The 288,358-nt window shown below is 41.0% G+C and overlaps 7 protein-coding genes across 12 annotated transcripts; 5 read left to right on the top strand and 2 right to left on the bottom strand.

The window, feature by feature from the left end:
• Positions 1–95,133: 95,133 nt before the first annotated feature.
• NNT (nicotinamide nucleotide transhydrogenase) lies at positions 95,134–145,542 on the bottom strand. 2 transcript variants are annotated; one of them, XM_086628711.1, is made up of 22 exons: positions 145,368–145,542; positions 142,661–142,687; positions 138,476–138,705; positions 137,124–137,341; positions 135,559–135,646; positions 134,810–134,898; positions 132,196–132,383; positions 131,287–131,420; positions 129,345–129,536; positions 128,067–128,220; positions 127,031–127,192; positions 123,351–123,461; positions 121,186–121,331; positions 120,102–120,297; positions 119,257–119,490; positions 117,236–117,396; positions 116,313–116,492; positions 111,942–112,101; positions 109,742–109,823; positions 98,473–98,591; positions 97,358–97,473; positions 95,134–95,541 (listed from the first exon to the last, which is right to left on the bottom strand). In XM_086628711.1, exons 1-22 carry the CDS (start codon positions 145,513–145,515, stop codon positions 95,392–95,394), a joined length of 3,285 nt encoding a protein of 1,094 aa, XP_086484837.1. In that variant the 5' UTR covers positions 145,516–145,542; the 3' UTR covers positions 95,134–95,391. The 2 variants fall into 2 exon arrangements, with proteins under 2 accessions (XP_086484837.1, XP_086484836.1); XM_086628710.1 differs by lacking the exon at positions 142,661–142,687 and having other exon boundaries at positions 145,365–145,542.
• A 1,494-nt stretch (positions 145,543–147,036) lies between these two features.
• On the top strand, positions 147,037–183,967 carry PAIP1 (poly(A) binding protein interacting protein 1). 3 transcript variants are annotated; one of them, XM_086629561.1, is made up of 12 exons: positions 147,037–147,112; positions 148,192–148,308; positions 151,819–152,000; positions 161,112–161,300; positions 164,693–164,805; positions 167,491–167,602; positions 168,857–168,982; positions 178,139–178,245; positions 179,505–179,622; positions 179,752–179,806; positions 180,408–180,501; positions 182,606–183,967. In XM_086629561.1, exons 2-12 carry the CDS (start codon positions 148,278–148,280, stop codon positions 182,697–182,699), a joined length of 1,221 nt encoding a protein of 406 aa, XP_086485687.1. In that variant the 5' UTR covers positions 147,037–147,112; positions 148,192–148,277; the 3' UTR covers positions 182,700–183,967. The 3 variants fall into 3 exon arrangements, with proteins under 3 accessions (XP_086485687.1, XP_086485684.1, XP_086485686.1); XM_086629558.1 differs by lacking the exons at positions 147,037–147,112; positions 148,192–148,308 and adding an exon at positions 150,378–150,597; XM_086629560.1 differs by lacking the exons at positions 147,037–147,112; positions 148,192–148,308 and adding an exon at positions 150,378–150,597 and having other exon boundaries at positions 179,487–179,622.
• A 3,847-nt stretch (positions 183,968–187,814) lies between these two features.
• Positions 187,815–203,151, top strand: CZH5orf34 (chromosome Z C5orf34 homolog). 2 transcript variants are annotated; one of them, XM_086628994.1, is made up of 12 exons: positions 187,815–188,009; positions 188,406–188,495; positions 193,345–193,988; positions 194,568–194,663; positions 197,262–197,385; positions 198,275–198,366; positions 198,593–198,662; positions 198,965–199,135; positions 200,149–200,237; positions 200,919–201,011; positions 201,804–201,844; positions 202,626–203,151. In XM_086628994.1, the coding sequence occupies exons 1-12, from the start codon at positions 187,815–187,817 to the stop codon at positions 202,820–202,822; spliced, it is 1,902 nt and encodes a 633-aa protein (XP_086485120.1). In that variant the 3' UTR covers positions 202,823–203,151. The 2 variants fall into 2 exon arrangements, with proteins under 2 accessions (XP_086485120.1, XP_086485121.1); XM_086628995.1 differs by having other exon boundaries at positions 198,965–199,145; positions 200,159–200,237.
• Positions 203,152–203,667: 516 nt separating this feature from the next.
• TMEM267 (transmembrane protein 267) lies at positions 203,668–220,772 on the top strand. The gene is made up of 4 exons (XM_086629203.1): positions 203,668–203,689; positions 206,544–206,701; positions 208,941–209,328; positions 217,313–220,772. Exons 3-4 carry the CDS (start codon positions 209,005–209,007, stop codon positions 217,646–217,648), a joined length of 660 nt encoding a protein of 219 aa, XP_086485329.1. The 5' UTR covers positions 203,668–203,689; positions 206,544–206,701; positions 208,941–209,004; the 3' UTR covers positions 217,649–220,772.
• A 22,951-nt stretch (positions 220,773–243,723) lies between these two features.
• CCL28 (C-C motif chemokine ligand 28) lies at positions 243,724–246,288 on the top strand. The gene is made up of 3 exons (XM_086629265.1): positions 243,724–243,937; positions 245,210–245,336; positions 246,132–246,288. Exons 1-3 carry the CDS (start codon positions 243,724–243,726, stop codon positions 246,286–246,288), a joined length of 498 nt encoding a protein of 165 aa, XP_086485391.1.
• Positions 246,289–257,141: 10,853 nt separating this feature from the next.
• On the top strand, positions 257,142–265,446 carry HMGCS1 (3-hydroxy-3-methylglutaryl-CoA synthase 1). Its single transcript, XM_086629001.1, has 10 exons — positions 257,142–257,164; positions 258,650–259,107; positions 259,495–259,620; positions 260,141–260,305; positions 261,029–261,197; positions 261,320–261,490; positions 262,345–262,451; positions 262,795–262,920; positions 263,186–263,349; positions 263,732–265,446. The coding sequence occupies exons 1-10, from the start codon at positions 257,148–257,150 to the stop codon at positions 263,822–263,824; spliced, it is 1,596 nt and encodes a 531-aa protein (XP_086485127.1). The 5' UTR covers positions 257,142–257,147; the 3' UTR covers positions 263,825–265,446.
• A 1,698-nt stretch (positions 265,447–267,144) lies between these two features.
• Positions 267,145–276,374, bottom strand: NIM1K (NIM1 serine/threonine protein kinase). Of its 2 annotated transcripts, XM_086629519.1 has the most exons (4): positions 276,165–276,374; positions 275,363–275,601; positions 269,983–270,251; positions 267,145–267,955 (listed from the first exon to the last, which is right to left on the bottom strand). In XM_086629519.1, the coding sequence occupies exons 1-4, from the start codon at positions 276,233–276,235 to the stop codon at positions 267,206–267,208; spliced, it is 1,329 nt and encodes a 442-aa protein (XP_086485645.1). In that variant the 5' UTR covers positions 276,236–276,374; the 3' UTR covers positions 267,145–267,205. The 2 variants fall into 2 exon arrangements, with proteins under 2 accessions (XP_086485645.1, XP_009983803.2); XM_009985501.2 differs by lacking the exon at positions 276,165–276,374 and having other exon boundaries at positions 275,363–275,980.
• Positions 276,375–288,358: the final 11,984 nt, after the last annotated feature.

The following is a 288,358-nucleotide window of genomic DNA, read 5'->3' as shown; positions in this document are numbered from 1 at the left end:
GAGTTCTACTATAACCCTATCTCATTAGAGTAGGAACAGAGCTTCCTGCTGGTACAGGTTTAACCCAAAACTCTGAATATTTAGCTCTCTAGACTAGAGCCTTCATGCAGATTTAAGAAGCTGTTTCTTCTTTTTTGAAGGCTCTGCAGCAACACTGCCAAATTGTCAGTGGCCAGATGAGGTTGAAGCAAGGAATCAAGAGGTGGCTTGAGAAAGCCACCTCTCTAGTACCTGAGTTATAACAGGGCGTAATTCACTCGTTGTTAACTCAGACCATTTTTCCATTGTAGACACTTGGATAAAAAAGAACAAGAGCGGCCAGATCAGAGGCAATCACACATGAATGCTTTTCAGAAGCAGAACTTTCTAACAAAGTGATGGTCACACCATTACATACTTTCCTCACTTACTAGATATTTTCCCTATTTAGTCTTCAATTTCATGTTAGAAACTTACACCTTATAAAAGAGACTGCATCTGTGCTTCATTAGATTGTAAATTCAGGGGAAGGGAGAGAGGAAGAGAAAAAACCTGAAGTGTTTCTCCTGACTTCTCCGGATTCTCCCAGTGGGACTGGCAAATGCAGAAGCCAAAAGACAGAAATGAAAGATTAACAAAGAACACCTCGAAGAAGGAACAAATGAACACATGAAGTATAAGTTCTACTACAAAACACCGCTACAGTCTGTGCTGGTTTTGGCTGGGATAGAGATCATTTTCTTCATAGCAGCTAGTATGGGGCTGTGTTTTGGATTTGTGCTGGGAACAGTGTTGATAATGCAGAGATGTTTTTGTTACTGCTGAGCGGTGCTTGCACAGTCAGGGCCTTTTCTGTTTCTCACCCCACCCCACCAATGAGTAGGCTGGGTTGCATAAGATGTTGGGAGGGGACACAGCTGGGACAGCTGACCCCAGCTGACCAAAGGAGTATTTCATACCATATGATGTCATGCTCAGCATAGAAAGCAGGGAGAAGAAGAAGGAAGGGAGAGATGTTCAGAGTGATGGTATTTGTCTTCCCAAGAACTGTTATGTGTGATGGAGCCCTGCTTGCCTGGAGATGGCTGAACACCTGCCTGCCCATGGGAAGTAGTGAAGGAATTCCTTGTTTTGCTTCACTTGCACATGGGGCTTTTGCTTTACCTATTAAACTTTATCTCAACACATGTTTTTTCTCACTTTTACCCTTCTGATTCTCTCCCTCATCCCACCAGGGGTGGGGTGAGCGAGCGGCTGCGTGGGGCTCAGTTGCCGGCTGGGGTTAAACCACCACAGAGTTTAATATTACTTCTAAATTTTTGCTTTATAAAGCATGCGTTTCATTTAAAAAACAAAAACTGTTTTATTAAATGTATAAACAAGGTTTAAAAACACATAAAAAGAATAAAGACAAAAGATGAGGACTGTTAATTGATAATCTAATTGTTCCTGTTTCATCAGGACCATACTGTACCCTAAGTATTCTCTTCTTCTTAGTTCAGTCCTCCATCACAAGACTCTCTTTCAGAGATATACTGTTTACCCCTTCAATTTCTTTTTTTCTCTTCTATCACTATCTTCCTACTCATCTGACTTTAGATTTTGACAACTGCTTCATTCCACACGTCTTTGCTTTTCCTCCACCAGGATTCATATTTACCAAATGTCCATTTTTCCCTCCTAGTTATTTCTTGGCCCTCTTTTCTCAGTGGCCACAGTGCCAGCTAGCACTGCTTCTGTGTCCTCTTGTTTATTATGAACTTACTTTTTTCCATGTTCCCCTTGTGCTTCTCATTTTTTAAATTTAATATGGGGTTTATGAAATCACTAACACCACATGTCTTAGCACTTTCTTCATATTTTCTGCTGAGAACAAGAGTAATAGTTTGTTTTTACAAAATGTAACCATGATTAGTACGTTTAAAATTGACCAGTTGCCTCCTTTTAATAATCTTTTCCAAATGCCCATGGCACTTACTGTCCAGTTCTAAAATAAGGAGCATAATGCTTTAAAAAGAAGAAAAAAGCTGACATCAGCTATAAAATAACGAATTGGATTTTATTTACAATTTATAGATAAATTTACAATTTATAGATAAATTTACAGGACTTCTTCCAGTTATTTGAGAAATTTTCTGTAATAAGCAAGTCCTGTCTGTCCTCTTCATATATTAGCATAAATGCTTCTTATGAGGCTTTCCACTATAGTGGAGCAATAGACAAAAAGCAGTGTATTCTGGCTATACTTTTGGCAGCATCTCTGCCACACAAATTTCCTTTTAGTCCTTCTCTCACAGGAAGAACAAATTTTATTTTTTGTATAGTTATCTATACTGGAAATGGCAGGTGTCTGATTTGTCCTATTCAACACACAGAAAGATTTCCAGTGTACATGGTCCATCATGTCACTGCCCAACAACACGCTGCAATGAAATCTTACTTTGTACAAATAAAACTAGAAGAAAGTATTTACGCAAAAGTCAATCTGGTTACAATATACAAACAAAAATAGATCAAAACAGCAAACAGGAGTGAAAGATGTAACCAGGTTATATGTACATGAATCTCATCCTCAAATTCAAAATGTCATTTTGACTTCTGCAGTTTAGCCATGAAGCCCACCAGACACTATTTTTAATAAAAAGCCTTAGCTCTGCCCATGAATTAACAACCTTCTTTTGTTATAGGACATAATTCAGCCAGAGGTTTATCATACATCCTGGATATTTCCTCACCCAAAAGCAACACTCTGGGAATACCAGCCACAGAGAAAGAGTAATTCAAAAGGTGTTCACCAGCTACAGTCTTTTAAGATGCTTTGTGTCACTCCATGGAACTTCAGCTCTGGTAAGTCAAATGTCTGAAGCTGATTTCTCCTCCCCAACCCAAAGAAAAATGAAGAGAAGCAGAAGAAAAACAGGTACGAACACCCAAAGTTGGAGTAGTGTTAACCTACTGCCAGACACCAGCCTGGGCTTCTCTGTTGCAAGATTTCTCTAGATTATCAAAAAAGCATGTGCAGATGTCGATGCCCAAAGATATAAGAACCTAAAAAAGAATAAGCGAGTACCTTAACATGAAGATAGACATGTGTTGTAAAGTCATCTTCTAAAAATACTATTTGGCTCTTTAATCACTTAATGGTAGTGTACCTATGTGCTGTTGCACACAAGTAAAGATGAAGGCCACTCTGAGCTCTAGTAAGGGAATTGGCTAGTGAAAAGCTGGTTCAGCTATCCCAACAGTAAACTGTTATCACTGTAATTACCTACAGCCAAGGCATCCCTCTCCAGAAGCAGGAGAAAATCCAGTGAAGTCCATTGGGTCACTGAGATGTTAAGGGCAGCTCTTCAGGTGGTTATTAAACTCTACTGCCTGATGCAGCCTTGACAAAGCCTAAACTTGGGCCCAAGCTTCAGCTAAGAGCAGTGTAAAATGCAGAAGGAAAGAGCTTTCTTAGCATACTCTGTTTCTTCTGCTCTTCAGAAACACAAAGTATTGGTCACTATTGGAGATGAAGCTTGGCTAATTCGACTTTTGCTCTGGTCCACTGTAACAGTTTTTTTGTTATAAAGTGTAAGCAAGAAGTAAAATCTGGTCTATTGAGTCCACATCTTTCAGTCTTCTGACTTTAAACAGAAGTACAGAGCAATGATATTGTTTTCATTAACTCCAGCAATAAGCGGGCCTTCTGGGTCCAATCTAAAGCTGCTATGAAAAGAATTAATTATTTTACCAAGCTCTCAGTTTTGAGGAATGAAGATTACATAATTCCTGCCTGACCTCCTTAATTAATTTAATACAGGAATGTTACTTGCTCACAGTCTGTCTCTTATTGCCCAGTAATGTTACACAAACTAAAAAGTAATAGGCAAAAATAAAAGCTTATGTTTATTATCTAATTATCAAGAAAAACTGAGCAGTGAAGTTTGGACTTTTCCCTTGTTAAGACATAATGGCACCCAAAAGTTAATGTAGATATTTATTTAGGCTAGTGGATTGTTTGGTGCTTCCCTTCGCTGGTGCCTGAAGATAAAGGACAGGACGGCACTGTGCCTCCTATCTGCAGACTCTGCCAGCTAGAAGACATTCCATCAGGTGGACAGCAGGATTCCCAGGGAGCTCCTCCTGCTGCTCCAGGGAAAACCTCCTGTTAGCATGACACCACGGCACTGGCGTGACTTGGTCAGCAGGGGCACAGCCACTCTTCCACACTGGTAGACAGCTGCCTCAGCAGGCAAATGCATAGGCATGCCAGCACGCTTGTGCCCAAACCACCACACAGCTTGGCATCTCTGCCTGCACTGAGGTGTGCATCTGATGCCTACTAAGTTGCTGGATCCTTCCCACCCTTAGCAGGATTGAGATGAGGCCCCTTAGTCCAGTAGAGACTGGACCAAGGCTGCGACACAAGCTATTGGCTTTCGCTAAGAGGAGGTGGGTTTAAGCTCAGGTATAAAGCTGAGCACTGTGAATTAGGTCTGATCCTGCACTTAGGAAACACCTCTTCCCTGCTGTGTGGGCGTTTGCACAGGGCTCGCAGCCCTGATCTGCTCAAGAGCTGCTTGGGGGGACGCTCCTAGCACAGCCAACCCACCCACTACGCAGAAAACGCAGCACGGCCCGAGCAAAGATTCTTTCCCCCAAACAAGGTTATCGGGAAAACACGAACATTTCTGGGCAGTTTATTTTCTTCATTTGCAGATTGCTCAATAAAAAAACATTTCTGATCCTACACAATATGTGTTCCAAAAAAACTGAGGGAGGAAAAGAAGTATGGAAATAATGGCATAAAAACTTTTATGCTACTAAGCCTCCAAAACAAATTTAAAACACATGTATTTTTTTAAAGTAATTTTTTTCTACGATTTGGACCATATTCAAGTCATCGCTTAATTTTTGCCAAACCAGAAAAAATATGCCAAATACAGAGCTTTGATGAATGCGCAGGTGATGTCATTTCAAAAAGTCCGAGGACATTTGAGGGGGGAAAACAATTTATGATTTCACCTCTGAATGAGAACAGTCTGCTGTTTATTCAGACTTGATGCTTGAAAACAATACTAATCTGGCCTACAGAAAATGAGATAATTTTATTTATTTCAACAAAAGAACTGTTTATACCTAAACAAAGCTGTAACATTTTTTTCCTTTCATATTGACTGTGAAATATGAAAATATCCTGGTAGTAACCCCCCAAAATGATCCTTCTTGAGCCATTGCAACATTCTGCTCTTTGCTGGCTTTATAGATAACTCTTCCTTACATGACCTTCATATTTACTTTAATGTTCCCATGTACACACAGAGACCAGAACATCAAAATGGAGGTAGGATCAGAAGATCTTAAAGAAGTTTGTCCATAGGAAAATGAAAAGGATGTGAACAGGACAAGAATTTGCCTGTCTTTCTGTTGCCTCAGTGACCATCAGTTCCTACATTCTGCCTTTCTGGTCAGCACACAGTGGAGCAGGTGAAAACTAAACCTATCTTTCTCTGTGTTCCTAAATGGTCACACTAACTTTTATGAACCGCCACTCGATGAATGTGAACTCTACCACTGTTTTCTCTACAGAGTAGGCAAAACACACTGAGGGTATAAGGAAGAATCTCCCAGACACACTATGCCCAATCTCTAGGCATGCCACCTTCCAGGTGAACAGCAGGAGGGTAGTTTGCTCTGCCATTTTCTTCTAAAGTGTTCCATTCATCAGCCACCATCTAGTTTTGAATCTCTGAAAAGGAAATGTAAAGTTATGAGGTAGTTGCTGTTTCTAAATTGGAGAGGCATGGGTTTGACAAATGGGCCACTCAGTGGATAAGGAATTGGCTGGATGGTCGCACTCAGAGAGTTGCAGTCAACAACTCAATGTCCAAGTGGAGACCAGTGACAAGTGGTGTTTCTCAGGGGTCAGTATCGAGGCCGATGCTGTTTAACATCTTTATTGGTGACAGGAACAGTGGATTGAGTACAACCTCAGCAAGTTTGCTGATGACACCAAGCTGCATGGTGTGGTCGACACGCTGGAGGGAAGGGATGCCATCCAGAGGAATCTTGACAGGCTGGAGAGGTGGGCCTGTGAGAACCTCATGAAGTTCAGTAAGGCCAAGTGTAAGGTCCTGCACATGGGTTGGGGCAATACCAAGCATAAATCTGGGCTAGGCGGAGAATGTTTGGAGAGCAGCCCTGAGAAGGAGGACTTGGGGATCTTAGTTGATGAAAAGCTCAACATAAGCCAGCAATGTGCGTTTGCAGTCCAGAAAGCCAACCACATCCTGGGCTGCATCCAAAGAAGTGTGGCCAGCAGGTCAAGGGAAGTGATTCTGCCCCTCTACTCTGCTCTCGTGAGACCTCACCTGGAATACTGCATTCAGCTCTGGAGTCTCCAACACAAGAAGGACATGGAGCTTCTGGAGTGAGTTCAGAGGAGGGCCACAAAGATGATCCAAGGGCTGGAACATCTCTGCTATGGAGACAGGCTGAGAGAGTTGGGATTGTTCAGCCTGGAGAAGAGAAGGCTCTGGGGATGCCTTCTAGCAGCCTTCTAGTACTCAAAGGAGGCCTGCAAGAAAGCTGGAGAGGTGCTTTTGACAAAGGCATGTAGTGACAAGACAAGGGACAATGGCTTTAAACTGAAAGAGGGTAGATTTTGAGTAGATCTAAGGAAGCAATTCTTCACTCTGAGGGTGGTGAGGCACTGGAACAGGTTGCCCATAGAACTAGTAGGTGCCCATCCCTGGAGATGTTCAAGGCCAGGTTGGGTGAGGCTTTGAGCAACCTAATGTAGTGGAAGGTGTCCCTGCCTATTGCAGGGGGTTGGAATTACGTATTTTTAAGGTCTCTTCCAACCCTAACCATTCTATGATTCTATGATATAACGGGAATAGCATAACTGGAAATTAGCTCCTGATCATTTCTTTGAACTTGAGCAGTATTACCTGCCCACACGTCCAACCAAGCATAATAGCCAGAGTCATCTATCTTCCCTCTCACTGAACTCATATAAACCTTGATTTAATGTTCTCTATATTTTCATACATAGTATCTAAACAGACTGTCTCTGTTTCACCACAGGAAGCTGGAGCTTGTCCTTCTTCCACCATTCCTAGTGTGCCTGCGCTCCTGTCCCCACAGCAGCTCCACCTTCGCTGGCTGTTTGCCGAATTTCACACACACACACTTCCAAGGCAACCGTAAACGCAGCCTGCCTGCTGCTTCTAAGTCTTTTCTTGGGGGAGTATGATATCTTGGGGAGCATGCAATACCCTTTGCACTTATTTTATCTTCTTAGCTCCTTCTGTTTATACAAAATTAGGTTCAAGTATATCCCCCATGGGTTTCTCTGTACAAGGAATGCACATTACTTCTTTCTGTTCATATTGTTGCATTCGGCTCTTTGCCAGTTATCTGAGAACCATAAAACTAGGAAGACATCTCAGGTCAGCAAATCTTGGCCTCTGAGACTACTGTCAATGTATTTATATCTTTATATTCTTTAATGTGATTATGCAAGAGGATAAGGAAAAAAAAATAAGAACACCCATACTCCAGACCAAGCTGAGACAATATTGGTAACCTTGAAGTGCTGGAATTTAAGTTTTGAGTGGGCTCAAGAACATACCAGACACTTGAGAAAGCAGATACCAAGAGTACACTTTAAGAATACTCTCCCACTAGCTTTTCTGGGATAAGTTCTTTAAACAGCAAAAAGGAATCCTAGATAACAAGACTGAAAGAGAGGTCATTTAGTCTATTGCTATAGGAGCATCAGCTATACCTAAACTGTACTTAAACCAAGAAAGATGTGGAGGATTCTGTAAGCTCATGGCAAACATTAAATCTGATACATTTCTGTCTGAGGCTTCCACCCAAGAGCTCACCTGTTGATGGGCTCAAAGTGTGTATATCTGAGTTTCAAGAGCCTAGAGCTTGTTTGGTCTAACGCTGATTGAATATAGAGGCTGATTGAATACAGCGATCTCCTGGACCCGTTAGTTCACCTAGCAGTTCGCCTAGGTGTTCCCTGACAAAAGGTCTAAAGACGGTTAATTTTTCCTCTTCATTTAGAGGGGAGGGAGGAGAATGAAGAGGCTGGTGATGGAGAGATGGAAGGACATTTAGTTTTGTACTATGAGGGAGACGATGACCAGCTGGATAACTCTGTGTTCATGATTGTGCATCAAGCAGTTTAGAAGAAATTTAATTTCCATAGTGCCCAGCACCAGAGCAGCTGGGATTCTGTTTACAAAATTAACCACCCTAAAAGGTGACATCAGGCAGCTGTTTCTGCCTGAAGAAACACTCGCTACCATCTTGTCATTTTGTCAGACAAAATGACTAACTAAACAAATCAAGAAAATAACCAGCCTTAAACTAAACAAACAGTCTAGCTTTGCACCCCAGACACTACCTCCAGCAGACTGTCAGAAGAAAAACATCTACAAGCAGAGGCACTTGGCTGAGAAAATCGTGCAGTCAGGCTTGAACGTTCAGCCCTGCAAAATCTACTCTGACTGCTCAGTGGGGTGGAGCAGCAGAGAGGGACCTTCAGAAAACTAGGTTGGAGAGGCTAGTTAAGAGTGTAAAAATAGACCAAGTACTGATCTAAGCATTAACTAAAAAGACTAGTGTTACAGCAGCTCAACTCACTTGTGAACGAGAAAGACTTTGCATCACATATGCCCTCCAAGAGACAGAAGCTGCTAATAGAACAGAGCTCAGTAGATAAAAGGCAGAGATGGCCACTGTGAAGTTGCCATTAAAAAGCCATAGTTCATTCTGCAGGGAGGCAGAATTACAGAAAATAAAAGGCTGCTGTGCAGTCCAGGACGACTGTTTTCTCCTGTAGGATACAAAAAATATTTAAAGACTTCAGTCATTTTTCCATAATTGACTGCTGTCAATTATTCAATTTTTAAACATATGTGAATTGCTGAAGCCATGTCTTTTGCTCATTAAGTAGTGGCTATGCTCAGGGTCTAGAAGTTAAACTGTGCAGAATTCTGCCTGCTTGGTTGTGTAATTTATATGATTTTACCAACATCATTCCTTCAATTGCACAATCCTCAAACAAAAGAAGAGTTTTCAAAATGGGTTTGCATCTACTTCCTATATGACTGCATGGGTAAATTCACCACGCAATGATGGATTCCTTCTCCAAGGATATTTCTGCGAATAAAGTTTTACTTATAAAAGGCTTTCAATAAAGAGAGAAAAGGGTATGAGTCAGAGTGAAGTTTGCACCTTTGAGTCAAATAAATAGTCAAATAAATATTTGACACATCCCTGTTTCCATGCTGTCCCAGTGCCAACAAGTCCTTTCTGCAGTTCTCCAAGTGCTTCTCCTGTTTATTTCACATCTAGTTTCTGCCTCTTTCAGATCGAATAAAGCCTGCTCAGTCTTATCCTCTTGGCTAGTCCCACTTCCAAGAGCTTGTTTATATCCTAGATGATGTGTTATCGTGATGGAAGTTTCTCATGTTCTCCTTCAGAAGAATCTCTGTAGACATTTCTGGCTAGATTTTCAACATAATAAGTAACTTCTGCATGAAAACCAGTCTTGTTAAAACTGTCACAATGCAACTTTATTGAAAAGTGATAGAAATCAAATGTAAGTATATGGATAAAGAAAACTCTTTTCTAGATAACTTGATTAAAAATTACTGAATAAAGGGTCTCTCGAAACAGGAGGACAAACTGTCCCTTAAAAGGTCAGCGTATTTGAATTTAAATGGTGGAGAAGCTTGGGGCAACATCTGAGCTCTGCTGTCCTAGCGTAGCTACAAAAAGCTGCTGTAAAATATGATTAAATGTATAGATGAGCTGACAAAGACACAAAACTCTGGCACGTACAGTGGCAGCTGTTGTGGAGGAAAGATAAAGGGAACTCCTACCTCTGTGCAACTGCTATGTTGCAACACTCATCAGCCTCTGAACCCAATCAGTCTGTATCCAAGAAAAAATACTTTCCTGATTCGCTACTTTTGTTGTGTTTGTCTTTCCTACCTCATTTAAAATTCTTACTTTTAGAAACAAACTTGTAAATATTTACAAAATGAATCATAATAAACAGCAAAGGAGATGAGAGAAATGTTTTGGTACTAAAACAATGTGTTTCACGTAGTCTGATTACATAATTCAATTTTATATTAGAGGGGAGATATGTAAATACAAATGGTGAAATATGACCCAGTTTTACAAGGCTGTATTTCAAACAATACAGATTAAATTCAAATGAAGTTCTGGTTGCTATGTTTACTGTGGTCAAACTAAATTTCATAAATACATTAGCACCTGGAAATATTTGGTGATTTTCAAAAAACAATGTTAAAATATTCATAAATCAAAATGTTTGAGTGTGGACAAAAAGTATACATTCAACGTTTGGGTGCTTTTGCTACTGAAATTTATTTTATTTGATCATTCATAACACCTACTTCTTTTCACATAAACACATGTAAATCTTGTGAGAAAGAGAAAAGAGAAAACTGCTCCTTTTTGTTTTTTAATGATTTATCAATACTGCAGTTATAACGAAAATCATAAGAAACAAGGCTGCACCACATTTGTACATAATTAGGCTGTGGTTTATTTCTGTATAAAACGCATTGGTTGTTGGTGTTATTGTTATAGACCCATGTGAAATGATACTTCATCATCATTCACAAGGTCATGTGCTGATCCGATGCCATTAGCAGCTGGTTAACAAGATTTTCGTCATCACGTAAGCAAAACTCAAAATGAAATAAAAATTAAATTGTAACTAAATGCTAATGTTAAGGAAGGCAGTCCCAACTGAAAGTGTGAATGAACTGGACACAGGAGTAGTGACAACTCAAGAACAGAGTCAAATTTTCTTTCCTGCCCTGAGGCAATTTGTTGAAAAGCAATGCGGTTTATAAACAAAAATTACTCACATTGTGTGCCATCATAAAAAGACTATCTATCGAACGCCAGAATAAAGGCATGCAGACCACTTTGCTCATTAAAAAAGCATTGACATTGAAAGTATATAACTTCTAGAGAGAGTTGAAAGATAAGTAGAAAACAGGAAGTGTTTCTCCTGTGCAAAACATTTAGTAAAGCTAAAGAGATTAAATATTTTATGTAAAAGAGTTGCAATGTTCTTTGTGCTAAATCACATCAGATGTTATCACAGATATATCATGTTCAGGAGGACAATAAAAGGACGGAGGAGCCTAATGAAATTGTAATTTGTAGAACATCCAGCTTAGTGTAACAGGAAATCGAAATGGTTCCCCGCCCATGGAAATAATAAAAAAAAAGGAGGACGGGCACAGGTCACCTGCCTGTGCAGAGGACATCCAGCAGCCGCCCAACAAAGATAAGAACAAAGACGAGCTGCACAGGAAACTAGGGATGAAACCTCTTGAGTCTGGTACAACAGCCATTCCAGACTGCAGATCCTAATCTTTTCCAGAAATCCAGACTACTTATTTCTTTGTTGGTACTTCTCAGAGAAAAATGATCTCTGTCTCACCTTATTCATCCTAAAAATGATTTATTTCCTACAGTTACACAGCTATTGTTTGAGCTATTTCAAAACAAGTAAAATCATGAAGGTCAATTGAATAGATTTAGATTGATGTGAAAGATTTCAAGTCTGTGATACCTGCTGAGAAACAAACAATACTACCCTGACGTCGTTGTTGTTGCTGTTGTCATTGCTGTTGGTGTTATTGTTATAGACCCATATGAAATGATACTTCATCATCATTCACAAGGTCATGCACTGACCCAATGCCATTAGCAGCTGGTTAACAAGATTTTCGTCATCACGTAAGCAAAACTCGAAATAAAAATTAAATTGTATCTAAATGCTAATGCTAAGGAAGGCAGTCCCAACAGAAAGTGTGAATGAACTGGACATAGGAGTAGTGACGACTCAAGAACAGAGTCAAATTTTCTTTCCTGCCCTGAGGCTTTCTTGGCTGAATGGGAGCACTACATTTGGGTTCTGCCAGTACCTTCTGACAGGTTTTTACTAAAAATTACTCACTTGTCTGATGCCAGTTTGAGTTCATGCACCTAAACAAGTGTTAAAATCGCACCTCTCAGGTGTTTTTTAACACAAATCCAAGATACTTGGTTCAGATCACAGTTTTTTAAGAAGTCAGTGAGGGTGAAGGTGCTCCTCTTTAGAGAAGTGTGTGGTTCAGCCCCTAAAGGAGTGACAAACTTTCTGGAAGAATCTAGCTGTCTCTGCAGACTGAGAGGGAAATTGTGGTAACAAGGCTCCAGGCTTAGTTATGTTCCCATGATATGAAAGCCTACATCTTTTTCCTCAACTGCAACATGGGAGTAGTCACATATTTATTGTATTTCATCAAACTCTTGTGAGGCAATTAGTTTAGGTCACTTTTCAGAACACTCAGTATTTATTAAGTCTGCTCCCACCAGCAGGTATTAATTACTATTTTATTTTGTAAATAATTTGTAGAATTCTCTTTCAGCTGCACTTAAGGTTTTCCAAAGAAAGGAACCTGTTAGTAGCTTCAGAAATGTTTCACTAAGCCTCCAGTTATTTGTGTCTGTCAACTTCTCCAAGTTGGAAATGGGAAAGTTGTGTTAAACATCCCTATTAACTTTCAAACATGTGACTCAAAACAATCCCTGTCTTTGATTAGTTAGAAGTACATCTGCAAAGTTGAGTTTACAATACATCACATAATCTCAAATGCAGATCTTATTCTGTCATCTGGACCATACGTGTTAGTGTCAACAACAGCAATAAACAATACAAGACACAGCTCACATAAACATTTCAGAAATCATAAGCTTAATCATCGTTCAGAAGTTGGACCAAGCTATGACTAACCTCTTCAGCACTATAAGCCCTTGGCTTACTGGCTTTGAAATGTATCCAGAAGAAAGAGTATCCAAAACCTGAACTTAGAGATGAAAGGGAATTCATGTGGCATAACAATGATGTGAACAGCAAGAAACAACTTTAAAAGTCGGTCAGCTATGAACTGAAGTTGTGTGTTGAGTTGCAAGCCTTGCTGAATGGCAATCTCCACTAGTACTGCAAACACTACTGCTATTATAGGATAAGATCATTTCTTAATCCATTTTATTAGCTACTTCTTTTCCAGCTCATTGAAGTCTGGTGGACCATCTATGCTGCTGTCCCTCTAATCTGTGACTTTCCAAAAGTATTCTGGCAAGAGCATCAGTGGGTAAAATTGATTAAAAGTTGAAAATGGGGGGAAAACCTGAAGCAATGATCAACGGAAAACATTTGTGGAAAGCAGAGCCTAGAAAACACTTGTAAAACTGGTTTGTACACAGAAATGTGAGGTTTTCACACAGAAGTGCCAGAGAATATGAGTTAGAGTAGACCACTTCCAGCTCCCAAGGCCAGGTAGATTCTCAGTACATTCCTACTGGTACCACCTCCCTCTATTCCGTGATTTCCAAGTGTGAAAACGTGTTTGCATTGAAAAGGGAAGAATCACAGTATGTCCTCTGGTCTGACAGCAGTCTAGACATGTCCTCTGTTTATTCTTTAGTTATTCTTTAATATTCTATTACTATTAGGGTTTTAGTAAAAGACAGGAAGTAAGAGCATGTTCCAGTGTTTCAGATAATAAGCCAAACTAATGAAAGTTGTTCTTCTTATTTCCATATGTGGATATTAGGTCAGAGATTACTAAATTCTAATATTTCTGGTCCATCCTGTAAGAGAACGAAAAGGTTCTTACACATTTTAGACAAAGCCCATGCGAAGCAAGTATTTCTGTAGCCTCATTCCTCAGTCAGAAGTGGGACAGTCAGCAAAGATCTGTATCGTCTTAGCATTATATATAACACTGCATGTACTTGAAAAAATCATCTACCAGAAATAGCTGTCAGTATTTGGAAAGGCAGGGAGGAAATGATTCTTATGAAAGAGAGAGAGAAAAACTATCTTTTTAGACTACTGGATATTACTAAGCATCCTCATTTCCTCCTTTGGGAGTGAAATAAAGGTCATTGACTCAGGGAAGCTAGGAATTATTGCCGGTAGAGAAAATTCTGCCTGGTTTTCCTTAAGAAAGTAGCAAGTACGAATTATCTAAAATAACTTCCAGAAGAATGTCTGTTTGTAATCTATGGTCTGAGTCCTAAAATTCAGTCCTACAAGACTTTGTTAGTGTAAGGAGGGAAAGATAGCCCTCAATTATTTTGTTATCTGATGTTTGAACCAGTGAGGGTCAAAATGCCCTCCAAAATCCCTCAACAGGCTGATATTTCACACCAGTATCCAGGCATTTGTAGATGAGCACAGTTTCCTCAGGTAATTTGTTAATGCACATCTCTCGCTGCTTTGAGAGCCACTGAACAGAAAAGCCAAAAAACAAGAGCTAAATTAGCTGCCATATGTTGACTTAGATTTCAGTAGTCATGTTTTGGTAGCCTAACAGAAAGCCATTGTGCATGAGTGCTGTATTTAAAACATCTCTTCCACAGTCTGTTCTGCCTGGTACTCTTGTATCCCGATCTCAGCCTTTAGATGGACTCAGGGTTATCAAAAATTTGTTATTTTAAGGAGCTAAGTAGTAATCTATATAAACTGGCAGAAGCAACAGAGTGCTTTTAGTGGCTAGAGTCAGAAAAGAACATTGCAGGGCCTCATTCAGCCCAAGATAACAACACAGCATAACTGAAGCTGAACTCCTAGGTACTTCTAGTTATAAAGCTACTGCTTAAAACAGGAAAGACACTGAGAATACTGGAAGTTTATTAAAATAATTGATACTGAATGGCCAGTTACCAAACTGATGATTGTGTGTGTGCTGCAAAGGGAAAAAAGGGACTATATTCTGTTCTTCCACCTTCTCATGCAGAGACCAGAGCAACTCCTGTTTTGTGGATTTCTGAAACATCTGCTACTTAACACTGTTAGTATGGAAGTTTCCAAGAGCAAAAGAGTTCTTGAGATGTTTGAATACCTTCTCAGACAAGAAGCCCAAAGAAGCTGGAACAAATGCAGTAGAATAACTTTGACCACAGCTGCTGCAAAGCACACCCATGGCAGTGAAAGATACTGAGAAAAAAAAAAACAAAAACAAAAACAAAAACGAAAACAAAACAATCGTTGCATTTGACTTTGTTGCCTGCCTTTCCTATGAAATGTGAGACAGAGTACTTAAAAATACACGTATCACTTTTTTTCCCTGATTAAAAAGGAGAGTTTTCAATTGATCTTGAAATAGTTGCATCAAATTAATTCAACCGAGACATTTTTTTGGATATGTACATCCAGGATTAAGTGTCCTTTTCTTTCCTCACCAAAAATTGCAAGCCTCCAGAATCTGGATTACTGGGAGCATCAGATGATTATGATAAAGGTAAGAAATGAAAATAATTTCTATAAAACTGCTGTCTATTTTGAGGTTAAAGCCAAAAATCACCAACCTGTGAAGTCAACTGTAAAAAACAATCATCACTAATCAACACAAAATCATTGTCCACATGTTTTCTGAGGCAAGATAGTTCATCAGAACTGTTTTATCATGAGACTGTAATAAAAAGTGATAGCTGGCATGTTTCTGTGACAGACAAGGGAGATTACAGAGACTGATTGCTCTAAACAATGCATGTTAGTGGAACGGTTTGCTAATTCTTCCAAGGCAGGCCGATATATGAGCTTTTGATTCACTTTAAAATTTGGGGGGATTTTTTTCTGGCCTTTTTATGGAGAAGATGTGGCAGAATATGCTCAGTATTTCAGGTATACACCAAAGAAGAAGTAAATAAAATGTTTTACACTGGTTTAACATCATGGATTTGAATGGAATTACTCTTTATATATACAGTAGACTTCAGTGGAATTACTATTTATTTATATGTACCACTTGTTTGGAACAAAGACACAAACTTCTGCACGTGATCCAAATATATTTGTCTCAAAAACATCACACAGTTTCTCTGATTACAAACATCTATTTTAATTTCTATTGCCATAATGCTTAGGAGCCCCAGCCATGGAATGAGGCCCCATTTTGCTGGGAATTCTATGGTCCTTTAACAAGAACGCAATCCCTGTCCCTGCAATGTGAGACAGGAAAAGAAAAGGAAAGAAGGAAGTTAAAGACACATGAATGGCAAGATGCACAATAGTCTCAACGTATCAACAGCCCAACAACCAAGAGGGCTGTGTTCCGCTTTTGGTTTGGCTGGTTTCCCTTTTCCTGGTATCATAACAAAGCAGAATTTTTAGGTAAATGTATACACTATCTAACTAGAGAAAGATGTAAATTAAGGCAGCAGCTCGTTGGCTTTATTCAGTCATCCACATTTGTGTAGTATTGCTTCAAAAATGTCATGTCAAAAAAGTACCAATGATAAATAATACCATTTCCAGGAAAGCAATATATATGGTTGATGATGGAGTGTGCTGTGAACACAGTGATTTAGGATGATAACAAAGAAAGACTGAACTAAATTTCCATGTCATTAGCACATGAAGACTTAAATAAGCAGAAGGTTGTGGTTTTATTGAAGACATCTGAAATTATAAGACTAACATGAGAAAATAAAAATATAACATAGGAATAATACTGTCTCAAATTTTTAAAGGGATTTTCAGAAAAGTTTAAGACCTTAGAAATATCTAGAAATAAATGGTTCATTTAAAATAATTTCTGTTTGATTTACATAGGTTATAAAGTATTTTAGTTTTCCTATGAATATTCTTGAGTTCCATGTGGATGATGTGACTCATGCTGATAGCATGGAAAGTTTCAATACTAATTTCAAAGTGCCTATTTTCTAATCACCAGGGTTCAGCACTGAACGGGATCAAAGCTGCAATACAGAATTATTGATTCACTGACTTATTTAATTTTAAGCAGTTCTGACATCTCCACATATAACTACAGACTTGTCTTAACAATCTGTTCTCACTTGCAACTACCCATCACCAGACTGTCTGTGTTCTGCAGGATCTATGTAACTTCTTTGGCCAAATATTTTCTTGAACAAAGTTTACAATTTTGACAAGCCCTTGAAAATATTTATGCATGAAAGCTACTGCTCATTCTCACCAAATCATTTATTATTGTCATTGTCAGGTCCCCAAATAAATAATTGAATCCTTACCAACCGTTACAGGCAAAACCAATTTTATTTCAAATCAAAGCAATGACTAAGGCCACACAGGTCTGGTATGAAGGTCTATCACACGTGCTTCTTGTTGCCTATTCTGTCATCAAAGATCTATCCCTTATAACCCAGTAGCTGATGCGGGGAAGGGGATTTCAAACCACGTGAGAAGTATCTGCAACAGCTCATAAGGCTAGATCATTTCCAAACACTCTGATTATGTCAAAAAATTTCATTTGCAATTAGTGTTATGTCATCTACTGTAGTTTGACTCCTTTGTTACGTATTTTTCTTCCCCAGTCCTGAAAAGAGAGGAAAAGCAGATGGCTGCAAACATAATCTGTCACCACAACTACTTGTTCCATGAACAACATTTACAACTTGCTCATGACTGGTTGTGGGTAAAATACTAAAAATATCTTGTTGAGCCTAACCTACCTTTGACTGAAAATATTCACAAAAGAGATTTAGTGAATTAATTAGATTAATTTTCAGAGAAGTTAATAGGTGCTAAATACTGAAATATTAAAAAACACACTAAATTTGTGTCAAAATTACTCAAAGAAAAACAAGTGTTTTTTTCTCAATCCCCAGTATTCAACAGCTAGGATAGTTGGGTGATCTGTTTAAATGCACAGAGAATTTAAATCGTGAGCTGATCTTTAAAAATCAGACTAGAACCAAGGGTCTGCTCATAAACAGAACTCCCATTATTTTCCGATCATTTTCATCTTCTGCTTTACAGCAAAGTGCAGTAGAAAACTCAGCGTGACTGTCAGGCTAGTAAGTATGGGCTTTAGCAGAGCAAGGGCAGGAGAAGGAAGCCTGCCAACAGAGCAACTGGCATAAAGATGTTCTTGCTAATGAAGCCTGCCCTTTGTTCTGAACCTTTCCTTTAATTTTACATGATGTAGAGGGTGAAATGCAATTGCTAAAGTAGAGGTAGCTAGCCATATTTCAACAAAACATTTTGTCCTTCAGAAAACTGAGCCTCAGAAACCAGGCTATCACAGTCATCTGGGGAAAAATAAGAAATAGGGAAAAAAATGTAGGGAAAAAATAAGAAATGTTGAAAAATCTCATTTTGATATTTTCTAAAAAACATATGTTTTCTCTGTTCAAAATACAGAACAGTTTCTCTGTTCTGATAACTGTAAGCAGAAAAGGTATAGAATCATAAGCAGGTTGGAAAGAATATCAGGATGTCCCCAGTGCAGCAATCTGCTCAAAGCAGTAACACTAAGGATTCTTAGTCTTGAAAAGCTCCAAGGATGCAAGACTGCACAGCCTCTCTGGGCAACCTGCTCTGCTCTGGACCATCCTCAGGTAGAAAATGTTTTCCCTTTTTATCCAGTCTGAACTTCTCTTGTTTCAACTTATGCCTGTTGTCTCCTGTCTACTGCTATACCCTGCTGCAGAGATTCTGGCCTCATCTTCTCAATAACCTCCTATAAGTAGGGGAAGGCTGCTCTGAGCCTTCCCTAAGCTGAAGCAACCCCATCTCTCAGGCTTCCCTCACAAAGTAGGTGCTCTAGCTTCTGAGAATCCTGGTGGTTCTCTGCTGGGCTCACTTCAGTTTGGCAATGTCTACCTCAGAGTGGGGAGACCAAATCAGAGGACACAGTGTATAGGTGTAGCCCAAGACATGCCAAATTGAGAGAAATAATCACTTCCCTCCATCTCCTGGCTGTTCCCTTGCTTATACAGCACTGGATGGTAATGGCCTTCACTATTTCACTACTGCCAGCGTCACAGATGCCACGCTCCTGTGCAGCTCGCTGTCTCTCCCAAAGCCCTAGGAACTTATTCACAGAGCTGCTGCCCAGATAACCAGTATCAGTAGGGGCTCTGCCTTCCCAGGTATGACTGGCAATGCATGACTTTGCATTTGTTTGTTATACACTTACATTTTTTCCTAAGTATGAGAAAAAAAGCTTGGATTATACTGTCCTTAAAGACCTGGAAGATTTCTTTATCTCCTTTGCCCTTCAGAGTTTTATCATGGGATCCCACCTATCAGTCTTCTGAATGAGATGAAGTATGCTACTGGCTATCCTCACTCCCTTCAGGTTCTTGACCTCCACTGGTTCATGGTTGCTACAGTCAAGGCTGGCACTGTTTATCATACTACTAACCACGTCTTCTCTGTTGTTGAAAAAGAGATCCAACCATGCCTCATCCTTGATTGGTCAATCCATTATCTTTATCAAGAAGTTACCTTTTATGCCCTCCAGAAGTCTTCTCAACTGGTTGCATCTTGCCATGTTGCCCTTTCAGTGATCATAGAATCATAGAATGGTTTGAGTTGGAAGGATCATCTAGTTCCAACCCCTCTGCCACAGGCAGGGACACCTTACATTAGATCAGGTTGCTCAAAGCCTCTTCCAACCTGGCCTTGAACACTTCCAGGGATGGGGCATCTACAACTTCTCTGGGCAACCTGTTCCAGTGTTACACCATCCTCATCGTAAAAAATTTCTTCTTTATATCTAATCTAAATCTATCCTCTTTCAGATTAAAGCCATTGCCCCTTGTCTTGTCACTACATGCCTTTGTCAAAAGTACCTCTCCAGCTATCCTGTAGGCCCCCTTTCAGTACTAGAAGGCTGCTGAAAGGTGTCCCCAGAGTCTTCTCTTCTCCAGGCTGAAGAGCCCCAACTCTCTCAGCCTATCTTCAGAGGAGAGGTGCTCCAGCCTCAGATAACTTTTGTGGCCTTCTTCTTGACCCGCTCCAACAGCTCCGTGTCCTTCTTGTGATGGGGGTCCCAGAGCTGAACAGAGTACTGCATGTAGGGTCTCACGAGAGCAGAGTAGAGGGGGAGAATCACCTCCCTTGACCTGCTGGCCACGCTTCTTTGAATGCAGTCCAGGACACACTTGGCTTTTGAGCTGCAAGTGCACATTGCTAGCTCATGTTGAGCTTCTCATCCACCAGCACTTCCAAGTCCTTCTCCTCAGGGCTTCTCTCAATCCCTTCTCTGCCCAGCCTGGATGTGCGCTTGGGATTGCCCTGACCCACGTGCAGGACCTTACACTTGGACTTGTTGAACTTCATGAGGTTCTCACAGGCCCACCTCTCCAGCCTGTCAAGGTCCCTCTGGATGGCATCAATTCTCTCCAGCATGTCAACCACACCAGCAGATGTAAGGGAAGTTAAAGTTCTCCCCAGTAAACAAAGCTTGTGATATAAAGACTTCCTCTAGTTGTTTAGAGATTTTGCTGACTTCCTCACCCCGGTTGGACAGAAAGACAAAATGCAACAAAACGTTCTGAAATTATAGAAATGTTTTGATTGAAAACAGTAAATTTTTCTGACTGGCTTTGTAAGTTTTTTAGATTTTACCCTTTCATCTTAATTCAGATCAACAAGTTTATCTTAAAATCTTGAGTTACGTCCTAGGACAAAAAAAAAAAAAAACAACTAAGTAAACAAAAACCCAACCCAACAGCCACTCTTCTTTGTTTTCTCAACACATCTTGAAAAGCAGACTCAAGTCATGGGAAGAGACAGAGAAGAAAGTCTGTGATAATTGAGTTATGTCCTGAAAGTGGCCTCATTTTTTTCACATATGGAAAGTTTTCCTCGGAGTTAATTACCTTTTCTGCATCACACTGCTCTTTACTACATAAATATCAGGTTTACACTCTTTGTAACCTCAACTGTTTTTTCCTTTCAAAAGGCCAATGAAACATTAGGAAATGTCTCCTACACAGTTCCTTGCCCAGATTTCTGTTTGTCAGTCAGTATGTAGGGGAGAATAAATAGCCTAAAAGGACTGAGAGAGGACTAGCAAGAGAAATCTGTCCACGAGAAAGGAAACAACCAAACCAGCCAGGTCTGTTCTCCTGATTGGACTCTGTTCTGCAGCTGGCAAAACATTAGAAAATAAACCTTGTTTCCTGATATTTTAATTTCCCATTGGAGTTTACTGTGGTAAACTTTGCTTTTGTTCAAGATCTATTTGCTTTTCATAGCCAGAACAAAAAATTTTAAGGAAACAACCATCGCACATGCTGATTGGGAAGGTTTCCCTTTCTTCGTGTTCATAAGACACGGAAAGTCCTGTCATCACTGTTGGGAAGAAACTGCGTCCCTGCATAGAAAGACACATTTGCTGGATACATTACCACCAGCCCTCATACTGAACTTTGGAGAACCAAATCAAGCGTCACATACTGATAGGAACATTGATATGAATTGAAACGAAGTCTGTATGAATAATACGAGACAGATGTTTGTTCACTATTACCCAGCTAATCTTAGCCTTCACAACAGCATGTGGCAAACACCTGCTAAGGCTTGGCTGTGTCTTGGATGTGCTCCTAGTCGTTGAAGGAAATTTCTTGTAGCATCCTGTGGTAAATTAAAAAGCATAAAAAACTTCAAATGACAAGATATTTGTCTAAAATTACATAGAGATCTTGTCTTTTCCAGTCACAAGCTCCCTGGGTTTTTTTTTAACGTCCACTGAAAACTCAAGCAATGTTCAACACTTTCCAATAGTAAATTTCCTTCATACACAGAAGCACTGAAGGACCCTTTTTCTTCAAGACAACCATGATGCAAAAGTGTCAAGGAATGAGGTCTTACTCATTCACAGGGTAAGACCTCAAACGCACTACAGCCCAGCAGCAGGACAGTAAAGAAGGATAGGACATTGATTCCAGCAGAATTGATAACAACCTCCCTCCCTCTCTTTCACTCCCTCCACTTCAACAGTAGCACTTCAGTCTTTTCTTCTCATTGTCCTTTCAGACATTTCTGTAAACACAGACAAAAGTCATTGTTCTGAACTTATGCATCACAGACTCATTTTGCCCACTGAGGACATCCAAGCAGCCGTTACTTCATCAAAATATGGGTGGGGTTAAAGGATTTTTGGATTAACTGCAAATAAATGACAAGTTAGTAACGCACAGGGCCCAAAATGGAAACATTTCTGTCCCCAGATTGTACATTTCATACAATAGATTAACTGCAATTACCGTTGCCTTGGAAGTACAGAAAAATAATAGAGCAAGATAGAGTGGGGTGAGAGAAAACACCAGACTCTTCCACACTGAGACATGTTAGGAGTTACTTCTTCTACAAGGTCTGTGATGTCTCTGAAGGACTTTCCAAGGGCTGACTAACAATGTCTCCTAAATGTTCATCCATTTCACTGGCAAATCCTTAAGTTTTTGTATTCAAGCCTTTCTAATGGCACTATACTTCATGTACTCCATTCTAGTCCTACAAAAAAAAAGACATAAACAAGCACATGGGAGGAAATTACATGCATAAAGAGAAGGCAGACGTATTTGTTTTGCAAATAGTAATGTAAACACTGGAGAGCTTCATCTTCCTATGAAACATGATTTCTACACAAGTTAAACTGGCTGTTCTTCAGTGAAGTTTTTTCTAATATAGATGCACAGGAGAGGAAAGTCAGGCTATCACTCACTGCTTATCCTGCTGATCTCCAAATATCTCTTTATATACTTGATTTATTAAAGTATAAGCTCAAGCACAAAGTAAACTAATAATATAGCCAAAGAAGGAACACACTTTCACATGTAGAGCAAGCCATGCAAGAAAAAGACTTGATATAACTATACAGCTATTCATTCAGGATAAAACAAACACCAGAAAATACTCTTCACATTTGAGTATTTTTCTAATTCTATGCTGAGATTTTCACTTTTCTGTATATGTTGACCTAACTAAACAGTTTGCCCATTCTTTAGTATATATTCACCAAAGGCTCTTAAGGAAGAGAAATGGCATTATCCTCCTTTTACAGATGGGAACCTAGGCAGAGACACTAGCAAAAACATGGGCCATAACATTTCTATGACCTTGGATGTGATCTCAAGTTCACGCAGTAAACCATTATTCCCTGCTCCTGAGACAGAGAGGCCTCTTCTACGCAGCCTATTGGACACAGCCCCTGATTATTGGGAAACCGAAAACATAGTTGACCCAACTGCGTTCAGTGCAATAAAGAAAATACTGTCTTGAGAGGAATAAAATTTAGTTTGTATCTGTTACAGATATTCTGCCACTAAAGACTTATTTTCCACACTAGAGAAATTTTGAAAAACAATAAGAACGTAAACAGGAAAACATGAGTTAGTATCATTATGCTTGAAAGACAATCTTACTATAAAGAAGGATTATTTTTCACAAAGACAAGGACTATTTGTCTAAAAACATCTCAGTATAACAGTAAGGTGCAAATAGTAAAAAAAAAAAGTCAAAAGAACAAATAGCTAGCCATCAGTATATAGTAGATCTTAGAGATTCATGAGCTAAACATTTCTGTCTGGAGTAATATGCATAATGAGGAGGATTGGTGGGATGTTATTTAACACTGCAGTTCAAAAATAAAAACTTAGAAATAGATAGAAATACTTAGAAATCTAAGTATCTTAAAATTTATAGGCCTGGAGGATTTGGGTCTGAGTGTCCTAGGAGTGCTCAGACATTTGGAGCCAGAAAGAGTGGTAAAATGCTGTCAATATTAGAAAGGATGTGCAGGAACTAGGCTAATTAGAATGACTCCTAGGTTGTAGCGAGGTGGGTGTCGGTCTCTTTTCCCAAGTAGCAAGCGATAGGACAAGAGGAAACAGCTTCAACTTGTGCCAGGGGAGGTTTAGATTGGATATTAGGAGAAGTTTCTTCACTGAAAGGATTTTCAAGCATTAGAACAGGCTGCCCAGTGAAGTGGTTGAGTCACCATTCCTGGAGATATTTAAAAGATGTGTAGATGTGGTGCTTAGGGATATGGTTTAGTGGTGGACTTGGTAGTGTTAGGTTTGCAGTTTTACTCAATGATCTTAAAGGTCTTTTCTAACCTAAATGATTCTATGATTCTAAATTAGATGAAAGTTAATGTTTTACACAAATCTTGAAAGAGAAAGATATTACACAGTCAATACTGTTGCAGGAAAATGGACTTTGAAAAACAAACCCAGTGTCATTCTTGCAGGAGACCAAAAAATCTAAAAATGGTAAGATCAAATATTAAAAATTTTGGCTATTATTCTCTGAACATAAAGCTTTTATGGCTTAATGCAGTATGACGTTCTGGTCAAAAAGTGACACCAAACATTTTAAATAAATGTGCTAACTGGAATAATAAATACTACTATTTTGAACAAAATCAATACCTCACCTGAGACAAACATCTGATATAAATAATAAATTGCACTAAAATTAATGGAAATAAGATTTGTCATAACCCATGTCAGTGAATGGAGAAACATGAGTTCATAGTGGGCTGCCCACAGACCAAGAAAACAGACAGGACCACTAGTCACCTACAGTAGACCGGGGTCTAATACCAAAGGAATACATCAGGATGCTGACCTATAAGTAGTCCTTTTGGTCTCACATCTGTATATACTTTAAAATAAAAAATAGCAGAAAAACTGAGAAGGAGCCTTGCAATGAACTGTGACTTAGAATTGCACTTTACTGTCTACATTACAGAGCAGTATCTTTTTTTAGAACCTTGCTATAGTTTCATAAAACAACAGCTTTACCTTTTGCATTGTCAGATTAAAACTTGTATTACTTTTGGCCCCAAGTTTGTCTGGTGTCAGAGGGATGTCTAAATCGTCTCTCCTTATGCAACATCTCCAAAGCGAATAGTGTATGCTCTTAGTTCCAATGCAATTGCCCCCCACGATGCCTGAGGAACCTAGAGACAGGGGTGTGCTCCCCATACTCCCACAAGACTTTCTGGTAGATTGACCATGTACAAGTGATGGATTATGGGGACGAGCTCCTCTGGCAAACATAGGGAAAGGCTTCTGTTTTGAGGAGCAGAAAGAGGAGGAAGTGTTCACAGCACGAAAGACACCTCTCATACAGTCTAAACAAATCTATAACAAGAGTGAGCCAGCGTATAGTTTGGTAGAGAATGAAATGAATTCTGGCGGTGACATTTTCAGAAGGATGAGTGAAAGGTTATAGACCTGAGTGACAGAATATTTATCAGGAGAGGAGAGGAGCAGTAAGTTACCTTGCATCAAGAGACTTACTAAAAAAGAGCAGAGACTTGACTATGTTGCCTAAGTGTCATCATGAGGAGAGAATATTGGGTATTAAAGCCATAATGCTGATGGGAAGGTATTAGATAGGACAGAAGGAAAACACTGGGAAGGGATTTCTGTCTCCTGACCTTCATGCTGAAGTTTAGATTAGAAATAGTGCTAACACAGCTAGAGTCACTAGTCATATTAAAGACAGTAGTTGATTGTCCAAGTCCAGACACCTCTAAAGCTACAAAGAATATTTTGCTTGCACCAAAATTATTAGCTGCAAGAACAGAGAGAAATTCAATGGCTACCAGCATTCTGAAGGCTGAGAGAACTTCATAATCCCTGTGTCCCTCTCCTCCAGCAGAGCGAATAAGATCCTCTATTGGTGAGCAAGGTGAGACAGCCACCCAGGTGAGACAGACATCAAGGCTTCTATTGCCCACTGTGGTCAACAATCTGAAGGTGAAAACCTCAGTCCTTCCCCCACCTCACCCGGCTGGTGCCTCCTGAGATTTCTTCCACTGCAAGCCCACCTGAGGCCACCGTCCCACCATCCCCCACCATGCGCTCCAGAGGAGACTGAAGTATAAATGTGAAGAAATAGTTCTGTAAACCATTTTGGAGGAAATTCTTCGTGTTTCCTGTAAAAGGCAGCTTACACTTCAGGCAGAGGCAGTATGTTCCAACAGACCTCTCTCAAGTGAAAGAATTCAATTTGTTTGTGGTTTGTTTGTTGTTTGTTTGGGGTTTTTTTTAAAAAAAAGAGATTGTAAAGGGGTTAAGTCCCTGTATAATGTGTCCTTTAGGGCAGTTATTCCGAACTTTTCCCTCAGCTTTTTTTTAACGTGGGAGTTACACTCCAAAATCCAACTCTGTAGAAATGTCACATTCCTCCAAAATCTGTCTGCTCCTTGTGTGTCTTTGAGAAGTAGCTCCTGCTTGTTCTGACAAAAGGAATGTTTCACTTCTGTTAGCACTGCAAAGCCAATTACAGCGTGGAACAGGGAACTGGACTCGGGCCATCCTTGTGCATCAGCAACAGTACTGTCACCTAATTTGCAAACACAGAACAATTATGACTGGCAAGGATATAGGAGGCAGCCTGGCTTTCGGATTCCAGTTTGAACAAGAAGGATCGGCAGTAGGAAAAAAATATCTTTTGATTCTGAGCAAATGTGATCTGAAAGCGGTTTAGAAAGAAGCCACACCTATACCTATTTTTATAGTAATAATATATATCAAGCTAATAATCAGCAGTAAAAAGACAGAAGCCCAAGAAATATTCTCGTAACACTAAATTTCCTTTTATCCAAAAATTCATTTCTTTAAAAAAAATTCCATCTTTGAATAATCAATCAGTTCTATAACTTTGACTAACTGAGCCCCTCATCGCAGTTGACAATATACCCTTAACACAGCTGTATTCATAAATAGAAAGATTATTAGAGGGCAGAAAAAATACCCAAAGAGACAAATATGTTGGGAAATGGTAGTTACCACAAGGGGATGGAAGAAACAGGAGAGTGGAAGGCAAAATGTTCATTTTGGGGGGCGTTATAATGTTCGCTGAAAAGCAATGCATAAATGAATATTTATGAAAATGCTATTACAGTTTACACCCCGAAATTACATTTATGCTTCTTTTTCACTTTTATTCAGTGTTTACATTTAACATTTTTAGATGGAGGACATACATAAGGACTCAGAATCTATGCCTGCACAGACTTCATTGCTATTTTTTTCTTATTCTGCTGTTATTATCTTTGTGGACTGCTATGTTTGCAAGGGGAAAATCTTTTTACTATCAACAGAGATAACTAACAGAGGGAAATAGAGTAAACCAGGCTGTATGACATGCATTTTGCTCTGCTGATTCCTACAGATGACCGATACAGTATTTTCTTATCTTAAGGGAAATATTTCCTTTGAGGATAGACATAACTCATAGCCAGATATGATCACAAAAGGAAGGACAACAGGATGGGCAGCAGGACCATCACATCAAAGACACTATTACAAATTCTTGAGTTCTACAGTGGCTCAGTTCAAACATATTGTGGAAGTAGTGTTATGAAGGAGGCCAGACTAGCCTTCGTACAAGTTTTCACCTGGTCCTCAAATGTGGCCTCCCCACTGAAAAACATAACTGAAAAACATAACTGCCTAGTTTGAGCCAACAACTTAACGACATCCTTGCTGACTGGACAGAGATCAGGACGTAACCCATATTGATAACAAAGTGCCACTGAAGTGAGTTCGTGTTAAAAGCGTATACGAGACATATGTGTTCAAGTGCTCAAGGCCAGGTTGGATGAGGCTTTGAGCAATCTGATCTAGTGGAATGTATCCCTGCACACAGCAGGGGTGTTGCAACTAGATGATCTTTAAGGTCCCTTCCAACACAAACCATTCTGATTCTTTACTTTTCAGTTCTGTAGCCTATGACTAATTTTGACTCCTGCCCATTTCCAAAGAAAAGGTGGCTGCATTTGCTAGTAAATACAGAAACACAATTCTGAGTTTGTCTATTGTTTTCCCTTCATATTTGCTTTAGGGATTCTTTGGCTGCAAGGCAGAAATAAGATTCTAGTCAATCCCGGACAACCCTACAGCCCAGGACAAAATTTTTGTTTTAAATATAAATTATAGTAGTTGCATTTCAGCTTTATTTTATAGTCAAGGAAGGAATAAATGTACGAAAAAAGGACTGAAGGAACAAAGGAAATTTAACTCTGCATAAGACACAGTATTTTACTGTAATTGTTTTTATAAACAAAACCTATTCAGCACTGAGAAACTCTCTGTTGGCTTGTAAGTATTTTTCATGTGGCCTTTGTTTCAATTCCATGTCTTACGCGTTGTTTCTAGGATCCTCCCTAGAATCTGCAAGCTGGTCAGAAGGAGTCAGAACCTACAAAATCTTTTAAGGATGGAAAGAAGGCTCTTTGTTTCAGAAGACCCGCAAAGCTTCTGGCCCATATTTGCAGGTCCTGAATCCCTCATGTCTGGTGGCTATGGGAACAGGAAAAAAGAAAAAAAAAATTGTAAGGGTATACACATATGGGGATTTTTATTTATTAGAAAAAGGACAGTTTTCTGAACATTTGTTGTTTTTTCAGCTACTTTTTCAATATTTCTTCTTTACTCATTTTTTTCTAAATCCACTGTTTTCCCTCAGACCTTATTTGTGGACTTTCTGGCTCTCTCAGTGCTTCCCAGGTGTTAGATCCCCGTTACTTTTTTCCAGGTGGTACTTCGGGTCTTTCTAATTAGCTTTATACTTTGGTATGACCCATACCTGCCTCTTGGGCTGGCAGGTGATCTTCACACTGGACTTGCCAAACCCTGAAGCATTTAGCTCACCTCCATTTGATATCCATCCCAGCCTGCCCACCTTCAAAACACCACCACAGCTAAAGTTTCTGGGCCACATCGCGGCCCCGTAGGGCTCTCCAGCTCTGCATGCCCAGAGCAGGCAAGACCTGGGGTCAGTGGGACTGATGCCGCCCACTCACTCGCCCTTGCCGCAACACGGTTCCTGCCCACTTGTGCTGCATGGAAATATACTCGTCTCCCACCTCTGCTGCCCTTACATGCACAAGTCACATGTTCCCAGACTTCTCACATACAATTCTCTGGTTTTTACCCCCCAAACACTTCCTGATGGTCATAAATCTCCTGAAGACTCAGTATCTCTCACTCTTTAGAAGCCTCATCTGTGTGCAGCTTAATTATGTGAGGGTCTTTTCTGAAGTTGTTGGGGCTCACAGTGCTTTTAGGGAACTTTGTACATTTGTTTTTATTAAAAAAGCACACAGATTACAGTAAATTGAATAAATTATGGCTAGGATGTCTACACTCCCAAGGGTCACATCTCAGGCAATTGGCTGGTCAAAGCAACTTCTTTTGTTCTGAAATACTTACAAGCCTTTAATTCAGGACACTGGGGGATTCAGCAATTCCTGGAAGCAGCCAGTACAGTCACATACCTTCCTATTGATTATTATTGTCACATGCAATAATGTCCCAGGTGCTGGAGCAGGGAAGGGAGAGGTCTGACAGGGACCCCTCCATGCCCTACAACCTGAAACGGTACCTGTGCACCCAGAACTGGAAGGAGACTCCATCTTACCAAATTCAGTCCAAATTGAAGAAAACAAACAACCTCTTCAGCAGCCTGCGACATTGGGCATCTTCCTCATTTTTACTTCCTTCTGTAGGAATTTTCCTGCTTGCCAAAATGTTCCTCCTTCCATCCTAGAGACTTTCACACCCCTGAAAACAAGAGGATGAAAGCACACAGTGCTGACAAGCACGTTCTGGGTTTAGATTCTGGGAGTTTTAGCCTGCAGCATTCTTGCTAATTTTATTCTCTTGGCTTCCCACTGATTGCATTTGGCTCTAGGTCTCTAAAACTTTTTTCCCCAGTGCTTATTTTCACGAGGCAATAAAAAGAAGAAAATTTGAGTCATGGAGATCTCTCATATCAGCTGTGAAAAGTAGGTTAAACTGGCTTTTGTGCATCCAAAGATTGTAATCTAGCCCTTGCAGTTCTGCCTTTGTTTCAGGTCTTGGCTTAAAATTCTATTCATCCACAGAAAGAGCAGGGAACTCCTGATTACACTAGGATGAAATGTTGGTTTCATCTTCGTTCTTTTTCTTAACGCATTTTTTTAAGATAATGGGCAACGATTTCTAGTCTCACAGATGACAGAGATGGTATTTCCCCTCATCCTGCTTCTTCCTTCAGTTATTCCTGAACTGGAAAGAGTATACTCTGCCTACTAGCATAATCTTACCATAACTGGGGGCAGGGGGAAGAAGAAGTTCTCATTGTGTGCAGTAGAGAAACAACAGGGATTATCTGAGCCTTTTGATAATCAAAAAGTTGATGCATTTTAAGATACATATAACAATAAGGTGACGTTCTGGAGATTCTCATTTGTGGCACCATGCAAGTGCATTTTAAACACTTGTGTGCTCTGAAAATACCATGAATGTCTCATTTTTGGTGGAAACAAGCCTCGAATAGTTCTTTCAATCAAGAATCACACTAAAAGTGAACCTCTGAAGAGAACTTACTCTTCCTGTAGGTGGATGACTTTCTGAGAATGTGTGTGAGGTTTCAGATAGAAACTTTCTGCTCCGGAAAGGGAAGATTTACGAGGATGCAAATATTGCTCTATTTGCATACTACATACAGGGGCAGTTACTGATCCCTTAGAGTATCTAAAATTTTGTTAATTAAAAAAAATCACATAACTAGTGGTTTATACGTTTATTGATCAAGTGTGAGGAAGCCAACCATATCCTTGGCTGCATCCAAAGAAGCGTGGCCAGCAGGTCGAGGGAAGTGATTCTACCCCTCTACTCTGCTCTCATGAGACCCCACCTGGAATGCTGCATTCAGCTCTGGAGTCCCCAACACAAGAAGGACATGGAGCTGCTAGAGAGAGTCCGGAGAAGGGCCACAAAGATGATCCGAGGGCTGGAGCACCTCTGCTATGAAGACAGGCTGAGAGAGTTGGGGCTGTTCAGCCTGGAGAAGAGAAGGTTCCGGGGTGATCTTATTGCAGCTTTCCAGTACTTAAAGGGGGCCTACAGGAAAGCTGGAGAGGGACTTTTTACAAGGATATATAGTGATAAAACAAGAGACAATGGCTTTAATCTGAAAGAGAGTAGATTTAGATCAGATCTAAGCAAGAAATTTTTCACTCTGAGGGTGGTGAGGCACTGGAACTGTTTGCCCAGAGAAGTTGTAGATGCCCCATCCCTGGAAGTGTTCAAGGCCAGGCTGGATGAGGCTTTGAGCCACCTGGTGTAGTGGAGGGTGTCCCTGCCCATGGCAGGGGGGTTAGAACTAGATGATCTTTAAGGTCCCTTCCAACCCAAGCCGTTCTATGATTCTATGATTTTCATAGACTTCCTGACACGTCTCTAAAGAATAAAGGATATGCAGAATGGTCATGCATTGAGAAATATAAAATGCAGAAAAGACAAGGCTGTATAGAATTTCTCCTCCAGGTCAACAAATTTTAACATTGTCCATATATTTACTAGCAAGTTTTAAAAATTAAAGAATGTTAATTGTCTTTGTTTCAAATCAAATGAGCTGCTTCGTTTATTGTAACATCTTTTTTCACCCTGCTGAGTCTCAAAACATTCTGGCAAATTCTGCGCTGATTTATAACCACTCAGTTCTCAGAATGGCATGGTTAGATCCAGAATTTGTTGAATTATTTGAAGAAGCTGCCTGAAAGCCAGCATTTCTCTGAAAATATGACAAATCTAGTCAAAAGCTTCGAGAGTCTGAATAGCAGCATCAGGCTGTAAACCTCTGAAATGCAGAACGCAGCTAGTTAAGCTGGGGTAGACGGGGTATGGGAAACAGAAGTCTGCCTTCAGGCTTAAAAACAAAAAAGCTCCACCACCAACGAAAACATGATTGGGCATTAATCCAGACAGAGTGACTGCACACACATATCTGAGCCTCCCTCCTGTGCAGAAAGGGTCAGTTTTATCCCACTGTCCAAAAGGAACAGCAGGGTGCCATTTTGTGGAGTCAAACGAGAGCTATCAGTCCCTTCAGTAATCATAGGATCTGCAAAGAATAACCTATAGGTTCCTCTGTTCTAACCACTTTTCAGTGCAGGAGCATAAACCCTTTTGTATTTCTACCAGTATTTTATCCGGTCTGGCTTTTCATGTTCCATGAGACAGAGCCTCTGCTTCTCCCTGGGGGAAATATTACATGGCTAATAGCTCTCATGGCCAGGAGGCTTCCTCCTCTAAAATCTCTCCTACTGTTCTTAGCTAACTCTCTTATTGCTAAGCCATTGTAAGTAATTCCTCTGTATTACTGATGCATCCCTCTCTACATATGTTCATGCATAAGGTCACCACAGTTTCTCCTCCTTCAAGACTTTAATTATATTTCAAATACTTAATTATTCAAGAAGAATGTCTATGGTCTATTTCCACAGCAGCCCTCCTTAATGCTGAATTACCTCTCCTATCAGTACCATGTTGTCAGCACCATTTGGTGCAGCGCACTGCCCAGATGATATTTCAGGTGCAATCCTAGCACCTTACTGGCAGAGGGGCCATTACTAACCTCCTTTTTGACATGAGCCTGTACACAGCACGATTCCACCAGTGTGTTTTGGTGCATAGGTTTATGGTGAGTAATAACACAGTATGTCAATGCTGAAAAGGAGTTTGCTGTCATTTGTTAGATGCTGTTGTACACCTCAACAGAGCAGAAGTAGGTAATGGGCTTTTCCATGACTGTAAACGATTATTTGAGACTCGGCACAGTGGCGTCTTCATATGCATTTTGCCATTTAGGCAGCCAAAGACATAACAAAACTTCAGTGGAAAAATCTAATTTACATTGCACAACTAGCTAACTCTGGACCAACACCCACTCTAGCTCCTTCCCTCTGACTGGAGAACTGTTTCAGGTTATCTTTCCACAGTATCAAGGGGTTTACATTTTTTCCTAACTAAAGAATATTTTTTCAACCTCTCCACCTTCTGCTGCAGTCATTCTATAGTCTTACTATGTATTCAGTTCCTTCCAGGCACTTAAATATTACTCATAAATGTTGAAACCAAGCTCATTAGTTCCTCTCTTCAGTCACCAAATAAAGTACTAATTTAGACACGCAATAATCCTCGATCCTAGTAAAGATCATTAAAGACACCTTCTACTAACACAGTATTTTCCCAGAAGCCATAATCTTTGCTTTTGCCTCTCCACAGGAAGGATATTGTCAGAGATACAAGCTTTCCTACCCAGTCCTTTTCTAACACAAGAACCACGGTATCCAGGAGAGGATGACATATCTAAAATTATGTTTCATTTTGTATAATCTTAAGACTTCATGATGCAAATCATAGAAAGGTCATTTAGTCCAACCTCCCTGCAAGGAACAGGGTTATCTCCAACTAGATCAGGTTGCTCAGGGCCTCGTCCAACCAGGCCTTGAACATCTCCAGGGATGGAGCATCCACCACCTCTCTGGGCAACCTGTTCCAGTGTTCTACAACTCTCGTGGTAAAAAATATTTTCCTAATATCCAATCTGAATCTACCTCCCTCTATTTTAAAACCATTACCCCTTGTCCTATCACAACAGGCCCTCCTGAACAGCCTCTCCCCATCTTTCTTGTAGGCTCTCTTGAGGTACTGGAAGACCGCTATAAGGTCACCCCGGAGCCTCCTCTTCTCCAGGCTGAACAGCCCCAACTCTTTCAGCCTGTCTTCATAGGAAAGGTGCTCCAGCCCTCATATCATCTTCATGGCCCTCCTCTGGACCCTCTCCAACTGGTCCATATCCTTCTTATGTTGGGGGCTTCAGAACTGGACGTAATACTCCAGGTGATGTCTCACAAGGGCAGAGTAGAGGGGGAGAATCACCTCCCTCGACCTGCTGGCCACGCTCCTCTTGATGCAGCCCAGGATGCGGTTGGCCTTCTGGGCCGCAAGAGCACATTGCCGGCTCATATTGAGCTTCTCATCCACCAGTACTCCCAAGTCCTTCTCCTCAGGGCAGCTCTCGATCCATTCACCACCCAGTCTGTATTTGTGCCTGGAATTGCCACGACCCAGATGTAGGACCTTGCATTTGGCCTGGTTAAACTTCATGAGGTTGGTACGGGCCCACCTCTCCAGCCTGTTGAGGTCCCTCTGGATGGCATCCCTCCCTTCCAGTGTGTCGACGGCACCACACAGCTTGGTGTCATCGGTGAACTTGCTGAGGGTACACTCCATGCCACTGTCCACGTCACCGACAAAGATGTTGAAGAGGGACGGGCCCAACACGGACCCCTGAGGGACGCCACTCGTGACCGGTCTCCACTTGGACATCGAGCCGTTGACCACTACTCTCTGAGTGCGGCCATTGAGCCAATTCTTTATCCACCGAGTGGTCCATCCATCAAACCCATGCCTCTCTAATTTAGAGAGAAGAATGTCGTGCGGGACAGTGTCAAAAGCTTTGCACAAGTCCAGGTAGATGATATCCATTGGTCGACCCTTGTCCATCGATGCTGTCACCCCATCATAAAAGGCCACCAAGTTGGTCAGGCACGATCTGCCTTTGGTGAAGCCATGTTGGCTGTCACCCAACACCTCCTTGCACTCAATGTGCCTTAGCATGGTTCCCAGGAGAATCTGCTCCATGACCTTGCCAGGCACAGAGGTGAGGCTGATCAGCCTGTAGTTGCCCGGGTCCTCCTTGTCCCCCTTTTTAAATATGGGCGTTATGTTCCCTCTCTTCCAGTCATCGGGGACCTCGCCAGACCGCCACGACTTCTCAAATATAATGGCCAGTGGCTTGGCAACTTCATCCGCCAGTTCCTTCAGGACCCGCGGATGGATCTCATCAGGTCCCATGGACTTGTGCACCTTCAAGTTCCTCAGATGTTCCCGAACCTGCTCTTCAAGTACAGTGGGCAGTGGTTCATCCTCACAGTCCCTGCTAGTTCTTTCCACAGCTTGGGTGGTAAGACAAGAGGCTTTATCAGTGAAGACTGAGGCAAAAAAGTCATTGAGTAACTCAGCCTTCTCTACGTCCCGGGTAACCAGAGCACCAGTATCCTTCCGGAGCGGGCCTACATTCTCCTTGGACTTCCTTTTGTCCCCTACATGCCTATAGAAGCTTTTCTTATTGTTTTTTATATCCCTTGCCAAATTCAATTCCTTCAGGGCTTTAGCCTTCCTCACCTCATCCCTGGTCACTCGTACAGCTTCTCTGTATTCCTCCCAGGCTATCTGTCTCCGTTTCCACCCTCTATAGGCTATCCTCTTCATTTTCAGTTGGTCCAGGAGCTCCTTGCTTATCCACGTGGGCTTCCTGGTCTTTTTGCCCAACTTGTTCTTCATCGGGATGCACCTCTGCTGAGCTTGGAGGAGGTGCTCCTTGAATGTGGACCAACTTTCCTGGGCCCCTCGTCTCTCCAGGGCCACCTCCCACGGCCCTTTGCCCATCAGGTCCTTGAAGAGGCCGAAGTCCGCCTTCTTGAAGTCTAGGGCACAGAGCTTGCTGAACAGTTTCCTTGCTGCCCCGTGGATCTTGAACTCCACCATGTCGTGGTTGCTGCAGCCAACGCTGTCCTTAAGTTTCACATCGCCCACCAGTCCCTCCTGTTGGTGAGAACAAGGTCAAGCATGGCACCCCTCCTTGTCGGCTCCTCTATGACCTGCAGGAGGAAGTTGTCATCCACGCATTCCAGGAACATCCTGGACTGCCTGTGCCCTGCCGTATTGTCTCTCCAACAGATGTCAGGGTGGTTGATATCTCTGACAGTCTTTCGCTAGCTATGAAAAGATCCCTAGGACTCCTAGCTAGAAAAAGATCCCTGCAGTTTTAAGTAGTGATTTCAGAAAGAAGTAGAAACAGACCTTGAGAGCTCAATTCACAGTAAGTAGGAGGCTAGAACTACCGTAAGGGAAGACCTCTACGGAGAGAGCTGTGCAAAGACTCAACTAGAAAAAGAATGCACTAGTTATACTCTAATCAATAGCCAAATGCAAAGAAAGAATTTAGTACAAAAATAGAGAAGTTGTGTTTGTATTACACCTGTCATTCTATAAAGCGGTTCAAACATGAGTTTTCATGACCTGGTCTGAGTTTTCCCTGTAAGCAGGTGAATTAGACAATGAGACATTCTGCCTATTGCCACTTTGGATCACTTTGGATGACTTGCTGAGTGCTCATATATATGCCTTTCATTAACATCTCAAGGCCAAAGGCTATAGCAGAAGAGCATCCTGTAAAGAAATTACAGACTGGTTTATACACAACTGGTGATCATTTCTCATTATTTGTCTGCAAAACGAGTCATGTGTGAGTGGTTAGAAGTTTATGTCACCCAGGCAAGGAAAACAAGGAAGGGTACAAGGGTAAATTGTTTTTAAGGGAAGGAGGCAATGGAATTGCAAAGGAAGAGGAGAAAAGTAAGAGCAGAAGGGACAGAAACACATAACAAGGCAGAGGAGACAATTAACTGAAATAAAAGATGACTGAAGTTCAGAAACTATAAAACTAATCTCTTAGACTAGGGATAGTTTTTAATATTTCCTGCTAAAAGCTGGCAGTTAGATCTTAACATATCTATAATATATCTATATATATCATATCTATAATGACCTTCTGTATGACTAAGGATATATCATTTCTTCTAGTGTGTCTTTGCTTAGGTCTTTATTTTCCAGCTTTACAGGGCAGCACTGAGAACAGACACATATTAAGGTTGTAAAGAGCTCAGGTGCTATAATAGTCCTCTGGGCAGATATTTAGGTAGGATGTAAAAAACCTAAGTTCTAGGCATTTACTGCCGACAGGCAGGATACTCTAGTACTCTTAAGCTATAATCCTCTATTGCTTTGCTGTGATGTAGAGAAACACACTGCTGTTGCAAACTCAATTCCAGGCCTACCCAGTTACAACCAGCTCTGACAAACCATCTGGTATCATATCAGCACTCTCTTTATATTGTTAGAGTAAAATTACCCTAATCAAGACTGCTTCTTTCTACTCTGCAGAGATATTCAACTTGGTTTAGGTCTGAAAGCAAATTTCGTTTGTTCTCATAGCGCTGTGCTAAGGCCTCTCCAGCATCACAGTCCTTTCCTGAAACAAGGGGTACCAAAAGGTAGCAGGGGAATCAGGTGGCAAGCAAACTAAGGTCGAAAGTTGTGAAATCTCCTTTGCTGATACTGGACAATAAAATATATAGAAATCTATTTAAATCACATGACCTAGCTGTAACTGCCATATTATGTCTTTATATACTTCATCTGAGCAACTTCTGATTCTGGACTGGCAAATGAACTTTCACCTTGCAGCTTATGTTAAGCCTTGACTACTAGTATTGCAGGCCTACAAGCACTCATCTCACTAGAACAGTGGCCAAAAACTTTCTGATTCAAGGTACAAGGCTGCCTGTAAGTTTGCATGAAGTCCCATATACAAATCCAGCTGACTGTGACAGAGGTTTGATTGGCTCTTTCGACTTTGTTTGAATAAAGACAGTGGCATCATTTTACCTAGAACGAGCATCTCAGATACGATGTTTATGAATGCCTGTTTCTTCAGAATCTGTTTGTTTTCATTGCTCAAGAAAGCGCAGTGGGTTTAGGCTCAGTTTTCTCATGGTTTCATGTCCTAGGATTTACTTCTCTCTGGATTTACGATTATGACCAGGAACTGGAGAAGACCTGTTTCCTTGCTAGGCCACTAGCCAGATAGGCAGGTAGCCTAGCAGGTCAAATACTTTGTGCCTGAATCTCCTCACCTATACAGCTAGGAAAAAGGTTTTAACCTCGCTCTGTAAAACATTTTTTAGCTATTAGAAGTACTGTTATTGGCATAATAATTGGAGAAATTGTAAATGTGGAAAATATTGTCTGTTAGTTGAAGGAAGGAAATCATGTGAAAAGGATTGTTTTAGTTGCCTCATAGTGAAACACATTTTGGAAATTTCTCATCCACATAATGAAGCAATGTGGGGAATTTGATACTGAGGCAAGTAAGAATGATGCTGCATAACCAAATTGCAATGTGGCATCCTGATCCACAGCAGTTCTGTTAGTGTTTCCACAGTCTAGAATTAAGAAAACAGGGTTTGGTATTACCTCATGCTTGAATTTTAGCTATACATAAGAAATAATGCGCCTTATAATGTTCCCAGCCAATTCCTCAAGTAGAGAAATTTTAACATGCACCATCCATGACTGTTGCAAAGCTAAAAATGGCTTGGGCTTTAAATTTTTTTGTAAATCAAGGTTATATATGAATGCCTTATAAACCTCTTCAAATTGGAATATGTTGATGTCCAGGATGCAAACTATGTGAGGGCAAACGTAACATGAAGGAACAAGAACAAAATTTTCTTACCATTTTGGGAAACTCTTAGCTGCGAATGCCAAAAGCAAATTGTGAACTACAGCATGTAAATGCCACACTACTGGAGTAGTTGATTCAAACTTCTGCCTTGTTTCTTTACTTCTGCATGGTACGTGCTTTGTCAGAGGGAGAAGATGCCACAGAAGATTTGTACTTGGAAGACAAAGCAACACACCAAAGAGCCTCTCCATGTTTTTAACTATGCACATCCAGGTGCTATTGCAAATGCAGGCAGATATGAGTAACTACCTACACTGCAAGATGATATTCAAAACACAGAAGATACTAACTTGGAGTAAGAGCAATTGCATCATGCACGTGTGCACACAAACACCCACCCACATGAGAGCACTAACATCTTGCACCCATTACTTGTCCTTTGATATAGACATAATCTAGTTAAAATGGAAATGTATTAGGAAAGTCAAACAATTAATTGATCCAAGAAAGGTTGTTTCATGTTTTGTGTAAATCGAAGCTAAAAATTCATTTGAGGGACACTGCCGTATTGTAGACTAAACAGAGTTTGGCATGAGCACAGGGCTTGGTGTGAGTGTTAAAGTTGTTCTGCACTACACATGGTCAGTAATCCTCAGCAGAAATGTTAACTCAATTTGTCAGTATTATCTTTATGTCAACAGTAATGCTTAAATATTTACAATAGACATAGTACTCTGAGGGTTCGTAACGCAAGATAAATTGGAAAAATGCTAACAAAATGGATGGTACTAATACAAGCCCTTGGCACTTTGTACTCTTCAATTTTATATACAAGAAGGTTTGCCTGAAAGTTGGATTTTATTAGGCTCTATGGTTTATTTGCTACCCCCCAAGCTTTTGCTAAAATGAAGCAGAAATTTGTATAATCATTGTAAAAGCAGAAATGTATTAGCTTAATGATGCATGAGGACTGGGTCCACAACAAAGAGGCATAGATTTTTACAGATATGTTCTGGACCAGTTTCAGTCATGATATAAATGAATATGAATACTGTAGACCTCAAACTGAGTTGCACCTGTTTATATACTGGCGGAATTCGGCCCTGTGTCATCAAATTATAAATATGCAGTATATCTTCTTTTAGATAACATGTTCCATATATAATATCACTTCAAATGCATGGAAAGATAAATAAAACAACTGTAAATTTTGCAAATAGCTAAGAAGAGAGAGAAATTAAAAAAAAAAATAACTAGAGAAAATATTTTCAGAGCAGCTCTGAAAATAGAGGAAGAATATAATTAAATGAGACAGCCTTCCCTGGCTCTTTCCCTTTGTTACTCTCCCTTTTCAGATTCACTGGCAAATATTCATCTAATAAACCCTTCTAATTAATGCTGTCTGTCATAGCCAAGCATTTGCTTCAACCATGTGTGATTTTTGCATCTTAACTTTGATTCTTTTCCCTGTTTGCCTTTCTGATTCTTAACTGTCCCTCAGCATTCGTTCACCTCTACACCTATAACTTCCCACTGTCTCAACCGGAAAAGTCCTCTCACTATTTCCTCCAGTCATAGTTCACCAGATAGCAGCACGTGAGGTATGTAACTGCCTATTTTGACATGTTGGTTTTAACAAAAAAAAAATTGTAACTATGTCTTCCCCTGGATCAGACAATTTCACGTTCCATTTAGCAGTATTTACAACAGTTTTAAGCCACTTTCATAGATTTGTTGTGTCCTACATGTTGTTATTCCTCAATACCATTTTACTCCACTGCTTTCTACAACTAGTTCAATATCTGTTGTCTTGCTACAACTCATACTGGAACCTGCTGAATTTGTTTCTCCCTGCTCTTTCTTTTAGTCTGAAAATGTTTTGAGATATGATTTTTTAGATATTCTGAGACTTATAGGAGGACTAGACGACATAGGGCAACAAAATACTGTGACACAAAAAGAATTTCATCTATTTCACTGCTTTTTTCCATCATGATGACATATCACTTCATTGGGTACAAATCCTGTATGTTTTGCTCATGTAGTTCTTGTTCATTCCCCTGTTTCCTCAACTTTCATACCCTGCCAGTCTTCACTTGACTTTGATATAGCGTAAATATGAATAAATAGTCCAAATTAATAATAATTAAAAGGGTAACTGAGAAATTAAAAAAAAAAGGTCCTTTGAATATCATTTTGCTCTTTCAGAGTTGACTGACCTAGAAGGTTCTATCAAGTGAATAGCAATTCAATATCAAACCCCCCAAAACATTTCCGTCCCTGCTCCAAGACAGTATAATTCAAGTATCATTTTTGGTCTATAGTATCAGACAAGAGTCTCTATATCATCAGTTTGCAAGACCTCAACCTATTTCCACACATATTTCGTTTTTTTCCTTCCTCTTGGTCCCTCCTGCCCCCCCAAAAAATCTGCAATACTTAACTTCAAACTATTCAGTTTCAAGCTAATATACATTTACATCCTCAAAGATTCACTCACTTTTAAATAGAACTGATCATAATGAGAAAAGGGTAAATATGATCCAGCCCTTTCCTGCTTACACACACACACATTTCCTATCTATAGAACACTCACTGTTCTTTAATTAGGGAAGCCAGCTGGGATTTGAAAATTTCTTTGAAGGAAGCAGAGAAGCAATGTTTAGAAAATGTATGAAATCCCATCTTGTCTTTGAGCTGTCACTCAGGCTTTGAGTCTTGTGCCCCGTATTCTATTTGCCATTCTTATTCTGGGCCTGTGATATCCAATTTCTGTTTCTGTAATTTCCATCTTTTGTTCACAAGTCTATTCTTTCCACGATAACACTATTCAGATAAGGTATGTCTTTGAGTTGTCAGCTACTACTTTTTTTCCCCTCCTTGTAAAGATACCTTTAGTGCTTTGGGATTCTGTGATATAAATGTACAAAGCAAGAGCCCTCTGCTGAAATATTGCAGCCCACTTTTCAGTACTGTGTCAGATAGCATTAGCAGGGAGTTTTTATAGTTTACCTTGCAAATGATGGAAACCACTCTTTGTTAAACAAAAGAATGAAGGGAGCCCAGCAAAAGACATATTTATAGTATATTGCTTGTGCGTTATGGTGTCCTGGCACTGGAGGAAAAATGTGAGAGGATTATTCTTAGATAAGGCACCTTGCAAATATAACATATGCATGTTGTGACACTTTGACCATATAATCATCATTCAGTTCAAAATGGTATGCTTTCAGGGTTTAGAAGTAAAAAGATCAGAGTAATGACCTTGAACTGCACAGCAAAAGACACAGCATATCTTTATTATGTCTCCTCTCAGCACAGGGATTGTATTATTTTCTTAGCTATGCATTTGTATTTTTAGGTACACATTGCCCAGCAAAATGGATCAGTACTGCTGTGATGTAAGTAATAAATCTATAAGAAACCCCATTGTATTTCAAATTATTTTAATAACAATAAGATGATGTTGTTTTGTACTCTGGATCTTGGATATAAATATGTGGTGCATATTTATATACCAAAGCCCCAAGACTTACATTCCTGGTTCTTTGCCAGTCACTTGCTTTGTGACTTTTGACACACCATTTATATCTACAGATATGTCATCTTATCTACCTGTAACATGGGAATGTTACCATTTGCATCAAAAAGACTTTATTCAGAGGTGTAATTTCATTTAACAGTACTTGAGATTCTTGGATGAAAAAAGTTTTATCCACATCCAAGGTCTGCCCTCCAACCACTTATCAATTAAAAAGAAAAAAAATCAGTGATATTCCGCAGGCATATATTGTTGCACAAAGTTTACAATTCAACAAAGCAAGTGCTATAACTAACACTAACTGTGTCATTTCAAGTTTTTTTCAAAACTATTTAATATTTTCATAGTGCTTATAATAAAAGAATAATGATTGAAAATTTGGTACCAGCCATAACCATAGCTGAGTAGTTGTTTTAACATTTATGCAATGGCTTAGGACATGAAATAATCAAAGTATTTTTCATCTGTAACCAAAATGATAATAATTTTGAAATATATTTGTTAAAATTTAATATCAAGATCACATTGTTTATTAGCCAGACATTTTCCTACTAGTTTATCATATTTTAATTTCCAAAAAAAAAAGTAAAGAAACTAACAGTTCCTATAAAAAGCTGTATCTATATATTCTAACTGAGCTTCAGGAGTCTGTTTACCTTAAAACAAATTTCTTTTTAGTTTTTAGAGTAATGAAACCCTAGGCACAACTAATTGGAAGAGCAAGCAAGAGCATTTAGGTCACTTACTGTAAACAGTTGAATATCTAAACAGCACTAATGACGGATATTTTGTGGATATTCCAGCATCTAAATATCTAAATCCTAAACATCTAAATCTATAGTTCTAAAGCCCATAAAAATAATAGTTTGGGATGCACTGCGTACATCATGCGAAGGCACTCTTCAACAAAGTACTTACTGAGCTTAGGAGGTGGTATTAAACTCAGTCACATTGAACCAGGGGTAATCATTGCTTGCACTTGCTAATGTGGAAGTCTGGTGCAGTCAGAGCTGAAAATATGATTCTAATGCCTTTTTTTTTTATGGAAAATAAGCACCAATAAACACTCTTCTGAGCAATGAAATATGATTTCTTTGGCCTTACCGACCCTTTTCTCTTGGTCCTCTCGAGCACTTCTGGTCTCAACAGTCAGCACTAACAAGACACCAAGCAGAGGAAGCGTATCTGCTAGTCGTGGCTCCTACTCCCTGGCAGACTCCAGCAGCAGTTGTTGGCTGTAGTTTCGGCTTTATCTAAGGATATGGCACATATTTAGGCTGTTATGTGATCCGTCTTTGCTGCTTTCCCTTCCTAAAAGCTTTCTCCATTCCCTGAACTTCTACGCTTTTTTCACATTTGTGAATTAGGTGTCATATGACTTGCTCATGAAATAGCTACATAGGCTGTTTTACCGCCCCAGGGTGCGAGCCAGGGCCCTCCCCACATTTGTGTGCCCTCTGCCTCCAAGCAGGCAAGACAGGAAAACTAATTACCATACGGGCACATCTTATGCTGGGACCATGATTTCTGTGGAGAAAGGTCAGATGTGCAAACGCAGCCTCTTGCATTCCTTTTCAAATTGTATTGCTGCTTGCCACTCAAGCAGGAAGCTTGTCACATCTAAGAATTGATCGTAAAGGACTCTGAGAAACCTCTTTTCAAATGCTGCTCTTCGGCCTGTGGCCCCAGAGACTGTCAGAGCCACAGAAGCTGTGTCTGTGGCCTGGGAACCCACACACAGTGCGTTTCACACCATGGAGGATTCAGGAGCACGTTTGTATTGTCATGTTCACAGGAAAGGGGCATTTGCAAGTGCAAGTCCAAGCCCCAAAGGCAAAGGAAAGCCTCACCAGTGCACATTGAAGAGGATACCTTTGATCCCTGAAGTCGTACTAACATACTGCTGCGGATAAAACTTGTCTTCCTGTGCATTTGGGAAAAGGCTATGATTAACATCAGACACAGCTGGACAAGCAGAAAACAGCAGCTAGCTTCTTTGAAGCCTAACTTCGGACTTGAAACTATACTAGTCGGATAAAACAGTAGACTTAACAAAACACACAGAAATCGGAAAAAAAAAACAAACCACAATTTCAACAGAGACTGAAGCAGGCTCAAAACCATCATGCCTGCACATCATTTTGTGTAGGTCCCAACATGCACAAATGTCTTCATTTTCTGAAGGGGTTTGGCCTTCGCATTTGCCTGGTAAGACTTTTCCATAGACTTTCTGAATTCATTCAGAGACAAATCCTACTTCCTAGACTTGCTTCTACTATCAAATACTATGACAGGGGTGAATTTAGCCTCCAGTTCAACCTATGGGCTGTTCGAGCCATCAGTATAAATAGATGTGTTATGATTAATCTTAAGGACTGCCATAAAGGTAAAGGGGCATTCAGGGAATGTGGGTCTGGTCCAAACTTGCTTGATCTTTTTAGTTAACTTCAGTGCACCCTGAAAGAGACCTAAAATTGGCATTGGCTTCGCCGTAAACTCAATATGGGACTTTTTCTAAAATTTTATATGTTCAGAGAAAATTTTGTTTTGTTCTAACAGAGTAATCAATGAATCAACTCCATTACACCCTTTAGACTTATGTAGAAATGTTCTGTAAATATTTATACATAAAAGAACAAAAGGAACTTAAAAATACACATTTCAGATTGGGGTGAGGTGCTTCGACATCTCACAGCAAGTTATAGAAGTATCTTAGAAAGCAGGAGACAGATGCAGTAGTGGAATATGTGCAATTCATTATCTTGTCTTTACCAAAGACAGTGCTCTTTCTGGTTGGAAGTGCATCACATCTCATACTGAGTGATTAATTTGCTACAAATGAGTAACTCCATGAGTTTTAAGCTCATTTTTGACTTATTATAGAATCAGACAATGATTGTTGAAAAAGGGGTTGAAAAAGACCTTAAAGGTCATCTAATTCCAACCTCCTGCCATGGACAAGGACATCTTCCACTAGATCAGGTTGCTCAAAGTCTCATCCAACCTGGCCTTGAACGCTTCCAGGGATGGGGCACCCACAACATGTTCCAGTGCCTTACCAACCACGGAGTGAAGAATTGCTTCTTTAAATCTAGTCTGAATCCCCCCTCTTTCAGTTTAAAGCCATCATCCTAGTCCTATCACTACACACCCTTGCAAAAAGTCCCTCTCCAGCTTTCATGTAGGCCCTCTTTAGATACTGGAAGACTGCTAGAAGGTGTCCCCAGAGCTTTCTCTTCTCCAGCCTCAACAACCCCACCTCTGTCAGCCTGTCTTCAGAGGAGAGGTGCTCCAGCCCTCAGATCATCTTCATGGCCCTCCTCTGGACCTACTCCAACAGGTCCATGTCCTTCTGTTGGAGGCTGCAGCGCTGAATGTGGTAATCCAGGTGCGACCTCATGAGAGTCGAGTAGAAGGGCAGAATCATCTCCCTTGACCTGCTGGCCATGCTTCTTTTGATTCAGCCCAGGATAAGGTTGGCTTTCTGGGCTGCAAACACACATTGCCAGCTCATGTTGAGCTTCTCATCAACCAGCACCCCCAAGTCATTCTCCTCAGGGCTGCTCTCAATCCCTTCTCTGCCCAGCCTGGATGTGTGCTTGGGATTGCCCTGACCCACGTGCAGGACCTTGCACATGGCCCTGTTGAACATCATGAAGTTCATGCAGGCCAACCTCTCCAGCCTGTCAAGGTTCCTCTGGATGGCATCCCTTCCCTCTAGTGTGTGCACACCACCACACAGCTTGGTGTCGTCAGCAAACTTGCTGAGGGTGCATTCGATCCCGCTGTCCATGTCACTAGCAAAAATATTAAATGACACTAGCCCCAATATCAACCCCTGAGGAACACCACTCGTCACTGGTCTCCACTTGGATATTGAGCCATTTATCAGAAATTTTGAGTGCAACTATCCAACCAATTCCTTATCCACCGAGTGGTCCTTCCATCAAATGCATATCTCTCCAATTCAGAGACAAGGATGTCATGCAGGACAGTATCAAATGCTTTACCTTTTTCCAGGTAGATGATGTCAGTTGCTCTTCCTATCTCCACCAATGCTATAACCCCGTTGTAAAAGGCCAACAAATTTGTCAGACAGGATTTGCCCTTAGTGAAGCTATGTTGGCTGTCACCAATCATCTCCTATTTTTTCCTTAGCATAGTTTCCAGGAGTATCTGCTCCATGATCTTACTGGACACAGAGGCAAGACTGACTGGCCTGTAGTTCCCTGGGTCTTCCTTTCTTCTCTTTTTAAATATGAAGGCTCTGTTTTCCCTTTTCCAGCTGGTGGAAACTTCACTGGTCTGCCATGACTTCTCAAATATGATGGATAGTCGTTTAGCAACTTCATCTGCCAGTTCCCTCAGGACCCACGGATGCACCTCATCAGGTCCCATGGGCTTGTCCACCCTCAGGTTCCTTAGATGGCCTCGAACCTCATCTTCTCCTACAATAGGCAGTTCTTCATTCTCCCAGTCCCTGCCTTTGCCTTCTGTGACTTGGGCTGTGCAGCTGGAGCTCTTGCCAGTGAAGACTGAAGCAAAAAATTCATTTAATACCTCAGTCTACTTCATATCCCAGGTAACCCAGTCTCCCATTTCCTTCTGGAGAGGGTCTAAGTTTTCTCTATTTCTTCTTTTATCACCAACGTACCTACAGAAGCTTTTCTTGTTGCCTTTGATGTCCCTGGCCAGATTTAGTTCTATCAGAGCTTTAGCTTTCCTAATCTGATCCCTGGCTGCTTGGACAATATCTTTGTATTCTTCCCAGGCTACCTGTCCTTGCTTCCACCCTCTGCAGGCCTTACTTTTGTGTTCAAGTTGGTCCAGGAGCTCTTTGTTCATCCATGCAGGCCTCCTGGTGTTCCTACCGGACTTCCTCTTGGTTGGGATGCACCACTCCTGAGCTTGGAGAAGGTGATCCTTCAATATTAACCTATTAACCAGCTTTATCCATGGTACTCTATCAAGCAGATTCCTGAAGAGGCCAAAGTCTTCTCTCCTGAATTCCAAGGTAGTGAGTTTGCTGTGCGCACTCCTTGCTGCCCCAAGGATCTTGAACTCCTTCATTTCTTGGTCACTGCAGCCAAGGCTGCCCTTGAGCTTCACATTCCCCACCTACCCCTCCTTGTTGGTGAGAACAAGGTTCAGCAAAGCACCTCTCCTCATTGGTTGTTCTATCATTTTAAGAAGGATGTTGTCCAATGCATTACAGGAACCTCCTGGATTGCTTATGTGCTGATGTGTTGTCCCTCCAACAGATATTGGAGTGGTTGAAGTCCCCCATGAGGACCAGGGCTTGTGAATATGAGGCTGCTCCTATCTGTCTGTAGAGGGACTCATCCACTTGGTCTTCCTAGTCAGGTGGCCTGTAGCAGGTTATCACACATAGGTGAATAGATCATTTTCACTGAAATTACTTGATATTCACTGAATTGAGATGCTTGCTTAATTCATCAAGTATTTTTCCATATCTGAGATTTGAGCTATGCTATTGAGCTGTGATCAGTTGGATGAGTGACCAAGCATGTGAATGTGCTTGAAAGCAGAGATCCTGCCCACTCAGGACACATGTTGCTCTAATCTATTGTCCACTTGGAAGGGAACTCACGAATTTCTACCCTGCATTTTCTGCATACATATCTCAATGTTTTTTTCAGTAAAATCCGACAATTCAAATGCATACAAGTTCAGATAAACTGCCTAGAAAAATCTGTACATTATTACCTGATTTTTAATGACAATCAGCTCAAAGCCCATTTTAAATGTTAAGATACACGATTTATAAAAGCATTTCAGGTAGTTCAGTACAGGAAGAGAAGGAATGTGCCAGGATAGGCTGAGAGCACTCTAAATTACACAGCAGACTATGGATATATTCATTTATCAAACAGAAAGAAGCTGCCAAGGCACAGTAGTCCAGTATCTCTTGGACATCCTAAATATCCTCTGGAAAGGTGATACATTTGCCTTATTTTGCATTGAATCCAGAAGATAAGGAAAGAAAACTGGAATTTCACTCCCAGAATCTGATATGACTTGTGTAAGAAATGAAGTAGGTCTTTTTAATTATTTATAATATCACTCAGACATAGAAAAAGTGTAGACCTTTTTCTTTTCTTATCTAGCTGATGATAAAAGCAATAATCAGGTAAGTGCTGAAGACATGGTGTTATGGCAATGCACTTGATCCAGTGTATGCACTTCAGTGAATGCAAAAAAATCTGCTTTTGTAAGAAAAGACAGAAAACCATGGAAAGTGTCTGGAAACACTGGCACTCTTGATGGGACAAATGTTTTTATGCAAGTCAGAAGTATTTTGGTAAAGGAGCCTGGAGTTCTGCAACAACCATCACTCCCCAAAGAGATGTAAGTAGAGCCCAAAACAGTCTAAATTCAGTATTCAGTGAGAAAAGACAATAATTGTAATGCAAGGGCTCTCAGTAGGGAGAAGATATATGTATTTTTCAGATGGCAGTCTGACAATGTTCTCTCCTTTCTTGCCTTAGATGTCCCATGAGGCCTGATGATCAGGATTATATATAGAATTGACTGAGCCGTCTCAAGTATTTTTTTCACAGTAATGATCAGCTGGGGTTTTTTGAGCTGTTAACCGTAAGCCAAGTCTTTCAAGATGACTTCAAGTTAAATTTGCTTTCTGGAGGATTTCACACCACATCACAGTTACATTTGGTGCAGTTTCCAGCAGCAAAATAAGTGACGTGCGAATATCTGTGCCATAGTGTTGAGGCATATACCACGTGTTTTCTTTGGACACATGAATTTCACATAGCCTTCAGTTTCCAAGACACTCCTAGCAACCTATTTGTTGAAAAGCATAATGCCATATTATCTTTTACTTTTACATCTGCATCTTTACAGTCATGTTTTCCCTGGTCTCTTCCAGAAGAACTCATTTAAAACAGAAATAGGACAAAGGTAAGAAGGAGTGAGTAGGTGTCAAGAATTTCTACTAGGAAGAATTTGAGGATGTTGAATCATGATCAGTGACCTTTCTTTGCTTTCAGAGGTACCATCCCACAGTAGATTACTTCAAGCACTAGAATGAAAGATCTGCCATGTTGCTTTGTTCCTCTGCATCCTGTGGAAGCACAGTCTAAATAGAGCTGGTCTCACTAAGGAGCAGTACATACAAATGCAAAGTACTTTGAAATAAACTATAAAATATCTTGTATTTGTAAGAAGAAAATAATAATAAAAAAAAACCACTATGAGGCTATGCTCTCTTTTATTCTTATTCCATAAAAAGACTGTATGTAGATGGTTTTTGAAAAAAGGGTACATGGGTAATAACCTCCATGTGGTTAGACAGGAAAGCCCAGAAGAATTAATCACATCTGATGAAACCCGAAATAATTCCACTTGCAATGCTGTACATCTGGGAGAGACACACAAGTAAGTGTTGCAAAGAGGCAGATAAAACCACAACATTCCACATTCACCCAAAGTTTTAAGAGCATCAGTCTGCCAAAATTAAGTCTTGTTGGCTTGAGGGACTCCTTGGAGACCACTCGGTTACTGACTGTATTGCCATTTCAACAGAAATTTCCTCTTTCCAGGAGCTATCCTTGAGAGTTTATCTGACAGAATAGGCAATTTTCAGCAATAATCTTGAATCAAAATCTTTCTATCCTTCTTTATTGTCTGTCTTGTTCTACTCTCTCTGTATTTTTTCATTTACTTGTCCACATTCAGTTTATCACTCCTACATACTTAAGTTTCTTCACGCAATGTCTATGCTACAATGAAAACGGAAGGGCTGTGACATACTTGATAGTAAAGTGAGAGTGGATATTTTATCCTTGTGGCTTTCATAAGCCATTGCCTTCAGTGGTGAGCAACATGAATTATTTACCAACAGAACAATGGGAAAAGTGTTCTCTGGATGAAGTAAAAATGCAGCAATTTCTGTTGCTAGAATCATGACTGGGATCATTCTCAGCTTAGAAGCATAGGGTGGAAAGATAGTGAGAACACTCTTCTAGGTAAAATCTTGGCTTTGCTGGAGTAAAGACAAAAACTATTTTTTATCTCAATAAAGCTATGATCTAGCCTTTTCAGAGTCAAAAGAGGTTAAGACTTTGAATAGTCAGCACTCAAAATACAATATAAGATTGGGTAATAAATTCTGTTCTAGTTTCACTTGTAACGCAACCTCAGTTCTGTATGCTTTACTTGCAAAGAAATCAATGTTTTCTATTTTCTAAATATAAAAACCAATTAAGTATAAAGAATTTCTGAAAACCAGAAATTCAGTGGCAAAGTTTATTGTATGAAGACTGACTGTATAATATTTCCTATGCAGGGAAAAACAAAGCAAATGCCTCCCACCACCACCCTTCTTGTGCTGGAGGATGCGTGTATGGGGCAAAATATAAACAGTGTAGACACTACACTTAGCTGACAGGCTGTGCCAATACTGTCGTGAGGTCTAACTGCTCTTTGAGCCTGTGTGTTACTTTTAATATTCTTGATAATGAGTTTTGCATTTAGTCTGGGATTTTGCATTTAGTCTAGTATCAGGTTCTTTTCATGGGAACCTCAGGTTGTTAGCTAGCCTTTGGCTAGTATCAGATTCTTTTCATGGTTCTGTTTCATTGAAAATGGAAAAATCTAGCAATGGATTTCAAGGAATTGTAAAAATAAAAATAAAAATTACTGTTAATAAAGCAGAAGCTGTTTATTGACTTCAAACAAAAAAAAAGTTGCACACAAAAAGAGACCTATAGCAAGTGAAAACGGAGTATTTGGGAGGAACATAAAGGAACCTAAATACACATGTACAAGCCACTACAGCACACAGGCAGAATGAGGTACAACTACAGCTCACATGTGAGCTGAAAAGAAACTATCACATTGGTTCTACAAATTCATTAGGAGTCAGAGGATAACCAGGACAAACGTTGGCTTGCTACCTAATGAGAAAGACAGAAGATACTGAATATACCATAGGTCATAGCATGTAATGCTTATTTTGTTTCAGATTCTTCTAAAATGCTCAGTCATGCTTACACTATTAAAATTAATACTAGAGAGTCATTAGATAAATTAGATTATTTCAAATAATCTGGATTTTAAATCTAGTCCTAGGAAACTTGAAGACCTATCTGGAGCACTCATCACAGTTCCCAATAGTCTTTTAAAGTCTGCAGGGATTAATGAGGTTCCAGAAATTGGAAAAAATATGTCTATCCTTAAAATATAGGGGAAAAGGGAATCAGAGAATATTAGACTAGTCAGCTTTACTTCCCTTTCCAGGAAAAAAAAAAAAAAGGAAAAAGAAAAAAGAAAAAAAAAAATAGCAAACATCATGAAGGTAATGGTCTCCAGGCACCTGGAAGAAATACAGAGATTGGCAACAGACAAGACAGACCAATCAAGTTCCCGTCTAATTAACTTCTGTGATGGGTAGGAGATTGTTCAGATGGGGAAAAAGAAGAAAGAAGTGCAGTCTCAACTTCAGTAAGGCTGTTGACATTGCTTCCAATGGTGTTCTGGCACAGTGTGAAGTCATCTGTCACCTTCATTTACAGTCATATAGTTCGCTGGACCCATACAGGCTGGTTTTCAAAATTATATAATTTGGCCTGATCTAATAAATCCTACCAGATTTGACTTGGTCACAGGTATCCATTTGATCAGATCTAGTCTGAAAAGAAGTTACTAAAATGTTGGAGCATAACTAGTAAGAAAAATGTGCAGAGGCACCCGATATCAAAAAGCTAACAATTAATAAGAAAGTCTGGATTGAGCCTTATGAAGGAGTCTGTCCTGGGGCTCATATTATAATTATTGACCCTAGAGGATGAAAGAAACTGTTTTTCAAACTTATACTTAAGATCAAGATTGAGGGATGTGATAGAATCCAATATGATATTGCTGATTTGGAGAAATGGTATAAAAAACAATACAACAGATCAGGGAGTGACGATGGCCTCAGGCAGAGATTATCCACTTTAAAAATACAGAACAGCAAGCAACAGGTAGCAGATCACAAGCTGCACATCAGTCAAAAATGTCACACTAAGAAAAGACCAATTTCTGTTTGAGGCATTTAAAGACCAGTTTAGCCTGCAGAAGGCACAAACTAGTCTTTCCATTGTGTTAAGGACTCAGCTGGAGTACTGGCTCAATCACTTGCAAAGGTGCATGGGTCAGATGAAGGAAAAATCCAGAGGTCTGCAATTGTAGAAAAACATGACGTGGAAGAAGTGATTGAAAGACCATGGGAATGTTTAGCTTTGATAAGAGAAAACTTGTGGAAAACAGAATAATAATCATCTGGCATGTAGGCTGTTGCTAGGAAAGTTATTAGTAGAAGGAATGCCAAAAGGGATATTTGAGAATGCATTAGGATAAACCTTCTAGTACTAACCACTGTTAATCAGTTGCCTGGGGAAGTTGTGGTATTAGCATCACAAGAGCATTTAAGAACAGTTTAGACAAATATCTTTCATGAATAACATTAACTGGGAATGGACTGAGTGACTTATTTCCCTTTCCCCACTCTGAGTGTGCCATTATTGCTAACACATATCCACTCCTTAGCATTTCAGCAACAGGTCTCTGACTGGGACAGAACTAAAAATGGCTATAGCTCTGTGTCACAAGAGAGCTCGAACTAAAAAAGACCTGGACAAGAGACCCAGACCCAGGGCACCAAGAAGCCAAAATCCTAGGGTGTTATCAGCAATCCCAAACAGACATGGCACATGGTAGTCACTGTTGGGGATGCCTTGACAAACACTAACAGTGATGATACAAACTGAGGAGCTGTCATAAAACTAACTAGACATCTATCATAGAAACTATCAAGTGGCTTAGTAAAATGCCACTCCTTTGGAGAAAAAGATTGAAAAGTTTACATAGCTGAATTTTCCAACTAGCTTTTCTGCAAAGACACTGGGAATTTGTTTGCATGGGAAGCTCATCAATGAAAGGTTCCCCCAGCTGCAGCAAATACAAGAAGCTGGACAAGCCTCTTGTGGTTTTGGAATAGTCTGGACAGTAATATATATATATATAAATTATTATAATGGCCTACTAACCTATGATTATCAGAGGGAGATGATTTGTAAGAAAGGAAGAAAGTGGTTAAGGATAGGATAAACAGATGTCAAATAAATATTTTATTGTTCCTTTTCTGCTTGTTTTATTTTGAATACTCTGGTTTACTGCACCTTCTGAATCTGTCAGAAGCTATATCAAAATAAATGTCCCTCCATAGAAAGGTGAAAACACTGAGAGGCTGCAAGAAGTACCTAGGCTCTTTTTATGTAGGCTCTACGTTAAAAAGGCCCTTACACATTCTAGGATTACAATAAAGTGGAGAAAAACACTAAGAATATAAGACTGGATACATAAACTACTGGTCTCAAAAAGCAGCCGAGATCTGATGCTGGGGATATTAAGTGACTCAGGCAGGGAAAAAAAATGTAGTCTTCTTTTTTTAAAGGTTACTTTAAGAAAAATGGCAAGACTACTCCTTTTTTCCCCAGAAAGAATGAGAAAAGCAAGAAAAGTGCTGTTGTGGGAAGCGAGCAATCAACCGTAGCAACTATGGCAGTTCGAAGGAGGTGACAGCACATAAGAAAAGTTAAGAAATGAGGTCTGAAGGATCCCCAAGAGTGAAGTTGCTGATGACATTTAAATTCTTGCATCAAATCAAACAGCAATTTGAAACAGGGCTTCACAAAATCCTGCATATCACAGAGTTACATACTTAGACGTTCCTGAAACTCAGATTTTCTATTTGTAAACAGAACTCTTCATGACTTTACACATTTTAGCAGTGGAGTGAAAATCATTAAAGTGCTTTACATTTGTATTCTGCATCAGCAGGAACGGAAAATTTACAGCCACTACATGTCTTCCTGTTTTTTGTCTTCTGCCTTTGTTTCCAGGTTGGAAAGAAGTCAAGGGCCTAGCTTTGCAGGGCTAGAAATCAAAAAGAACAGGAGCAAATCCTGCAAGCCCTAGAACACCAGCTACAGTTACATCACAAACTAAATGCACCACTTGGATTATCTGTTGTTTAAAATACACGTCTTTAGTACGCTATCTATGTGAATAAAAGCATAAACATTTCAGCTATCAACTCATCAGAACCGCTTGAGCAAGCATAAAATATCTTCTTGGCACCAGGTAGTCACTCCATCCTCTTAACGCGATTTCTCTCTCGCAAACTTACTCTTCAGCCACATGCTAATGGGTTCATCTTGAGATAGCAAAGCAATGCAAGTTTTTAATATTAGACTTCCTTGCATTGGTGAGAGCTACAGATTTTTTGCTGACAAGACAGTTTTAGAGCTACACAAATGGTACATCTTTGTTTAGAGAAAAAAATGAGGTGAGTAAGAATTCTGAACCACAAATGATGCCATGTGAAAGACTAAACTGAGCGCAAGAAGTGTTAAAGACTACTTCACTAATGCAAATGAAGTAAGGTGAAGAATAAAATGAAAGCCCAGCTCCCCTCCAAATGCTTTTTTCTGAATTACCTTCATTCCTTTCCATTTGGCCTATGTTTCGATTTTTCATTTTATGATTTTATTTTGTATTTTCCCTGTTTATTACTGAGCAGGAGTACCTGAAGCAGATCACCTAAGCTCTTTTGATTCGGCCTATTTTGTCATTTCCCCCTAAGCCCTTGGGTGCTGTTATTTAACTGTTTCAGAGGACCAGCTAGGGCCTCTAAAGCCACAGGATAAGCCCTGCCTGATGGGTCGCAGGGACCACCAGGCACAGACTGAAGTACTCGCATGACAACTACCGCTAATGATTGAGTGCAGCATGAGCGAGAGCACAAGCCTCTTTCTCCTAGGAGAAGTCTGTGATGACAGGCTCACCCTAAGGAAACAAGATGTCTTCTCTTTTCATTCTCAAGACAAATCAGCATGGTTTTCCTCAGCTCTGGCTATCCACCAGAAAGTCCTCATCCATTACTCTTTCAGGCAAGTATGTACGATTTTCGGTCCACTCTCTCTTAACACTAATGTCACTCCCTCAACTGCACTCATATATACATACACCCTTTCCCTTAAACTGAGAACAGAAAAATTAAGAGGCAAGTAGGGAGAGCAGATTGCTCACTAAATCTTTGTTGTTGAAGACAGCAAAAGAGCCTAGCGAGCGCCTTGGCCGAGAGCCCCACGCTGGCTTGAGCCGGCTGCTCCTGCGACGACAGCATCCACGCGGTTTTATTCTCAGCTCAGTCAGCACCTCCCCAGAGAAGGACTTCAATCATGCCATGCCCTCCTTTCACACTGTGAGAGACCACTGGCTTCCCCTCTATTCCTGTGGGTGACATACCAGAGAAGATCGGGGACAAATACAAGAGAAATCCACGCCTGTCCTAGCCTACTGTGGTCAGATAATCCGTTTTGGATTTGTATCAAATTCCGCTTAATGCCACCCGTTTCTGTGGTCTCTTTTTTCCCCTGCTACTGAGGTCCTCTCAACTGTCCCACCAACGAGTCGGCCTTTTTCTGATGTCCCCAAGTGCCTGCATGAACACGGTATCAGATAAGCACTGGGATGAGTGACTGGGTTAACTGATAAAGTTGCTAATTAAAGCCCTGTTTTCAGCACTCCTGAAAGATTAACTGGGCCAAAATGTAGAGCACAGGGGAAGTTTTACTTTTAACAATGTACACTGTTTGGTAAATAAAAGGCTCTAACAATTTCCAAGAAAGTTGTGCCAAGAACCTTGCAAAAACATTTTCCTCCTCAGAGAATTATACGAACGGTGCAATTCACTTTAAAGCTTTGTAGGTTCAACTTTGTGAGTCTCTAGTAAACACTGAGGCTAATTCACTAAAAATGCTGCAGCACCGAAAGTGCAATCATTTTATAATCTTAACCATTCATTTCCAATTACATATTCCCAACATTTGAAACTGGCCAAAAATCGAAATTACTGGAAAATTGGAAGAGGGTTTACAGAAATAGTTTCTGTCTTCTCCAACATAAGGTTAGACATCCAGTTACTGGCAGGACTGTAAAATGGGATAATGAAGTCATATTAAGATGGCAGTGACTAAGCTAATACCTATACGGAACCACTATGTGCACCCATTGTAAACTGCATGGTTCTCAGGCTGAACTAAGCCAGGATAGAATTCCTGTGCAATCCATAGAAAGGCTGCTGGTTTTCCTTCTGGCGCTGGCACAATTACCAAACAGTTCATCATTACTCGTTGTATAAAATACTACGGAAAGTCTAACTAGCATAAGCAGAAATGCTGTTGAGGTTTAAAAATGTTCTTAGATGCCCCAAATGTGCACACACCTGTTTTGTTACTTGGTTGTGATATTCCCAGATGGAAAATGAAGTCCTATTTTGAAACAGTGTGATGAGCTGAACTGAACTCTGTCTGATGATGACCACAGACATTTCTAAGCCTGTTTTTGATTTAAATGCTGCAACAGTGATTATTTACTGTGAGGGTAACAGAACAGATGGTGAACACTTAGCTGACTGATATTTACGGGTTGCACATGCAGTACATCAGGACTTCTATTAGCGTCAAGGTAATGATTCTAAATTGCAGCTTGTTTGCTTCCTTCTTTTAGGAGAGAACTTCTGTTAGTAAATGGAATGGAAAATGAAAGATGATTACCAGAGAAGGATTACACTTACACCTTGACTACTGCGTGTTTGGTATGTTCAGGTTTTGTAAGGTAAACCAGGGCAGGCAGGTCATAATGAGAGCACTCGTTTATAACATATGCTGAGTTTAATTAAACATGGGTGATGCAAAAAATCTAAAGCAGTTGTTCAAACTAAAAAAATCTAAAGTTGTTCAATTTCATTCCTTGCTGCTTCCTCTAAAACTTTTGTGTATGTCTAGACACAGCCTGCCTTTGGCTAAAAATCATTAAAAATTGTCGTTTCCCCATTGCTTATACAAAAGTTTGGAGCAGCAGCAGCTCTAAGAATTTGGACCTAAAAGCAATACGCAGCAAGAAAGGATGTTAGAGAACTCTTCATAAAAATAGGAACCTAAAACTTAGAAAGGCTACAGCAAAAATTACCTAAACCATAACTAGAACTTTAACCTTACCCCACCGCTATAGCCTGATTGTGCTCCTAAGTCTACACTGAAGACTAAGAAGCAGCCTCAGGCCTCATTTAATTCCAGAACAGGTTGCAAAAGTCCTTGATAGAAGGTTAATGAGGAAACATTTCTTCCAGTTCCATTGATATAGGTCTCATCTTGCAAGCCCATTATTCGCTCATACAGCCCAGCTGAAGCCAGCAGGAGAGTTTCCTTTGGTAAAAACAATTTATGTAACAGTTTGAAATGAAAACTGTGAAGAGCTAGATAGGTACTTTGCAGATTGTGACTCTGTGAAAGTTTGGGGGTTAGTCTCTAAATCTAACTCAGAATAAAGTTGCAAAGTTTTGCCAGTCTTCCTCTGCATAAATCCTTATCTCCTCACAAAGCTCTGTGTTCAGTTCCCCATCTACCTGTAAAAACTATTTTAATTTACTTCTTTTTCAAAATTAATTTCTTTATGATCTTTTTATTTTTCAATTGTTTTCCTTTGCCCACATATTTTTCCTAATTTGCCCATATATTTTCTATTTTCAATCCTTACAGATTGTTTCCTTCTTAAGAATGCTGTCATCATCTAAAGCACGCTAAAATTGTTTGAAAAGAAGTTGCTTAGGGAAGTGGAAGATGCATGGAGAATTTTGTTAATTATTTTATACATAGAATATACAACATAGAGATCACCTTACGCTAGGAAAAAAAAAAAGGAAAGTAATAAAATCAATAAAGCAAAATAAATTATGGAAATCTACAGATGTGGCAAGATCAGGTATTAAGGCTATTTAGATTCTCAAATTCTGAAAGAAAAAGGAAACTATACAATATGTACCTCTGCATACTGCAGAGAATAGCACACCCAGCAAATGATCAAGACTGAAACACATACAGGAAAGAGGAACACCCATCTCCTAGGAGGAATGTTTACAACCATAGAACTAGAAAGAAGGGGGAAATACTGACTCTCATCCACCTACAGATAAATTGGTAACGACAACGGGACTTGCAAATGGCAGAAATAAGCATATAGGGTTCAGAGGCAATTTCTTTTGAGAGAGATTCCAAAACGGAAGAATTCAGCAAAACCTATAGTTTCCCTTTCACATCTTTACTTGACGCCTTGTTGATTCTGTAACGTTGCAGAGCATTTTCAGGACCAGCAACAGAGATGTAGAGGAGGGTTTGTTCTAGTAAACCTTTGCACTGTCAGAAGCGTAGGTGCACAGGTGTCTGGGTCTGAGTACCAGCTTGTACCTAGCTTGTGGTATGACTGTGTTTTAGGTAAAAAGTGTACATAAGATTTTCCTCTTCCTTTACACCTTGCCTTTAATTTAGGTGGAATTTCTACGGATAAGAGTAGGAACAGTAGGAAACAGTGTATACGCTGGTATTGGTAGAAGCCCTGAGGAAGAAATGCCCTGCTGGAATCGAAACAGAATGCTTGCCAAGCAGAGTGCTTTGAAGAGGAAAGCAAATCCTGGCAACATATGAAAAAGATGATGAGACAAAGCATTGCAACTTTGAAGTCTCACACGCAGGCTTGTAGATTACTCTGGAAGAGCAACTGCACTCCCCTCAACAGCAATTCTTGTCTACGCAGGAGTTGGACTGTCACCTTTTGTAACACTATGTCATATTCCACCTCTTTCCTCCCAGCAGTTATGTAGCTGCATCCAGCTCTACATGTAGCTTGGACCAAGATATAGGCACGTCTCCTACCAATGCTGTCCACTATGCAATATATTATAAATACACCAACCGTTGTGAACACTGAGAGCTGCCACTATATTTATGGCAATTTTTTACAACTGTGCACATTAAACATGTAAGTAAAGTAATTTGCTATTTAAATAGATTAGCTTTTTTCTTTCCCTTGTTTCTTCTCTCCTCTGAATGTCCAGTCAATTTCTAACATAATTTTTTTTTGTCAGTGAGGAGTTTGCTTTTTTTTTTAAAAAAAGAAAACCTTTACTTCTCTGCTTTTCTTCGCAACACTGCTCCTGCCAAAAGAGCTGTGAATAAAAGCCAGCTTTCACTGCCTTCTCAAGCATCTTCCATGCTTTCTGTCTCCATCAGATCTGTTTCACAGATGCCTTCCTGGGTAAGACATCAGTACCATCTCCTCTCCTGTACACAGCACTGCCGTGGTTTGATACGATTACTTACGCAATGCTCCCATCTCTTATCTGGTTAATTAGAAGTATGCAATTTGTCTCAGACTGAAACAATAATCTCACAAGAGATTCTATAAAACCAAATGCTGAGCCAGCTGGCCATATTTTCTAATAAAGTAATCCAGTTCTGCTCTCTAGTCAGAAATCGTGTCCAATACTGTATATCACAGAATTATATATTTTACAGTGTACCACACAAGCAGCCTGTGATCCTTCTGTTTCCAACTCTCTACTATCTACATACCCCACACAACAAAGACTGTACATATGGCAAAAAGAGCTGAGCTTCCCAGGACAGCTCTGATGCCTTCAGTGGGGTTATTCCAGGCATAAGTTATACACTATAAAAACAGCAAAATGCACTCCTGGATCAGATATCCCCCCCAAATGCACTGACAGAGAGATGCCTTGTCATGACAGACTGGCTTTGGATCAGTGCCTGCAGGGAACACATTAGCCACTTTCCTTCCAACAGTAAGTAAACAGCCATACTTCATGTATGGCCTCCAAAGGAAGGTCCTTTGCAGTCTTGTTTGTGCTGACAGCTGCTATTCACATACCTTTGAGAATGGCAATGAGTCTGACACTGTCTCGCTCTCCATATAAGTCAATAGGGCTGCAAGAGTTATAAATCAGGAAATAATATTTCTTGCAAATAAGCCCAGAGTATTTAAAATAATCCTAAATAAGACAGCGTGATTATTTCTCAAAATAGCAGTAAAGAGAATGGATTGCCTGGAAAGCTGGATTTCACTTCATCCAGATGTGTGCAATGGAATCATTTTTGTTTTCTTACAGCTATTAAAAAGTTATCCATCTTAGCTTTCACCATGGAAAATTACCAAACTCAGGGGCTAGTCATGAATGGCACTAGAATCAATTTAATAGAGACAAAAATATGTCTGAGACAAAACTGATTTCAAGACAGGAATGATTTATAATGCTCTTTCCCCAGCATCAGCTGTTCTTTCCATTGCAGTCACTTTAATCTCAAATATCCCTAATGTGGCATGCAGCTAAAAGGAGCCTCCATGGCTTTTTTGAAAAGATGGGGAGAAAAAAATTCTCAAGTATTAGGATACAAAAATATGGATAGCTCTCCAAATATGAAATAAGTGCTTATTTATTTTTTTTCTACCAGACGTGACCAACATTACTAGAGACTTTTCACCAATTGAGCAGAAAAAAAAAGCAGTGCTTTCTGTGTACTGAAACAGCACTGTGCTCAGACAATTCCTATGTCACTTCTAGCAGACAGCACACCCCATAAAGCTAAAAAATAAAAGATGGCAAAACACTATTTGGATTTTTTTTCCTCACTGGAATCACACATTTTACCAAACGCTCCTCTGTGAAAGCACAGCAGTAGGTAACGAGTAAGCTAACACTATGGAGGAAAGATGTTCACCTGTCATCCTCTTCATCACCTTCGTCTGCACTGATCCTTTCTAGATTTGCAGCCTTGCTCCATTCATCTTAACTTAGAAAAGTTTAATCCTCTATTTGCAATTCTGCAGTAGAGTTCTAAAATACTACTGCAAAATAGTGTGTTTGGATCATCACAGCAAATTACACCCATGGGGGTGTTTATAAGTGAAAACTGAAAGAATATTTATAGCGTTTTTTTCCCTCTTTCTTCTCTGATGCAAGCATTATGCTGCTTGAAAACAATACCAGACAGCATTGGATGAAGTCCTCTATTGAGTAGAGACCAAAACACGGGAGAGGTAACAAAAAAATTCAGTCCCTTGATAAATTAAATCCTTGGCTTCTCTATTCTAGCAGTCGGCAAGGATCTCAGCTAAAGCCAAACATAGTAGCAGTGTTTCTCTGTGATTCAAATTCATCTTCATGATGATCTGGATGAAGACAATCTAAGAGATTTTCAGATAGCTACAAAATGAACATTTTGAAAGAAAAGAAGTCAAACTGAGATGAAAAAGGTCAACGGACGAATTACAAAACAGTCTCTGCAAGAAAAATCATGGTCTCCTGACAACACGAGAGCTCATCAGCCTCTCCAGTGACTTGGAAAGCACCTGAATGGTGTAAAGTGGGTTAGCAGTTGACTGGCACCATTTGTAAATACATCAGGAAGGTGCCAATGTGTAAGTAATAATTTTATTGTCTGAAAAGGGTAAAAGAGGTGGCTTGTAGGGGCAAAACTTTATCCCGTACTAGTGTGTGATACTTGCATTAAAATTACCAGGTTCCTCTTCTTTCAATATAGACAAGAAGTGAACTTCTGCACTGGGATCTGTCTACATTACCCCAGGAATAACTCCTCCTTTTGAAACTGCCATTTTGACATACTTTTTACTCAGATCCTTAGTTTGCAATGTCTCCACTGACCAACTGAGCCTCCAGCTGACTCTTCTGAATATTGACAACAATCATGCTGTCATATGGAGACCTCAGAGGGGATTAAGAAGGAGAGAGGAGTCAGGATCCATTGGTGTCTGATAATATTTCTTTACTGGAAAATGAGGTTTTCTACCAGTAAGTTCATTGCTTTGACAGATTGTGTAAAGAAGCCAGTGGAGGGCAGGGAGTATGCAAACTAGGCTGCTCCCAGTTGAAGTATGTGAACAAAAAAAATGACAGAAACCGTGATAAAAGTTGATCGTGTGAGTAAGAAGGCCAAACCACTACCACATGTCTGATGAAAAGGCAGGAAAGATGTTGTCCAAACCAGGACTCCCAGGAGAGATGAGATCACACTAAGCGGGGGAGGAGGGTACGTACAGGATGTTGTTTTGTAACTGTCTAGTGTTTTCCAGAGTAAAAGTGATTGTGGCTTGGCTAAGCCCAAGTTCCTCGCCTGCCTGCTACTTTATCCCTAAAGACTAGAAACAAGAGCTCCACCACCAGGTAGGCTCTCTGGAAATGCATCCAAGCACCATGGTGCTGGGAACCAGAGGCTTCACCAACTCCAACATCTCCCAAGTCTCTGGAAGACACAACCTCTCTATACAGAAGGAGCTGACTGGCCAAGAGTTGTAGCACTCCTTCAGAGTCCTGAGGCACAGAACCAGACTGCCCAGTACCCAAAATCCTGGAGTTCAACCAAGCTGATTTGGTCATCGAAGGTTCACTCTCACGTGGAGGAAAGGGCTTCACCATAGCATTCTGCTTCCAAGCTAGGTCTCTGTTCAAAGGAAGTCAACTCCTCTTTCTCACTGACCTACAGGCTAACAATTATGTCACTCTAAGAGTCAGGAGCACTTTTACATACCATTTCAGGTGATCCATGGTTTGCTAGATTCTTTAGTTGTGCTGAATTCCTTTTGCAGGGGCACAGCTTTAGAAGAGACTTTAGCAATTTCTAACTTTTCTGGCGGTAAATTAATCCAGGCTGCTCTTTGAGGCCCTTCTCCTTCCTTTACCAACTTCTCATCTCTCATGTGCTAGCCGCTCTCCTGAAATTCTCTTACCTTCATCTCAGAGTATTCATTTCATTTGCCAGTATTGCTTTTCTTATCTTTTACACTTTTGACTTCAGTACGTAATCATTCTATTTCTCCTCTGCATTTAATGTTTGATTCCATGTCTGTATCTCCTCCTTGCTCTGCATTATTTTTCCGGGTTCTCGGTTTCACAGGGCCTTCTAGTTTGTCAGTTATTGCAGAGTCAGCTCCCTTGAAGGACCCAGCCTCCTTTTCCATTACTATCAATGACAAGTTCTGGTGTTCTGTTCAGAGTACAAGGGACAGCATGCACTGATGGTTATGCCAATCCTCTCAATACTAGTTATTCCTTTATTCTATGCCTCTGTTTATTCCTTCAAATTGTTTCTCTTATTTTTCATCTCACGGATGGCTTAATTATAAGTTCTAATTAAGTTCTAAAAACAAAGGACTCATATTGTCTCTTATTAACAGTTCTACTTGACAGTATTAGACATGTTTCTCACTTCAGTTAGAAAACCATATAACAAAAGTGAGACAATGATCAATTGAAACAAATTGCACATCACCTACTTTGTAAGCAAACTCAAGACCTTGCCTTGTATGGAAGAAATAACCCTCTGAAACCTCTCTATTCCCTTATTTTCTAAGTTGCTACTACACATTGTAAAGACCACTGTAGGCCTTGTAATTAGGCCTTTGTAATTAGTCTGCAAACTTAGGGACAGCTACAGGACAGGATTTAGGATTTTTGTCTTTCTGTTTCCTAGCTCAGCCTCCTATAAAACAAGTATATACTACTAAAGGATATTTTCCCTTTATTCCCTTTTATTTTCGCAAGCTGTTTCTTGCTCTCTTTCTCTCAGGGATCCATCCATCTCTGTTACTTTTCACCTCGAAAGGTTCTCCTCTGCCTGTGCCTGGACTTCAGGGCTTTTTTATTTGCTATTAATGAAATTTTTGTACTTACACATGGGAGGAAGGTGTTGCATTATTTTAGTTATTGAACTGAGCTGCACCAATAAAGAATCTACCTGAACAAAGTGGTTTGGAGCAGAAAATGTCTTACTCTTTTTTATAATTTACTATGTTAATTTATTACTATTATGCAAATTAGGCCAAATTACTAAACACTTTCACTTATAACAGCTCAATGATTGATTGCTTGGGATAATGAGAGCTCTAAGAAAGCTGTTCTGTTTTCTCATACCCCAGCCACAAAACAGCTTTTAACATTCATCACACACTGCCTACCAATGATTAAAAGGATCTTCAAAGTCCATTAAGATGATCCATTCCTTAGGTTGCCAGGAAGGTCTCTGAGGCCCTGCACATGACATACACCAGTCCCACTGCAATCCCAGTATCTATTGACCTAGGGACCAGAAGGAGCCTAAGGACGAGAGCAAAACTGTGCGGTGTCTTGTGTCCAGCTTTCGTCGTTCCACACTGACTGGAAATTAAATGTCACTTGGCTGAGGCGTCAAGTTCATTGAGAGGGCAGGAGCACCAAGCAATGCAAGCTGCTTGTTATCCAGCTCACTTCCTAAGAGCACAAAGAAATGGACCCAATGTTTTGCTTGCAAGATAGACCAAAGGCAGATCATCCAGACATATAGAGTGCACGTAAGGACAGTCTTCCTTGAAGAATGGAGTACCTTATACATCACTAGTAACACACCATGCATGTAATCACCTAAACAGGTGGATGAAACAGCACAAAGGGATCACACAAATATTAACTAATACCATATGCATTTTTTTCTGGCTGCGTCTGGACTTTTTGCAATGAGAATCCAAAGCATACAGTTGTTCAACAGAAAATACATGTAAAAATTATCGCAATTTATTAACTGCTTTGAACTAGTCAGCTGAAAGCAATTTTATAGTGCTGTAATAATCCTTTAGATGTATAACTGAATATATTTGCCAGCCAGTACTTTTGGGGACAGTTACAGCAGAGCATTTGATGAGCATTTATGGGCACAACAGCATGTAAAAAAGAACAGGCTACAAACCTCAGAGTCATGCAGTGTTACATGAAGGTGAAGGTTTTCCAAAGAAGAATGCAGCTCCCTTAGGCAGTCAACAGATACATCCAAACTGGAGGAAGGGCTGAGGAGGAGCAGTGTGTTTTCAGTAACAGGAGTCAGCTTTCAAACCCATTATCAGCTATGAGCTGTGTTTTCAGATTTGCAGTTCCCACCGAGGTCACAGGGGAGAGCAGAGCTGCTGTTCAGAGTCTTTTTGGTCCCTTTTACATTCTAGGAGTAGGAGGGAGAGACAGAGAAGAGGAGCACAGAGGGAGAGAAGGGCAGTTGGAGCATAAAGTGGATTCCTATGCATTGTCTTACTTTTCAATATCAACCTGCACAAATAAACTTCATTGTTCATTCTTCTAATGCATCTTGATATCTCATCAAGATAGAACCCAACTTTTTCCAGTATGGGGGAGAGAGTGCATAGGGTCCAGGTGGGCAAAGGGCAGTGAGTGTTCAAACATAATACGCTGGAAGGTCACTCACCATAGGCCACCAAAGAGGAGAGTGGCACTGCTGGGGATAAACCACAGCATCCCAGCTCAGTGCCCTTTTCCACACCACAACATATCCCTGAATTAATGTAGTTAAGCTTTTGACATAAGATAGGACATTTGAAATTGAGAAAATACAGCAACAAGAGCTATATCATTTTCTTGGTACCCAGGGTTTAATGAACTTCTCTTTTTTTAATCATTAATGGAAAGATTAACAGTTTTATATCTATAAAACTGGCAAGAACATCTTGCCTATGAATGCAAGACTAACATTTTTACTTTATCTTTTGCAAGAAAGACATATACCAAGAATTAAACTCAGAGATCTTAAAGAGAGATGGTTTTCCAGTGGGGCATGAAATGAAATATCATTACGAAATGACTTGATTTTGAAGCAGAATAAACAAAGATTCCAAACATTTTTTTGTGATGGACTTGGTAATGTTCTGTACCAGCTGTTGTTAATGGCAACAGAGACACAGTTTTCTACCCTGCTGGATGCACAGAAAATCAGTGGCCTTCATTCAAAGACAGCCAGTCAAAAGCACTGCTTCACATTCACACAGGTTGTAGGCTACCTTGATTTTTTGACCCAGCTGCCCAGATCTTCAGTGTCGCTGCGGCAGCTACCAGTAAGAGATAAGCATCATAGCAACCCTCGTTTTCACCATCAGTTTGCACTTGCTGAAGACTCGTTTCATCATACTCTGGAAGTTTTCCCTAGTAAGACGTGAAGCCAGTTGTTGTTCTGCTTATGAGTTCCATCATGACACAAAGCAGGAGAAGGAGTCATAATTGACAGCAAATGATTTCCACAGATGTGACCAGCAAAGTGAGCAAAGACAGAAGCCTGCAGTTCTCAGTGACACTGTATCTTCACTAATCTACAGTTAGTTCCCATGGACACTGACAGGTTCTCGTCTAAAAGAGTGGTATTCTTTCATACTACATGGCCTTTTTAAGTTACATGAGCTGCTGTACATTGCTAATGCTTTCCTTGATAACAAAAGAGTTTGCAAACAAAACCTCTTTTTGGTCTTTACAACATACTGCATATTTTTCTCTTTCATCTCTGGATATCTCTAAAGATATTGAATGAGCAGGGCAAAGAAAATCAGCAAAGCATAATACGGCCATCAGTGTATCAGCTGTATATTGTGTGCATTTATGAACCTGTCACTCAGAGATTAGATCAAACATGCTTCTCTCATCAAAGGCTTCAAATTCAAGCCTGAAAACTCAACTGACTTTCCCAAGATGAGATTCTTCTACTCTCAAAACAACCATGTCATTTCTGTCTGTGCTGGAGAACCCTCTCATATAATGCCACATCAAGTACCATTGGTTGCATTATTGAATCTGACTGCTCCAGCATCAAATTCTCCGTTAAGTTCCAGTGTGGCTGACTTGCTGCCTTGCAATTTGCTGACACAAGACATTAAGGCATCATTTCTGTATCCATTAGGACTGTTCTGAGTTCATTTACAGTTCCAGTGAACTGTAATCTAGCGCAGCCTAACAGCTTAGAGCATTAACTGGAGTGCTGTACTCACAGGTCAGGCAATGGGTTACTATAAGACTTTTGGAAGTTGCTTAACATTTCAGACAATCTTTCTCCAAAACTTAACATCCCTATATTTATTTTACTTACTTCACAAGAGTTTTGTAAAGCTCAATTAATATTTCTAAGTCTTCTGGCTTAGATAATAGACCCTGTTGAAATGAAAAGTACTATCACACCTATTAAAGCTGCTTCACAAATCACCATTTACAGCTGCTTCACAAATCACCATTTACAGCTGTATCTAACCAGTAGTGCTGGAATCGTGCTTAGGCACTTCTGTTATCTTGTCAATAGAAGCTAGACCACTTGCACAGCAAATAAAACTACCAACATGATGAACCTTCCTGCTCACAGACCATAAAGATCGAGTCCATATTTTAAAACGTGGCAATTTTTCTTTCTTTCAACAACTCCACTGCAAATTGCTAGGAACCTCTCTGTAAGACTCACAATAGTAAAATTACCAGAACATGTGGACAGGCACAATACAGTGAGTCCATCCAGTGTGATGGATGCAGTCAGTAACCATCTTGATTCTCTACCGAAACAGTGCAACATTCTAAACCAACTCATCATCTGCACTTTGAGAATTTATTGGAAAATCAACTTTTAAATAAAGCGCAGCCATGTATTCAGCTACTTCTGAAAGTACTGTTTGTGGCTTGACAATTAGACTTATTCCATCACAATATAAGAAACCTTTTAATCACCATTTGTGATTAAGGAAGAAGGTAAGTAAATGCTGTGTGCAGTTGTAGGCATTTAAAGGCCTGAAGTAATCCAAACAAAACGGGATTGTTGTTCTCATTCGCTCTCTCAACATTTTCAGCTCACAGGATTTTATTAGGAATACTCCAGTACATTATCTGTTTTTTAAAATCCCAGTTCATGAAGAATCTGTTTGCTGCTTTCAAGCAGGAGCATTCGTTTCTTACCTTAAGCACTCAACTGGCATGGAAACCCTAAAGCACTCAAAGAATCCATCCTTCCTGTAGAATTTAAGCAGACAGGATCTCCCTCTACAGGCTTCCAAAGACACTTCCTTCTCTCACTTGATGAGAAAGGGATCCTAGAGTAGTTCCCTGACATGGTTAAAATGAAGCAACAGCTTAGGCAGCCTGGGTACCAAATGAAGTTTCTGCTACTGAATTTTGAAGGTGCACGTCCCTCCTATCTAGAAGTTCAAAGTACAAAGGCAAAGCATGATACATTTTGTGACACTCTGAGTCATGATTTTGAAGCTACTCTTGTAATTTCAGAAGTCTGTTTGTTAAATATACAGAAAGACTGCATAAGCTTTTGGATAAATATTCCAGCTCTCAAGTATGGCCCATCACGTCTCTTCCTCTCTAAATGAAGCCCAAGGAGCTTCCTTTGCTTGGCAGCTTGCAAGTCTGCAAGAGGAGAGTAGGGAGGGCCATATGAGTGCATCCATGCACCCTCCAGGCTGGAAAGGAATTCCGTGTGTCTGGAGGAGCTGCAGGGACTGTGCTGTGTGAAGAAACAAACTGTGGGTTAAACACAGAGAGATTTTCTTTTGTAACCTCAGTGTCAATGACAGGGATTGCAACGCTGCCGTGTGGCTAAGCAAAGGTTCTGCTTACTATGAGCGTGCTTAAACACAAATACATGCATGTGATGCTTTGCAAAACTCTGAGCAGGGATTTCATTTCCTTTTAGAAAAGTTAGAGGACTCACAGGTGCACCTCAAACACTTCTGAGACCATCTCTGCCACTCAGTGCCTTTTCAGTGTCAACAGCAGCTTTGTGTGTACTGCCTATCTTGGCCATAAAGTCCCATAGTATAAGGGTCCAGAATCTCCCCATTTTACGATGATAAAAATGAACTTTAGCAAGATGATCTGGTATTATTAGAGAGTGAAACTCTGTGGAAGCACACAGCTTTGAAATAGGCTGGAATAATTTTCTGCTGAAGTGCCATGGTGGTGGCCACAGTGAAAATAGAAGGCTGTGGCTAGGAGGAAGGTACAGTTTGTTTCAGCTTCCATATGAAATATTTTGTATCCAATTCTTTTCTTTTTAGAGTTATGAAGGCTTCTCACCAATAGTCTTGAACATCACAGAGAATGGAAGTGTTTAGAAAAAAAATTCAGTGTGCTAGGAGCCTTGAAAGGAATTTGGAACATATTGTTTACTGGATGTTAGCAGCTACTTGAAATTGAACTTTTTCTGTGAGTATACATTACCATCCTCCAATCCCACAGGAATTATACACAAATATCCAGCTCTACTGATGGAAAACATGACAGGGTGCATTTGGCAAGGATTTTTCATTCAGAACTGACTTCCCTGCCAGGAGGTTTCGAGGCTCATGCAGCATTGTTCGTATGGCACCCACTCTTCTGCAAACCGTCAGTGCAGCTGAAAAAGCTTCCTGACTATGTCACTTCTTTCCCTTCTCTTACCATTTAGTAAAAGTTTCCTCTGGTGGGAAAAAGGTAGGATTGTTTGTCTCAGCCACATTGAATATTCTCACACTGCCTCCTGTCCCAATTTAAATGGATTTATTGGCAAAACTAGTAACAGATTTAATGTGAGAAAGAATGGTCCAAAACAGTGATTTTTGGTTTTTGTTTTTCTATTTCTGAATCTTCAACATTTCTGTAGTAAGCATAAGCTGAGCAAAGCCTTGCTTTCATTAGCTGTCTTTCAAAGACTCCTCATAGAAAAACACTCTCCTAAATCATTAAATCTCAGCACTTAGCTTGTGCAACTATTGTATCTATGAAGCCAGGAAGCTAGTTTTGTGCAAGATTACTGACCATGATTTTTCCCCTAATACCTTTGCAGGTAGTTATACATTAAATCCATCACACAATAAAGGAAATGACATTTCCTCAAAACAAGACATTTGTCCATATGGCCACTCTGTCAGAGTACCTCACGGTCTGTAGGGTGTATATGAACGCTATCTGTATATGTGGCATGTTCACTATTAACAGTGGAGAACTACAGAGCAGAGGAATACCTTTTCAGGTATATTCAGGAACCTGATTTCTAAAGCACATCAGAAATTTTCCATTCACAGTGGAGGGAAACAAGCTGGACAACGTGTGACGGAGAGCAAGATGCTCACATAGGCATTGTGAATACCCTACAGTCCCCTAAGGGACTGTGGCCCATGGGTGACCCAAGCTGCAGCAGGGACACTCCTGTGGGGCTGCAGCCTGCAGGGAACCCACACCAGGACAGGGACACCTCTGAGTGACTATAACCTGCAGGCAGCTCACATCAGAGGAAAGGCACTATGAAACAGAAGAGGAAGAAAACCCAAAGAAGCAGCAGAGAAAATGAATGAGAAGCAAATAGCAGCAGAGGAAAAACACTAAGAGGCAAAGTGCAGAAAAACAAAATAAATAAGCAAAGATAGCCTCAGAAAAAAAAAAAAAGCAGTTATGCACATAACCCCAGACATCCTGTGTCACCCGTCACCTGAGATGGGAGTAACTGGGACAGACTGAGTTTAACCCCCAGCAAACACAGGGTAAGTTAAGCCTGGGAAAGAGGGAGAGAAAAGTGTTTGGCTCAAGTGATTTTTTGATTGCTGATTTTGACTGCTCTTTTTTCTCTACACCCACCTCAGTGATCAGAAGTTGATGTTAACTGGACGCAAATTAAGTAAAAACATCCTGAGTAGAGCTGTTTTGCCCATGACGGATGTCAGGATGCTCTTAACAATAAGGTTCCACAGGGCAGCTCAGCCCAGCAAAGCTCCCATTCCTCTCTGCGGGAGCACATATCTGTCTCCACTAAAAACTGACCAAGACCCAGAGTGCCTGGCTCCCATCAGGTGCCCCAGCCAACTGTTTGCTTTAACTACTGCAACATAAAGTGTCATAAAGAGCTTATTAATCTAACAAGCCTAAAGCTACAGGATTGTTTCAAAATATTCATTATTAAATTTGGAGGGAAGGGGGAACAAGGAGTTATATTTGGTAGTAAAGAACTGCAGACCAATATTAAAATAAATAAATAAATGAATGAGTATGAATATTATTAAACACAGAGTTAGGTGGTTGTCACATTACAGGTGAGGTTTTAATGTTCAATTTTTCTTTCACTATGGTCTGTAGTAAAACATGCTTTTACTTCAATAGGACATGAATGGAGCCATTAAGTGGAGTCGAATTGTTAAGCCATATGGCCTCTCTCCTTGCAGTTTTCTTCATGTTGCAGGTATTTGTTTCTGTTTTGTGTTTGTATTTACATTTTCTTGGCCCTTTTAGTGCCCTAAGGAGCCATTTATAAATGGTCATAACGCAGTAACCCACAAAATTACAGTCCTATAAATTATTCCCTCAGGCATTAAAAGAGCCTGGGAAAACACAAACACAGACAGACTCAAAATTTTTATTTAAGAAAATTTAGGTCGTACTGGTGATGGGGGAAAAAAACTTCATTTCAAAAACTGGAAAACTACTTGTCTTACTGACAGATGTCATTTGGTGGGTAACACACAACAAATGTAAGTACTAATCAGGCCTTCCATAGTATCTTACTAGGTCCAAACTAATGTTTTTATTAACGCGGAAAATGAGTTTTATGTCAAAGCAATGAATATTGCTAAATGACAATGTACTTACTTATCACATCATTTACGAAGTGAAACACTTAAAAGCCAGGAAACGAATAAAGGACATCTGAAATCTTACACTTGCCACATAATAAAAAGAAAATACACTGACGGCCTCTGTTCCCTAGAATATCACATTCATTCATACATTTTTTCTCAAAGCTTCTCTCTGAGATAAGAACATATTTTTAATCAGCAGGAAACTATGGCACAAAACAACAGATTTGGAAAGATACCCAACTTTTTGGTAGACCCAGTGGAGACATGCGATTGCTCTTAGCTTCTGTGCCAAAGAAAGGCCCTGAAGTCCTATAAAGCTGTTTCTGCAGCCCATAGGAGTGCAAGAAGGTGATGAACACACTTGTGTTCTCTGAGTTCCTCTTGCAGGTTCCTGAAGCAGGGCATACACAGCTCAGAGACACACAATCACACCATTAGACAGCAGCTCAGGATAGTCATGGGTCCCATAATGTGGGGATCCATTTCATAAAAGCCTCACACTCAGCTTCCACAATGTCTATCATATGATGCTGTGGTAAGGACAAGGGTGGTATGGACCAAAGAATTCTTCTGCACCACTGAATGCCCCAAAAACCTGGCAGATGAACTTGGGCATGTGGCCAGACACTCCCTCAGACATACTGAGAAACAAAAGGTAGCATGAAAAACTGAGCGCGAGGCCAGGACAACTATGACAAAAATTGGCTTGCTGATTGCCAGTAGGTTCGACCACAACCTCTCCTCAGAAGTTTCCCAACACATCCTACTCTACTCAGTCTGTCAGATTTGGCAAGATCCCAAAAGCAGATAGTATGGCCATACGGCATATCTCTGTTTTAAGGTCCAGTCAAGCAATACTAGTTTCTTCACAAGAAGATTTGGACTAGAGATGTAACCACAGAACAGTTCAAACTAATGTTTGCAAGAAGACAAATGTCTCCATGTTAATCTCAGAAACAATAACAACAAGAAAATGCCTTTGTCAGTTGTTTCCAAATTTTTTTTTTGACCTCTTAGTCCTGGAGATTATGAATTTCAGATGGATGTACTGGATGCCAAATGTATTAACTCAAATAATTGGTGCCCTGGGGACCCACCTCTCTGGGAGACTGAATTCATCAGTAGAATGTGCTGCAGGACTTGATATTGGCACACATCGATATGAAATCAAGCCCAGGGGAAAGAATCTTAGAATTCACCTTAAATATTTTATGGACTAAATTCACGGTCAGACATTGTTATTCTGGCTACAGTACTTCTGTCATAGGATTTGAGGAATGTTTTGCTCCTTCTTTCTCCTGAAAGGGATGAAAAGTGGATGAGAAACTGTGTTTTTCAATAGAACAAGCTACTAAAGAGACAGTACGTCTGCTGAAGACATAAATGGAGCTCTCTGTCCACCTGCAGAGTAATATGCTGGGGTGTGTTAAGTCTCCTCAATCCACAAAAAAAATAGCTCCAACACAAATCAGTGGTGAAATAAGGCCCAGAAAAGGAAGGAGAAGATACATCACAGTTTCTCAGACCTTTGGGTAGAGCAGGGAGAAGACAGGCTGCTAAGGGGCAAATCTCTGCTGAAGTACTGTGTGCATTTTTTTCTGGGGCATAATAAAAGTTCCCAGTCAGTGTTTTTTCCAGAAGGTGTTGATAAATCGTTCTTGCCCATAGAAGATTTCCCTGACAGGGGAGAGTCGTCAGGTCGGCTTTGCTAGATGCTCTGGTGATATTCACAACAGAGCCAGGACTGTTTGCTGGCCCAGAGGCCAACCAGCAACACACAGAGCACACCTCGTGTGTTCCCTTCCCCGTCCACCCATGAAACCAGGGTAGCAGCATCCAAACCAGCTCCTGGGAATGGTCTCTGGATGATCTCACAGCCGGGTCTCTGCGAATGTACCAGCTGGCTTGGGCCATGGCCAGGAACTACGTCAGCAGTTTTACTGATACAGTTAAATATCTTACTAATATAGCTATAGTCTCTTAAAGCAAACTCGGACCAAATGAAGGTGAATCAGATTTACTTAAGACCTTGATGCTTACATAAGGATGCAGTTCTGTCCTTCTTAGAGAGAGATTAAAAAAATCACCCTAATCATCCTGTAAAACTTTTTCCTGAGTTAGAAGCAAAATTCCTTCCAGGTCATTTTGCTTCTAATAGCAAATAATTTTAAAACTCACGTTTTTACATTCACAGAAATGAAAGGTTATAGGCTTCATAAATTTTATGACATTAAAACTTATAAACCTGTTTTCATACTGAGTGCAGATTGTGCCCAAGTGCCAAGTATACATTCTACTGAATATTTTTATAAAATCAGTTGCTTCAGCAGATATGAATTATCAATGTTTGACAGCTGTGAGTTAATATTTATTTGTAAGGGTATGTTCAGTAAAATTCACAGAAATAAGATGTGATTTATTAGAGACTTCAGACTGACAGCTTTAAACAACTGTTTTCATTGCAGAGGTTAAGTAAAGAAACTAATCAACAATTGTCTGAAATTTGAAAACCACACATTATTAATTTTAAATTTTATTCAGCAAAGTTAAATTACATACGAAGTAATATATTTAAATTAAAACCTTGACTTCAGAACTTCTCAGAACAGACCTCTATTAACTACTTTTTTTGAATGAAGTTATCAGAATATTTAAACTAGTATTTGTTATTATTTGTCAAGTGTTAACAACCCATTTTGCATTATGCAAAATAAAACTTGAAGACAATCCACTCCTCAGGGAGACTTCAGTCAAAATGTTGGATATTTTCATGCTACATGGATTCTTACAGGGAACTAGATCATGTGAGCAGATGCAGCAAATATCAGTGCTTTACTGGAAAAATATGAACACAATACCTGCAGAGAATGGACTTCATTTAGGGGTTACCGCATAGAGGTAACTGTATGAATTTACATCTTTCTAACTTGAGTTTTCTATTTTCTGGCGGGGTTTTCATTGGCAGCACAAACACATGTCTCAGTTCTACATCCATCCTAAACCTGAATGCTCATCAGCCTAGGACAGCTAAGGCAATCTATAGGTAAGAGCACAAAGAGGAGTATTGTATTTACTTACCTGTGCTTCCAGCAGCTCATTTGGCTATTTGCATGATGATGTCTTTCACTCCTGGCCTTCCAACCTCTGATGCTTTACCTGGAGAATAAATTAAATAGTATTAAAAAGAGATTCAATTAAATACTCTTAACATTAGTGTCAACTCTCCACTAGCCTGCTGGAGAAATACGCCAGTTGGCTACTGGAAAGAGATGAGTATCCAGACTGCACGTGCTAGCTGTCTCAACCAGTGCCATAGCTTTAGAGAAAACTGTTCCTGAAGACTCTCCCTAGAAAATGCTTTCTTTTAGTTAGAATGTTATTACACCTCGAAGTATATGACCCAATTTATGTAAACAGTTGGTTCCTATGCCTAGGTATAATTTTAAGATGGTTCTGTCTTTCATTCACGGCAATAGCTCTAGTGAGGAAGACAGCAATTTTGTACAGAAATCTAATACCAAATGTTGCCTCAGTTTAGAAAATATACAATTTAGTAGTTATTGTGAACTGCTCAGACCATAAACACTATGGGCAATACAAGAAAAATCCTTATCTTTTCAAGACTCACCGTTACTTGCATTCTTACATATTGCATATGTTTACATATTTACATTTTTTGTTTTTTCCTTTCACTATCCTTTACCATCCTCTTCCCGTTCTTTGTTCCCATATCTCCTCTGTTCTCCTCAGCTGAGTAAATGCTGAATTTTTTTCTTGTGCTGTGCTTCTTCTGTAACAGTATAAACAATTCCCCAGTTTTATTTTAACTGCATGAGGTTAACCACATTTGAAACAACCAACATTCAAAACATGAATGAGTTCTCAATTTAATGGCTGTAAGCTAAAGACTTTTGTTTCAACCTCTTGACGTTGTATCACATTCAACCCCAAGACAGGTTGCAAGACCTGTTGCTCTTGCCAATTGTTGCATTTCAGTACAAGATAAACCCATTTTATTGCATTCTTTTGAACTGCCCTTGAAGGGAGAACTTTCACAAAGACCATTCTGTCTCTCGGTGCAGTCTGGTAGTACTTCCTCTGCAGAAGTTACATCCAAACCTTCTATGTCCATACTTCAAATTTCAACCATCACCATCCATGATGGTAAAAAAATACATCAGGTTCTTAGCAGACTGCAAAATATTCCATAAGAGACGATACAACTCCACAGCCCTCTAACTCCAGCCAGTTCTGGTTTATATCTACCTGACATTCTTTATTTGCATGCTCTCTCTTTTATACATTGTTTAAATATACAGTAAGGTTGCTGCTTTTGTAGCAGTATAAATATACAACTGAGGTAATCTCAGTCTCAGTGCGTTATTCAATTGCATACACTAGACTAGCACAGGATTTCAGTTCAGCAGCTGAGGAGTCAAGCAGCGTTTTACAAAGAGCTTTTTATCCTCCTTTTATGATGATTTATAAATGAAAGAAGAAAAGTAACATCTTTCTTAAGGCTTCATTTTAAGTAGCATTTTGAGACTTTGATTGAACACACAGTTCATTCAAAATGGTAAAATTTTACTCAAAGGGTATTGTTATTTCTAATGCTCCAGTTAGGTTTTAAGGGGGTTTTGGCTTTCTTCCACTATCAGGAAGTATTGTTTCCAAAAATCATCGTTTATTAGAGCAGTAAGTCTTTAAAAAGTACAAAGACAGGCAAAGAGGTGAACACCATATTCTTTTTAAGACTTCTAAGGAATAAAAGGTAATTCAGCCTCTATCATTGTGCCTGGATCTGCATTCCTTCCTTACAAACAGCTTTATTGATCTCTGTGTCATTCCTCCCGAAATAACTACTTAGGTGCCTCGGAAGCCCTCTTGTTATGTAACACATCATAACATGGAAAAACGTGCAAGGGAATCACTGCACCATTATGCAACGCACAGCACAGCCTGTGAACCAGGGCTCCCTCGCAATGGCCAGCGCTTCACAACCATTTGCTTTAGTGTCTCCTGTAGTATCTCTCTGCTGGTAACTAAATATTTCAGAGGAGTTCATATTGACTCCAGGGACAGCTGTTGAGGAGAAAATTCCTTATTTCGAGCCAAATATGGAGTTCATGGTTTAGCTCAGGAATTGGACAGTACCCAAGAATTTGTTAGGTTTTCTTCCCCTTTAGTCTGAATTGTCCAAAATCCCCCCTGCCTCCCTCTCCCCCTCCCCCTAAAAAACTCTCTACAATAATAAAATTTAAAGCATATCCAGAGTGCTTGCTATATGCTGACATTTTCTTAAAGGGACAGTGTCAGGATAACTTAGGGCTAAATTCTGGATTTAATACAAAATTTTAAACAAAAACATAAAGTTAATACAAAATTTGAGATTATTTTAAACTGTCTCAGCAAAAAGAGCAGTGTATGCTTTAAGAGGTCCCAAATGTTGTTGCATTTCTAAGAAATGTCTCGCTCTATAAAAGATAGCAAGTGAAACTGAAAAGATTTTTTTAAAAGTCTGACACACTGGCCTCATCTCACTGGCTAAACAGAGGAAAATGCAAGGAAAGAAAGAACGTAGAACGTTTTTGAAATTTTCATTTTTAATGCTTTATCTTATGTTAACCACACACCACACAGGTATTAGTTTTTATTACAGCACTTACAATCTTGTAACCAACAGCCCTTTAAAAGAAAATACATGCCCTTCTCTTAACACTTAAGCTACAATTGGTAATGAAAACAATAATATATCTTCCATTTCCGCTAGCCAAAGGTCTAGCTACTTTTCCTATGACCAATCATACAAATACATCAAGAGTATTAAAATACAGGAAATACTGACTAAATTCTCCTTCAGAAAAGAAAGGAAATATTTTTATAAAATGACATAAATTTGTTAGAAGAAACATCTCCATTTGAAATTACTGCATAAAATCTGTGTTGCAAATTTAATTGCTGTCAATTTTTATCTTGCTTTTAAAACATAGGGCAATATAAGAAAGTTACAAATTTCATGAGGTGTTTAGAAAATGCAGCTTACCAAGAAAATATCACTCTCCACAGCTAACACCTATAAAGGTTTTCTGCGAATTCTATCTTATATGTCACATTAATAATGTCACAAGTGTTTTGTGATTGACATGATACATCAGTTTCAATAGAAGAGGAACTTCCTAGCAAGAAAAAAATAGTTTTTCAATAAAGTAAGACACTATCAAGAGTAGAAGCAAACCCGTAACTTCTAACCTTCAAGGCATGGGTGACTCAAAGCAAATAACACTTAATCCTAGTGATATGCAAAGTATTTTAAAGATTTACAATTGGGAATATCTGAGCAGTTATGAGGTCGAAAAAAAAGCTTCTGGGGTTTTATTGAGAATTCTTGGCCCAGGCGATGCACCTGTGGGATGTTAGTCCAGCAATAACAGCTTTATTGTGATCACTCATCATGGCCAGAGAGATCTGCCCTGGAAGGATGGATAGCAGGGGAAGCTTGAGGTGCTTTCCTTGGTCACATGCCGCAGCCACAGAAACTGCCTTCAGCCACCCACTGCAACCATCCAAATTGGCAGGAGGGCTCTGTTCCTCTGGGAGGAAATGAATGTCAGTCCTTTAGCGACTGGTAAAGATAAACAAACCTCCTGCCCAGAGCTCTGCACAGCAAAGTACTAAAGAAGAGCGGTTGCAGAGCTATAGGGTCCTAGTGCAAGGCACCCGTGGAGGACATAGAGTAAAGAAGCCATCTCAGCCCCTGCACCACACACTAAGTTACCTTGGGCACATGGCTGCTGGATGGATTTATATTTATAGGCACCTCTATGGCTAGAAAGTACTTAAAAATTTAAAGTCCAACTTCCAGACTGTTGCTTCTCTAGCCTGGTCTCTTGAGAGGCTTTACCCTTTCTCAGGGTATATATACCCTCATATAAGGGTATGCCTTATAAATGTTTACTTGTGTAGAATCAGTTTGGGATATCGCCAGACACAGAAGCAATAAATGTGATTCGCACTACATTCACCCGAGAAGATCCAATTCTCTCTTCGCAACTCAAGCTTTTCCACTTCTTTTTTAAAAGTCTGTGCCTGGTACTGTTATAGAGTCAAGATTAATTAAAAAGAGAAAAAATATATATTACTTTTTTAAGTCTATGGTTTAGGGAATCTCTTGGAGACATGTCTTAGTCCTCTGAGGAAGAAGATGGTTCCTCATGGCTTGTACCCTCTACTTCCAAAGCCTGTGGTCTGAGCCACAGGTTATTTTACACAGACTATTTGCTGACACTTTGTATGTCGATCCTGTTTTAAAATAAAGCGTCTGTATAACTATATTTCCAGAGGAATCCAGTATCATCAGGCCCCTGAGTTTAAGTATCCTGGGAGAATTCCTAGTGGACTTGACATCCCAGGGAAACCAGGCATCACTCAGTACAGGCTCAAGATCCTCATAAGGAGATAGGTGTTGATTTTCACACTGATTAAAAAAAAGAGATAGGCTCAGATTTTTGTATTAAAAAAAAAAAATGTAGTCTCTTATGACGTTAGGCACTTATAGTACTAGGTAGCAGCTAAACAGGGTTTAGCAAGGTATTTGCCTTGGACTGCTCTTGAATTTAGTTCCCTGTCACTAGTTCTGCACCTCTAAATGAAGGAGAATGGAAAAAAGAGTCCAAACCAGGTGCTTTGGGAGGACTAGCAACACCTTCAGCTGTTAGGGCAGAGGATGCTCCATAACTCTTAATCCATCCCTACCTCCACATCTTCTTGATAATCCTTGGCTATGCCACAAAGCTAAAGGAATCTCTAGAAATGTTATAACCTCTGTTCAGAAGGAGCTGTTGCTGCTTTTTATTTTTTTTTTCAGCTGGGGAGGGTGGGCTTTAAAGATTTTATTTAAAGAATTCATTGGTAGGCAATAACAGAATTCTTGGCACAAGAAATGTTAGGAGGCTTAGTTGAAGTATAACAGTCCTCTCAGCACTGTTAGATGGGGACCCAAAAGAAGGGAACCAATCAAGACTGGACATGTTTCATGAATCAGATAGTCTCACATTCACATCAAGCCTGAAATCCTAAATCCTGTTCTGGTCTGCCCTTCTAACACAGATGTGGTAAAACTTTATTTTCTCTGACAAAATTTACAGCGCTCCTGTTTAGCTGAGTACTTTTCATAACACCTACAGGTTATCACCTACTGGTGCTTTGGCTTGTGTAAGCATGGGGCCATGAATAAAAAGGTCACAGCTTACACGTGAGGGAAGAGAAAAACATGCAAGTGTTACTGCAGTTTTCTAAAGTGGAGTCCTGGAAAAATTCATGTAAACTGTGCATAGCTGTAATGTGAAAGGGGACATTTGTTTCTTCAGAAGGAATTACTATGGTGCAAGAAATGTCTTGGCAGATAAACAGAACATATTTGCCCAGCATGTAAATAACTTTTTCTTCTGTAAAACTTCAAGTGAGTAAGTAACTTCTTGAAAGGCAAAAAGACTCCATCTCTTTACTTTCTGTACAGAGACACATACCTGAGAGCCTTTAAAAAAAAAAAAAAAAAAAAAAGGAGTTTTTTAATCCTACCTTTTGACCTCAATGGTTTCAACATAAGTTTCAAATGTCAAACCAAAGAGTATTGCTCATGAAAAGAAATCTGCTGGCAAAGGTAACTCTTCTATTGAGGTCACATTCTAGAGTTCGATGTGTGGGAAAATTGATAGGTTTTTCCCCATTTTCCTAAGAGATTAGTCATATAAATATTTTCTAATTACAGAAAACAGTACACATTGCCTATTGAAATGTAGTAATTTGAGTGTCTATTACGCAGTTTGCCTAGAAGGAATGCCTGTATCTCGCAAATTGCGGGTAAATGGGTCATTCTCTATTGGCTGACCTGGGGAGCAATGAATGCTCTCCAAACCATAGCAGCTATCTGGACAGAAATTCCTCTAAAGCTCAAACCACAGGAGGTCTGTGCTTCTGGGGACGTAGCTTGCAAATCCAGTATGGCATGCTGTTCAGCCATGAACTATCTGTATGCACCAGCATATTAGCCACGTTACCACTGTATGTTAATGGCAGGCTGAAGCTCTCAGCTGGACCTGCTCTGTTGAGCCCAGAATCATAACGGTTTTCTGCTGGAGAAGTGTCATTCTTACAGAGTCATCACAGAGTTGATGCCAAAACTACCTCACTTGTGAGAGAAGGGTGGGGAGAAGAGAACTCTGCTCAACTTGAGCAAGGAGTCACCCTTTACACTAAGCGATGGTCATCTCACCAACCTGCATCATTGTAAGGCTCAGACAGCAGATGCTCAGACTCCAGATAAAGACTTTTTTTCTGATTTAATGGTGAGTCTATCAGGACATGGAACCCAGGACTCTCCTGTGTGTTAGCATGGAGCATAAGTGTATCCACTGTTATACCATGAGCCAACTTGCCACTTGTCAGAACAGCAAAAACGCCACATTGTCCTGCCTGGGTTTTTTGGACAAAATTACTTCTATCTACACTATCTTACCTGGATTTTTTTTCTCTCTGCTTATTTTGTGGGTTGTCAGTGGTAGGACTGTTTCATTATTTGCTGTACAAGAAAGGAAAAAAAATTCACCTTTCATTTGGAGGCCACCAGGAGTATAAAGTGTATAAGCACACAAGCTTTCAAAAGAATGAACAAAACAAAGCCTAAATGAGTTTTTCTACAATTTTTTGATAGATTTTGATACTCAGCATGTTGGAACTACTTAGTCTTTTCTTATGATTCACAAGTAGATCCACTATACACTTTAAAAGAATTAATTAATATATCACCCTGCAGAACGCTAATGCATGTATTATTCATTCTGCCTCAGCTTGTTTGACATGTTTGCACGAAGAGGAACTCTAGTAGGTACTGTTTCATTTCATCACTTACAGTGCCTGCAACCTGACTGCAGTAAAATTTACAGCACTGGGCTCTTGTATGATTAATATACTACTGGTCTAAGAAGCTGCTATACCTTTGGTACCATTATACACATGGTTTTCTGTTGCATACCACTTCTCATGACTTCACATATCATGAATTTAAAGCTAGCAAATGTTTCCTTAAAGTATGTTTTTAATCTTATTTATCAGACACAGGAGACATTCTATGAAATTTGTAGAAGGGCTCCTTTGGAAGTTGCTAATACAATTCAAGATAAGCAAGCAATCTAAAATTAATCTGCTTGTGTCTACTCATCCTTTTCCAACCTAGAAATCTATGAATCTGTAATTTAGAACTAGATAACTCCCCAAAACAAAAAGACCCATGGGACTTCTAACAAATAAATTAATAAAAACACCCAGCAAGGTCTCTTTCACTTAGTTATCAGGCAAAGCAATGGAGAGGTGGAAACTCCACAACACACTAACCCTCCTCTTCACTGCTCTTCTTGGAATTCCTCATTATGTGAAGCAGAAAGTGGCACCAAAAAAACCTCCAGCATAAAACTGCTTGGAATGGCTTGCTTTTGGTGGAATCCACACTGCTCAGAGGACAGATGGCAAATGGGGGATCAGGACATGAAGTCATAACATACACCACTGTCTACCTGCAGCAGCACTCTGCCCTCCTCCTCAAATGTGAAACAAAACATCAGCTGAATACCAGTGTTGTCATAACAGAAAGCGATAAACTGTGAATACAGCTTTTTCTGAAAACTGGGATGGAGACCTAACATATTAAATCTTACCTCCATGAACAGCCATAGTGGAAACAGCTGTTTCCCTCCTTATCTGAATTCTGTTGGGAACACATGAAATTTCACAGTACAGCCGTTACAAGAAAAAAAAAAAATGTTGAAGTGCACAATAAGGTAAAGGTGAATTTTTTATTTCTTTTCATTTTTCCATTCCTCATGTGTGTGATTACAAAAGCTCCACTCATACTTTTAATTAAAATATTCAGTGCCAGAAAGCAGCTGACAAACTGCTTCAGCTCTTGTAATCTGTAGCACAGTCCTTTAGGGCATCATTTACCAAATTTGACCAATATGTTTAACTATTAAAACAAAATTAGCAAAGGTTTGTATTATACACTGCTTGAATTGTACGTAATTAAGAGTAAACAAGCTCTGTTGTCTCCATTGGTATCTAATACAGTTTTATAATAACCAGACAGGGCAGGCTTTGCTGTTGGGAAATTAATATTATATAGACTAATGAAAAACTGAGACTGAAAGCTTCACGGAAGAGTTTTAAGATACAAGAAAACCGAACAGACAAAACTTTTTTATAAGAGATGTGATCAAAAACTAGACATGAAAACATGCAAACTGACTAAAGGTCCTCTGGAAAGAGACTATCCTTCAACAAAAAAGCCTGTACAGTTGGTAACTAGTAGCCACCGAAGACACTACCATGCAGTGACCCTTACTTGAGTTTTAATAGCAGATGACATAAGATGACAAAAACACAACTAGAAGGGGAAAAAATACTATTTCAGTTTTAAACACACAAATGAGATATTACTGTAAAAGCTAAAATTTTTTTCAGGGCACAAAATAAACCTTTAAGATAGCAATTTACCATCAATAGGTGAAACATCATAAAAATTTACAAATACAAACGTATTAAAAATGTATTAATATAACATAAAAATACACTATCACTTAAGTGTTTATGTCATAAGTTTGTTAACAACAATTGCTGGGTTTTATATTGGAGCCACACTTGAGCTTCTATTCTTCAAAGTCAAATGCACAGAATTTTGTAAGCTACAACAACATATATTTCTAATTTAAAAAAAAAGGTTTGGTTAGAAATAATCAGAACTGATTTTTCACTGGATGATTTTTTAAACGTTGTTTCCCAGATGATATGGGACAATTCTGTTTAGTTGGGTTTGTTTGGGGGTTTTTTTCAAGAATGCCATAGCACTTCAGAACAACTCAATACACATGGGAAAAACCTGCTCAACCCAACGTCACTGGAAGAAGTAGACCTCACTTCACTATGGACAACATGTCATTCTCCATCCTAGATACTAGTAAAATTTTAAGAGCTGACACCTACACAGGAAGAATTTCAGTAGAAAAGAACATTCTGACACTAGAGAAAGTCTGTATTGTTAATTTTTTTTAAGATAGCAATGATATTAAGTAATTAATTATGGGATTTTTGATGTATGCATATCGCTTATATAATGCATTTTAGATATTTCGTATTTATTTTACATATTTTATATAAACTTTTGTTAATATATTTAGAGCATTGTTTATATTTTATTATTTTACATACTTACCAGAAAGACAAAAATCTAGCCAGAAACAGAAAAGAAGTGATGGGACTGTGTGCTCTGGCTGCGGGTTACCTGTGTATGCATTGAGTGCTAAGTGAAAAAGACTTATCACAGTTCTTCGTGGCTTAGCCAAGAGAACACTCTTCTTCTTTTTATTCCAGTCTTTTGATGATGCTGTCAGATGCTGCCATTAGAACTGACATAACAGGCTGGCTATACACATAGGCACAATTCTGTTTGCACAACACATGACCAGATCAAGTGTAGCTACACTTCAATACACGGAAGGACAGTTAGGATTTGACCGGTGTTGATGTTGCCCACAAATTTTTTCAAGATGTGAATTTCCTTAGCTAGATATTCTGCAGTGAATGGTCGCTACCTCAAGAAGAGAATACTACCTCTTGAGTTACGTTCCTTCCTGTCTTTTCTCTCCCTTTTTTTCTTTTTTTTTTTTTTTTGGCTGCACCTTTCTTTTATGTATCTTTCTCTACTTTCACATTTTTGTCCTTAAGCCTACAAATGCACAGAAGATCAAAAGCACTGCTGTGAAAACCACATTTCTGTTGACTCAAACTCATGGTGCAAGTGAACACTAATGCTACAGAGGGGATGTAGATCAGCAGGGTGGTGGCAGTAATAGGACCTTCCTGATGGCTGTCTCATGGTTACCCATTACAGGAAGAGCCAACATCTAAACTCCACTTAAAAAGCATTGTAGGATAACACAGGCAAAAGCCAATTACAAGCATCTTGCGCTCTAGGGTAACAAGATATTACTTCAAATTAACCTTTCTCGATTTTCAAATGAAAAAGCACAAGCCAGAGAAAGATATATTCTGCTGCCTGTGCTCACCTAGGTACCTTTTCCATGTTCACAACAGACACAAAAACTATTTTCCCCGATGCTAAGCCAGAAACTTCTTACATTCATTTACGTGGAACAAGTGACATCCAGTGGCTGGCATAGTCAATTACTAGTCAACTCTCAAACCAGGTTCTCCAGCATCCATATCTTTCTCCCTCCCTTCTTCTGCTCTCTGTTTATTCCAGGTGCCCATAGCAAGTCAAACTGTTCTTCCATCTGAGGAGAACTTCTTCAGGACCCTCGCTAAAAAAATCACAAGGGACAAGATACAAGGATTAGGGAGGTAGACAGGAAGCCCAGATCACATTCAAATGAGGATTTTGTTGTTCAGGTTTGCAGTGGTATCTGACTGCAAAGCCATTTATGTTGCAGCTTGTTTTAATCCTTAAAAATGCAAAAACGGACATTGAAAGTTACCTCAATGAAATTTGCTACTCGTCTTTAATCTGTTTTTACTGAACACTTCTCACAATAACATCACACTGGTGAAATTTATGCACCAGGGAAGATGGAGCTGGACAGATCTCCAACCTGGCCACTCTGGAACGATCCCAAGAAAATGGGAGATGTCTTACCACAATCTCAAGCATAAGGCCCAGTCACAGCATTGGGGATTTACCGGACCTAGCTGTTCTTACCACGGATACCAGAACTCACTGAAAAAGGACATAGCACAGAAAAGAAGCTCAGGTCTCATCAAAAGGCAGCCACTGACCATTTGTGTCGTGAAAACTGCTAGAATGAATACATAGCATGATTACCAAACAGCTTTGGGATGGCAGACATTTATTTTGCTTTATATTATTTTGATATCAATGACCAAGATACAGATTAGAATTTGGTTAAGTAGTAAGACAATGCTATAAACGACGTAATTCTGTAACAGCGTGAAGTATTTTAGGTAATTTTAAAGAAGAAAAAACAATATAGTATTTTAAAAACTTTGCCCTTTTTTTCTAGCTTGAAATATTCTGTACATCTATTTGCCATGCATGCACAACTTCCTTTATTTGTTGTAGATTACTTGCAGTAAGACGCTTCATTTTTTTTGCTGTGCTACTATTAACACGTGCATTTTATTTTAAATTTGCATCTAAGAATTTTCAAGATTTTAGGGTTTAAAATGAGAAGGTTAACAAACATTGCTGCTAGAGAAAAATAAAAATGGGCGATGTCATTTAAGAATTGATGCCAGAAAAACACATCAGATAACTTTACTATCACATTAATATTTAATAATTTTAGCTCTCATAGCAATAAGAAATGTCAGAAGGTAGAGGTTTGCCTGACATACAACAGAAAATAATTTTTGTAAGAAGAAATAATGTAAGACCAAACAATATAGCTGGGAAAAGAATCAGATAAGCTTTCAGGCTAATGCATCCTTCAAAGCTGAGTACAAGGCCATTTCTGACTAGAAGAAGAAAATGAAGTCTGAAAAATCTGTCCATTCTTTTCCCAGCTACATCAATTGCCTAATAAAAGATGTTGAGTCTCCCTTTCATTTTTAGTCTGTTATGACAACAACAGGCCAACAAACTATAGCAACTACCAGCTCCCCAAGAAGGAAAGGTCTTTTTCAGAAAACAATGTCATAGATGCTCCATTACATATTCTGCACAAGAATTATTTCTCAGTGGTAAAGGAAACATGAGCTAAGCCAAAGAAAGCTAATTTGGACATTTCTGGAACAAGCTTTCAAAAAAGATCACTAAATGTGCAACCAGGCAGCAACGTACGCAAAAGTCTTAGATGTTCAGCAAAATATGTTTGTAGAGATACATATCAGCTGAAATCTACATTTTAGCCACTCATATTTATGTACACCAACACATGTATGAACAGAATCTTACACCCACTGTTTGGACCTCAACAGTATTTATTCCTACAGGAATAATAATTTTAATAAACGATGGTAAAACGCTAGGCTTAAGAGATGCACTTATTTTGTGGCAACTCATATTTCACATCCTGAACACTTACATAGTGCTTGGGGTGACAAAGATCCTAACTCCTCTTGTAAAGTAGAGATATTACCATGACAGGACAGTTATGAGGCAAACCGGGACTCCCCTTCTCAGAGTAACAAACCTTCTCTGGGACACAAAGATCTGAATCATACTGCACTTTAAGGGGACTTCTTTTCAACCATACCTTATTTTGGATCTCAAAAAAATATTTTTTACACAAAAATACAATCCAGTAAAGGGGTAATGGTTTGTTTTATCTCTACTTTAATCAGAAAACATTCATTTCATATTTCACAGACAAAAATCTCAACATTTACATTTCCTAAATGCCTCTATTTTGACAGCTTGTGAATACTGATATAAATCACAAGTAATTCCTACTAGGAGCACTGAAATTTGTGAGTGCAGCATCAGATGCAGGCTGGATAAAGTATCCTCTTGTTTCTTTATTTTAATAAAACTTTAATATACAAAACCTAAAATTTTCACAAAAAAAAAAAAAGCAAGCTGCTTTAGATGCTCAACTCCTATTTGTCTGTTTCCTTCCTATTATCTTTGTATTCAACACAGTTTAATTCTTGCAAACCCTAGTAATTCTTTTATACATTTCCATTCCTATTAACCATGGCCACCCCCTCAAACACAAAACACAGCCAATTAAGAAAACAACAAAAACTCATTTTCACCCACAAAATGAACCCAATAAAAGTTATACTGCAAGTTCATTGGAGTAATTCGCAAACCAATTACAGGTATTCTTAAAACAAAGAGCCATGAGGGAAGCAGTTTTGGGAGCTAAATAGACAAAAGGGAGTTGATATTACCTCTGCTTGGAAATGGAAAAATATTAATGAATTTAAACTCAGGCAGAATGCTTTGGTATTTCCTGCAAAGAACATAAGTCTTCAGGTATGGTAAACTCAATGTCAAACTGAACAAAACCTGAGCTACTTCCCTGTCCTAACCTAATACATTATTAGGTAAGACTGGCTGAGAGTCAAATAAGTATATTCTGAAGACAAAATAAAAAAGATACTGGTTGAAAACTAAGGCTCAAATACTGACTTTTGCACCTCACCAAGATGCTTTTTTTGAGAAAAAAAAAGCATTGTCTGCAGGAATAATTCTAACAAAACATCTACTGGAAGACATATCTTCTAAATATTGGAACTTATTTCTGAATTAAAGAGACAAGTAGGCTAAAATGGTCTTACAGCTATTTTTAGTGAGACATTATCTTATTCATGGATGGCTTTGCTACAGGTTTATTGAAAACTAATGGTAGAACACCACTTAACAAACACAAAACCAACACAGAAGAAGTCTGGAGACTCTATGTGTGCCAGGTTCTGGCTAGTAAAAGATGCAGTTTTCTTCTTTTATTTTTTAAGAGCTGAAAATTTTAAAGATAATTATTTTGAGAAGAACACATGTACAGAAACAAGGTGTTTCTAAGACTGTTACTTATTTTATTGAAGAAATGGTTGCTGTTCATAGGCGATTGCACATTTTCTGACATGGAAGGATATCACACTCATTCAAACACTGAGATTTAACCTATTCAGCCCAAAGCCGCAGAGCTGGTCTCTGAATAGAATGAAAGAGAATTTATTGCTAACAAAAGTTAAACTCACTCTCTCTTGAAAATTTTCCGATTTCTCATGTCACCAACAAAGTACATAAAACTTTCAATGTCTCCTTCTTATCCAGAGGGGTACACTGCAATTCACCAGGCAGACCAACACAGCAGATCTGCAGGACAACCAACACAAGTCTTTTACCTCCAATGTTACACCATTCGTTACGTGGAGCTTTTTGAACTTTATTTTGGTCTTCATTGTCACCTAAGCTTCATCTCAACATTGTTTTGCTCAAACTTTTCATAAAAACTATTCTAATAAAACCAAGGAATTGCAACATGTGCCTAACATGAAGACTATGGTAATCCCAAGATAATACACGAGGGTATGTTTCCAAACTAAAAATGAAGTTTCTCATTCATACCCTCTCTCTTTCAGACCATATCCACTTTATTCAGATCTTTAATGAACGTTAAGTGTGCTGGGTTTATGTGATGGGGTTTTGGTAGCAGGGGAGGGGCTGCAGAGATAGCCCCTCTAAGAAGCCATGAGAAACTTCCCTGGTTCCAAAACTGGTCAGACCAGTCTCTGGCCAGAGCTGAGACAATCAGCACCTCTGTGAATGCCATATTTAAGAAGGGGACAAAGGAACTTGAACCAGGCAGGACCTGCAGGGAAGAGAGGGGGAAGGCAGAGGGGCTGCCCCCCACCCCAGCCTCCCAGGCAGATGGCTGCTCGTGCTGGGCCACTACCACTCGGCAGTGACAGCCACGGTGTCACACCTTGGAGAGCGGGGATGGGGAGGAGTGAGCGAGCGGCTATGTGGTAGCTTAGCTGCTGGCTGGGCTAAACCACCACAATAAGGAATGTACAGCTACCTTAAAGAACAAATAAATCATAGAATCATAGAATGGTTCAGGTTGGGAAGGACTTTTACGATCATCTAGTTCCAACCCCTCTGCCATGGGCAGGGACACCCTCCACTACACCAGGTTGCCCAAAGCCTCATCCAACCTGGCCTTGAACACCTCCAGGGATGGGGCATCCACAACTTCTCTGGCAATCTCTTCTGGTGTCTCACCATGCTCACAGTAAAGAAAAAATGAGCAGGTTTATATTTGAAAACAGATGTTAGAGCAGCAGAGCAACATTTTAGGAGCAATTACAATGGTCAGTCTACAGTAGAGATGAGAAGCTGCCTCTCTCTTCTAGCTTTACAAGAGTTACAGATACAGGACAGTAAGATGGAGCTGCTCTGTGGTTTCCTGTAAGACCAACTCCATAAAAAGTGGAAAGATGACTAACTCCTTCAAAGGACAACCAGATCTAGAAATTAGATCCTTCAGTATGAGTTAGCATTTAAATACCAAATGCCAGAAAGATTTCACACAAACCAAAAAAGGAACAACTAAGTAGAAAGGCAACAGATACCTTTTGCTCCATCGCTCTGCAGAAAAAAGTAGTTCCGAGGTCTACAGTCGAAATTCAGCAGCTGCATGTGTAACTTTAACACAGTGCACAGATCAAATTGACCAGGTAGAAAGTGTGGTTTATGGTATCTCTGGAAGTTTAAAAAAAAAGTCAGTGACATGATGAATGTAATATGAAAACTATAGCAATAGTTAGCACGTTGCACTATGCTGATTACACTTCATTGGTTTTAAAATTCAAATATTATTAGATCACCTCATATTGTATGGTGCACTAAAGTAACATTCAATGGATACATTTGGGGATAGAATACTGATAAAAAATAAGGATTGTTGATATGTCTGTAAATTAGAGTCAACTTCCTGTGTTGTGTCCGCACATTAACAAATCCACCATAAAACACTTGAAAACTTTAATTCGTTGTACCATGACCTATGACAACAATGAGTTTCTGAGAATGTAAAAATCAGAAAACCAAATGTTTTTTTCCTATCCACATCTGTAATATTTTAATAGGGAGAATGGGCAACTGCTAGTTATTACTGCATGAGACAGCTTTAACATCTGCTTGAGCTTTTTATGTTCACTAGCTGTTAGTTTCCATTCTGCTAGGGATTTTTTAAATTATGGGTTAGACTGACCATGTAATAGAATAACTTAATTTCATGCTGTGCTAGAGTTCAACCACAATCTTCTTTCAGAAGACACTTCTTACTAAGTGTGAAGCCCCCTCAGCCCTTTTGTCCTCCAGTTCCTTTGTTGCTTCCTTCCTTTAACAGGGAAATGTTTGAAAAATAACCAGTTTTATAGGTTTTGTCAACAAGGGACAGGAAAAGAAGGTCAGGAGACACACAGGGTCTTTTCCTGTTCTCACACCTAATTGTAAACATCACACTGTTAGTAAATGTCATATTCAGTGTATCTAACAGAACTGTATCATGTATAATCTTATTTTCAAAGCTATACTTACACGTGAAATAAAGCTGATCTTTGCAGCATGACTACCTTGCTTCTCTGACATACAGTTTATTCCCCATCCCGTCTGACCCACTTTGACCCTATTTTCAAAATGTATAACAGACATATATTGTACCTTTTGTTCACCTACGTTCCAAAGACAGCTGTAGTTGGTAAAGAAAGTTTATTAGTTATTTTCCATATCCTTGTCTAACTAAAACTGCTTTGCAGAAGTACAACCTAGAGAGTTCAAAAAAGCATCAAGATGGGTGTGAATTTAAAAATTAGCAGTGTAGAATTCAGAGAGCCATTTCTCTAACTGATAAGTAAAACTGTGTATTTATAATTTATATATGCTGTGCAGAAAATTTGACTGTGGAATGCCAGGTCTCAGAGCAATGTACAGGGTTACATGCAGTCTTGGAGCATATGGGGAAAAACAAAACTGAACAACTGACGTTAAGGCAAGAACACAAATTACCTATGCATACGTTCAGTTGAAGAGTAGCTCATTCTCAGGGAAAATCTGTCTCTGAGCAAAAGTGAAATAGAGAAAGCAGAATAGTTACATTTGTTCTAACACTTTTTTCCGTTCACTTACTAGCTAACACTTCTTATTATCTTTGCAACTAAAGTAATACCTTAAATTAATGTTTTAGGACTGTTTTTGCTACTTCAAAACATCACCTCTTGGGAACTTCAAGCTTCAAATACTACCCAAGCCCACTTATGAAAATGTGGAAGCATGTCTCTTCCTCTCAGGAAGAACCATGTATCGCAGTAGTCTAACGTAGTTAATATATCCTCTGGGCAGCCACAGAGCAGTTGGCTTATGCAAGTCATTAGCACCTGTAATTTTTTTTATTTTTTGTTTTAAAGTCACTCCACACTAGTGATATTGTTGGAACAATATTCACTGCTAGTCTTATGAAACGAGTTTTTGAACTGCACCACTTAGGTACAGAACAGTGCCCGCATCTCCCAGTATGCAAACTTCTTCCTGCAAAGTTTTCCTGCAGAATTTGAAAGCTTACACAAAAGAATACATGTGCTAATGGAACAAAAAACTTTTTTTGTTTTGGGGTGGGTTTTTTTTAATTTAAAGTTAACTTATTACAAATAATTAAGCCTTAGAATGGAACAAAGTGAATTACACCCTCTCATTCTGTCTTATGCTCTGGAGATCTGGAAGTCTACCTTAGCAAGTATTTTGGCACCCCAGAATCAAACCTAGCAAACAAGGCACTCAGTGCTGAAGATATGAAATCCACTCCTAAAGGTCTGAGGGTGTTTACTGTGGACTACCTCCAGCCCTACAGACTGAATGTTCATTCATGGCTGTAATGCGTCTTCCAGCTCAGTTTCAAAATAATCCAAGTTTGTGTGCTCCTAGACAGCTTTGCAACAGAAACCAAAACTCAGCAAGTGGAAGAAAACTCTGATTCACTCCAAAAGCCAGCTTTTTATTCAAACTAAAATACAAAAGTATGTTCAGTCCCAAATTTTCCTATTTGAATGGACCAGATTTACATGCTTGCTACAAGGAACCAGCATAGTAGGACATGTATGACACATTAGATTATGAGATGGTTTCTAAAATTCCAGACTAAAGCAAGAATTTGAGAAACAGATTGACAGATTAATAGATCACATAACTACAAACTCATTTTGTAATCGGTGAAATTCCCGTACTTACAGAAAGTTACAAAGCAAATCTACCAGCAAAAAACTAGGTGGAAAACTAGCTGGTCCATCAGACTCAAGTATCACAGTATGAAATCCAGCTAGTGATGGAAGTACCAGCAGCATTCATGAGAGGGTCAGTACTGAAGTCAACTCCGACTTGTGAGACTGCACCTAGATTAGTGTGTCCAGTACAAGAAACCATTGACATACTGAAGTGAGACAAACTGGGAGCCATCATTCACACATGACATACAAGGAGAAACAAAGAACTGGGTTTGGCAGCCTTAGAAGGATAATGGCAGGATCTTCCTGTGGTTTGCCATGAGACAGTGGTGAAAACAGACTCTCCTCAGAGAGTGACAGAAACAGAATTAGGCTAGGCAATGCACACAAATTGCAGCAAAGGAAATGCCAATTAGATATTAAAAAAAAAAAGTTCACAATGGGAAGAACCAAACACTTGAATAGGGGAACAGAGAGGCTGTGCAATCTCCACCCAGATGTTCAAATCAAAGCCTGGAGCAATCTGATCAAACTGGCTATCTCTTCAGCAGGGGACTGGACCAAATTATCTCTAGAGGATCCTTCCAAACTAAATTCCTTTGTAACTTTAGCAGTGCCACAACTTGTATTAAAAACAAAGATCCAAGATATCTCATGGCCATAGACACACACTGCAAACTGGAAAAGTTCCACCAGTTGACCAGAGATTAGCGTCCTCCATCCTCTCCTTTTCTTCTTGCTGCACTGCTTTTGCCTCATTTGATCAGAACAGCTTTTCATAGCCTGCTTGAGGCAGGCTAAACACCTCTTGGGTGATAGTAAGCAGCTGGAGATGGGGTAGAAAGAGCAAAATTTTCAAACTATCAGTCAGATGCACAAAAGGACACAGGCTATGGCTTTACCATTTGTCAGACTACAAAGCCATATACTGTGGGTATATGCTTCCCAGGTGGGCTGCTCAATCAAGAGGGAAGAGAGGTTACCTCATGAATCAACACCAGGCTGCAGCCTCTGAAAGAGACCTCAAGCCTCAGCTCAACCAAAGCTTGATGAAAACATGAAGGCTGCACATCAGACTTGTGCAATGATACAACTGAACAGACTATCAGATGGGTAAAATTACTCATTATTCACTTTGAAGGCAGAAACCGAAATCATCACAACAATCCACTTGACCATCTTGTAGAACTAAACAACTAAGAACTGAAGCAAACTTATACAGTATCATGCTCAAAACAACAGGATTTATCTCACATCTCAGCCAATGGAAAATAAAGTACTCATCCAAGATAGTTCTTACAGGGTGGGTTTTTTTTTGTTTGTTGTGGGGTTTGTTTTGTTTTGTTTTGTTTGATTTTTTGTTGTTTTTTTGTTGGGTTTTTTTGAAGTGAAAAAGTCAACACATATTGGGATCAGCTGCTCTCAGAAGTTGTCTAATCCTCTTCATTTACCAGAAAAGCTCAGAGTAAAGTTGCTAAGGCCAGGTGACATTAGTCATACCTAGAATGAATATTTTTAAGAACCATTCAAATTAAAAAAAAAGAAAAGAAGTATGTGTAATTCTCTATGATCCCTTTTCATAATATTCTTTGATCTCAACATCCTTTGGCGGCATTTTGAGTTTCTAATTCCCAGAAAGAATCTCAGACTACTTACCTACCCAAGAAATACAACAGAAGAGAAAAGAGACAGTGATCAGTAAAAGAAAAATAATCAGCTTTTTATTAGCACTTCAACAATTACCAGGTGTTCCACAATAAAGCACAGTTTTAAAGATAAAACTGGTACCTCTGATCCAACGTAACAGTATGGGTTTTTTTTGCAAATACAAAGAAAAAAAAAAGTGTTCCCCCCGTTGTTGGGTTTTGGGGTTTTTTTTTTTTAAGAAAAGCAAAGTCTTACATTAGCTACTTGTAAGCAGAGATATGTTGCATACCATGCTTTGATACTTCAAGTTTGACAAAACAAAAATTAATACTTTGGGATGTTAAATCCCTTCAAATCCCCTTTTGCTTAGTTGGGAATGAGAGAGAGGATTATTTCCTTGTCTTTCCCCTTCTCCCATTTCCCTATTTTTTTGCAGACATAAAAGTCGACTACAGTGAAATCAAGAGGTCATACACGCTACATTCAAATATAGCTGCCACACTGTTTTAAATTAAAATTTAATTACAAGTCTTTTCCTGCAGTGTACAACATATTAATGCTTACATGATAATTTTTATTTCAATTATACAAAAGAGATTTGAAAAAGGGTAGCTTCTTTGACACATTGTTACATTTCTTAATGTATTACCTGTTCAAAATCTGGTTTAAGTGATCTTTGCATAAAAATAGAGGTAGCTAAGTAGAAATACTACATTTTATGAGGTCTCTATACATGGTGTAATAAAAAAATGTTTGTTCTATCAATCAAGATGGATTAATTTCAAGACTTAATTCACAACACTTTGTCTTCCCCAGATATGAATGCTTTCCAGCACAAGTACAGCTATTTCTATTTAGCCTTCGTCACCATGGACAGTTGCTACTTCATTATGGAAACATGACAAGTTCATTTTATTATGCAAATATTTGAGTTCCACTCAAGTACACTTAACATAATAAAAAGAAAACAGCAATCTATGTCATAATTTAATTTAATTCTTTGCTGAACTTAATATGGGAATTTAACAGTGCTTTTAATTAGATTAGGGAGAAGTCAAATAATCAAAACACTGGATTTTAAGTTTGGTATGTTTCTGTCCTGTCCAAACAATAGCTTATTTATTTAGAAAAACTCTAATAAACTCCAGCATCTTAAGTATGTTCAAAAGTGCCTTCTCCAGCATCACAAAAATGTTAATTAAGAAAGCATCACTGAATTTTAAAGTAGCAAATACAGTTAAAAGTCTAAGTGAACATAAACGGAAACACTTGTGGTCCAAATTCTGTGAATAGATCAGGTATGCAAGATGTTCTCCCTGTGCAGAACTGGACCATATTTTTCCTCAGACACTTAAAAGGCATCAACTGGAAAAAGACAGAGAATTTTGCAGCTGCTTAAAACAGCTAAGCAGTGCAAAAGTAAGTGTACGTTTCCTTGTCAGGCTTGAAGATCACTCAGTAGGTCCCTGGAAACTTGTGTTTCATTTTACATAATGTAAGTGGGCACTACAAAAAAGCAGAACTGTAATTTAAAGAAAAGTAACTTTCCTAGCATCCATACAATCCACAGAAGGAAACAGATCAATATTTCTACAGAGATTTAACAGAATACTATGTTTAGGATCTCAAATCATGTAAGCATCTATTTGCATCTGCTTGCATCTGGTTTTAATTTTGATTTAAATTTTGATGAAATAAATAGTTATTTTGTCCATACTGGCCAAAGAATGGTAATGGTAAAAAATCTGGATTTACCAGATTTGATGGTAAATCAGAATACAATTCTGGCACAGTATTTTTTAGTCAATTTCCATGACAGAAGCACAGACAGTTAGGAGGAAGAAGCCAATAACTACTCAAAGATGAATACGAGTTATCAGCTCCTGCTTCTAACAGCTCAATGTTAACCTTAAAAAGGACATTTTTGTTCTTTAATGCATTGTCTCATAGGAGGTTCAGTTTGAAGGGCTAATGTGTCCATCCTTTTATAAAAGCCTACATTTCTAGGAGTCAATGCAGTCTTCTCAAAATGCTGGCTGCATTATGACAGTAAAAGATTCTTCTAACTCGTTTTCCATGACCTCTGTGACAAAACTGCAGTCGCAATCATGAGTGGAATATAAATCAGTATTTAGCTTTGATATGACTCCCTGACTTTGGCCTGTAGGGCATCACAAGTCTTCTTAGCATCTCCCAACAACATGGCAGTATTGGGTTTGTAGAAGATTGGATTGTCCACCGCTGCATAACCGACACCCAAAGATCTCTTCATTACAATGACCTGCACATAAAGAGTTCATATTTGAAACGGGAAAAACCAACCACATCCCCCCTCAAACAAAAACAATACAAAACCAACCTCCACAAATCAAGGGAGAAGAGGAGAGATCCCTGGCCAAAACAGGGTTCTTACTGCTAAAAACTGTATTTCAAATTTTAATATAGCAGACAAATTGATATCTGGACCAGTTTCAGAAACATTTTACTGTTAAACACAATATTACATGTCAGACGAAGAGACTGTGAACACTACACATGCATATGCTTTTACTTTATTCCATGTAATAAAGTCAAAGCAAGACAGGCACGGATTATTATAACATAGAAGGTTTTTGAGGCTTTTTTATTTTTGAACTATTCTAAGAACCCGGTTCCCTGACAGCAACACAATTCACATGAACATTCACATCAATATTTGGTGCAATGCTTTCTGGTACTTCTCCAGACTGTTACTCTATATTACTTCATACATGGGATTTAAAGAAAAAAAAAAAAAACCCCAACCACAAACCCTAAAATAAATTTCAGCCAGTTTTAGCTATTAAATGTCATATTAAACACAGCACCTTCAGCAGATAAATTGTGAAGCTTTACCAACTTTAACCATGTCCATGTTTATTTCTTAAATTGCAAAACTTAGTTATGCTCAAAACACTGATAAATGTATGTACCTATGACTGTGAGTACTTGAATGGTTAATCCATAGAAGAACTGAGGCTACAATTGGGTTCAGAACAAAAGATCAAAGATTTCACATCAAGGAAACTCAAGTATATGTACTTTAGATCAGATGATGTTGCTTTCAAAGAGCAAAACTCATGAGGTAACCAAATTGTCAGTTCAATCTGGACAGACTAAACTCTCTACCCAACCCAGCCACTCATCGTATGTTTGTTTGTTTTATTTAAGCATATTATTAATTTTTGTATTTCTACCTCAATATTAAAGTTGTCAATCAAACTTCCTACACACTTGAAAAAGCAGATATTTGTACAGAAATGCTTCGAGGCTGCAGATGTGAGTAGAACATCATTTATCCTAATCATATTTTTAAGTAGGAGCACTTTCACTAGTCTTTTCTACTGCAGTCATAGAATCATAGAATGGCACAGGCTGGAAGGGACCTCAGAGATCATCTAATCCAACCTCCCTGTCATGGGCAGGGACGCCTCTCAACTAGATCTGGCTACTCAAGGCTCCGTCCAACCTGGCCTTGAACACCTCCAGGGAGGGGGCATCCACAACTTCTCTGGGCAATTTATTCCAAAGTCTTACCATCCTCATACTGAAGAATTTCTTCCTAAGATCTAAACTAAATCTGTTCTCCTTCAACTTAAACCCATTTCCCCTTGTCCTATCAGTGGACACTCTTGTAAACAGTCCCTCTCCAGCCTTCCTGTAGGTTCCCTTCAGGTATTGGAAGGCAGCTATTCCATCCCCCCGAAGTCTTCTCTTTTCAAGGCTGAACAATCCCAGCTCCTGCAACCTGTCCTCGTAGCAGAGGTGCTCCAGCCCCTGGATCATCTTTGTGGCTCTCCTCTGAACACGTTCCAACAGATCTATGTCTCTCTTATGATGGGGACACCAGAACTGGATGCACAAGTCATCTCTAGTCTCACTAAAGCACTCGCTGATAACCATAAAATCATGAACAGCACATACACTTACAGAGTACGGACTGTTTTGTTGGACACCTTGCAGAAAAGCTTCCCATGGAAACCAGAAGGGTAGGAGAATCTCGTTAGCTTACCCTATACACTATGTTTTTAAAAGCATGCTAGCTAAGGTAGGTTCTAAAGCAACTCTGTTTATCTCACCTGTTTGGACTTCCAGACCTCAAGAACAGGCATTCCAGCTATGATAGAGTTTGGATCTTCCTGAGCTGCTGAATTGACTGTATCATTTGCACCAATTACAAGGACCAAGTCAGTTTCTGCAGCAAGACAAAGAAAATAGAACTGATGAAAAATTACCTGAAACACTGACTTTGATGTACATTTTTGTGTTAAATCTGATCTTTACAGGCAGAACCACCCTTTATGGTAAGCACTCTACAAACATTTATGGGAACTTCCTTCACAAATATTTTACAACCTTATCAGGCAAGTTACATGTAAGAGTCCAAGCGTGCTATCAACTACCTCCAGCATACTGCAAGCATGCACAACCCCATTCCAAGGGAATTGTTAGACCACTCTCCCACACAAAATCTAAATCCTTTGATATTTAAATATGGTTTCATACACACATAGTATCATCATCTTCAAATTTCTTTGTGCCTGGATTTTCCTTTGAATATTCTTTCAAAAAACCTTTTACAAGCAAATGTGTGATTTTTAAATGAAGATGTAAGAAATCTAGAAGTTACCTGTACAATGCTATACCAGTTTGCAAGACATGACAGGATAAAGTCATGCACAACACCTGACCTAAAGAAGTAACAGTAGTTTTTCTGTATGGAGCAGTAACAATGATAAAAAAGAAATAGCATTTATCGTTTATCACACAGCTACTAGCAATTAAAAAAAAAAAACCAAAAACCAACAAACAAACAAGTGTTCTCTTGATTCCGGAGGAAACAAGTTTCACAGGCCTAATTAATCTCCCTCCAATGTCTACTCTTTTCTGTACCCTGCATTCAATATTCCTGTTTGCTTTACCTGTCTGTACTCTGCTTCTGAGTTTTCTGCTTCTGAGTCAGGCTATTTCTTGTATTCCTCTGTGCTCACTTGCCATCAGCTGGGAGAGCACTCAGATTGTAAGAGAAAGATCTCTGATTCTCTACAGTGGTATCACAACAGGTACAGAGAAATTGAATGACCTGACTGAGATTTTCCATTTTTAAAACCATTTTGCATGTAAGAACAGAATCTAATAAAAATTGACAAGACCAAATCCAAATCTACTGGAAACTTATAGCTCGGATGCTAACCTGGGAAGTCTTCGTTGATCTCATCCATTTCCAGTACGATATCATAGGGAACACCAGCTTCTGCTAGGAGTACATTCAGCTGACCAGGCATACGGCCAGCCACGGGGTGAATACCAAACCTAACAGGAAAGAAAGTCCAACCCCATTAGTAAGTACTGACTTACTAATTTACACAATAAAATTGACACCTGTGACCAACAGGGCTGAGAAGTTCTTACGAATAAGCACACATGTAAATTAATAGAAAGAAATGGTTAAATCTAAACAATATCATAATTATTTTTCCACTATCACAGGGAACTAAGTGGGTGGGAAACAGAACAAGGCCCATAGATCTGACTCTTCACCTGGAGAGCAGTTGCTCCTTTTCTTCAAAGTATGACTGATGCAACAGATATGCCAAATAATATGTTCATTTCCCAGTAAAACTAAACCAGCTAGGAGTACATTTTCCACTTTTACAAGATGGTTGCACCTGTGAAGCGGCTCTGGAGAGCATGCTGGACACTTCTAGTGAGAACACAGAAGGAACTTGTAGCCAGAAATGCCTGGGAACTGCAAGATGGACCAACAGAGTAAATTTTCCACCCGGCAACAGGTTATACCAACAAGCTTTTCTTCACTTACTTTAGAAAGTATTTTACCATTTTGCCTGGCTACAATCATCAGCCTGAGCCACATCACACGTAGTACGCATTCACATCCACCTTCCAAGTAGTACCATACTTAAAACCTTGGGACAAATAGCTTTTTTTTTTTTATGAAAAAGTCTTTTTGCTGCAAAGCCATCACCCACATTAATATGCTTTGCAGGTCCCTTACAGCATTGAAAAGTGAAAGCACCACAGACTAAATGAACTGGCCACAACATAACACTGTTCATGAAAAGACAAAAGACTGTGCAGCCTTCCTGAAGCAAAACCTCTCCTAGACCTAGAAATGTCCTTGGCAAATGACCTTATGGCTTAGGTATCTCTAAAGTATGCACGGTTATACTCCAACAGAAATATTATCACGGACTCTACTTCAAGCACAAGACACTTTGCCGAATTAGGTTAAGATGCCACTTTCTTCTCATGACTGATCTTGGGGAGGAAGGAGGGGAAGAAGGGAAGCGAGAAGGTAGAGAGCTAAGCAGCTATACCAGTTTAAGCACAACAATTTAAAAAATGTTTTGAGAACAGCTCAAAACCAACTTGGAGAAAACACGCTGCTTATGACTTAGTAAAAATTCAGACAGACAGAGTGCTGGCAGGGTAATAAGGCATGCATTCAGTTCTGGAAAAGTAAAAACCTGACAAAATTCAGAATGGAGATACCAGACTGCTTTAGGCACAACTCTCAAAGACATATTTTGGTTAGAAGCAAATCTATTTCTTCTGGGCACACTGTACTCTTCTGCTTATCTACTGTCCCTGAATAAACTAGGCATATCAATGTCTACTGTCCTGTGCCTTTTCTGTCTTTCGAGCTATCACCAAATGCAATGCAGAATCAAGCACACCAAAAATGTCTCAGATGAACTTATACAGCTGAAGTTAAATGTTTAATGAGGAAGCCTACGTGTACTGTGGAAGGGACAGAAAATACTCAAGAGAAAACTGAATTCTTGGATTTCTGAAAACATATTTCTGAGCAGAAATCCAAGTGAGTCAGGAATGCAATAAAAGGACTTTAGACTTCTTCAGAAAGGAGGGAAAGACTGATAAATCAACTTGCCATGACAAAGGGACTGTCACATTTCTATTTTCAACTCCAATGCAATGGAAGTGGATAACACATCACTGACAGTCCACCAGTCACAGCCCAGTCAACACAGATCACTTGCTTCACATTGTACAAATATATCCTTAAAAGGGCAACTGAGCACTCCATCAGCAAGACAACATTAAGACACTGCAAAAATGAGACAATTGGAACTCCAGAAACAAAATTAAGGACACACGATTAATCTATATAATACTAGATATACCACAATTTTAAGCTCTAGGTCAAACAGCAAGATAAAAGCTAGCTTTAAAAGGCATGCTTTTAAAGAAACAAAGTGAATACGTTGTATTCAGCTAGTAGACATTTAGGATCCTGTTGCAAAGGATAATACCTACAATCAGAAAAAGGAGAACAAATATACAGAACAAAACATTAACCACTTATGTTTCACACCACTCAGTAATAGAAGCCATATGTAGTACTGCAGCTAGTCCTGAAGTGTACTAAATTCAAGCACTTACAGTACAGTAGGAGAACTCTTATTCTGAAATACACTTGAGAAAACCCATCACTCCTCTGGCAGTGAAAATAGATTTTCTAACAAAATTCTCTTTTGTTTCTAATAAAATTATTTGAGCGTCTTTGTGACCAAAGCTGTTTTGGCAATACACAAAACAAAATACTTGTGAGGTTTCCATTAAATACTATATACACATACAATCTTATTTCGAAGGCTGGAAAGCCAAAATTTATGCTGCCAAGAGAATGAATTTCACCTTTGACTTCACTATTCCCGGCAAGAGGCAAAGAAAGAAGAAAAGAGAGGGACAAATAACCTTCGTTCAGGGAGAGTTATGGCAATAAACATCGGTAGTTAGAGACTTCTGACAGACGCTGCTTGAAACCGCATACTGCGTATTGGCAAAGTTTGAGAAAGATGCTCATACAAAAGCTTTTTGGACAAATACTGAAGTATCTCCCAGATGTCTGCTTCTGCGAGCTTGTTAACCAAATATGACAGTAGCCTGCCAGTACCTCTTGAAACTGGATGTGCAAGCGTGTTGAAAAGAATCATTAAAAATATATGCCTCTCTAAGGCTTTCATTATTTCGTAAGATAATATCTACATAGATCTGGAGTGAAAGTAGCCTGTCCAAATGAAAGCAGAATCCAGGGAAGCACAGAAAAAAGATAGATTAAAATCCTTTGACGGCTCACAATATGTCTAATAAAAGCTGTGTATCTTGCTCCTGACTCACAACAGCAGCAGTTCTTCAAAGCTATGTATGTTACAGCAGAAAACATTTTGTCACCTACGCTGTCCCAGATGTTCAAAATATGAACTTCATTTATATTCAAACATTCAGAGCACAAATGATTTTAAAAGACAGACATGTGTTATGGTAAAAACGTTTTAAAGTGAAAAATCGCTAAGCTTCTTTGATGTGCTTTTAATACCAGTTACGCAAGAACTCCCATTATTGGTTGGTTGGTTTTTAAACCAAGCAGAAATCTCACACTCTTTTTGACTTTCTGTTTACATGACGTTTTCAGTCTACATATACTTTATCCATGACAAAAGATTCAAAATCGTGCTGTGTCTGACGTGAAAGATTATTATGATAGTTCACTGAAACACAGAATTCACCAGGAATTTTTCCTCCTGACCCTGACCATGTAATGCAGGGCTTGCTGACCACCTCCAATTGCCAGATACGCTGAAGTGAGCATACACCTCCTTGCTACTAAGATGTCACACCTAAACTGCATGAGTACCAGGCCAGGATATTCAGCCTTTCTAGCTACTCTCTTTTGGATACTTTTTAGCTTTAGAAAGACAACGTAGCACACTGAACAATGAGTTCATATTCTGAAATTTTTCTTGTAATATAGAGTGTACCATTTTCTTTTAAATTTAGACTGAAAATCTAAAACTCCGGACACACATGTCATATCCAGGACAGCACTTTCCGTACAGAAAGCACTTAAATTGAGGGTGGAAGTTACTTAAAGTAGTATGAAGTTAATTATAGTAGCATGAAAAAGACAACTATTGCACGAAAAATTACTGAAAAAAAAAAATATCTCAGAATGGAATACTGAGATACTGTAAAAATACTTTTTATACAGTCCATAAAGTCAGCATCTATCTATATTACCACTGCCTATATAACATTCTTGTAATCAATACTGAAAGAGCTAGCACCTACCTAACCCAATGCTGAAGTGTTTCAAGATCACTTCATTCATGTAAAGACAGGATTCCTGTCATTATGCCAAAGCTCAGCAGAGTGATGTAAGTAACACATGGCTGGTGCCTTAGTTAGTTTACTCAACACTTCAGACACTGTGTATAAAGAGAACAATTTGCCCAAGGGTTTTGCCTCACCTCTTCTTCCCCCCGCCCCATTCACTTTATTTGTATTTTGACACCTCTCCACCTCTGTTTTCACTACAGACAATTATCTGTTATTCAAGGTAACAGGAAAGGGAAAAAACCAACCTAGAAGAACTGAGAAGAGCATCGTTCAGATATTCCACAGCTTGAATCGTGCTTTATAACAAGAGCTGCAGTGTAGCATGACTTGTAAGTATCACAGTATAATGCTCTCATCACACACAATAGATGACTATGTAGATTACCAGTATCAAAGCACATAGCTAGCTTAGGCCTGGTGTTGTGCTTGAGGCAACAACTTGTCCCTAGAAACAGTTCTTCAGCATGGATTAAGCTGAGTAGATCTGCTGAGGTCAGGTCAGTTGATTTTAAACTGAATTAAATTACTTAAATCAACTGTACTTAAGTGATGGTTGGTACTGGCTCCCTATTTCCAGTCACTATGGTATATCACAGCAGGGGCAAGATCCAAATACACGGCATGGAGCTTAGCTCAACACAATAACCCTCTCAAGAACCCAACCACAGGGAATCAAGAGTCTGCCTCCACAAAGCGTCACGAGTAGACCTAACAAATTCACCCAAAGCTGAGCTGACCCATATGGAGCCAATGACATACCTACAATACACCCCCAGGAGCACACAGCTATAGCTGCATCCTTGCAGAAGCGAATCAGGTACAGTAAGGCTTGCTAGTTGTCTCTAGCTACACAGGTACAGCACTTGAGCTAACAGATCTGTTGGACTCTATTTGTCCCTTCAGCTGCACCATTAATAATTCAGAACCCACCCAGTTAATTTGACAATAAGAAACAAACTGAGAACTGGCACACAGGTACACAGTGTCTGCCAGTAAGTACACCTCAGTGTCTTAGAAACTTGCATCAACGAACCTTGTTCTTATGCTGCCATTCAGCACTGACAGCAATTTCTGTCTTCTGCACACCTGAGCTATGCACTATGTTAAGACTGATTGGAAATTCTTCCAGATTTTCTTGTAGAGGAACAAAGAATGACAACTAAGAATTGCTAAGAATTGCTAAGTCACTATCCATCATATTTCAGAAATCACAGCAGTCTGGTGAAGTTCCCAATGACTGCAAAAGGGGAAACATAGCCCTCATCTTCAAAAAGGGAAAAAAAGAAGATCCAGGGAACTACAGGCCAGTCAGTCTCACCTCTGTGCCCGGCAAGATCATGGAGCAGATCCTCCTGGCGACTATGCTAAGGCACATAGAAAGTAAGGAGGTGATTGGTGACAGCCAACATGGCTTCACGAAGGGCAAATTCTGCCTGACTAATTTGGTGGCCTTCTATGATGAGGTTACAGCATTGATGGATAAGGGAAGAGCAAATGACATCGTCTACCTGGACTTGTCCAAAGCATTTGACCACTCACTGGATAAGGAATTGGCTGGATGGTCGCACTCAAAGAGTTGTGGTCAACAGTTCAATGTCCAAGTGGAGGCCAGTGACAAGTTGTGTTCCTCAGGGGTCAGTATTGGGGCCAGTGCTATTTAACATCTTTTTTGGAGACATGGACAGTGGGATCGAGTGTGCCCTCAGCAAGTTTGCAGATGACACCAAGTTGTGTGGTGTTGTGGACACACTGGAGGGAAGGGATGCCATCCAGAGGGACCTTGACAGGCTGCAGAGATGGGTCTGTGAGAACCTCATGAAGTTCAACAAGGCCAAGCACTAAGTCCTGCACGTGGGTTGGGGCAACCCCAAGCACAAGTACAGGCTGCACAGAGAATGGATTGAGAGCAGCCCTGAGGAAAAGGACTTGGGAGTGCTGGTGGATGAGAAGCTCAACATGAGCCGGCAATGTGCACTGGCAGTCCAGAAAGCAAATTGTATCCTGGGCTGCATCCAAAGAAGCGTGGCCAGCAGGTTGAGGGAAGCGATTCTGCCTCTCTACTCTGCTCTCGTAAGACGCCACCTGGAATACTGCGTTCAGCTCTGGAGTCCCCAACACAAGAAGGACATGGAGCTACCGAAACGAGTCCAGAGGAGGGCCACGAAGATGATCCGAGGGCTGGAACACCTCTCCTATGAAGACAGGCTGAGAGAGTTGGGGTTGTTCAGCCTGGAGAAGAGAAGGCTCCAGGGTGATCTTATAGCAGCTTTCCAGTACCTAAAGGGGGCCTACAGGAAAGCTGGAGAGGGACTTTTTACAAGGGCGTGTAGTGATAGGACAAGGGGCAATGGATTTAAACTGAAAGAGGACAGATTTAGATGAGATATAAGGAAGAAATTCCTTACTTGGAGGGTGGTGAGGCAGTGGAACAGGTTGCCCAGAGAAGTTGTAGATGGCCCATCCCTGGAAGTGTTCAAGGCCAGGTTGGATGAGGCTTTGGGCAACCTGGCGTAGTGGAGGGTGTGCCTGCCCATGGCAGGGGGGTTGGAACTAGATGATCTTTGAGGTCCCTTCCAACCCTAACCATTCTATGATTCTATCACTGTAAATTGATATAATTAAACAATTGAAGTTAACCAGTTTTATTTACTAAGTTGTAGATAAATGCATAGGTAGCACCCATCCACATGTTCAACTACTCACAAGTCATTAGAACAATAGAGAAAAAAAAGCAGAACCCTAAACACATCAGAGCTCAGCCACAGAGATAACAATAAAAATCCAAAAATGCAAGTTCAATACTTAATCCATGCTATCGTATTTTGAAAAATGTAAGAAATTTATGTTTCCATATGCTTAAAAGTAATTAGATTCTCCAGCATCAGAAGACAGCAATCCAAGTCCCTCAAGATATCCACCTATAAAAATTAGGCTAAAAAACCCAAACCAAAAGACTGAGGTATTAGTGACTAATTTGAAAGGCTGTTAAAGCGGTCATCTGCATTTCTCTCAACTATGAGAGTTAACAGAAAACCATTATATTGAATTATGAGTTAGATTTAGAAAGTCTATACAAAGCACAATTTTAAGAGTCCTTTCACCCTGCAATACGTTTTTTGTATCAAGAATTTCTTGCTATGCAGGAAAACAAAATACACTGACAGAAAAAGTCTTAGGAAAGACAAAAAGCAAGGATGGTGGCAAACGCGAGGACGGTTAACTTGATGTGGACATGGACAGGATCAATTACCCATGCTCATATGAGAACGTATACAGTTTTAAATTGTACTGTAATACTACAGAATAATTATATATCTACATGTAGAATATAATTTAATTATATAGAAGAAACCAAAATTTCACAACTAAGGGCCTACAAACAACATAGCGTGTGGCTGAAAAATTTTGGTAAGGTGAGAACTTTCAACAATTTCCTCAGTTGTAACTTGGCAAAAATACCCCAGTAATAGAACAAGCATCTCCTCTTCAAGGCCAATGGATTCTGCTGACTACAGGATCTAGCCTATGAAAAGTTTTGTTGTTTTACCCATCCATAACAAGGAAAAGCTATAGCGAAGGCTCAGTAATACCCAGCTTTCTATATGATCCTACTAATGCATTAAAGATGTGATCTGCTGCAAGACCATCTCAAGTAAGCGATGATGTTAGCTATGCAATTTAATAACTAAAACAGTCAGAGGTTTCCAAACTCTCCCGTACGTCTAAATTTAAACCCCAGTCAAAGGTTATGCCCCATGTTATATAATCTGCGCTCTTCACTGAGAATGTTATGGCTATAGGCAAAGTAAATGAAAACAACAGCTCCTCTGGATCAATCGTGAGCCATGAAGCAAAAAAAGACCATATGACAGACACAATTTTTCTTGGCACAGTATGGGCATTACAAATTGATGACAATCGTATGTCCATGCTGGCACCCCTCCACAGTGGATGTGTGAGAGTGTCACTACATCTGGATGGTGAGCATGCTACGGTCCCGAGGCACTCCAGGCCTGCTGAAACCAGAGGGACAGCAGCTGCACTCAATGAACACCGTGGGAGCTCCGCAAAGTGATGAAAGGCCTGAATTACCACAAACTGTAAATACAGATTTATTTCATTAAAATACTAGGTAACCACTGCAGTGATCCCTTCCTGAGATTGACTCATTTCAAGCATAAGCCAGCTATTTCAGGGATTCATTCATGTTTCTCTCCTGTAAAGCCAACATAAAATGCAAAACCAGTTAATTTTTTTTTCACCAAGGCTGATAAAAAAAATAAAGCTCACCCCCACAGAAGCAGTGAAAGGAAAGCCAAAAGCATGCAACACTCTCACTGCATTAGCCAAGAATCATAATAGAATCATAGAATGGTTAGGGTTGGAAGGGACCTCGAAGATCATCTAGTTCCAACCCCCCTGCCATGGGCAGGGACACCCTCCACTACACCAAGTTGCCCAAAGCCTCATCCAACCTGGCCTTGAACACTTCCAGGGATAGGGCATCTACAACTTCTCTAGGCAACCTGTTCCACTGCCTCACCACCCTCTGAGTAAGGAATTTCTTCCTTACATCTAATCTAAATCTGTCCTCTTTCAGTTTAAAGCCATTGCCCCTTGTCCTATCACTACATGCCCTTGTAAAAAGTCCCTCTCCAGCTTTTCTGCAGGCCCCCTTTAAGTAATGAAAGGCTGCTATGAGATCACGCCAGAGCCTTCTCTTCTCCAGAAGAAAGGTTGTTCTGTTGCACAACTAATGGGCCTTCAAAATTTTTAGTACAATTTGGACACACACAGAGCTTTTGCTAAACATGGAGAAATAAGGTATGAAAAGGACTGCTCCATTAAGGAGATAGGCCAGCACACACCCTCATTTCTCATCTATGTGTGAACAAATACATCTATAAAGCGATTTCATATGCAAAATTGCAACTTTCTGCGTAAACACTAACAAGTAATTGCTGCTAAGCTTCCAACAACCCTGCTGTTATCCATCATACTGTAAAACACTACAAAAACTCATACGCAACTTTTCAATAAGCTTGGAAAAATAGTGGAAGAAGAAAAAAAAAAAACCCACACTTATTGCTAGAGTACTGATTCCAAAAGAAAGTGACCATCTAATTCAAAGAAACACATGGAAATCAGAGAATGAGTCTCGCTAACCAGCATCTGTGCAAATATCTTGTTTCAAATGAAAACCAAGACTTGACTAACTTTCAGCTATTAAGTTACCATAATTAGAAAATAGCTTCCCAAACAATGAGCAAGGGAGTCATGATGTTAGCTTTCCAATACTTTCAATATCTGTGACGTCTACAAATAAACTGAAGAAGGAAATGACTTGAGACCAATACTGGCACCTAAGAATTATCTCTGCTTTTTGGAGCAGCACTCCAGCAGAATACATCCGTGGGACTGGCCTCATGCACTCTAAAAATCCTTCCATGCAATAGTCAAAGAACTCTTATAACAGTCTCGCTTGCAGGAGCAAAAACTTATGGGAACCCAGGAAGAGTAGGTTTAAGTTGCTCAACAGCTTGGAGCACCTGTCACAAGAAGAGAGGCTGAGAGCTGGGATACTTCAGCCTGCAGAAGAGAAGGCTCAAAAGAATCTTATCACTGTGTGTAAGTACTGATGGAGCGGAGTGAAAAAGACAGAGCCAGATTCTTCTCAGCGGTATCCAGTGAATGGACAAGAGGCAATGGTTGCAAATTGACACACAGAAAAAAGAATGTTTTACTCTAAAGCTGAACATTGGAACAGAGATGCTTTAAAGTCCATCTCTGGAGGCTAAATATTCAAAATTCACCTGGACAAGATCCTAAGCAACCCGCTCCAGTTGACTCTGTTTTGAGGAAGGGAGCTGGCAGAACTAGATTGCCAGATTGGAGTAGTGACACCAAAGTAGTGACAGAAGTTTACATCCCCAGATCTTCCTATGTTCACTGGCTACTTTCTGAACAAATCAAACTGTAGAAGCCTTCAAAGCATAGTGTGAGAGAAGACACCACAGCTCTAATGCTTGGAAGAGGGAAACATGCAGTATATCCTGTGAAAGATAAAGTCCTGCTGCTAATGTAAGATCACATGGATTGAGTTATGAGGATTCAGAGGAACATCACAGACAGGAGACCTACTTTAACAGAAGCACTGCGCGCAGCACATCAGTCTGAAAACAGGAGCTCTTTAGCATCTGCAATACATCTCTCATCCATACACACTGAATGTCTTCAGCTATTCCAGAATGCAGAAAGGGTTAGCAGAAGAGTAGAAAGGCAAGGTAGACTGTGGATCTATTAATGCAAGTCAGTTATCCCAGGAAACAAGTAAGTTCCATGTTCTTGGTGCAGAGGCTGCTACCTGATCTCTTAACACTTCATACCAGACTGACCCCAGCAAACACTTCTCCATACTGCAGTAGGCTCTCATGTCCTGCCTAGAGCCTCAACTATTCCCATTGCACGCCTTTAACTATTCCCCAAGCAGAAGGGTCCATTTCCTTAGGTAATTAGGACTCAAAAGAAACAGAACATTAAAGCTATTTTAGCCTAGTGAACAATCCTCTTAACAGAGGTTTCTCCAGGAAGCAATTCAAAGCCCTTAAGTTAAGCCTGTGCTCACTGACCACAAGCATAAAAAAAGCCTATTCTCCCTGCAGTGAAGTCAGCTGTTGTGATTACTCCTCACAGTAACATATCTCCACAAAGTGGTTGCTTTCACAGAGCTTTCCACCTTTAGAAAAGGTTGCTAACTGTTCTCTTGAACACAATACAAAAAGCTACATTAAAGTTTTATTTTACAAAAAACTTCACTGCTAGTTTTGTACAAAATACTGATATCCAAAGACAGAGCATGTGTATCTAAAGGAGCTAACTTACCCTTTCCAAAAAGTAAGATTCTGTTGCTACAATAAAGAAGTATTAAATTTTAAAGTCATTCTTTTTAACAGAACTTCAGCATGACACCAAACAAAACAAAACCAATCCAAAAAAAAACAACTAAAAAAATTATTCTCCAACTGCTAGGGCTACTTCGAAAAAACAAATTTGTGAAGAGTGTAAAGGGGTAAGGGATCTTTTACACTAAAGCATGAAGTTTCTAGATATTCAGCTATAAGTTAGTAGGGACTAGAGCATTCCCCCAGCTAGTATTTCTGAGAGAGAGATCAGCTTAAAATTGACTGCAGACAGAAAAATTAAAACAAAACAAAGACTTGTAGGGGATCTTAATGGAATGAGAAAAAAAAAACCACACAAACACAAAACTTGTAATACTTTTCATCAAGGGAAGTACTTGCCTGACATTTTTCCCTTGTTCTCTCAACATCTTCACCAGATCAGCTATGGGGTACTGAGCTTTTGCTGCACACAAACCGTAACCTGAAAAAAATACCAAATATTAAGCTATTTTTCTGTTCCAGTGCAGACCAAACAGTTAGAGACAATAAGTGTACCTTCCACACAAAGAGAAGCTCTCATAATTAAAAAGAAAGAAGAAAAAAAATTATATTTATATAAATATATACACACACACGAGACTCATTCCAGACTGACCACTGTAATTCTTCTCTTCTTTTTGGTCAGTGTAGTGGTTTGACCAGTCAAACTACACAAGTAACTTATTTCAGCTTCACAGAAATATGTGTTGCATTCTCTATCAGAAAAGGATGTTTCAGATAGGTACACTAAAAAATTGATAAAGAGGCTACTATGAGGTTACTTGACCATCATTACCCTCAACAAAATTTCGGATTTGCATATTGCAAACCTAGTAGTTGAATACACCTTTTAGCAGTAAATAATCTGTTAAGTCTTTCTGTCTGAATTAATTCATCAGAGAAATAATGCCCAGGAAGAAAATGAAGAGTATAAATGATTAACAGTGTCTTGAAAATCTGACCACAAGAGCAACAGGCAAACTCCTTGAAGATGTTTGCAAGCTTTGTTAGAAAATAAAGGTAACTTCCCAAATTAGAACTCTACTTCACTGATATTTTCATTTAAGCTGAAAAAAAAAAACGAAAGACAACTTTGGTTTTTAGCATTCTTCTCATTCCTACGCTAAAATAAATTTAACACAATAATTGTGCCATTCAGCTGAAGGAAAACAAGTCTTGAGCTATTCCCTACCCAACCTCTCCTAACAGGGAATGTGCTATTGAACCATATGAGCCTACAGCCAACATAATAGTTTCAGGCGACTCAGAACTTTGGTTCTTTCCACTTTAATTCCAGTATTTGTTGCATACTAACTAGGTTTTAGATGTTTTTCTGCCATTTTTTTAATAAAACAATACAGAATTGAGCGAGCAGATGAGAAGCATAAACAAAATACTCTCAGCAACTTAACAGACAGATATTTTGTTATGGGTACCACTGGTACTGTGGTAGTGCTTGGAAACTCACACCACAACAGCTGTACACAGAATTAACTGTAAACATAATTACAAGACAGCCTTTGTCCTGAAGAATTTGCAATCTAAATAAATTGGAAAAAGTTTGAAGAGACACATACAAGGAAAAATAAAGTGACATACACACGTCTACTCAGAGGAATGATGACTAACCCGGGAACAAAAACAGACCCCACAGACCCAGTCATAGAATCATAGAATGGCACAGGCTGGAAGGGACCTCAGAGATCATCTAACCCAATCTCCCTGTCATGGGCAGGGACGCCTCTCAACTAGATCTGGCTACTCAAGGCTCCCTCCAACCTGGCCTTCAACACCTTGAGGGAGGGGGCATCCACAACTTCTCTGGGCAATTTATTCCAAAGTCTTACCACCCTCATACTGAAGAATTTCTTCCTAAGATCTAACCTAAATCTGTTCTCCTTCAACTTAAACCCATTTCCCCTTGTCCTATCAGTGGACACTCTTGTAAAAAGTCCCTCCCCAGCCTTCCTGTAAGTTCCCTTCAGGTATTGGAAGGCAGCTATTAGGTCCTCCCGAAGTCTTCTCTTTTCAAGGCTGAACAATCCCACCTCCTGCAACCTGTCCTCGTAGCAGAGGTGCTTCAGCCCCTGGATCATCTTTGTGGCTCTCCTCTGAACACGCTCCAACAGATCTGTGTCTCTCTTATGATGGGGACACCAGAACTGGATGCAGTATTCCAGGTGGGGTCTCACAAGAGCAGAGTAGAGGGGGAGAATCACCTCTCTTGACCTGCTGACCACGCTTCTCTTGATACATCCCAGGATGTGGCTGGCCTTCTGGGCCGCAGGAGTGCGCTGCCGGCTCAGGTTGAGCTTCTCATCTATAAACACCCCCAAATCCTTCCCCTTCAGGGCTACTCTCAACCCACTCTGTGCCCAGTTTGTATTTGTGCTTAGGATTGGCCCGACCCAGGTGAAGGACCTTGCATTTTGACATGCTGCAGCTACATTGCAGATGCAGGACAGGCTACAGTTTTTTGTTTTGTTTTGTTTGTTTCCTTTCTTTTTTTTTAAATAATACATTCTTTGAAGATCTTGCTGTATGATTTAAGAGCTCTTACCTGGAGTAATAATAATATTATTGGCTTCTTTTATCATTTCAATTGCATTGTCCACATTGATTTCTGTGTGGGTTCCAGTAATTTCCATGGGCTTCCCACCAGCTGTTGAAGTGGTGCCATAGCCCCCTAGAATCACATTTGCAAGGGAACGGTTCATAGCCTGAAAGACAAGAGGTTTTGATCAGCTAAAGATGAAATCCAGAAACAAAGGAGAGACGTCCACAAAGAAAACTCCAGAAGATATTTAAGCTTCCTCACAATAGTTTTTATCTGCTCATTTTGCCCGAATACAACTCAAAATTTCTTAAAACAGGCTCCTTAAAACACAGGCCCAGATTAACACAACAATAGCCAAACATCAGCTTCTAACACATTACATAACACGTGTAATGGGAGAGCATCAACATTTCCCCAAGACAAAGAAGAAAACAACACAAATAGCAAATATTGATCTCTTTTTGTTCTTAAAAGGTAGGGATATGAAAGAATGCATACTGATGACAGAATTTTTAATGTTTTTTTTATATACATATACACACGCGCACACAATTTTTGCAAGGTATTTTCTTAAGTTCTCGAGCAACTCAACACGTAACCACAGAACTGTTATATGACAGTATGGAAGCCACGTAGCTCTTACAGGTAGCACAGAAGCAAAGCTCCTACAGCATCAAAGCAGGAGAGAACACAACAAAGCTAAGTAGCCACACAAAACTAACCAAATGCTAACTCAAAATAAATTGTAATGAACTGAAGGGGGCCATTAACTTACTGTAGGAGCATCAAAGGGGAACAAGAGATCTTAAACTAGGAGCTTTAAGAGGAGAACACATCCTGAAAACTCGGCTCTGTAGATAGATAGCCAGGAAAAGCCACTGGATAAATGTTTTCACTAGCATGTCTCCTTGTGAGTGTGGTCCAAAAGCAATATCTGGCAATATCTGTAAGTAGGCAAAACTTGTAACTGCAGTAAACAAAACTTTAGAAGCAGGAAAGGAACAGGATAAATGTCTTCTTCAATTAAACGTGTGTCATACATCTGCTGTGCTAGCTCAGAAACCACAGCGAGATTTAAGAATGGATCTGAAGAGGCACACATATACAAGGGGGAGGAAACACCCACACGAAAGCATGCTTCCACGTGTCCATTTTCCACTGACATTTCAAATCATGCAACCCCACAGGATTTTTGCTATAGCCTGAGAAGGTATGCCATTGTCTGAAATTCATCATCTAGCAAACAAGCACAATGAAGACGTTAGAAGAACTTCTGTCTATCCTGACAAACCATCACTGCTTCAGATACTGTAAGGAAGGTGCACAAATGCAGGAAATTAGCATCTTTCTACTGCCTCCAGTAGGCAGTAGCTCATGTCCTCTAGGAACACACTGCCTTTGACGTGCATCACAATAACAAACCCTCGAACAGGAAAAAGACTACCTAGCCTAGACAGAAGAATACCCTTTTCAGATGTTGCGCATGCTAAGCTTACAAGAAGCAAACCACTTTCTACACAAATGTAAGCTAAAAGACAACACTAAGACTAGGTGAAAGGGAAAATAAGAAGTTCAAATACTGCTAAAAATCTGAGAATCTACACAAGGCAAGCACAAGATTGAAGCACCCTTGCCTGGTTCCACACCAGAGAGCAGAGGAAAGAGGAGGGAAATCTGGCAAAAAAAGGGGGTGATACAGAAGACTTCAAAATGAGTCAAGACCTCATCAAGCAAAAATTAACCAATTCAGCTAAGACCTACTCCACACAGGGACAGTGTGGAAACTCTTCTATAGCCTCTCTCACCTTCTTTACCACCACAGACCACAAACATATATTAATAAAGTGCAGGCTTCACCATTCACAGATAATCCAACTACCAGTAAAAAGCCTTCTTGGCTGTGCATACACAGGTGATACTGGCCAGGAGCTCACAGCCCAGGCAACAACAAACCCTTGATCCCTGTGAACTCCAAGTCCTTCCACTGTGCCCACAGACACTTGAGAACTAGTACAGGTCATGCATACCATTTATAAGCCTAGCACAATTTGTCCTTTCTCTTGCTCCATTTCATCATCCCAAGTAATGGTTTCATTTTGACCTGAAGCTTCTTCCCCACCTCTGAGCATACTGATTCAAATACTACAGTTACAATCATTAAGTATTCGCTCTGGAGATTTAGAAAAAAAAAAAAAAAAAAGAGAAGAACATGCTAATACAATCCAGTGCTCTGAAGAAAACACATTGTGTTAGTGTTTTAAAAGAAGTCAGAATGGTACAGGCCTTTGCTTTTTTTGTTTTGAAGTTAAACAACTTAACTCATCCTACTAATAGGCACAAAAGAGGGATGGGTGGAGAATCAAGCAGATATAAGTGCAAAAACTACGTGGTTATCTGAATACATGTTGGCCAATTTTATCAACTTAAGATTTAAGAGATTATCTGGATAGGCTTTGGATGATTAAGCTACAGTTTTATCACAAAAAGTAATTGCAAATTATGCAGAAATAAGGTTTCAACCATTAAGATATTTCCAAAAACATCTTCTCATCTATATTTCAAGAAATAAATTGCTTTGGATTGAGGTCATATTGGGGATGGGTGGAAATGGGGAGTCGGGGCGGGGAAAGGAGGGCAAAACTGTTGCTTCATTAGCACAGGTTGCAACAACAGCCTGAAGCAGAATTTCTTGAATCTCTTAAGCATTTTTTCTCTTGAAACGCAGCTTCCCAACAATGACACTGAATCCCCTGATTTTAACAATGCTTTTTAAAGTAATGATTTCCATTAAAGGAAGTAAAGCAGAAGAGAAAAATGCTGGGCTAGAAACAACTTATTCTGTTTATTGTGCAGAAACTACACAAAATAATTTCAATTTTACTGGCTGATCAGCTTTAATTGTCTAAGCTTACGTAAAGCGGCATAAGATTTCTAGAATACTACTTCAAAAAACTAAACTTCCTGAAAAATTAGAAATATGTAGAGGAAAGTCACTCCGTGTTTGCATAACTATTTTGCTAATTACTTCCTCAGGCTTCCTATTTACCTAGATTCCTCCAACCAACAGATGCAAATATCTCAAAACTCTCTGTGAATGCTCAGAGGAGCCAGCAATAAAATAAACTAAAAAAGGAAGAGACAGTAAAACAAAAATGAAAGTACAGAGTGACTATGCCTACTGGTAAATACACACCCAAAATATCGCGTTTTCACCAAGAAACAAGAATTTGATATTTAAAAGAACACACTTTTCATACCTGTGTTGCCCATAAGCATCATCTTTCTACTGAAATGGACTAAATTGCTGACTGTACAAAAATATATATATTTATATATAAAAAGATGTCCCATGAGCCACATGATCTGATTTCCTTTTGATAAGGAGACACAAAATGCTAAAGAAAGAACAAGACTCTTTAAAATTCATACCTAGGATTGTTCATTTAAACTCACCTCCACAAAGGAGGTTTAAGCTTTTCTGAAATTGTTCCTCAGAAGAGATGAAAATGACTTATACTGAACGTTCCTAACATGGTAACCTCACTACTTATCAGCAGTGACAAAGTAGAAGACGACAGGCAAGGCTGACCATAGGAAAACATCAGGACAGGAGAAGAGGGACACTAATGATACAAGAACACAAGCAGAAGTGAAACAATTACACAACAAAGAATCAGCAGGCTGGCTGCTGCTGCAATGTGAACAGTTTCCTGTAATTCATTAGGTCTCCATCTTTGAAAACAAAGACGAGACAGATACAGAAAAACAAGAGACTTTTGTACAAATGTTCCAGAGAAAGGAGACCATTATTAATAACGTACCATGATTTACACACAGAGTTGAAGCTCAAGTCTGCTCTGACAGAGACATTAGTACCAGCAACACATTAACAGAAGCCTGCTGCCACCCCGTGGTACTTCAACGTAGCTGCTCTTAAAGCAGCACGTTTTCCTCCACTCCAAAAAACAAACTTTAAATTCTTCTCTAATCAAACCAAACTTTTTTTTTTTAAAGGAACTCGCTACTTGAAGTATATCCTGCTGATAAATTTTAAGTTTAGCTTAAACTTAACAACACTGCAGAGCGACATGACTAAGAAAAACAGCTGAGCACAAGTAATCATACCTATTTTTCAGCCCAGGTTGAAACCCTCTGTGCCCAAGCCAATGCAAAGGCTTTCCCCAGTTTTGAGGTATGTATCTCTCCAAATCAAAGACAGATGATTGACATCTAGCCCCATAGTTTCAATCCAGAATTTTCTAGTCTCTAAAAATCTAGGAGCTTGGTCTTCCAATTGTCTATCTTTGTAGCAAACATGCTGAATAAGGTTTTTCATTACTTGGAAAACAAGGACAATTTCTGCTGACTTCTTACCACACACATGATGTAAGAGAGGATGGCCCCGGAGGAGCCAATGAGAGCACCAACAATGGTCAGCAAGTTGTTGTTCAGTAGGAAGCCCTCAGCACACAAAGCCCATCCAGAGTAACTGTTCAGGACAGTAATAACTACAGGCATGTCAGCACCTCCAATAGCTGCTGTTAAAGTGACACCCTGGAAAAGGAAAGAAAATACGTCAGTACAAGCTACGACTAAGGAGAACATGCAGAGAAGACAGTCTGCCTGCAGCACTGAAATAAGTATCAAGTTACTTAGTAACCTATTCAAGTATTTTCCATGTAGGAGACGTCAAGCTGTGGCCTGAGGATTAGACTTACTGATTCCGTGTTCTGCGAGTGGACAGAAAGGCACTTCACTGACCTCATCCTGTGCTTAGCCGCATATTTTTACTCACAAAAATATCCTATCAGCTCCATGGAACTGTTCATACCATTAAAGGATTCACATTGAGCACACTGTCTTTGCAAGACTCAGTTTACAATGTAGTAATATTCAGGGTAAATTTTGCAACAGCTGGTGTGAGTGAATGGGGGAAGCTACACATGGGGATAATCTTACTAAGTTATCATGACAACCTGTAGATCCAGTGGTCTTTTAAGTATTTTAAGGACAAACTTTCCAAAAAGTATTTTAAAATATCAGTTTGTCATATAAAAAGCTCCATTAAGTCATAGCTGTAAAAATTAATCATATACAAACGTGGTTTCTCTGGAACAGTTCTGGTTTACAGCTAGATTTAGGAAAGTCAGTTGCTACTTGCTACTGCAAGTCAGCATATAGGCACTATGATGATCATGACTCAGGATGGTAAAATACAATCATTAAAAGGAAACTTGCAACACTGAAGAAGAAACTGCTTCTTTATTTGTTTCACCTCCTAAAACTCCGCAGCTTACCATTATGGCTGAGAGAGCTGATACAGAACCTAAGCAAGTAATTCCTGTAGTGTAACTAGGATCGATCATGTACGGAACCATCCCGCCAACGCTGGCAGCAAGCAATCCTGCATTCAATGCATGTCGACCAGGCAAGAGCAGTGGTGCAGAATTCAGGATACCTGCAATCAAACGCATATTCAGAGATTGACACATACATGCAGGAGAGCCTGTCTCTTCCGCAGAAGACTGAATACCTCAGCAAAAGAAAAATTTAAAAAAGAAAAAGGGAGGGGCAGAACATAAAACAAGTTAATTGAAGCTGAGACCTTATGCTGACTCAGTATTGCAACACATTCAAACTTACTCTAGATTCCCAAATACTCCTGTTTAAACTCTTTTTAATTCCTCATCTCACTGAAGTGAGTCAGAATAATCATAAAATTCTCTTCTCTTGAAAAGCCTTTTTTTTTTACAAATGTACTTTCATTCTGGCCCAAGTCTTTGCATGTTGTTTATGAAGCTCTGTAATACGAAACTTTTAACTGAAACTTCATAGTACAGGCATTACACCTCTGTCTCTCAAAAGCTGTGTGCTTAGAAAAACATGACTATGCAGATAACCTCAAATATAAAGCACTCCTGCTTTCAAATGCTTTAATTTCACCAGTATCCTCAGTCACACAGACTTCTCACAGCTTCCCACGTTGGCAGAAACTTGAGGGGAAAAGAAGGTTCAGTATTCGTGTGATTCCATTTAAAAAGACAGCTACATATGTACTTTCACCCGAGGCTTTCCCCCCCCCCCAAAAAAAAAAACCACAGCAAAGTAAAGTTTATCTGTTACTTTAGTTGTAAGTAATTACCAAATGTCTCATATAAATGTATCTGAATTCAAGGGAAAGAATGAACTGATGGTCTAAGGGCTAGAGTCCAAGTGTGTGACCTACTACCTCTAGTTCAATGGTACAGACAAGCTACTTATTATCGTGCTGATATAAAAATGCAAAGGGGAGGGAGAAAAAACCCAAACAACAGGAGACTGGGCTGAAACAGGCAGTGAGTTCACTAGGGACATGTGCACAAACCACTGAAGGGGTGGATGGCGTAAGATGGAGAAGAGGAAAAAAAACAAGAAGAAATAAATGAGTAACTGCTTAGCAGAAATGTATCAGAAATACATACTACTGACAAATCCTTCAAAAGATTATTAGAGAAGACAGCTTTCCATCCATGTCATGCTTCCTCCTTCAATGGCTGGTCTCATAACCACTGAAGAAAGCAAACAGATGTTTCCCAAAGGAACTATTGTAAAGCTAATAATAGGATTAGTAATAGGAAGCTCTCAGCCGGAACTTCTTAGTACAGGTATTATCTCAGTCCCTCAAAACCTGTGTGCTTACAAAACCAAAAATAAATTCAATAAAGAAACCTTCAGGCACACAAGAATCAGGAATTAGTGCATATTTAATTCAGAAGGCATATTTACTAAAATGGTAAGAGGTACAGAGCATGGAGTTTGCACAGTAGGTAAACAGACAGTGAACTGAATGGTTTGAGGTGAGGCAGTCTCAACTGATACTGCAAGCTAGCTACCTACGCAGATGAAGCCTGCAATGCTAAGAAAAAAATCCCATAAATATTAGCGGTGGTCACTGAGTCCAGCAACACCAGCGTTTCTGTTAAAACATCTGCTCAGAAATAAAGAGTTGTGATCATAAAAGTAATTACAAAGACTTAACACCACTAAAGCAACACTTAATTCTAGACAAGATGAATTGAGGGAAGCTTACACAACTTGTCAGTTGATAGCAGCAGCAAGTCCAAGCATTGAAGACAGACCTTTCATAACTAAGGCTGTGCACAAATTAAAAAGAATTAAAAAGAAAAACGTACACTCATAAGAATTAAACATATAAACTTTTATCTGATGCAAAATACAAGGTTTCCTTCAAATTACACAGCAGTCTAAAGGCAAAGCTAAATCCTGGAGGAAAAAAACAACCTTTAACAAATACTTAATTCTGAATGGAAGGTCTCACCTTGCAGTTTTCCATAAGCAACAAGAGAGCCACTGAAAGTCACGCCACCAATGTACGTGCCAAGGTATGCCACAATCTTGGTGAGGTTTGCAGCTGGATCAGCAGCGAAGTGAGGATATTCAATCATGTATTCTGCTACACACGTGAGCACAGCAGCCAAACCAACTAAACTATGGAAAGCCGCCACTAGCTGAGGCAGATCTGTAATCTGGATGCGTTTAGCAATCGTCAAACCTATTAAGAGTCGAAGACAGAGGGAAGTCTTACAAAACACAAACAATCTGTACAGCTAGAAATTAATGTGTCATGGTTCTGTGTACAAAAAATACACATATCTGTTCCAATGGAAAAACGTGTTCTACACTAGAAATTGCTACGGCATTTAACTGAAAGCTGCATATGTGTTATTTTGTGCAGTGAGGATATCATGGAAGTGAGAAGATTAAAGCATATCATGTTTTTAGAAGCTTCACTAAATATTGAAAAACTCAACATTTTCTGCAATGAAAGCGCAGTGTGAAAAAGGGAATTTGGCAGCATTCAGTAAGGACATGAAGTACGAAGTTGGGGAAGTTCATTCACCTCTGCATACAGTTTCACCAACAGAGATGATGTGCTTCTGCTTTTCCACCAGCCTTCCCGTTCTTTACCACATCCTAATGCTTTAATAAAAGCCCTGGGACTTAACGATTCTTTTTTCACATATTTGCAAAATAAAACACACAGGCCATAAACGTAAGTTGGTCAATTCATCACCTGTGAGCTAAACAGTATTTTGTGTATGTACAGCTGGCATAAATGCATGTATGGAGCGTATATTGTAGTTTACGGTATCACATACACACCTATGGTGCCACCAAGCGCCATGGCACCTGACATCTGCGCCAACAATTCAGGTGAGGGTTTAAGGCCTCCAAGAGTTGCTGCTAAACCTCCGGCAACACCAATCATACCCAAAGCATTTCCAAGACGAGCTGTTCCTTGGGTGGACAGGCCAGCCAGGGCACCCACACAGCATAAGCCTGAGCCTAGATACATCACCTTTAAAGTAAGAAAAGCATCAATACGCATACGTGAAGTAGAGATAACTTGCATAATCATTATAAAAATCTTTCTGATTAATTGACAAAAAGGCTTATTTCTCCAGAAAGTGTGTAAGTCACAGTTCTTAACTGAACTCAAAACTCTTGACTATGGGAAACTGTTGTACAGGATGTGATTTTGGCCAATTAAAGTGTGGTATCTATTAAAACTTTTCCCTACTTAATGACCTTGGTTCATCTGCACTGCAAATACTAAGCTTTCAGAATTTGCTTATGGCACATCTGAACACCTGTTTTCAAAAAGTATATTAAATGAACTGAGCTGTACATGTCTAGATAACTGAAAGCACTCAACTGTATTACAAACCCCTGACATAAATGTATGTTTGGATTCACTTTTCCAAACACAGAAGGCAATACATGTCACTTTTTCTTACTATTAAAACAAATCCAAACAAAAGTTTACCATAAAAGCTTCTAAAGATACAATCCCTGTACATCTCTGTGCTGAAATCTCATGCCATCCAGATGTCATTCCTACTTCAACTGTCATGTCAAGTTGAATTTTCAGAAACACTTAAACCAAAGACTGATTTTCCATAGACGCTGTAATATTTAAACTGTAATTTAGGAAAACTGTCCAATAAATTACAAAGTACCTGCTGCTTTACAAAGACAAAAAAAAAGCTTTTAAAACTTGCAGATGCATCATTTGGGGTACAATTGCAAACTTAAAGTTAATCAACTTCAGACTGGCCTTGTGGGAATACATAACTGACAAAAACACCATGGCTAATTTGCTATTTACTCCTCAATAGAGTAAGCACTGAAGCAGTCAGTTCATCAAGCTGTGAAGAGTAGGCTAAGAGCTACAAATTTATCTTACCTGTTCGATATTATAGCCACCGTTGAGAGCAGCTACATAGCCTCCTACAAACACACCACCAGGAAGTAGGTACAAGTAGTTGTACTCAGGAGGATCTGTGGGACGTTTGAACATATCCAGCATTCTCTGTGTAACTAGAAACCCACCTGGCCAAAGTAAAGGAACAATTTTACAAAAATAAAGTCCAAAACTAAGCATATGCCAAGCTCTAAGAGAAATATCTGGTTAAATCGTATTACCACACAAAGTTAGCAACTGACACCAGTAAGGCCTCTGAAAAGCTAGTAATCTGGAAAACCACCAGGAAACACAGGTGGAATCAGGTTGAGATCCTGTTGTCTTTTTTAGCCTTTGGAGGAAACTCATAAATGGAGGAGCTGAAAAGCCTGGAAGACTCACTCTGGCTCCACACTCTATGATGACCATAGCATACAGCTTACTTTATGACTGCGTCCTTTTATCTACTCCAGCAAAAAGCAGTATTTCTAAGTCACATTGCTCACTCTATCTTTTTCATTAGTGAAGTTGGGACTTCTGAAGCTTGAGCAAGCAGAATTTTGTCTATGCCACTAGTATATTTTTCGAGTAGAAAAGGCATACAAGGACAAATGCAGTACCACCTTGGGATTTACAGGAAAACACATTTCATATAATCATCACCCAAAGGATACTGTAGAACCAAAATGCACATTTAAATGCTTCCCTAAAAAAATGTTACACCACAGGGTGTGCAAACCAGATACAATAACTACTATGAAAACTTGGGGGCAGTAGTTCTTTAGAATCATGAAATTGTTTAGGTTGGAAGAGATCTTGAAGATCATTGAGTCCAACCATTAACGTAACACTGCCAAGTCCACCACTAAACCATGTCCCTAAGCACCGCATCTATACATCTTTTCAATACCTCCAGGAATGGTGACAGCCACTTTCCTGGACAGCTTGTTCCAATGCTGGACAACCCTTTCCTACTGTCCAATCTAAACCTCCCCTGGTACAACCTGAGGCCATTTTCTCTTGTCCTATTGCTTAATACTTGAGAAAAGAGACCAACACTCACCTCACCACAACCTCTTTTCAGGTAGTTGTAGAGAATGATAAGGGCTCCCCTCAGCCTCCTTTTCTCCAGGCTGAACAACTCCAGTTCCCTCAGCTGCTCCTCCTAAGACTTGTGCTCTAGACCCTTCACCAGCTGTGTAGCCCTTCTTTGGATGCGCTCCAGCACCTCAATGTCTTTCTTGTAGTAAGAGGCCCAAAACTGAACACAGTACTTGAGATGCGACCTCACCAGGGACAGCAGGATGATCGCTTCCCTAGTCCTCCTGGCCACACTATTCTCAATATAAGCCAGGATGCTTTATTGACAGATGCTTGTCCTGGTTTCAGCTGGGACAGTTTTTCTTTTTAGTTGCTAGAACAGCTCTGTGTTTTGGATTTAGTATGAGATTTGTTATGAGAAGAATGTTGCTATCACACTGGTGTTGATAGCTGGTGCTGAGACATCAAGGACTTTTCAGCTGCCCATGTTTTGCCAGTGTGCAGGAGCACAACAGGCTGGGGAGGAGCACAGCCAGAACAAAGGACCCATAACTTTATCTATGATTTGAATTTAGATTTAGGATTGAGGGCCAAATTGGCCAGTGAAATATTCCAGGTCATGCAACATCATGCTGGGTATATAGATGAGGGCTGACGAGGAAGTTTTGGAGGCTCTCTTGGTCTCTTCTCGGACTTTCTCGGACTCTCAGAGTTCTCTCCCTCTTGTGCTCTCTTTTTCAGGATCACTTGCTGGGACGAGCATTGGTCACCAGATGGTGAGCAATTATACTGTGCATCACTTATTTGTATATATTATCATTGTATATATTATCATATATTATGATGATTTTATTATTATTACTTCTTTTGATTTTATTTCAATTATTAAATCCACAAGTCTCCTTCCCTTTTCACCTTTAATTCTCTTCCTCATTTCCAAAGGGGGAGGGAGGGTGGGTGACCAGCTGCATGGCATTTAGTGCCAACCAGGTTAACTGCAGTAATGCTCTCAGATCCTACTGCCAGAATAGTATTTCTGGAATCTATACAATTAAAGAACTAGAAGAAATAAATTAATGCCACACGTGCTTCAAAGTTACCCTCAGGAGCAAGCCTAAAACTCGTACCTGCAATATTGACTGAAGAGATGAAGGCCGAAAGCACTGCTAGACTTTCAGGAGTGTTTTCAGGGAGATAGTTTCCTCCCATCAACACCAGCCCACCAACAGCAGTTAGTCCTATTTAAAATAGGAAAAAAGCATTAGTCAACCTTAAAAGGCTCTATACCTACAGCAAGTTTCCTTTCAGATGTCAAACACATACCAGTCAACCCAAATTTTGACTCCTACTCTACACATTACTAACTAAACAAGACTACCATGGTCTCTTTGAGCAATACAAACATGTTTCAAACAAAAAAAAAATTAGTATATGAATATAATTTTGAAATACAGTGCCTCAAGCACAGAGTCAGCCTCAAGTACTTGTTCAATAAAAGAAACTTTGCTTTTAATAGTCAAAGTAGATCAGGCTCATGACCTGCCACATATTTACACACATAGGTATAAAAATCCTACATATTTTCAGAGTTATGAATCTTACAAGTCACTTAAAAATTTTTTCTTTTTCTGAAAACACATAGTTGAGGAGAAGAAAAAAAGAATGCAGAAAACAGGAAAGACAAGTTAGCAACAAGCTAGTGGGGCTCGTCAACAGGGCTGTAAACTGCATTTGAAAGAGAAGGGGAATAATATCAAGCCTGATCAAGACAAGCTGAGAGCACATGAAGAGCAGAAGAAAGTCACCCCAGTCAGGAAGTCAGATTCATTGGGGGACCAACTTAAATGCTTCTATGCAAATGCAAAAACAAAAAGAAAAAAAAAAAAGAGCAATCAGAGGTGTGTACACACCTGCAGGGCTGTAATCTTACGGGCATCACAAGAGACATGGTGGGGTGAATCCTACGACTGGAGTGTCATTATGGAAGGATACAGGCTCTTTAGGAAGGACAAGCAGGGGAGAAGAGGAGGAGGTGTCGCATTCTATGTCAAAGACCAGCTGGAGTGTATGGAGCTCCACCTGGGGATGGATGAGGAGCAAACCAAGAGCTTATGGGCCAGGATTAAAGGGAGGGCAGGGGCAGGTGACACTGCACTGTACAGGCCACCTGACCAGGAAAACCAAACAGATTAGTCCCTCTACAGACAGATAAGAGCAGCCTCACATTCACAAGCCCTGGTCCTCATGAGGGACTTGAAAAACCCAAATATCTGTTGGAGGGACACCACAGCAGGGCAGAAGAAATTTAGGAGGTTCCTGGAATGTACTGATGATAACTTCCTTCTCCAAGTGATTCCAAGAGGAACCAATGAGGAGAGGTGCTATGCCAGACCTTGTTCTCACTAACAAGGAGAGGCTGGTGGGGAATATGAAGCTCAAGGGCATCCTTGGCTGCAGTGACCATAAAATAGGGAGTTCAAGATCCTTAGGGCTGCAAGGAAAGCACAGCTAGCTCACTATCCTGGACTTCAGGAGAGCAGACTTTGGCCTCTTCAGGGATCTGTGCTTGGGGTATTATGGGATAAAGCCATGGAGGGAAGAGAAGCCCAAGAAAGCTGGTTAATACTGAAGGATCACCTCCTGCAAGGTAAGAGGAAGAGTAACTGATATCATCTACCTGGACTTATCCAAAGCATTTGATACTGTCCCACACAACATCCTTGTCTCTAAACTGGAGAGACATGGATTAGAAGACGGACCACTTGGTGGATTCAGTAAATGGCTCAATGTCCAAGCGGAGACCAGTGACGAGTGGTGTTCCTCAGGGGTCAGTATTGGGGCCAGGGCTGTTTAACATCTTTGTTGGTGACATGAACAGTGGGATCGAGTGCACCCTCAGCAAGATTGCTGATGACACCAAGTTGTGTGGTGTTGTGGACACGCTGGAGGGAAGGGATGCCATCCAGAGGGACCTTGACAGGCTGCAGAGGTGGGCTTGTGAGAATCTCATGAAGTTCAGCAAGGCCAAGTGCAAGGTCCTGCACATGGGTTGGGGCAATCTCAGGCATGAGTACAGGCTGGGCAGAGAATAGATTGAGAGCAGCCCTCAGGAGGAGGACTTGGGGTGTTTATACATGAGAAGCTCAACATGAGCCGGCAGTGCACTCATGCGGCCCAGAAGGCCAACCGCATCCTGGGATGTATCAAGAGGAGCGTGGACAGCAGGTCAAGAGAGGCGATTCTCCCCCTCTACTCTGCTCTTGTGAGACCCACCTCGAATACTGCGTCCAGTTCTGGCGTCCCCACCATAAGAGAGACATAGATCTGTTGGAGCGTGTTCAGAGGAGGGCCACAAAGATGATCCAGGGGCTGAAGCACCTCTGCTACGAGGACAGGTTGCAGGAGCTGGGATTGTTCAGCCTTGAAAAGAGAAGACTTCGGGGGGACCTAATAGCTGCCTTCCAATACCTGAAGGGAACTTACAGGAAGGCTGGGGAGGGACTTTTTACAAGAGTGTCCACTGATAGGACAAGGGGAAATGGTTTTAACTTGAAGGAGAAAAGATTCAGATTAGACCTTAGGAAGAAATTCTTCAGTACGAGGGTGGTGAGACTTTGGAATAGATTGACCAGAGAGGCTGTGGATGCCTCCTCTCTGGAGGTGTTGAAGGCCAGGTTGGACGGAGCCTTGAGTAGCCTGATCTAGTTGAGAGGCGTCCCTGCCCATGACAGAGAGGTGGGATCAGATGATCTCTAAGGTCCCTTCCAGCCTGTGCCATTCCATGATTCTATGACTTGGGGGTGCTGGTTGATAAGAAGCTCAACATGAGCCGGCAATGTGTGCTGGCAGCCCAGAAAGCCAGCTGTATCCTCGGCTGCATCCAAAGAAGCGTGGCCAGCAGGTTGAGGGAGGTGATTCTGCCCCTCTACTCTGCTCTCGTGAGACCCCACCTGGAATACTGCGTTCAGCTCTGGAGTCCCCAACACAAGAAGGACGTGGAGCTGCTGGAGTGGGTCCAGAGGAGGGCCACAAAGGTGATCTGAGGGCTGGAGAACCTCTGCTATGAAGACAGGCTGAGAGAGTTGGGGCTGTTCAGCCTGGAGAAGAGAAGGCTCCCAGGAGACCTTCTAGCAGCCTTCTGATACTGAATGGGGCCTGCAGGAAAGCTGGAGAAGGACTTTTTACAAGGCCACATAGTGACAGGACATGGGGAAATGGCTTTAAACTGAAAGAAGGTAGATTTAGTTCAGATATAAGGAAGAAATTTTTTACAATTAAAGTGGTGAAACAGTGGAACAGGTTGCCCAGAGAAGTAGTGGATGTCCCATCGCTCGAAGTGTTCAAGGCCAGGTTGGATGAGGCTTTGAGCAACCTGGTGTAGTGGAGGGTGTTTCTGTCCATGGCAGGGAGGTTGGAACTAGATGATTGTTAAGGTCTCTTCCAACCCAAACCATTCTATGTTTCTGTGATTATTTTCAGGGTAATGTTTTGTAGAGATAGGAGGAAAGATGTGTTCTATAAAAGGGGAGACTGCAGCACTCCAAGTAAAACAAATTTTAAAGCAAACAGGTTAAGAGTGAAATATTACTTATAAAAATCAAAAATACAGAGTACCACATTTGCCCTTCTTTTGAAGAAACACATTCTCAGAAGGAACATGTTTCAGATGTCCTTGCTATTCATGCAACTCAGACTAGGCTCTTTGGTATTTTAAAATGCATATCAGCAGACTTCTGTCTCAAGTTCCAGTTAAAGGAGCTGTGCCTACTTCAAACAGAAAATAAACAGTTGCACGACAGCCACTTACCTGAGATAGCATTAGTCACTGACATGAGTGGAGAGTGAAGAGCAGGAGTCACACCCCATACTGTATGGTACCCCACTATTCCAGCTAGGCCAAATGTCGTCACCATTTGAGTGAAAGCAGTATTAGGAGCTACAATGCCCAGTCCTAACATGCCAGCTAAACCTAGAAGAAAAGCACAGCAGAACTTTTCCTTAACTTTTCAATGGTTTCTTACATTTAAACTCTGTACAACAGGAGTCCAGTACTGAGCTAAAAGCAAAATGCAGTTTTGGGTATGGACGTTTAAGATCAGCTGGATCATATACAGGCTCTACAAGGCTCTTTTGGTGCTAGTGTTTCTTTTACAGTAGAATATAAAACTTCAAATATAATACACATAACTTTGTTATGCATGCTCATGAAGGAGCAAGATAGGTTTCCACACCAGCACTGAATCCTGTCACTCTCCTGTTCTATTGAAAAAACGCAGAAGAGTCACAATCATGTTGAGATGCTACTTGGAAGACTCAAAGCATACGAAGAACAAGCTAAAATTACAAATACTCGATTCATTAATTACATCATGCAGAAGCTCTGATGCACACAGAATACCAAATTACAAGAAGGGCCAATATTTATTTGTCAAGAAAAACACCCTATTCTCAGTACGTCAGTAGACTGTGAGCATTTAAGTCACATATAATACATTAAAGTTCAAAGAAAGCAATGACAATTAATTGATCCTGCTGCAAAGTATGGGCAGAGTCCCTAGCAGGAGTCCTTCAGAATCTGAAGTATTTTACTGATATTTAAATAAAGCCAAACACATGTATATGCAAACAGCATGAATCAGCACTGTTTGAAATGTTAATAATTTTGGTTAAATTTGTAAAATTTCATTTTTTATCTCAAAAGCAATTATTACATTGCACTGATTTTGTACAACTGCTCTCCTGGGTAGTTATTAAATTGAATGAGTAAGATGAGGAATCACTTAAAAGTATTAGCCAAATAAGGAGCACTCTGCACTGATTCTCCAACTCTGGAAGTTGCCTACCTGCTGTGTATACAGACGCACTAGTCATAGTTTTTCTAAAAGGTGTAATAGTAGCTGCTTTTTCCGCTTCCAGCTCTGCTACAGTCTTCTGCTTCACAGGGGCTCCTTGAGGAATGTTATTTGGTGGAGGTGCTGGAAAAATCACCTTGCCATCCTGACAAGAGATACTTACAGTTATCCCTAACATAAGCAGAAGCTTTATAGAGGAGCCTACTCTTCTTAATCCTGCAACTCAGATTCTTAACATCCGACAGCCACACCACAAGGACATGTTTCTTTTCTGCATCAGCAGGTTTGCAAGGCTGGATGATCGGTACAGCCTGATCAAGTTAACCATACTGGTTTACACATTTTTCAGCCAAGATTTAATATCAGTGCCCAAGAGCACCTGGTGGAAACACAGCACAAAGCGTGAAAGCACAAACCAAAGAGATAAAGTTCCTTAAATGGAAAACATTTATGCAAAACAAAATAGGATCTTGGAAATAGCAAAATGTGCTACAGAACTGAATTGTAATCACAGCCTGCCCAGGCCTCAGCTAGGAACCAAGCACGATGTCTCACATTTCTTGCTGTTCTTCAGGCCTCTGGAGGAGAAACTGATGAAGCTATTAGACCTGAGCTGTACACACCACTTCAGTGGTTTGAGAGAACTGAAGTCAATGCAAGCCTCCTCCAGAGAAGACGATATAAGCATTACAAAATCCTGGCAACATTATGCAGCAAAACGCAACAGAAATTAACATCTCTTACCTAAACTGCAAATTATTATTTCCTAATAGTTACAGGAGAGCCCATACTGGCCCACGCCCTAAATTTGTATTTTATTATTTCTTAATAGACCTGAAAGTATCCTGCATATTCTAGTTTCACCAGTATTTTCTGAAGTTACTCTTATAAGAACAGAAATATTTATTTATAAAAAAAAAAAGAATATTTTTTTTCTAGTCCTGTAGTGATGTTTCAAACATGTTTTAAATAACTATGCTTTTATCACACAAATACAACATAGAAATTTAATCTTCTTCCTATTTTTCAATAGTAGACATTAGGTATTTGTTTAACCATAACATGAGGACAAAAACAAAGAGGTTTCTCTTCACAAAAAGAGGAGGAGGAATATTCAGATGAATACAAACATGACTGCCCGCACCATCCATCAGGTCACATCTGAAGTCTATTGGCATGCACTATCTTTGAATGCACTTTAAAGTAACAACACTGATCAATGTAAAAGTATGTACTCACAAATTAAGAAGAGAATAGCTACTGACTTACCTTCATCACTACAGTTCCTCTAATAACATGATCCAGAGTCCCGTAATCAAATTCGTCTTTTGGATCAAAATAGAAGTTCTCTTTGTCAGGACTGATAGCCTTCAGGAGTTTGATAATATTATTGGAATACAGAGTACTGGCCTGAGTAGCCATTCTGCTAGGCAGATCTGTGTAGCCAATATGTGTAACACCCTGATAAAAATCCAAGAAAAATATCAAGGATTAGTTCAATCTCTGAAGCAGCATCTCTTCCAATATATCCTTCTGAAAATAATATATCCAAACTGTTTCACTTAGTTCTGTTTTCAATCTCAGCTAAAACTGTCACCTGCAGCTCTAACATTATTAAGTCGGGGAGGATTACTCACAACTTGATCAAATCCAACACCTTAACTGCTATTAGCAACAAGCCTACACAGAGAGGAAGATATATTGGTGCAAGAGCTTGTCCTCTCCAAATCCTACCATTCGCTTAGAACTTAGCTTCTTAAGGCAACCAGGTAACAGATTATCCTGCCCAATGCTTGGCATCTTCTTGGTACTTGCACTGGAGGCAACTTTCTACATGACAAAGGAGTGAAGTGAGCTTCCTCAGAGCTAGCTAGCTAGCTGTGCAGGTAACACACCCAGGTTCACATTTATGTGAAGATATAACATAATATACCCACACTGTTTAAAGAACAAATGTTGAGTATACCTGGCTTTCAGGCTCTTGAGCTTTTGGCAGGCATGGGAAGCTCAGGCTGGCATACACCCTTCATGTTCAAGCAGGCTTATGTTAAAATATCACTCTCGCAACTTACAGCTAAGATCCATGCATGCTTCCAGGAACTCAGGCTTCTTCATGCAATGCTCCAGCACATTGCTAATAGTTCTGCACTACTGCTTTTTAAAACAGCTCAGTGCAAATACACTATACCAAGGGCTAATATTCCTCTCAAAAAAAGCACTCCATGTAAATTCTTCATGCAAGTATCTGCCTATTTCTGTTCTACATACTCTCATTTCAGTTTTTAAGCAATGACATCAAAAGCCCTAGAAAACCACAAAGCCAAATACAATCCATGGCTCATGATATATACACACACAGCTCTGCTTATATTAATGACAACCATGGCAGCAATATGTCCTACAGGCTTCCCTAGAGCACCATAGCAACAGCATTATGCCTTTACACTACCAAATCACAACTCTGGAAATCTGCTACTTTATATCTCTTCACTCCGATTTCTATAACTGCTAGTAGATTTCTCACAAGTATCAAAAGCAAAACCCGAAAAGTAGAAAACAAGCCAATGAACACTGAGAAAACTGAGCCAAGGAACACTGGAGCAAAACCAAAGTAGCTGGTTCAGTCCAGAGCAAAATTGCTTAGTTTAATGTACCAATTCATGCTACTCCTAGTTTGGGCTGCAAGTGTTTGGATACTCTAGGGCAGACACACTGATGTTGGCAAAGCTAAAGACATAAAAAGACAGCAGTCTCCTGAAGCTGAAACTATATTGAACTAAGCCAGAGACTTTGCACTGAAGTAAACACTGACATAGTCTGAACCTGTTTAGCTTAAATATGACAGGGACTGTTAACCTCCAGTTGCAGCAGGTGAGGAGCAAGTCAAAGAAGCTATTGCGATTTCTGTCTCTTCAGGTAGATCAAGAAATGGACATCAAACCACACTCTCCACTCAGCAGAGACAAATCACTGGACTTTGAAGTCTAAGTAGTAACACTCCCATGTTTAACAATGAAATTAACACTATACAAAGGTATTTGTTTCTTTAAAAATCTTCAAATTGTTATAAAGATGACTAGCGACCAAATGCAAATCTCAGGATTACTTGAGCCCAAATAGAAAAATCAGTTACTCATTTTCAGCATCCAGTTTACAAAACACAAGGTGAATTCATGCAAACTGAGAACGATCTGCAGGTTAAAATGCTCACCTTATGAACATACATTTCTCCAGGCTTTGTAGTCTCAATGTTTCCCCCTGCTTCTGCAGCTAAATCCACAACAACTGAACCTTCCTTCATTGATTCAATCATATCTTTCTTAAACAAGATGGGAGCTTTTTTGCCTGACAAGACAAGGCATACTAAGTTAAAAACAAAACACAGCGTTTTATCTGATGAGCTCAGGAGATGAGTTCTCTCCTTCTCTCTCTCTTTAAACCTTATTTTTGTAAGTAAAATTTTCAAGTAACCAGTAGCTAGGATTAAATGTCACAGGAGGTTTGTTTATACAAGCAGAGAGAAGAGATGTTAGAACATCTTGCTCCCAAGCATACAAAAAAAGCATGCATGGGCAGCCTACCAGAGACAATAGCAAGTCTAATTTTGTCCCCAGTAAACAGAACACATCCAATCTTACAACTCGAGTCATAATAAAAAAAAAAAAAAAGAAAACCTACATCATGAGTTATTAAAAGACAGACATTGTACAATACAAAGCACTAAAATCTAAGCTCATATTTCCATTACAAAATACAGTACTGTTTCAATTGGACTTGTTTGAGCACACAAGCTGGATAGCAGAGGTAGCAATGATCCAATAAACATGCAAGAAAATTATATATTCTTACTTAATTACTATCCACTCCTTGTTTAATAAGAAAACATGATGATGTCGCGTCAAAGACTGCTAGTTTGTGAAAATGAAAGTTGTAAAAAAAAAAAAAAAAAAAAAAAAAGGCACACACTTTAAAACCAGGCATTTAACAGGGAAAGGAAAAAATTTACATGCTCACACAGACATAATTCATTAACATCTCTGTTTCCACTACAGGCACAGCTCCAAATCACACCAATTTACACGAGATAAATGAAAATTAGCATCTTGCACATAAAACATACCTGGAATAAGCGCTGTAGTGATGATAATATCAACGTCTTGGCATTGCTTGGCAAAGAGTTTCATCTCAGCGTCAATAAATTCTTTGGACATCTCTTTAGCATAACCACCTTGTCCTTCTCCAGATTCCTTTATGTCTACTTCCAAAGGCTCAGCACCAAGAGACTTGAACTGTTCCAGAGCTGCAGCTCTAGGAAAAGAAAATCGGAGTGGAGGGATGTGCTGGGTTTATGTAGTAGGGTTTTGGTAGCACAGGAGGGGCTGCAAAGATAGCCTCTGTAAGGAGACGAGAGCTTTCTCAGCTCCAAAACCAGTCAGACCAGTCTCTGCCCATGTCGGACCCCCCTCCCCTCTGGCCAGGGCCAAGCCGATCAGCACCTCTGCAAATGCCCGATTTAAGAAGGGGACAAAGGAGCCCAAGCCAGGCGGGACCTGCAGTGAAGAGATGGGGAAGGCAGGCGGCTGGCCCCTCCCTGGCAAGGAGGTGCCCCGCTAGATTGCCACCACTCGACTGGAGATGGCCATGGTGCTGCAGCCTGGAGCGCTCCGAAGCACCCTGATTCCGGGGCACTCGCCGGGCAGAGCTCGTTCCTGTCAGAACTGCCGAGGTTGGTCGGGCTGGCTGGCCCGGCGCACCTGCAGCGGAGAGAGGACTGAGATATGAGAGAACATGGCCAGGCAGACACCGAGGTCAGTGAAGGACGGGGATGAGGTGTTCAGGAGCTGAGCAACCCCCATTCCCCATCCTCCTGGTGCCTCCGGGGCAGAGGAGGTAGACCTGGCAGAAAGGGAGGTGGGAGGGGAAGGTGTTTTTAAGATCTGGCTTTGTTTCTCATTATCCTCTTGAGTAGCTGTTAATGAATTAAATGGATCTGTTCCCAAACCAAGCCTGGTTTGCCTGGGGCCATGGTTGGTAAATCTTCCCCCCCCACCCCCCCCCCTCCCACCCCGTTCTTATCTCAGCCCTCAGGTCTTTCCTTACATTTTTCTTTTCTTCACCAGGAGCGAGCGGCTCAGTGGTGGCTTAGCTGCCAGCTGGGCTGAACCACGACAAGGAAACAACCACTACTTTCAAAATCCACCACAGCTTTCCTGGTCCTTATAGTGGTAGTCTTCTTCAGACATAAAGCTTATTCCACGATTAAGGAGACTATTACTAAAGTCCTCAACTTACTGTATTTAGTGGAAAAAGGAATTACATTACTAATTTTAGGTCCCTAACGAAGATACTTGGATAAGGAATGAAGGCGGCCTATGGTTTCCTGTATAGTCAGCAGAGTTACTCCAAGAAAAGTCTCAAAGCTGGGAGCTTAACTGTTGGCTAACACTGCCCACTGATTTCTCTTGTCACGAGTAGGTAAATCTACAGCCCAAACTTAGATGCCTAAGATAGGTGATAAATACACGACCTGTACTCCTGTCTTTAATCTGTGAAATGGACAATACCAGTAAGTCCTATTTTCACAGGGAAAATTGGCTGGGGGCAGGGGAGGGTCAGTTTTGGGGGATTTTCTTACAGTTGTCCTGTATATCTGTAATGTATTTTACATCACTTGATATCACAGTTAATAATGAGACTAAATTTCAGTGCTAGGTAAAACGCAGAGGATTCAACACAAGCATTCTTGTACACCAAGATAAAAAGTATACAGGATTCTCTAAGAAGGGAATTTTAAAAATCTGAAAAGTTTTAAACAGATTTTGATTATGCTTTTAAGAAAAATAAACTTTCCAGTTTGCTTTAAGGCATGTACAGATTTTTCTAACAAACCAGAGCGAAAATTTTTCTGTATTTCCCATCATAAATCTGGAGAGATACTGATTTTTGTTCTTTCATATTAGACACACCTAAGTAGCACTAGATGCCACATCTGCATAAAAACAAACATGTACAAGTAATTTTAATGCAAATACAGCATTAAGTACATACAAATTTAACACAATGAAGGCCATTTAATAGGAAAACACTTCATCAAGTTTGTGGTCCCTGTAGCTATAAGAAGAAAAATGTTTATGCTCAGTAATTTTCTCAGTCTATTGCTCTAAAAAATGGCTATGGGCCAAAACAATCCGTCCAAACATAAGACCATAAGAAAGCAGCATTTAAAGCAGTTTCAGCTGCAGTTTCTGTTCTTTCATCTTGAGTTTCACAAGTAAAATAACTTGATCTCCTTCTCTCATTCAGCAGATTCAAAGAAGTGTCTCTCCAAAGAGCTTCTAGCTGGTCTTTCTGGGATCAGGAGAGCAGAGATGAATGAAAGTGTGTACCTATGAACTTGGATCAATGCAAGCTATAAATGAGGTCACAAAGATTATTTCTTTAATACTTTCCCTGTGTCCCCAAGAAGAACAGAGACATGACATTCTGGATAAAAGCCTTAACTTTCTCCTTTTCATAAAGCAATGATTTTTTATTCATATAGTTCTGATTTATTTAATGAGAAGGATTCTCTGGAAGATTTGGTTGTTTTGAGGTATTAAAAAAAAGGAGGAAAAATGATGGAATAAAAAATGGTAGGAAAAGTATCGTGATTCAGTGCTTTCATTGCATTACAGCCACAAACTACTTAATCTTAAAATAACTGCAGGTTGCTACTACCATTTTCACATACCTACCTAGTATCAAATCCACGAACCACTGCACCCATCGATTTAGCTGCTCCCGCAGAAGCCAGGCCAGCAACTCCTCCTCCAATGATCAAGACCTAGAACGATACCATCATCATGCCTGGAGCATAAATTAAAACTAGCATCATCGTACTGCTTTCACAACTGCAGATACATCTCATTAACCAGCCATTTAAACAAGTTACCTTAGAACACAGAAGCCAGCATGACTTTGCTGAAGGTGCCCCACATATCTAACAGTTTAAAAGCTGTAACTTGCAACTTCCCTTATCTGAAAGCCAACTCCACTGTAGTTAACAGTTTATGTAATTAAGTGCAGGTTTTATCCCTAATTTATCTTCTCTTTTTTTCCTTCCCTAATTCTGCTTTTATTTCTCTTCAACCCAACCCACCTGCAATTCCAATCAAGCAATCTTTTCCACCACAGCCTTCAATGCATCAAAAATCCCAATATCTATGACTTTTCTTTACTGCTTCCTTGCCTTTCCCCATCAGGAAAAAAAATAAATCCATCCATGCATAGCTAGTCTAATGTAATAAAATGAAGAAAACTTATATTATTCTATTATTCCCCCAAAAAATGACAGTACAGGTAGGGAACAAAAACTGGTACAGGAATAACTAAAGGGATTTCTAAAGTCTCTAGAATTAGCCTTTTAACAGAGTTTCAGCAGCAGTTAGCTGCGCTTAGGAACTCACGTATTCTTGTGTCACAGTATCTGTTTAACTGCACATACCTTTGCTGGAGGAACTTTACCAGCAGCTGTGATCTGACCCGTGAAAAATCGACCAAAGTGATTTGCTGCCAGTACCACAGCCTTGTAACTGTCAATTAAGGACGAACACATATCAGTATTTTCCCAGGCTCAGTACAATTCCATTCACAATAGCAATCAAAAGGATGAACATTTGACTATAGCATGCATAGAATAAAGCAAGTTTAGTATTTCACTATTGAGCACTACTTTAATAGTCAGTCTTTGTATTTCTTGCTTTTTAAAAAAAAAAAAATCATGGAGTGCATTTTCAGACATAATTTTTGGACTGCAATATACTGGATGTCCACAACTATTCACTCTCTCAAATAAAATTTGACCTTAACAATAAATGCATAACTTGCCAAAAGTTAACTCTGGTCTTTGAAGCCACCTGCAAAGGCTGTAACCTGAGGCTTGTTAGGGAAGGAAACATGAGCAAGCAATTGCAAAATCCAGAGTAATTTTGCAGTAAGCTCACTTAGACAAGCAAGCACACATTCAGAAAAGATACTCTGACCCTAACTGCAGAGCTATACAGCTTAGGGCAAAGAGCTTAACCTTGCTACTTCTTTGCCATGTGCTTTGCAGCCATCCAAGAACGGGTGGCTGGACGCCAAGTTAGCATAAGTAGAGCTATCTGAAAATGAAGATTAATGTGTAATTATGTCTTTTATTAATAACAATGCACATTTTTTTGTATTTTTACTAACAGTGTTGTGGTTCAACAGTCCTGTTTCATTCCTTTTCCTGTCTCTAGCTGAAACGTATGGAGGTCTGTATGCCATAAAATTAGTTCTAATTTGGAATACAGCTTGTAGATTTTATACCTTTAATTACATTATGAATTTCTATATTTTAGTAAAATTACACAGAACGAAAACACAGAGAAGTAGCCAAACATGTATGCAGATGTATACTGCTGGTGTCCACAAGATCTGGCAGCCTTTTCCACAGCTTATTATGCCTCACAGACATCATCTAAGTTAAAAGTCAAAAAAAAATTTAAAAAGCAATAAAGAGTCTAATAATAGAGGTCAGCTTGATGACAACATTTTAATTAAGTACAATGCCAGTCACGAAGCATGCCGATGTCTTGAGAGTATGTGATCTTTTGTTTGTATCTGCCATGGCAATTGCATTCACACTGAGTGCTGTTTGGGTTAGTTAGCCCCCAACATCAGATCCCAATGACAGATCATCTGTGTTCAGGCTGTCTTAAGGATATCTTTGAGCTTGCTCCAATCTAGTTCAGATCAAAAAGGCACTAGACAAAGCAGTCCAGGAATTAGAAGAATTGCCTTCAATTTTGTTTATGTATTTATTTTTTTAAAAGCCTCTCTCTGATCTGCTACAAAGCTGACCATAAGAAACTGAAGTTGTTTGGCACCTCCAACAGCTTCATCCTGCTTGAAACAGCCGCATGAAAATAAAGGTGTAGAATTGTTTTAGATATACCTAATACCAAAGCACATAGCTTTTCATTCAGCTATACTTAGTCAAGATGGGGGGGGGGGAAACTTAAAAAAAACAAGTAAGATTCATACCCAGCAATGTTGGCCATGGAGCTAAGTGCATCATATCCCTGAGCAATGGTGACTCGTGGAACCTGATCCATAGCCAAGACAGTAGTTCTTTTTTCTGCAAGTTTTTTCAGGAGGTCTGGATTTTGTGCTGGGTAAATAAAACTTATCAGGGTAGCCGCCGTCTTAAAAAGATCTGCCTCATGAACACCTAGAGCCGAGTTAAATGTAGGAGCCCTCACCTGAAGAAAGAAAGAAGTTTCCAAATTAATCAGAGGAAATAAATCAGAACACACTCTACTTCCTTTCCCCCAGACTGCAGTCTGTCCATTCCCATCCACAAAGCAAACACAGAAGGAAGTCTATCAAAGGCCATTTACACTACTGAACTGAGTAACTGCACTTCTTAACTGCAGTCCACATATGAGAATTAGCTCCAGGCAGACTGCTGACAGGGCAGCAATAGCACACACCTTCAGAAAGATCTGATGGCTTCTACCAGCAGTTACTGGCTTTTATGACAGACAGCTGCCCCAAAACCTGACATTTTTAAGCAAAACGATTACTGAACAGATGTCTCAATTAAGCTCTACAGGCTAAGAATCACTAATTAGGGTGCAATGCACCATTACATACAGAGCATTTCAAGCATGAAGTCCAGCAGATACTCATCTTGATCTGTACCACTTGAGTTTCTCACTTTTCTTCAAAAAGAAACCTACTTAAAAGGGTTGTTCACAAACTACCTCACAGAAATTCTATATTCCATTCTGACAGGATAACTTCAAATAGAGCAGCTAAAGGAAGCCTCGACATGAAGTTTAAGGCCTTTTTTTCCTTCAGAACTCTGCACAACCTAACACCTCTCAAGTAACTTCACTTCTAGCGGTCTTCCCAGATCAGTATTTCAAATACTTTTGAAACACACTGTTGCTGTGGAATTGCAGGACGTCTAATTGAGAAAAGTTAGAAACTTGCTCCTTCAAAATTCCAAGCAACTCTCTCGAAAGAGTAGCTTCAGCTGTATATTACTAATTTTGGAGCGAAAGTTTCCTAGAGCAAGGTTCTCACCTGATTAGAGTCCAGAACCAGTCTATCCTGCTCTAGAAAACACAACTCCTCCAAGGTAGTTAAGAACTTGGTAAGAAATCATCCTCAATATTTTAGTGTTACCATTTACGAGTTTCTTACTGTAGGTGCACACCTGAGCCATTAAATGAAAAAAAAAACAGACTAAAATTGAATCAGAACTTACAACAGAAAATATTAATTTAAAGGAGCTTACTTACTGAACTTTCAGCAGACTAGTAGGAAAAAATCACCTATACGTTTATTCAAAAAGAACATAATAGGAAATACATTAATAAAGCAATTACTTTGACAACCAAATCAGAAGCCAGGACTTCCTTGGTCCCCTGGATCTTTGCTCCAACTTCTCTGTAATGGTCATCAGAAAATTTGGAAGCTTCTCCAGCACCAGATTCCACCACAACATTGAAGCCTTGTTTAACCAAGGCTTGAACTCCAGCCGGTGATAGAGCCACTCTCTTCTCATTCTCAAATATCTCCTTGGGGACACCTACAGTCAGCTGTTTATAAGGAATTCCTGTAAGAGTGGCAGGTAAGACAGCATTAGTTCACTAAAGATAATGAATTGATACTAATGGCACTCTTCGGTGTTGTACAGACACATGCAGACGTGTCACACAGCAACTGTCCCTCCTGAGGGAAGAGGACGCAGAGCAGTATTGTCGAGCAGTGTAGTTTACTTTCCTTAAATTACACCATTTTGCTAGAGATCCCTGTTCTCTCAAGCATCAGCAGGTCAGCACAATCAGCCACACAAGCAGCAACAAGTGTTTGGTGCAGTCATACCTATCTGAATTTATAAAGATTGTGTAATAGGCATTGTCATTTATACAATACACAGTGTTCTGGTGATAAAACACATTCTACTTGAGGTAAGTAGAACTTAAATCCCTCTCTAGTCACTTCAACTTTACTGTGAAGAAATTAACGAACGAGCTTGAATAATTAAACTGCATTTTAACTGAACATGTTTTTAAAGTCTATCAAATTACATTTGTCTCAGATCACTATTAATGAATGTAACTTACAATCACAAAGTACATTGAAAGGTACAGCTACATTGATAAGGTACTCTAAGAGTTGCTACAGAAACAAAAAATGTGAATCCAGGAGTAGCTGAAGAATCATGGAATATCCATCTACTAGTTTGTTCAATTATACTTCTCTTTGATATTGTCTCCTTGTCTTAACTTGTTCAAAGCTCTGCTAAACACCAGGAAACTGCTGAAGCCACAATTTATCAGTGTTAGCTTAAGGTTTCATATTACAAACATCTAACTTCGTTCATGTACAATTTGCGGGCTTCCAGTCTAATATCTGAGCATTAAACTTCTCTGTTTCAACGAAGTGTTTACATACATTCATTTACAAATACACAGACTCAAGCAGAATAATCATATATCAAACTACCACATTGCTTCAGTTGTACTAGACAGCATGCATGCAATCCAGCAGGCAGGCCCAGTTCTGCACCATTTCACTATGTCTATCCAGAATTTAAACCTGGACTGTGACATTTATATGAAAGAATCACACACATATTAATGAGATATCGTTCCAGCAGCCTAAGCAGTCACTCATATTAAAGATCAAGCATGAAAACAAACAAACAAAGAAACAAACAAAAAAAACAAACAAAAAAAACCACAAAAAAACCCTAAACCAAACCAAACAAATAGGGGAGAAGGAGGGTGAAAGGCCTGTTTTAAATAACAAATCTGCTTTTAATTTGGCCACCAATACCATGTATTGTGCTACAAAAATTGTACCAGACCAGTAATGTGTTGCACATTTTAGGAAGGTCTCCTTTTCACCTTTTTTGCCTGTTTGTTTTTAAGATGGAAACAAGCAAAATAAAGCCAAAAACATACCACACTATAAGAACTTTGAGGAACTGAACTAATATTTTTAAACCTAAATCCATCCATAAGGGACTATAAGGAGCTTAAAGCTGAACATCTGAAAATGTTTTAGATTAACAACTTTCAAGACACTATCAACTCATAATGTTCTGAAAAATACAATACAGAGTGGCTAAGGACTAGTACTTAAACATCTACCTGTACTTGTCAGTCTTCTAACTCATTAAAAAAAATGATCGAAGACATCCAACAAGACAACAGAATGAAAGATCACCAAAGAAGTGCATTACTTCTAATATTTTTAGAATATCTTTTATCTGATCTCTTTTATTTTTTATAATTTTAGCTTTCTCTTTGAAATTAAACTAATAAATGGTAACAAATAATTTGAAGACACAAGTGTTTTGATATTTTATATGTTGGAAAACATCTAAAATTCTTTAGACTACATAACAAAAAAAACGAATTCAGAAAAACATGCTTTAAAGGAACATAAAGTCACAACGGGAGCGAGAATGCATGTCCAAAACAACAGACCCACAAAAGTAACAACGCTTTGCAAAGAGCTGCTTCAGCACACACCACATCTAAACATCGCCGTGCAACTCAGGGCATCCCTACCACAGCAGCACTAACCACCTGAAAACTATGGTAACTGCTGCTGTCACTCACACCAGTTACTCCTGTCATTTGAAGACAACTTTCTCCTCATCTCTTTTCCAATTACTACACAATAAAGTCCTGCTTCTGACATTCACTAAACCAACTCGGTGGAAATGAGCTCTCTTGTCTTTTAAAGCAGAAATGAAACCTAGCAGATAGAAATTTGTGAGAATAACAGAGACTAGTCATAATTTCAGAAAGGAAGTAGCTTTAGGGTAGAAGGTAAAAAGCTTTTCAGGAAACACTGAGAAAATAAGAACTGCAGTGCTACCTTCTCTTTTCCTTTTGGAGGCTTTTGCAGCACCCAAATGCAGAGGGAGGGAGGGAGGCAGGGAGGACTAAATTATAGCATACAGGGAACAGAAGGATGACTGCAAATTTAAAGGCACACAGACACTTGACTAAAGCTTATATGTTTCTCAAGCAAAAAAATTTAGATTATTTTTTTTTTAGTTTAGATGACAATTGATGCTTCTGATTTCCTTTTGTCCACTTACTTTCATGTGAGGTACCAGAGTAGAAGAGTAAATGGCTAGGAGGGATGGGACAGGAATATGCACTCTCTACATGTCAAATGCATTTCCTCATTTCTTTCTTTCACGTTGTCACATCTTGCATGCAATAAAAACAGGTCAAACTTTCAGATAAAAAGTATTTGCACCTTACTTAGTAAGCAGACTGATCAGAGACCAATATTGAGGACTTATGCCCTCCTCCAGTGCTTTGGGAGACCAAACCCAAGATAAACATTCAACAAGTCTCATTTACCTCTCACCTCTCCTCCTCTGTCCCACTGCCAAACTTCCAGCAACTGGTGAATACCGAAGCAAATGACTACAGAAGTAAACAAGTGCCGCTTTGCCAGCCTTTAGCTCGAGCAGGTATAGGACATTTTTCAAGCAGACTACCCTGAGCTACCACATCACTCGGCACCAAAACAGAGCAAATGTCTACAACTGCAAAGCAAAGATCTATGTTAAAACTTCAGGACAGGGTATGATAAACACCATGTTTGAAGGAAGCTATACTAGGAACACAGATTTGGCTTGTCAAACTCAGCAATTTCATCGAAGTCATTAGTTTTGAAAGGTAGAAATCTAGAATTATACAGTTAGGATCTGGATTCAGGTTTTATTTTGAGAAAGCACATCTGTTATCCTTGCCACGGATTCAAAACCTCATGAGAGTGTGAAGCTTCCAAGTTGTCTTTCTAAGCCACCATGTGAGATAATCTCTTTAAGAACTGCCTTGGGTATGTTTTAGTAAGCAACTTACTTAACCAAGAACATTTTCCAAAAACACACCAATACACACATACCCTGAGCACTTTTTCGAATCACATGAAGATTTTCAACGTGTTGTTCATTGCGTAGGGCAGAGACAGTACTTTTTTTGATACAAAGTATCAACACCAAAAGGATTCTACCACCATCAAAAGCAGAACCATTACATTTCAGACGCCTTAGAATCTTAGGATGGAATGTAAATAAATTAGAATTCAGGAAAAGCAGTGAGAAGCTACTCTTTCTCATCCACTTAAATCTCAAATGGGTAATGAGAACATAGTCAAAGCACAGTCTCAAACATCACGTAAACAAAGCAAGTAGGTAGTCTACATCTCCAGCTTTAAAATCCAATAATTAAAAATCACTATAAAAACAATTTTCTCCATTTAACTTCCATCTACAAACTGAGTGCTTAACAAAGATCCTAAGACAAAACTATCAAAAAAACCTCAGAACATTGTATGTAGAGAAACAGAGAAAAATACAGGTTTTTGTCTCAACCTGATTTCAGAACATAGTCTGTAGCAAAGCAGTATCAAGACTGACTTAGAGAAAAGAGAGTTTTGACTACATGCCACACATTCTGGGATGGGAAAACAGGATACGTAACCTGCCTAATTTCTAAGTTATGCTAATAGCAGCTTTAAACAAACCATCTCACCTGTTCTGAAGATGAGGACATATTCCGAAGAACAGCAATATGATGTTGGCAAAAAGAAAAGGAAAAAAAAAGAAGAATGGTACAGAATATTAAACAAACAACTAATCCCTCTTCTTACAAAACCAAGGAGATAGAAAAAACCCAAGGAAATTAAAGGAGAATGTCTATGGTTTATAAATACTGTACAGCTTATCCAGAGAATTAATTGACAACAAACTGTTACAGGTTTAAAGTTCTGCACAATTTAGAAGAAAACCAGGAAATTTTAAGAAAGAAGCATCAAAACAAAAGAGAATATTACAAATTCCAAGATAGAGAGGGGTAAAAGTCACAGAGCTATAGGACAAACCACTCTGGAACTGTACTGGAAACCTCAGAGTCAGTCACTCCAGAAGCATCTTTCCCAGAGCTTGGGAAAGTTTTGCTCCTGTTTCTGAAGCATCTGGTGCTAGCAACTATTTGAGACAGGTTGCAAGAATACTTGTTTACTCCCGTTTAAAAATCCCTTTGCTTCTAACAAACAAAAGAAAACAGCAGCAAAAATAAATAGCAATAAGAAAAGTCTCCATCCTCCGAGTTCACTTTTCAACTGACTCCAAATCTCTTCTCTCCTCAAGCAGCTGTTATTCTTGTACGTAACATATCCTGGACTAAATGAAAGCTAATCTGAGACAACAGAAATAACAACTACAGGCTTAAGAAGAAGCACTTTGACACTAGTCTTTTCAGAAAACTTACTTTTCTTAGCATTATAGTGGTTTTATCAAGTGTCACTGTAATCAAAGATAATTTCTAGAAGTAAGAATAAAATATAGTTATTTTAGACTCTGTTAAATTTTTATTTGAGAGCACTTAAAAAGTATGAATAGGCAACAATACTTCTACTAATTTGTCATTCAATGGCTGTTTTATCCTTGATTTGTCCTCTGCCGAATGCCAAATCTCATGTTACCAAAGTAAACTATAAGGACAGCTTAATTATCAACCAAAAGACTTATCAGACTATAAATTCTCAGCATTAAATAACTGCATTGCACATGTACTACTAATCCTTAAATAAAGGCTTCCACTCGACAGATCTGAAGGGACAGCTCTAAATGCTGAAACACATGACTCTAACCACAATTCTCTGTCCTTGTGGAAAAATTACTAAAAAGCGATTCATAAAAACAAGAAAATGCACACACATACAGAGACGAGCATACTCATTTCAGTAAAACTGAAGAGATCTTTCAGTTTCATGATCAAATTTGTGGTCAACACAAACATTGATTCCAAACTCAAACAACAACAAGGGCACTTACCTGGGACATTTGAGAAAGAACTTTTAACCTAGTTTCCTACATCCCAGGTGAACACTCCCAACCAAGAGACAATTTGCCATATCAAGGCAGACTGATGTCTCTTTCTTTTCGATACTTTTTATGGAAAACAAAAAAACTTTGGAGCATCACAAATTCAGGGGATGGCAAAACTATTACCTGATCAGTTCTGATATACCTCAGATCCCAGGGTGGTCAGTCAGAGCAAAGACATTCAGGTTTCCCTATACAACCCCAGTAAAAACTCCTGCAATTCAGATTACCAGGAGCCCTCACATTTCTTCAGAAGCTCCAAAACACTTGGTGATCGATTTTGAAGGATCCCAAAAAGCACCAGCCACTGTTAATATTGCCAGAAATTTAATGCAACAAAGGCTTCTCTGAGTTATGCAGTCTAATCTTATGTCCTGTGTTTTCACTACCAGACAGTTCTGTCCACAAACAGCACTACTTTTCTAATACTCCAAAATATCTAATTCAGTTACCCACTGTGCACATTTGGAAGCACCCAGCATCATGTGTACCATCAGTCTAACTCTACACATTATTCTGCCACAGACAGAGAAGACCCTAGATCTGCACTGAAGCAGAGTCTCTACATTCTCCCAGGGAGACACGACCCATTCAGGATAATGAGCAAAAAAACATCATTCAACCAGTTTTACATATTCTTCAGTCTTCCAGCTGTCAGGCTATGCACAGCATAGGACAGAGAAAAAAAACTTCAGTTCTGATTTTCATACGGCAGGTTCACATCATAAATTGTAACCAGGGATGCCCTCATTCCCTCCTCCTTTTTTTTTTTTCCCTGAAAATACCTGAACCTGCCCACTATTTGCATTAAAATGGAATTAGTGCAAATATACTAACAAACCCTACATACGAAGATACAGATCAAAAGCTCTTCAAGATGGTACAATATAAAGAGTTTCCGCAACAAAGTTACGGGATTTTTTAGATGGGATAATTACATCCACATATAGTCATGCTTGCAGACGCTGTCTTTGTGAGAGCTGTATCTTCCCCTGCACACAAAGAGTGGAACTACCAAAACTCACGGGGAACTCAGGCTTTTAACTAAGAACAGCATGTGTTTAAATACTTCCCCCAAACAAAATTAAGTGCCAGCAGGAGCTCTGATCACTTACCCTTAAAAACTATTTGGATCCAAAGTATTCATAATAAACACAAACACCTTCTGCATAAGCCCTTTAAAACCAGCTTAAAAACGTACTGAAACTGACTGACTCAAGTAAGCTGCTGACATGACGTGTTCTTTTCATTTTAAGTCTTTCCTGTACTAATGCATATCTGGAAAGGAAATTCAAGGTATCCTCTTGTTTCAAAATAAAAGATTATTTGCAATAGTTTAATCAATTTACCTGGCTTTGGAGCTGCCTGAGACTTGAGCATCTGGTGGGTTCTAAACATTCGCAAACACGGCATCTTTGCAGAATGCACCTTAGGTGGTAACACATTGCCAAAAACAGGCGTTGAGCACCCGCTAACAGCAATACGCAGAAGGCTCGCCATTTCACCCAGACCTCACCGCAGACTCGTTGTCACGTATGGAATCCCTGCTGCACATGCAAAAACAAAGCAAGAAGTATTAATGACACTAGACAGAAGGTATGTAAACTCAGCAGCTGGTCGACTGCCAGCAGCCATAAGATGATCGTTTCTCCCCAGCTTTTCTTTTCAGCCAGAAATCAAATTTTTTCAGAACTAAGACAACTACCAAACTACAGTAGTAAGCCCACGGGAGGACTGACATTACAAGCTGACCTGGAGATCGTATTTCTGTGACTCAAGAACGTATCGTATCCTCTTTACACCATCGCTCTGACACTCCTGCACCTCACGGAACCAGACAAAAATCCAAATCCCTGCAAGAGCTCCCAAAGCAGTTACTCTGCGGGAGACAGCAGCTCGCAGGCGCTCAGGAAACATTTCGAAGCAGGCACCCGGAGTGGGACAAGCGGGGCACCGCGGAGCGAGCAGAGGAGCCAAGCTGCCCTCGCTAGCAGGTGGCTACTGCCCGCCGGCGGAGGGAAAGGCTCTTCGCCCGAAATCCCGCCGCCGCCGCGCACTAACGTGTCGTCCCGTTCCTCTCCCGCTCCCCGCTGGCCCGGCACACAAGGCAGCCGCCCCGTTTCGTTCCCCTCGCTATTTATAGCCCGCGGCCACCGACTGACCTTGGGAAGGCTGCTCGCCCTCCGCCGCCACAGCGGCCGCGCCCGCCCAGGGGGAACCCCGCGGCCGCCGCCTCCCCGCCCCTCGCCTGGGAGCGCTCCCGAGCGCCCCTTCCCGCGCCACCTGCTTTCTCCACACGTCCTTCCTCCCGCCCGCCCTTCCTTCCCGCCGCTCTCGGGCTCTGCGAGAGCGGGACACCGCAGCCTTCTCCCCATCCGCGGCGGGAGAACGCGGAGGTGCCGCCGCTGCCGCCCCCAGCCCCGCGCACCTCCGACCCCCCCCCCCCCTCCCTCCGCCCCCAGCCCGGCCCACCACACCGCAGAGCGCCGCACCCTGCAGCCGCGCCGCCAGCGCCGGCTCGCCGCGGCACTGACCGACCTTGGGGCGACGCGGGGCGGCGCAGCACTCCCGGGGCGGGGCGGGGCGGGAGGCGGGAGGCGGGACGGGACGGGAGGCGGGACGGACCCGCCCGCCAACCCGGAAGGAGTGAGGAGACCGCGGAGGTCGGAGTGTGACGTCACGCGGCGACCTCGTCCGCGAGCTGGAAGGGGGCGGCGGGTGGGGGGGGCGTCTGTCACGTGGCACCCGCGAGCAGCCGGTGCTCGCGCCCGGGGCGCCTGCGCGCGGCTGAGGGGCGGCCGGGCGGCTGCCGCGGGGGACGCTGCGCGCGCCGGTCCTGCCCCGTGCCCGGTGCGGAGGGGTTTCCCGGGGGAAGCTGGGCTGCCTCTGTCAGGGCTGAGGTCGTCGCAGCCGTTGAGGGAGTCCTCCCGGTTTCGGGCGCTGGTGTAGCGGGCAGGCGCGGTCAGCCGCCGGCCCCTCCGCCGTGACAGGCCGCCGGTGCGCGGGGCGAGGAGGCGAAGGTCGAGGCAGGCGACTGGCGAAGAGGCTTCCCGAAGCGTGGCGGCTGTTGCACGTGGACGAGCGCCACGGCGCATAGGTGGTATCTTCTTTCTTACCGTCGTTGTTTCTTGAAACGCGTAATAAAGCGGTGGTCTGGTGCGTGTCTCGGGCTTAGCGCGGTGGATGCGGTGCGGGAGGATGGCGGAAAAAAGGGGAGCTCTGGCAGAAGTAGCGCGCGAACCGGTGAAGAGGGCGCGCTCTGAAAGAGACAGTTTACCCAGGGCAGCTTGCCGGGTGGCCTGTTCCCGTACGTGTTGTCCTACTTCGCGTGATCCGTGGTTTCTGGGTAGGAGTTAGGCTTTTTTTTTTTTTTTTTTAATTCATTTGCGTCTCTGTAACTGTTCGTGCGGAACGTGTTGCAGAGGTGTGACATAGCTTCCAGTCTCACAAGTGACGAATTACGACTGGGAGTGAAGTGAAGCACTGGAAACATGAGTCTCTTGAGATAAATTAATAGGATACCCTGCTACTAGATGTTCAGGAGACTACCGTGCTTTTAAAGAATTTATGGGAAAGATTCCATGTAGGGCTTATGTGCTAATATATGTGCTTTATGTTTGGGGCTCAGTAACCATTGACTAGTGCAACAACACGCCTCATCAGTGTGATAGGGATCCGTGTAATTCCAATTATTAATAATATACTTAGTTTTAAAAACTAGAAAAATGGAGAGAGCTGGTTCTAAGTAGAAATACATTGTCAGCATGAAAAGAAAAAGAAAACGTGTAAAACGCTGGTGTTCTGAATAGCGACACAGTTGCAGTTTGTGGTTTCTCTGCAGCAGGCACTGCCCGTGTGTGCAGCGTTGCTTCTAAATTAAGTTTTAGACTGTTAGCATGCTTAGGACAAAGCAGGTAACTCCTCTCGTAGATATTTATAACGGGTCATAACTATGTTTGGTGAAAGTTTTAATCCAGACATTGGGTGTTTAGGATATGTCTTTTCTGCTGCTTAGTCTAGGAGGATTGAAGTAATTGACAGGGCTTTAGCTATGTGGGACAAAACATTTTAAGGAGAATTTTAGGCATTGTTTAAAGAGGTCTATTGTAGGTAGCACTTGAGGATTGTAATTTTGGATTTAACTGCCTGAAATATTCTGTTTTATTTTGTTTTAAGTATCTGGATTGGGGAAGAGAAATTGGGTTCCCAACCAAGCACGTCTGCTCTCATGCAAACTTCAGTAGTGCATCTGTAAGAAAAAGATGGATCTGGGATCACATTCCACTCTAAACGGTAAGTAGTTGCCACACAGTCATTAAATTAAGATAATATAGAACGTCTGCTAAGTGAAAAGAATTCTCATTTATGACCAAGGGTGAAAAGTTATCTGGTTCAATAATGATAACCTGACGCATTTAATTCCTCATAGGTGTATAACTTAAAGAATGATCTTTCTTGAAAGACTGGCATATTAAAAAGTGATGGCAGTATATAATGATGATTGTCTTAAAGCCTCAGGATCCTGAGACCAGTGATGGAGAATCTCAACTTCCTTTTTCACATTAATGTGAGCTTTTCATTCTTCTCCTGGTAAGGTAAAGTTTACGGATGTGACCAGAGGTTACAGTACAGGCTTTAAAACTGGAACTGAAAGAGCACAAGAACGCTGCATATTTTTAATATCATTTTAGTAGCTGATTTGTGATCTTTAAAGGTTTGGTAATACTGCTTAAATCTAGTTTTGACAACCGTTTACACAAGAGAATTTTTCTCATTTTTTTGAAGACTCGTCAAAATCTACATTTGCTCCCATTTCAGTTGCAGAGTATAGATCTGTTAGTTTACCAGTCTTCACGTTCAGTAAGGGTTGCCTAGGAACGGTTTTCCCATGAGCCTGATTAATTTTAACTGTGTCACCTTTACTGTCTGGCCAACTTTGCCTCTCACCAAAAATCAGTCCAATTCACGCCTTGGGGAAGTAAAAAAAATGTTTACGCCCTACCCTCTCCAATAATAATTAAAAATGGTAAAATGTATTAGGAACATAACTTCCAAGGCACCATTTCACAATACAGTTGGATTTTTTTTTTTAAACACAGGACAGTGCTATTCCAATTTTTTTAATAATGTTGCATATACACTTGGGTGTTTTTCATCCCCTCCTGAGCGGAGAACAGAGTTTGACTGGACACCACAGAAGCCTTTGACTTTGCCTGGGGAAGGCACAGGTGGCAAGGCCAGGGCGGGCCAGGCCGATCCGGGAGACACAATACAAACACTACCAGCAGGGTCAGTGGAGGGTTGGAGTTACCTTCCTCATCTTGAGAGCAGATTGGGATCTGGAGTTCGGAATGCGAGTAGAGCAAGACTCTGGACTGAAATTGAACAAGAACAGGGGAGTTAAGTTGTGCGTGCGATAATGTTAGCAGAACGCATTACGTGGACAGTCCCCTTCAGTTTGTTCCCGTTGGCACAGAAGGCTTTAAAAATTAATTCGGAGGTGCGTTTGCTGTCACGTCATGCATAAATTATGCATGAAAATACATTATTCTGAACAAACCCGTTTACATGAAAAAGCCCTAACAGTCCAATAATATTGTCACTTTGGAGGCTTAACTGTATTGGCTTAAATTTAGAATTTAACCTGCAGCTTTTCCACAGAACCCCCTTTTGTGTGGAAACAGCTGTATGTGTGCAGCGTAGCGTGGTGCGCCTGTAGCTACAGGTCCACTAAGTATAGCTGTAGTTTTGGTCCTCTTGGAGTCACTTCTCGCTGCTTGTGCCTGTAGGGAAGCAATTACAAGAGCCTTTGGAAAATGCCGTTTCTGGGCTTTCGTGGGTTTTGGGGACGGTGCGGCTCGGTACGTCCCGAGACCCCAGAACCGGCCCCACGGCGGTTGGTTGCTGGAAATCGATCCCGTGCTGGGGGGGCGGGGGGAGGGGGGGGCGATGCTGACTCATCAATTCTGAATGCGTGAGGTTGGCAACGCGGCCCGAAACCGGGCCGAGCGCCGTCACCCCATGGCGGCCGTTCCGCCGGCGGCAGCGCTGGCCGACACGACACCCCGCCGGAGTCAGGGCGGGGCGGGGCGGGGCGGCGCTGCCTCCCCCGGCGCGGCGAGGCCGCCGCGTCCCCGCTCCCGGCCCGGGGTTGCTATGGCGATGGGCGCGGCCGAGCCGCCAGGGGGCGCTGTCAGCCGGGCCGCGACGCGACCATCGCGGAGGTGCGGGGGGGGTGAAACCGAAAGTGAAGGGCTCGGGCCGCGGCCGCCAGGTTCCCGTGCTGGGCCCCGCGCACCAGCCTCCCCGCGCGCCGGCCGCCCGCCCCCTCCTACGAGCGCTTGAGCCACGCCGGCCTGAGCATGTCGGAGAGTTTCGACCGAGCTCCAGGTGCCGGCCGGGGCCGCGGCCGAGGAGGCGCTCCGGGCGCGTCGGAGAGCGGCGGCTGGGCCCGCCTTTGGGGCAGCGGTTCCCATGGCTCGGGCCCGGCTGAGGAGCAGCGGCACCAAACGGGCGGCCTCCTCCCGCAGCAGGAACCATTGCGGCCTCCGAAGACGGCGCCGCTGGGCACCGGAAACGCAGGTACTGGCCGCTGCGCGGCGGCACCCCCCCCCCTCGCCCCTCCGGAGGCCCCCGGCGTTTAAAGCGCCGGGGAGCAGTGCCGGGAAGCCAGCCCCGCTTTGCTCATGGGCGCGCACCGCTCTCGTCCTGCTTCGTTTATCGCCCTGAATCCTTCCCTGCCCCCTTCGCCGTCGTACTGAGACCGGAGCCGTGGGGTTTCCCCCCCACGCCCCTCCGGCGTGGCCACGAGGACGCGTCCTTTCTCGCACCCCCGCATCCAGGGTCTGAGAGGTCACTGGGGCCTGGGGGTCAGCGCGGCGCGCACCCCGAGCACCCGCCTGGCTCCTCTCGGCGCAGCCGAGATGAGCTTCGGAGGGGCACTTGCACCTTTCCTCAGAAGAGCAGTTTTTGGGCTGTGGGCCTGTGCCCAGGTAAAGGTGCGATGTTGTATCGCAGCTGCTCACACCACCTCTCTCAGCATCACCCCGCTTTCTGCGCCCCCACGTCTGTGTGTGCGTTTTATCCATCTGTTAATCTGACCACAGGTGTTCTCGGCCTGCCTCTTACTGAAAGGCTCTTTGACTCCAGCCTAATGGTTTGCCAGAAATTAAACCCAGCCCAACAGTAACACAAAGCATTGTTTGTTGGTTAGCTTTTTCAGGCAGGTATCAGGTTCTGTTTTCAGTAAACCTAGGAGCTAATCTATAAAGATACTTTTGGAAAATGTGAAAAATATAGGTTTAAAACAGTTTCATTGGATTTTTTGGCAAATGGTGTATGAGAACAACAGCTAAGTGTCCTTAAGGATTATGTTTAAGAACAGTTTCTTAAAAATTAGTGGTGTCTTCCATGTATTGACCTTCAAAGTCTGGCATTTATATCTGAAAACTATGAAGAACCTAGAAGAGCAAGCATACATAAACAGATGTACTAGTTTCTCAGGTTAGCTCTTTTAGAAAACATGTTTTCATGGGAGAGGAGAGAGCTCTTTTTTTCCTTTTTTTCTTTCCATCTCTTTTTTTTTAATCACCTTCACATGGTGTTTCTTTTCTGTTGTGTAGAAAGACATCTAGAGTTTGCTAAAGTGAAAACTTTATCCGTATTTAAGAAAAACAATAAAACCAATGTGTAATTAACAAAAGTATATTTAAAGACAAAAAAGATATGTATTTTGTATGTACTCTGTGTGAATACATACTAGATTAGTGATTTCTAAGAAAAGCTGTTAACAAAACTTTCCAGAACACCTGCAACAGACGGGAATTCCATCTGGATCACAAGATAAAGTTTCAGTTCCTGATTCTGGACCAGAAATGTCTGAACCTCAGGTGGCGGTGGCTCCTGTGGTAACATCAAAGTTGTCTGCTAAAGCACCTGAGTTTTATCCGTCAGGATACAGCCACAACTTCAATCAGAACTTCACAGTGAGTATTTATCTGCTTATTATGCCAATTTGCTTATATTCAAATTAACAATGTTTTCTCGAGGCCTTGTGTATCAGATAACTTCAATGCTGCATTTGCTGAAGACATAACAAAAATTCTGATGATAACCTCCAGAGTCACGGTCAGAATTAAGTGATAATGAGTGAATATCATGCTGTACATAAGAGCCTTTAGCATGGGATATTTTGTGAAAGCTTACTGCAGATAACCGTGTTCCCTGTTTATTACGCCAAGCAGTGATTACACTCAACATCAGACTAAGCTGTCTTTTTGGTGACCGTCTCTGTTGTAGTTACATCTGCACTGTGTTTTAAGTAAAGGCTTAGCCACACTTTCACACAGATTTCAAAGGTTTTTGAAGCAAGAGTGGGAGACAGCTAGAACTTTAGCTTTTCTGAGCACAGGCTTTACCTTTCCTAAATTTACTGTGCCATTGGTATGTTTGGCTGTGACTGCCTGACTCGGTGCACCATCGTGTGATTCTATGTGTCTTTTAATTCCTTCGGTGGTATTGTATCACCAAAAGGCAAAGAAGTAGGGTTAGGCTCATTCCTAGCAGTTACATACCTGCATACCTAATAAAAAATATGCTTGCAGTCAGACTGAGGGTGATCTCAGATTAATTGTAGAATGGTTTAGGTTGGAAGGGACCTTAAAGATCATCTAGTTCCAACCCCCCCTGCCATGGGCAGGGACACCTTCCACTAGATCACATTGCTCAAAGCCTCATGCAACCTAGCCTTGAACATTTCCAGGGATGGGATACCCACGACTTATCTGGGCAACCCGTTCCAGTGTTTCACCACCCTCAGAGTGAAGAATTTTTTCCTTAGATCTAATGGAAATCTACCCTCTTTCAGTTTAAATCCATTGCCCCTTGTCCCATCACAACATGCCCTGGCAAAAAGTCCCTCTCCAGCTTTCCTGTAGATCCCCTTTAGGTACTGGAAGGCTACTGGAAGGTCTCCCGGGAGCCTTCTCTTCTCCAGGCTGAACAGTCCCAACTCTCTTAGCCACTTCTCAGAGGAGAGGTGCTCCAGCCCTCAGATCACCTTTGTGGCCTGCCTCTGGACCTGCTAAAGCAGCTCCATGTCCTTCTTATGTTGGGGTCCCCAGAGCTGAATGCAGTATTCCAGGTGGGGTTTCACGAGAGCAGAGTAGAGGGGCAGAATCACCTCCCTCGACCTGCTGGCCACACTCCTTTTGATGCACCCCAGGACACAGTTGGCTTTCTGGGCTGCCAGCACACATTGCCGGCTCATGTTGAGCTTCTCATCCACCAGCACCCCCAAGTCCTTCTACTCAGGGCTGTTCTCAATCCATTCTCCGCCCAGCCTGTACTTGTGCTTGGGATTGCCCCGACCTATGTGCAGGACCTTGCACTTGGCCTTGTTGAACTTCATGAGGTTCTCACAGGCCCACCTCTCCAGCCTCTCAAGGTCCCTCTGGATGGCATCCCTTCCCTCCAGTGTGTCCACAACACCACACAACTTGGGGTCGTCAGCAAACTTGCTGAGGGTGCACTCGATCCCACTCTACATGTCACGGACAAAGATGTTAAATAGCACTGGCCCCAATACTGACTCCTGAGGAACACCACTTGTCACTGGTCTCCACTTGAATGTCAAGCTGTTGACCGCAACTCTTTGGGTGCAGTAGATGCATCAGGTACTAAAAGTTGGTAGTTCTTATTTTTTACTCCATTGGCTTCTGCATTGCTGCTTCAGTAATTCTGCTAGAGGGAAGATCTTTGTGAATTCTTGGAATATCCTTTTGTTATGCAAGCAGCCAAACTCTGATAATATATATGTGGGTACTATTACTTACATGAATAAAATCTAGTGATAAAAAACAATTTTACTAAAAGAAATAGATTTTGAAAAACTTACAGAAAAATGCTTGATTTGAATGCTAAATATGGTGGTTTGGTGTTTCAAAGTCTTTTCCAAGCTAAAATTGATGTTAGCTTAACATTACCAGCTTTGCCAGCTTAATGAATAGAGTTACTGTCCTGGATAATAGAAGCCCATAGCCAATATACAAGTGCCAACACAAACATCCTTCAGTGAATGGATAATCTAGGGGAAAAATAACTACTTTTCCCCAGTACATGTTATGTGTTTTCTATAAATAAAGCATTTCAGTTTCAAGATCAAAAAAAATGCCATTTGGAATGGTATACATAATGCATAGTTATAATTACAAAGTTTTGAGGCCAGCAATGTTGCTTTTCAGCTGTTTTGCAAAAACACACAAGCATGTGGGCGTTCCTGGTTGCTATGTTGTGGGAATATACTATGAATATAAGTGACTTATCTATTAATAAAAACACCTGTTAAAATGCCAGCAAAACCTAGGACATTTGTTTGGAGGTATGTGGCAGAATATACTAGGCATAGAATAGTGATGTTTCATACTTTGGTCCTTCACTATTACAAAGTTGGGTGGTTTTTTTTTTTGCTTTAATGACTGAATTAATTCCATAAACTGGGTTCACTTGCAATAAAAGAAATTTTTTCCATTGAGAGTGGTGAGACACTGGAACAGGCTGCCCAAAGAAGTTGTGGCTGCCCCGTCGCTGGAAGTGTTCAAGGCCAGGCTGGATGAGGCTTTGAGCAACCCGATGTAGTGGAGGGTTTCCCTGCCCATGGCAGGGGGGTTGGAACTACATGATGATCTTTGAGGTGCCTTCCAACCCAAACCGTGCTGTGATTCTGTGAAAAATTAGAAATTTAGTACACTTTACTATTACACAGATTTTGACCATGAGTTTTAAAATTTGAATGAAAACAAAGTTTTGAGAAACTTCTGGTTTTCTGACTTAAAATTAATACATTTTAACTTTTATTTAGAATGTTCCCTGGAATTTTTAAGTCTGAAAACTCACATTTCTCTGGTAAAATACACAGTGCTTTTGCTATTAAGCATTTATTGGTTTAGAAATTAAGTGTTGATTTCTTGTTTGATTGAACATTGTTGTAATTACTATGTGTGTCCATATAACATTTGATTAGATTAGTTAATTTCCAGTTAGTTCTGATACTCAAAACTATCAGTTACCTGTGAAGATAGTTTAAGGGGTACAGCATACAAGGCATACTAGAATTTTCAGAAAAACTTTACCAGGACTTAAGGGAAGAAAGACCTCTGTGGCATTCTCTGTTTGCATACAGCTGTCCATCCCATCGGAAGTTGTGGATGTCTGCAGTAGAATTGGTGACTCAATTTAGGTTTGGATTGCCAGTGGAAACATCAGACTTATTTTCTGGCATGGATGTATGAAAATAATGTGACCATCACTCCATCAGAAGGATGTAATGGTGTTCTCACTTCATAGTTTTAGGAGTGTGTTTTGTATTATCTTGGGTAGAATCCTTGGTTTTGTTTTTTTTTTTCTTTCCCCTCAGTGACTTGAGGGGAAAGAAAAAAAACTGCCTGAGTGGACTCTACCCCACCTGGAATACTGCATTCAGCTCTGGAGTCCCCAGCACAAGAAGGATATGGAGCTACTGGAGCAGGTCCAGAGGAGGGCCATGAAGATGATCCGAGGGCTGGAACACCTCTCCTATGAAGACAGGCTGAGAGAGTTGGGGTTGTTCAGCCTGGAGAAGAGAAGGCTCCAGGGTGATCTTATAGCAGCTTTCCAGTACCTAAAGGGGGCCTACAGGAAAGCTGGAGAGGGACTTTTTACAAGGGCGTGTAGTGATAGGACAAGGGGCAATGGATTTAAACTGAAAGAGGACAGATTTAGATGAGATATAAGGAAGAAATTCCTTACTTGGAGGGTGGTGAGGCACTGGAACGGGTTGCCCAGAGAAGTTGTAGATGCCCCATCCCTGGAAGTGTTCAAGGCCGGGTTGGATGAGGCTTTGGGCAACCTGGTGTAGTGGAGGGTTTCCCTGCCCATGGCAGGGGGGTTGGAACTAGATGATCTTTGAGATCCCTTCTAACCCATACCATTCTATGATTCTATGACTTTCCAGAAGGAGACTAAGCAGCCTCAGTGTTTGTTTTATACATTTAGCCAAGCATGAGGGTGTCACATATCATACAGCATGGACAGGTGATTTTATATATGCAACATGACCCTGCATGATATGTAATACTCCATTGGCCAATTTGGCCCTCAATCCTAAGCCTAAATTCAAATCATAACGGGAGTTGTGGACCCTTTGTCCCAGCCTTGCTCCCCCCCAGCCTGTTGTGCTCCTGCACGCTGGCAAAAACATGTAAAGCCGAAAGGTCCCGACTGTCTCATTACCAGCCGTAAACATCAGTGCGCTATCAGCAGTCTTCTCACACTAAATCCAAAACACAGAGCTCTTCTAGCTGCTAAAAGGAAAAGCTATGTCGTAGCTGAAACCAGGACAGCACTTAAGTTTGCAGTAGCTTTTTTATAAACTTGTTGGGTGCTTGTAACCTGCAGGGAAAAAAGCTTGTTCCTAAGATATCTGAAGAGAAATCAAATCAACAATGAACTGTAAGTGACCAAGTTTCTAAGTGGAAATGCGAATACTTAGCTGATGCAAGAAAGTGATGATTAGCACATATACAGAAACAGAGCCCAAGAGCAGACTTGATTCCTGGACCTTTTCTGTAGACTTTCTAGTATTTATGTAAATCAGAGACGTTTTAGTACCTATTTAGACTCTTCATTGTTATGTCTTTAAACTTATGAACTGACAGTAAAAGAGAGGCTCTTTTCTTGCGAATAATCCATCCTATAGTTACCAAACATAAAGGAGAAAGATTAGACAGTGTTGGCTTGACTGAGAAATCATTGAAATTAATGGAAAATTTCTAGTTGACTTTCTTAGCTTTGAATTATAAGTTTGTAATTAATGCGTAACTTACAGCCTCCTGTTAGCCAACTGCTGTTTAAAAATGATCAAGAGGCATTTGCTTTCTTTTCCCTTAGTTGGTACAGTATGTGGTGCTGCCTTCTCTGTTAAATCTTAAAACCTGCCAGTGAGGAATGTGAGTGGTTTATGTCTAGAAGTTACTGGGCTACGTTTAGTTGGCTTTTAAAGTATCAAGTGTTAGTCATTTAGCAATATACAACGTTATTATGAAGTTTAAATTATTCCTTTTCCTCTCCCGTTTGTTCCATTCTTTTGCATAGTTACTGAAACCCAGACTGCCTTTGGAGTTGCTTATTTAGTTCAGGTAGATGAATGTGGTACAGAGTTTAGCCTCTGTGTTTAGCCTCTTAATTACAAAATAGGAAGAGGAGTACGAATACAGGGACATCAGTATACCACATGGTAGTGGGGTCCCTTCCAAAACAAAGACATTCTCTTCCAAGATTGAGTTCTTATCAGATGAGTATGAAAGGAAGATATTTTGCTCTCTGCTGAATGAGGATCTCAGAACAACCTGATGGCTATCAGAAAGAGCAGCTTCTTTTGCTAGCTACAGGAATTGCATTCCCTGCAGCCTAGCTGGAGAGTTTTCAAGCAGGTTGTTTGGAGAGATGCTAGTTCAGCTGTATGTGATTAAGCTGCAGTCGTTGCACAATAATGTCATAGTTCTGTGGAACAAAGCAATTTGTTTATTGTACAGAACTTTACTGGGCTATTTGAAATTGCCTAGTAAAAGCTTATTTCCTTTAGAGAAGTAGAATATTGAGCAAGTTGCACAGAGGCCTGCTAGCCTTTATTCTTTGGCTTTATAAGCTCCAAACCCTTAGAATCATAGAATACTTTAGGTTGGAAAGGACCTCTGAAGTTCCTCTACTCCAGTCCCCAGCTCAATGCCAAACCAGCTCGGATCAGGTTGTTGAAGGCTTTGTCCTTACGAGTAGTAACAATTTGCCACCATTTCCGTAAACCCATATTTTTTTCCTATTTCTGATGGGCAACATTAACGTTGTGGTTCGACCCCAGCCAGCAACCAAACACCATGCAGCCGCTTGCTCACCCTCCCCCCACCCCTGGGGAATGGGGAAGAGAATCGGAGGGGTAAAGGGAAGGAGACTCGTGGGTTGAGATGAGAGCAATTTAATAATTGAAATAAAATAAATTCTAAAATAATAATAATAAAAAAATAGAAATAGACTATACAAACAAGTGATACACAGTGCACTTGGTCACCACCAGCTGACCAATGCCCAGCCTGTTCCCACCTAGCGATCCTGGAGCAGGAGAATCCTGAAACTGCAGAGCCGGGACAGAGAGAGAGTCTGGCCAACCCGCATCTATATACTGAGCAATAACATTCCATGGTATGAAATACCCTGTTTGCCCATTTTCATGGGTTGTGCTCCCTCCCAGCTTCTAACAAACTAGCAAAACATGGGAAGTTGAAAAGTCCTTGATTTCTTAGCAAATAAAACCAACGGTGTATTACCAGCATTCTTCTTATACTAAATCCCATATAAAATCCAAAACACAGCACTATTCTAGCTACTAAGAAGAAAACTAGCTCTATCCTAGCTGAAACCAGGACAATTAAGTAACTTTGTCTTTATTATTATTCACTGGGCAAATACTCTGCTTAATTAAACATCAGAGGAAGTCTTTCTAGTTTTTCCTTTGTTATATTGATATGTCCTCCATTAGCCTAAGTTGTACACCCTTATGGCATGGGTCTTTGAAGAATTTTGGGAAATCTGATTTTTTTGCCCATGTTCTTCACAAGTCATGAAATTAATGTCAGTATTTGCAGCAGTGTATATCTGCCTTTCTTCACAGTTCATATCCAGATAAAAATCTTTCACAGACCCACTGTTGCTTCACAGTAGAGCAGAGACTGAGGCATTTTGAAGTCAGAAAGTAAACAATATCCCCTCATCAAGGAAGGGGTTGTGAGGAGACAAAGAATGTAATTATAAACTTTATCAGTGTATTCATGTCCAATAAGTAAAGAAAAAGTATTTTATCATTTTTAGCTCAATTTTTCATTACAGTAGATAATATTTTAAACCTTTTTCTTGTTAAATAGTACATCAGTCAGGAATTTCAATATTCTGCATGTTTTCCTTACATCTTGAATCACTAATTCTCAGTCATTTCTTTAGCAGTCCCTCTTCAGGCTTCTGCTTGCACTTCTAAAGTCTTCTATCAGATGCTCTCCTGGATTTGGCTGGGAAAGAATTAACTTTTTTGCAGGAAGCTGAAGGGGACACAGCGCAGGCAGCTGACCCAGCCTGGCCAGGGGCTATTTGATACCATGTGATGTCATGCTCAGAGTATATATTGGGGGAGCAGCGGGGGAGGGGGTTCGCTTCGGGGTCAGGAGCGCGCTGAGTTCAGGTGCCATGTGGTGAGCAGTTGTAGCACTCGTTTTGCATTGTTCTTCTAATAGCATTATTGCTCTTAATTATCCATTCTCATTTTTCTTGTATTGTTCTATTAGATTACCCTTGTCCCAAACCACTGGTTTTGCCCTTTCCTCCCGATTTTCTCCTCCCCACTGCACCAAGGTGGGGGAGTGAGCGAGCGGCAGCGTGGCAGCCTGGCTGCCGGATGGGCAAAACCGTGAGAGATGCTTTTCAATGTCTTTTGTGTAGTGTGACAAAGTGAATTATTTGTACTTTGTTATCACTAGTGACATCACAAAGTATACTGCTTCCTATGCTAATCATATACTAGCATTATAATCATCTGGAACAGATGATGAGAAGCTCAACATGAGCCGTCAATGTGCACTGGCAGCCCAGAAAGCCAACTGTATCCTGGGCTGCATCAAAAGGAGCTTGGCCAACAGGTCGAGGGAGGTGATTCTGCCCCTCTGCTCTGTTCTCATGAGACCCCGCCTGGAATACTGCATTCAGCTCTAGAGTCCCTACCATAAGGACATGGAGCTGTTGGAGCGAGTCAAAAATGACTATCCGAGGGCTGGAGCACCTCTCCTCTGAAGAGAGGCTGAGAGAGTTGGGCATATTCAGCCTGGAGAAGAGAAGGCTTCGGGTTGATCTTATTGCAGCTTTCCAGTACCTAAAGGGGGCCTACAGGAAAGCTGGAGAGGGACTTTTTACAAGGGCGTTTAGTGATAGGACAAGGAATAGTGGCTTTAAACTAAAAGAGGGCAGATTTCCATTAGAACAAAAGAACAAGTTCTTCGTTCTGAGGGTGGTGAAACACTGTAACAAGGTTGCCCAGAGAAGTTGTGAATGCCCCATCCCTGTATACATTCAAGGCCAGTGTCCCTGCCCATGGCAGGGAGGTTGGAACAAGATGGTCTTTGAGGTCCATTCCAACCCAAACATTTCTATGATAACAATATTGACTTTAGATAATGTTACATACATTCAATTCTGAATGGACAAAATTAGCAGCCTTCTATTCCATCAGTGGGAGCATAAACATCAATAAAGTGATAATTGTGCTAGTTCATCCATTCTGTTGGGAGCAGGTGTGTTTACTGTCTGGTTTTTAACCTCAGTAACTGCAAATTAATGCAATACCATTTGAATAGTTTCGTTTCATGTCTTGTAATCTTTCATCCATTCCTATGAGATGCAAATTTGCTGACTTTGAAAGATCACTTTCCCTGGCTATATTTTCTAAATGGGAACATTACACTATATTGATTGTATTTCTGTAATTTCTCCCCCTTCTGCATGTTTTTGAGCACTATACACCCCATGTAAGGCCAAAATATTTTGGTTCAAATTTTCAGTTATTATTCCTTCTACTTTTCATATATCTGCAGCACAGTTTGTGTGCACATCAGGAGTGGGTGTTGAGCCTCAGTTTCATAGTTTTATTCTTACACTTATTTATACTTATTTATATATATATTTATTCTTATACTTATTTATACACTTATTAGTTCGTTAGTTAATCTTGTATCCAACTTGACAAACTTTGAATTCTTTTTAATCTGTGTTTTGATGAATTTTGCTGGGAGACCTTAGTCTCTATAAAAGCATGTTACCTAGTTCTTCAGATGATAGGACTACTGGAGCTTTCTGATGCATTGAGGTCTATGCTCTCTAAAAACATTGAAGTGAACTGTGTAATAAAGATCATCCTGAGGTATACAGAGACTCAAGATTAAGGGCTATATGGTTACTTCTGGAGATAGTAAGTATAACATTATTTTAGGTTCCTTTTAAATAATTTGTGTATTCTTTCATTGCTATAGGATTCTTCCTTTGAAGATAGATATGATGGCTATCTGACTTTGGCAGAATATGTACAAGACTTCCTGAATCACCTCATCGAGCAGCCAGGTTGTTTTGAAACTGAAATAGAGCAGTTCACTGAAACACTGAATGGCTGGGTCACGACAGATGAAGCTTTACAAGAACTTGTTGAACTCGTCTATCAGCAGGTAGCCTGTGTATTCTGTCTTATGACATGGATATTATGCCTCTGTTACCTAGTGTCCAAGATGTGCGTACCAGTATTATTTGTTATGCAATTGTACCTGCATAGTGTTGTAATGATTTGAATTTTTCTTTTAGACTGAAACATGCAGGGAAAGATTTTGCTCAGTACATTGAAATGGTAGCTCAAGTGTGGTATACCTGGAAGGCTGATACATTTCGCCAATTTAATCTGTTTCTGTCGTTGTGTATTTGAATCTCCTGGATCACATACAAGAGTTGAAATTACAGCACGTAATTAAAGGGAGATATATTTGAATTGCTGTGTTTATATAGTAGAGATTGGAGAAACTCTTAAGCATTGTCAGAGTTGTACGTTTTTATTCTATTATGGAAAAAAATTTCTTGATAATACTTCTTGGTATTTTAAAAAATTGAATTTATACCTACTGTACATATCACCCTGTGGGGAATGCTCCTTTATTGTCTGGCTTTCTTCTTCGTTGGGAATATACCTATTTCAGAGCAGCGTAACTGGAGGAAAGGAAAGCTCCTGTAATGGTAACTAGGTCCAGTCCCATTGATGGCCATGGAAATGAGGGCAGAGACCTTTTGCTGAACTCTGTACTAATTGGAGACATTAGAAAGAACAGCTTAATACGTGTTCCTTAGCAAATGAGCTACTGGTACTGTCTTTTGGGCTTGCTGCAGAGAATGAATTCACACTTGTGCTTGGTTTTAGTTATGTTGGGGGTTTCTCTCTCTTCTGAGTTGATTGCTTTCAAGTTCTACCTTGAAGAATGCAAACTTTTATTCACCTTTGAAGTGCAGATACTGGCAGAATATTTTTACTGTAAAATATTCTCGTGTATGTAGAAGCTGCATGACTGGTTAGTCATTGCAGAGAACCATAGACAATCAAGTTCCTTATTATCATACACAATTGTCGCACATTTAATTCAGAACAGTTTAGTTAGATGTTAAGATTACCTGTGCTGTGTTTGGCATTTCCCCATCCTTTATTTAAACATATGGAGGATAGTTAAAAAAAAGTGAGCATATTCTGTTGAACTTTATCAGAAGGAAAAAAGAGGAATTTATCTCATTTTTTACTTCATATGGTAAATACACTGACTCTCATTTAATGTAATCCCAGTGTTGGGATTGGCTGTGCCTTCCTCAACTGAGAAGCGTTGGATATTATCAGTCTGAAATTATATGGAAAATAAAATTGAGTGCAAAAAAGCTGTGCTAGTATCCAAAAGCATCTGATTTTGGTTTCATGGTATATCAGTATAGGATAGTGTTCAAGTGTAAGTCACCTATGCTTAATATTCTTCTGTTTTGAGCAGAGGCTCAAGTATTCATGTTTCCTGACTTATCACAAACCAACTAAAATTGCTGAAATGTATTTATAAGCATCTGCTTCAGTAATATTAATTTAACCCAACTGAGCAGATTTACAGATGCTGGGTTCATGACGGAAAAGGACTAAAATGAAAGAAACCCAGGTCCTGTACACTCTTACCTTCCTCTGAGTGTCAGGTGTCTTAACCTGTCTATAAGGATTAATTACATACTTCCCCCTGTTCTTCCTAATCCATTTATGTCTCTGGACTGCCGGCTCTCTTGTTTTGCAAAAGTTGAGCACTCTGACTTCTTAGCTTAAGAATCTTGGCTGTTGTATAGTTAATACAGTGGAGTGTTGCTGTTAACAGCAACTAAATTTTCTCGAGATAGGTATCGGTAGATTAGCCTTCATGCTCAGGTTGTGATTTTTTTGAGTTGGAGGTAAGCTCGGATTACCAGCAACAATAATTCAGGGGAGTTGGTATTGCACTGTAATGACTGGTTATTAAGAACATGTAAGGTGGTTTTTTGGTCTCTGTGTGCTGTGCCAGGTCACAACACCCAAAATCTAATTGTTTCAGTATTTGGTGCGACCACAAATACAGACCAACTAATCAGGAAGATAATATTTAAAAATTATGGATGAGATTCGAGGAATTCATGTATGTGTTTATTGGGGTTTTGGGTTTGTTTTCTTGATAGGAAAGAGAAGTGTAGTTTAAGTGATGTATTTGGCCTTATAAAAAAAGGAGGGCTTCTAGTCCAAGCAACTGATTGAATCAAAGAACCAAAAAGTTCATTAACTATATCACATGCCTCTTACTGGAACCCAAATTCTATTTGACTGTCTTAATTACTTAAACTTGTTGTATCTTTCAAAGACACTTCAGTTCTTTCCAGTGACTTTACGCATATAGAACATTGAGTGCAAATTTTTCTCTGCCTGTACAAGGTAACTAGCTATAATGCAAGATGCTTTTTTCAAACGTGTTAGAAGCAGAAGCATGCAAGCACGTCTGTAGCACTGATAGATGATCAAGATGTAAAAGGAATGTTCAAAGATAAAGCCATAGATGTTTAATGAATTCCTAGTATTCCCGTTTTCTTTTGATAGAGCTGATGGAGTTATTTACACCAGAACCTCCTTTCACTGAAGTTTTATCTGAGAAGTAATCTCAAATTCAAGTATTGTTAGAAGAGAGTTCAAAACAAGTGAACAGTAATAAAGTGCCAAAATAAGGGGATGTTCTGTGTTAAGTTCTATGAGATGTTGAATGTGGATGGTATTGAATTTCCAATTACTTTTTTCCACCTCTTGAAATGTTGAAGTACCAGATTTAAAGCAAAATATTTTTCAGACAGTCTATAACTTAACGTTGTGGAATTTCATTTCTACCACCTGTTTTGAGATGATGAAAGTATAAATGTTCAACAGTAACAGGACTTGTTTTAGAAACAAAGACTCGTCAAGAGCTATTAACTGTAATGATAGAGTTTTAACCTCTGAATCAGGAGTTTGCTATTCTGCAAATTGCTAGTGCACATACAGGAGAAAGTAATTATCTTTACTTGCTGTGTTCTTGTACTGTTTCCCTGGGATAAATAGCTCTTAGACTGAATGAAGGTGACTTTTTTTTTATTTTGTTTTAGTGTACTCATTGCTCCTTGAGAGAGTGCATGTCCTTGAAAAAGTGTCGTAATGTCCACTGTTGATTTTTGTAGAAACAGTTTGTAAGTGACTCTCAGACACTCTTTGGTGTAGGTCACAATGGAGAAGTAGAGTTGAGGACGCATGGCATAAAGGTGGTTGTTTTCTTAAACCCACAAAATCACAGTATAATGAACTTCTAAGTGCTGAAATGCATATAGCAAAGTGTTGATAAGATGCAAATGTTAACATGGCAAATAGTAATTATTAATCATCTGCTCTTCAGTTATCTAATGTACTGTTGTTAAACACAGTTTTCCAAAAAGCTGTTAAAGATACTTCCTGATAGCCCAATCACAATTTGATGAATAATTTATTTTTCTACTTTTATTTTGGAAGGCCACGTCTGTCCCACATTTTTCCTACATGGGAGCACGGTTATGTAACTATCTATCTCACCACTTAACCATTAGTCCAGAAAGTGGGAACTTCCGACAGTTGTTACTTCAAAGGTCAGTACCATCATGTCATTTTAAGCCTGTTACTTTCCCAGGTTGCATGTCTTCCTATTTTATATATAACTCCTAAATCATGTGCAAAGAGGTATATATTTAAAATAGAACTTTAGACTGGGGATTGTTAAAGCACAGGTACATACTCTATATTGAATATATATCTTTTTTAATATATTAATATTGTTAAATATGAAAACAAGACTCTGTTTGGAGTTTTGTAGGCTCTTTTGAACTGAATATCTTAGACTGATCCCAAATTACAGGATAAATTTGAAACCTGGTGAACTTCAAAAGTATACTAAGTGCATATGTACTGTCTTTGTCCTTTGACTTTTGCCAGGACTTATTTAATTGTGGTTTTTTCTTTAATTACTTTTCTGGCTGGAGTTGCTGTGTAAGGTTTATTCATTGATTGGCTAACTGGTTTTATATCTATGAAGCAGATGCGTAAAATCCAGAAGGATAAATTTCTTCAGTTTTCAGTTACTACAGAGTTCTAGGGTCTTACGGTTTAATAATGATTAGACTTTGTAGGTGAGGAAAATGCAGCATTTTTTAAATTCATAATTTCCTTTTAAATCTTACTGCATGGTATTTGAATGAGTAGTACACTTTAATACTTCAGAATTCTTTAGAAATTAACCTCTTTTTCTTTAAGGACTTCTGGCTTTCTAAGCTTCAGGTTTTTAAAAGCTTCTTATTTTAAAAGTTTCATATAGTCTACCTATGTTTAGGAGGAAAAGCATGATAAAATTTATCATGCAGTGCATTCTGATGATCTTTTATCAGGACTGGTACCCTATGGAGAAGCTGGAAATACTAATCTTTTTCTCTTGTTTCTAACCATATCATTCTTTTTGCCTTCAAAATTATCAGTTTTGTCTTCTGTTTTTTGAACTGCTTGTTACTTGAACATGAAGGAAATCTCCGTTAATGCTGGATTATCTGATTCCTGGTTTTTGAAGCCAACTGAACAGATGACATTTAATTTAGCACACTGAAGCCATGAGTTTAAAGTTGCTTATGTTTTTATTGCTAATATGAATGGAATTTGGGGCAGGGGGAAGGGGGATAAACAAGGTAACAGTATGACCACAGAGAGCTCCTCTTCTGTTTCTCAGCCCAAGTTTCTACCTTAAATTTTGTATTTCGGCTCCTTAGATTTTTCATTTCCTCCAGCGTCTCTTAATCTGTTACATAACCATTGAGAATACATTAGAAGTTGCCTATCTTTCTTTTATCTCAAATATTTTTTAATTTTGTTTTTGAACTGCTAAGTAAACTTGTTTATTTTTGGCACAGTTGTTGAACACTGGAAGAATTAGCTCACTGCCATCTTATTTTAATCCTCTGTATTTCTATCTAAATTATAGAATTATAAAATGGTTGGTGTAGGAAGGGACATGGCCATGGGTAGGGACACCTTCCACTAGATCAGGTTTCTCAAAGCCTCGTCCAACCTGGCCTTGAACACTTTGAAGGATGGGGTAGCCACAACTTCTCTGGGCAACCGGTTCCAGTGCCTCATTTCTTCCCTAGATCTAGCCTGAATCTTCCCTCTTTCAGTTTAAAGCCATTACCCCTTGTCCTGTTGCAACAGGCCCTACTAAAAAGTCCCTCTCGCATCTTTCTTATAAGCCCCTTTTAAGTACTGGAAGGCCACAATAAGGTCTCCCCAGAGCTTTCTCCAGGCTGAACAATATCAACTGTCTCAGCCTGTCCTCATAGGAGACGTGTTCCATCCCTCTGATTGCTTTTGTGGCCCTCCTCTGGACCCACTCAAGCAGGTGCATATCTTTCTTACATTGGGGGCCCCAGAGCTGAACACAGTACTCAAGGTGGAGTCTCACGAGAGCAGAGCAGAGGGGCAGAATCACCTCCATCGACCTGCTGGCCACGCTTCTTTTGATGCAGCCCAGGACACGGTTGGCTTACTGGGCTGTGAGGGCACACTGCCAGCTCATACTCAGTTTTCCATCCATCAGTACTCCCAAGTCCTTCTCCTCAGGGCTGCTCTCAATCCTGTTATTGCCCAGTCTGTATCCATGTTTCAGACTGCGGCGACCCATGTGCAGGACCTTACACTTGGCTTTGTGCAACTTCATGAGGTTCACATGGGCCCACTTCTCTAGCCTGTCAAGGTCCCTCTGGATGGCATCCCTCCCCTGTAGAGCATCAACCACACCACTCAGCTTGGTGTCTTGAATTATGCATCACAGTCACTTAAAATGGTGAGATAAATAATCTTTTGAATAAGTGTAAAGGCATTTAAGACAATGTGGGCAGCACCTTGAAAGGGGTAATGTGTTTCAGAGTTTATCTGCTTTCTTTCTGTGGACATTTGGCTGCCCGTGTTAAACTTCCTGGACCCATATTCTAATATATAAACTATGTAACTGTCTCGTGGTTTTTACATCTTTTAATTTGCTCTATTTCATGTTGCTGTCTCAGATTTCTCAGTGCTTGAAAACATAATCACGTAATCATAGGTATTCATCTAAAAGGACACAAATCCATCCACACATCCAGTCCTCTCATTTCCTTCACAAATCATACTTCTCAGCATTCAGCATTTAGCAGTTTTAATGCAGTTCATGATTTCCTAGCATTCTGTTAAATAAGTAGCATGTTAGGTATGTTGGGATTTCTACAGATTATATGGTTTTGGCTTACTGTTTACAGGTGTCGAACAGAGTATGAAAACAGAGATGAAGCCACCAAAGGAGATGAGACTACTCGTAAACAGTTTCATGCTTTTGTGCTGTTCTTAGCTGAACTTTACCTTAACCTAGAGGTAAGAAGAACGTTGCATGTCAGGTGGTTCTTCATTAATTTCTTGTTTTGTTTAGGTAAACACTGAAATGGAATATAATTTGAGGTATTTTTCTAAAGGCAGAGAGGAATAAAGTAAAATAACTTTATAACAGTTTCATTATAATGTGTGTCCAAGAAACAGATAAACAAAAAAGGACAAGACCATTACGAAAAAAGTGTATAAATAAATAATAAAAAGGTAATGATTCATTAAAAGAACCAACCATAAACCACTTTTGGAATGAATCTTTTGCTGTTTTCTTTTGTCTGGCAAAACCCCCAGATAACTACCCTTAGTCAACGTAAGAAATGTTACAGCCTAGCAGAAGCAGATCAGGATCAATAACCTCTGTAATTCAGTGTTCAGCCACTAATAGGAGCTATTATCAAACCCTTGAGGAAGGTGTGTAAATCCTCAAAATGAGCAATTAAAATGCAAACCTTTAAAGATATGTCATCTGAAGATTGAGTCCTTGTTTTATGCTTGAAGTATGAAATCTTGTAGTTAGAATGTTTTTTTGTATCTGTGATCTATCCAGAAAGTGTACGTACACATAATAACTTCTTTGACTTATACCTGTGAGTTCAGCAAGTTCACTAACTGCTGTAGTGTACTTAAAAATAGATTTTTGACTGAATTATTTCAATGGTTTGATTTAAGCAGACACTATAAAAATGTTCTGCTGGTATGAGGAAAGAAAATGATTCTCTGACTCTTCCATTTCTGTTCAGAAGTAGGCCTTGAAATCTGCTTTTCATTGGCTAGAAGTAAAAAGGAAGATTTGCAAAAGGTTTGGAGTAGGGGGAGTTGTCCAGTTCTGTGGAGTATGCCATTTCTTTTTAAACTATTTTCTAGAATACATAAAGAGTACTTTCTATAGGTACGCCATTACAGCTGTAGAGAATACTTAATATGGGAGAGAGCATGGGGTTCTGAGAATTTGGGATTTTGTGGACCATTTGCCATGCATTCGATAGCTCTTCTTGGCGGTTTATTAGCAAAGAAACAAAACACTAGACGTGCATTGTTCTGCGTGTGTCAGATTTGTAAGACTGTTATTCAAAGTCTGTGTTTTAAGATAGTTACAGTATCTGGCAGGTTCTTCCAACTAAAGAGCACAGCTGTGTTGATCACAAACCAAATCATACAGTATTCAAGAGAGAAAATGCGACTAAATTAATTTCTAAAACTTCTGTCTTTTAAATGTTTTTTTTAAATATATATATTTTGCAGATTAAAGGACCAAAGGGACAGGTAACACGAGCAGAAATTCTTCAAGAAGGCCTTCGGGGATTACTAAATGCACTCTTCTCTAACCCTGTGGACAGTAATTTGATATGTGCAGTGAAACTGCTGAAGGTGAGACAGTAGTTTTCAAAGAAAAAAATGATTTCAAGTTTTTTAAACTTCCTGCCTTTGGAAGCAGTGAGGGAAGCTGCAAATGAGGATGTCTACAGGGTTTTATGCATTACATCATTAGCAGAGTGAGGTGTACTTATTTTTCCCCTTAGTACCATCATGAAATTGAGCCAACAAGAGAGTAACATACTACTCTAGAAGTCAAATGCAAGGCATTTGTGTACGTGCAAGAGCAACAGAACTGAAACCAAGGTGCAAAGGAGTAATCGGTCCCATCGGGTCGTCTTTTGCTGCCTCTGGTGTGGGAGAGAACTGTAACCAACTTGAACGAGTTGTGAGGTTTTGAGTATGTTCTCCATTCTGAGGGACACTCAGCAGTTAGGGTCTGCCGTGTTTTGTGGCAAAAGTTTTTAATGTCAGCTATTTTCATGTGGTATTGTCTGCATCATTGCTCCTGTAGAAATATATGTATTTCTCTTTCATGATGAAAACAAGCTTCGTTGCTCTCAAGTTTTACTTTTTGTTAAAAAATTGTTAGCCTCTATGCAGGCAGAAACCTTTATCTTCTCTAGCCATGGTTATACACATAGTTGGGAAAACAGTTAATTTTAGGAATGAAGGTCAAAAGCTAAACAATATTTTTCTGGAGTTTTGTTTCTGGGTTTTTTTTGTGGATGGTTGGGGTTTTTTTCCTCTTTCTTTCTCCTTCTTCCCACTCCAGTATTTTTCAGACTCTTCTGTCTTCAATTCTAATTCTGGCAGCTTCTTCTGGTATGGTATATAGGGAATAGGGAAGAGAGGTTTTACATCTTCCAATTTAAACCCTTCATTTGAAGTTTGAGTGTTTAAACAGGTTGCTTGATAGCAAGTGTGAGATTGTATTCAACCAGCACGTACACTCCTGTGGTCAGTCCTTATGTTGGCAGTGCTTCTCTGAGGCAAAGCCCACTGAAGGACCTTTCAAAAGGCAGTACACAGAAATCAGGAAGCTTTCCAGTGCTGCTGTTTTTTACAATGATTCTCCAAAGAAGATGAGGCTCTCACTGTTTCTGTGGATGTTCTTGGAATATTTATTTGGCTTCACAGCATCCATTCTAAAATGAAAGACAGTGATCTAAATTACTTTATGACACATTGCTAAATCTAAACGGTGTTACAGAACAGAAGTGAGGTTTTGTTTTGTTTTGTTTTTTAATGCAAGTGTTTTCTGACAATATCTACAAATGTTGGAGTATATTGGTAACTAGATTGGGCTACCTCATGAAACCTTGGCTTCACTACTGAAGCAATAAATGTTTCCTGTTTTTTCCATTTAATGTAAGTTTTTCACTTGTTTGCTTTATGGTATTGTCGTGGGTTAGGTTGAACCGCCCCCTCCCACACACAGCCGGTCACTTCCCCTCCCCCACCCCCAGGTATGAGGGAGAGAATTAAAGGATAAACGTGAAACCCGTGGGTTGAGATAAGAGTGATTTAATACAGATGATTTAATACAATGTAGGTGCTCACCACACCCTCGTATGCGAAGCCCGTCTCGTCCCAAAACTGCAATCCCGGACGAACGCAAGGCCCCGAAATAGAGAGGGGCAGAGAGGGAGAGATAGTACTCCGAGAGTGGGAGTACTGGGAGAGAGAGAGGAAAGAAAAAAAAAGAAAGAAAAGCAATAGAGCGAAAAACACAGCAAGCGCAAAAGAGCAAAAGCGGCAAAAGCCAAAGCGCAAAAGCCCTTCTTCCCAGCTGACCCTCACTTTTATACTGGGCATGACGCTGCATGATATGGAATACTAATTGGCCAGTTTGGCCCTCAATCTTAAGTTCGCCACAAATCACAAGGGGAATCGTGTCCCCCTTGTCCCGGCTATGCTCCCCCCTTATCCCGCCGTGCTTCTGCACTCCGGCACACTGAAAAGTCCTTGGAGTTTCACATCCAACCACAAACATCAACTTGCTATCAGCATTCTTCTCAGAGTGAGCCTCTGAGTAAAACCAAAACACGGAGCTCTTCTAGCTGTTAAAAAAAAAAGAAGAGCTAACACTGTCCCAGCTAAAACTGGAACAGTATCCACCCCTTATTCCATACCATGCATGTCATGCTCAAACCTTACATATATACTATTCCCTTAGCCATGGGTCATCCCTCCAAAATGTGTCTTCATCTGTTACAGCAGTCTCTCAGGGCAGGAAAGATGACGTGAAATTCGCTCAGTCGGTAGAACGAATGACATGTAGTCTTTGTTGCGTGTGGCGCCTGGACCTCGTAGTTGGTGTATCCAGCCGCCGTCTGCAGGTTGAAGATGTTGATCTCGAAGAAGTTGCTGGGTGTTTGGAATCGGTTCTGATTCTGACGAAGTTCATTCCTCATTAACCTCGATGATTGTTAATATAATGACATTAGTACAATGTGACAACCATAGCAATGATGGTATGCAGGGACAGGGTTATTCAGCAATTAATATCACACAAGTCAATTCATTTTATCATCTATTTTCACCCAACATCAAATCCCCTTGAGGCACACATCGGACTTCCCCGTCCTTCTGCATCACCCACCAAGTGCACCCAGGTCCCTGAGCAAAAGCAATCCCACGAATGGATTTACTTTTACCCGAGGGAGGAATAACCCAAACTGTCTTCCCGAGTATATTCCTCATGTGCACTACAGGGACTTTATCTCCTTCTACAGTACGTAGAAGTTCCGATTGCGCAGAACCAGCTCGATTTGCATATCCTCTAGTGTTGACTAACCAGGTGGCTTTTGCTAAATGCGTATCCCAATGTTTAAAGGTTCCACCACCCATTGCTTTCAGTGTGGTTTTTAGCAATCCATTATATCATTCAATCTTCCCAGAAGCTGGTGCATGATAGGGGATGTGATATACCCACTCGATGCCATGCTCTTTGGCCCAGGTGTCTATAAGATTGTTACGGAAATGAGTCCCGTTGTCCGACTCAATTCTTTCTGGGGTGCCATGTCGCCACAAGACTTGCTTTTCAAGGCCCAAGATCGTGTTCCGGGCGGTGGCATGGGGCACAGCATAGGTTTCCAGCCATCCAGTGGTCGCTTCCACCATTGTAAGCACGTAATGCTTGCCACTGCGAGTTTGTGGAAGTGTGATATAGTCAATTTGCCAAGCCTCTCCATATTGATATTTCAACCAACGCCCTCCATACCAAAGAGGTTTTAACCGCTTGGCTTGCTTGATTGCAGCACGTTTCACATTCATGGATCACCTCTGCAATAGTGTCCATAGTTAGGTCCACCCCTCGATCGCGAGCCCATTTGTATGTGGCGTCCCTTCCTTGATGGCCTGAGGCATCATGGGGCCCAACGAGCTAGAAATTTTTCACCTTTATGTTGCCAGTCAAGATCCACTTGAGCCACTTTAATCTTGGCGGCCTGATCCACCTGTTGATTGTTTTCATGTTCTTCTGTGGCCCGACTCTTGGGTACATGGGCATCTACATGTCGCACTTTTACAATCAGCTTCTCTACTCGAGCAGCAATGTCTTTCCACAATGGGGTAGCCCAGATGGGTTTACCTCTGCATTGCCAGCTGCTCTGCTTCCATTGCCGTAGCCATCCCCACAGGGCATTTGCTACCATCCAAGAGTCGGTATAGAGATAAAGCATTGGCCACTTTTCTCGTTCAGCGATGTCTGAAGCCAGTTGGATGGCTTTCACCTCTGCGAACTGGCTTGATTCGCCTTCTCCTTCGGTAGCTTCTGCGACGCGTCGGGTAGGAATCCATACAGCAGCTTTCCATTTTCGATGTTTTCCTACAAGGCGACAGGATCCGTCGGTAAACAGAGCGTATTTCTTCTCATTGTCTGATAGTTCATTATAAGGTGGAGCCTCCTCAGCACGTGTCACCTCCTCCTCCTCTGGTGACATTCCAAAGTCTTTACCTTCAGCCCAGTTAGTAATCACTTCCAAAATTCCTGGGCGATTGAGGTTTCCTATCCGAGCTCTTTGTGTGATCAGCGCGATCCACTTGCTCCATGTGGCATCAGTTGCGTGGTGTGTAGACGGGACGCTCCCTTTGAACACCCAGCCGAGCACTGGCAAACGGGGTGCCAGGAGCAACTGTGCTTCCGTACCTATCACTTCAGAAGCAGCTCGGACTCCTTCATATGCTGCCAATATCTCTTTTTCAGTTGGAGTATAGTTGGTTTTGGATCCTTTGTATCCTCGACTCCAAAACCCAAGAGGTCGATCTCGCGTCTCCCCTGGCACTTTTTGCCAGAGACTCCAGGTAGGACCATTCTCCCCGGCTGCAGTGTAGAGCACGTCTTTGACATCTTGTCCTGTCCGGACTGGTCCCAGGGCTACCGCATGGACTATTTCTTGTTTAATTTGTTCAAAGGCTTGTTTTTGCTCTGGGCCCCATTCAAAATTATTCTTCTTTCGGGTTATTTGGTAGAGGGGTTTTACAATCTGGCTGTAGTCAGGAATATGCATTCGCCAGAAACCCACAATGCCTAAGAAAGCTTGTGCTTCCTTTTTGTTGGTTGGTGGGGACATAGCTGTTATTTTATTAATCACGTCCATCGGAATCTGACGACGCCCATCTTGCCATTTTATTCCCAAAAACTGAATCTCCTGGGCAGGTCCCTTGACTTTACTCTGTTTTATGGCAAAGCCTGCTTTCAGAAGGATTTGGATTATCTTTTCACCTTTCTCAAAAACTTCTTCTGCTGTGTTGCCCCATACAATGATGTCATCAATATATTGCAAATGTTCTGGGGCTTCACCCTGTTCCAGTGTGGTCTGGATCAGTCCATGGCAAATAGTGGGGCTGTGTTTCCACCCCTGGGGCAGTCGATTCCAGGTATACTGGATGCCCCTCCAAGTGAAAGCAAACTGTGGCCTGTATTCCGGTGCCAAAGGAATTGAGAAAAATGCATTAGCGATATCAATTGTAGCGTACCACCTGGCTGCCTTTGACTCCAGTTCATACTGAAGTTCCAGCATATCTGGCACGGCAGCACTCAATGGTGGTGTAACTTCATTCAAGCCACGATAGTCTACCGTCAGCCTCCACTTGCCATTGGACTTACATACGTAGAGGCCATATAGGGCTATTAAAAGGGGAGCGGGTCTTTGTGATGACTCCTTGACTCTCCAGTTGACGAATCAACTTATGGATAGGAATTAGAGAGTCTCAGTTGGTACAATATTGCCGTCGGTGCACTGTTGTAGTAGCAATTGGCACCTGTTGTTCTTTGACCCTCAGTAACCTCACAGCAGAAGGGTCCGTTGAGAGACCAGGCAAAGTAGACAGCTGCCTGCCTTCTTCTGTCTCTACTGCAGCTATGCCAAAAGCTCATCGATACCCTTTTGGGTCTTTGAAATACTCTCTCTTAAGATAATCTATGCCAAGGATGCACGGGGCTTCTGGGCCAGTTACAATAGGGTGTTTTTGCCACTGCTCTCCAGTTAGGCTCACTTCAGCCTCTAACACAGTCAGTTGTTGAGACCCCCCTGTCACTCCAGAAATACAGATGGATTCTGCCCCTCTGAAGTTCGACGGTATCAAGGTGCATTGGGCACCAGTATCCACTAGAGCCTTATACTTTCTAGGGTATGATGTGCCAGGCCACGGAATCCACACAGTCCAGTAAACTCGATTATCCCTCTCCTCCACCTGGCTGGAGGCAGGGCCCCTCTAATGCCTGTTATCATATTCATCAGAGGAATCAGCAGGATTGGAGTCAGGGTGGCTAGGAGGATCAGCCCTCCCATTTTGACTAGTGGACTGCTCACTGTAGACTGGGGCAACAGCTGTCCTGGAGGAATTGGAGAAAGTTCTATTCCTGTTGGTTCTTCCTCCCAACTGGCGTACCCTGGCCTCTAAAGCGGAGGTGGGTTTTCCATCCCACCTTCTCATGTCTTCTCCATGATCACGGAGGTAGAACCACAGCTCACCCCGTGATCTGTACTGTCTCTCTTGTCTCTCTCGAGGAGGGTAACGCCTGGTTCTGACAGCTGAAATTCTAGAACGTTCAAGTGGTGGGAAATCTACTTTTTCTCTTAATTCTCAGACCTCTTCAGACAGCTTTTCCACAGCCGCAACACAGGTTCGTATAGAAGTGTTATCATCATTTCGTCGGAGGTAGGTGACCAGATTACCTACGGATAGTGGTGCTTCATCATCCCCAAAGTCCATTATTGCCAATGAGGTGGAATATGCTGATGGTGCACTCCGTATAATCTTCTGCCACATTGGTCGTGTGCACCGGACGTCATCTGGATCTTCGAGTCTTGGTCCGCTTCTCGAGTCAAGATGAATCAACTCTCGCACAGCCAGTTCTCTCAGATACTGAATAGCTTTTTCTATGTTGGTCCACTTGCTTACATTACATGGCACTTCGTCCTTGTAGGGGTACCTTTCCTTTATAGCTGCCAGGAGCCGTCTCCAGAGGCTGCGGACTTGTGTGTGCCTTCCAATTGCTTTATCAATGCCTCCATCCATGGCAAGGGCTCCCAGCTGCATGGCTTCATTACCATCTAACTCCAGACTATTGGCTCCCATGTCCCAGCATCTGAGCAACCAAGAGACAATGGGCTCACCTTTAAGACGGCCATAATCTTTTCGAATATCTCACAACTCGCTCATTTTTAGAGATCTGGTAGTTATCGTCTCATCTATGATGTCACTCCTCCTCCATTGAGATTTTCTCTGGGGCGAAACACAACGCTCCCACTTCATTTCTCGTGATGGCCCTGGTCGCTCTTCATCATCATCATCCTCTCCTCTGCGTTCTGACTTTCGCACACATTTCCTCGGTTGCTCTTCCGCCAATCGTTGTGATGGCCCTGGTTGCTCCTCTTTGTCTGGTTGCTCTGATGGCCCTGATTGCTCTTCCTCATTTGGTTGTTGTGATAGCCCTGATTGCTCTTCTTCATCTTCTAACTTTTGTATACATTTTCTTTTCCTTACGGGGGCAACTGATACCGTTGTAGTCTGAGTAGCTATAGTGCTTGTCATGGGAGTTGAGATGGCAAGCACAATAACCCGAGAAATAAATTGATATACACCCCTAAATGGCCGATTGAATTTGAATATATAGATAATTAAACATATATTCAGGAGACCTTGCAGGACAATCAAACCGGTTAAATTATTCCAATGATGTTTGGCATTATCAAAATCAACATAAGCTTTTGTGAATGAAAAGTCACCAGTATAATTGGCGATGATATCCGCCAGGTGACGCTCAAAATTAATAAACGAGTTCCACATCACCATCCCCCTCTGCACCGCCGAATACAAAGACTGAGCCGGTCCCAGCACCGATGATCTTATCAGAGATATACCGTACAGTATAGCAAAACCCTTAATTACCGATAACGTACTTTTCATGCTAGTCCAACACCCAGAGCCAGAAAACCGCATAAACATTCCACCTAACATCATATAGGGTAGATAAGACAATAAATTATGAATGTCCGGTAACATGTACGCAAGCATAACAAACAGCATTCCGGCCAGCCACATCGTTATCTCAACCCCTTCGAGCCCCACGTTGGGCGCCAATTAAGACTGTCGTGGGTTAGGTTGAACCGCCCCCCCTCACACACAGCTGGTCACTCCCCCTCCCCCACCCCCAGGAATGAGGGAGAGAATTAAAGGATAAACGTGAAACCCGTGGGTTGAGATAAGAGTGATTTAATACAGATGATTTAATACAATGTAGGTGCTCACCACACCCTCGTATGCGAAGCCCGTCTCGTCCCGAAACTGCAATCCCGGACGAACGCAAGGCCCCGAAATAGAGAGGGGCAGAGAGGGAGAGATAGTACTCCGAGAGTGGGAGTACTGGGAGAGAGAGAGGAAAGAAAAAAAAAGAAAGAAAAGCAATAGAGCGAAAAACACAGCAAGCGCAAAAGAGCAAAAGCGGCAAAAGCCAAAGCGCAAAAGCCCTTCTTTCCGGCTGACCCTCACTTTTATACTGGGCATGACGCTGCATGATATGGAATACTAATTGGCCAGTTTGGCCCTCAGTCTTAAGTTTGCCACAAATCACAAGGGGAATCGTGTCCCCCTTGTCCCAGCTATGCTCCCCCCATATCCCGCCGTGCTTCTGCACTCCAGCACACTGAAAAGTCCTTGGAGTTTCACATCCAACCACAAACATCAACTTGCTATCAGCATTCTTCTCAGAGTGAGCCTCTGAGTAAAACCAAAACACGGAGCTCTTCTAGCTGTTAAAAAAAAAAAAGAAGAGCTAACACTGTCCCAGCTAAAACTGGAACAGATATGTTTATTGTTAATTAAACCTTCTTGGCCTATTATCTAATTATCTAGGATCAAGGTAGAACCACTGTAGAAAACTGGGAACACTGAACAAGTCCTGACTAGGATGCTCGCTTTTACCTTGGCTTTTAATTCCTTTGTATCATCAGATGCCATTCCAAGCATTTTGGATCATGTAATATTTATGCTGAGTACACGAGGAATTGCTATTAACTCTGATCACAGTAGCAAGCTAATTTTTTCTGATTTAACTCCTACTGTGCAATTATTGGGCAATGAAGTACCTGTTCTTAACTTAAAAACTTTCATCCACAGCAGTTCTAGACTTGTCTACTGCTAAAGCTCTCATAGCAGCCCCTTCAGCCTCACAGATTTTATGTATTAAAATTCGGGCTGGCTTGGTCAGATAATTCTTGGCTCCTCTTGCACATAACACATATTATATTTGCTGGCATGTCTGATGCTAGCTAAGTTGACTGACGCATTTCTAAAGTTTATTAAAGTACTTGTTATTCTCAGGTAAGCTGGTGGCATCATGTACAAAAATGAGGTCTCCTTTTTTATAGCATGTACTTACATCAAGTAAGATTTGACACGTCACTGAAGAGTTCTTTCAAAGTCATATTTCAAGACTGAAAGGAGAGAAGTGGCTGTGAACTTTTAATAACATAAACATTGGACATAGAGCTACCATACTGTCTGTAGTCTAAAATTAACTATTTACAAGGTCTGTTGTAGCAAAAAGACATAGGTGATAGGGAGCTCCATCTCTCAGGCAGTCAGACAATGCATCTAAATGTTATGAATTGTTACTGAATCTCTTCTGTTGGCAGATCATTCAAGTTTTGTAATTTTTCTTTAAAAAAAACCCCAACAAACCTAATCCCTTGCCTTTAGTTGACAGGCTCAGTTTTAGAAGATGCTTGGAAAGAAAAAGGAAAGAAGGATATGGAAGAAGTTATTCAGAGAATTGAAAATGTTGTACTGGATGCAAACTGTAGCAGGTGAGAAGATAAATTTAAGTGCAGTGTTTTATTTTTCTATACTGTAAACACCATAATAATCTTCAAGAATAATTAACATGTCCAAAACATTATCTTAAAAACTTTTATGAAAAGTAAGGTGATATTTGGATCACTTCCCTTGGGGAAAAAAACAGTATTTTTAGTTGAGGGGGTTTGTGGGTTTTGTTTGTTTTTATCTGTTAATAGAGATGCATGTTCCACTGTAATGATTTTTTTAATTTTTTTTTTCCCAATGTTTTAGGTCTTGAAATCTTTCGTAAGTGCTTTAGGCTCTAAGAGCAAGTATATATACAAAGAGACAATAGTGGCAATATCTCGTTGTTTATACTTTTAAATCTGAATTTAACAGTATTAAATATACAAACAATATTAAATATGTTACAGTATTAAACATATACAAAACACTATAAATGTAAAGGCAAAATAGAATATGCTTTGTGGTTTGGGGTTTTTTTTTGGTTTTTTGTTTTTTTTCTTTTTCTGAAAAGCTTACCTTTTTGGCAGGGTCTGACTTCAGTCTGGGAAAAAATGAGTGGTTGGCTGATGTAATTGAGCTGCCCCCAGGGAGGATGAGGAAAATTTTGCTTCAGAAACTACAGAAAATTGATAGTGCAAGCTGAGGCTTCAAAGACACAAAGCAGAAACTTACTTTAATAGAGAAAACAACTGAAAACTTTTATTTATTCCTTAATGACGCTCTTCTCCATGGACTTACTTAAAAGAAGAAAGCAATTTCTCATTATTTTAGGGATGAAATGGCTGCTGATATCTAATATATTCAAGGTGTTACTTCTCTCACTGTTGACTGCAAAATTTCAGTGTGATTAAGAGGGCTAAAGTTAGGAGCATAAATTAGATTATTAAAATACTATTTGAAGATCATCCCCCTGGTTTTCCTAGTGCTATCTTTTTATCAGAAAAGGATTTGTTCCTCAACTTGTGCTGCAGGTTTGGTATCTTGATAAAAACTGTAGCAATTTCTGTTTCATATGGGCTCCTTACTTTACCACAGACGAAGCAGAGAGGGTGAGTTGTCTCATAATCGACACATAAAGCATCTAGACTTGCAGGGAAAAAAAATTAACTTAATCTGCACACTGAACCAGATTTTGTAATTTTTAGAGTTTAGGGGTGGAGGGGGAGGGATTTAACTGTCTAGTATTTGCAAGATGAGAGACGTACAGTTTCTTGCTTAGCAGAGAACATTCTAACGTCTGTAGTGCTTCTCTTTATTCCAGAGATGTGAAACACACGCTTCTGAAACTAGTAGAACTGCGATCAAGTAACTGGGGTCGAGTTCATGGAACTTCTCCACATACAGAAGCTACCCCTGAAAATGACCCAAACTATTTTATGGTAAGAATGTTCAGACACTTCAGTTCTTTAACGTGCATTTAATTTGATTCATAGGCAATCACATTGCTGAAAACTACAAACAGCTGCCTCTCAAAATGCATATAACATTCTGTATAACTTTCTTCTTAGAATGAGCCAACATTTTACACTTCTGATGGTGTTCCTTTCACTGCAGCAGATCCAGGTACGTCACAAGCTTAGTATACCTCTCTTCTCAGTCTTCTTTAAGAAAGAAGTTGTAATTAAGTTTATGTCCTGTTGAAGTACATAAAAAGTTGTTCTTTAGATGTCTGAACCTTATACAACGTAAAGACAAAATTAGGTCTGAATTCTTGGCTTTGTGTAACACATGCCCTATTCTGCATTAGAAGAAGGTAAATGTTTGAAATGGAGAATATGTATTTGAGTTTGTATAGTTCAGAAAAATTTTGTGCTATAGTCCTCAGCACTTGGTCTTTCCAGGAAGCAAGAAATCTTCAATTCATCTTTTTTTTTTGTCTGTTGTTAGTAGCAAAAGGATTACTTTCTTCCATAGTTTCTCTGTTTTCTATAATCTGAACACAATGTGGCATGACATTGTTTGAGGTAAAGACATCTGTGACTACCTTTACGGCTCTCTGGAAAGATAGGTATCATTCTTAGAGGTCGATTAAGGTGCTGAGAAAACACCGTAGCAGGAATTTTTAATATCTTTCATTAAATAGGCTGTTTTCAAACTGTATAGATGTATGTTAATTTAGGAAAGAAATCTTATATATTACTTAGTCTCATTTTTACTTTGCCAGATTACCAAGAAAAATACCAAGAGCTGCTTGAAAGAGAGGATTTGTTTCCAGATTATGAAGAAAATGGAACAGATTTATCGGGACCTGGAGATCTGTATGTTTTCTTTTTCAGTGACAGGGATTTTTAATACTGGTTATTTTTACTGCAGATTTAGGAATCAAATCTTGACAAAAATGAAACTAAATAATATTATTATTTAGCTCTATAATGGATGTATTTGTTCAGGTGTAAGTTTGTATTCACACAAATTTGAAATGAATTTTCTACTTATCAAACTGAGTAGGGTAATTACATTTCAGATATTTATGCACATGTACATAAAAAAAATAAACCTATAGGCAAAACAAAGCACCAGACCTTTAAGCGTTGTTAGTGAGGCAACCTAAATTCATTTGACTGATGCATATATGCATCCCAACCAGAGATGATTACAACATTTTCTGCGTCTTTCAAAGGGAGAACATTGTTAAGCATCTCTCCTCAGGATAAGTAGTATTCCTTCAGTTAAATGGCTATTCAGTATTCTTGTAGAACAAGAAAAGCAACTTAATAGCAAAGAGGGAAGCAACAGATGGGAATGTAGTCTGACTTTCTAACACTGGTTTATAAGAATTTAATAGGAAACCAGTGAAAGAAGTACAGTCTAAAATGAATTATGCACAGCTTTGTACTCTCCTGGTTGAAGGAGGACTTTCAGATCATGATTTGATACTAGGAACATTTTTAGTGTTGTGTTTCTGAGTGATAAGAGTGCTGGCCTGGATCAATATTTTTGTAAATGAGAAAACTTTTAGATGATGTCTAGCTGGGGGGAGTGGCAAGAACTTTGGGAGATAAATCAGAGGTGTCATCAGAAATCAAAAAGTTCATACTGAGGGGAAGAAAATACCCATCTGAACTGCTGTGCTTAGAAGAAACAATTAAATGCAAAATGGAGAGAGACAGCAGTTAAAAAACACAGCAAATCCGAAGCGTGACATGTGGAAGACTGTGAGTTAACCTTCATGCAAGGTGACTGTGCAACCTTCTTTGTTGAAGGCTTAAGAAAAGCTTAGACAAATGTATCCTGATCCTCTCTCAGCTATTTCTCATGACAGACATCAGGGAGAAAGGTTGTATGTTGAGCCCCTTCTCAAGTCTACACTTCTGTAAGAATGGAGGAACAAGTGAAATAAATATGTAGACTGCTTCTTCAATGCACTATGCTGAAGAAAAAAATACTTTTCTTATACATTTCTGTGGCACTTAGTGTGGTTTTGTGTGAACCACACCATTTATGGCTTCTGTGCAGATGAGACAGGCTGACTTACTTGTTTGGAACTAAGGCGCAGAAGATAATAAACTGAGCGCCTGACATTAGTGCGCGCTTCTTAAGAGTCAGTAGCTGCTGGCTGTTTTTTTTAAAGCCACTTAGAATTATATACACTATCATGTTCAAGGCAGAACTCTGCTGCCTTAGTTTACAGTGATGAACACCCTAGCTGGACTTAGAGAAAATAAGGAACATTCAAGTTATTTCTCAATAACTGTGGTGAGAAAGAACGCTGAAGTGATCCCCATCATTTTGGAACTCCATGGTAGTCTCCACTCTGTGCAATACTTATTATCATTAATGGGATCCAGTCTTTTCTGTGACCTTCATGAGACAGATCTTTGGTAATAGAATGCAGATGCAAAAGAGAGGTGACTTCGGATTGCCTTCTTTCATATCTCAACAAATGGAAGTGCAGGTTTTCTATGTAACTATTTTTTTTTTGACGACTGTGCAACCAAGACAGTTTATGCAGCATTCAAGCTAGGATGTTGACCAACCAAAACTTATGCTAATATTATACCAATTATGATTTTTGGAAATAGACCAGTACAGATGCTTTATTGAATATTAGGAAGCTGGATTGCATTATTGCATTTTCTGTCATTTCAGAAACTATTTCTGTCTTTTAAACTGCAGACAGCCTAAGATGATCTAAAATGGTGACAAACAGTGAAGCTATTTGTACCTATCTGTGCTGCTTTGATGTTTCTGTTTATTTGTTTTCCTAGTGCCCATGATTTTTTCCTCTTCATCCCCTTTAAGAAAATGTCATAGTTAACTGCTGTTTATAAAGCTCTGGTTTATATTGACGTCTACGTAAATGTTTCTGAAAATCTGTATGTAAACTTCACATCTTTGGTGACTTTTTTTGGTTTTTTTTAGGTATTTTGATTACATTGATGATGAGATGGATCCAGAAATTGAAGAAGCATACGAAAAATTCTGTCTAGAATCAGAACATAAGAGAAAACAGTGAGATGTTACACATCAACGTTAGTTTATTAAGCCAGTTTAGGTACGGCTAGAATACATGGGGATATAAAACGTTTGTACCAAAATAAAGAACTTGTTTCTCCAAGTACTAAAGTTATACAGTTTCCATTTTGTGTAACAGAATCTGCCAAAAATTGTAAACTTATGCCCTGTAACTTAAAATGTTGTGTATATATCATAGTTTATTTTATGTACAGGTATATGAACAATGTTTTGGCTGCAATAAAAGTGATTTAAAAGTTACCATGATTGAAATTAAAATTTAATGGAGAACTGTCCCATAAAATTTCCCTCGGGGGAGAAAGAGGAAGAACAACTTGATATAAATTTAATTGCTTGCTTGCTTGTTTTAGTATATATTGGGATTTACTCATCCTTTTTGCCATATACAAGATATTTGATATTTAATGAATTTTTTTTTTGCTAAGGAGAGTATGATCAGATTTTTTTTTTTTTTCTGTAGATCACAATCATGAGAAGTGGTTTGTGAAGGTTCTGTTCTGTGTGAGGTGTTTTGATTTATTTCCTTTTTCTTCCTCTTCCAAAACCCATATGGGTGAGGTCTGGACTTTTTTTTTCTGAAATAAACATGTTATGTGTCGATATGTGAAAAAGCAAGCAGTATTTTGGAAGTCAGGTGCTTTCGAGATCTTTGGTTCAGATAAGCTTATATTCAACTCTTAAAAGCAAAAACTATCTCTTCATTTGTGTTCTTCAAGACTATATGAATACAGTTATGTTTTAAGCCATGCTTCTCAAGAGTATGTGCAGTGCTCAGTTTGGGGTTTTTTATATATATCTAACATGTCTAACCTTCCAGCAACCCTTGTAACTTTCTCCATTCTTCTGATTTTACATAGCTTGATTTATTCTGGTAGCTGGATTAAATTCATATATTTCATAAACGTTAACATTCTGAAGCAACTGCTCTGTTTTGACCCCATATAATCATGTTAGTTTTTCTAGGATACTCCATCGTTGTTGTTGCCAAACTCAGTTGTATTGTTTCCTGTTACCTGTTACTGGTTAGACTGAGTAAAACCCCTTTATCAAAAAGCAAATGGAAATATTTCCCAAAAGTTATCTACTGTAAAGAACACATGTTGTAAATACACATGTAAATAATTCTGTTAATATTTCACTGTTATTTGTTTGGTTAAATAACTTGTGCATCTGCTAATAGAGTGAGCACTGACTTTCCTGGATGTTTATTTAACATACTTATTTAGGTTGGAGTTTTGGAAAATAAAATTTAACTAGCTTTGTTTCCTTTAGTATAATTTCGCCACTTTTTGCTTTAAAAAGAAAAATTTTTTTGGTCCATCTTCTATGTCCCCTTCACCTAATTACTCTTTTTTCTTTTAAGTACACATTCACAGAGAGCATTATCTTCTAATACTTACTGGAAAAAAATAAAATTTATCAAAGGGCAATATGGTTATAAGAACTATATTAGCATTTCAAAATCTCTAGACTAAAATCCAGAAACTAGAAAAGTGAAAATTAAATTAGATCATTTGCACACACACATTCTCTAACGTTGAGCATATTTTTCATACAAAACTTTTCATCCAAATACAGGTCAGACTTCCTGCTGACTTTACAAGCAGACATCTTGTGAAAAACATATTTACTTTAAATGTAAAGTCCTAAGGAACAAGCATTTGTATATGCATTATTATAAAGCAATAGTGTCTTAAAGGGACGCCACTCTACATGTCTTAGTTTTGCATCTTTTCTGTAAAGTGGCTGTGAGACTCCAGATGTATACTTTGTGAGCTTGTGGAGACAGTATGTCTAACGTGTAGGTAAGAAATATGCCAAGTCATCCTATAGAAAATAGGAATTGTATATGGGAAGCAATTCACATCAAGGCTTGTAAAGTAAGCTTTGTCCTCCACCAGAATTACTGAAAAATCATGAAGTTTGTTCAAAGTAGTGAAGTTGTTTGTAGTCTGAGCCTTTGGAAGAGCTTTAAGCCTACATTGCACTTATGGAAATACTGATTTTAACTCTGTCCTACTGACTAGGGAAGACAGGATAATCTTTGCCTTAAACACTTTTCCTACTTGTCTTAAATCTCACAGCAGTCTAATACAAATTAGTGATGGTGGAATGTGATGCGAGAGAGTAAAAGAAAGAAGCAGGTTTCATACTGTCATAATCGCCATTTGCTACTTGTCTGTCCTGAGAAGGACTTGGGAGTGCTGGTGGATGAGAAGCTCAACATGAGCCGGCAATGTGCGCTGCCAGCCCAGAAAGCCAACCGTATCCTGGGCTGTATCAAAAGCAGCATAGCCAGCAGCTCGAGGGAGGGGATTCTGCCCCTCTATTCTGCTCTTGTCAGACCCCACCTGGAATACTGAGTTCAGCCCTGGAGTCCCCAGCACAAGAAGGACATGGAGCTATGTCACGTTTTGAAGTTAAAACGACTGGTCTGTATAATAAGGTCAAAAGTTGCTGGGACCTTTGTATATATCTTTGGCGAGTACATCAGTTCGGTAATACTATATATAGCCCAACCTCCTTATATAAGGGCAAAAGTCTCCAGAACTTTTGTATATGTAAGGTTTTATTTGTGACAGGATATAGATTCATAGATAGCCAGTGATAGTGACTGACTACAAAACAACTTTAATTGAAATACTGCAGTGATAATATAAAACTATTACTGATCAGTGATAACACCAAATAGCTAATAAGATGTTAGTAAGTAAATGTGCATAACACAGAGCTCTTACCCAATAGATGTCCCTATGGAGGGGAGAAGAGAGGTTCAGCCTGTTGACTGATCCCAGATGTTTCAAGGGAGGGGCTTCTCCCTAGCATCCCCTTTGTCTTTTGCCATTTTATACTATTTCTTTACTTTCAGGTGGAGCTTGAGTGACTCTAGTCATACATACCTTTGTTAGGATTGGTGTAAACTTTTCTCGCTTCGATTTAAAGGTACAGGCAAGAAGAAATTCAGGGCGCCTGCTCAGTGAGGGGTGGTCGCAGCCCAGAGGCGGGTAGCGTTTGAGGTGGAGGTGTGTTTTGGTACTATAATGAAATTATAATGAGCAAAGTTCAACTAAAGGACAAGATTTCCTGGGGCAACAGTTGCGATCCATCTTCCTTGATGGCTATTAGACAGTTATCTTCACCAGATTTTCTTTGCCCCTGATAACAGGGATGAGCCATGGTACTTCCATACCACTCTAATCCCTACTTCAAAGACATTGCGCATTTCATCTGACCAGCAGGCCGTGTCCGTCCTGGAAGCAGCAACTGTGTCTCACTTCAAAGATGCTCTAATATTGCAGCCTTTGAGCCGAATTTTGCAAAGCTGTATTTCTCCATTTTCCCCAATTTCAGTTATTTTCCCACAAGCTGCTGGAAATGCCTTCAGGCATCTACCCACACCAGCATGGGGTCCTCCACCTGCTCCACCGTTAACCTTTATGGGCTGCAGGGAGGCAGCCTGCCATCTCACCACAGGTTGCAGGGGAATCTCTGCTCCAGCACCTGGAGCACCTCCTCCCCCTCCTTCTTCACCGACCTTGGTGTCTGCAGGGCTGTTTCCGTATTCTCACCCCTCTCTCTCCTGACTCCTCTTGAGTTGCACGGGTTGTTTTCCCCTTCTTAAATACGTTATCACAGAGGCACTGCCACCATCGCTGATGGGCAACTAGGCTTAATTTTTAAATTGGCTTTTGGGAAATTAATCTTTCAGTCTATTGAGCTAGGGCTTCTGCAACCCAGTTCTAAGTACACAGCTATCGGTTAGATTTCCCTGCCGTACGAATGCACGAATGTAAAGCAGCAGTCCCAAGAGAAGTATTGATCTGTACTTAAATGTTGTAGATCAGCAATCTGCCTTCTCGGTTCTTTCCCTGAAGCCTCCTCCTTCTTTTCTAGAGGTGCTTGTGCAGGGATGCAAGGAATGAACGCCCTTTCGCACAGCTTCTGGCGTGCTGCATGGGGAGGTGGGAGGACTGTGCTGATGCTGCTACCCAACAATGAAGGAGTTATGTTTTGTGAACGGAAGGCATGAAAGGTTTAGTAGGCTGTTCGCATGTATCTAAACACAGATATGCACACAAGGTCAGGGAATAGGATGACCATCCTTGAAGCTGTCAAGAGGGATTAGTTGAGAAGCTCCTTGTCAAGAGCTCGCTGTCCTTGAAGGGGGAACATCCCACAAAATGCATAAACTTTGTTACCATGTTTTGGATTGTCAGCGCGTGCAGCAGTGACTGGGGGAAAAGTAATTCCGGCAGGGGGAGACTGTCACCACTGACTCATGGACCACTGACCCTAAATGTAGCCCAGACCCAAATGAAAGGGGTGGAGGCAAAGGACGGAGTGTGTGAAGTAATTTACATGCTAGGTGAGAGAAAATTAACTGATTACTTATGATAATAACACCGAATAAGTATGATTTCAGGGAAACGTTATGAATACGTGTGATTACAATGTATAACTAATATACATTCAATCCTGGAGCCACGTGTGCACCTCAGGAGGAGAAATCCCCCAGCACCCGGCGCTCAGATAAACCAGTATCGTCTTTCTAAGCTACCGTTTAGTCTGGAAAGTTTTCTTGGTTACAGTTTTCGGTAACAGTGCTGCTGCAGCAGTTCTCCGGGTAGCTGTGCTCTGCGTCAGGTCATCTGCTGAGTGGGACGTATCTTGAAGAAGCACAGTTACAGGTAATTAGAGTTTTTTCTATAATTTAGGCCTTCCTACTGCTAATTTTAATTTCCTGGAGCAGCAAGAAGACATCCCTGTTTCCAGCAGATAAAAATAATAATAATAATTAAAAAAAAATTAAAGTAAAAAGAACACGGCGTGTATGTCCGCGTAGCTTGTTCTACAAACGCGTACGTAAGTCAGGGCATATTTTCGACCCGCTTCCTGCCAGCGGGAAGACACGCTTAGCTCACCAATCAAACCCACGCGCTGCCGGGAGAGAGAGGCGGGAGGGAGAGGCGGGAGAGAGCTCAGGGGGCCGCCGCGGCCCGCCCCGGGCTTCCCGCCGAGCGGCGGCGGCGGCCGCGCGGGCCCGGCCGGGGCCGTTGGGGCTGGGGCTGGGGCGCGGCCGCCTCCTGCCGCGGAGATGGAGGCGGAGCGCCTGATGGTGCTGTACGGGGACGACTCGGTGGAGGTGCGCTACGCCGGGGGGTCCCGCTTGCTGCTCTCTCCGTGCGGCAGCGAGTACCTGTACGAAGCGGCGCTCCCCGCCGCTGCCCACCCGCTCCAGCCGGCGGAGACCACCCGCCAGCGGGTCGCCTTCGTCGTCAGCGCCTACCGGGTACGTGGCAGGAGGCGTTGTCGGGCCCTGCGGGGAAGGGTGTCCGGGATCCGGGCAGCAGCCGTCCCCCAGGGATCTGGGGAGAGCCGGGGCTGCCGCCCGGCGGGAGCGAACCGCCTCCCGGGGCGCGGCGCCGCTCGCCGCCGCGTTTCGGTGCGGCGGGTAACGGCCGGCGGGGGCGGGAGCGGGAGCGGGAGCGGGGCGCCGCGCGGAGCCCGCTGCTCCGCAGCAGAAACGAAATTGTTGTTCCTCTGTGTAAAACCGAGGGGATTTCTTAGCCTCTGCCCCAGGAGCGATTTCCGCCGTGAAGCCAGCTAAAATGTTGTCACTGCAGAGAAAACTCAAGGGGTAACAGGGTTGTGTTGTGCTGGTTTGTTTTTCTTCGCACTTCATTAGGAACAGCTTCTACGAGCTTTAGATTTCCGGAACAAGTTTTCTTCTCGCCCGTACTTACCTTCACGTGTTATACCGCCAGAAAGAAAAAAGGTGAGAGTTACACACGTAACACGTTTGTTAAGTAAACTTCCCCAGTAGCCTGACAAAGTGGGCTTACGTAACTTTACGTGCACGTATATAAATAAGTGCAGGCTGTGAAGATCTGCAGAGTACAGTTTGGCCAATGCATTTGTCAGCTTGATTAGAATACTACCGTTCTGAATTACAGTTCTACCTGTTACTTAGTCCTCTATGCATATCCTTCATAGCTGAACACTAAAAAGTTTGGTTGTTCTCAGTCAGACTAAAACCTAGGGTTTTGCACATACGCTAGAATGAGATATTTTATGTATTGTCTCTTTTTTTGCACTTGAAGCCTTTCAGAGAAGACTAGGTGAAATAGGACAGTGTTTTCCTAGAGGCTGTCAGGTTTAGAATCCCATCGTTTCCCCATTAAAGTGCCTCTGTGAGACTGTTCCAGGAGCCTGTGAGAGGGCTGGGGCAGTGTCACTCTGTGGGCATGGCTCCCCCAGATCAGAGTGAGGGTCCATCCACAGACCCCCATTTACCATTTCTAGGAGCTTTTCTCCTCATCAGCTTCCCTCTGGTTATCCCACTGATTGCATACGAGTGTGTGCACACTGTGGTGGCAGCCTTAAGACGACTGATAAATCAGGCAAGTTGTAAGTTTTAAAATTAGTAACAGCTTCATGCTAATGTTTAGTCACTGAAAACACTGTCGATCAATCTCACTGCAGGCAGTCCTTAGCAGTCATACCGTACATTCACTGCCAGGTGCTCTGTCGTGAGCTCCCAGGCCAGGGTCTTGTACTTCTGGAAGACAGCTGGGTTTACAGACAGTTTCTGACTTACAGCTGCCACTGTGACTACCTGCTTCAGGATGTTGAGGGGTAACGTTCCCAGGCCACAGCAAGTGCCTTGTCCTGTTGCTTGGCTTTTTTTGTTTTGTTTCGTTTTGCTTTCTCCCTGCCCTCTCACTTGGTTTACCAGCTGCTGCTTTTCTTAAAGCAAAAGCAGTCTTTTTGTAGCTCTTGAGATTGTAATTTCAGTAGTTTATTATCAGTTTATTGTTCTGTGGCCTCTATTTTCAGCCAACGCCCCTATATTCAAGGTCTTGGCTATTTGCTACAGTTCAGCAGTCCATTATAACAAGGTAACAGTTAGCAATGGATGCCCCTCCCTGGAGGTGTTCAAGGCCAGGTTGGATGAGGCTTTGAGCAACCTGGTCTAGTGGCGGGTGTCCCTGCCCGTGGCAGGGGAGTTGGAACTAGATGATCTTTAAGGTCTCTTCCAACCCTAACCATTCTATGATCAAGTTCCAGTTCACTCAGCACGTTCTGGTAAGTTGGTAACAAGCCTAATGGCCAGCCTGGGGCCTGGCACAGTTAGCATAAGACAGGGTTAGTCTAAGGCCTGTGGCCTGGTACTGGCAGTGACAATACTTTTTACTGGGTACAGAAATGCTTCTGAGCTTATACTGCGTTACTTTGCTTGTGCTTGAATTCAAAATGACCTAGTACTGCAGTTTGCTTAAGCTCTGCTTTGGCCGTACTAACCATCCGCATCTCTAGACAGCTTATGAGGGGGATCTTGTCAGTGGTGTGGCCTCCTCAGAACTCCAAATAGTATTCAGAGTCCAGGTTAACCATGAATATGTTCAGCAGCATAGTTACATCTTCTGTTCTTGCTCCTTTCCTAGAATTTTCAAACATCTGATACAGTTGTCACTGAAATCGGGAAACAAACTTCTTAACACCAATTAATTCTTAAGAAGCAGACATTCTTTATTCCACGCCGGATGCACGGATAATCATAGAATCATAGAATCACAGAATGGTTAGGGTTGGAAGGGACCTTAAAGATCATCTAGTTCCAACCCCCCTGCCATGGGCAGAGAAATCCTCCAGTACACCAGGTTGCCCAAAGCCTCATCCAGCCTGGCCTTGAACGCTTCCAGGGATGGGGCATCCACAACTTCTCTGGGCAACCTGTTCCACTGCCTCACCACCCTCCAAGTAAGGAACTTCTTCCTTATATCTAATCGAAATCTCCCCTCTTTCAGTTTAAAGCCATTGCCCCTTGTCCTAGCACTACATGCCCTTGTAAAAAGTCCGTCTCCAGCTTTCCTGTAGGCACTCTTTAGGTACTGGAAAACTGCAATAAGATCACCCCGGAGCCTTCTCTTCTCCAGGCTGAACAGTCCCAACTCTCTCAGCCTGTCTTCACAGCAGAGGTGTTCCAGCCCTCGGATCATCTTCATGGCCCTCCTCTGGACCTGCTCCAGTAGCTCCATGTCCTTCTTGTGCTGGGGACTCCAGAGCTGAACACAGTATTCCAGGTGGGGTCTCACGGGAGCTGAGTTAGAGGGGCAGAATCACTTCCGTCGACCTGCTGGCCACGCTTCTTTGGATGCAGCCCAGGATATGATTTGCTTTCTGGGCTGCCAGTGCACATTGCCGGCTCATGTTGAGCTTCTCATCCACCAGCACTCCCAAGTCCTTTTCCTCAGGGCTGCTCTCAATCCATTCTCCACCCAGCCTGTACTTGTGCATGGGATTGTCCCAACCTGTGTGCAGGACCTTGCACTTGGCCTTGTTGAACTTCATGAGGTTCTCACAGGCCCATCTCTGCAGCCTGTCAAGGTCCCTCTGGATGGCATCCCTTCCCTCCAGTGTGTCCACAACACCACACAACTTGGTGTCATCTGCGAACTTGCTGAGGGTGCACTCGATCTCACTGTCCATGTCTCCAACAAAGATGTTAAATATCACTCCACCTATCATGCAGCCATGGCCCCGGGATAGAAACTTACTTATACATTGTAATCACACATATTGTTAACATTTCCACAAAATGGTACCTATCCAGTGTTATTCTCTTAAATGCTTGGTTAATTTTCTCTTACCTAGCATGTAAATTAGTTCACATGCTCAGTCCTTTGCCTCCATCCCTTTTCTTTTGAGTCTGGGGCACATTTAGGGTCAGTGGTCCGTGAGTCAGTGGTCACAGTCTCCCCCTGCCGGAATTACCTTTTCCCCAGTTACTGCTGCACACACTGACAATCCAAAACATGAAAACGAAGTTTATGCATTTTGTGGGATGTTCCTCCTTCAAGTACAGCGAGCTCTTGATACGGAGTTTCTCAACTAATCCCTCTTTATAACTTCAAGGATGATCATCCTGTTCTCAAACCTTGGGTGAATATCTGTCTTTAGGTATGTGCAAACAGCCTACTAGACCTTTCACTCGATTCTTTGAGAAAATTTAACTCTTTCATTGTTGGGTAGCACGCTGCTTAAGCTGCTGCAGAACACAGAGTATGTTTTCATAAAACTGTCAGCTTTAACACCAAGATCTCATTCCTGGGTGGTGGTAGTCAGCTCAGAGCCCATCCTTTTATATGTAAAGTTAGGATTGCTTTTCCCCATTTATATCACATTAGCTCCACTGAATTTTATCTGCACTCTTACCTGGTCACTTGATTTTTTTTTTTAGGGTCCTTTTGCAATTCTTTGTGGTAAATTTTCATCTTCAGTGCCCCAAGTACCTTCAACAGCCTTTCCCACCTTACTAATACAGTAGTGCTGCCATGTTTAATTTTTATTGGGCTCCAGGCTTTTCCACTGCTGGGCCAAAGTATGATCGGAGCTGAAACATTTCTGATTAAAGGTCAGTCAAATAAGACAATGCTGGTTAAATTGAGATAAAACAGATTATGAGGAGTGTGAATACTCATTTGCCAAGTTTTTTTCACACCTTATTTGAAAGGGTTTGCATTTCTGTGTTTCTTTGGGATTCAGTGCTTTACCTGGAGTCTTCAACTGAAAGCAGACTAAGGATATTTTCTGTGTGGTGATCAGGTGTAAGGACAATACACTGAAAATACCTCATTTTAGGACAGAACTCCTGCAGATGGCTAGAAAGGCATTCTCTATCTTAACAGAATTTTTCTAGTTTCAGAAGGCGATTACTGCATTTTCTAAACTGTAACTATATCTTCTCTTTGGGCAAAGCTTTAATCTGGGTTTTGAGGCAGATGTAGTGCTTGTTTGGAGTAATTTGTTGAGAATCATCTGCTTCATTTTTGTAGAAGGGCTAGCACAAGGGCGTATGCTGTGAAAATATTTTTTGTTTTGGAAAATGCTAATTGAAGCAATCTGTACTTGAATATCACTGCAGTAAGATGAGGCTATTCTTTTGAGACTTTCCAAATGTTGTATTGTAAAAGTCTAAAATCTTTATTACATTTTAAATTCTTCTTTGGAGATATGTTTTATTCACATCTTAGCAATAGTTATGTAACTTATTATTTGATGCTGCAGGATTAAGTAACTTTACACACCTAGCTACAAAACACTTTAAATAAATTTCTGGCTTATGTAAATGCAAGTTACATGGTGTTTTACAGGCTTATTTTAATCCTACGAATAAAGAGAAGATTTCAGAGCATGTGTGGTTTTAATGTATACAATTTTAATGTGGGCTTTCTGTGAAGTATACTGATACCTGATACGATCAAGAAAATTTAGGCTTTCTCTTCAGTGTTTCTTAAGAAGCGTTTGGAAACAGAAATATCTATTGTCTGTGGGCAGTTGTGCCTGGTCAGTTGGCCATGTACCTTAGTAGTTTATGAATGCATATTAAATTAAAACATTATTCCTGGAGAGATCTCTGTTAGAACAGGAGGAATAAGAATTAAAGTTTAGATATTTTGCTTCCTCTTGAGTTCATGTATGCAAATAAATACAAAGTAAAGTTTCTTGCCATTTGTCACCCTGCAGCGGGACTGATTCATTTAAATATAAATCCTCCATTGTAATTTCTGGGAAGTGGGTCATTTTTATCTTGCTGCATATTCCAGTCCTTTTTCTTGTATTAGATTCTTTTCAGTGACATCTTAGAAATTAGATGGCCTGATCCTGCTACGGCTGATCTGACAAGATGTATGGGTGATGGCAGTGTGAAGATCTCGTCAGTAGATGGTTATGCTCACCTTTACCTGTCAGAATTGCAGCAAGAATTTACAGTGGAGTTCTTATGCAAAGTCAGCCAGTCATCTGCAGCATCCTTACGCTCTACGCAAAAGAACAGCAACTATCAAACCGGAGATCAGTGTGGAAAATCAAGTAAAAATTCTGTTGCAGAAACGTCCTCAAAACAAACGAGAATAGAGAATAAGAATGAACACAGTTGTGCTGAGGGTAAACACAGAGAACCAACCAAACCAAAGGACCAAAAAGACAGAGATGGAAACCCTTTGTTATACACACGTTGTTCTTCTGAATATGCATGGGTTACACAGCGTTGGTCTGTTTCCTCCTACCCAGAAGAATGGAAATACCCTTTGTCGTTGGCACTAATGTGCTATAGCTTACATACGGTTAAGAATGTTACGAAGACATGTGAGAAAAGCAACCAGACATCTATAGAAGATGATGTTTTAATAGACCTCAAAACACATGAAACAGTTTCTCGTTTACCTAGAGCTTTGCCACTCAGCTGCAGAGCTCCACATTTACACAGGTAATTTAAGCTGTCTACTTTATAGTTGTTAACATACGTTTTACAGTTCTGAAATTTGGAGCTTCAACCTCTAGCAAAATAACTAAATTCTAGCTATTAAAAAATTACTATCATATTCTGGTTTTTAGGAACTTCTTGAAACATGAAATTTGTGTAACCAATGTTCTGTATCCTACTGTAATGAATATATAGTAATTAGTCCAGAGAAAAATTAATTTTATTTTCTGATATACTGTATAAATATGTAAATGAAAAAGAAGCTACTGAAAAAAGAACATAGGTTTTGAGTTGGCTTGGGTTTTTTTCATTTTTGAGTTAATAATACTTCTGAGGTGGGCCAGTGGCACACATTTCTGTCAGCACCACTAAAAGTAATCAAAAAAACCCTTTACAGGTTTGAGAAAACTAATTTTCTAGCTAACATGGATAACTAAGGAATCATCTGAAAATGTGTGGCCCCTTTTCCTTTCAGTAGGTGTGCATGCATCTGTTCTTGGTACAGAAATGATTACCAGAACACACAAAAAAAAAAAACACCACTTTCAAGACTTACTGAAGTTTTTGTTGTATTTTATACAGGTGGACTTTCTGTGACTTCTTTCAGAATCAAGATACTGAAAAGTACTCATGCTCTCAACTAATTCAGATCGTGTGGTGCCAGGGTGTCTTTTATAGGTATGTAGGCGATCACGCATTCCGTCTTTGGAAGACTTCATTTGTGTAGGAATTAAGCTTTGAGATGAAATGTCTTACTTTGTCTCTTTCTCACTCTTTGAGAAATTGTATGCAATCTTCATGTAAGAGTGTTTATTTCTGATGTTTGTTCATTGGACATCACATTTTCTAGTACATTATATTTTCAAGTCTGAAAGTGGGTATCTCTGACACAAACAATCTGAAATCTTAAATCTTAAGGCTTTTAAAGAAGTGATCTGATTATCTGATTTCTTAAAGGTTTACTGAACAGCTGGAACTCCCACAGATTTCACGGACAATTGTGATGCTTGGTTTCTTTGCAAATTACATTGCTCCTTTTGATGCTGAAGATTTCACGTTAGAAATGTTTGTCTTGGTGACCTACACAATTTGCATGTTGCAGGCAGCTAAACTGTAGATTTTCCTGGCAAAATCACCTTGTCCATATGGTCTTAACAAAAAAAAAAGACTTTTTTCTTTTTAAATTGCCCTTTCAAATCTGTTATACAGACTTTGAAAATGCTACAGTTGTTACCAGCATCTGAAAGTCTTTGATAAAAGCATAATTGGTCTTCAAAGCTTTAATCTTTCTACCCAGTGTTCTTCATTTTTCTCAGTGTAATTCCTAAACTTTCATCTATTCTGAACAACATGTTCATCAGCTTTTCAGTGCTATACCTAATTTCTTTGGTAGTATGGTGAGTAGCCATACTTGGTCTTTAAGTCCCATTACCAAAGTCCAGGCATCTAACCACAGTAGCAAAATTGGGTCATTAAATGGGTTTTAGGCTCCAAGATACTGTATGATCACAAGTAAAAGACCATTGATCTTAGTGAAAAACTCACTGCTGTAGTGGAAATGAAGACCTTCAGGTTGTTTGGGAATCGTTCAGGCTGACAGTTCTCTGTGTACACTAGGTAGGGCTGGTCCACTAAGAAAGTTGGATTTTTCTCTTTAGAATCACTATATTTTGTGGTCTGTGGAACGAGCAGCTCTTGTGAGATGTTTACCCCAACACAGAAAAGCTTTCCTCAGCTTTTTTAACTCCCACCTCCCAAGTACATGTGTGAACAAAGAGCCTGGTAATGGTAATCTTCTGTTGAAAGAAATAACTGGTGCATTCTGCTGTTTGTGAAACAATAGAAAGTTTTTCATAGAATCATAGAATGGCATAGGCTGGAAGGGACCTCAGAGATCATCTAATCCAACCTCCTTGTCATGGGCAGGAACGCCTCTCAACTAGATCTGGCTACTCAAGGCTCCGTCCAACCTGGCCTTCAACACCTCCAGGGAGGGGGCATCCACAACTTCTCTGGGCAATTTATTCCAAAGTCTTACCACCCTCGTACTGAAGAATTTCTTCCTAAAGTCTAATCTAAATCTGTTCTCCTTCAACTTAAACCCATTCAAGGCTGAACAATCTCAGCTCCCGCAACCTGTCCTCGTAGCAGAGGTGCTCCAGCCCCTGGATCATCTTTGTGGCCCTCCTCTGAACACGCTCCAACAAATCTATGTCTCTCTTATGGTGGGGACACCAGAACTGGATGCAGTATTCCAGGTGGGGTCTCACAAGAGCAGAGTAAAGGGGGAGAATCACCTCTCTTGACCTGCTGACCATGCTTCTCCTGATACATCCCAGGATGCGGTTGGCCTTCTGGGCCGCAGGAGCGCACTGCTGGCTCATGTTGAGCTTCTCATCTATAAACACCCCCAAATCCTTCTCTTCAGGGCTACTCTCAACCCACTCTGTGCTCAGTTTGTATTTGTGCCTAGGATTGGCCCGACCCAGGTGAAGGACCTTGCATTTTGACTTGTTGAAGCTTACACAGTTAGCACTGGCCCAATTCTCAAGCCTATCAAGGTCCCTCTGGATGGCATCTCTTCCCTCAAGTGAGTCCACGGCACCACACAGCTTGGTATCATCGGCAAACTTACTGAGGGTGCACTCAATGCCATCATCCATGTCACTGACAAAGATGTTGAACAGCACTGGACCCAGAACAGACCCCTGAGGGACACCGCTTGACACTGGTCTCCATGTAGACATCGCACCATTGACCACAGCTCTTTGCGTGCGACTATCCAGCCAGTTCTTTATCCACCGAGTGGTCCATCTGTCAAATCCGTGTCTGTCCATTTTAGAGACAACAATGTCATGTGGGACAGTGTCAAACGCCTTGCACAAGTCCAGGAAAACAACATCCGTTGCTTTACCCACTTGAACCAGTGCTGTAGCTTTGTCATAGAAGGCCACTAAATTAGTCAGGCACGACTTGCCCCTAGTGAAGCCATGTTGGCTGTCACCAACCACTTGGTTATTTTTTATGTGCCTTAGTACAGCTACCAGGAGAATCTGTTCCATGATTTTACCTGGCACAGAGGTAAGGCTGACTGGTCTGTAGTTTCCTGGGTTGTTCTTGGTCCCTTTTTTAAAGATATGTCCCTTTTTTTTCATGTGAGAGTTGTGTTGAAAATGTGTTTCTGCTTAGAGCTTGCTTCAAATGTACTAACCAGTTTTGCTCGTCTAGTGACAGAGCATTTTAAGTACTTGTTAAAAATCTTGTTATTCCTCTTAGGTTTATCCATGGTAGGACAAACATCACAGAAATTTATCCTGGTGATGACTCATTTTACAAGTCAGAGGGAGCATTTTTGGGAAACTATTTCGTACATTATGCAATCCAAAAAGGAATAAAAAAGGTATTAAACTGTAAAACTATTTTAAAATGTGTTCCAAATTTCTTCAAGTTAGCAGTTTTCTTAGTTTTCAGACATTTGGCTGTGTGGTCTATAATTACCCTACATGGGGTAATTCCTGTAATAACTGAATCAAGCAGTCAGTCATAAAAAAATAAGATTATTCCTTCTGTTTTAGAATGTATTTCTGTAAATTATAGATGCAGTAAGAAAAATCTTATTAATTGTAACATGCATTTCAGAAGCTCAAGGAAGCTTAAGTATGTACTGCAGTAAGATTCTGTAACAACCGTTTCTCGCTAATTTAGAAACGAAGTTTAGAGTTTAAACTAATACATCGATTAGAGTTTAATCTTTAGGTGCTTGGAAGTATTTTCTCTTTTATTATATGGATACAGAACCTAGATGATACAGGTTCTGTTCTGGCTTTGCTCCAGACCATCTGGTCAGAAATAGCTTTGCCTCTTTGTGTCTGTCTATTGTTAAGTTTCCCTGGAGTAGAGATTCTCTCAGGGGCTTATGCAGTGCTTTGTATTTTTAAAACAGAATTAAGGGTCAACTGTGTACCCTCTGAACCTCGCCTTTAACTTGTAGTCAAACGTAGTTACTCAGTAATGAACTACAGTCTACTTTCTGGTAAGAAAACTTCTTGGTCCATACTGAGTGCACAGAAACTTCTAATGTTTCTTCCCACAGAAGCAGGCTTAAAGGATACAATTGTGGTTTTTTTTTTCACTTTTCAAGGAGACACTTCTCTGTTCTGGGACAAATTTAAACATGATTATAGTTGCTTTCTGGGAGGTCAGAAATTTCGTATCTTGCAAGCTCTTAGTACTGTTTTCATGCTACAGTACTGGTAACTAACTCATCTCTTTCCTGCTCTTTCCTGCAGAGAGAAGAAACAATGTATTCTGTAAACAGCCTGCCTCCTGACGTACCAGGAAATCCGTACTCTATAGCCTCCATTATTACTCAGGCAGCCAAGTAACTTTACTCTACTTTATCTTTGTTAGATTAGTTCCTCTGTCTTTGAAAGGACAGAAGTTAAAATGACACATAATACTTAACCATGACATTAAGTATAAAAATTAAAAGACTTTTTGTATTAGCACTGAGGACATCTATAGACTTACAGAACAAAGCTTGCAATTGTTTGGAAGGCATAGTGAGTATGAAATGCCTAATATTACTTTTGTTTTTTTGTTCTCAGGATACTTCAGTACTGCTACAAGACTAAACTATCATTAACTCATAGCTATTACCTCTGCTGCTGGAAAATGGTATGTAGCTGAAGATTTACAAACTTTTCAATGTTGTAAGGATGATTGTACAGGCTATGGGGAATAGGGCGTAATCTAGAGGGAAGAATGGTGAGTGTGTCCTCAAAGGTCAGAAGGTGTGTATTTGGGAACCAGAAGCATGCAGTGTAAACGTGTGTTTGTGAAGCATAAGGCAGTTGCATGATAAAGAATGCTGGTCGTGGTCTGGAAAAACAAGTGAATTGAAAATGTAGGAGAGATACAAATAGCTGTAATGATGTATGTAACCTTTCCCCAAGTTTTTAGTGTTTGTTTGGTTCTAGGTACCTGAGACAGATGGACGAGAAATGTTGCCAGTTTTGCTATATGAAAAGGTGATTCCTGGCATAGGAAGACTTGTCGTGTACTCAGATCATACAGTCCATGCTGCTTTTTGGGATGGGATGACCTTGAATATGGTCTGGGACTTCAGCTCTTCCTATAGTAAGATCCAGGTAACTCAGAGTAATGACTATTCTTAAAACTCTTCATGAAAAAGTGTTACTAGGAAACTAAGGAGGAAACAAAACAAAAGCTTCGATGCCTATAAAATACAAACTGAAATCTTTTAAGATTTGTAACTCTCAACAGTTTGCTGCTGAGGCTTACTCTTGACTTCGTATAGTAGTCTTAATGAAAATAGGATCTATCTGTGAACACCACTGTTAATGTCTTGCCAGCATTTTAACCAGAAAAAATGAGGAAAAATATTTTAGTGCATAACTGATGCCTAAAGAGGCAAATGAAACTTTATCCTTTTAAGAAGTCACTCACATTGATCAAAGAAGGGAATATTTGGCTTTTATTTCAAATTACCTATAATTGAGCAAATAGATAGTGAAAATTGCTCGGAAAGGTAACCTTGCACACGTGGTATTCTTTGTTTTTAAATCTACATAATATAAAAGTAAAAAGATTATGCTGTTTTTTGCAAAGTGGCACTACAGAGAAGATTATGTAAGTATGGCATTCAAGGTTGACTGCTGAGACTTTTGGCTTCTGTGTTTTTGCTTATTACCCTAGGGTAACAAGACACAAAAATGTTACTCAAGTGTCTGAGGATATCTCTGTTATAAACAATGTAAATGTGACAGTGTGTATAACATCTTGATGTGAGCTAGCTCAAATCTATATACTCATTCATTTTAAAAAGAGGAAGAACTGAAAATTCTACAGGTTTGGAAACATTTCTACACACTTTTAGAAATAATTTATTCTTGAATAGCACAAAATAAGTGTTGGGGCCATGCCAGGCATTTGTTTTGTTTGTTGTTTTTTTTTCCCCCTCTGCATTTGTCATAGCAGACTATACCAAATTATATCATTAGCAAAACACAAACTTCTGAAGTGTTTAAAGTGGAATGTTCATAGATACTTAATTCTTAAATTGGCGTTTCATACCTGGCTTTTTTTTCTTCAGACTGCAGCAGAAAATTAATACTTGTAGTTGTTTTTTTTTTCTTCTAAGGTACATGAAGATGTAGGCTGGTGTAAGTTAACTACTCCTGAGGGGGTACAGCAGCTAATACAAATAAGTCATCCTGGAATCTATGAAAGGTATAAGTAACTTAAATAATTAAATATGGCTAAATATGGAAGAATTCTATACAAATCTTTTTATAGGAAGAAATGGTATTTAGTGAAAATATATTGGGAGAGGAACCAAACACAGTAAAAAAAGCTCCATCTTGCAAGTACCAAAGTTTCAGGAACTGTATGACTCAGGACCACTGCATGCTGTCATTCCATTATATTGCCTTTTTGAAAAAATAACTGGAACTGCAACTTGGCACTTACCTCACTGAGTAAGGAAAAAAACTAATCTTTGTCCTATATAGGGCTGGTGCATAGAACTGGATAGCACTTTATCCAATTTTTGCTTCATTACAGATACTGACCTCTTTTCTCTAATCTGCTTGGTGTAATTACAACCCCATTATGGGAATCATCAGCAGCTTACAGTGCTGCATTTTAGCAAGCACATACTCACAAACAAAAATTAACATCTGTACTCTATTCATTACAAACCATACAGCTTTTTTATAATTCTCTATAGATTTAAATATGAAGGGGATTCTAGACAAAAAGTGGGAATCAAAAAATGGCAAGGAAACTTACAGAAAAAGCTAGATTTTGAATCATGGATTTTTCTTCAGATCCAGGTGCATTGTGTAATGCCTTCAATAGAGTGTACTCATATAAATAACTACTTTTTTGTGAATTGTCACATTATCACAGGTACATCAGAACAGCAATAGAATGGTGCAGAAGTTTGAATGAAAGGAAGGAAATTCCTGAATATGCTTCACACTCTGTAACTGAAGAAAATTGGTATTCATCTTTATCCTGAATAATTGACTACAAATAACATTGAATATAAAACTAAAAAAGACTATAAACTGTGGGGTTTTGACCCTTTCCTAAGGGTCAGAAATTAAAAGTCTAAGTCCATTTATTTTGTGTGGCTTGATATTTTTCTTTCAGCCTTTAAAATGTTAGGTAAATAGAGTTCTAGGTGAAGCTTATTTCATTGTGCTTCTGCTTGCCTTACTTAAAAATCAGCATTATAGTGACTTTGCCAAAGGAGAATTAATGATGTAGAGAGAGTGTCTTGCAAGGTGAAAAAGAGAAACAAGCGTCTTCTAACAGAACACCAAGCAGTTCAAAATAGTACTTTGAACTGCTAAATGGCACTTGTATCTCTTGCTAATACGTTTGTCCTTTGTCCAACACAAGCTGCTGACCAAAGATCTGCTGATGTCATACACAAATATATTCGAGTATTAATAATGTGTTAACTGAAATCAATTACACTTGCACTTGTTATTCAAATTATAGCAGATTCAGTAGCTGATGAAATGAAAATATATCTGTATTTATACATACATGCAGCAAAGAGACTATTCTTAGAGCAGAGGCCTGATTTTTTGGAAACACAAATAATTGACAAATGGCAGCCATTGACTAGTGGTATGAAAGACAAAAATAAAGCATTTTTTTCACTTGGATTGTGCTTGTCTAATTTTCAGTATTGCTGGAAACTATTAAACTCTGAAGTAGTAAATACATTTGAGAACCTTTTGTGATACTAAATAGTTTAATAATCTTTATTTTCTTGGACAGGTCTGCTGATGCTGAGCTCAAAAAAATACAGAGATTTAACTGTATCCTTTCAAAAGGTGTGAAGATTTTTCACTTTTATATTCTGTTGTTCATCTGCATATTGAAATCTGCATTTTAGGTTATCAAAGGCTCTGTCCTTTTCTCACCTTCTTTTACTGCCTTACTCACTTCTTCAAATTACCTTTTTCAGCCATTTTTTGTTCTCTTACTTATCATTTTTGCCTTATCATTTATCTTGTCTAACTTCTGAATCACCAGAAACAAAAACAGTGGCAGAGTAGAGAACTAAAATAAAAAGTCACCAAAAAAAGGAAGCCCTTTAATGGGTATTGCGTTAGTTTTGCTAACTGTTATGTGCTGATCTGTTCTTGAAAGAGGGTTGATGCCATTGCCTTTGGGGTGGGTGTTGCAGTACAGTACCTTCCTGTTTATCAGCTACCTCAGTATTGTTCCATTGTGTGTTCAGCCAGCTCAAAAAAGTGTGCTGCACTGCATGTGCTTAAAGCCATCCTATAATGTTCTTTAAGCCAGGGTTCAATTTTATTAGTAAGAAGAGTGCATGCTGTTAAACTGTGCAGTGCAACATCAGATAGTTTCCTTTTTAAAGGAACTTTTGGATAAACTGAAGTCTTAGTTACAGACATTTTCTATAAATGTTGTAGACATTTTAAGTAATATACTCCTTTGTGTTTTAGCTTTATGTAATTGCCATGCTATGAAATGCGAGACTTGTCAGTGCCGAATGATTAATGCAAATATGGAGAAGTATTTTTCTCATTAGGAGGAAGAGTTTGATATTTTCTCTTAACAAAATAACACTAGTTTTACTGGATAGTAGCAATGTTCTGGAAAGGACATCTGCCGCAAAACCCAATCCATCTGGTTTTACTGTCAGAAGAACAGAAAATAGGCGGCGTGAGCTGGAAGAAATCAGCGAAGGGTGCGTCTTGGAGGCTTTGGAAAAAACTTCTAAAGTAATTCAGGATATTGAATCTCTGCTTGCAGCTTCTGGGAGGTGAAGCCTCGTAGCACGTGAAGAACTGTGTTCCAGATCTTCGTGGGAGCTGCCACAGCCATGTCTGAGGAGGCTTTGAGGTGCCAGAGAAGGCTGAAGGTGGAGTGAAGTCTCCACTATAATACTGGAGCAGACCAGCGAAGCCTGTCAGTTGCCAGTATCATCCTACGGCAGCTGTATGCTGTGGATAGGCAAAAAGGACAGGTGAAATAATAGCACACAGCTGTGCAGATGACATCAGGGCTGACCTGACAGTGCTGCGTTTAAGCGTACAAATGTCTGTTTGAATGGAGGATTGTGCAGGCAGCTGAGTTCGCTGCTCGACTTCGTGAGGCAGGGAAAAGAAGTTTTAACTGCCAAAATGTGCTTTTACTCAGAAGCTTACGCCAAGTAGTCCGGCATTGAATAAAAAGTTTCCCGAACGCTTTCTCCCCTCTGTTTTGCAGTAAAAGTTACCTGAAGTGTCTTCAGCCCTCTGCGGCGTGTGGTTTGCCACTCGGTGCACCGTTACCTTTAGCGATGAGACACTAGCCTTTTACCGTTGCTTTCTCTTCCAGCGCTTTATTTACTCCTGCTGGGAATACCCACACTCAGTATTCCTAGAACAACTTCTCCCTCAGAACCAAGCCGCGCTCCCGCCACGCCAGTGCGGCGGCGGGGCGGAGACGCGTCTTTTTGCGGCGCGGCGGCCCCGGCGTGCCCTGCGCCACGCATGCCCGCTGGGTTCGCAGGGGCGGCGGTGCCTCGCCTCAGGGGGCCGAGGGGCCGGCGGCGGCTCCTGAGGTGGGCGCGAAGGGCGGCGAGGCGGGCCGGGCCGGGCCGGGCCCGGCACAGCGAGCGGCAGCGGTGGGCGGCGTCCCGCCTCCGCCAGGTGAGGAAAGCCGCCCGGGCCGGATGAGGCGCGGGGTTCCCCTCATGGCCCCGCGCTGCCCGCCGCGGGGTTGGGGTGCCGGCAGTCCGGTGGTGCGGGGACCCCGCGGCGTTCACAGTTCCGTGGGCCTTACTGAGGAGGAGCTAAAGCGGGAGAGGAGTGTGGTGGCAGTCTGGCAGGAGCCGGCGCCAGATCCCCGTGTTATTAATCCAGGTACCCGCCGGAGGCGTCGGGTCTCAGGGTAGGCAGCGGTGCTGCGGTGCCTGACCCCGCGTCAGGCGTGTCACCGGCGGGTGAGGCTCCCCGGCGCTCCCGGCGCCGTTTCCGCGGCGGAGGTGACAGTACGTTTTCGTTTCGTGAGCGCTGAGGGGGTGGCCGATGGGGGGCTTTGGTGCCGCGCGTGGAGACAAAGCGCACGCTTTCCTCAGGACGCGGAAATTGTCGCTGGTCTCCGTAATCGGAGCGGTCTGCCCGCCGCCTGCCTGCCGGTGTTTCGTTCCCCTCGGTGATTGCACGCACCGACGGTGTCTGAGCCTTGTGTGGCGTTCGCTGCTCACGATCCGAACGCTGCTGGGGTTATCAGTGAGGCTAATACGTAAAGTGCTCGTGCTTTTTTTTTTTTTTTTTTTTAAATCTAGGATGACATAGTTTTTTTTCTTCCACCGGATAGTGCTGTGGTCTGCTTCCAGTCACTAAATATTTTTAGGATATTTCTTTCAACTTTATTTTAGGTACATCTCAGTTCCAAAGTAATCATTAAAGAGAAGGTCTGCATTTTGGTGTCTTGGTATCTCTTTTCAAACACTTTAATTATAGTCCCTGAAACAAGCAATTTGATTAAATCCTGATTTTATGAGGATTTGGTTGGTTTGTTTTTCTTAATTTCCTTGGGGGTTTAATTCAGTTTCTTCGTCAGTAACTTGGTAAAATCCTACCGATTTCTTGTGTGCTTTTGTCCTCTTTCCTCTTCGGCCTCCTTCCACCCTCCAACCCCAATAATGCATTATAAGTATCCGACAAAAAAATATTTGCATTATCAGTCCTTCACAGGTTGTTTTAGGCTCAGATCTACTTTTCCATGAGATAATACATGAAATGTTTGAGCTTATATCTTAAATCGTAATTGTACTTTATGAAGTTTTTAATATAAATTAACATGCAATATTAAATGTTTTTTATGAGATTATAGAATTATAAGGGACTACTGTAATCTTTTGACTGCTTGCATGAAGTGCATAATTCTGCTAATTTTGTGCACTAAATTCCTATATTTATTCGTGTACGTGATAACTTCTTGTAAAATTGGGACAAAAGTTTTGGACAGCAGTATTTCTAAATTATAATTTTAGCCATTCGATTTTTGTTTTGATCTTACACCGTGAGTTGAAAGGCCTCTTAGTGACAGCTGTTTCCTCAAATGCCTATTTGCAGCTTTGATCTAAATATCTACTTGTGTCAGTAATTTACAATGTTAACTGTCCATTTGTTAAAATTATTTTTATAATTTCCTTAAATGAAATTAAATATATCAGCAAAATTTCCTGTCATAGGTATAGGTGGAGATTATGCATAATGCTTTATCTCATATAAAATGTCAAGAGAAATCACAACTGTGAGCAGCGTTGCTCTGTCAGCTATTGTGTGCATGTGTTTTATGTAAACTCAGTGTAATAAACCTTTCCTTCAATATATTAACAGGACTGACCACTCTATATTTTCTAAGCATTCGTGTGTAATATGTGTACTTCTCACTGTTGTGTTTTAACAAGAACGTAAGCTCCACAACTATGCTTTCTGAGATTTATAAGATAGAAAAATATATGATACTTTAGCGTGGTATTTTGTAAACAGTCTGAAAATCATTATTTTTCAGACAAAAAAAAAACCCCAAACAGTTTCTAGTTTTATATTAAAAATTGTAATTTCAGAGATTACTTTGGTTGAACGGAGTTTTGCGTTTTCTAGTCTGATTTCACTCTTGATCTGCAGAATGTTTATGCTTACACACTGTTGCACCTGGAAACATGATTTTACGCAGAGGGCAGTCATTTTTGTCTATAAAAGAAGGCAGAGACAAACTGTTTAAAAAGAACAGTTATGCCATGGACATGGCTTTTGACTAAGGGTAAGCTGAAGTCACGTTTTCGCTTCTGATTCTTCGTTCTGGCTCAAAGACACCGTTCACGTATTGTCCTTGTTTTCCAGTTGGCATTGTTACCTTTATTTCATGATACATAGTTCTCAGATCATACTAATTTTGGATTTTATTATTTTATTACAGACTTTTCCTGTGTGCTTTCTGCACGTTAATAATATCCATAGCAAAGCAGTGTAAGCCTACCACAGAACCGACACAGACCTCTGTTGCTATTTGAATTTTATCGGTCTCTGTTTATCTATTCCAAGGTCTCTAATTGATGGGATGAAACTAAAAAGAGATCCCTGAATGTGACTCATAAATGTTTCATTAGGTGGGAGTCTTTCAGGCAGGCAGATTGTGTTAAAATAGATCTCTCTGTATTTTGAAATGCAATTGCTTAAAACAGAAGACGGGAAGTGCCCTTTTCTGAATTTACAGTGTTGAGGTTTATTGTCTTTTGATTATTATCTTGTTCCATCTTTCTTTGTGCCCTTCTCTTGTTTTATGGTCTTTTTTTCCTGCTTTCTTTAACAGATCTTCCAAGCCCTGGGTGAAGTTGTGTTTAGTTCATTTGTATTTTTTTACGAATTCATTAAAAAGATGTTGCTTCCTTCTGTATTTTTGAATGTAGTTCAGTTTTCATGTATGTTTCGTAGAGAGTTTGAAGAGCTTTTTGTAGTATCTGCTTACTCCTGCCTTGTTTGATTTATTTAGGGTAGAACAAATGATGTTTGGTCTTTGCTGCATTGGGCTGTGTAGACTGGATTCAGAAAGTGCAGAGCCTCAACACTGAGGCATAGACCATTTTTGCTACTGGAATAAGACAACTGCAATGGAAAAAAATGGAAAAAATATGTTCTCCTAGTCCCAGGGTAAGTTTTATTCTGAATACTGGTGTGCTTTTTAAAGATATGTTGCTACATCAGCTCTTCACAGATATGATTCTTTTACAGATTTTATGGTAATTTTAAAATCCAATCGAACTTAACAGTTATATAGAAGAAACATTTGTGGGGACATCACCATTTATTCATTAAAATAGAATTTATTCAGAAATATACTGTATAAAGTCACCTACCGGAAAACGGCAGTTCCAGTGTTTCAGGAAATACTTTGTGTCTACATGTTCATTCAGAAGAGGCACAGTCATGGTTAACAGACTCTAAACTTGACCCACTTTTTTTCATCTGTGTGCAAAGTCCATGTATTATTCATGCTTTCTTCTCTGTTTTTTTAACATTTTCCAAATAAATGAATCAGTGGGCTTTTTTCTATAAAGATCAATGCCAGTAGTCATGTCTTGTGGGTGATTCTACAATAAACAGACATGCAAATAATCTGGAAGAAACGTTTTATGTTTTCTGGGGCTTATAATCGATAGTGTGTTTAAAATCCTAAACTATTATGTGTCAACATTGTTAGAAGTGTTCATTTTTAAAGGAAGTCTAATACGGTCATAAAAAAGCCCGTTTAGAATAAAAAGTTACCTGATAGAACTGTATGAAGAAGAATTATCAAGATTTAATGTGTTGCACAGAAATAGCAGCCTCTTGGGAAGACTCCATTTTTAGACAGGACGTAGGCTTTGAAACTGTGGACCATCTCCATGGCTCCCCAAAAACGCAGAAGAGTGTAAGAGTAGAGACAGGTATAACTGATACTGTCCTTCAAAGACTGCTTTTTACGGCATTTAATGTAACAGAGCTAGGGAATATGTCATATATATGAGGATTTTTATTTCAAAAGTGTTCTTTTTAATATTATCACAGAAACGAGTACTCTGTCTTTATAATCTGGGTATCCTATAATTGCTTCTTGGGAGTGGGGTGGGAGTGTCTTTAAAATCTTGACTTATTTATGAAATCTCTTTTGAGGTGTCAAGCAGTTATTTAAGGACAATAATTCTTACCATGAAATCACCTTGTACAAGAGGGTTTCATAACAATTAGAGAACATAAATAGTTTTTAAGGGCTTCTAAGTGATTCTTACTGCTAATAACAATGCTTTTATTTTCAAATTAAAAGCATAGAATGGTTAGGGTTGGAAGAGACCTCAAAGATCATCTAGTTCCAGCCCCCTGCCATGGGCAGGGAAACCCTCCACTACACCAGGTTGCTCAAAGCCTCATCCAGCCTGGCCTTGAACACTTCCAGGGATAAGGCATCCACAGCTTCTGAGGTTGCAGTGCCTCACCACCCTCAGAGTCAAAAATTTCTTCCCCTCTTTCAGTTTAAAGCCATTGTCCTTTGTCTTACCACTACATGCCCTTGTAAAAAGTCCCAACAGTCAATTTTTGGAAAGTAAAATGACTGGGATTAGTTAATTGTGGTTTTTTCTGAAAAAAAGAGCTGTTACTAAGGCTATGTGGCAGGCAATACACAAGTCCTAACAGTAGCAGTAGAGTTTGCTGCTGGACCACATACTGAGGATAAGCATATGTAATTTTGCTCCATAAGGAGTTAGTTTTGGTTACTTCTGCTTGACTGAATGGTTGTTGTCTTTGTGTTCACGATAAATAGTAAAGATACTTTAGTGGTTCTGGTTTTCTTAGTGCTCATTCTATGTGCCAGTCTCCAAGCTAAACAATTTGTTGTTCAGAGAGTGATAATACATATATTTACAAAGTATGTAAACAAAAGTAGTGTTTCAGATTAGAAACTCAGTTTTAATAGTTGTTGCATAGAGAGATTTGGGATTTTTGAGCATCAGTCCTAAGAATCCTCCAAATTGAATCTCGTTTTGTTGTTACAGTGTAAAGGATTTAATTTGATGAATATTTTGTATTTAAGACAAGGAGCAATCTTGAAACGTATTTCATACATTATCACAGACAGATTTCAAATTATTTTGTAAAATTTAAGATTTCAGAAAGTGGAGTTAGAACTTTCCATGTTAGAGGTGCTGGTTGTAATTAAAATAAGACAAGTGTTTTAACTCAGAGCTGTAGTGTCAACAAACTAACATAACTGAAATAAAAAATTCTTCAGGAATATTAAGTGCAAACATTGCATTTGAGGTTTTTATGCTCAGTTGTAGCTGTGATAAAAAATGCTTTGTGCTAATAGATTTTTTTCTTAAATAATTTTCTTGCTGTTCTCTGACATCTACAGAACAACTGACGATACAAAGGACAATGCGCAGTGTATATCCTGATGACATTTTGTCTGCTGTGACATGGTTTTTGCCATGGAATCTGAGACTGAAAAGGCCCATGCTCTTCTCCAAACTTTCAGCACAGCTTCAATTATTTCTAGTCTAGGTTTGGGATTGTTCTGCTTTGTCGCAGACAGACTTCTGCAATTTTCCTTCATTCAGCAAAATGACTGGCTCCGAGCCTTCTCTGATAATGCAGTGCACGGTATCCTAGGCATGTGGTCCTGGGCAATAGTGATTGGACTCAGGAAGAAAAGTGACTTCACTGAGATCACTCTGGCTGGCTTCCTCGCCTCTGTCATTGATGTGGACCACTTCTTTCTTGCTGGCTCCCTGTCCTTAAAGGTAAGTCAATAGATCAGTGATTTTTTTATTCTCTTTCTTCATAACTTTTTACTTTATTGTTCTTCTACCATATCTTAAACAAAAATGTTCCAGTGATACTTAAATGAGATATATTTTCATTGGCTATACGACAATTATATTTGTATGCAGTTCTGATTTCAAAAGCCCTGAAAATGTCTTACATCTGCTGTTAAGTTCTGCTCCTTGCAAGGCTCTGAAAAAAGGTTTCTGAAAGTCCTTGTGCATGATATCCTATGTGCATGACATAGCTGCTTTGTTATCCTAGTTAAACAGTGAAGTGCTGCCATGTGCGCTTTGTGTATAAAGTGGATTATTCCATTTCTGTTTACGACAAGGGCTAGAAATATCTAGAAAGTAGATAATCCAGCTGCAGTTTGATTTCATTCAGTCTTACTGAGCAGTACATTTGGTTTTGGCCAGCCCTAAATATTTCTTCCACAAACAAGCTATATATGAGCTGTCACCTTCAAAAACGTAGTCTGAGTTTGCCCTTAAGGTTTCTTGGGGGCGGAGCGAGGAAGCAAGTGTCAAACTTGGTAATAAAAGTAAAAAGGTGAATTGACTCCTGTTAACTGCAAAACTGCTTGTTAGGCTAGAGTTTCTCAATAGGATTAGTGCTACCAGATTATGGCATTCTTTTCCTGTGCTGTTCCAGTGGTTCAGATGTGCCCTGTTCTCACTTCCCCATTAACACACGTACATATATCCCTGTCTTCTTGCCTGCTCCAGACTTATATACTCAGCTTTGCTGACCACAACGGTCTCTTCTGTATTCTCTCTAAAACACTTGTGCCTTCTGTGTGCTCCAGCTGTGCCAGCGCTGGCCACAGCTCTCTTAACACTGCTCTCTAGATCTCGTACCTAGGGCAGACACTCCGGGCTTCCAGCTGGCTCCTGGTCCCCATAGCTAGAGCCCTGCCACCCTGCTCGTTAACAGGAATTTGCTCTGCTTGGCAGCACAAGTCCTCACAATTTGATGATGCTGCTGTTGCTAGCGTACGTATATATGCATGCTACATACTCTTACCTCCAAGCATACACCCCCACCTACAGATGAACCTGCACAGGAGAAGAGGAAGATAAAGACCTTTATTCTTTCAACCAGAGCGTAACTTAGTTGTTTGACCATCTTGCCTTCTTTCTTCTCCACCAGTTTGCTCATAATAGTGATAGGCCCTTCGTGTGGATGACAGAGGGAATAGTTTCTAGGAAGCACAGGAACGAAAGAGGTGGAGCAAAAATTGCTGTTCTTTATAATCTTTTATTTAAAGAAAAGCAATGCAAAATGGTTTATCATTTTTTTTTAAAATATGTAGGAGGCAGCTAAATGCAAGAAGCATTATTGTTTATAGTTGAGATGTGAAAATCAGGCTTCTGATGGGAAAGTAGTTTTTGTTTACATACAGTATTACTATTTGTTATAGAGGAAAGATGTTTTGTTTTCTTGTTTGTGCATTTGGTCAGTTTCCCATTTATGTTTGCCTTCAGTAAAGAGAGCATTTTTACAGAATCACAGAGTGGTTGTAGTTGGAAGGGTCTTCTGGAGGTCATCTCAAACTCCCCTGCTGAAGCAGGCTCGCCTGGAACCATTTGCTCAGGACTACGTCCAGCCAACTTTTAAATATCTCCATGGATGTAGACTCCACAGCCTCTCTGGCAGCCTTTGTCATGCACGGTTACTGTCACAGTGAGAACGTGTTTCCATACATTCAGGAGGAAACTCCAGTGTTTTAAGTCTGTGCCTGTGCCCTCTTGCTCTGTCATCAGACGCCACTGGAAAGAGCGTGCTTTGTTGTCTTTTTGTCTTCCCTTCAGATGTTTATGCACCTTGGTGACATCTCCCCTGAGCCTTGTCTTCTCCAGGCTGTGCAGTCTCAGCTCTCGTCTTTTCCACCTATGCAAGGTGCTCCAGTCCCTTCATGATCTTAGTCGCCCTTCTCTGGACTGACTCGATCTGCGGTAACTCCATGGGTCTCTCATAGTGGGGAGCCCAGAACTGGATGCAGCACTCCAGAGGTGGTCTTACCAGTGCTAAGGAGAAAGGGAAAGATCACTTCCCTCGACCTGCTGGCAACACTCCTAATGCAGCCCAGGGTACCACTGGCCTGCTTTGCCACAAGTTAGTTTTCCTCTAAACTGCTTCCCAGCCAGTAGGCCTCCAGCATGTACCCGGTGACTGGAATTCTTCCTCCCTAGGTAGTCCCTAGTTCTCCCATTTTCTCTACTTTTTGCATATGGAGGTACAGTAGAAGTATAGAACTATATAAAGAAAAGTAAGGTTAGTTTGGTTGATTAATGAGTCCTATAATATTAACATTTTGGTATAGCATTTAAATCTATAATTTAAGGACCTCACATTTTGACTTGTTGCAAACTGCATGAGCTTCAGCAAGTCAAAACGCAAGGTCCTTCACCTGGGTCGGGCCAATCCTAGGCACAAATACAAACTGGGCACAGAATGGGTTGAGAGTAGCCCTGAAGAGAAGGATTTGGGGGTGTTTATAGATGAGAAGCTCAACATGAGCCGGCAGTGTGCTCATGCGGCCCAGAAGGCCAACCGCATCCTGGGATGTATCAAGAGGAGCGTGGTCAGCAGGTCAAGAGAGGTGATTCTCCCCCTTTACTCTGCTCTTGTGAGACCCACGTGGAATACTGCATCCAGTTCTGGTGTCCCCACTGTAAGAGAGACATAGATTTGTTGGAGCGTGTTCAGAGGAGAGCCACAAAGATGATCCAGGGGCTGGAGCACCTCTGCTACGAGAACAGGCTGCGGGAGGTGGGATTGTTCAGCCTTGAAAAGAGAAGACTTTGGGGGGACCTAATAGCTGCCTTCCAATACCTGAAGGGAACTTACAGGAAGGCTGGGGAGGGACTTTTTACAAGAATGTCCACTGATAGGACAAGGGGAAATGGGTTTAAGTTGAAGGAGAACAGATTTAGATTACATTTTAGGAAGAAATTCTTCAGTACGAGGGTGATAAGACTTTGGAATAGATTGCCCAGAGAAGTTGTGGATGCCCCCTCCCTGAAGGTGTTGAAGGCCGGGTTGGAGGGAGCCTTGAGTAGCCTGGTCTAGTTGAGAGGCGTCCCTGCCCATGACAAGGAGGTTGGATTAGATGATCTCTGAGGTCCTTTCCAGCCTATGCCATTCTATGATTCTATAATTATTCTCATGTATATTTTCTTATTTTAGAATCAGTAAATGCAAGTAGTGAGTGGCTAGTTATTATAAAATATTCTTAAAATTTTATTGCTACTTTTTCTTGCGTTTGAGATTAATAGCAGTATTTTTTCTTACTTTCTTTGCCCACTAGATGACTCTCTTCACCAACATCTGTTTAGAAAGTTGAGTATTGTATGATGGAGTTGGGAGGCGACCTGTCTCTCTACTGTCTTCAGTGAGGCAAGGTTAAATACGCCTACATTTTCCATAGTGGAGAATGTTTGTGTAACCGATGCCTAATATCCCAAACAAAGCAAATTATTGCAATTTCATGACTTAATTTATTTTTGTGTTGTTTCAGTTGCGAAGCAGCTAACGATTGTTTTTCTAATACTCAGCCTAAAGTATTGTTGTTGACAGTTAGATCTTGTTGTCTTATTTTTTAAGGTCTCTCTGCAAAGGACAGCTCATTGCTGTGCTCCCCCCAAAAATGTTTTTCAAATCAGAAATGCATGATGTTGCAGGCAGAAGAACAGCCCTTTAGTAGTCAAACTTAATTAGCTGAGGTGAGGAGAAGGCAAGATGCACAAAGACTTTTTCATAGTTATTTGCCTACAAACTCCTCCCCCTTCAGTACGTTAGCTGGTCTAATAAACGATGTTTACCTGTAAAACATATCCTGTGTAGGTCTCTTGACCCATACAGCAGTAACAGCATTACTCTTACAACTTACTAAACCCTTATGCTTTACAAAAAGTCTCTTCTTGACTAAGTAACTCACACAAAAATCTGAGGGGCCTGTATTTGTGTTTTCTAAAGCTCTTGCTTTTTTTTCTCATCTCCTCTGGACAGTCTTTAGCCTTATCTTAGAGTCCTGTCCCTAACTGTGTATAGTATTTTAGGTGAGACCTCATTTGAGCCAAATAGCATGCATTAATTCCTTTTAATCTCACCTGCAAACAACACTTCTGTCTTTTTAAAAAGAAAAAACACTCTAGTACAGGTTTTATGTCTTCTTGCCATGTCATCAGAGTCCTTTTAGTTTGTGATATAATATAATCCCCATAAACTCTTCTGCTGTGCTGTTGCCTGGCTAGCTAGACCTGATTTTAATACGTAATTTTTCTTTCCTCAGCTTAATATGATGCACCTTTCAGTTTCGTGTTGTAGTTTCAGGGTGTTGCCTATGTAATTTATTACTTCGTGGGATACTATTTTACTATGTATTTGTTAGTTCCAGTGTCATTCTTTCCCTTTAGATTGCAGGATTGAGAGCAACTGATTTAAGAGACTACAACATTTGCTGCTTATGCATCGCATTACTAACTAACTAATGAATTAAGAAATCTGATTAGCTTACCACACCACTAATTTGTAACAATAGTATTTTTCACAGTTACGATGCTGTGTTCATCACCGCTCTTAAATCTGATGACGGGTTACTTTTTTGAAGTAAGCCGCCTGTGCAGCACAAGGCAGTGCTGCCTTCTACCTCCAGTTGTGACCTTCACATTACTCCAGTCATCGACTCCTGTTTCTGCTGACACAGCTCACTGCTTGGATTATTTGGCTATTGAGCTGTTTTTCATGATGTCATCGTTATTTTTCTGGGATATTCAGGGTAAATAATCACCTGTAGTATTTATATGTTTACTCTGATAAATACTTGTGTACCAAGTAGCATGTGACCTGCCCTTTTACCCACATTATTTTTGCAACAAGTGTGATGCCTTCAAAGACTTTGCTACTTAGAATTTGTAGTTCTTTGTATTCCATGTAGTATTTACTGTGTATTGTATGCACGCAAACGTGGAAGAATCTACGAATCAGTGTTTGAAGAACCTGTCTCATTGACTAGCTCCAGAGGTGAAAGTTACTGCAGCCTGCCATCATACTCAGTATTGCTGATAAACAAGAACAACATGATGGGCTGCTCCTAGTGTCCCTCAGGATTGTAGCCCAGATACTTATGTTGCAGAACAGATGTGCAGAAATCGGTAGCTTGCTGCTTAAGACTCACCAGCTTCTAGAAGTGTAGAGAACTTGGTGGCAAACAAGATTGTACAAACACACATAACACAGCTGGTTAATGTGCCACTGCTGACCGACCTGGGCTACACAGGAGCCTTTCTGGAATTGGAGAATTAAGCGTTGCACACACAATTAGTTTAACATAGAATTTATAGATCAGCTTCAAAACTAAGGACTTCAGGCTTGTGAAGCATCCTGAAGTATGAGTGAGGGAGCCCATGTTGTTACATAAATTCTGTGGTGCCACTTTGAGCATTACAGCAAAAGTTTACTTGAGTTCTTCTGCGTGAGATTGTTGTTTCTGGTCTCCGGTTGCTCAATGTAATGTGTGAGAGGAGCTGGAGGAGCAGGAACTTCGAGAAGATCTTACACCTGATTGAGCACATAGGCAAATGGAAAGATGATTTATGTTGTGAATAAATTCTGTTAGCAACTGCAGCCCGATCATGGTAGACATCCCCCTAAGTCTACCCAGACCATAATCATCTTTTTCAAGGAGGTTTGTAGCAGAAAAGACTTGTATTTTTTATTTTTTTTAAATTTTTTTTTAAGATCTCATGATTTCTAAAGGTAAACAAATTTGCAGATTAGGAGAAATAGTATCACAGCATATATTGCCAAATAGAACTATGTGTCTATCTCTTGATCTTTGGCAACTCAAGGATGTAAATGTTCCTCTAGTTACAGAATGTAAAAGAGAAAATAGACTATTCTTCTCTCAGAACTTGGGCAACAGCATTTCAGAAGCCTAGTGATTGTACTGCAATTACAAAATAGAATTTTCTCTTGATGAAATTGAGCACTCAGATTTGCTGTATGAACAACCCTGCCATCTAAAATTTTGTATGAAAAAAAATTAAGCGTAACCTCCCCAAAACTGGATAAAGATTGGCACTAATGCTGATAAATTGCATACGTAATTAACATTCAGATTCTCGTTACTCACTGTGTTGCTGTTGGCATCTAACCTCCATAGGGCAGAGGGAAAAGACTCGTTTAGACTTTGCGGCTGATTTTTTCAAACTGTGCAAATAGCGACCAGTCAATAGGATATCTGCCCAAGTGTGTTGCTACCCAGTGTTGTTTTTCAAAATTAGGCTAGTACGGACTTTTTAGACTCTTGCTGACAGTAACAAAAATCTGACTGTCTTTGTAGGGTAAGTGATAAACAATTTCACTATCACAAGTTTTTCCTACTTTAATCTGTGAACAATCTGCTGGTATGAAACAGAAATGACGTTGTAGAACATACACCCTTTGCACCAACTTTGAGGAGCTGTGTCCATAGCGTTACAGTTAAAAGTTGTTGAGACAGTTTGTGAGCTTTTTAATCCTGTCACCTGATTGAGAGAGTCACAGACGAGCATGTGATGGGAAGCTAATAGAGCAAAGGTTTCTGCAGGCCTTTTGACGTTGGCTGTGGTTTAAAGCACAGGCTAGTATATTCCAATGTAGTCCATAAGTTTTCTTCTCTGTATTTCTTGGGTAAGGCTGCGTCAAAGTTTCCTTACAGAGAAGACAGGGTTCCAAGCAGTTGTCTAAATTATCCACGAAAACTTGATGAAGTTATTTGAGTCCTGCTGTCGGGTGCCTTAAGTGTTGAATCCTGCAACAGTTAACACAACTGAAGCATGAATGGGTTACTGGCTGGTGTCTTGTAGCGATGCCTTTTTTACTTTCTGCAGTAAATGCAGTGAGGGATGTGTTCCACATAACAACATATGCGCCATCGTGTGCAAAGGGCATGTCTCTGGTGCCTGCTGCAGTCTTTCCAGATGTTCGCCAGTATCTGCATTGAGTCAATTTACATCAGCACCTGCACAGATCTTTTAGTAATGCACGTTCATTTATCTTGTGCTTACAGAAACAAGAATCTACTTCTTTGTGGCTTAAAAATCCAAAATATTGTTGTTTAATTTTTTTTACTATCTTTGAATTTTTGGACATAGTTCTAGCTGTTGCTAGTAAGCACGTCCGGAACATTTTCTCAAGTATGTATATTAAATTGATATCGATCTTTTCTTAAAACAGCTAAATTTAATCTCACTAGCTAGACATTCACTTCAATTAAAACTGAGTATCAGACTTACGACTGAGCTAACATTAAACAAGTTGTTGATAATAAAAACCCCAGTCACAAATGATTCACGTGTTGCCTTCTGACCTTGCCTTTTGGCTGTCCATAATACTGTGTCAAGGCAATCAAAATACACATAACAGATCATGGTTTCGTTGTATTGGAAATTACCGTTCTGTTTTAGATATTGTCCAACTAAAACAACTTCACAACTACTAACTGTAACGTAACGCAGGATGTATTTTTGAAAATAAATGCCATTAAAGCATATTAAATATTTCAAGTCAAGTATATGAAATATTTCAAGTGTATTGTACGGTTGTTTTTCTTTTAATTATCTTGAAATTAAATACTTGTTATCAGTGCAGCAGACTATACAAGTTCCTATATACCACATGGGTATATGACAAAGCACACCTGGTCTCTCTCCCTCGCCCTCCTCCCTGTTTTACTGTTGGTAGTGCTTAGTAGGATGTGTGATTCATATCACACAGTAGAGAGACAGCTGCACACAGCTCTCAAACATCTAAATAGTCATATTACTGATTTTGATCAACTACAGTGGAAAGGAACAGTATGTTTTTCTTTGCACTTCCGTTAGCCACTTGGTTCTACAGCTGTAAGCATCCATGAAACGTTTCTTTTCTTGTCAGAATTGTAGCCATGGCCAATTATATTTTTCTCTTCTGCAGGCTGCTCTGACTCTTCCACGGAGACCACTTCTTCATTGTTCTACTGTGATTCCTGTTGTGGCTCTGACATTAAAGTTTATTATGCACCTTTTCAGGCTTAAAGATTCATGGTGCTTTCTTCCCTGGATGTTGTTCATATCCTGGACTTCTCATCATGTCCGTGATGGGATTCGTCATGGCCTCTGGATCTGCCCATTTGGAAAAACTCCTCCTTTGCCATATTGGCTGTATGTGGCAATTACAGCATCTTTACCTCATCTATGTTCGTTTATTATGTATTTAACGGGCACTAGGGAATTAATGTCTATAAAACATGGAGTCCACATTGATGTATAGGAGTGATGGCTCTTAAAGGTTGGTTGTGTCAGCGTTTGAAATAAGCTGTGTGTTTGTCACTGAAGAGGTTTCCTTGTAGAATCATAGAATAGTTTGAGTTGGAAAGGACCTTTAAGATCATCTAGTCCGACCCCCCTGCAATAAGCAGGGACATCTTCAACTAGATCGAGTTGCTCAGCGTCCTGTCCAACCTGGCTTTGAATGTTTCCAGGGATGGGGCATCTACCACCTCTCTGGGCAACCCGTTCCAGTGTTTCACCACCCTCATTGTAAAAAATTTCTTCCTTATTTCAAGTCTAGTCTAAATCTACTCTTTTTTGGTATAAAACTATTACTCTTTTTCCTGAGGGCCTTTCAGGCCCTGCTGAAAAGTTTGTCTCCATGTATGTTTCCTGCAACTTCCAAGTTAGGCATTTTAAGCCTATGGAGCTAGTTATAGCTCCTGTGTCGTCAATTCCTTGTGGTCATAGAAACCTGTTTAATGAATGGTAATGATTTTATATCTATACATTCCCCTTGTAAAATATATGGTCTTCCACTATAGTTCATGCATAGCTAGCTGAGTATTAAGTACTTAGTCTCTCTCTGTAGTAATTACATTATATTTTACTGTCATGGTGCCGTTCATCTGGTCACCAGTCACTTTGGATTTGTATTCTGCCTTTAGATAATACATTTCATCTAGATAGTATTTGTATATCACTTCAATAATGAAAAGTACTATACAAATGCTAAGTATTAGTGAGAATTTAGTAGCATATGGCGCTTCCAAAAAGCATCAGTTAGCCTTTTGCATTTATTTAATTGTTTTCCTGCTGGACTCTTGTATTCAACTGTTCTAAAAGAAACGCTGTTTGTATTTCACAATGTGCATCTGTATATCTGCACCTCTTTGAACATTGCTATTATATAGTGTTTCTACTAAATTCTGTTCCTCTATAGTTGCTTGGTACTCAATTTGCAGATAATTACGAGATACTATTTGTGGTTAGAAAGGGGAAGACAGTTTGGTTACAGTATTATGTGTGTTGGCCAAATTGTTTAATTTAAAAAATATACTAATTATGAATACTGGTTTTTCAGAACTAAGGAATTTTAGTAAATATTTAAGGATTGTGTAAAGGCAAACTTATTTATTATGGTAAAACATAACCTTTAGGGAAGATTCAGGAAGATACAATAAAAAATAAAAATTGCTCAAAATGTGAGTTTGTGTAAAGACCTTACTACTGTACTCATAAACAGCATTTTCCATTAAGTGGAATATCATCCTTATTATTGTAAAATAAAGTGCATTATTATTTTTATTATTACTATTATTATACAGAAATAGATTTTTTTCTCATAAATAAGTTCCTTAAGGAAAAATATTGTTATGTTGCAGGTTCATAACGTAGTAATTTACACTGTGGACTATTCAAAAGTAACAGTTCTCATTTACAGAAATTTCTCAGAAAAAGCCACAAAGTAAAAATTAAGCTCTTGTCTAGTTTACAGTGGACAAGCAGAGAAATGTCTATCAATAATTGTTTTATTAAGTTTTTATTAATGTAACTCCATTGTCCATTAAGGAGGTGGGGCCTTAATTATTCCAGTTTGTGATGAATAGCTGTCAAATGGGATTATTTCTATGGAAGAGCATGTATAAGGTAGCATATGCCGAACTTAAGTTATCAAAGGGTGCAAAGAAAAGTGCATTCTATTACAGAAAGTGTATCGCTCTTTTAAAATGTGCCTTCCCACAAAAAGAATAGTCTCTGCCCTGTTTGTTCTTCATGTTAGAAATCTGTGTCTGTGGAAACTTGTCTGGCAGTACAGTGGTCTGTCTGGCCTCTATTATAAACTGAATATAAGGATTTTTCTTGGAAAGAAGGTTGGAAAAGTGGGAGTGGCTTGCTTTCTTCTATAGTGTGTAAAAGTTTCCCAGAAACAACATCAGAAATGTGTTGCTTTAGAGCCCTCAGAGCAGGAACTGTCTTTTATCCAAAGGCATGATGGTTTAGAAGCGAAGGAGTGTTGCCCGTTCATTTACTTGTAACCTGTGTTTTAAACCATAGGCTGTGAAATGCCAGTAATGAATTTATTTTGGTGCAAGAAGTGAGCATTTAAATCCATGTAGAAAATTTTCTGCATTCTTGTTTCATGGTGTAACGTCCGTATAATTTTGTGCTTTACCCAGGTTTGTTGCAAAGGGAAATCTATATGGGAACAAAGTGGAATATTACACTTCCTCATTTTCAGATTGTAGCTGTAGCATTTTTGGTGTTTACCAACAGTCCTGAAGATCTGTACTGTACTGTTCTACCTATGTTTAAGGATCAATTGGGTCCATATTCAGTAGTTTAAAAACAGGTATTTTAATTCTCTGTATTTCTAGCGATTTTTGTGGGGTTTTTTACAATAATTTTTGGCTGCATTTCAAAATGCTGTTTTTCTGGCCATGTTCTTATACCAGTTTTACCACTTAGAAATGTTCTAAGGAAAGTAGGAACCACTTGTGGCTCATGACTTCTTTCCCTCTCCCTCCGAACGATCACTCATGGCAGTGTCACACCTCAGCCTGACCTTTAAGCAGCTTTAGCTCAGGCTGTTGACAACTTTTCAAGGTAAACTGACACGTTGCATGTAATGCTGTAATTTGTGTGTAGCCAGATTAGACAAAAAAGGAGAAGTTAAAGGTTTCTTTGAGCCCATGTCACCTAGGAGATAGACCTGCCTATTACAAATGAATTGCCTAACAATTCCTTACCAGTATTTCATGTGTATTTCAAATTCGTTGATATTTCCAACTATTCATTGATACCTGCCACGTGTAGCAAAACCATGGCAAAAATAAACCAAGATGCTAAAACCATAATGAATTTGTGCTTTACTGCATGCATTACAGTAAAGAGTAAATGTGAAGTACAGAAAGCATGTGAATTACACAAAAAATGGTCAACAAACTCCAGCTAATAATTTTGTGCACAATGTATGATGCATGTCACTAAAATATTGGTTGTTTCAGTAGGTCATTTACTATGCTAATGTAAACTTTTTCCATGTGTTTTCAAGTTGTACTTACAAAGTTGAAGAAAGTGTGGGTTTTTCTGACTTGCTTTTTTGTTAGAACTGTGCTGCTTTTTTTTTCCTGCTTTAGTAGATTGCTGTTGTAAAAAGTAGGTACTTAATAATTGCCAAGTTAAAAGAAAAATGTTAGAACGTTTCTTCTCCCCAGTCCTCTAGAAACAAGATCAAATTTCTCCTAATTCCCTAGTGGCTTTAACAGAAAGGGTGAACGCTTTTCCTGTCAGATTATATTCTATTTTAATGTGTAATCTGTATTTTCACGTAACTACTGGTACCACTTTTTTTCTACAGTGAAGTATATTGTATCATGTGCCTTTAATTGGTTATTGGTAAGTGAACTATTCGTAGTTGATGCCATGCTCCAAGGAAATGTAGGTGAGTTTAAATTAAACGGAAATAATTTTAACAGCCGGGCCAGTGGTGTTAGCTTATTATCAGAAGAACATGTCCTTTGCTAACGGAAGTAAAGTTTCAGAAAGAAAGAGAGAGGGAAGGGGTTAAAATTCAGTCTGAAGGAAATGCTAGTATGTAGTTAATTCTGAACACAGGTATTTTCATTCCATGAGCTACTGTCAGTGTGAAGCTAAATGATGAAATACATCAAAAGAGTACATTTCTGTTTAAGTAATTGAGCCAATCTAAATTCCATCAATTACGCAAATTTGTTCAGGGCAGACGAAATTTTGTGTTGTAAGTGTTACCCAGCATGGGCTTTGATCAACTGGTAATTTTGAGTCTAGGAGCTGGGCTTTGTGTCCCAGCTACAGGCAGACCTTGCATTGAAACAAAGCAAGAGCTGTCAGGTTAAAGTACCCTTTGCGTTCAGTGCAAAAAGTAGTAGTAAGTTTTCCCAAAAATAATAAATTGATGCCTTCAGTTCTTTCTTAAAATTCCCCAAATTTTACATCCTCTATGTCGAATTATAAATTTGAATACTGTGTTGTAGAGCTGTTTTCTGTCACTTACAACATAAACCCACTATTAAAGATAAGTAGTGCTTGTATTTATATATGTATCTCACATGCTGATCTTTGCTTTTATGTTCATATAATCATTTTCCATTTGCTTAACCTAATTTTGTATTGAATTTTCCTGGGGTAAGGAGGAGTGTTTATCTCAGTGACTAGGAAACCTGGGTCTGCGACTACTTAGCAAAAACATTTTAACGCAGTATTAAGGAAATCTTAAGGATATTGAAAACTGGAAAAGAAAGGATATTGTATTCCTTTGGATAGAAATGTTAAGTAGATTTCTAGGCAGTTCGTAAAACAGATTCGTTTAATCAAAACTAATTGACTGAAACCATTTGTATTAGTAAATATGATTGAATAATCTGTGTGAAAATGGATTTGTATACTGAAACTTGCAGGGGTAATTGACCGAGGGAGACTGTACGCTGTTGCCATATCTACCACAGAAACAGTTCCTTTGCCCAAGGAATGTTACTAATGCCCGTGGAGCCTTCCTTCTGTTGCCAAGGGAATTCGATCTTACTTTGATCTTACGTGGTTTTCCGCTTAAAAAAATTGCATGGAGTTCCTGGAGTGGTGTGGGGTAGTTTCCTTGATCTGCTGTCCACTCCACAGATTTTACAGGTGAGCCAAAGAAGCTGGTAGCTGTGGGTTCCGGTGTAGGAGCTGTGGTCAAGAAATGAAACCAAAGAGAGCAGGCATAACAATGGCAAAAAGAATTTACGAGGTTATAATGCTGCTAGTTTCACTTTTACATTTCAATTCAAATTGCTGGTAGTCAAACAAAACCAACTTCTTTTTAGATATTACTGCCGGCAATTCAGAAGCAAATTTTGTGATGACTGCTCCAAAAATAGGATGTGTTTCTGGGCCAAATGATTACTGTAAGATTTAAGTGATCGGGCTTTATCAATATGTTTTCAAGAAAATAGTCTATTTGTTAATTTAACTGTATGTAATGTATAGACACAAGCACTCAGTTATTTCGCGGCCTTACTGTGGAAGCAGGATTGGGGCTTGGGGAGTTTTGGTACAGAATACTCTAGCTAGCAAAATCTTTTGGCACAAGTAATTTTTGGTTCATTAGTCCCTGGAGAGAGAGATCTTCCCTGCTTATAGACGTGTTTTGTTAATGTGAAATTTGAGTGATTTGCCAGCATCTTTTGGGTGAATATTCTGTATGCCTTGTGCATCAACATAAATGAGCAAAGCAAACGCATTTACAACTTCATGCCGTAAAAGTCTATGCACATGATTTATTTATAAATTTTTCCCCAAAGTAAAAAGAATTTAACATGATCTTGCAGCTCACGTCATTCATCTTGTTGACCAAATACCACTTAGTCAAGATCTATGAAAATGTTGACCAAGTGGTATTTCTGATAATTTTACATGGCTACAGAGACATCAGCAGTGTTTCATGCACTCTCCTGGTGCTTGACCTACCTCAGGTTGGATGAAAAGTGTGCTGCTGCTTCAGTGTACCTGACCTGATACCTCAGTTGTGTTCAGGAGACCACTACCAAGGAGATGTGGGTTGTAGTTGCAGCTGCTATATGCACACTTAGTGCAAAGAAGGAGTGCTGCAGCGTTAGTTAAGCAAAACCGCAGCTCGAGTATGTGGTGTATGGGGCTCCATGGTTGAGCAGTTTTCATGGGTGTTAAAACCTGCTTCTGTTGAAAAGAAAATCCTCAGTATCGAAAAAGAGTTTTTTCCCAATGAATTTCTGCCACTGAAAGTCTTGTTGGGTGATCAAATTTCTTGATAACTTGTTTCAGATAAGAAAACCAGTTTGGCTGTGTCTTGATTTACAAGAAAGTATATTCCTGCTCTCCATTAAAAGGGATGAGCATTGGCGTATTTCTTTGGTTCTCCGTTCCCTGGATTAGCTCTGCAAAAAAGGCAGTGTCGTCTTAGTTACCAAGAGTGCGAGCATTTTACCTCGTCATTGTGAACAGATAGAAAGGTTTGGAAACATTGAGTACACCTTTTTTGCCTTTGGCACGTGTTCACAAACATTCACCTGTCACGGTTACGAAAGATGTTCGATAAAAGATTGAAAATGCTTTGGACTAGGCATACAGTGAGCATTTCACCAGAATCTGGTCCAAACTGCTTACACAACAGGCTGTAGTTGCATCTCCTCTGGAAGAAAGTAACGGGTATCATAAAGCAGGCTATTGAAAAACAAAGCACTGGAGACAGAGTTGCTTTGCTCTAAGCTTTTTTCTTCATCCAGTTATTTCACCTCCCTAGCTTCCAGAAGGACTGGCCTTTTAGTGAGCTTGTTCGCGTTGCCACATAGTGTACACATACTCTAAGCTTACATCAAAGAGGAAAGGTTTCAAGTGCACAGGTGAAGGTGAGTTGCATGATGATGGCAGAATGCTCTGTTCCTGAGTTGGTGGTGGTGTGCAATACCAACCAAGGGGCCAAGCGTCTCTCAAAAGGAGTAGTGTTGATTTAAGGTAGAGAACAGGTTACTTCCCTGGTGCCGGTGATACTTAGCCGTGCCAGGCTATCACTCCAGTTTCCCTAGCAGGTGTTACTTTGTTGATGGAGATCAAAGCTTTAGTTTTCAGTTGATATTCCAACTGATTTGGCACACTGACATAATTACATATCTAGAGGTAAAAAACATTGATTTTCTCTATGTAATGAGATCAGCTTCTACTAAAATTTTCCAAGTTTGTACTGTGTCCAGACTTGGAAAAAAAAAAATGGAGCAGAATACTTTGTGTCGAAGATGATGTTTGAAAACGCTCTCCTGTTGTGTTTACAAAGGGTATTTGCTGCTTCTGCTTACTTTCAATCCCAAAGTAACCCATCCTTGCAGGCCTTTAGGAATAATGGAATAGTCTGCTTCACAGAGAAGGAAAAAACTTCTAGAGGTACATACAGGAGAAAATGGTTTACCAATACCTCCGGAATTACCTGCTGAAGGAGGTAACTGCTAGACTTTCAAAATCAAATGAGATGAACAGAAGTGTTCTGGGACATGCACGAGATGTATTTTAGTGCTATTGCATGTTACATCCTTTCATAATTTATGAAAGTAAAACTTGTTAACTGACACGTAGTTTCTTCCCTCTGGTATTCCTATCTCCATGACTCTCCTGGTGGTAGCATTTCATATTTATCTCCAAAGTGTTTTATAAACATTACTCAGTTTCACTAGGTCCTTAGTTAGTGGGGGCGGGGAGGGGCTGGGAGATGGAGGGGAGTTTATTGTCTTGTGTGAACAAGTGGGGAAGCTGGGCCAGATGAGTGTGTTCAGAGATAAATTATTCAAAGCTGAAGAAGTAGAGCTGCCTGGGGAATGTTAGGATGAAATGTAGTTTTTCAAGAAAAAGACTGCTCTAGAGAGGAGCTCATGTCAAACTCTGTAATTACTAGGTCGGAGTTTCATGGTTAAATTATATATATCAGTCACTTCCTGCTAGCTGACCTAAAATGATGAAATAGTTTGGGTTTAAAACTACAAAAAGAGAGCAGGTTGTTGCCAACAACTTTTCAATGCCAGGAAATAGGCTTTGGAATAGCAATGAGGAACTAAGATATCAAATTCACTTGCCAAAGTAAATCATCTACCTGCCCGAAGTTAGTCAATAAATACAAATTTGCATGACTCTTCTTCCATCCACGTATTTAATGGACTGGAAACCATGGGATAATTCGAAAAAAAGGCAGTGAAAGAGATTATGGGAAGAGAGTGTGGGTAATGTGCTCTGGAGGGCAGGGAACCACCCCTGGGAAGGACAGTCAGTGCTTACTGCAAAGATTTGTCTCTTATTCCTGTTTGGTTTTTATTGTAACCCAGAGCCTGCATCTTTGAAGGGAGGGGACAAGTCAGGGTGGCCCATCTTTAACTGGCAACATACAGTCAGTGGTACCTGAATGTGGAAAAGATTTAACAAAAGGGAAGATTTAACAAAAGGGAATATTTAACTGCCCAGCTTCAAATGGTTAACACGACTGAAAAGAGATTTGAGTGCAAGTTTTTTCCTGTGTATTTTCATGGATCAGATTTTTCTCCATTGCATCTGTGCAGCCTTGATCTGTTGACCAAGCGAAGATCTTGGTTCACTGTGCAAGTTTCATAGTGTAAGCTTTATGGCAAATGAGAAATATTTGGTGATCACATTACTTTAAGTGGAATTCAGAAGAAAAGCAAGCGAAATCCAGCAATGGAAGCCCTTCTTGATACTAGTGAGTGAGAACCGCATAAGAAGGCATATTATTAAGAACTTTCTTATTAATAATTTCTTTATTCTGGGTAGTGCAGGAAGGTTTTGGTCACTCGTTATGTTAGCTGTTGTGTAACAGTAAGACAGTCCCTGCCCTAGTAGTCTTACAATATAAATAATCTCTTTTACATCATGTAGATAACATTTAACTGTAAAAATAGGAAAATAGAAGAAGTGATTCCAATCTTGTTTAGCTTCAAGTAACAGACTTTATAAAGACAAACTAGAACTAATAAATGCGAAGTAGTACTTCTTTTTTTTCAAAATGCTGGCATTTCCCATACCCCTTGGACTTGTGAAACTCATGCATCTGATATTCCAAAGAGAGCTGCCAAGAATAGCCCCACACATTTAATTTTCTTTAAAAGTCTCTTAAAAAAAAAAATAGATTTTCTGCAGATAGTGACATCACAGAAGAGGATGAGCAGGATCTACATCCAACTCATGCATCATTATACTCTTCAGAAATTTGCTATGTATGTCTCCCATTGTTGGTGAGGTCTGGCCTTTTTCAAAAGCAGGGCATATCAGATTTTATCATAGAATCATAGAATTGTTTGGATTGGAAAGGACTTTAAAGATCACGTCGTTCCAACCCCTCTGCCATGGGCAGGGACACCTTCCACTAGATCAGGTTGCTCAAAGCCTCATCTGACCTGGCCTTGAACACTTCCAGGGATGGGGCAGCCACAACTTCTCTGGGCAACCTGTTCCTGTGTTTCATCACCCTCATTGTAAAAAATTGTGTCTTTATATCTAATCTAAATCTACCCTCTTTCAGTTTAAAGCCATTGCCCCTTGTCCTATTTTCTACAAATGAGGCAGTAGAAGTTAATCCAGCTGCAATCCTGCCTACCGTGTTTCATCATAACACATGATGGGGTTGTCTGCTGAAGTTCTTTTGCGCCCTTCTGGGAAAAAGGAACTTAAAAACCCAAAAAGGCAGGGGAAATAAGCTGATTTAGATGAACGCTCCTCACATGGTGAGTTCCCCCACTTCTGCCAGACTACCTGGCAACAACCTGAAACAGGATGGGCGTTGATAGGAAATTTATGCAAGAACCTGGGGTGGAAACACACCATTCTTGTTTCTTGGCCAGTGGGCCATGGGACCCATTCGGAAAGGAAAGATCCTTTGCTAGAGCTGCACTGTTATTTCTTAGCCCAGGCTATGAGAAGCATAAGTCTTTAAGCTCTTTGTCCTCTTCCCCAGCTTCTGTACCTGTGCTGGGCATAAAGAAAGAGTGAATTCAACTCCATGAATGAAAAACTCAGTATGCGATGTGAGACTAAAGAGTACATTGTAGCCTCAGAGCTGTGAGGGAACTGACTACCTGTTACCTGGCAGATGTGATGTCATGTGAAGTTTTACAGAAACCTCCATGCTAGAAAATCTAACATGGACATGATGATTTAAAGACAAAATTTAATTTCCTGGTACAAACAAGGGCTGCAAGAGATCATAGTCCAGGGTTAATAATGACTTCACAAGCCACTGTAACAGTCAGTGAATTTGGGTTATGAAAGTAGGAGAATCACATTTGTTCCCTGTGAAATTGGTGCAAGGCTGTTGGTGCTCATGCATTGATGTAATGTGCTGCATGTACTCCTCACAGCCTTGTGTTAGTATAACCTCGTGCAGCGGTTATGTTTGTGCTTGTCCCTGCGTAAGTCTCTTGTGACTGTAAACATGTTTTCAGCCGAAGTGTAAGACCAGAACGTTTGTGTATTTATTTATGTTGGTAAAAAAGAGCACCAGCTTTTTTTAAGCTTGATTTTAATGAATTTCCATTGAACTTTTGTCACTTTTTTTTTATCCTCTTATACATACAATGTCTCTTTTAAAAGATAGGGAGATCAGAATAGATGTTCAGAATACATGGTGTCCTGAAAGCCAAGTTCAAACGTTTTAGGACTTAGGTGAACCAGGTTAGAAACAAAGGATCATGCTGAACCAGACCACTGATCTGTGTAGTGAGATATTGCCTCTCTAGGGTATGAGCTTTCACTGATTATATGTTCTTCTGTCCATCCCTCATTTTGCTTTTTGCCTTCTGCAATCAAACTAACAGACTCACTTCCTCATTCAAAAAGTCAGTTAAAGCCTAGGACAAAAAAGCCCACCCAAAACTTAGGGGAACCTGGTCTGTGACACTCAGCTTTGTCATGAGAAGTCTTTTGGGAGGCAGAGTTGGGAAGAGGCTGTGTGGACAACTGATGTAAACATCAAATTTTTTACTTGGTTTGTGAGAATGACTAAGCTATGTAGTCAAGAAAATATGTTTATTTTTTAAATAATAAGGAAGCATGCAGAATTACTGGTCTTTGTTCTATTAAGAAACACAAATCCCAATGTACCTAGTTCCTGCTTGTGTATCTCAGCATCAGGTTTTTGGCTTTCTCCAACCATCTGCCATTCTTTCTCTTTGGCACCTGCAGATCTTCTCAGCACACCTCTTGTGGTCCTCCTGTAAACTATGATTGATTTTTTCAAAATAGAGATTGAGAAGAGAAGGGTCTTCAGTTTCTTGTTATGCTCACTTCCTCAGTGAATTAGGTCCTTTTTCTAAAGCTACGGAATAGTATGTCAACTTTTTAACTTGTCGTATTAAAGACACAGAAAGGGTTATGATTTAGCCATCTCCATTGATGAGAACACATCATTGGAAGCCAAGCTTTCCAGTTCACAAGCAATGATGTAGTCCTTGGCAGTCTTGAATAAAGTTTTTGAGGTGAATCCTGGGGCTCTGCTTGGGCCTGACTTCCTAGAGCAGTTCAACATCTGCAATGTGATGCTAACACATCAAATGGTTCTCCTTGCTTCTCTGGTAATGGATTTCTGGGTGCCGTTCTCTAGCCTGCAGCCTTTTCATGCCCCTATTCCCTGCAGTCTCTTCTTTCTTGTCTTCACAGAGGAACAGAGTCATAGAACTTTATTAGCCTTGATTTTCCTCTCAGTTCTCACTTCATAGATTTCATAGATTTCTAGGTTGGAAAAGACCTTAGAGATCATCGAGTCCAACCATCCCTAATCCCCATTAAACCATATCGCTAAGTAGATCATCCACCCTATTCTTAAACACATCCAGGGATGGGGACTCAACCACCTCCCTGGGCAGCCTATTCCAGTGGCTGACAACCATTTCAGAGAAGAAATACTTCCTAACATCCAACCTGAATCTGCCCAGACTAAGCTTATACCCATAAGAGAGATTTTAATTTCTCTTTTGAATGCCAGTCATCTTCTTGTCTCTCTTAGCACCTGTGCTGCAGCATGCCCTCCTCCTCTTGTGGTCTGTGTGCTGTTTCCTTGGTGATGATGGCTACTACCACAGTATGGCTACTACCACAGTAAGAGCTAAAATCCAGTAAAGACCCCTGCATGTAAAATGCCTGGCTCTTAGGTAGTGTGCATGTGTGTGTGCATGTAGTCAGCTGCTTCAGATGGAATTCAAAATACCTGTAATGAAAATTTTATTGAAATAGCCAGTAGAAAATACTAAGTATTTCTCCGCGGTTCTGGCACTGCAAGCCGGAGCTGGCATCATTGTCTTCTTGGTGTGTAGAGCCCCAAACCTCTACCTGCATTGTTCCAAAGAACTCAACTTTCATCCTATTCTGTCATAATTTAATGATCAGGGAGTGGGATGGGATGTCCATGCCCTCGGTGCCCGAATAGCTAGGCAACAGCACAGGCTGGGACAAAGATTTCAGCTGCTCCTGCAAGGGCTGCAACTCTGTGCAGCAGAGAGTGAGAGAGTCCTGGGGAGGCTGAGCACAGCAGGAGCATGAGAGCGTTATCTCTTTGTGGGGACATTGACCTCATGAGCGGGAAATGGGCGCTCCACTGCCTCCTCAGGTTTCTTCTCTGTTTTGTGTATCAATAAGACGTAGTGCTGAATGTAAAATACACCCTTTGAGGCCCTAGCTGGCTGTTGGGGGAGCTTTCCTGAGAAGTGGGTGTATCTATACCCTCCCTCTCAGACAGACGGCTGAGTCTGGCTGGCTTGCTTCTTAGCAAGTGCATTAACCATTGAAAATGTTCACAGCTCAAATTTTTCTTTGGGACTCTTCTTTTTTTTTTTTTTTTTTCCCCCCAAAGGAAGTTACCCATAGATAAATTTCTAGTATGTAGAAGGCTGAATGAGAGTTATGCAGAGAATGTTAGTCTTAGGGTTTATGGTGGGCGCAGGGCCAGGTGTTGTGGTCTAAAATAGGGGACATCTGAAGGGGTCACAGTTCGGGATTTTGATACCCACACAACAATTGGAGACATTTCTGGGAAGTCCAAAGTATAATTTTAAGTTATATTCTCTGTCCATTCATCATTTAAGCCAGTCTAGGGAAAAAAAAATTATTATTGTGAGTTGATTATTGTGATCATTTACAGAGTAATAGGAAGTACTGAAGTAACAGACAAGCCCATTGCATCTATCAGTATGTCAGAAGCCTTCATCAAATTAAGTCTTGCTGGAGACAGTAATGATCCAAAGTTGTTTTAACATGAATTATCCTTCTTTAACAAACTGAGTCAGTGGTTTTAGTCTTCTTCAGTAATCAGCTTTCCTGTTGCAAAAGAAGATTGTCTGAGGGCCAGGAGTGCGTTAAAGAAGGACAGTTGTCTCTTGCCTCTGCTTGAGTAACTGGAGAAAGGTATATATAACTGAAGGCATTATTTTACAATGGATATTAACGTGGAAGAAATTACATTCATTAACCTCTGCTCAAAAATTAAAGGCTCAGATTGAGAGAGTTGTCAGTTTTAGCCTTTCCAGCACTCTTACTTACATTCACAAATAAAAGGTAGACCTTCAAAAAGGATTAAAAGAGGGATTTGCTTTGTTTCTCAGGATAGAAGAATGACTACCTTGTCATTCGCAACACTTTCTGCCTGCAGATTTGCACTTTCATTTGAGCTTTGAATGCAATCCAAATGTCAATATGTCAATAAAATTCTTTGCTTTCCTTTAGCTATACTTATAACTAATGCCACTGTCAACTGTATCAGTGCAATTTCTGGCTAACTTGTTCTTCCTTTGTAAGCTGGATGGCTGCCTGCATGTTTGTGTGGAGCCATAGCACAATACTCGCTATTGTTCCCTGGCTTTATTTTTTATTTTCTCGATCTCATAAACCAGAGTTGTTTCCTCAGTTTACATTTTGTCCTGTTCTAATAGGTTTAGCGTTATATAGCCTCCATAAAGTAGAAAGCATGTTCTGGGTCTGACATAATCATATTTCCTTGCTGCACTTTCCCATTGAAGTAAATAGATATTTACTTGATTTTGGACCCGTAAACGACAGCATGAACTCTGAGGGAACATAAGATGTAATACTTGAACTCAAGCTGGGTAACATGACCAAAGGAGTAGGTTTTATTCAGTGTGCTGTGGTTTGTTGCCAGCAGCAGAGAAATTAATACCTGCACATACCTGTATTTAGTCTGTGTTTTTGAGCATATAGCATGTGTGCATGCCTGAGCAGCCACCTGAGAACACTTGGGACTTGTCACTGCAGGAAACACAGAGTGCTCTGGTTCTTCCCCCATCCCCATCACTGCTACAGCTCCCCATACTCCGTGCTATTACTGCGGTGAGACTTTTGTAATCTGTATCAGACCTTTAAAACTGTATCTGGAGGTCCCATGCGACACATTTGTCAGAACAAAGTAGTTAATTATCTGCAAGGACACAAAGCACCCCGTTTTGCAGTGTCAAGCAGACTCTGGAATACAAAATCTAATACTGACTGAAGCTGTTTCTTTAACATGTTACTCCAGTAACACCTGTCTCATTGTATTTTTTTTTTTTAATCTAGCTTGTTTCTCTTCATGCTACTTTGAAGGACATTAATGCTGCTCATAGTCTTGTCTTTATCTAAGTTCATGTTAGTAAAGGTGTTGTGCGCTGTCTTAGCTTTGGCTGTGGTGGTTTAGCTTTTATAACACCAATTTTTCACTGTAATTAAACAGTGACAATGAATCAGCTTGTTTATTTCAACATAAATTACTTCCCTGAAATCATACTTTAATCAGCACACATCACTATCTGCTACTCTTTCTCCTCTTAACAGTAGACTATCATTCGAAAGTATAAGACTCTGGATTTCCCCCCTTTTCTTATCCTGGTAGATAGCAGTGTCAAGCAGAAACCAAGAGCTATGAAATAAAACCGTGATAGCCAGGAAGTTTGATTGCAGTATATTAGCTTGTTATTAGATGGAATTGCAAAACTGGTGTTGGGAAAGTGTAAGTGTAGATTAAAGTCCGTGAGGTTAGCAATTTCTTCTATCTTGTGTTCCAGAAATTTAGGAATGGTAAGAATGGCTGTAATGAGCCAGAACAAAGGTGAGCTTGGTTGACCAGTCTAGGGGCTGCCTAGACTGATTTTTCTAGTTCAGCCTTGGAAATGGTCAAAGCAGACAGCCTGCACTGCAGTGGAAGTGGTGGAGCACGGCAAAGTATGGCGACTGCTCGCTACCCATACAGCCATAGCGTTCAACTCAGATAGGGACTGCACAGTAATCTTTTGGGGTTTTAAAAGATTTGAACCAGTGACGTATGTCAAGTGTAGCTGGAAATTTGAGGAGTTATTTTCCCCAGAGACAGTTTTCCTTACCGCCTGCATGAGTCAGAAAAAGACTTTTCCAATGCCATTCATGGAAGCGTTATAGAAATTATCAGCCTCCAAATACGCATTTTTTATTTTTCCCCTCACTGAAAGCTACATGTTTGTTCAGTTTGAGTGTTCCTCTGATATTACATTAAGTAAATGGACAAATGAGAATCAAGAAAAAAATGGAGGGAGATACACCAGCTGCAGTTTCTCTCCAGCTGTTTTTAACCAAAAACATTGCAGCATCTCTTTCATGAACAACACGGCTACTGCATTACCAGTAGGCAAAAAGGGAGTAGGAGAGTAAGATGTGCTAAATAACATGGCTCTTGCTTAGGGTCTTCACAGGCTGAAAACACGTAGGTCAAATGCAAAGCTAGTGCAAGGCTAGGGTTTTCCTGAGGTTGCGCCCATTTATACTACAGCAGGTTTGGCCCACAACGTTGCGTGTTTTGCTTTCACAGAGATGTCACCTAATAGCAGAGGGCTTTTTTCTTCTGCCTTAGTCCTGCAAATATTTGTTTCTGAAGTATTTCTACTCTCAGCATTTCTGCTGTTGAAGAGCCTCATCAGTGAGGAGGGCTGGGAGGATCCAGCCATCAGGGAGTACCATCTTGGGGTGATGTGTGAGAAATCCTGTGTGAGAAATAGCCCATTTTTCCCATCTGGCAAAACACTTAACCACGCGTCTACAGGTGAGAAGAGGAATCCTGCTGAAGTCCATAGTGCCACAGGAGACGGAGCCGACGTCGAGCTGCTGCTCAGGGTGGGGCTCTGGATCACGTTTGCCCCTGGCAGCCGGGAGGCAGAGCCTGGCATTAGTTCCTGCAGCTTGCCGCCTGCTCTGTGGCTGTGCTCCCACGGCTCCTGGGAGGAATGGATGTCAACTTGGTCACTGTTTTGGCTATTCTAGCGGTCGGGGTTAGTCAGACGTCTGAGAGTAAGTAAAATTGTACTTTATCTATTTCTATATTTTAATCTCCTAAAAGTAAAAGGAAAAAAGACTTGAAGGGTGTCTACCTGGAATTGTGTCTGCTTGAGCCTTTGAAGCTCTGTACGGGACCACAGATGGTAGCTTAAAAGTCTGTGCTCTAGCATGGGAAGATTTAAAAAGTGAAACCTGGCTGTCTTAAACTGCTCAGAACAATTGGCATTTGTTTCATTGGAGTAAGGGCTTCACCTGAGCATTTCCTCAACGTTTCCGCAGCAAATGTGGGGACTTTGTGATTCTGTAAAATGGCTTACACAAGGAAAAGCCAAGTGGGTTATTTGTCATAGCAAACATTATCAAGAACATTGTAGCTGAGAGCTTTTAACCGCTGAAGGCAGAAGACCTTTAAAGGAGTGATTTCATGAGGAAACACCTAATAAAATTTCACTCTTTGTTTAAAGAGATCTCTCTAGTTCAGCTGCAGTTTCCTCCTTTCCAAGCTTCTTGAGAGGGAATATATTTAGAAAATCACTTGGTCTTTTAAAGTTAAATTGCCCTGGTTGGCAAACATTTTTATATGAACTTCACATAACTGATTTCTCTCTGCAGAAAAGCAGTTTTGCATGCAGCTTTGCTCTGCATTTGGTGCAGCATGTCTCGAGGATTCAGGAGATCTAATAACACTTGCTTTTGTCTTCTTGCATTTTCATCGAAATTAAAAAATTTTCAAAACAGATTAGCCAGTGCTGTGCTTGAATTCTTAGTTTTTCTTTGTAATTTTCTACTGTAAAATAAGCTGTGTTCACAGAGAAGATAATTCAAATTCTGGACAACTTCAGCCTTTGAGATGCATCTTTCTCAAGTTCCACTGGCTTCAGTAGGAGTAGGAATTATGGAGTTCCTTGAGAATTTAGACAACACGTGGACACAATCTGCCTTAAAATTTCATCCTGTTAAAATGGCCACTGCACCGGCTGGCATGGGAAGGCTCTGCAAATGCTCTTCTATTAGATTTATGATCTGGCCAGTGAACAAGGTCTTGCACAATAGGATTGGCACATACGTGCACAGCTCCAAGTAAAGGTCCTCTTAGAACACGTTCTTTTTACTGACCTATTCGGTGCAGGGGAAATACCTTTACCACCTAACTTTCCTCAAGCAAACATGCTCCATACTTAGCAACAATATTAAAACAGCAGAAGCCACAATGAAGATGGGCAGAACTGAATGTGACTGTCTGGGTACATGCAGATATCAGGTACTCTGATCCAAACTAGATTTAAGGTTAACCCTAACTAGGGTTAGGCTTCTGAGGCTGACTGTTATGCATCCATTTATTTCAGGGTCATGGTACAGATATACAGGTAAGATTTGGGCTAGCACATGCAAACTTGCACAAGTTTCCTTTGCTTGTGGATGTGGATGGTAGCTGAGCCTGGCTAGCAGAGGCCAGGAAAACCATCTGGTGTCCAAAATCACACCCAGCCGCAGGCAGGAACATGGCCCTGACAGGCAGTGCCAGAAAGGGAGGCAATTAAGATTGTTTTGTAGAGTGTGACAGAGATGGTGTTTTTTTTGTTTATTTGTTTGTTTGTTTGTTTTTTGCCCCATAATATAATCCAAAAGAAATTTTTGCAATTTTACTTTGAAAAAACCCTGGTAGTCTTCCATCATCTGTCTCAGTGCCAGGGATTTATAGAGTGCCAGAAGCTGTCACACCTGCAGTGAAGTGGGCAGCACTGCATGACAGAGTACACAGCAGGCTGGACAAGGGAACTTAATTCAGAGGTGGGTTTTTTTGAACTGCAATTTGAGAATACAGAAGTTCTCTTTCAGAACCTCCTACATATATTTCATATTGAAGATATGAAGAAAGAAATTTGATAATTCCTATACAGTAAAAGCATCCTAAACAAGTGTTGGATGCTACAGGGTAGGAATTTCAATTAAATAAGACTGTCCAGGTCTTCCTGAAGGAGTTAGCTAGAGTTATCCTAGTCAAGTTTTTCCAGTAATGCTGGTCTGGTCAGAGTGAGGGTGATCTGTGCAGTGTGGGAGAAGGGTTCCCTCTTATCAATTGGCATTGGTTTATAGACAAAATCAGACATATGTTTACATGACAGCTTCTTCTTGCATCTTAATGTGCAACAAATTATCTTGTTTGTTTTTGCTAGACAGAGAAGAAATTTCACCTTTTGATAAGGAACTGGATACTAGTGTTTGTTTGACCACATCAATATTAAACGCTGTTTTTCCAATTTTCAGCCTGCATTTCCTTGAAGCTCTGTAGTTCACAGCATCAAGGATGTTGTATGGGGACAGACAACTTGTAACTGACAGTGCTTTGATGGACAAAAACCCATTTGAATATCACAACTATGTGACATACTGATCTATCCATCTCCATTCAGCCTGCCAGCCTTGAAAAGGTCCATATTAACAGTAGTCCTCATGGCAGAACAGGAAAATCATCACTGCATAATTTCATTTGTGGTTATTCTTGGCCACAAAATTATATGTGGTTTGATATGTGTGTGTGATATGACATCTATGTCTCTAAATTGGAGAGTCATGGCTTTGACTGATGGACAGTGATGGACGGTGGATAAGGAATTGGCTGGATGGTCACACTCAAAGAGTTGTGGTCAACAGCTCGATGTTCAAGTGGAGACCAGTGACGAGTGGTGTTCCTCAGGGGTCAGTATTGGGGCTGGTGCTGTTTAACGTCTTTGTCGGTGATGTGTACAGTGGGATCGAGTGCACCCTCAGCAAGTTTGACAACGACACGGAGTTGAGCGATGTAGTCAACATGCTGGAGGGGCCTTGACAGGCTGGAGATGTGGGCCTGTGAAATCCTCATGAAGTTCAACAAGGCCGATCGGGGCAATCCCAAGCACAAGTAGAGACTGGGTAGAGAATGGATTGAGAGCAGCCCTGAGGAGGAGGACTTTGGGTGCTGGTTGATGAGAAGCTCAACATGACCCAGCAATGTGCGCATGCAGCCCAGAAAGCCAACTGTGTCCTGGGCTGTATCAAAAGAAGCATGGCCAGCAGGTCAAGGGAGGGGATTCTGCCCCTCTACTCTGCTCTTTTGAGACTCCATCTGGATACTGCATTCAGCTCGGGTGCCTCCAACAGAAGAAGGACATGGAGCTGCTGGAGCAGATCTAGAGGAAGGCCACAAAGGTGATCAGAGGGCTGGAACATCTCTCCTATGAAGACAGGCTGAGAGAGTTAGGCTTGTTCAGCCTGGAGAAGAGAAGGCTCTGGGAGACCTTCTAGCAGCCTTCCAGTACCTAAATGGAGCCTACAAGAAAGCTGGAGAGGTACTTTTGACAAAGGCATGTAGCGATAGGAGAAGAGGTAGTGGCTTTAAACTGAAAGAGGGTAGATTTTGATTAGATTGAAGGAAGAAATTCTTCACTCTGAGGGTGGTGAGGCACTGGAGCAGGTTGCCCAAAGAAGCTGCGGATGCCTCGTCCCTGAACGTGTTCAAGCTCAATATGAGCTGGCAATGTGCTCTTGCGGCCCAGAAGGCCAACGGCGTCCTGGGCTGCATCAAGAGGAGCGTGGCCAGCAGGTCGAGGGAGGTGATTCTCCCCCTCTACTCTGCCCTCGTGAGACCTCACTTGGAGTACTGCGTCCAGTTCTGGAGTCCCCAACATAAGAAGGACATGGACCAGTTGGAGAGGGTCCAGAGGAGGGCCACGAAGATGATAAGAGGGCTGGAGCACCTTTCCTATGAGGACAGGCTGAAAGAGTTGGGGCTGTTCAGCCTGGAGAAGAGGAGGCTCCGGGGTGACCTTATAGCGGTCTTCCAGTACCTCAAGGGGGCCTACAGGAAAGATGGGGAGAGGCTGTTCAGGAGGGCCAGTTATGATAAGACAAGGGGTAATGGTTTTAAAATAGAGGGAGGTAGGTTCAGGTTGGATATTAGGAAAAAATTTTTTACTATGAGAGTGGTAGAACACTGGAACAGGTTGCCCAGAGAGGTGGTGGATGCTCCATCCCTGGAGACGTTCAAGGCCAGGTTGGACAAGGCCCTGAGCAACCTGATCTAGTTGGAGATATCCCTGTTCCTTGCAGGGGGGTTGGACTAGATGACCTTTGAAGGTCCCTTCCAGCCCTAACCATTCTATGATTCTATGATTCAAGGCCAGGTTGGACGAGGCTTTGAGCAACCTGATCTAGTGGAAAGTATCCCTACCCATGGCAGGGAGGCTGCAAGGAGATGATCTTTAAGGTCCCCTCCAACCCAAACATTCCATGATTCTATTATTTATATGTTTATATATTATGATTTATACTTTATTTATGGTAATTTCCACCACTTCAGCAGATACAGCTTAGAATCCCTTCTCTCTTTTGTTTATCTCTTTCTCAGAATTATGCTTTTACTGAGTATATTACCATGCAGTCAAAATAGTAGGATGCATTAAGGCAGTTTTCAGCATTTGACTTCCCCTCTCATCTCTAGCTATTAAGCAATCTCCTTGTTTTTACAGATTACATCTATGCCACATATGCCAAGGATTCTAGCATCCTGCTTTGTTCACCTGCCAACCAGGATTAGAGCTTTCTGCATAATGAAATATTTATTGACTTGCATTAAGTTAAGTTGAAAAGACCTGCTCTGAGGTACTGAACTCTTACAGTAGCCTCGAGTTTGTTTTACATAATAGAAATATTTCCTGGAATTTTCATGATCAAATGGGTGCTGAATGAGCTGCTTTACTGTAGTTAAGATAAAGTGTAGGTCATGTGATGGTAAATTTCATTCCAAGGACAGAGTCTGGATTCTCTCCTCATAAATCACCAACACCAGATTAATAGCTGAAATTTGTCTATGGAAATGGCTGTATTGAGACCAGAGCATTTCCGTCCATGTCATGTTCTGACTAAGAAAGATATTAATCTGATTAATCAATGCAAAGGTTTTTCTTCCAGATGTACAAAGCCTACTTTGTATCCACAAAAGACTTTTATTAGGAAACACTAATGCCTGCTGCTAACAGCCCCAGGTGTGCCAAAGTTGTGCAATGGGTGCAGAGCTGCATCAGTTCACGGTGAACTGCAGGCACATTACAAGCATGTCTCACATTTCAGTGCAGATACAGAAAGTGCCTCAGGTTTATGGATCTCACTGTGCAAGAGAAGCTGTCCCTCAGACAGCACGGTATGTTGGAGGGACCTGCTCTGCTTAATAACTACACGTGTCTTTACTGGACTTCCTTGGTTTGTGCAAGTGCAAGAACGATCTTTCTGGTTTTTTGAGTACATAGGAGAAGGTCTACAGCATGGCCTTTCACTCAGCAGTCCATAGGTCACATCCAGTTCACACTAAATGCTCTGCCAGCAGTGCTGACAGGCTCCTCTGTGCTGCCAGCAGGATTCAGGAGGGACGACCAAAGGCCTGGTCACAGCACTGACTGCTGGAGGGAAACCTGTTGGGAAAAGAGCTGCACAAGCCTTCCTAAGGCTGCTGGGTTGGGTCTGAAGCAGAGAGAAATGGAGACAGGGACCGAAAATGCCTTTCCTACTCTTCTCACCTAGAGCCCAGATTTTCCTACCGTGTTCAGTCAAAAGAGGCCAAGATGAAACCAAGCATAGTTAAGAGCAAGTATGGGCGTGGGGAGCACAGTGGGTCCCATCACTTACCATCTATTTCCACGTGGCTTCATCTCCTTTTTCTCCATCTGGCTGCCCTTCATGAGGCAAAGACCTGCCCTGCTGTGTTAAATTTTCCACAGAAGAGCCTGGCTGAGCCAGTGACCGCTGTGTTTCTCCTTGCCAGTGGTCCGCCCTACCCATATTGACGCATTAACCCAGTCCTATCTGCCTAAAAACTGCAGCAGAATAGCCACTGGCTACTCACATTGTATGCCATAGGAGGGCTTTTCGTTGGGCTCTACAGATTCCCTAAATGGGGAGGCAAATCAAAGAATATCAGCTCAAAACCAAGGAAGGAGGGTAATGTTCTTTGTTGCCCCAAAAACTGAGCGGGCAGCAATACTTGCTTTTAATATTTCTTTCCCGAACCGTAGATGCCATGGTCTTCCTCAGCTGTTTATCATGTGGCTCTCAAGTTAGAGAATGATGATGGAAAAAGTGAAGCATAAAGGATGAGAAAAGTTTATACGGATTGAATTTGTCCAGGTAGCAAATAGGATGTGGAAAAAGAAACTTTCAGCAGTCAAAGAGACTTGATACTGATCCACAGAAATGTAAAGACAGATGTAATGAATGGTACTGATGGAGGTCTTGTTCCATCAGAGCTGTTGCTTTTGCTGTGTTTCATTCTCTAGTACTCCACTGCAATCACAACAGTTCAAACTCACGGAGTCTCACAAACTTTGAGGATCTTTTCAATTTAGGAGCAACACTTTAGTAAAAGAGCTTCTAACAGGTCTAGCTGAATGCAGGTGGAAACAGTAATCTCTAGTTGCTAACCACTTTTGATTCTTTCAGCCCTAAGGAAGCGATTGACTACTGTGCCACCAAGACTTGACAGAGTTCCAAAGAAACAAACCACCGTGGGAAGTTTAAATTAAGTTCTTGTGCTACATTCCTTGAACAACAAGCCCTGTTTCAAAATAATTCAGAATTTCAGGGATTTTATTTTTCTTTCTTTTTTTTAAAAAAAATAATCAAGTGTGGTTTTTTCAAATGTGCTAAACAACTTATTCTCACTAGAAAGGAAAGCTTTCTTTTCTCTCCACTTTTGAAATTGTTAAAACTGTACACAGCATGTTAAATAAATCCCGTATAACGAAAATATTAGTACTATTGTACTCCACAGCCACATGCATCTGAAAAGGAGGTCCTTTTTAGGCATCCTTGAGCGAGAAGGTGGGGTGAATGAAGGTATTTTTCCAGTTAATACCTTGCTTTCCCTCTGCTTAACTTGCTCCAGTGGACTTTTCTGCAAGACTGGAGTATTTAGATGCCACCCAAAAATATGAAACAAAACCTTTAAAATGCAATAGGTCTTTCCGTGGGGAAAGTTCCCAGGGAATAAATACCAAAACAGATAATACCACCTGCTGAAATAATGACAGAGCAATCCCTGAGTGGACCTGTCTCAAGATCCATGGCTAAGCTTGCCAGTCCTTTCAGCAGCTGCTTTAGCCTTCGGGTTAAAGAGGCTCAGTGTCAGACGACGAGTCGAAATAATTTTGGGGTAAGCAGCTGTGGATTTCTGATTACCATTGAGCTATAGAAACAAGTGAAATGGGCAGCACCGAAAAAATCTCATTGACTGATAAATGGCACACAAAAAGCCAAGCCAACATCCTTGTGAAAAAACACAATTCTTTCCTTTTAGCCACGGTTGAGACCAATGATTACTAATAAGCCTAAATTTAATTGCTGAAACCACAAAAAAAAAAATGTTCTTGGGTTGGGCTGAAATGATTAGCTTTGTTTATTACCTCCTGGTTCCCTCCCACTTGTGGGGTTAGAGCGCCGTTACAGTAATAATGGACCAGGCAATGGAGCTGCAAGATGGCTCAGTGCTCCAGACCAGCATCCCCTCTCCTGGGGCTCTGGGGGAAATAAAAGAATTTCCTGGCTTACTTCCCTCACTTAGGAAAAAAAAAAAACCCACACTTTTAAAACTGACTCCATCTACAAAGGTACCAGTTGTCACAAGTGCCTCTGTCAACACAAGGTTGCTGATGACACTTTCATGTTGTCTGACAAAAAGACTCTGATGCCATGTATCCATCTGTAATTCAAAGATAATTTATTTCTGTTTTCCATATTGTAGCTGTACTTTCATGCACAGAACAACAACAAAAAAATTATTTAAATGTGACGGCTTCTTCAAAAAAAAAACCCAGTGCAGATCAGAATTCAAGGCAAACACCCCCACAAACCTAGGAAAGCCAGACAGCCTTCCCCAGCACAGACCTCAAATAAAAAGTTACTAGCAAGCTCTCAATCTCCATAAGAAACGCTTTTACCTCTTCAGCAAGAACATAAGCACCACCTCACTCACATTTTGTACAAAATTTCAGTCTGCTTTCTGTTGTTTCACGTGCAGCCTGTTGCATGTTCTTACGTTGAGAAGCACAGCTTTTCGAATAGCTGCATGAATAAGATGTCAGTGGCTTAATGCTCCAATTCAAAGATTGACTGAGCATCAGGTACTTTAATTCACTCTAGAACTGCTACTCTAGTTATATAAGTGATATCTAAAGGCTTAATTATAAACAAGTTTCTAAAAGATGCAATTCCTGTTGGCTAAGTTCCTTGCAAAAAGGCAGTCTGTCATGAATGGCCAGTGAGATACTCGTACGCCCACCTGGATGCATCAAGAATTTTGCTTTATTTTTTTTATATGATTTTGTGTCTATTTTTCCTTATAAAGCTACAAAAGTATGTCAATATTAACTTCTTAATTTTCAGTCATGAAGTGTACAAATGACTAGCATAGCGCTATGTAGTGCACTATGGTGCACTATAGTGCAGTACAGATGGTTCAGATCTGAGGATCAAAGCAAGTGATGTTTCTGAGCACATAAAGTGGAATGAGGGCAAGAGATGGTAGCCAGGCACCAAAGAAACCAGGTGAGGAAGAGTTCAGGAGACAGCTGGCTCACCCTAAGACCTTCTGTAATATCCAGCCATTCCTTAGGAGGCTGGCAGTGCTGGCCTTGGCAAGTATTTTTGTTTCCCAGACCCCAGAGAAGCACAGGACTAGACCTCTCCAAAAAGCACAGCTGGCAACCTCAGATAGAGTTCAAGGTATAATTACCCTTCCTTGAGTTTTTATCTCACATAATCCTTCTGTCAGGAGCTGACTGGCAACAACAAAAGTGTATACTTTAGTGTCACCGACACTGTCTTGAGCCAGCAGAAAAAATTAAACTTGGTGCTCAATGAGCTGAATTCCCATTTGCAAACATCAATTAATTGGCTTCATAAGCAGTGTGCTGTTGAAGAGAGAAAAGCAAAGGACAAGGAAATAATACAGGTAATAGTCAACATGTAATTAATTCTTCTGCACAATATGATTTTTTTATAATCCTTTTCTCTGGGTTGCTGAGGAGGCAACTGTTAGGCCATCTGCTTTCTTTCACCCTCCCTTCCGACTGTGAAATCCCACAGCTGTGTTAGCCCCACTGGTACGAAAGCCTCCTGCAAGCTGCAGCAGATAGGTTGACTGGTCTTCTGCGACTTCTGTTGCAGTGCTAGGTGCTCGAGCTCACTGCTACAGCTTTGCCAGCATCTGTTATTCCAGTGCTCAGCAAGCCCTCTTGTAAGGAACAGAGCACCCGATCTTCTTGCTTACAGGAAAATTTTTAAACAAACTTCTCGTCTGCTGCTTACAGGAACTGAAATTGATTCTCCTGCTTCTTTTTTTCTTGCTCCATGACTCTTGTGCTCCAAGGCTAAATGGAACAGCATGATTTACAGGCTAGAAAATAAAACCAAAACAAATAGGAAGAAGACTGTCTCCCAGTTTATCCCAGATCGGTTCGTAGACTGTGACACAGGGGTCCTTGCTGTGCTCACTTTGAAGCAAATGATCCTGAGACCTTCACATCCTAGATAAATCACTAAGACACATAGCTTTTCTTGTCCTTGAGCTGATGGAGGGATTTCCTTTTATAAGATAAGATTCTGTGCTAGAGCAAAAGAAAATCAAACACCAAAATATTAGTATTTGTCATTAAAAAAATCTTGAGTTATGGTCTGATTTTAAGGTTCAGTGACTTTTTATTTTCAAGATGACATTAGCAAGCAGGAAAAAATCTGCAGGAGATCATTCCCTAGTGGAGACACATTCAGCTATGGGAGCCCTTGAGGCAAAAAAACCCCACAAAACAGCATTAATAACCTCAAAGACAAAAGATAATGGCCCTGATTCAACCTCACAAGGCAGAGCTTTTAAATTACACTCCTGGGACTTCCTGTGTTGTTAATGTTGGTGATCTTCTTCCACAAAAAAACAGCTGAATTATCTTTTTAAAAAGATTTATTTTACTGTAACAATCTCTTACATATGTGTGTACAAGGAGAGGTGGGGGAAACTGTTCTTTGAACAGCAAAAGCACCCATCTGTCTTGTGGAAGAAGCTGAGGAGAGGGTAGTGTCTCATCCCATAAACTGTAAAGATAACTAACCCTTGACACCTCTCTGAAATGTGCTTCCACTAATGCGTGCAGCATGGGGAGCAAAAAGGTAGAATCGGAAGTCTATCTGCAGGTACAGTAGGAAGATCTAGGGAACTATAGGATGGTCAACCTCACTTCAATCCTTGGGAAGGTGATGGGGAAAATCCTCCTGGAAAGCATTTCCAAAGAGCTGAAGGACAAGATGGTGAACAGGAGTAGTCAGCATGGGTTTATGAAGGGGAAATCGTGCTTGACCAACCTGATAGCCTTCTACAACGAGGTGACTAGCTTGGTGGTCAAGAGGAGAGCCGTGGATCTTGTTTACCTCCACTTCAGTAAAGCCTTTGATACTGTCTCCCATAACATCATCATAGACAAGCTGACAAAGTACAGGTTAGATAAGTAAATAGTGAGGTGGACTGAAAACTGGGTGAACGACCAGGTCCAGAGGGTAGTGATCAGTGGCACCCAGTCCAAGCGGGAGCAAGTGACCAGTGGCATATCACAGAGGTCACCATGGGGGCCAATACTGTTCAACATCTTCAATAATGACCTGAATGATGGGACAGAATGTGTCCTCAGCAAGTTTACAGATGATAAAAAACTGGGATCACCGGCTGATGCACCACATGGTTTTTCTGCCTTACAAATACACCTCAATAGGCTGTAGAAATGGGCAGAGAAGAATCTCATTAAATTCAACAAGGGGAAATGCAAAGTCCTGCATCCAGAGAGGAATAATGCCAGGCAGCAGTACATGCTGGGGGCCGGTAGGGAAGGGAAGAAGAAATCTGTTTGATTCATTTACTTGGTTCACAGGACCTTCAGGAACTGATAACAAGGAAAAAGGAATGAATACATGACTTACCCGGTCACGGAGGGCGGCTGCTTGTCTCATAAAATGGCATTTGTTATGCTAACCACGTTACCAGGGGTTGGGAGCAGGCAGTACCAGCCACAGGGTCAAGGGAAGTGATCCTTCCACTCTACTCAGCACTAGTGATGCCACATCTGGAGTGTGGAGTCCAGTTCTGGGCTCTCCAGTACAAGAGAGACATGGACTGACTGGAAAGAGTCCAGTGAAGGTCCGCAAAGATGATGAAGGGACTGGAGCATCTTGCATATGAGGAAAGGCTGACTGTTTAGCCTACAGAAAAGAAGCCTCAAGGGAGTTTTCATCAAGGTGCTGTAACCATCATTCCCATACCTGATGGGAATGAAGGAAGAAGAGGGAGCCAGGCTGTTCGCAGCAGTGCCCACTGGCAGGGCAAGATGCAATAAGCACAGATTAAAACACATGAAATTCAATCTGAACACAGGAAAACACGTTTTTTTTTTTTTTTTGCTGCGAGGCTGGTGGAACACTGAAGCAGGTTGCCTAGATATGTTGTGGAGTCTCCATCCTTGGAGATATTCAAAAGGTATCTGGATGTAGTCCTGGGCAAGCGGCTCCAGGTGGTCCTGCTTGAGCAGGGAGGTTGGACCAGATGATCTCCAGAGGTCCTTTCCACCCTCAACCTCAACCATTCTGTGATTCTGTGAAGTCAAGCTATGACTTGTCCTCTTCATAGCGATGTTGTTACTAACATTGTTATTACTCTTTTTAGCTTTGTTTCCTGGGGCCTTTAACTGTTGCATGAAAATTTCAGATGAAATTCCCAAAGGAATTCTCCGAAGAGTGGAGGGGTTTGAAATCCAGAAGGCAGATGGCCTGTGTCACCTAGAAGCTGTTATGTAAGAGATGTTTTGGGTCCTTCATTGTGAAAGGGGTACCATTAAGTTAAAACCTATTAGGGGGCATTTAAACAGGTAGAATCTTAGAATGCTAACACAAATCCACTGAAAAACAAGATTGTGCGCGATTTAAGAACTGTCCTTCCTTGTGCTATTTAAACTTCTGACTGCTAAAATTGAATATCCTTTTCAATAATAATATTGATCATTATTCACCCTGCACTAACTTTGACACTTGCTTCATTTTCAGAACTGAGGAATGACTTAGGAGCTTCAAGACTTCTCTCTTTCTAACTATTGATCTTCTACAAACCCTGTCTAAACTCAGTAAATCAGCTTTACTTCTGTACATAAGCCATTTCTAATGTCTTTTTTTGGCTAGTACGATATCACACTGTTTGTGTTAAATTGATAAATTTCAAATAAATCATGGACATCTTTCATTTTTAGACATTTGCATGATGATTGTGACAATAATAATAATAATAAAGAGGTCTACTTATTTACTGGCCGTAGAAATGTACTGGTTTGCACTGTGGTTCTTTTCAGACCCACTGAAGTAGTAAAGCTTTTTTCAGATTTTGGAAAACAAGTGTAATTATGTAAACCATAGATCCTAACTTTTACATATTTGAAACCAGACAAAAGTGAATAGACATAGTATAAAATATAATTTAAGATAAACCAATTCTAACTTTGTGGTCTTCATAGGTAAGTGATAAGCATGATTGTTTTAAAAAGTTGGGGTTTATACATTTTTTCTTTGAAACTGACAACCAATTTTTGCTCTGACAGTCTCTTCATACAAGGCAGAAAGTTCTGTGTGAGTCCACAGATTAGAAAAGTTAAAAAATGGATGAAGAAGAATAAGCACAAGATTCTCGGGAAAAAAACTCACAGTAGAAAGCAGAGAAGAACCAAAATTATTAAAAAGAAAGACAAGAAACAGTAACACGATGAAGTAAGCCCCATGATGAAGATACCCATGGCACACGGAACTGCGAACAAAGATACCAGACTTCATCAACAACAAACAATTGTAGCATTAAAATGACTTCAAATATCTATGTGCTAGAGAAAGCAGTGGCAGAAAACAGCACCTGTACACAAGAACGATGCCAGTCAGATTACCAGCCAAATGACAACGTGTTCCTGACAGCGCCTTGTAGCAAGTGCTCACTGTACCTCCTAGACCTATTGGTCAACTTAAATCCTCCTCTCTCCCACCCTGCTGTCATGGCAACCTCCTCTGTGATTTCTATTTTAACATGCCAGTATGCAGTTCCTTCTCACTGCTCCATTTTCCTAGTCCCATTCTTTGCAACTCTTTCCTCACGTCTGCAACCATCTTTGTGCAGTTGCCTGTTTAGTGTCTATTCTTCCAGTCATTAATCTTTTTTTATCTTTCTTACATAACTTTACAGATATGTTTCCAGATACTAGTTCAGTTTAAGCTGGCCAAAACCATGTATCTTTTACCTACTCCAAACAATCTCTGCTTCTAGCTGTTATTATCAGGAAATATCATTTCAGTGATAATAACTGAGCCTGTTTATCCGCCTCAAAGTGTGGCATTCAAATTTATGCAATAAAGTTAATCTCTATGGCTTTTGTTCATTCAATTCCCTAGTCAAATACTTCAGCTGGATCCTTCCTACCCTCTTTGCTGAATTTCTCATAATTAGCCTTGAGGATTGCATGTGTTCATCAAGGCCTTTCTTTGAAGACTAATGGTGATGCCAATCTGGCTACCCACTCCATAGCTTCCCTCCCGCTGCATCGCACTGCCTTCTCCTGTGTGGCACAATCTCCAATTGCCTCACTCCTTCCTTGGAGACTTCAAACTAATTTAGTATTTCAACAAAGCCATCTCAGTCAAAGGTGCTTTTTCTTAGAGACGCATATGTGGAAAGCATGGAAATGACAGAAAAGAGAGGTCTTAAAAAGAGTTAAGTGCCGTAGAATGCATACTTAAACTATTTACCTAGTGAGCCAAAAATACTTAATATGGCAGCACAATTCTTTTCTTCCTCTTCTTCCCCTGCTAGTCACTGTTTGTTCTCATTCACTGCGTTTGACTTAAATTAGCTCCTGAGAGCTGTCTGTCGTATTTCTTTTGTAGCTGTTATGTCTAACTACATAATGCAAACATGGGAGAAAGCGTGGCAGATGACAGTAGGTAGAAGCAGCTGCTGCTATGTTCCCTAAATAAAATAAAGGTGCGCATGTGTAGCAAAGTCACTAGGCAATAGGTAGCATACTCCCACAGATGCGTATCTGATGAAAGAAAAGGATTCCTTCCAAAACAGATACGAGAAGGAAACATAATTATCTTCTCTGATAAGCCAACAGCCTCCTAACAGGGATCAGACAACTTATCTAACTCTTCCAACTTCTAGGGAACATTGTGCACATCATATATATTGGCCTGGCTCCATCCTCTGCCTGCTGAAATGACACGCAGGAAGCTTTCTGCCAGGAGCAGGAGCTGAGATTGCTCTCTCCGACTCTGAACACGCACAGAAGCTCTTCCTCCCGAATGCCATGTTCAGCATGCTGGGGTGCAGAGGATGTGACCCTGGCAGATGCAAGCTGAAACGGCACATGTTTTCCAGCATTTCATTTGCACTCTGATGCTGCGCTGCCTGGACACCACACGGATAGAACAAATGGGTATTACAATCCAATCCTCCTGGGCCCAGATCAGCAGAGCACCAGGAACGCTAAATTGCTGAAATATATTACACCATGGTGTCAGTATCTTACGGTTTCTGGCAGTTCTATTTATTTTCTTCCTCATATTCTGCTTTGGATTCCAGATTTTACCTTCACAGTTCCCTCTTGAGTCATAGATCTCTAGGCAGGTTTATGATGGCATCTCAGCTCCTCACAGCTTTTTCACCTACACTACCAGTGGCTTTTTGAGTGTATAGAGTGTACCTTAAGTATTGACTACAGTGTGGAGTGTACCCTAATTTCCATGCCTGTTCTATCAGGGATATTCAGCATTTCACAGGATTAGAGTATGCAACTAACTTCCCAGGCTGATGCAGGCGTGTCTGAGGTCCCTGGGAACCATCTTACTGTTTCACTTACAGAGTCACTAAGTATTGCCACTTGGTAAAGGCAAGTCAGGAAAGCTTGGGAGACTGGAGAAAGAAGGGAGCAAAGTCAAGCTGACAGTATGGGTAAGAAAAAATGAAACTGTGACTCTAGATGAGACCATAGCAGTGCTGACATCTAGAGTGGGAACTTCTGGAAGTCTGTAGGGAAGGGGAAGAGAAAGGGGAGAAGAGAATAGGGGAAGGGGAAGCGGAAGGGGAGAAGGGGATAGGGGAAGAGGAGAAGGGGATAGGGGAAGGGGAACGGGAGGGGGAAGGGGAAGGGGAAGGGGGAAGGGGGAAAGGGAAGGGGAGTCCGTGTTGGTTTAGGCATGAGCTGCTGGGAAGCTCTCTCCAGGTCCGGCTTGCAGACCTCTCCTCCGGTGACTGACTCCAGTTTGGAGAGCAGTACCTGCTTCCTGGTGGTGACCTCTCTTCATGCTGTCAGCTTTCCCGGCCCGCAAGTCTTAGATTCTCATCTGTTCAACAATTACTACTTTGTATTTGAAATTATAACACTGCTGCAGTTCCTCCTCTTAGGCACGCTGTGTAAAAGCAGCAAAGTATGACCTAAATGGGTTTTTATAGCTTTTAATAACTGGAACTGTTACAGTGTTACAAACATTTTAAGACCCAGCTGGATTTGCAACTCAGATACTATCGATATCTTTGCATTTACTGGACCTACTTTAAAAGACAGGCTTCAACAGTTTTGTTTACATCTCCCAGTTCTTCAGAGTGTGTGTTACTGCATATCAGGTTCTCTTGGATTCAGTAGATCACAGGAGAGATTATGAGATGGCAGGAGTCCTCTCCCAGCTGCCGACTGTGTTTCACGTTTGGGTTCCTGTGCATCCTCTTGGGAATTGCATTGGAAACAACTTCTGCTAGTCATTCAAACTAAAAAGCTTCCTTCCCTGATATTGGTATACGAAGTATCAAAATAGCACTTGAAAGATCTACTGTCTGGTACAGCTTCGTTTATCTCTGAACTCTGACACACAAATATATAAAAGAAAAACCCTCCAGTTTCCAAACCTTCACTTGGGTGACCTCACACCCTCTGTACCTGAGCGTTATTTTTGACCTTTGCTACTTTGTACTTGGCAACAAAATAAAATCAATGCTTTTTTTTCAGTAAAGTCATCTCAACATCTTGTTTTGTGGAAAAGATTAATACAGCACATTACTTTGTTTTCCCTGAAAAGCTGGCTAAATCTCTCTTTTCAATGGGTTTAGGTGCCTAAAGATGTAGTTGGCTGTGTCTGAAAATGCCAGTGGGTGTTTTAGTGACTTAGAAGTGTAGCTCTCATTGAATTAAACCCAAGTTAGGCCTGTAATTAATATTCTTGAAAATTCCAATAAACTCACTCTGAAATGGTTTAAAGAAACAGCTTTAATCACCTGGCTGTTTCATTTATTTTAAGAGTTATTAATTTAACCTAATAGGACAATCTCTATCTCTCTATGAGGCTTTAGGAAAAAAAAAAAGTCACAGATAGGATTGCTTAAGAGTTACTAAACAGAAGCAAAGAAACTGTTGGGTCTATTGAGACAAAACCAGAGCCCTAAATTTGATACACTGGCTTAAAACTACAAGTAAAGGTGAGTCATCAGACAGCAAACACTTTTCTTTCAAAAGAAAGTACTGGATTAGGAGATCCCACCCACTTCTACACAGCTGAAAAATGGTGAGAGAGACTCAAACTCAAACTCCTCTTTTATCCAGACAGACTGGATTTTAAGGGAGAAAGAGAAAAGTGTGTTTGTCCTCTCACTAGCAGGATCTGAGCTTGTTTCTGCTCCAAGGTCATTCCGAGTTATGCTGAGTGTCTTTGGTAATACCATCATTACTAAATGGACCTCTCCTTCCTCAGGTTTCCAGTTCTAAGGTTATCCAGGTGCAGCATTAATTTTGGTACATTAACCCAAATTATCTAATACAGTCTCAACTGAAAATCTCGCTGGACAGATTGGCTAAGCTCTAGAGCCACAAAAGGAAAATCACTGCGTTCTCACAAGCTGGGCTGGAAATAGTGGCAATCACATGTTTGGAGCGTAATTTGGTTAGAGGACTATAATTAATTACCTAAAAGATTTGGAACAAGACACACCAACACCTTTAATGTTATTACTGCAATCCTTCTAAGAAATTAATATTGAAAGCAATTGTAGTCTATTGCAATAGCAATATAGGCAGATCCTTTCCTGTGATGAAATAATAGCATTTCTTTTGTAAGCATTCCCTTGCAATACACTCAGTGATGGGAAAAGCAGGTAGGAGCCTCATAAAGCTGAATAAAAAGAATAATGCTACTGACAACAATTATAAAATAAATTGTACTGATTAACAAGAAGAAGTAGTACATCTCAGGCTGCAAAGAATTAGTCATCAAACTAGTCCACAAAAGGAGGACTTCTGTACTTGATGTAAATTTAAATTAGCACCTGGATCCAAAAACGTTCTGAGGAGACAAATACATTGCTTTTAGCAGCATAGGTTAGGTACCTGGTCTCTGAATTTAGCTTTAGATAATTACTAAAAAACTAGGGCTGCATCATGTCCTTAACTTCGGTTTTAAAACTCTGAAAATCCACCAACTGTCTGTCACTTTTAGCTTTCCTTCATCATCTGCAGGGTGTAATCTTTAAATGGGCTTCAGTACTGGCACAATAGGAGAACATGGTTATAATTTTATTGGCTATAGGTGGTTAATTTGGTGGGGGTTTTGTGCAAATACATGATTTTAAATTAATAGCAATGATTTCATGCGTGTCTATGTCATCCTGTCTTCTACAACACAGAAAGTTAATGTCAAAGACTACGGGATGTCATTGATCATGGTGAATCATGGACCGTGCAAAAGAAAGATATAATATGAAACATCTCCCCAAGCCAATCTTAGTCATTTTGGCACCTTTTTCCGATCTGATCTGTGAAGATGTACTAAAGATAAGAAGATTGCTATTTACATCTGTGTTTATTGGTGACTACACACCAAAAAAAAAACATTTGAAAAACCATTCTGCCTTTACAATTTTGAAAGGGCACGTGACATTTATCAGAAAAAAAAACATTGCCACGTAAGTGCTGGCTTACAGGTGAGCAGATTTAAGCTGCCAGGGAGCAGCGAGGACAGGCTGCTCTGCAAGGGCAGGTAAGCCAGGAGCAGAACATGACAACAGGGCAGGCAGGGCAGCGACCTTGCCGACAATGGCATGCTCTCACAGTGCCCAAACAAAAAAGCAGAGCAAGGCCAGTGACAGCAAGCAGGGTCAGCCAAGAGTCCAGGTTTCCAGACAAGTCTGTAGTGATGAGCAGGTCAGAGGTGAAGCTGGGAAGTCAAGTCAGTGGGTCAGGATCAGCAAGGGACGTAGCCAGGCACTGGCACACCCACGGTGCCACTCAGGCAAGGACCCAAGTTCAAACGCAGCTCCCAAGTGAAGGGGAACAGGCTACCGAGGGGGATCCTCACAGCTGATCATCACACAGCTCTTCCACTGCAGCCCCATCCCAGGCTATGTGAGCGCCTTGTACTGGAGCCGGCCTTGCACATGGGCAGCTATGTCCCCAGGGAGCAGGGAAGGGGCTGCGAGGTCTCAGGGTACACTCACAGCCCTAATATGAGCTCCTGCAAATTCAGTGAGATGGACTGTTTCATCTCCTCCTGAGCGTCTGTTCTTCTCTAAAGCCACAACAGCCCAAGGACTCTCTTGTCAGGAAACATTTTGCCACCTAAGCATACAAGGAGAGACTGGCGTTAGGAACTCGTTTTGAAGCCTAGAACAAGGACTGAGTTCTTGTTTTAGTTTTGGGTTGGTTTTTTTTGAGGTTGTTGTTTGTTTGTTTGTTTGTTTGTTTGTTTGTTTTTGTGATGGGAAGGGAAAAAAAGGAAGAATTGAAGTTTTAGATTCCTAGAGCAGAAGTTGAATTTTCAAACAAGAAGTCCTTTGGTCTGTAGGCACAGAAGATAACAGCATGTCTACATGATGTAACTATACCATGGCCAACTGAGTTTGCATTTTGTCAACATGTTTTTTCAGAATTACGAATGAATTTCAGAATTACAAATGGCTTGTACACAGACTGGCGTAAGTTTGTCAGAAGGTAGCAGGGTAGCATGCAAACAAAACCTCTCTCAGTTTCTCAGTAGTATTTCTCAATCCTCACACCATGGAGAGTTTTACGACACATCTGTGATTTTACATGATGATGACAGTAGAACAGTTACGAGTTCAAAACAGATTGAACAAACATGGTAGGAGCTATGACTTCCAATGACAGTTTTTCCCTTTATTTTGCATTGGTTTTACCTTCCCCTAGGATGGTGAAAATAACAGTTTTAACACTCTGGTACTGTGTGATGTGAGCAAGGTGTTGGTTGTCTTCTGCTAGCTGTAGTAATCAGGTGTCACAGAACTTGACACCAGCTGCTGAGGGAGTGTATTTCCCTTACTCGACCAGTGTTTTGCAACAAAATTACCCAGGCTTTAAGATTTATGTGTGACTTTTATTGAGCTGTTGCTCATCCGCAACAGAGGTTTGTACCCCCAGTACTGGCAGGGAGGCTTCCTCCAGGGACACTCGCTAACCTGCGCAGCAATGGATTAGCTGAATATAAATCATTACAGCGCCTAAAGGCTACAGAGTTTGGCACGGGAAACCCATCACAAGCTACTTCTGAATGTGTCAAATGCCAGTAACACCACGATATGGCTTGGCACACCGCGGATTTAACGAGCTGGGAAGAGACTGTTACGGGAGGAGCGGGGGCAGGTAGGACAGGACATCACATCCTCCGTGAAGCAATTTCGCTGGCAGAGACCTCGTCCGTGCCCCGAGCGTCTCGTCGTGGCCCGCCACGGGGAAGGACTGCAGGCAGGTGCCTGTCACAGGCCTGGGGCGCGGGGCTGCGCTTGCCGGGGCGAGCCTCCCGCACCACGGCCTCCTGCTGTCCCGCAGACCCCTGCCCGCCGGCACGGAGATCGGGATCGGGGTCGGGGCCGGGGCCGGGGCCGGGGCGGCTCGAGCGGCAGCTCCCAGCGGGGCCGGGCGGGCCTCGCCTCCCGTTGCCCGGCAACCGCCTCCTCGCCTCGCCGGGGACCGGCAGCCGTCCTACTCTCACCCGCGGTCGGCAGCGCGCTCCCATTGGCTGCCGCTGTGCTGCGCTCGGCTCCCATTGAGCGCCCGCTGCCTCTGCTGCGTCCTCATTGGCGCGCTGCCCTCTGGCCACGCCGCGTCACTTTCTCACACCATTCCCCCCGCCTTCGCCGCCAGCTGCGGACCGGCCGGCGGGCGGGACCTGGGCGCCGGCAGCTGTGATTGGCGGGGGGAGCTGCCTCTCAGGGCGCGGGCAGGAGCCCGGGCGGTGAGACTGTTTAAAGGCGCCGCGCTCCCAGCGCCCCGTGTACTCCGCTGTGCGTGTGAACGGGTGACGGTGCGGAGCAGCAAGCGACACCGGGAGCGATCCCCTCCAACAGGTGAGGGCGGCTCGGCCCCCAGGGGTCCTTGGGCTGGATGGACGGCGTGCGCTGCGGTCTCACCGCCGGGCGGCGGCCCCTGCCTCTGCCCTCAGCCGCGGCGGGGGGCGCGGAGCCGCGTGGGGGAAGCAGGCGTGGGGCGGCCAGGCTGCGGAGCCGGCCGCCGGGCTTGAGGATGGGTCGGGATATCGTGTTTCAGTGGATGCAAGCACGTTTGAAGTAGTGCCTGCAGTGCGGCAAGGGACGGGGGTGGGGGGAGAGAAAATAAGGGGGGGGGGGTGGGGGGGGGGGCGGAAGAAAGAAAAACACAAAAGAAAAAAGAGAAAAAGAGGGAGAAAAGAAGAAAGAAAAAAAAAAAGAGAGAGAGGCGTATCTGGGTGCCTTTTAACGTAGGTGTTAGGCCCCACGCCGCACCGGGCGCTGCCCGGAGCATCATGGAGCATCGCCACGGGCGCGGTGCGGCGGGCGGCGCTCCCTGCCCGGGGCAGCCGGCGAGGCAAAACGCCTTCTGGGAGAGCCGGCATCCCCGGTGCAGGAGCCCTGGGTGCTGCGTCCCGTCCTGTCTCCGGGGAAAGCCCCGTGTCTGGGTAAGCTGTGGTGGGCGACTGCTGCGGGGCTCCGCTGGGCTCTGCCTCCGCCTCAGAGGCCACGAAGAAGCCTGAAAGCGGCGGCGACCTCGGCATGTCCCTTAATCGCCTCTCAGTATCGCGACAGAGGCGCCCACCCAAGCCGGGGAGGGCGGGGCGGGCGCGCCCCCTTGGTCACGCCACCCGCCCGCCGCACAGGGCACAGGCGGCCGGGTGCTGCCCCAGGGATGCCCTCGCCTCTTTCGCGGCGGTTGTCGCACGCCTGTGGGCATCCCGACGCGCACCCGCGTTGCTGCCCGAGTCCCGGTCCCGGATGTGGTGGGGGGTGCACCCGGAGGGACGGTGCCCGGCATCCCCGCAGGGGAGGGGCTGCGGGTGGGTCCCTGCGAATGAATTCGGGGTACCGACTCTGCTTTTGGTGCGTTCACGCATTTTGCCAGTTTCCCACGTAGTCCCATCCCGTCGGCTCAGAGCTGGGGGGGGGGTGCGGGGATGCCGCCTTCGCGCCCGGTCCGTGCCGTGGCGGATAGCAGCGGCCCGGGAAGAGGCAGTGACCTCTGGTGGCCTGAGGGGTGCCTCGCATGCGGCTGGTGCCTGTAGACCTTTCAGTTCTGCGGGGATAACTATATGATGTCATAGCTGAAGCTGCCAGATCATCGCTGTTTAACTTCTGAAAAACAGCCTGAAGTGGCCCTGATGTCACCAGCAAAGTGTCTCCTCCGAGTCCCGCCGAGGTAAAACGCCAAAGGGAGTTACCGAACCACACGCATGGCTTGCGGCGAACAGGCTGGGGGCTTATTTTCTAGCTTCCAGCCAAGCGTTCTGTAGAATTAAAAGCTTAAGCGGGAAATAATGAAGTCAAATTATTGACAGACTATTCTCAAATTCTTAACAGAGGCAACGAAAGCCACCAGTTGTGGGAGAATGTGTTTCTGGCAACACTGGCAGAAAGTAGTGGCAGTCTGACGCTGCTCATTCGTTCCCTACACAATCTCAAAGAGACACAGAACAAAGCAGGTTTCTCGTTGCTTTATACTAAAGCATTTGGGGTTCTCAGACTTTTAAAAGAAATTGCACTTGTGAGCACTTTTTCAACTTCAGTAAAAACTCAATGATGGGATGTTATTTGCCATTCGATGAGGAGGACAAAAGGCTGTTTGTTTTACATCAAGTAAACAAATTTTTTTCCTGTAATGACTGACTGACTTAAGATGTCATATGTCCCATTTTCTTCAGTGATCAGAGCAAGCTTACAAAGCAGTGTTTTTCATTGCTGTGCAGCCCGATAGCCCCAACTGCCGCTACGTTAGGTGTGTTTGGTGAGCTTAGTGTTTGGTGAGCCACGAGAATACAATAGAAAGAGTCTCCCTTTAGTTGTCTTCTGCAGAAAGTTTTTTGATGAGAGAACTGCAGCGAGTAATGTGAATTAAATGTCACTTTTTATCTGAAAGTTCTGTAAGGATCAAGCACAAAGCAGAGTGTTTTCATCAGCCCTCCTCATCAATAATGCAAATCCTTTTGGTGTACTGCTTCCTCATAATTCACTGCCTGGTTAATAGCCACTGTTGTTCTATGGCTGTTACGGGTCAAGCCCATGATATGCTGCATGCATTATGTTTTAGTATGTAATTTAAATAAAATTAAGCCTCTAAGAGTCTCTACAGCCTCTAACTTTGAGCTTTCTGGCTCTTGGAGCAGAGATGAGCTCTGCTTTGGGTGCAAGGCTCACCCTCAGGGTGGGTGCCAGACACTGTGCTGAGCCAGCAGCACTTTACGTTTCCTTTTTGTCCCCTTTTGAAGAAAGTGAGGCGTTTTGTGCCAGAAAGAGAGCGGGACCTCGAAGTCCTTTTCCCAGCTGGTACCTTGAGATCTCTCTGTCAGTGGCATGTCTGCAATTCGTACTGCAAGCCGGAAAAGCATCCTTCTCCCTTGCAATGCCTTTGCAGATTTTGGGTAAAATGCAGCTCTTGGAGCAAGTTTTGGACCCCAGCACTGCTCTGTGACCCCAGGAGATCCGTGTGACTTGCTCATTGCGCTGCCGAGAGATGATGTGAGCATGCCTCCCCCAGCCCCTGGAAGTCTCTGGACCACCACACTCCCTTCCCTGCTTGTGGCTTTAGGAAAGCAGTGATGGCCATCCCACTTCTAGCAACATACACCTGCTGCTGTGCCATGGCAAATCCTTAATCTTGCCCAGTAACTTCCTAAAGGCAGAAATTAGGCTTTGCGTTGCCTTTTTTTTTTTTTGTGTGTGAATCCAGCTGGTTTCAAAAAGACGCCACCGCTCGCCGCGCAAAAATAAAGGTGCGACTTTAGGCACTTGAGAAACTTTAAAAAAAAAAAAAAAAAAAAAATACGTGAATAGAAGTGAGGTGCCACCGGGATGGGGTAGCCTGTGGCCAGGGATTGTCAAAAAAACCCAAACAAACAGCCAAAAAACCGGGAATTTCGAGTGCTGGTGGGTTTTATTTTAAGGTTTTTTTTTTTGCCTCTGTGGTGCTGCTAAGTTTTAGCGTGGGGGGTGCGGGGAGGGACGGGCAGCGCCGGCTATGGCCGCGCCGGCGCTGCCCGTCCCTCCCCGCACCCCCGGCGGGAAGGGCGGGATGACTTCCCGCGCCTGCGCACTACGCCGGGAGCCGGCCATGGGATTCCGCAACGTGTAAGGGGCCGGGGTGGCGGTCGCGTGGGCTCGGGAAGGCGGGAGGTGGTCGGGTTCGGCTCCTCGGCGCTGAGGCGGGTTCCACGGCTGCGGGTGGGGCGCGGCGTGATCCTCCCGCCACCGTCTCGGCGGTTCCTCGGTCGGGGCGCGGGTAACCTTGAGGCGTGGGGGGAGGGAGGGGGTGGCGCCCGCCTCCCTCAGCGCGGGGAGCGGGATGGCGGTCGCCTGAGGTGAGGGGCGCCGCGACAGGAGGAGAGGCCGGCCGGCCGTGAAAGCGTGAGCCGAGGTGGCAGCGAACAACGCGGAATTGGTTGTTTTGCTCGAAACGGCGGCAGCGCGCCGTGGTGCCGCAGCGCTTCGGTAAGCAGTTTTCAGTAGCCTTTTTCTCCCCTTGGCGCGTTTTAATGTGAATACAGGCTGCGAGAGAAGTACGTACCAATTAAATAGGTTTAGGTGCATCGTAGGTAGGGTTGAAACTTTGTTAGAGACAATCAAAACGAGCGCTCTCAGTTTAGGTCTTGCCTAGGACTGTGCCTGTAGCAGAAGACGCTTTCCATGTTTTCTTAACGCCTGTATTAACGCGCATCCTGTAAAGTCATTCCAGCAGAGAAAGGCTTTATTCCTTTGTTCAGCCCGTGGTGGGTTTATGGAAGAAAGGCCAGTGTGACGGTACTTGCAGCTGGGCCCAAAAGGGACAAGTGCTCTGTACGGGTGTAGGCAGAAATACGGGAAGATGGTGCCTGTCTGGGTGATAAGGATAGGGTTAAAATAACAGGATGTGGTGTATCCTAGAGTGTAGCGACAGTAAACGGGGTTAAAATAAGAAAACTGGGTCTGTCAGGGAGAATCGCCACATGTTCATCTCAGCCTTCAATATAGTGAGGTATCCTCCAGGCCTAGTATTAGGAGCCCCAGTGTTTGGAATGCCAAAACGGTCTGCTTAAAACAGCAAAAAAAACCACAAGGAAAAAATTGCTGCAAGTGTAAACAAAATGGAGGGATGTAAATCACTTAGTATAAAAATAATTTTGAAAAGTCCTGCATAGAGGTAACTAGCAACATCTAAAAAAAAAAGAATAATCTAATGTTTCTAGCTTGGTTGTGTAAAATTAAGACTTTGTGTCTAAGCAAAAGTAGAATAATGAACATTAAGGCTAATTTGGTCAAACACTTAATACTTGTTAAGCATGTGTTTTGTTTCAGTGAAATAACTTGGGCGTAACCTACATCTATTCATTTCCAAGGCTGAAATTTGTATTTTCACTGAAAAGTACATCTTAATATAAAATGTGACAAAACTTCTAACGATGTTTACAGTATGCTCAGACCAAAGTCTCCCCAGAGGCAAAGGCTTGCCGTTTGCAAACAACCTCGTAGAATACCTGAAATTTAACTTTTTGTATAGACCTACAGAAAAGAAAATCAGTTACTCGAAATGGATGTGAATAAATCAGCTGGTTTTGTGGTTTTCTTTTTGTCTTAAAGATCTGCCACAATGCCTGGGTCTCTTCCAGTGAATGCTGAATCCTGCTGGCCCAAAGATGTTGGAATTGTTGCACTGGAAATATATTTTCCCTCTCAGTACGTTGACCAGGCGGAGCTGGAGAAGTATGATGGTGTGGATGCTGGTAAATACACCATTGGGCTCGGCCAGTCAAAGATGGGGTTCTGCTCCGACCGGGAGGATATCAATTCCCTCTGCTTGACTGTGGTTCAGAAGCTCATGGAGAGGAACAGCCTTTCCTATGATTGTATCGGGAGGTTGGAAGTTGGAACGGAGACAATAATCGATAAATCAAAATCCGTAAAGACTGTCCTGATGCAGCTGTTTGAAGAATCTGGTAATACGGACGTGGAAGGAATCGACACCACCAATGCATGCTATGGAGGCACCGCTGCTCTTTTTAATGCTATTAATTGGATTGAGTCCAGTTCTTGGGATGGTAAGTTCAGAGTATTTTCTTGGAAAGTTGTGTCATCCTCTGGTTTTGAGTAGTCTGCCTTATAATGTCAGTGTTTGTGTTAACCATAGAAAAAAACAGAGGGTAAACTGTTTTTCTCTTTTGAAGTCTTTTTCTTAAACGCTCTTGGTGTTTGCCATTAGTTCAGTTACAGCGCAAAAAGTGACGACATGGCTAACAATCACTGATGTCTTCTGTAAATTCTGGTGGCTGCCAGGAAGTCGAAATGTGGGGGAAAGGTCAGGATTGAAGAGCCTCTTAATCCTGGAGTCATCTGCTCTGTAACCAAAGTCTAAAAATTGGTGATGGGTATTAAAATGTGCTATTTCTTGGCTGTTTCTCATGGTTGTTTCTGTGTGTTTTTGACAGGGCGTTACGCGCTTGTCGTGGCTGGAGACATAGCTGTGTACGCCACCGGAAACGCGAGGCCAACAGGTGGAGCTGGTGCTGTTGCTATGCTAGTTGGTCCGAACGCTCCGTTAATTTTTGAGAGAGGTTAGTCCTGTGAGAAAACAAACACTGTTCAGACAGATAACTGGATCCATTCGGAAGCCTGTCCCCTGTTTTTTGTGGGTTGCTGGAGGGCTAGATTAACTCCCACTGATGCCAGAAATTGTACTTTGTCTCCTCTTGCTCTGGACTGATTTGACAAAGTCCTATATAGGAGGCAGCAAGGAACAGCTAGAGACGCTCCTGTCTGCTTTTTCCTTGAGGATTCTCCAGTAAAATTGACAAAAGAGTGGACTAGAGCTGAGTAACACAGTGCTCTGCTTCCAAGGCAAAACAATGAAAATCATTTATTACTTGTGTTTGTCATGCTCAGTCCTACTGTACTTAACAGGCCGTTGAGAGCTGGGTGAAACATTACCTTGAAGGGCCTACAGTGCTGTGAAAACCTGCTTGACTGGGGCCAGGTAGTGCTTGTTTCCCTACAGGTGTTAGGTGATGTATTCAGATTGAGGCTAAAGCCGCTGAATGAATTAATTTTCAACTTCTGTCAATTTCCGTCCACCAGGGTTGCGTGGAACCCACATGCAGCACGCATACGACTTCTATAAACCAGATATGGTCTCTGAATATCCTGTGGTTGATGGCAAACTGTCTATACAGTGCTACCTCAGTGCGTTAGATCGCTGCTACACTGTCTACCGCAACAAAATCCACGCCCAGTGGCAAAAGGGTATGTAGCCTCACCTCATGGTATTGCAAGGTCTGGCAAACACTGGAATGTGTAACTACACAGACAATGCATTTTCAACTCTTAACATCCACTCTAAGGACTAGTATATAGTCTCTTCCTTCATGTTTGTGTGCTCTGAGGCAGTTGAAACGTTTGCTCTCTCCAGTAAGAAATGTCTTATTTCTGTTCTGGTATGGCTGGTTACCTATAGTCAGTAAGCAGTAGTCTCTACAGGCTTTTGTTGGCGTCATGTATAATACCGTGCTTAAAAGTGTGTTATTCCCCCCTCCACCCAGCCTTTTAAGTTACTGAGGTTGATGTTTAAGTGTTACATAATGGTACTGATTTTTTTTACCCTGTATGTTTAGTAATTACCTCACTCATATTAAGCATAGGTTTGAAGATTAGATAGTTAAATGAAGTAGATAATTTCTACATAGCATTTTGACATAATAAATGCGGAGATTCTATTAAGCTTATAGCTTTTCCTTCTAGAAGAAGAGCAAACGTTAGTTAGTGCACAAGATCAGTAAGAAAGTGATTTTTAAATAGCAGCAGCAGCAGCGTTTTAAATAAACTTGACAGCACTAGTTGTTGACTGAACGGTTGCCTCTTGTGTGCTGAGGTGTCATGATGACTGGTATCCTGCCATCCCCATTTTATTTTCATAGCTGGAGTGTTTACTAAACATAAGTTGTAACACAACATTTCTGCCACTTCCAGAGGGGACAGACAGACGTTTCACCTTGAATGACTTTGGATTCATGATCTTTCATTCTCCCTACTGTAAACTGGTACAGAAGTCTGTGGCTAGGCTCTTGCTGAATGACTTTCTCAGTGACCAGAGCCCAGAAACAGCAAACGGTGTTTTCAGCGGTCTGGAGGCTTTCAGGTGAGAATGGCTATTGTGTTCCTTATTCACGTTATCTTAATTTGTTACACAACCAAGGTGTGTTTTTACTTTCTGCTATTTTAGTAACCGTTTCTGAACTTTTTTCTTTTTTTTTTTAATAGGGATGTGAAACTTGAAGATACATATTTTGACAGAGATGTGGAAAAAGCTTTTATGAAAGCTAGTGCAGAGCTCTTCAATCAGAAAACCAAAGCTTCGTTGCTTGTATCCAATCAGAATGGAAATATGTATACCCCTTCAGTCTATGGTTGCCTTGCCTCTCTTCTAGCCCAGTAAGCATAAAACTGGAAAAAAAGTCATAGGTTTTTGTATGTAAAGTCATAAAAGGCTTTTGTGTCGGAAAGCCTTTTGTAAAAACACCATCTAGCAAAACTTCCTGCTAGATTGCCTTAAGCAGCAAGACTAAAGTTAAAAAATTATTCTGTATATGCAGCCAGTTCAAGTGGCTAGTAAACTCAAAATTCCTGCGTCAGAAGCTGATCTTCCTTCCTTACTGCTTTGCATCGTAGGGTCTTATTTGTAGGGTGGTGTCCCAGCTTCAACAGTCTTCCACCCTGCCCACCTCCCGCCCCTGAAAAAAACAAACAAACAAACAAACAAAAAACAAACCACTCCACTGCAGTGGAAAAGAGAATCAGACTGCTTTCTCTGCTTCATTATAACAAGCAAAGCCAAATTAAATTAGTATTTACTTAACAATTTATTTTTCTTCAATGACAGACTTCTACAAAGTCATGTTAAGTTTAAATGAAACCTTTCCTCTTGGATCCTTTTCGTTTATTCTGACTTTGCCTTCTGGGATGTGGCTGTTCATTTTAGGCTTTAGGTCACTTAAAAATGAAAACTGGCTGCCTTCTAGATAATCATATTCTGGGCATTTCTTTGCTGTTTTGCCTAGGCTGCTTTGGAACTCATCACAAAACAGCAGTGTTTGAAATTGTTTTTTTAAAAGTCATCCTTTATGCACATAGCATGCTAAGTGGGTATTGTAGTCAATATAATTTGCCAGTTGCTTTTTCTAACCTAGCTGCAGATTCTAGTTATTTAAAATAGGCACTTTAAATAATTAATTTAATAACTTTAAAAGTAATTGTCACTTTAAACTCAACTGTTGCTTGATTTGCAGGTACTCCCCAGAGCAGCTCGCAGGACAGAGAATCAGTGTGTTCTCGTATGGCTCTGGTTTTGCTGCTACGCTGTATTCCATCAGAGTTTCACAGGATGCCACTCCTGGTGAGTGAAAGGAAGAGATGTTAATTAACTGCCTTGAGCAGCTCACCTCTAAATGCCTTGTTACGCTACTCACCAGCGTAGGTAAACCTGCAGAGCAATGCCTAATGACAGTAATGCTAAATTGATTTTCCAGCTCCAGGGAATGTTTATGTGTCTCCTTGGGCAAAAAAATAATGTTCTTCAAATTCTGTTAACGTGTTGATTGAGTAATTTGGAATATTTTTAAATTACTGAAGGTTTAGCTTCTGTAATGCAAAATATTTTGAATGGGCTTGAAACGTTAACATGCTAGCATGCAGTTCTCAGCACTGGTGCTGCCTTACATGATGGTTTTATGTTGTAGGTTCTGCACTGGACAAAATAACTGTCAGCCTTTCTGATCTCAAAACAAGACTTGACTCAAGAAAATGTATTGCGCCTGATGTCTTTGCCGAAAACATGAAGATTAGAGAGGAAACCCATCATTTGGGTAAGAACATCATAAATGTAAATCATTCCTACTGTTACAGCAGAATACTCATCACTTAGTTCACCTGACTTTAAGTGATGAGGGTATAGAATGAAGGAAACGTCCGTCCCTTTCTGAATAGCTCGTGTTCATTGGCCCAGTGTGGCTGAAAGGCAAAGGCAGGCTTGGTTTTTCTGTCTTACCGCGTCCAAACTGCAACAGCACCTGTGTTGTGTAAAACTCTCTCTAGGAGCCAGCTAACAGTGTCTTACTGGCTTTTTTGCAGCCAACTATATTCCACAGTGCTCGGTAGAAGATCTCTTCGAGGGCACATGGTACCTTGTGCGTGTGGATGAAAAGCACAGGAGAACTTATGCGCGGCGCCCGCTCATGGGTGATGGACCACTGGAGGCAGGAGTTGAAGTTGTCCACCCGGGCATTGTTCATGAGGTGAACACTCAGCACTCTTTTAAAGTTTGATACAAGTGGTGGAACGGTTTTATGTGTTAGTCTTAGCATGTGCATGTATGTTAAAAAAGGAAATGGTTTAACTGCTTTGTTAACACGTGTAACACACAAGCCAGAAGTAAAAAATTGAACATGGGATTTTAAAAAGTACATTTCATCGTAACAAGAACGAAACCGCACGAGAATGAAGCAAGAACAAACTGGCTCTTTTCACATAATCAGTTTGCACAAAGCATGGCTGATTGACTTAAGGCCAAGCCGTCCGGTGTAGCATGAATGTTGCTTGAGAGTTGGACTAGCCATGAAGTATGAATGTCTGTGAACTAGAAAACTGTATTTAATGTTTTTTTTCCCTTCTTCTTAGCACATCCCAAGCCCTGCTAAGAAAGTGCCAAGAATCCCTGCAACAACAGAATCTGAAGGCGTTACTGTTGCCATTTCCAATGGGGAGCATTAAGATACCTCTGTGAGGTGGGGAATGTAAGAAGGCGTGAGGGTAGGGTGAGAGAGAGAAAAAGGGTTGCAGTAGTGCTGAAGTTTGAGTGTACAATAGTACTTCCTTGGAGCATGGAAAAACTGTTTAAGCTCCTTGAAAAAAATTGTCATAATATGGTGTGCTGATATTTATAGTATTTCAGAACACTAAAATCATGAATATACTAGAGATGGAGGGGATTGTCAGGGGATTCCTTAACATGTCTGATTTTTTTAATTGCAGAGTAGTAGCTGTAGTCTATTACAAGGTCTTTGTACATAGGAAAAAAGTAATCTGCTGCTTGCTCTTTCCATGCAAAATGACTCAAAACCTACACTGTTAACTTCTACTTCTACTCAAGTGTGTGGCAAAATAGTCCAAGCTTTTAATGTTAGGGTTCTCAGTGCCTTGACAGTAAGCAGTCAGTCTTCTGAGTACTGCACTTCTCTTTCTCTTTATTGCCTTCCCTTTCTTCTCCCAGTCTACCTCCCATCACCTCATTGCTTTGGGAAAGGTATAGAACCAAGTAACATTCATTGCTGGAATAGAATTTCTCTCCTCTGTCGAAATGACTGAATCGAGAACAGCTAGACTGACAGGTGGTCTTCTTCCAAGAAACTCTGTGACCCACTGTGTTGGTTGCTATGTAATTCCTCCTAATGTCCATCTTAGGTGTTTTATACCTGCATTATAAACCACAGCAGCCTGGGAGGGAAGAGGAAAAAGAGGGGAGATAGTAATTTTTTTTCTTCTGAAGAAATTAGTTCATTGATTTGGCACCTTGCAGGTTTGTTTAGGAGAAGTACCTAAAGGCAGCAGAATTTTCAAATAAAACTTCTAGATATTATGCAGCTGTTCTAATTGGCAAAGGAAGGGAGGAAGATTACTTTGTCTAGAGCTCTGGCCTCTCGCTTTTCTTTATACAATATATTTCCAAAAGACTATTTCTAACTTTGAATTTGGCTTTGTACTTTGAAGTCCTTCTTACTTACTATTGGTAATACTGTAGGAGTGGGGTCTTTTTTTTTTCTTTTTTCCAACATGCAAGCTCAAACTATCCATTTTGCAAGTGGTAGATATACAATGCTAATGGGGATTCCATTCTGGTAGATTTTTAAAGCCCAGACTGGAAATTAACTATGACATGAGCCTTGTAAGCTTGTAATATATATTTAAAATGAGCTAATGTACAGAATGAAGTTTTGTTGAATTTATTTCTTTGCTGATTCTACGAAGTTACATTATCTAATATAAAGTAGCAAAAAATGATTTGTCTGTTAAATTACAAACTTTTTGTGTGTAATGAAGTGTTTGTATTATCTGTCACTCACTAGGATTTGAAAACTTGCTGTATTTGTACAGTCAAGCCTTGGTAAAATAGTTGTTTGTTATAAATTGATGAATACTAATCTGTTTACTCTGCTGAAAATGATGGAGCGATGGTGCATGACGATAGTGTTTGGAAGTGTTTTGGTTTAGGTTGCCCTTGTGAAACTTCTTTTGGCACCAGAAAAACAAATTGCCATGGAACAAAGTCCATTGCTGGCAGTGGACGAGCCAAGAAGTGAGCTACTGGCACAGAGTTAACCACAGGGACCTCATGGTCTGTGAGGCTGATCCTTTATTAAAATAAAGTTTGAGATATTTGAAACCTGTTGGAGTAGTGCTGACTTGTTGGGTTTTCAAGATGCGTGGGCTTTTTTTCTTTAACAGGAAAGAAAGAGGAAACTGGCCCTGTGAAAATCTGAAGTTCTGTGTTCAGAGGCTCTGTGGACCTTTTGGATTTTCTTAGTATCATTTTATTACAAAGGTGGAAAGAAAGGGTTGCCTAGGCTGCTGAAAAACCACCATTTCAGGGCTGTGTTTCAAGATAACTGCTTTTATATGGAAACTGTATATAGTGGAGGAATTAATTCCCAGCTTATGAAATACAGTTCATCTTTATTACTGTCTTGGGAAAGACAGTATCGTTTTATCTCCCTCAGAAAAACTGAGAAGGGAGATTGGTTCTTGCTTTGTACTCACCTGAGCCTCGCTGTGTCCAGATTCCCAGGTGTGACTTTTCAGAGTCATTCTGTTGCTCATTCACATTAATTACTCCTTTTAAAGTCAACTGATCACCTCATCAGTCCCCATAACAGATAAGGCATCCTACCCTTAAATTTGAAAGCACCAGCTGTACTTCTCTAAACCTTGTCTTAGTTTACTTGCCTTAACTAACACCACACAGGCTCTGCCTCTTTAGCTTAGGCACGTCGGCTGTCCCTGTTCAGAGGACAGCTACTGTGCTTTTCCACTGTTTGCACTGGAGGTGGTGGTGTTGAAGATCGAAGTACAAAATAAGCCATTAAAGCTGAAGGTCAGAGTGTCTGCATCTTGGTGATGCTCAGAACAATCGGAGTTGTCAGGCTATCCAACTTTTAACTTGCAGTGGGCACAAGTGTCAAAATTGGCTTTGTGACAGCCTTTGTTGCCAAAGTAGTGTGGCAGGAGTTCGTACAAGCCTATAATGCTCAATATGTAAGAGGATTTTGTTGTTTGTTGCATTCAGCTTACTGAAACCTAGTGCTAAAGCAGGAATTTAAAACTACGTGAGTTCTGGAGAACACTAAAATCTTTCTTTATTGGAGTGCAACTGGAGTCAAAGCAGTTCTGGACTGTCAGAATCGTGCCAGTCATGGAAGGTGTCAGAAGTTTAACAGGTGGTAGCACAACCAGTTACGCAGTAGGAATTGCAGGAATTGCAACCACACATGCAGGGTTAAAGGGGCATGTACTAATTTTGCCTTTCTGAATCGTAACAAATTAAGAACTGTGGTCAACAGCAGCGTTGCTGTTTCTTTAAATAAAATTAAAAAAAAAAAGAAGAAGCCCTGATACACATTTTATCGTGTTTAATTTGCTGAAGAAGTTTTGAAGAATTCGCAGTTGTTTAGATTATGGTCTGGTTTATGCTTAAATTTAGTTCTCTCCAAAAACCGCCCTGGTTTGCAGCGGTAAAGTTCTGTCAAGTTGAGGTAAAACTTCTCAAGAAGTTAGCTGTTATGTGCCTGTACTGAGAATTTCCCAAGTGTGTTAAACGCAGTACTGTTTGATCTTCACTAAAAGGTCACCTCCACTAGCGATCCCTTACCTCTTTCACTTACTGGGTTTCCTGCACTGGCCGTATCATGTCTCTGGGGCAAGGGACAAGCAAGTGCATGAGAGCTCCGTATTTAGGCGCTTCAGTGTGACTTGAGGAACGCAAAGGAGATGAGGCATTTTTGGTTTATTCAAAAATTACAAAAAAGGTCACACCAGAATTTGTGGAAAGCAAGCAAAACCTTTTGTTAGGTATGCCGAGTAGAAAGCCAACAGTGCAGTTTATAAAATAGAACACAGCTTGGATGTGTGCTTCATCCCTCTGAAAGAACTGATTCCTCTCCTCAAGTCTTGCTCTTTGGGGTCTGGATGGGACATGATAGGAACGCACTCAAGTGCCCTTTTCTTCTGTACTTTGTGCAGAACTATTCTGTAGACCCCTGTTATTGAGCTGCGCGCGTCTCCTCCCCGGTTATTTTGAATGTGCTCTTCCGTGATTCCCAGGTCTCCCAGTATATTTTTCACTTCGACTTCTTCCTCTTTGAGGGTACTGACATCTGATAAGTACTTCGGATCCAGTTTAAACGGCTGTAAAGGTTTGGGGTACTGTATTCCTTGCATCCATTCACTGTTCATAATAAGTTTGACAGAGTATCGCTCGGTTGGTACTGGCTGAAGGACTCCTTTTATCAGTTTCTGGCAGGTTTCTGAGAGGCAGGGAGGCAAACTGTATGTCCCTTCAAGAATGCACTTTTTCAGTTTGGCCACTGTATCTGCCCGAAATGGCATGATACCCGTCGTCATGAAGTATAACAGGATTCCTAGTGCCCAGATGTCTACATAAATGCCAACATAGCTTTCGTCTCGGAAGAGCTCAGGGGCAGCATAAGGAGGAGAGCCACAGAAAGTGTTTAAAGTTTCATCTCTTTTACTTATTGTGCTGAATCCAAAGTCTCCCACCTTAACACAGGTGTTACTGGTGTAGAAGACGTTCTCTGCTTTCAAGTCCCGGTGAATGATATTATTCTCGTGCTGTAGAACGAGAAGAAAATTTGGTATTAGGAACAGGAAAGTTCTCGAGTGGCTGGCTGTTATCATTGATTAATTACCACACAGGAGAAAGGGAGTTGTCTGGGACAAAGTCAGAACTAAGCACTGCAATGAAACTGAGCAGTTAAAGTATTTAAACAAATTTAACTTAATTCCCTACTGATAGGAAAATGGTAGAGTAGGTGGAGAAGATGGGAAGAAGGACGCTGGGTGTTTTAAGAATAGCAGTCTCAACTTGTTAACTAATATAAACTATTTTCATGAAGCAGATTTGTGACGGCTTCATGGCTATTCCTACAAGACTAGGTATCTTCATGTGCAAAATTTGTATTTTGTCAGAGTTCAGAAAACTTGCTTTTGCAATTACTACATTTGTGTGATGATAAGTAACAAAAAGTATTTTTTTTAACTCATTCAATTTCTGTATATATTGTAAGCTTGTGGACTTAGGAATGTGAAAGCATTTAGTTCACCAAGTGAACATAATCACAGATAAAGTAAGATTCTACCATTCTGTTGTGTGATCTAATGTCCCTTGAGGAACTGGTGGTGGCAGGAGAAAAGGACCATGGATTTGTGCCTGGTGGAATTTCATGTGGTTGCAGGACACCAAGTTCAGTAATGTCCTCTAGTTTTAGAAATCTAAAATATGTACACTGTCACTTGCACTTTTTCCCCTTGGAAGTGGCAGTAGCAGCCAAGGACTGAGTTTGCTCTGCTTAGTGGTAGTATACCTGTCTTGATAGGTATGGGTTTAGCTTCATCTTTGAAATAACTCTCTGCTCTACCATTTGAAGTAACAAGGTGCATGTATCTGGAGATAGTAGGGAAACAAACCCTTCAGCATCCTAAGCTTTTTAAACTGTCATCGATAACAGGCAGGGATCTTCTGTCCTTGTGTGGACTGGCAGCAGTGAGATGCGATTTAAGTAGCCTGGATTTGATAGCTTGGCAAAAGTAAACTGTTTTGCAGAAGTCTGTGTGTCCAGGTGAAGAGGTTGGCCAGCTTGGTTGCCTGGGTTTAATGCTAAGACGTAGATGTGATCTTGAAACATAAAGTTAAGTTGCAGTAGCTGCTGAGTACCTGTCCTGTGGACAAGGTGTTGAAGCTAATCCATCACTTACAGGGCATGTGGCCATTTTGTCAAAATATATAAAAAACGCATACTGTTTGTATATGCCACGAGCCGTTTGTAATGCAGTTTCTAGATGTCTGACCTGGGAACATCCTTGCTTTTGACTTCACCTGAGGCTGTTACGTGGCAGGAGAACGTGAGCCACCGGAGGGCACCCTGAGCCTAATTTACAAATACTACTTTTACTTCTCAGACTTGGCAGAACAGTCTTCCCGTGTTCTTACGTTGTTGTTTTACTATTCGAGGTTCAGAGGAGATGGGACTTAAGTAGTTAATTGCTCCTTTTCTGTCTTTATAAGATACTTTGGGCTCTACACAAATAACATCATCCTAAATCCAGCTGCAATACTGACGACTAGGCAAGAGGAAGTGACTTGCTCGGTGTTAACGTCGCTGATTTGTGCCAAAGCAAGGAATTAACTGACTTAAATGCCAGTCTCCCACGTTCACTAATAGCAAGCTGGATGTTTGCAACACCTAACAAGCCTCTTGTCTGGAACACTGTCTTCCAGTGGAAGAGTGACTTATCCTATGTTTTTAAATAGCTAGAGGGAAGAAGTGAAGCTTTGACAGCTGATGCCTACAGCAGTATAAAACAGGCAGGAGAATGCTGCTGCTGCAGGGATGGTTCCACCCACCTAGGTGTTCCCCATTCAGTCTCCTCCCAAAAGAGAGGCAGTAACAACTCAAAGTGGATGTGAAAGCTCTCCAACATACCTTTAAGACAGTGCTTCTCTAGCTGTTTTGCTCTTCAGAAATGTGGGCCTGAAATCTTAATGACAATAAACATACTAGTTGAAAACCAAAAGATACATCCCCAAAATCTGCTAGAGCTGTGAGGGACAACATGCCTCTGGAGGAAGAGCAGCTTACCATGTGCTTCACAGCAGACACAATCTGGGAGAAGATGATTTTACACTCCGTTTCTAGCAGCTTCCCTTCTGTACTGATTTTAGTGAAGAGCTCCCCACCTCCGGCATACTCCATCACCAGGTGCAGTTTTGAGAGTGTCTCCACCACTTCATAGAGTCTGATGATATTTGGGTGGTGCAGTTTTTCCATGCTGGATATCTCACGAGATAGCAATTGTTGAGTCTTCCGGTCTAGCTTTGTCTTGTCCAAAATCTTAATGGCAACTTTCTCTGAAAAGAAAAATGCTTTTCCATATTGTTAATGCAATAGATACAAATGGTAACACTATTTACTTACAACAACGCATGGTTACAGAAGAGCAATAAAATTTCACCTCTGATGAGTATAAGATAAGCTGCAGAGGGCTACTGAGCCCTGCCATCTCTCACACCCCCATGCCCCTTGCTGTCTGTGGCATCCTGTGCACTGCTGAGGTAGCTAAAGGCTGGCAGAGTATTGCCAGGGCTAATCAAGTCATCTGCTGTCTTCATGTGCTCCATTGCTGTCAGGCTAATACGGGCCAGATGCCCATGGTTAGAGCATCTGCTTTCAGTGCCTAATGTGATAAAAGAAACTCTACGCTCTCCTCCATGGGTAGCTCAGTGCTCTTCAGGTGAGCCAGGCCTGCGCCTGGTACCTGCAGACTAATGGAGGTGTCAAATTTAGGTGCTTTGCTTCAGAGCAGACAGACAAACTTGGGGTAGTGTGGGGGCTCTGGCTGTAACCCTGCAAGTTTATAATGGAGAGGTGTTTTTAAGCTGGCACGACTTAGAGCTGTTCCCTAACCTCTAATCCCATACCCCTGCAAGTTCTCAGTTACCAACATCAGTGTTGTAGAGGTTTGTCTTTCTCAGGATAGCTGTGCCAGTTTTTCCAACATGTTCATGTATGAGTAGTCCTTGGTACTGTATAGAATACAGGAAAAGTACATTTTTTAAGTCTGTATGCCACAGTGGGCCATGCATCCACACCACACACAGATGTTACTCTGAGGAAGGGAAAACAAAAACAAGTGAAGTAGAGTAAGTTGCAGGGATCCTGTAAGACAGCAAGTCTAGCTGTCCTATGCTGTCCTGATAACGCAAAGCTGCTATGGAGTTCTACATGTTTCTGTAGTGTATCTACAGCGAAGCCAAGGGCCACGAAACACAGATACCCATCTGCGGCTGTGCCGCATTGCCAGGGTGGCTCAGAGCAGTATGAACAGGTCAATGACAACTGCCTTTGTGTTTCTGCATTAATTGGTAGGTTGTGGCTTTTATCTTCACTCTATTGATTACAGCTGGGATTAGAAGGATTAGTCTGGTTAAAATGGCTTTACAGTGGCTTTGTATAACTCGTCAGGACAGCAAAATTAAACTGGATCATGGCAATAAAAACAACTGTTTATTCCTAGGAAGACAGTTTTTTCCCAAGAATATCGTAGTCAAACATTCACATATTTTTTTAACAATTGATCACTTTTATTGAGTCTTTTCAGATAAAACCTTCACCTTAGTTTCTAGCACATGGGAGTAAATAAAAAAAAGAGTCAGTGTTGCTTACTTCTTGCTTTAAGAGACGAGTGAGAATGCTACTACATTTGTACCTGTGTTCTGGTATAAAAGCATTCAGAATGTTTTTACTTTAATATTATGAAGTTATTTAACTCAAGTTTAGTATTTCAACATAGCTAAAGGAAGTGTTAGGGATACATATGCATATATCTGTACATATCAAGAAAACTCCACGTTTGGAATATTTACCTCTCTTAGTAACCTACATGCATAAATTGATCTGCCTACTAAAGCGCAGCAGATTCTCCAAGCCAACGTGCTGAAATATCCCTCGATGTGCCTATTTTCAGAAGGAGCCCGTGCTGGGTACAGGGCAGTCTTCCCCACGCTGCTTCTCTGTGGCCTGTTCCATGCTTTCCGGTGAGCCCCTTAGCAAAGTGGGTACCTGCTCTGGTGGTGCTGATGGGGCGTGGTGAAGCGGGAGGAAATGCAGCTATTGAACGGCAACAGCACGCGACACTGATCCTGGCAGAGCTCTGACTGCTGACCTAGGGGCGAAAGACTAAAACCATTGGCATGTTGGTAGCGTATGGATCACCTGAACCGAGAGGAAAGAGCATCAGTTCGCAGTAGGTGACGTTTGCGTAACTAAATGCTTAGGTACTACAGGGATAACAATTCTTAGAATCTGAACTGTGTAATCACATTGTTACGTCTTGATTTATAAAAGTTGGGGCATTTGTGTTTTGGAAAAAAAAAATATTCTAGGTTAAATTTCTTCCCTTTCCTTTTGCTGGAATTTACTATTCCTCCTGGTCAGTTTTAAAAGGAAAAGCGGGGGGGAAGGGGAGGGAGGTTTAGAACGGAAGAGCCTGGTGCTGTTCACGTGCCACCATAAATCATGACCAAGTTCCTTTAAATCTACATCACTGCAGTTGCATATGCATGACATGCAAAGACCGCCAGCCCACCTACAGTGTGAAAAACCTGACATGCTCCATTTTAAAACTCATTCCCTCTGCTTCCAAAAAATGCTGTGTTTACAAATCCTCCATTACTCTTGCATGGCAGCAGTGCTGAACAGAAGGGCATTTTTAGCAGTCAGCTTGTTCACCGAACTACTAAAGCGGAGTAGCAAGAGAGCTGGATTGACTGTATGCAATGTATGCTTAAGTTTGAGAAGAGCTAGCTGAAATCTTTGTAAGAGAAGCTGGGAAAAGGTTGAGAAATAACTTCAGGAAGAAGTGGTGTATGCTATAACGGCAAAAGGAAACAAAACACAAACAGAATCAAGTTAAAATTGCTTAAAGAAAAAAAAAAAAGCAAACTAGGTGCCTGGACATTCCTGCCTCTGCAATTGAGGTTTCACATTAGACTGGCTTTTTCTAGCTGTAAGTTTTGGATGCCCTTCGTTGCATCTGTTCAGCTGTGCTCTCACACCACATTTGCCAACTGGAAGGTACATAAAATAAAGGTTACACAGGCTTAGGAACCTAACAGTCTCTAGCAAGCAACTCCGCAGGCCTCTGGAGAAAATCTCTGCCAAAATTCAGGTTAATAAAGGGGACAATGCTTCCCAATAACCCAACACACATCATAGAATCAAAGATTTTCCTGCATCCTCTGAGCAACCCAGACAACCCTTGTGAGACAAAGGAGGTTCTTAATTCGGTATGATCCAGCAGTTTTTTCCCTCTCTCCGTCTAGCAAATTTATTTTGTGTGTCCTGCTGCAACAGATCACAAGGGTTGTGGAACAGCACATGCATGTAACCGTTACAGAAGCTCATGTTAGTAAAAAAAAAAACTGTTTCCTTTTTTAGTATATGATGACATGTAAGGAGAGAGACCATAGTGAGACCTTAACACTATGACAATAACTGAGGAGTCGAACAGCCCCCCAACACATACACCTCCCCTACCGCAGGGCCCCAAAAAGCATTAATAATTAATGAAGCCCTTGGATTTATATGATCAGCAAAGAAAAGACTTGTACTCATTAGCACTGCGGAGGAGCATCGTTTCATTACTAATACAATGATGTGCTTCTACTGGAAAAAAAAGTCCTCTTTGTGGATGGTGATGGAGAGTGTGTGTGTATGCATGCACGCGTGCACATGTGTGCACACACATACACATTCCTCTTCCCCTGTCCACATACTGTGTCTTACAAGGACAGATAAGCTCACAGGCAGAGATAAGTCAGAAGATGTTTATCCTTCATCCTTCCCCCTTCATGTCAGTTGCAAACTTAGTATAGCAAAATGAACTCCTTGCCCAGTGAATATTTTAACCTAAATAGCTATTAACAAATAAAACAAAAATAATTTGAGAGATTTCTGGTGAAAGAAACTTTTCAAGAAAAAACCCATGGTTTTGGTTTTGCTATTTAGATTGAGCTTACTGTATTCACTGAAGTTGAACATTTTTCGATCAGCTCTATTCAAATGCTAAAGCAACCTGTCTCCTAAGAAAGTTCAACAGGTAAAATGGTCATCCAGATCAAAATTACAACTTCCTTTCATTAGCATTTCTCCTGTTCCCAGTACAGGAGCAGCACTTCCTCCAACACTAAGCACAAGACAGTTTTCTCTGGAAGAAAAGAAAAATCACAGAACAGAAGAGCAAATAACCTACTGTGGGCCAAGTAGAACAGAGATTTCTTTTCTGAAGCAAGCTCAACCAAAAAAATCCACATCCAGTTAAAGCAACCCTTAGGCATAGGCAGGGTTAAGTTTGGAAAACATAAATACTATCAGTTCCCCACTCTGATGCCCAGTGCAACACTGCTGCACAGGAGGGATAAATGTGAGCTTTCACGCCTCTGCGGTCTGGGCTGAAAGAGGTGGTTAGAGAAAGTGACAACAGATAACATGGCGTGAAGGCTTCAGGCTGTATTGTGTTCTCTCACTCTTAAGATCATGGAGGAAAGGAGGGTCAATCAAATACGAAAGGAAAGACTACGACAAAAAAAACCAACAAAAACAACAAGATAGTAATGTACAAAATGTGGGAAAACTAGTCATCCCTGAGAGAAAACAGCAACAGTTTCTATTGTTGGCAGACAGTCAAAAGCAGAAGAAGAAGCAGGACAGATGAAGACAAGTTCTTAGTTGCACCTGTAACTGAAGTGTTGGCTGCAGTTAGTTTTACCTCGCCTTTCTAGCTCTTCCTAGAACACCACACAGGGTGCTTTTCAGTGCCTGAAAAGTAACTGACAGCACAAACCCTGGGCTGGCTGTACCAGAGCTCATTTCCCTGCACCTGCTCAGCACACACCTGTAGCCCTGTCCCAGCTTTTTACAGTCACAAACCACCTGCAAATGAGCCAGTAAAGCAGGCGTAAAATTCCTCACCAAAATTACTGTGATCAAATAAAAGCTTTATCCATACTAGTACTAGTAAAATCTGCAATGAAACGAAGTCTGCAGGCAGGAGCGTGCCTAGCCAGGCTGCCCGAGGGGTTCACCGCCCCTCCATGAGCTGGGGCAGGGAAGAGGGCAGATGGAGAGGACAAGGGGTAGGAGGAGAGGCACAACAGCATTCTGCCAAGTGTGGTGCGTTTGAGCCACAGGATGCAGTAGCTCCATGAAGTGCAGAGATGAACTTTTCTTGTAATAGCTGCCATCTAGATAAAGTGTTTCTGATTTCTTTAAAGTCTAATCCAACCCTAAGCATTTATCAGTGACCCTGCATCTATGAATTCACTCAACAACAACAACAAAAAAACAAAAAAAGACACCAGCAAACTATATGTACATTTAAGGTTCAGACGGCATCTTTCTTCCCAAAGAGGTACAGAACCAGGACACTCAGCAGGCAGATGATCCACACAGCGATGCCTACCTTTGGTTAGAGAATGGATTCCAAGCTTCACTTGTGAGAAATTCCCACTTCCTAGTTCTCCTCTGACTCTATAGAAGCCAATTCTTTTTCCCAGGGTTAATTCTTTCACCACTTTTTCATTCTGGGACATATCCTGCATTAGTTTCTCAAATGGGGTCAGCCCGTGCTGCCTGCCCTCTTCATCTCCTCCGTAGCATTCCGGATGCCCATTGTCTTCTCCGCTGTCCTCACGATGCCACCTGGAATAGCGGTGTTTTCCAAGACTTCCTCCATTCACATATCCTGTTGTCATAGTCTATAGGGTAATCACTTCCCCATTTAACAAGATGGCCCGATAAGGAGTTTACATGAAATAATTCTGAATGAATATGCAATCCTGCACATCATGGACATTGTGACAAACTTAGCAAAAAAACAAGCAGCTTACTGGAAGTCCAAGGATTAGCTTGGAAATTACTTCAAAAACAAATCTGGCATATCTACATATTGCAGGTCTGTTCAAAATCAGAGATAAAACTGGAAGCTGTTTGCATCCATCTCTCAATAACAGATATAGTGTGTCAGGATCTTCATCTACAAGGTAGAAGAGGCTTTCCAATTAAAACTGTAAACTTTGCACAAGAAAGCGGCGAGTTGCTCACCGTCTATGCAGTACATTTGACACATGCAAAACATTTGACACGAGTTTTCAGGCTTCAGCTTGCTGCTTTGAAAACTAACTTAATAGATAAAGGTCAAACAAATAGCTGATTAATCACGCTGAATAAATCCAGACACTTCCAGTTCATTTTGAATAGCTGACCTTAGGAGCGTAGCTCTCCTTGATTCTGGTACCAGTCCAAGAGTTGAAAGTAGGGTTTGCCTTTGATTCATTCTTCAGCCTGTGAGCTTGTCACTGTGCCTTGGAAATGTCACTATGTCTTGAAGCCTTGCTGTAAAAAGTTTGTTGCTCCCCTGTTTCCTCCTCATAGCAGGTTTAACAAAGCGGCTGGTCCTGGAAGATGACAGGAAAAGCATAATCTGCACCCTAGGCAGGAGAAACGCTGCGCCTCAGTATCCCTGCAGTCACATGGCAGGACAATGCAGGATTAAGTAACTGCAATGTCACGTTAACCCTCCTTTATTTAGATGAGCTTTCTTTAACGCCTTGAGCCTTCTCAAAATTTTGCCAGACACATGGTGTTCCTAAGCAGACAGATGAAGAAAGTCATTAAAACCCTTACATAACAGCCACACGCTTCACTAAATGACAGCACAGCACACACCGTTTCACCAACTTAACTCTGTTTGCTTGGCAGCACAGATGGAGAAGTCCTTTTTCTAAACACACGAGCAATCGCTTACCTTTAAAGCATTTTCTCTTCTTTACCTTTCTTCTTTAACCTTGAAAAACAGGAGCTGATCAGCAACTGCTGGTCATGCGGCCGCGTGCCTGAGGAGGGGTGAGCTGGGCACGGAATCTCGGCGATGGCGCAGGTGGTGCCGATGCCCACCTCCCCTGCTCTTGGCATCGCCCGACTGGCGAACGCGGGAGACACTGCACCGCCGGTGTATATGGATTCACCAGGCTGAGGGGCAGAGAACTGGACCAGTAACTCAGTGCGCAGAGCTTAGGGAAGGTAGACAGTCACCCAAGGTGCCACACTGGAAGAGGGCATGTGACACTGCCAGGTGGAGCTGCCCTCTAAACCCCAATCTCATGAGTGAGCAAGAGGAGGAGAGGCCAAAGGCACCGCAGAAAGGCAAGGAAAAGGCAGCTGGTGAGCACTTCATTAAATGGGAACTGGAGTGGCACAGAAGCACTTCGCTGCTTCCACAGAGAGACTGAGGGGACAGACCCAGCCCCTGGGAAGCTGCTCCTTGCCCCAAGACGCGTGTGAGTGATTTTGCAAGTCGCTTCACCTCTCCGTGCTGCGGCCACGTCGCTGACAGCTCTGTCCAGAGAGAGGCAGAGAGCCTGGCTGCTCCTCACCCTCAGGGTACAGGAGGGTCCTACACTTCTCCCTGTCACTACTCCAAGCCAGGGACGCTTCTTACTGTGTGTGCCGCAAACTTACAGCTGACACGGTTCAAAACTGGAATGGAGGGAGAATGTACTTCTTGCATGACACCTTGGAACACTTGATACTCTTTTTGTTTTTCTCCTGTTCAAAGAAAAGGGCCGTTTTCATGGTTGACAGAAAAAGTATAAAATAATAATAAATAATCATGTTATTCTCTGGATCTAAATGGAGTCAAACCCCTGACAAATACTGCATAAGCACAAACTATTGGCCAAATCTTGAAACTGTTAGTATAGGAGACACCGAGTGGCAACCGAACAAAGTCTTCGGTATTCTCCCATCGAACCAGCCTCACTTAGCAACAAGTGTTCCCTCTAACTTTACTATCTGATATCAAGGAAGAAAAATCTATGTGGAAAGACACCCTCTCCCCAAGCAAACCAAAACCCCACCTAAACCCGACCCTTACATTCTCTATTTGTTCTCCCCCATTTGTGGAAGGGAAAATTTGTTGCAGGATTGCCTGGATTCTGGCTCATAGTTTTCTGTTTTAACCTGTTTCACGTTACAATTTTAAGAGAATTTTAGGTAACGAAAAACTTGTTATATGACACTCAACTGTATTTCACAGTTTTAATGGTGGACAGCACTCTGGCGGAGCAGGGCTTTTGGAAGCCACGTGTCTGCTGTGCACTGCCAGAGTGATTCAGATATTAGAGAGGCTGAACTCTGTTCCCATTCTGCTGTTTGATCTCAAGGAAAACCACAGCAGCTCAGGTTGTCCATACAAAAGGTCTGGAAAACTCTGTGAGCAATGTCAGGGGTGCCATGTACAAGCCTCAAATTATTATTTAATTAAGTATCTTTGGATGGGCAGTGACATCATTGTCACCTTACCAAAGAATAGCTGTAACTTATGGATATAGCCTGAGTACTCCAAAGTGGCAGGTATGGACAATTCTGCTGTTGCAGAAAGAGAAACACAAAACTACTACTAATGGCAGAGGAGGGGAAAAAACCCCAAACCAGGATGCTCCAGATAGCTGAGTCTTATGAATGTCAGCCTATTCAGCATTAGAAGTCACCCAGCTAAAGAACATCTTAGAATCATAAAAAGGTTAGGGTTGGAAGGGACTTTAAAGATCATCTGATTCCAACCCCCCTGCCATAGGCAGAGAAACTGTCCACTACACCAGGTTGCTCAAAGCCTCATCCGGCCTGGCCTTGAACACTTCCAGGGATGGGGCATCCACAACTTCTCTGGGCAACCTGTTCCAGTGCCTCACCACCCTCTGAGTGAAAAATTTCTTCCTTATATCTAATCTAAATCTGCCCTCTTTCAGTTTAAAGCCATTGCCCCTTGTCCTATCACTACACGCCCCTGTCAAAAGCCCCTCTTAGTTAAGTGGCTGTACAGAAAGGGCTGACGGCATAAGAAGGATTTCCTTCCAACAGACCTGTACAAGCCCCTCCTGAGTCCATTCGGTAAACGCATGACGGCAGGTAGCCCAGTGTACGTGAACATTCAGTGTCACAGAGACAAACACACCACATGGGAATGCCAGGACCTTGCAGGGACACGGGTGTCAAGAGAAAGGCAAAACTGCATTCAGGCATCAGGACACAGCTCTTCCAGAATTTGCCCCTGCCCCTGGGGCTCAGCACGCTCTTTTTAGAGCACAGTGTACCATTAATCTCCCTTTCAAGCTTCCCACTAATTGTCAACCCTGCAATCTCCAGGCACTTGGCCAACTGGCTAGGCTTCCCCTGTCTTTTAGGATGAGCTATTTCAGTATTCCTGGCGTTAGCAGAATGTATACCATCTATTTATGGCCTATGTTCCTTCCTGTAATCCGAACCAGAAAAATCCACCCTGATATGGCACAAAAGGGCACTGACTGTGAAAGAAAATAATTCTCAGTGAGAAGGGAGAAACAAGGAAATCAGAAGTCATCCAAATACAATGAAGGACAATGATTTATTAAATTTTTTTGTTTCTCCAGTCGGGCTGGCTGGTGACCTGAAAAACTTCAGGAGAATTTATCTGCCCAAATTGTTACTTTTAAAAAACAAAATAAACAAGCAAAATAGAAAACACTACAAAAAGCAACACAAGACAGACTTAATAGATGTGTCAATCCATTAAGACCTGTGCCAGCCCAACGCTGCTCTTGTTTAACCTTGTTTTTCAAATATTTCCAGGTACTGACATTCTGTTCCTATTCTGAGAAGTGCTAAATACCCTCAGGCTTCAGCTGCAGTCTCAGTTTAAACCCGGCATCACAGCTCTAAGGAAATTTACAATGAAAGGAAAACGGATCAAACAAAAAAGAGATCAAAACAGGATATACAGACTTCAGTTCCTAAAGTCCCATCTTGGCAGGTATATAAAAGTGACCTGGTTTTAAGAAGCTTTGAATGGAGCAGGTGGAAACACAGAAGCAGCTAGATCAAGGTCCCAAGCACTATGTTTTGCAAATTGGGCTCTTTTATTAAGCCTGTTCTTTCAGAGAGGCAAAAAAACATTGAACTTTGTGTGCTTGAAGTGCTGCAGCAGCTATTCCAGTGAATGTGAAAGAAGTCACACTGGATAGTCTCCTACTGCTCAAATCCTCAGAGTAACAGGGTCTTTTATGAGGATGCCACTGGATATTGCAACATGTTCATCAGAGTTCCCTTTTCAGCCTCTCTCCTGCCTAGCCTGAGAAGAGCAGCATTTTGGAGGTGTTTCCTTAGGGTAAGGGATCAGCTCTGTTTGTTTGACTTCCCTTGGGGAACAGCTTGTCTTCTGCTTAGTACATTATACACACCATGAGCCAACTGTGGAATCAAACTGAATTTAAAGCAGCAGGGATTTTTTTTTAAGTCATCTGTGAGAAAAATATTGACCTTTTTTTTCAACCATAGCTTTGAATGTTCAGTTATTGCAAGAAAATACCAACATTCCTAGTACATTCCTATGCACAGAACACCTACCTTTTATAAAAGACGAGAGCCCAGAACAGTCCACAAGACTTGTATACCACAGACCAAACGTGACACACGAGGTCTCCTGTGCAGCCACACATCATGTTCACCGACACACGGGAAGTAATAGCTCCACGTTTGTACTTTTGCTCAAGTGCACGGCTGTTGTGGCCAAAGGAAATCAATATTTGTTCAAGGCTTGCCCTGAGCACACTTTTTGAATTTGAGTAAGAAGCACTCTCAGTGTTACTCCCACGAATGCCAGAAAACAGAGTGACTATATAAAATATGCATCCCAGAGCTTCGTATGAGTTGTAAAAAAACGAAGATTCAAACCACACAGTATAGCACAGTTACAGGCTAAACACAGACCTGTATGTTCCCTACTCAGGTAGGCGGAAATCGACTGTGGAGAGCCTCCAGAAACATCTTGCTCTCTCTGCCCAGGCCCGCATGCCACCACCCATTTCAGCACATCCCAGAATTACTACTGTTAGTTAGCACAGCATTCAGTTTGCCAATTATTGTTTGATGGAAAACAGACACAATGGACACCATTCTTAACCTTATAAATATCCTTGCCTGAGACACAACATTGGTTTTCTCCACACGGAATATTAAGGTATGCAGCAGCCCTGCCCAAGGCAACATAAACCAACACTGCACACACTTTTATAACCATGCAAGTACAACCACGTTGAGTGTTGTACCAGATGGAAGTAAGAGTTGTTCAGGACAGTGGAACGGGATGCAGGCCCTGTACAACAGACGATGCACAAGCTCTACTTACTTTTTCAGTCGAACGAAAGCCTGTTTGTGCAATGCAAGAAATGCACCACAATGCTGTGAGACAACGACTGTAATGTGCGTTGTAGAGAGTAGCAGCACCTACTCCTTCCATCACTTCATTCAGCACATTTTAGGTTGTGACAAGGCACAATGGTTCCAACATACAAGTGACTACATATGGGTCACACTGTAACAGCAGATCTTCTGACTGTCTGGCACAGCACCTAGAGACCAGTCACCTTCCCCTCTTGCACAACCCTCCCAGCGTGGCCGCACAACACCATGCGGACACAAGGTAACTCCAGTGGCTCGTGGCAAGCTGTGCCAGCACATCAGCTAGGGTCAAGTCAAAGCACTCTGCTGTCCTCTACACACATCTTAGACGGACCACAGATGCAAGGCTACCTTCAAGATGACAAAGTGAGAGAAAGCTATAAAAAAAAAACCCTAAATTAAAGATCATGGACTCAATTATTTTCCCCTGCTGCACATTAGTTGTTGAAACACAATATAAACACCTTCAACGGCTTGCATGAAAAACCTCACTCAATGGCCACAGCACCAGAGGGGAAGCAGAAAGAGGTAACAAACAGTTGCATCGTACTGACTCCCTCATCACAACAAAAGGCCTATTCAATATGCTAATGCCAAACCAAGAAAATAAGAAATCCTGGTACAGAAATGGAAAAAAAAGCCAACCAAAAAACCCCTACCCTGGAATACACTAACTCTAGCCCACAACTTATTCTACATTTGTTCTACAAGTAAGAGGAGAAGACAATGGACTTTGCAACCTATTTAGAAGTTTAACAAGCCTGAGCCATGCATACTGAAGCAGAATGCAGGAGGACACTTCATCTTACGTACCCGCAACCTCATCAGAAAGACTGAAATCCTCATCTTTTGGATGCATCCCACATTCCTTCTGGGATGGACCCCTAAAGACAAACACAGATACTTCCCTGATGTTAACCTGACCTGTCACTCAAGGATCTTACCTGGAGACAGGTGGGAGCATGGAGAGCACCACTCAGCACAGTTCACCGTAGCAGAAGATTATAGCAAGCTCCCACGTTCATTTAGTCCAGTTTCCTTCTCGCCAAGAGCAGAGAGCAGAAATAGAGGAAAAACCCACAGGTCTTGCCTAATCCGTGATCCACCCCTAAAAGATGTCGCCATGATCTCTAATAGGTAGTCACTGGCTGTGTCCAGGCAGTGCTACAGCCTGGCCCACAGAGAGCCACTTAGCAGGTGGACCATCAGGCTGGGCCAGCACAAGCACACTCATCTGCCAGGCAACACCTGTACCAGCATCTGCACAACAGCAGCAGCTCAGAGGAGTCCTGCTGGGCCGCCGACAGGCAGCTCATGCCATACTGGTACTGGCGTGCAGCAAGGACTCACCTTTCCACCTCCCCAGGTGTTACCTGCTGATGAGCTGGAATAAGCTCCTGGATGACAGCATCAAGGAAGTCAGGATGACAGCGTTGGGGAAGACAGGCTGCACAGAGCCCTCTGTGCTGAGATGTCACCCCCCAGTCCCAGCTGAGCAGGCACCAACACAGGCTGGGTACAGCCCAGCTGGTGGAGTCTAACATCAAATCCACAGTCTGCAGACTGTATGGGGTGTATTGAAAGGAAAATAAATGAACAATGATCAACATAACACAAATTATACTAAGCTAATATGTTAAGACCTGTGAAGTAGAAGCTCAAGTATGGGGGGAAAAAAATCCCTTTCATCCTTTCGCAGCACTGCATGATAAAAACAGCTAGAGAGAGAATTAATTAGTCTTTGAATAGGGCAGAAACTTGCATTAAAAGCAAAGACAAAAAAAGAATTTATTAGCAGAACCCATTGATTTCCCAGGTCTTTGAAATACATGTAAGGGATTAATCTGAACTCTGACTATATTTTGAAATAAAATTTACCCTCTCAAAACTTTAAACTGGCCAGTCTCTTTTGTTTCCTTCCCTGAGGTATAGTGCAAATTGCTCAATTTGCCATGGAATTGTTCTTCCAAGATAAAACCAGCTTCCATTAAATATGTATTCTGAGGCAATGGAGATTCAACAAAGTCTTTATTAGCCTTTTAAATACCAGGACAAAATTTACATCTAATTCAATTAGTTCACTAAAAATGAATTTGACTCATAGGCTTTCAAACAAAATAAAATAAAGTGCCTGCCTAGAAAAAGCAAGGTATAGTACAGGAAGTGCGAAATAGGCCATACTTTGAGTCCCACTGAAATTACTGAGGAAATCAGTCATTTCTTATTTCAAGAAAATGACTGTATGTTTAGGTAGACATGCATTGCTAAGCAGAAGGCCTGCAATAAAATCACCCTGCTGTTATTTGCAGGGAAGAGAAACCTAAAATGTGTGTCCATACAAAGGAAATCAGAAAAAATGGGTTATAGTTGTAGGCGACTCCTTTCTGAGGGAAACAGAGGGTCCCACATACTGGGCAGACCCTCCTCTTACGGAAGTGTTGCTGCCTTGCTAGTGCCTAGGTTAAGGACATCACTAGGAAACTTCCCAGCCTGGTACGGCACTCGGACTACTACCTGTTACTGCTCTTCCATGTGGGCAGTGATGAAGCTACAACACCAAGTCTAAGGGTGATCAAGAGAGACTTCAGGGCCCTGGGATGGTTGGTAAGGGGATCTGGGGCACAGGTTATCTTTTCTTATCACCTTCCAGTTGCGGGCAGCGACATTGGAAGAAACACATGTGCCCAGTCTGTCATAGATGGCTCCATGGCTGGTGTCATGACCATAATTTTGGGGTTTTTTGGGGGCCTACATGGCACCTTTCACAAAGGGGGAAGAGGGTTTTTGCACTTCAGCTAGTGGGGATCACTGACAGAGCTTTAAACTAGACTTGGAGGGAGGAGGATGATATTAAGTTCGATCAAGACAAGCTGAGAGCACCTGAAGAGCAGCAGAAAGGAATTCCAGATCCTCCAGCCAGGAAGTCACGATTCATCGGAGGCCCAACTTCAATGCCTCTGTGCAAACACACATAGAACAGGGAATGAACAAAAGGAGTTCGAGGTGCATGTGTGCCTGCAGGGCTGTGATCTTAATGGCATCACAGAGATGTGGTGGGATGAATCCTATGACAAGAGCATTGAAATGGAAGGATACAAGCTCTTTAGGACTGACAGGCAGGGGAGACGAGAGGGAGGTGTCACCCTGTATGTCAAAGACCAGCTGAAGTGTATGAAGCTCTGCCTGGGGATGGATGAGGAGCAAACCGAGAGCTTCTGGGTCAGGATTAAAGGGAGGGCAGGGACAGGTGACATTACAGTGGGGGTCTGCTACAGGCCACCTGACCAGGAAGACCGAGCAGATCAGTGCCCCTATAGACAGAGAGGAGCAGCCTCACATTCACACACCCTGGTCCTCATGGGGGACTTCAACCACCCAATCCAGGAGGTTCCTGGAATGCAAGTGATTCCTTCTGCAAGTGATAGAGCAACCAAAGAGGAGAGGAGCCATGCTGGACCTTGTTCTCACCAACAAAGAGGAGCTGGTGGGGAATGTGAAGCTCAAGGGCAGCAGCCTTGGCTGCAGTGACCATGAAAGGGTGGAGTTCAAGATTCTTAGGGAAACAAGGAGGGTGCACAGCAAGCTCACTACCCTGGATTTCAGGAGACCAGACTTCAGCCCCTTCAGGGATCTCCTTGGTAGCACAAGTATAGGCTGGGTGGAGAATGGATGGAGAGCAGCCCTGAGGAGAACGACTTGGGTGTTTTGGTTCATGAGAAGCTCAACATGAGCCGGCAATGTGCGCCTGCAGCCCAGAAAGCCAACTGTATCCTGGGCTGCATCCAAAGAAGTGTGGCCAGCAGGTCGAGGGAGGTGATCCTGCCCCTCTACTCTGCTCTCGTGAGACGCCACCTGGAATACTGCGTTCAGCTCTGGGGCTCCAACATAAGAAGGACATAGACTTGTTGGAGTGAGTCCAGAGGAGGGCCACAAAGATGATCCGAGGGCTGGAGCACCTCTCCTATGAAGGCAGGCTGAGAGAGTTGGGGCTCCAGGGAGACCTTCTAGCAGCCTTCCAGTACCTAAAGGGGGCCTACAAGAAAGCTGGAGAGGGACTTTTTGCAAGGGCATGTAGCGATAGCAGAAGGGGCAATGGCTTTAAACTGAAAGAGGGTAGGTTTAGATTAGACCCAAGGAAGAAATTCTTCACTCTGAGGGTGGTGAAGCACTGGAAGAGTTTGCCCAGATAAGCTGTGTGTGCCCCATCCCTGGAAGTGTTCAATGTCAGGTTAGATGAGGCTTTGAGCAACCTGATCTCGTGAAAGCTGGCCATGCTCATGGCAGGGGGGTTGGAACTAGATGATCCTTAAGATCCCTTCTAACCCAAGCATTCTATGATTCTATGAAAATGTTCTATGTTATATTATCTATCACAGTTTTCTTTCATTATTCCCCACTTAGTTATTAGATGGGCCCTAGAAAATACAAAGAACTCTGGTTACCTCTTATGAGGTAATCAAGTTTAGTTTCATCAATATATATGCACTCCTCAAAAGTACTGAGTAGTAAAAGGTTAAGTATTCATACAGTAAGTTTTAAATGGAACTTGGCAGAACATAAGCCGTTGCTATTATTTTCCAGGGATGTATTTGGAAAGAAATAAATCCTGCAGTACACACTGAAATGTACTTCATATCGCCTGGCATTTCTAGTTTTTCACACCGGCCTTAACAAGCCACTGTATTACAGTAATTATATTACTGAGCCTGACTAAAAGCTGTGGATGTCAAAGTGCAATACCCACATAAAAGCAGCAGGAGCCATGGAGAAACACAGCAACACCACAAAGGCTGTCTGCTTGGTTTTACAAATGGTGGAGAACTATCACCTGGAAGTGTCATTGCAACTGCTTTATCCTTGCCACTTTTAAATATCCCAAAGCGACTGCAGTTCTGAGAACCGAGAGACACATATCTGTACTTTTATCTGATTGACAATTAGATTGGAAATCTCTAGAACCCGTTAGAAAATAACACTGAAAATGAAAACGGTACCACCTGTACTTCTCCAGAGATATATGAGCACGCCGCTTTCTCAGTCCCATGTGGTCCTCTCACCATGCAGACCACCTGCTTTCCACACTGCCTCCTGCCTCTGAACCTTTGTTTGGATACCAGGCACTGAGAAACCTCGGCACCAGGCACTGCCCTGCTACCAGGTCTGCCATCCCTACGTCCTCCCCGACCTTTGCAGGCACAGAGCCACGCAGGGGAATAAGCACAAGCTTGCCAGAATTGCTGAAGCTTCAACTAAACTCTGGAAACTGCTTAATGCATAGTAAGTCTTCAAGACTAGGCAAGAAGCTTAGGAAGAAGCAATCTGATCTCATTTGACGTCCTGCAGGTTATAAAATACTAATCTCTGCATATCAAAGAAATGTTGCCCATTGAAAGCTCTCCTTCCACTGGAATGAGAACAGAAGTGAAATTAGGAGTGGTGGTTTTGAAACTGGGATCTAGAGAAACAGTGTAATGGCAGCAAGCAACAGCCAAGCCAGCCCACTGTGAACTGAACTGTTCTCTCAGCTTCAGCTGCTGCGCCGCACATTAAGGATCCAAGTGAGGGATATTAACCCCAACAAGATGGGGGACAATCCTGGATTTTACTCTTCTTTTGCAACCTTGGCTTCAGTATTGCAGCTAAATGCTTTGACATGCATCCTACCAAAACACGCCTTTTTTTTTTTTTTTTTTTTTTTTTTCCCTCTTAAACTTGTCTGGCTTTGGAGCCCTGAAAAGTTTATAATACTGTTCCTCAAACCAAATACTCAAATGCAGCAGTATGTGCTGAAGAGCTTGTACACCAACACATTTAGGCAACTGCCTTGTCCTGCTGCAAGGATCAGCAGGGGAGCCAGGGTCTGAGGGCAGGGAAGGCTGCCACAGTTTGAGGGCAGGTGCAGACCAATACCCCTCGGGCTGGGAAAGTGCAGAAGAGGAACACCTCAGAGTTCCGAGCAACACACAGATTGCTACCGATCCACTGGAAGACAGGGCCACACTAAAAAGTTGCTACATCTCAAATACCTAAAACCATCCCGCTTTTCATATCACATTTGAGCAGCAAATTTCTGACTTGAATTAATATTAATGTTAATATATTTGGCTAGTATTTAATTTCATTAGCTAATCTTGCTGAGATTTGTTGAGTATCTGTCGTGGAACACAGACTATTGTCCAACTGAAGACTTAGATAAACTGCATTCCATTAGAAAGAATAGTGCAAATCTGAGTACCCAGCAGCATTAGGAAACCAGTCAGTGTTCTTTTCATTTAATTTTTCTAATTAAATCTACTGGAAAAGGAACAGTTGTTCCAAAGATTTTAAACATACATCATGTGGCATTTGAACTGCCATACAAAAGATCGTAGTATTTACCACACAAAGACCACAAAACATCTCAAAAGCTAAGACAGATGATACTTGTTAACATTTTAACAAAATAATAAATTCAATGTTCAAGTTTGGGGACCAGATTTTGACAAACTTGCAAATATAGAAAATAATAAGGCCAAGTCTATGGTATTACACAGATATGAATTACATTTCATGGTTTCAGGAAGCATAGGTTCACTAATGAAGCAAAAAGTCAAGATATGCAGAAGTAGAGCATAAGCTAGTTTTAGAACATCTATAAACCATAATCTTCCCTGCAAACACCCCCTCCCCCTGATGCAGACAGTTCCATGGCATCTGTACTTTCAGAAGCACCATCCACATCACACGATCCAAAATCTCAAGTTTATGCAAAAGTCTATAGGTAAGATAATCCAGTTCCTCACCTTCCATCAATTTCCTCCTTGAAGAAATCTGCAGGAGAATTTCAGATTAGAATCCAGAAATGCATCTGAGAATAGAGACATGCAGAAGAGTTTACAAGCTATTCCTATTAGCCTGAAGTTCTGAAAGAGCAATCTGTTTTTAAATAGTATTGACAATATAGTGCTTCTAGCATTTGATTCATGGACTAATCTGCCCTGGGTTTGCTTAATGCTCTACCCCTTTCTAGAAGCCTTCTATCAACACAAGAAAAGGAAGCTGCCTGAGTGCAGCAGAACCCAATGAAAGTGAAAAAACTCTCTAGTTTCATTTTACTTTGTAAAGCAGGGAAAAAAGCAATGAGAAAACTATCAGTGGAACTAGCTCATAATTAGTGGGGTTTTTTTTAAAAAAAAGAAAGAAA

The sequence above is a fragment of the Tauraco erythrolophus genome, chromosome Z (genome assembly GCF_009769465.1).
Source record: "Tauraco erythrolophus isolate bTauEry1 chromosome Z, bTauEry1.pri, whole genome shotgun sequence".
NCBI lineage: Eukaryota > Metazoa > Chordata > Aves > Musophagiformes > Musophagidae > Tauraco > Tauraco erythrolophus.
Note: the sequence above shows the minus strand (reverse complement) of the source record. Positions and strands in the feature narration are given on the sequence as shown.

Bases quoted from the DNA above. Each gene is read 5' to 3' on its own strand.
- NIM1K (XM_086629519.1), bottom strand. From the start codon at position 276,235: ATGAATCAAAGGCAAACCCTACTTTCAACTCTTGGACTGGTACCAGAA. The intron at 275,602-276,164 runs GTCAGCTATTCA...CCGCTATTCCAG, and splicing joins AGGAGAGCTACGCTCCTAAG to GTGGCATCGTGAGGACAGCG. The intron at 270,252-275,362 runs GTAGGCATCGCT...TTTTCTTTTCAG, and splicing joins AATCCATTCTCTAACCAAAG to AGAAAGTTGCCATTAAGATT.
- NNT (XM_086628711.1), bottom strand. From the start codon at position 145,515: ATGGCGAGCCTTCTGCGTATTGCTGTTAGCGGGTGCTCAACGCCTGTT. The intron at 121,332-123,350 runs GTACGAGTTTTA...TACTTTGGCCAG, and splicing joins CTCTTCAGTCAATATTGCAG to GTGGGTTTCTAGTTACACAG. The intron at 112,102-116,312 runs GTAAGAAGTCAG...CTTGTCTTTCAG, and splicing joins TCTCTTACATCATGTGTGTG to GCTATGAACCGTTCCCTTGC.
- PAIP1 (XM_086629560.1), top strand. From the start codon at position 150,378: ATGTCGGAGAGTTTCGACCGAGCTCCAGGTGCCGGCCGGGGCCGCGGC. The intron at 167,603-168,856 runs GTAAGAAGAACG...TATATTTTGCAG, and splicing joins AACTTTACCTTAACCTAGAG to ATTAAAGGACCAAAGGGACA. The intron at 180,502-182,605 runs GTATGTTTTCTT...GGTTTTTTTTAG, and splicing joins TTATCGGGACCTGGAGATCT to GTATTTTGATTACATTGATG.
- CCL28 (XM_086629265.1), top strand. From the start codon at position 243,724: ATGGTCAACCTCACTTCAATCCTTGGGAAGGTGATGGGGAAAATCCTC. The intron at 243,938-245,209 runs GTAAAGCCTTTG...TACTCTTTTTAG, and splicing joins TCTTGTTTACCTCCACTTCA to CTTTGTTTCCTGGGGCCTTT. The intron at 245,337-246,131 runs GTAAGAGATGTT...TTGCTCTGACAG, and splicing joins TGTCACCTAGAAGCTGTTAT to TCTCTTCATACAAGGCAGAA.
- HMGCS1 (XM_086629001.1), top strand. The intron at 259,108-259,494 runs GTAAGTTCAGAG...TGTTTTTGACAG, and splicing joins TGAGTCCAGTTCTTGGGATG to GGCGTTACGCGCTTGTCGTG. The intron at 261,491-262,344 runs GTAAGCATAAAA...CTTGATTTGCAG, and splicing joins CTTGCCTCTCTTCTAGCCCA to GTACTCCCCAGAGCAGCTCG.
- CZH5orf34 (XM_086628994.1), top strand. From the start codon at position 187,815: ATGGAGGCGGAGCGCCTGATGGTGCTGTACGGGGACGACTCGGTGGAG. The intron at 194,664-197,261 runs GTATGTAGGCGA...TATTCCTCTTAG, and splicing joins TGCCAGGGTGTCTTTTATAG to GTTTATCCATGGTAGGACAA. The intron at 197,386-198,274 runs GTATTAAACTGT...TCTTTCCTGCAG, and splicing joins TCCAAAAAGGAATAAAAAAG to AGAGAAGAAACAATGTATTC.
- TMEM267 (XM_086629203.1), top strand. From the start codon at position 209,005: ATGGTTTTTGCCATGGAATCTGAGACTGAAAAGGCCCATGCTCTTCTC. The intron at 209,329-217,312 runs GTAAGTCAATAG...TCTCTTCTGCAG, and splicing joins CTGGCTCCCTGTCCTTAAAG to GCTGCTCTGACTCTTCCACG.